The 254,841-nt window shown below is 51.4% G+C and overlaps 4 protein-coding genes, 1 long non-coding RNA gene and 1 other non-coding gene across 26 annotated transcripts; 4 read left to right on the top strand and 2 right to left on the bottom strand.

Moving 5' to 3' along the window:
- The first annotated feature begins 17,642 nt into the window (after positions 1–17,642).
- On the top strand, positions 17,643–32,723 carry LOC123284835 (uncharacterized). Its single transcript, XR_011502496.1, has 3 exons — positions 17,643–18,092; positions 32,257–32,381; positions 32,511–32,723. It is a non-coding gene; the product is annotated as an uncharacterized lncRNA (long non-coding RNA).
- A 17,861-nt stretch (positions 32,724–50,584) lies between these two features.
- On the top strand, positions 50,585–67,399 carry FGFR3 (fibroblast growth factor receptor 3). 13 transcript variants are annotated; one of them, XM_070506368.1, is made up of 19 exons: positions 50,592–50,766; positions 51,146–51,356; positions 56,880–57,143; positions 57,462–57,515; positions 57,605–57,670; positions 59,539–59,708; positions 59,801–59,924; positions 59,997–60,187; positions 61,199–61,349; positions 62,641–62,831; positions 63,203–63,348; positions 63,782–63,903; positions 63,981–64,091; positions 64,201–64,391; positions 64,581–64,703; positions 64,784–64,854; positions 65,066–65,203; positions 65,411–65,516; positions 65,609–67,399. In XM_070506368.1, exons 2-19 carry the CDS (start codon positions 51,248–51,250, stop codon positions 65,753–65,755), a joined length of 2,475 nt encoding a protein of 824 aa, XP_070362469.1. In that variant the 5' UTR covers positions 50,592–50,766; positions 51,146–51,247; the 3' UTR covers positions 65,756–67,399. The 13 variants fall into 13 exon arrangements, with proteins under 13 accessions (XP_044623933.1, XP_044623934.1, XP_070362469.1 ...); XM_044767992.2 differs by lacking the exon at positions 61,199–61,349 and adding an exon at positions 61,999–62,143 and having other exon boundaries at positions 50,625–50,766; positions 59,536–59,708; XM_044767991.2 differs by lacking the exon at positions 61,199–61,349 and adding an exon at positions 61,999–62,143 and having other exon boundaries at positions 50,625–50,766; positions 59,536–59,708; positions 63,200–63,348.
- Positions 67,400–71,267: 3,868 nt separating this feature from the next.
- LETM1 (leucine zipper and EF-hand containing transmembrane protein 1) lies at positions 71,268–109,932 on the bottom strand. 4 transcript variants are annotated; one of them, XM_070506376.1, is made up of 15 exons: positions 109,583–109,843; positions 106,854–107,023; positions 104,918–104,978; positions 97,873–98,323; positions 93,560–93,703; positions 92,424–92,561; positions 91,457–91,660; positions 84,665–84,784; positions 82,986–83,117; positions 82,411–82,554; positions 81,561–81,695; positions 78,372–78,506; positions 76,670–76,860; positions 75,408–75,546; positions 71,268–74,266 (listed from the first exon to the last, which is right to left on the bottom strand). In XM_070506376.1, exons 2-15 carry the CDS (start codon positions 106,867–106,869, stop codon positions 74,117–74,119), a joined length of 2,160 nt encoding a protein of 719 aa, XP_070362477.1. In that variant the 5' UTR covers positions 106,870–107,023; positions 109,583–109,843; the 3' UTR covers positions 71,268–74,116. The 4 variants fall into 4 exon arrangements, with proteins under 4 accessions (XP_070362477.1, XP_070362476.1, XP_044623918.1 ...); XM_070506375.1 differs by lacking the exon at positions 106,854–107,023 and having other exon boundaries at positions 81,561–81,692; positions 109,583–109,932; XM_044767983.2 differs by lacking the exon at positions 106,854–107,023 and having other exon boundaries at positions 109,583–109,917.
- Positions 109,933–123,852: 13,920 nt separating this feature from the next.
- Positions 123,853–209,467, top strand: NSD2 (nuclear receptor binding SET domain protein 2). 4 transcript variants are annotated; one of them, XM_044767972.2, is made up of 23 exons: positions 123,853–123,994; positions 150,158–150,783; positions 154,037–154,199; positions 162,396–162,562; positions 163,086–163,568; positions 172,375–172,519; positions 173,316–173,393; positions 175,286–175,404; positions 177,656–177,737; positions 179,207–179,331; positions 189,842–189,973; positions 191,070–191,193; positions 192,443–192,643; positions 193,465–193,644; positions 194,079–194,235; positions 194,375–194,580; positions 196,059–196,162; positions 197,823–198,092; positions 199,080–199,196; positions 205,668–205,809; positions 206,091–206,197; positions 207,400–207,604; positions 208,857–209,467. In XM_044767972.2, the coding sequence occupies exons 2-23, from the start codon at positions 150,187–150,189 to the stop codon at positions 209,126–209,128; spliced, it is 4,176 nt and encodes a 1,391-aa protein (XP_044623907.1). In that variant the 5' UTR covers positions 123,853–123,994; positions 150,158–150,186; the 3' UTR covers positions 209,129–209,467. The 4 variants fall into 4 exon arrangements, with proteins under 4 accessions (XP_044623907.1, XP_044623910.1, XP_044623913.1 ...); XM_070506365.1 differs by lacking the exon at positions 123,853–123,994 and adding an exon at positions 147,734–147,795; XM_044767975.2 differs by lacking the exon at positions 173,316–173,393.
- On the top strand, positions 205,431–205,555 carry LOC123284848 (small Cajal body-specific RNA 23). The gene has a single exon (XR_006526295.1). It is a non-coding gene; the product is annotated as a small Cajal body-specific RNA 23 (non-coding RNA).
- Positions 209,468–213,261: 3,794 nt separating the features above from the next.
- NELFA (negative elongation factor complex member A) lies at positions 213,262–241,287 on the bottom strand. Of its 3 annotated transcripts, none has more exons than XM_044767979.2 (11): positions 240,159–241,287; positions 223,394–223,565; positions 221,436–221,597; positions 219,524–219,613; positions 217,342–217,472; positions 217,178–217,247; positions 216,750–216,838; positions 215,590–215,701; positions 214,386–214,669; positions 214,124–214,223; positions 213,262–214,012 (listed from the first exon to the last, which is right to left on the bottom strand). In XM_044767979.2, exons 1-11 carry the CDS (start codon positions 240,366–240,368, stop codon positions 213,828–213,830), a joined length of 1,605 nt encoding a protein of 534 aa, XP_044623914.1. In that variant the 5' UTR covers positions 240,369–241,287; the 3' UTR covers positions 213,262–213,827. The 3 variants fall into 3 exon arrangements, with proteins under 3 accessions (XP_044623914.1, XP_044623916.1, XP_070362467.1); XM_044767981.2 differs by lacking the exon at positions 240,159–241,287 and adding an exon at positions 239,658–239,873; XM_070506366.1 differs by lacking the exon at positions 240,159–241,287 and adding an exon at positions 225,117–225,341.
- Positions 241,288–254,841: the final 13,554 nt, after the last annotated feature.

The following is a 254,841-nucleotide window of genomic DNA, read 5'->3' as shown; positions in this document are numbered from 1 at the left end:
TTAATTAACACAGTCAGTCATAAGGACCATCCTCAATCACGTGGGCCTCGTCCTGTCTGTTGAAAGGCCTTGAGAGCAGAGCATTCGTTGAGGGAGGAGAAGTCTGTCTCCAGCTGTCAGCTCCTGCCCGGCAGACTCAGGTTTCCCCCCAGACGTGCACTCATCAGCCTTCCTGTGAGAAAAGCCTCTTGGAGGAGGATCAGATAAGACAGATGAGGTTGTGGAGATCTGGCTCCTCTGGAGAACTCTGAGCAGAACAGACATTCGTAACTCACGACAAAAGCTCTATCTCTACAAGCGGGGTCTCCGAGTCAACACCCCAGGCCCCAGTGGGCATTCAGGCTGCATCTCAGGCCCCCGGGCCTGCTCCAGAGGACCCTTTGAGTGGCCTGAGCACTGTCCTTACTTTGGTCTCTCATTCACTGACCACGTGGCACAGGGCATGGGGCCGAAGGGGGCCCTCACAGGCTGGGACAGGTACAGGGGGCATGAGGCAGCCCCCAGGAGCCCTTCTGACTGGGCAGAGGCCCAGCCTGCTTTGGTATCAGGGGACCCCGGCCCCTGGACACAGACGGACAGAGAGTTGGCTGGATGCTGGTCTCTGGGGCCCTGAGATGTGGCCCCATACCCTGGAGCCATGTCCTCACACCGTGGCTCCAGAACCAGCCAGAGGTCGTGGGGCCTCCTGAGCGCCTGACCGGTAGGTGTGGGCGGGCCGCAGATCTGCATTGCTAGCCCGTGGCAGGTGGTGCTGGTGCTGCTGTCCTCAAGAGCAGGCAACGGGTGCAGGCGAGTGCACATGCCTGGCCACGGATAAGGAAACGCTGACCCCCAGGCCTGAGGCGACTGCCAACCAAAGCAACGTCGTCTCCCATCAACAGGAATGGGGAGGGGGCCTCCCCACACAGGGACCTGGGCTGAGGCGCGCCCAGTCACCCCACCATTGAGGGTGCCGGCCCAGACCTGCCGCCATGGTTGGCTGTGACTCAGGGCTGGTGACCAGCCTCCTCAGGGCTGACCCGCAGGTGGACAGAAGCAATGCGCCCAGCTGCCACCAGGGGTCGCTGTGGGCTGTGAGCTGCAGCGAAGGCACAGGGACCCTGTGGTGACGTCCTCGCTGGGGAGCTCCACCGTGGGGCTCTGGCTGGCCAGTGGAGTGTCCAGGACCCCACGGGTGGAGGGTGCATTTGTGCTCAGCGCATTCGGGGGAAAGTGTCTGGTATGGGGACAAAAGGCCAGGCAGGGGATGGGGACCGGGGCAGGGGGCAACTCTGGGAGAGGCAGTTCCAGGCCTCTCCCACCTCTCCATCCTGTCCCCCTCAGCCCCATCATCTCCCCCATCCCTGTGGTACTTCCCATCTGGTCTCCCCTGCTGCCCTCATTCTCAGTCCAGACACTAGGAGAGTCCTTTGATAACAGAGTCATGACATCCTTCCTGTGCTCAAGAACCTGCCATGGCTCCCAGCTCCAGGTATAAAGACCAAGCCCATGGACTGGGCCAGCAGGACCATCACTTCTCTGCTTAAAAGCCACTTCTCAGGGAGGCCTCCTTGACACCCCCGATGCAAACCAGGTATGGCTGGGTGTGCTGGCATCTGGGGACCCCTCCCACCATCCCCACCCAGGCCAGACCCAGGACACGGGTCCTCATTGTAAAGAAGGCATAAGTGTTCCACCCGTGCGGAGGCTAGCCCTCACTGCATCTCAGCAGGCAGGCCTGGCTGCCCACATGGACGGATCAGCTCCTCTGCTCAGGGTTCTGTGATCCCTCGTCACACTGGGCCCCTCCCCAGAAGGACCCAGGCTCCTGCCCTCAACATGCAGTGCCCACACAATCCCAAACCTGGTAGCCCCACACCTGCCCCCACCTCATGTCAGCCCTACCCCTGCCCCTCGACAAGAACCTCCCCATCCCACTCACCCTGCAGAAGGACCCCCCACTCCTGACAGGTACCCCCACATCTCAGCCCACCTCTCAATAGAATAGGGTGCACTCCCACCCAGGAGGAGCTTAGAAGCTGAGGAGACTACAAGAGCCTGTAAAGGCCCACTTCACAGACAAGGAAACTGAGGCCTACGGGAACCAGTCGCCATTGGCTGGGGAGGGGCCGAGCAAAGCTCAGGGAACGGGCAGCACCTCTTCTGCCTGGGGTGCGGGGGAGCCACAGAGGCCTGGGTGGACGAGGAGCCGGTAGGGCCTGCAGCATTGGGGCTCAACAGCTGCCCCGTGGCTCGGAGAGCTGTGGACAGCCGAGCCACTGCTCCTCGGTCCTCACCTTCCCACGGGAGGGTCTGGCCAGAGGGAGGGTGGCGGCGTGGCTACAGGGCTCCCACTTCCCTTTGCAGGGTCAGGGCTGCTCTGAAGGGGCCTGGAGGGGCATCCTCCTCACCCAGCTCGGCCTGTCTGGTCTCTCCGGCCACTCTGAGAGCTGTCCAGGGCCCTGTCCCCTGCTGGGGCCTCTCTGAGCTGGGCCAGGAGTCTGCCTGTTGAAGGCCACGAGGGGCGTCTGGCCGCACGGAGGACACAGGCCATCCAGCAAGCCGTCCTGGGCAGGAGCCTCTCTCTGGGACAAAGGGGCCTTGTGTGGCTGAATGGGTGTTTATCCTGGAGCCCAAGTGAACAGGCCGCAAGGCCGGGCGGGGGCCCTGGCACTGGCCTTCTGCGGGTAAACACGACCCGAGCCGGGCACACAGCAGCAGGTCTGGACTTCCGCCCCCCTGCGTGCCCTGCACAGCGACACCATCAGCACCACGGGGCCTCCTGCCAGTATGGGGACATGGGGAAATGGCAGCTGTCCTGGGGGGCCACCTTGGAGTCGCCATTGCTGAGTAGGAGGGAAGAATTATCAGTGAGACAGCTTCGGAGGCCTTGTGGACCGAGCCTCTGAGGGGCTGCCTCCCAGGAGCAGGGCTGCCCCCAGCTGCCCAGGCATGGGAGGTGCGGCTTTCCAACCCCTCCCCGTGGCGCGGTGGGCCTGGGCCACCAGAGACCTGGACAAAGGCCCCCAGTCTGCGGTGGAGTCCCCGTATCATGGACTGAACGTCTGTGTACCCGAAACTCGTGTGTTGAAGCCCTAACCCTCACTGGGATGGTGTCAGGAAGCAGGTCTTTGGGAGGTGATCAGGGTTAGACGAGGTCGTGAGGATGGGGCGCCCACGACGGGATTAGTGTCCCTACAAGAAGAGGAAGAGACGAGATCTCTCACTCCCATGTGCAGGCCAGGAGGCAGGTCCTCACCCTGAAGCACATTGGCCATCACCTTAATCTCGGACTTGCAGCCTCCAGAGCTGTGAGAAGTGAATGTCTGTTGCCTAAGGCGCTAGTCAGTATTTTGTTACAGCAGCTGAGCTGACCAAGACACCCACCGAGACGAGGGCTGCCTGGCCTGAGGCCCACCCACTGCCCACCTGTCGTCCCTGCAGCTGTGGCCATCCACACCCTGAGCTGGTGGCCCAGGGGGGCTCCAGCCACTCGAGGAGAAGCCCAGGTCTGCGGGGCACCACTGTCCACCCCCACCCCTCTGAGAGGCTCCCCTGAGGCCGAGCTGGTGTGGGTAATCCTCTCACGCCCTCCTCCACCCAAGCCCTCCCTGGCTGAGTGCCCTGGGTGGGGGCGGGATGGGGTGCAGGGAGATGGGTCAGAACAGGCCAACCACAGCACCTCCTGCCACACCCCTCCCCTGGACCCACACCCCACTACCTGCCCACCTGCAGGTCACCCCCAGCCATTGCCTCCCCCTAAAGTCAAGTGCTGCCTCCACTCGCAGCTGCCCCCAGCCTAAGCTGAGCCCCAAATTCTCCGTGGTCCCTCAGAGTCCCAGTGAAGGAACATGGCTCCAGGGGTTGGCCACCCCATCCATGTCACGCCACCCTCTGAGAAGGACCCGCTGGTGACCTTTGTCCCCACAGGTGCCCATGTGACCTGGGCACTCAAACCTGGGCTCTGACCTCCCTCACTGGCCCCTCAGGCTGCCCTGGAGGGGCTGGGCTCATGCCCCTTTTGTCCTGTCGGGAAGGTCCCAAAGGGCAGAGCCCAGCAGGCTGCCATGCCACTCAGAAAACAGGAGCGTGCTGGGGAACAGCCAGCCTGGTCGCCGCAGTTGCTGGACAAGGCCAGAGAAGAGGGTCCTGACACAGATGAGGCTTTTCTTGGGTGTTGGGGTGTGGGGCTCACACATTGGGGTGTATCCACAACGGGGAGAGCATGCCTATAGGGGCTCCATGTGTGGGGGATGGGAAAGTGCATCCTGGCCCTGGCTCCTAGCAGCCTCTACCATTCCGACCCCATATCCCAGGACCCCTGCCCTCCCAGATGCCAGCTGCCCCAGCCCCCACGCTTTTGGCCCAGGCTGCTGTGGCCGCCCAGGAGTTGTTGGGCCAAGTGACCTGCAGAGGGCGATGTTGGGCCGGCTGAGCTGCAGAGGGCGATGGGCCGGCTGAGCTGCAGCCGTTTGGGGAGGGTCCAGCCTGGCCTCCTGCGCCAGGGTCTTCTGGGTCTTCCAGATCTCTACCCTGGGGCGTGAAGGGATACTTCCCCATTGGACCCTGCCTGGCTGTCGGGGGCAATGGTCCTCCCCCCTGCCGAGCTCTCCTCTGTCTAGTGGACCCCCGTGTACCACCCAGACTCCCCCAAGCTTATGAAGGGCAGGCCTGGCCACTGTAGGAGAGCCCAGCAGGAGGGCCCAGGCCCAGGGCAGGTGAGGGGCCAGCCACCCTAGCCACCATTGCCCACTGAGGCTCTAGGCAAGCCTGGAAGCGGGGCTGCTGGACGAGGTCCATGGCAGGGCCTCAGCCCCCTCCCTCCCCGGCCCAGTCCTTGTCCAGCGATGTTCTGAGGAGAAACCCCATGGTGGGGTGGACGCTGCACCCTGACCCCTTGAACCACCAGCCAGGGACTCAGCACAGAGTGTGCTGGGCTCATGGCTCCCACCTCCAGAGTTCTTCAGGAGTGAGCCAGACTCATCAGAGACACACACCCTGTCCCCAACCTGGCACTGGGCACCAAGCTGGACAGTTCACTGGTGTTCATGGGGTGAATGAATGAATGGATGGATGTGCGGACACCAGGGGCCCCCATCAGGCCCCCTTGCTCTAGGGCAGGGGGTAAGATGAGGGCAGCGTCATGCCCCCTGCCCACAGTGGGTGGGATAACAGGACATTTGAATGCATGTGTGAGTGAGTAAATGAGTGAGGGAGGGAGGGAGGTAGAGAGTGAGTGAACAAGTGAGAGAGGGAGTGAGTGAGTGAGTGAATGAGTGAGTGAGTGGGCAAGTGAGTGGGCGAGTGGGCAAGTGAGTGAATGAGTGAGTGAGTGAGTGAATGAGTGAGTGAGTGAATGAGTGAGTGAGTGAATGAGTGAGTGAGTGAGTGAATGAGTGGGTGAGTGAATGAATGAGTGGGTGAGTGAGTGAGTGAATGAGTGAATGAGTGAGTGGGCAATTGGGAGAGTGGGCGAGTGGGCAAGTGGGCGAACGAGTGAGTGGGGTGTGCCCAGCGTGGCAGTGGCCAGGTTCCCACTGTGGTGTCCTCAGGGCACCCCGTCCTGCCAGAGGCCTGTCCCTCCCCTGCAAGCCCTTCCTCATCCACTGGAGGCCCGTCCGTCCCCCCCACGCCACTCCCTGGCCCCATGGACACTGTCTGGACCCCCCAGCCAGCTCCCGGAGCCCACTCTGCAGGGATAGAGATAGGGGCAGGTAGGACTATGGGGGAGGGCGCTCATGTGAGACACTCAGCCAAGGGGTCTCCAGACCTGGAAGAAAGGGCTCCTGTGTGGGGCTGAGTGGGCCACCTCACCTGCTGACGGGCATGGCCTGGGCCTGCGTCCACCCGCTGGGTCTTCAAAGGCGCGGTGTCCATCCTTTCGTGGGGCTGGCCCGGGCCTGCCTGGGCACTGTTCTGGCAGCAGCCACCTTGTGGGCAGCATTCCGAGGGGGCAGGGGGTCTGCGGGGCAGGGTGGGGGGTCCTGCACACAGTGTGGGAGAGCCTGAGGGCAGAGAGCTGGGGTCACAGCGAGCTGGGGTCCCACCAGAGGGCGCCCTTTCCCTGGTATGCCCGCCTGCGGGCGATGGGGAGGGGCGTGGCAACCTCAGTGCCTCGGGCTGAGTCAGGAGGTCCCACAGGCGGGTATGACCCTCTGGCCTGCGGGGACACAGCAGCAGGGGGGCCGAGGGGAGCCTGATGGGCCCCAGGGCTTCCACCTGGCGTGTCTCTCTCTCTTTTTTTTTTTGTGAGGAAGATTAACCCTGAGCTAACTACTGCCAATCCTCCTCTTTTTGCTGAGGTAAACCAACCCTGAGCTAACATTCATGCCCATCTTCCTCTACTTTATATGTGGGACGCATACCACAGCATGGCTTTTGCCAAGCGGTGCCATGTCCACACCCGGGATCCGAACCGGCAAACCCTGGGCCGCCGAGGAGCAGAATGTGCGAACTTAACCACTGCGCCACCTGGCTGGCCCCTGGAGTATTTCTTGACCTCGGGACTGCCTGTCCCTGTCCAGAGCCGTCTGCCCCCTTCCCCACCCCCCACCCCCAGCCCATGCCCAGGTGCTGAGGCCCCGCCTTCCCCTCACAGGGCCGGCTCCAGAAGGCAGCAGTGGTGCTGAGGATGAGGTGGGGCAGCGGCTGTCAGCACTGAGTAGACCCCCACCCAGACTCCTACCAGCCCCCAAGGCAAGTGTCCCCATCAGTCAATGGCGGGGTGGGACCCTGAGACTCTTAAGATTGCTTCGCACACTTGATTCAGTCATTCATGACAAAGGGGAGCTGACCACCTACTCAATTCCAGGCACTGTTCCAGGCCCTGGGGGACAGACGGGTCCAGTCCCTACTGTGGTGGACCTGACCTCCTGGCTGGGGGTAGGGTGAAGGGAGCAGACAGTGAAGGAATAAACAGGCAAAATCAGAACATGTCTGGAGAGGCGGGGACGGTGCCATGGGGGAGGGGGCAGGAGTGGGGAGGAAGGGGTACAGGTCATTTGGGGGGCTCCAGGTGCTCTCTGCAGCCAGGAAGGTCTGCCTGCTTCTTCACAGCATCCCTTGCCCCAACCCCTACACACCATGGAGCTCACCGCCTCCGTTAAGCTTCCTGGGCTGGGGTACTCACTCCCCACCTATGCCAGCCAGGCAGAAGCTCTGGGATCCCTGGTATGTTCAAGGCCAGAGCAGCAGGGAGCACAGGAGAGGGACCAAGGTGGTCTTACTCCCACCTGGGGAGAGGGCCGGCCCCTGTACCTTGGCAAGGCCCAACATTCCCACGGGGTGCAGGCAGCCCCATCCCTGACTGGCCCAGCAGCTCACCAGTGGGCCTGGGAGGCTGGTAGTTGGGCTGGCCCAGCTCTGCCCCTGCTCTGGGACCCTAGGCAGGCCCCTTGCCCTCTCTGTGCTGCCAGAGGTTGTGGGCCAATGACCCTCAGGCTCCTCTGGACCTGGAAGGCGGCCTCCCACCAGGGGCTAGCTCCCTACCCAGGATGGGCCGGGTTGTCCTGCACCAGGCCAGGCAGACCCAGCACCGGGTGGGCCCGAGGAGGGGGGCACCTCTTGCATAAGCGCCATGCTGGGGAGGACTTGAGGAATCAGAAACACATGGCCAGGCCGGCCCAGCGTCCCTGTGTCCCTGCGTCCAGCCCTCAGGCAGCTCACCAGCAGAGCCAAGCCAGGGCAGACCCAGATGGCAGGGATCCGCTAGGCCCTCCTGCCCCCACTCTCCCGTCTGCACCAGGGACACGCTGTCTGGTCTCAGCCCCTCCGTCACCCGGCTTGGCTTGCTTGCTTCCTCCACCTCATGCCTTTGCACCCAACCTTGTCGGGTTAAGGTGGGCCCTTGGAGGGTGTGCCTGACGGTCAGGGCTGCTCACAGGCGGGTGCCCCTCCTGGCCCAATAGCCTGGCATCTGGAGGACCTGGGCCTCTGGGCTTCAAGGAATGAATCAAAGACCCCCCCCACCCCCAGCCACCGTGTCTTGGCTGTGCAACGCCCGGGAGGCAGGCTCTGGGGTTCTCTCGCTGGAGGACACTCAGCAAATGGAGCTGAGCCTGCAGCCTGTGGAGCAGAGGGCCCGGTGTCCAGGCCTGGTCGCCCCACATTGCTGATGAGGCCCAGGCCTGGGGACTGAGCTATGCTGCTCACCCCTCCTGTCCCTGGGGACACCACAGTGGGCTAGCCTGGGGTTGAGGGGCTTCTGAGAGGAGGGGTTCCTGAGGTGGGCTCTGGAGGGGGAGTGGGCATTGCCAGGCGGGAGCCTCTCTTCAAGGAGGCTTCGAACACCATTCAGTGCCCAACACGCCCGGCCTCTCAGCTGCTGAAGGGGTCGCTGTGTCCCCCCCGGGGAGGCCCCTCCCAGCCCGAGGGCCGCCTGAGCCAGGCGGGCATGGGCCGGATCTGCACCCGCCCCAACGTGCCCACTGTGCGGCTTCCCTCCAGGAGCGCTCCCTGCGCGCCTGCCAGCAGCATGATCTCATCTCACCCCCGTCCCCCCCACCCCAGCAGGGCGGGCCGTGGCAGTACCCCACCCCACAGGCGACGTGACTTGCCCGAGGTCCCACAGCCATCTTGGCAGCTCCCCACCCTGCCCCAATCATCCGCCCTCCTCTGCTTCCTGGAAAGCCCCAAGGGTTCCCAAGCCCCCATGTCCTCGTATGGACAGTGACAACCCAGGGCAGAGCCCTGACGGGGAGCCGAGAACAGCGGGCGGCCAGCGGGCACCATGGTTAGGGGCCCAGCACAGGCTCGGTGGCACCAAAAGATGCAGTGACAGGGTGCAGGCTGTGCCCAGGGCAGGGGACACCAGGGGCTGGGCCTCGTCTGGTCAGGATCCCTGGGAGGGGAGGCCACCCCCGGCCCCGGGCAGAGGGAGGGCTCCATGAGGGAGGGCAGTTATGGTTATTGTTGTTGTTGACATGTTTCTCCTGAGCTCCAGCAGCCACCCTCTTGCCAAACAGGAAGCGCCGGGGGCTCTCCCCGCGGGCTGCCGGCCAGGCCTCCTCAGCGCTTCTGGGAACCCCCTCCCCACATGCTCAGAAAGCAGGAATGTGCCCTCACCCCGAGCCCAGGCTTGTCTGGTCCCAGGTGCCCCACCAGGCCCAGCCTGACGTGCCCCTCCCCCGACCAGGAACCGCTGGGTAAGGCCAGCTTCCTGGAGGAGGTGCCTTGGGCCTGGCTGGAGGCCGGATCAGGGTGGTGGCTGGTGGGCAAGGACTCCAGGCACGGCTTACCTCCGGCAAAGACAAAGCAGAGGGGACCAAGTGACGTGGAGCTGGGGCCCCAAGCCGGGGCTTCGCTCTCTCACGGTCCCCTCCTTCATGGTCAGGCTCTGGACCCCGTCTTCACTCTGAAGTCCCCAGACCCCCAAACCCGGGCCACTGACCTCCACCAGCGGGAAGGAACCGACCGTCCCTCTAGACCAGCAGTGGTGACAGAGACAATAACCAGTGAGACCAAGCTCTCCTGCTGGGCAGGCCAGCTGTGTCTACACTCCTGCCTCCGGCCCATCCACGCAGGCCCTGTGCGTGGCCCCTCCAGCTGAGCCCCGTGTGGCGACCTTGGCTGGAGCCTCATCTGCTGGGGGCGGGGGGCTCTGGGAGGAGGCCCTCCCAGAACAGCTTACACGGCCCTCTGCCCTTCCAACACTCTCTGCCTGTGAGTCCTGGGCTCCCCCAGCAGCTGAAGCAGGCGCATCCCCACTCCCCGGACCAGGAGACAGAGGCTCAGAGATGGTCCCACAGCTGGGGGACGTGGATGGAGGGTGCGAGGAGGGAAGGTCAGTGAGTCACTGCACCTGGCTGGGCACCCTGCCTGGGGGCCCAAGTTCAGAGACACGGCCGGGGTGAGGAGGGATCTCAGAGAGTGGAGGCGAGGACGGTGAACTCTGGGGCCTGACTTGTGAGAGATGCTGGGGGTGCTGTGGGGACTGGGTCTGGGGTGTGGGCCCCGGTGCCGGGTTGGGGGAAGCCTGGTGGGAGCCCAAAATGCAGCAGCCACCAGGCCCCAGAGAGTGATCATGGCCAGGGACAGTCTCTGAGCCTGCACAGGCTGGGGCAGGGACTGGGTGATGTGGTCTCCCCAGGCCTAGGCATGCAGGCCTCAGCTCAAACCCACGGGAGGCATGCTGTCCAGCCCATGTCCAGCTGCTCTCCCTGAGTGATGACCAGCACCCCATCCACCCCCAGGGCTTCCTTGCTGCCGAGGGCAGGTGGGGGGCACAGCCAGGCCAGGGCCTGTCACCCATTCTGAGCTACCTGTCCTGGGGGCCTGCACAGAAGGTCCCTGGGCTGGGATCCTGGGGAGCGCTGTGGGAGCCACCTCTTGGAGGACCAGGGAGCTGGGGGGCCTCCCGATCCTTTCCTGCTCCTTCCCCTCCCGGAGGGGCTGTGGTGTGGAGCCCTGCACAGTGACAGGACACAGCAGGCCTCTCCGGATGCTCAGGGCTGCCCCTCTGACCACCAATGCCAGCCCCAGGCCAGGGAGAGGCCAACAGACAACCCGAGCTGAGGGGCCAGGAGGGCAGCCGCTACTTGAGGTAGGGAGAGGGGACAGGGCCTGTGGCCACCTTGGCCCCCTCGGCGGAACCTGAGCTCAGGGTAGGATAAGAACTGGGCGTGGCAGGCTGATGGAGAGGCAGGGAGGGCTCCCTGGAGGAAGAGGCCTGCCCAGTACCAGCCCTGTGCCTGCCCCTTGGGCTCTGCCCGCAGGAGCCACCAGTTCCGGAGGCTTTGTTGGGCAGTGCTCATCGGCCCCTGGAGCCTGTGGTTTGAAGGAGGCGCCCGGGCTTGGGGATGGGCTGGCCCAGCTAAGCAGGCACCCCCCCGAGGCCCTCTCACACCCCAAACCTACCATGGGCTCACACACACTTCTTAGAGACCAGGCTGATCCTCACATCTCACAGATGGGGATGTACAGGGCAGGGGACCCCATCCTAGGATGGGAGCGTCCGCTGGGGAGTCTTCCTGGGGAAGGTGAAGCCTGAAGGATAAAGAAGCGGGAGAGGGAAGGGAGCTCCTGGGAGAGGAGGAGCAGGACGAAGCTGAGCGTTCTCACCACCGGCCACTCAGGCAGGAGACCCGGCTGGAGGAGAGCAGCCTCCGCTGGAGACAGGGACCTTGCTCGCAGGCCTGGGAGCAGCCGGTGCAGAGGATGCCCTCCATACGAACAGGATCACTCGGAGACAAGGGGCAGTGGGCACAGTGAAGCCCTCACCTGGGGCCTCAGAGGCTCCCGTGCTGCATGCTTCGCTGGAGGCCGTGAAGGCAGCCGGGGTTGGGGTCGGATGCTCCCCACACCCAACGTCAGCACGATCTGGTTTCATAACCAGCCTGGATTCCACTCCAGCCGAGGAAGGAGCATAAAAACCCAATATATTTTAATTATATCTTTGAGGGCCACGAGCACAATCATTTCCAGATGGGGACCCCGTCGACAGCCGCTCTGCACTGGGCTGGGGTGGGAGGAGAAAAGCAGGACAGGACAGGCCCCCTCTAGGGTGACAGTGGCGCCTGTGGCACAAGGCTTACTGCCCAGCTCACTCCCAGGACAGGAGTGGCTGTTATTGGTCATGATTTCCATGTTATAGATGGGGAAACTGAGGCTCAGACCTACCGGGCTGTACAGCCTGAAGCAGGGATGTTGGTGCCCTGACCCGGGGCCCCGCCAAGCTGGGAGCTCCCTGGGGTGGGCCTGCCCAGACCACACAGTAGGGGCCAACAGGAGCCCAGTGAGTCAGGGATGTGGGTCCCTCACACACTGGTCAGGAAGTGCCATCTCTGTGGGGAAGGGTCAAGCCCACCCTGGCTGCTGAATGCCAGCTCTGTCCTGGCTCCAGGTGAGCGGGGACTCGGCCTGAGCTCCCGTGTTCCAGCTGCGGCGTGGGACCCAGAGCTGGATGGGCCTCCCACTCGCCCCTTCAGCTCCCTTCAGGCAGGGAAGTACCTGGAGACCCGGCTGCCTTCTCAGAGGCAGCAGTGAAAACTGGGAGCTGGCGAGGAGCAGGGTGGCCGCCACCCAGCTGAGGGCACTGACAGGGAGCCAGAGGCTCTGGTTCTACCTGCTCAGGAAGACCCAGCACCCAGGGGCAGTGCACACACAGGGCGGGCGCTGGAGGAGGAAGGTCGCTGGGCGGTCAGTGATGGGGCTTCGGAAGTCTGCAGGCTAATAAGATTTGCCCGCTCAGCCTTCCTGGCTCTCTTCCTGTGGAGATGGTGGCCGGCATCTGCCCAGGACCCCTCCCTTTCTCCTGCTTGGTTGCACCCCTCACCCCAGCTTGGCCCAGCCTGAGTGCTCAGGACGGCCACAGGCCCAGCTCCTTGCACGGTGATCAGGGGATGGGTGGGGTGGCGAGGGGCCTGGAGGGGCTGAGACTCCATTCCTGCCTCTGCACTGGCTGGGGACCACCCTCACCCCCGCCCTGCTGGTAGAGGCCAGGGGCTCAGGAGAATGACGGCAGTGAGGAGGGCGTGGGGGTGGCATGCAAGGGCATGCAGGTGGGACTGCCTCACCCTCCAGATTGTTGGCAGCATTGGGCCAGGGTGGATGGGCCCTGGGCCGGCCTGGCCCTCACCTGGCCCTGCTGATGCTGGCCTAGGCTGGGGGGCTCCAACCCATCAAATCAGGGGCTCTGGAGTCAGTGCTGCGGGCAGTCCCTGGCCCTACCACTGCTTGGCCTCAGTGCCCTGCCTGTAAAATGGGCACAGAGCAGAGGGTCCCTCCCAGAGTGTCCAGGAAGTTGCAGAGAGCTGGCTGTGTCCTGTGGGACCCTAGCAGCCTGGGCGACTGCCTTTGCCTCACCTGGTCCTGCTCTTGGGACGCGCTCCACCGTGACCCCCCACCTTCTGCAGCAGGTGGTGCCCCTGGAGGTGACCCAGCCTGGCCTGGCTTCTTGAAAGCCCCCAGCAGGGGCCTAGACAGGGAGACAAGCTTGGGCCTGGGAAGACCCAGTGAGTCTGCCCAAGGAGGATGGTGGATGGCTCCTTCCTCCTAGTGCCCGCTCAGTGACCCCGGGATGACCCTGAGTGAGCTGAGGCTGGCAAGGTCAAGGTGGGACCTGGCCCAGCCTTGGACAGGGCACCCCAGCCAATGATGCCCCTGGGGTCTGTGCCTGCCGCCAGGCCCTAGGGCACCCATGGCAGACATGACATCATCCTGCAGCCTCGTGCCCGCTGAGAATAGCAACAGTGGAGGCACTCGCTAGGCCCACTGAGGCAGTGTGGGTAATCTCTCACCCAGGCTCACCCCTTCCCCAACCACCAATGGCCCCCAGCTCTGCTCCTGGTGGGGGAAGCAGAGCCATGCTCACGGGGGCCAGGGACTCCCTGGGCTGGACCCTCCAGCTGATCCTGGGGGTACTCTGGCTTCCTGATGCTTCCCCATGACCCCCACACTGCTAATGCCAGCAGCTGCCTCCCAGCCCGAGGCCCACCTGGCACCGCAGGCCCACAGGTCACGCTCTCTGACACACGGGATGGAACAGGCCAAGCCCACCTTGGACTTTCACCATCACCTTGGCAACTCAGAAAATCACACACACTCCAGGTACCAGCTCCCAGGATTCTGGGAGACACAGACTTCCACTCTCCACCCTCCATATACCCTACTCACCCACCCACCCACCCTCCATAGGCTCCTCCAGCCACCCCTCCCCTGCTTGTCCAAGCCCCTATCTGCCCACCGGCCATCCCTGTCTCTTTACCCTGCAGCGTGCACTCAGCCATCTGTACACCATGGCCATCTGCAGACCTACGGACTCACCAGGCACCTGTGTCCACTTCTCTGGCCACCATCCCATCATTCTGCATCCTCCCATCCCGCCACTGGACCAGTCACCCATCGACGATTCCCCTGTTCCATCCGTCCATCCAACTAACATTTACTGGCTGTGCTCTCACCCTGGCCAGGGGAGACGGCCAAAGAATAAAGGGGTGGAGTGCCCACCAGCTCTGACGAATGTAAGGGGGTGTGATGTGACGGGGGGGGCAGGGGGTGCCTTCATCCGAGGGACTGCAGGTGCCAGGTCCTGAGGTGAGAGTAGGGGGCAGGCAGAAGGCATGAGGGGGAAGTGATGAGAAAGCCTCAGGACAGACCTGTGAGCGCCTGCTGTATATGGGGAGACTCAGAGCCTGAGGAAGAAGCTGAGGGCCTGCCTTGAGACAGCTGGGTCTGGGAGTGAGGGAAGGGGACAGTGTTTCTCTCTGTCGAGAGGCCCTAGGGCAAGCCTGAGAGGGACCCCACAGCCTAGGTCTGCCTCCATCCCATGGGCTAAGGGGCTGCACGGAGGGGCCCCGCAGGAATGGGGGAGGGGCGGCACAGACACACACACCCCTGGCACTGCAGCCTGGGGTTCTGGGAAGGCCCAGACGGGACAGGCCTGAGCAGGTGTGGTGGAGGCAGGTGCAGGCTGACCTCCTTGAGCACATGCAAACCTCCGGCTCAGCCTGCTCCGCCCACCTCAACGGACACTGGACAAGGGCTGACATCTTCATCCGAACCCTCAACTCCTCCCCTGTGGCTGACCCATCGGCCTCAGGCCCTCGTCCAGCTCTGCCATCACTGCCTGGCTGGAATCTGGCCACAGGGAGTGACAGGGTGGTCCCCACCAGCCCCGAGCTGGAGCTCACCCAGAGAGCTGCCTCTCATGCCTGGCAGCGAAGGTGAGATTCACTGTGAAGGTGCCCCCACAACATGGACACTGGTTCAGGAAAGCCCCCTCCCCTCAGGTGTCAGCCCCTGCTGATCTGGGTCCTTCCACGTCCTGGCACCAGGCTAGTGGGCTAGGAGAGGCCCAGTTGGCCAGCACGGTCTGCCGTCCCCTGGGTGCGCCCACCCTCTGGGCCAGCCATGTGCCCTCCTCAACTGGGGGTCTGCAGGCAGTGGGAGGGGACCACAGCACCCGAGGGTTATGACAGACCCTCTCATTGCCACCAGGCTGGCGAGGGTCTCAGTGGCCCCCGCGAGGTCTGGAAGTGTCTTGTCATTGCCACATCCCCTGGACCAACCTGGTACCTGGCCTGTAGGTAGAGTGTTGACCCTTTCCACACCTGAGAACACAGAGACCGGGCCACACCCGCTCTCAGCCCAGGGAGGGTCAATGGCTCCCCCGATAGCCACAGTCAATGCTGCCCTGGGTGAGGAGTGAGTCGAGGTGAAGGAAAGGCCCCCAGAAGTGGTGACCCTGAGTAGGGTGCTGGAGAATGAGCGGTGAGGACAGTAGGTCTGGCTGGGGAGAGCTAGGAGCCCCGACTGGTGTGGGGTGGACACCGGGGGTCCTCCCTATGTGCACCCGGGCTGGAGCTGTCGGTTCCTGTGACTGCAGGAGTACACGGGTGGCTGCTAAGCAGATATGTGGTGGAGTCTGAGACAGAGGCAGGGTGAAGAGCATCACTTCCTGGCCTTCCTATAGCCCAGGACCCAGGCCCGGCTGAGACGGAGCTGGGAAAAAAGGTTTACACCAAGGGCAACCAAGAATACCAGCCCTTTGCCTGCTCTGGGACTTGGCCACGGCCCCTAGGAGAGTCAAGTGGGCTGGGAACTGGGGTTCTGGCAAGATCCTGGGGTCCAGCCGAATCCTACCCCGTTTCCCTCCCCTCAGTGAGCAAGAGGGAGCAGGCAAGAAGGCCCTTCCCTCACTCACCCTCTCTGGGCATCAGGTTCATGCCCCACTGCCCCCCAGGCCACAGAGCAGCTGCCTGGGGAGAAGAGGGCTCTGGGACCTTGAGATGGGCTCCTCTCAGCTGCTGGCCCTCCGGGGGATTCTGCAGGGGCTGCCAGACCTGCAGAGCCCACCAGCCTTTGCACCCCTGGGGAGGGCCAGTCCAGGTCCCCCCTCAAAGTTCTTGGTACCCCCCCCCCCACACCATGCCTCAGCTGGGCTTGGCCCGGAGGTCCTGCCGCAGCCAGGGCCCTCCCTGCCCCCTTCCCTAGGAAGAGATAAGTGTGGCTGAGGCTGAGATAAACTTTGATGCCCCAGGCCCTGATTAATGGCAAATCCCAGGAAGTTCCCGCCCCATCCTGAAACCCCATCTGCAGCCTGGCTCAGCCAGACAGTGATCCCACCCATCCGGGGCAGGCCTGGCCCCAGAGGCCACCACCGCTGGCACACCCCAGCTGCCTCTCCCTGAGGCCTGGCCCTCCCTGCCCAGAGCACTGCCTCAGGCCAACTCTAGGAATAAGAGGACTGAGGGTGAGGAGCTGACCCCCACCTCCCCCATGGGCCTTCCTCACTCTTTTGCTCTAACACAGGTGAAAGGCCCCCTGTGACACTCTCTCTTTGGAGGCCAAAGGGTGAAGCCAGGTTGTCCCCTTGGGGTTGAGCCAAGGCCCCATAAATGCCCAGTGGAGCCAGCGGAGTCCATGGGGAGGGGTCACTGAGGAGGTGTGTGTTTCTCATGGCTTCTTGTGTCCCCAGACACCCCCGTCCCAGCACTGGTGACCCCCTATGGTCCCCACCAGGATGGACTGTTCCTTCCAAGTGCTGGGGGTGCTGTCAGGGAAGGCCCATGTGGACCTGCCAGTGGGGACATGGGACAGGCAGAGACCAGTCCACCTAGGAGGAGGCCTCTGGGGGACCAGGGGGGACATTGGGAACAGCAGGAAAGGCAGCTGGGGGCACAGGGTCCTCCTCACTTCCTTCCCTTGAGTGAGGTGGCCCACCTCCCACCCTGGCCTGGGGCCCCATGGCAGCACCCCAGCTCAGACAGGCGCTCAGGATCGGGTCCCTGAGGTGTATGGGGACAGTGCAGCTCTGGCACGGGGGTCTTCAAATGGTCCTCTAGCCTGTAGAAGACGTGGGTACACTGAGGCAAAGGGGCCTTGGCTATGGTCACCTGGAGGTCAGCAGCAGAACTGGGAGCGTGTCATGGGCACCTAGGCAGTAGAGGCCACATGGCAGGGTGGGGTGGGCCAAGGCAGACACCCCTGAACCTGGTGGGGGGCCTCGTGCCTGGCCAGAGGGCAGGAGGCTGGTTGAACTATGGTGGCCACCGGGTGTGGGCAGGAGTGCGCCTCACTTGGCTGGGGGGCATGCGTGGCGCCGTTGGGCAGATGACTTAATCACAGGCGGGCTTTGTCCCCTGGCGCCCACCCCCCTGCCCGGATCCTCCGCCAGGCCAGCCGCACACCCCCACCCCCACCCAGCTCCTAGCAACCTGCAGCCGAGCATGGACAAATTCGAGCAGGGCTGGGGGCTCTCCGCCACAGGGCCTGGGAACTGCACAGGGGTGGCCGTGGGGTGCGGCTGGGCGGATCCGCCCCAGGCTGGGCTTGGGGGACGGCTGCCTGGCCTGGCCCGTGCCAGCCCCCGAGGAGGGCATCCTGGGAGTGGCTCTCAGGCTGGCATCCTGGCAGAGGAGGCGCCAGGGCCAGGGGTGGGGGCCGGGGGCTTTGTGTGCTTCGGGGCCCCTCTCTTCCTGGGCCCCCACCCAGCTGATCCTGTCAGAGCCTTAGAAAGTGGAACAAAGGCCCTGGAGGCCCTGAGGGGGCCAGGACGCAGGCAGGAGATGGGGTTTTAATGACCCAACTACAGTGGTGGGAGAGGAGGCAGCTCGTTAACCCTGTCGGGCCCTCACTCTGGGGCCGCCCCTCTGCCAGCAGGCCCCCATCACTGACCCCATGAGACTGGGAACAAAGTGAAAATCTCATCTCCAAAGAGTCAGGCCTGGGAGCCTGGGTCCCTGATGCCCCAACCCAGGCAACCTGTGCCCCAGTCCCCTGCCCGAGGCGCTGGGTGAGACAGAGCCCTGGACGGCAGCCGGACACAAGGCGGGAACGCCCCGTCCATCCGTCATCACTTCCCCTCCACACTTGCGACTTTCCTGCTTCCTGACCTCTGACAAGGAACTGAACTCCGGGCAGGGTGTTACCTGCGGCGTGGGAGCCTGCCCTCCTCCTGACCGGAGCCCCTGCCAGGCGCAGCCCTGCCACCCCTCCCTGGTTCTCACACGGAACCTCTCCTCACACAGGCGGAGGGAAACTCGCAGCCCTGTGGGCCACAGAGCTGGCGGGCGGGATGGCCGAGACACCAGCTCCCCGCTCATTCCACACCATTCAGGGGCCTCCCTGCCCCTCCTGCCTCAGTTTCTCCACCTGTAAGATGGGCACGTGGGCAGGTAGGAGGCTAGGTATGGGGCGCTGTCTCTGAGGCTCCTTAGAGACTGATGGGGGTGTCTCCCCAGGACCCAGGGTTAGGGGTTCTGAGTAGAAAGAACACCGTGGGCACCCCGACAGCCCTGACTGTTGCCCCCCCCATTTGATTCTTTCTGCTCCCAGCCCCCTGAGGTTCTCAGCAGCACTGCTACCCCCCCACTCCCCACCCATCCCCTGCCTAGAGGGGCAGAGCTGGGCCTGGGCCTGTCACCAGCTGTGTCCTTGAATTTGTCGTGTGAACTTGGACTTGCCATGTGACCTTGACAAGGCCTGGGTGCCCAGAGTCTTACTTTTCTGGAGGAGAGGTGTCCAGGGACCTAGGGCAAAAGTGGGGCAGCAGACAGAAGTTTCCAGTCCAAGCCACACTGGACAATCCACAGAGAGCACCAAAGAGGGGAGCCAGGAGAAAGCAGCCCCTCCCAGGAGGTGGGCAGGCCAGGACTGGGGGGGGGGGCAGGGGGCAGCGGCAGAGGGAGGAGGTGCCCTCGAAGCACTGAGTTCCCAGCACTGCTCACAGCAGCCCCCTGCGGTGGGGACCAGATCAGGAAATGGAGGCCCAGACAGCGGGCCAGGCGCCAGGTCCCTGTGGACAAGAATCTGCTTCCTGGGCCTGAGCCCCCCACCCCCTGGGAGTGGACCCCTCTATCCCTCCCTGGGCCAGCACCCCGCATAGGACTGGGGTGAGGACATGGGGCTACAATCACAGACTTCAGGAAATGGAGAGTGACGCGATTCCTGCTCCGCTGTTGGGCCGACTTCTCACGGTGGCTCAGGGTGGGGAGCCCAGCCCAACGCAGCCAGGGCACCGGGCAGAGGTCAGGGTTTCGCTGCAGGGCCTCTTCTGCTCTCGGGACCTCAGCCCCGGCAGACAGCCAGGCACTCAGCGGAGGAGAGTGGCCCACCCACATCTCCCCCGGACTCCTCCACCAAACAGACCATGGGGACCAGGTGGACACAGGAGACCAGTGAGGGGTGCCTGCCATGGCCCAGAAGAGTATAGACAAGGCTGGTCTGAGGGGAGGCCAAGGTCCAGTGGGATGCCCTAGTGGTTAGAGAGTGGGCAGGCTCAAAGAGGATGCTGGGGTCAGGCCTGAGAGCTGGGTCAGGTGTGGAGCTGCCAGTAGCTGAGCTGCGTGGGGTTAGGGGTTAGGAGCAGGGCATGACCCTGCCAAGCTCAGGATGCACAATCAAGATGCCCATTAGCTGGGTCCAAGTGCAGGCACTGACTAGAGGGCACATCTGTCTGTGTCCACGTGTGTGCATGTGTGTGCATCTCTCTGTGTGTTCCTCTGTGCAGGTGACATGCATGCATGCCCATGGGCCCATGTGTGCCGACCTGGAGTTGGGCCTGGGCCCCGAAAGGCCACCAGGGTGGGTTTGTGTGGCGGGTGCTGAGGTTGAGGCACTCATCATGCATCCGTGAGTCACACGTATTCCTTTCCGGGAGCACCTGAGTTCTGCCCACCACAGCTGCCCCCTCTTCAAGGCCCTGAGCTTCAGCCCGTCTCCAGGGTCTCCCAGGCCTCTCGTAGGAGGCCGAGCCCTGGTTTGGGCACCCCCACACCTTCCTCCTTGGGGTGGGGATCCTGGATGGGCAGCGACCCTGCCCGCCCTGGCCACTCCACGAGCACACCATGAATGAAGCCATTCCCTGGCCTTAGGCAAGCAGGCCCTGGACCCAAGAGCCTGCACACAGGACGACGCTGCCGGGACGTGATTGAATCCGGTCTCCTCCGGGCAACCGTCTTCCTGGGAGGGAACTTACGGCCGGCTGACCAGGACAGAAAAACGGAAACTCCCCCCACAGTGGTCCAGGTCTGCTCACCTGTGGAACGGGCGGCCGAGGGGGCATCGCTGTCCGGGAGGGGATAGTGGCCCGCCGGGTTAGGGGCGGTGGCCACACGCTGCCAAGGCACAAACAGCCCAGCTTGTTTTCACCCACGGGGTTCCACAGGGTTTCCAAACGTCTTAATAAGGAACGTGGCCTGGGCGGGAGTGTGGCGGCCGGGCCGTGAATGGCGCCTGTGAGCGCGGAAGAAAGGCTGTCCTCGGCGGCCGCTGGGGGGGCCGGGGATAAATGGCCCCAGTCATGCCGCCGGGCTGGCCCAGCGCGAGTGTGCTAAGTTGAAGCTATAAATTACCGGCCGCGGCCAGCGCCACCGCAGCGCGGGTGGGGCGGCGGGGAGGGGGCGCGGGGGCTCCGTAAATCGGCTCTTTCACCACTGGAGGCCGCGCACGAAAGAAAAACTTTGTTTTATTAAAGCAACATCAGGGTTGTGGCCGCCGGGCCGGGAGGCGCCGACAGGAGGACTGGGCACCGGGCAGGCGGGGGGTTCCCGCCACACCCCGGGGCCTCAGAGAAAGGCCCCTTCAGGAGGGACCAACTCCAGCCAGTGGGGCTGAGGACTTGCTCTGCACCCAGCCCAGCAGACTCCTGCTGCATGCTCTCCCAGTGGCCTCGCTCTTGCTCCTCCAGACCCAAGAAATTGCCCAGGGTCCCTATGAGTCCCCTGAGCTAGCCTGTGCCCAGCCAGAGGGGTCTACTCAGAGCAGGGTTCCTGGGTGAGCCACTTCCATCCCCAAGAGCCACGTCTTCCCTTCAGCGTCTGCGCTGGGCCAAGGGCAGCCTGGGGGCCAGAGAAGGAGGGAGCAGGGGAGACCAGGCCCTGTGCTCAGGCCCCGCTCAACAGAGCAGCTCTCGGCTGTGAGGGCCACAATGAGGCCAGCCCTTGGGCACAGCCCCCCAGCCAAGGCTTCTGCCCACTCCTGCCTGCTCCATCTCCAGGTCAGGGAGGCCAGGGAGTTGCCTAGGGAAATAGTTAGACACTTTAAGTGGAAATGAATGGAAACTAGGGGTCTTCTCTCCATTCCTCCAGTGGCCACGAGGGCTCTGGAGTCCTATAGACCCTGGCCTGTGGAGTGGGTGGAGACCCAGGAGGCAGTGAGCGTGGGCTTCTCCTGCCACACATCACCGCCCTGAAGGAGGCCCCTGACGGCCCACAGCCCTGCCCCCTCAGCTTGCCTTTGCAGCGGCTCCCCCTGAGTGAGGTCCTCTGTCCCCCCAGCCTCTTCCAGAGCCTCCTCCAGAGCACCCCCAGCCCCACAAGCCACAGTAGGGGCTGCAGCCTGAGGCCCACCCTCCCTCCCTCCTGCCTGCACCTCTGCCGGGGGACAGGGCTGAGTTGCTTCTCCTGAACCCGGTCCCCTGGCAGGATGGGTGCCTGCTAGTGGGGTCTCAGGCACCGAGTCAGGCAAGCAAGGGCTTGTTTGTAGCAGAGGGTCATCTTGCCTCTCTGTCAAAGTTGCAGCCAGCTGTGGCCTGTGCCCTCTGGACTTTCAGACCCCTCAGCTGGGAACGGGGTCTGGCGGTCAGGGTTGGGGTTCACTCTGGGCCTCTCTGTGAGCTGAAGTCCACCTCCCTCCAGAGCCCTTCTACCTGCATCTCCCCACCAGGCTGCAGGGGCGTCCTCCTACTTCAGCCAGATGTCCACACTGTGCCCTAGCCCTGGACTGGGGCTGTCCCCTTCCAGGTCATATCTGGCTTCCCTGGCCCTTCCAGTTCCACAGCCAGGGCCCTCCTGTACCCTGGCCCATGCACTCAGGTGAGTGGAGGTTCCCAAGACCACAAAGAGCTGGACTGAGTCAGAGCCTGGTGGAAGGAGGGGCTGCCGGGACCAAAACAGATTGCTCAGGCAGCTCCTCCTCCCCAGGGTCCCCAGGCCAGGCAAAGCTCTAGGGACAACCTGGAGTCCCAAAGCCCAGGCCCACCTGCCTGGCCCAGTTCATGAGGCCACCTCCTCCGCTATCACCCCTCACACTCAGTCCAGGGAAGCCCGCCTTACTTGACCAGACCAGAGTGGGCACCGTGGCTCATAGTGACCACAGCCCACCTCTGGGCCTTGACTCCCTACCCTCTCTCCTGGGAGAAGGTGGAGGAGAGGTGCCGTGCAGGCAAACCCCACGGTGGGCCTGGGTGTGGTCCCCACTCTGCAGCCCCGCTCAGTTGGGGCCTGGGCCAGCACACAGCAGCCCTGGGCCTGTCTGAGCACGCGTGGTGTTCCCGGCTCACCAGAGCCTCCATTTATGCCCTGTGAGGATTCGGAAACCCAGACTCTCAGCTGAAGAAATGGGCTTCCCAGGGGTCACACAGCCATTTGCAGATGTCAGCCCCATGGGGCACCAATGACTCACATCTTCCCTCCAAGCTGAGGTGGGGATCCCATGAACGAGACTGACTGGAGCAAGGCCTGCCTCCCAGTGGGACATTTAGATAGTGACGTGAGTAGGGGGGAGCTGGGCAGTAAGGGGGTCAGGGAGGGGGCCTCAAGGAGGGTACTCTTGGGTTCAGACCTGAATGATAAGAAGGAGCCAGGCCTGAGTGGCCCTGAGTTTCAGGGCACCTGGTGGCCCAGTGGCTGTAGCAGAAGGAGCCAGAGGGTGGGGGATGGGGGGATAGCAGCTGGGGCCGCAGAGCACGGGTGCGCCAGCCTCGTGGCCACTACAGGGACTTTGACTTAGACTCAGAGGTCACAGGAGCCACTGCGGATGCAGAGTGGCACATGGATGGAGGGGGCAGGGTGGCAGGCGGAGCAGCTCAGTCCCTGCGGAGAGGCTGGGGGCTGAGCAGTTGTGGGGAGAGGTGGAATTCCAGGCCCTGGTCTGTGGGCCCTGGGCCCGCTCTTACCCTTCTGTCCCCTGACTCTGCCTGGGGTTCTTCCCTGATGTGGTGGGCAGAACCCAGGCCAGGCTAGGGTGCTAGGTCCTACGAGGGTGCCAGAGGGAATGGCCTGGGAGGCGGCCCTGCCCCCAGGGATCATCCAGCCCTGGCCCACCACCCAGGAGATGAAAAGCCTTGGCCCTGTCCTCTGCGGGCCCCACGGTGCCCTGTGAAGGCTGTGGGAATGCCCGCAGGGGAGGCTGGTGCTGGGCACTGGGAGGGGCTGCTGGTGCTGTGGCTGTGGCCCAAAGGGCCTCCTGGCTGAGCCTTGGCCACCCTTCGGAGGCCACACTGTCATGGCCTTGCCCAATCTGAGACTCTGGTGGGCACTGGGGAGCAGGACATACCATCCTCTTTGACCCAGACACAAAGAGCAAGCCCTGTGAACAGTGCCTCAGTCTCCCTACCTGGACTGCTGATAGACACAGAGGTTCTGGGAATGTAGGGGGTGGGAGGGGGAGTAAGCCTACTCCCCAACCCCCCCTGAAAGCGCTGCCTTATTGATCACAGTGTCGCCTTATTGATCACAGTGTCGCCTTATTGATCCAGGAGAAGGCCAGCCTGGGAGGACCCTCTCTAACCTCCACTCTCAGGTCCACAGTCCAAGGACACATCCTGGGGCCATCACCACTGAGCAGTCAGCACAGAAGTCCAGCCAGAACTGGGGCACAGAGCCTGGTCCCTGCCCTCTTCAGGCCAGGCATCCCGACTGGGGAGAGAATGCCCTGCCCTGGGAGGGTGGGCAGCCTCCACCATCCCTCTGCTCTGGCTGGGGACCCCTGACGGTCTGACTGCGGCTGCCACCAGGGTTGGGGGACAGGCTCCCAAGGACCTGCGGGCAGTGGCAGGCGTTGTTGCTCCCCAGGGCTGGGCTGGGGCTGGAATGTTTGCATTCACTGTTTGCCCGCGGGGGTGCCCTCCCCAGCCTGGGGGCCCAGGCCCAGCTGAGTCTACAGCTCGAGTCAGCTGGGGAGGAGGAGGGACCCTCTGGCTCCGATGGGGAATTCCAGGGCCGGCTTTGACACAAAAGGGGCCTTCCTGCTTCAGGCCTGTCCCCTGAACTGGGAGACCCCAGCCCAAAGAGTCGCTCAGCCCGCTCCTCCCCCGCCGGGCCCTCCCGTCCCGGGGCTTCCCAGCCCGGCTCGGAGATTATGCAAATCCCCGGCGGCTCCTTAATTAAATCCCTAACGAGGCGCTGGGGCCGGGCCAGGGGTGGCGCTGAAAGCCGGGGTCACGCTCCGGAGGGGCCGGCCCGTCTGCGCCAGGAGGGCCCCGCGCGCCCCACCGGGCCTGGGAACCGCGCGGCCAGAGGGGCGGGCCGGCCCTCGGCCCTGCAGTGCCCCCGCCCCCGCCCCGCCGGGCCTCAGTCTCCCCGCCGGACGCGACGCGCACCCCCGCTCCCGCGCCGAGATCGGGGTCCGGGCGGGAGGCCGCCGGGGCGGGGCGGGGCGGTCGGGGGCAGCGGCCCCCGCGCCCCGCGCGCCCCTTTCAGACGCCTGTTGTTGGGCCAACAGCCCGGGCCGCGGCCGCTGAAAGGCCGGGATTAGCGAACATTAGCGGCCCTTTGAGTGGCGCCCGGGGCGCCCCTTCCGCCGGCCCGCCCCGCCCAGGCCGGACTGCGGGCAGGAGGGGCGCCCGGGGAGCAGTGGGGGGACTGGACCGCGGGCGGGAGGGGGGCGCACCCGGAGTGGGGGCTGGACCGCAGGCGGGAGGGGAGGCCAGGGGTGGTGGGGGGGCGGACCGCAGGGTGGAGGGGGGTGCGACCGGGGTGGGGCCAGACCGTGGGCAGGAGGGGGCGCCTGGGGAGGAGGGGGGCAGACCAGGGGCGGGAAGGGGCGCCCGGCAGGGGGACAGGGGTGAGCAGGAATTCCCCTAGTCAGTGTCAGGCATCGGGTCGGAGTTTTGCCCTCGTTGGAGCCAGGCGGCGGCTGAGGCGGGAGGCCAGTGGGCCACAGCACGGTCGACCTGGATGCTCACCCGGCTTACCCGACCCAGAGTTGGGCAGGCTTGGAGAGGCCCACACCCCCTTATCCTCCACGGCTTCCTGGGGGTGACCTGGGGAGCGCCCCAGCCACCTTCTACTAGTCCAAGGTGGTCTCCAAATAGGAGGAGAGAGTGCTGCCCACTAGGCCAGGGTGGCCTGGCACAGGGTCTCTCAGTGGCCACCCAGCCCCATGGAACTGCTGCAGGGCAGTTCCCGCACTCACCTCTGGCCCTTGCTTCCAACCTTCTGCTGCCAACCCAAGCACTGCCTCCTCAGCAGCCTGCCTGGATTCTCCCCAGCTGAGCTCCAGGCCCCAGCTCCCCAAAACCCGCTCCCCTCCTGGAACTCCTGGCCCCGAGATCACATGAGTGGGTTAGCATCCCTCCCCTGGTGCCCAGCTGGGATCTCACCCTTTTCTCTCAAAATAATTCTTGGGCCCTGGGGCCAGTGACTCCCAAGGGGACCAGAGAGGACGCTGCAGAACAAAGAGGATGCTGTCCCCAGATGGAACTCGGGCATGGCACAGTTGCTGAGTGCTGCCTGCCTGCTGCACCCTGTCCCAAACACCTGACACAGATTAAATGACGAGGTGGTATTACCATTACCCCACTTTATAGATGGGGAAACTGAGATGGCGGGAAGCAGCCAAAGGTCACAGTGCCAGTGGGTGTGGAGTGAGGACTTGACCTTCAACTTTCACACCCACAGTCTCCGTTCTCACTCTCATCCAGCCACCTGCCTGTTTAGGGCAGCTATTGGTCCAGGAGCACTCAACATCTGCCTACATTACTGGGTCCTGGGGTGGGGGGGGGTCTCAGCCTGGACCACGCAGCACTGACCTACCATCCCAGGGTGTGGTCTGGACTGGGCCTTTCCGCTCTGAGCTCTGTTCCTGCTCATTGCTGGAAGCCGGTTCAAACCCCACCTGCTGCCTGGGACCCGCATACAGGGACCCACGTGAATGCGCATGCACACACATGCACACGCATGCACACGCACCACAGCAAGCGCCCCCGCCCCAGGAAGAGTAAACATCTCCACCAGAGGAAGCAGCAGGCCCGTCTCCCAAGAGAAAAAATGTGGCTAAACCAGACCCAGGCGGCCTGTGGGCCCCACTCTTGCTACCACCCTGGAGTCACGATGGTCTCTCAAGTCTGGTGGTAAAACATTGACAGCTCCCCACTCCAGGGGCCTGGCACCCACATGGGCGGGTATTGTGGGGTAGCATGGGGCTGGGCGGGCCTGTAGGACCAGGCAGGTGGTCACCAATGTGGCAAGGCAGGTGTTGGTATTCGAGCATGTGCATGCAGCTGGGCCACTGTGCATCCCCCGCCCCCTGGCCCCTGTCTAGATGAGTGAGCCTTGGGACCTGTGGGGCCCCCGGGGCTGCCCCATCTAGCCCTGGGATCTTGCCTGACAGAAATCCAGGCTGCCCTGCCTATGGGCCCATAGCTTTGCTGCTTGTGTCTCCTTGTGCCCCTGCCCCCGAGGCCCTAGATGGCTCAAGACCAGCTGCAGGCAGGCGTGGGACCTGTGGGGCTTGAGAGGGCACACCTACCTGTGGGAGGGCCAAGACAGAGTCTCCCTGGGTCCTGGGCCCCACTGGGATGACACAAGTCCCAGAGTCTCGCCTTGCTGGCTGCAGGAGATTTTGACCGACTGTGACCCTTTCGCCTCTGGAAAGGCAGGAGAGAGGCGGGCCCAGGCCCCCCAGGGGCCCCCACCCCCCTGGCCAGGACAAGGACAGGCCTGGCCAGATCCTATGACTCTGGAGAAACCACACGGAGCCTGGGGTTTGCAGCGAGAAACCCGATCAAGTAATGACAGGGTTGGTGTGGGGGTGACCAGCTGACGGAGCCGCCCCATCACGGGCCTATCAGCAACAGCAGACCCCCATACCCTCCGCTTCCCACTGACAGCAGACACCAGAGGCCAGGTTCCATGGCCTCCTGCACCGTCCCCCTCTGCCTTTGCTTTCATTGGGCCCCCCAGCATCTTACTCAGCCTAGCCACCTACCTCCTGGCCAGCCCCTACCAGGGCCTTCTGGAGCTTCTGGGACTGCTCTTCTGGAATCATCCCCAGGAGTGGTGTCAGAACGAGGGGAAGCTGTGCCCCCTGCATTGTTACCTGCATCCCTCCTTGTGCCAGGCTGGCCCCTCTGTCCCAGGCCTGAGTTGCCTCCAGGCCCCAAGGCTCTGAGGTGAGGGCCTGGAACAGTGAGGAACTCAGGCGAAGTCAAGAGGAACAAAGGATCCCAAGTGTCCTGCAACCACTCGCCCACTGGGAGCCCAACCCGCAGACGGACTTGTGTACAGGGACCACACATGTTCCCATAGGGGCTCAGCCTGGGCCTCCCAGAGCCCCGTTGGGCTGCCTCTCTGTTAGGGTCTGGTGCCCAGCTGCATGGCCAGGCCTTTGGACAGCTCCTGGGAGGCCCAAGGCAGAGGCAGGCCTGCGGGGGTCCCTGGAGGGTCCTGGACTGGCTGGCCACAGCCACACCCACACTCAGAAGCCAGAATCCACTCATGAGCCTTACTTTACCCACCACCTTGAAACACCTTGTGACAGGCCATGTCAGCCCAACTTTCAGGGGAAACTGAGGCAGGCTCCAGTGTGCAGCAACTGCCCTGGTCACCCTGGCGGGGAGGGTGAGGGCTGGCTGGGATGGGCAGTTGTGGCCTCCCAGGACTTGTGGGCGCGGGGCAGGCACTGCAGGTCCAGCCGGGGCGAGCGCCAGAGCCTCCGTCGGCTGCTGCGGCCCGGGCGGGCAGCTTTAATTACCGCTCGCTGGGCCCATTGAGTTGTGCTAATCTGGGGCCGCCGCCGCAGGCGGCGCAGGCGGGTGCCCCCTCCCCCTGCGCCCGGGCACGGGGTCCCCGGGTTCTCACGTCCCGCCGGCCCCAATTAAAGCGAGCTCGACAGGGCTGCTGCGGCGCTAATGAGCTCCGCGGGCTGCGGGCTCCACGCCAGGGGGGCAGGGCGGGGTGGAGGCGGAGTTGGCATGGGTGGGGTGACTTGGGACCATTCCTGAGGAGAGGCCCAAGGGACTCCCCTATCTGTGCCCACCTGCCGAGCGGAGCTCTGTGACCCCCCAGGAAGAAGTATCTGACCGTGGGAAACCTGCAGCTCCCGCCCCAGTGCAAAGCGCCCCCTTAGCCTGCAGGAAACGCTCTCAGAAGTCAGGAGGCCCACAGACAGAGCAGGGTCTGGGGTCCGGAAGGACAGGACGAGTGACCCGCCAGGGTCAGTCTTGCAGAGCTGGGCTTCCTCAAGTGGACAGCCGCCCTGAAGGCAACTGTGGGCCATGAGAGGTGCACATCCTGGCATTGGTCTGGGGCAGCACCTTGTGGGGCTTAGACCCAGGGGTGCCCCTTCCCACTTAGAGGAGTAGCCCGGGCCCAGGGGGATGGTGGTGAGGAATAAGGGATCCAAGGCCATGGCATTCTAGGCTCTTGAGCTCTGGGACCCAGCAGGGGGAGTGGCAGGACCAAAGGAATTTGCTAGAAACTTCTGAGGCTGTCCTGGGGTGCCCAGCTCAGACTGGGTATGGGACTGCAGGTCGGGAGCCCTCCTCCTCACCCCCAGCCCACCAGATGGGGGCTCTCAGTGCCGGGGCCTCGAAGGGCCTTCAGGTCTGCTTTGCAGTACAGCCCCCACTCCTATCCTCGTCCCCTCCAGTTCTGGACCCTGCCTGCGAGGCCCCAGCCTTTGAAGGGGGGTGAACAGGGGTCTTGGCAGGTAGAGGCCCCATCTTAGCCCACAGAGGCCCAGAGAGGAGTGGCAGGCAGTGTATGGGGGGTGGGCTGGGAGCACAGGCCTTGGTCCAGCTATGTGTATTGGGACCCTGACTCTGCTGACCCAACCACTTAGGGGGCCCCAGGGCCCAGGGCCTGATCAGCAAGTCCTAGCAAGGACTCTAGCCTGTCCTCCCCTCCCCCCATGCACACAGACACACAGCACATGCATATGCATAAGCATGTGGATGGGGCTCAGTGAATATTTGTGGTGGTCAGTCATGGAGGAGGCTGAGTTTGTGCAGAGGGATCTGGAGGCCGTGCAATGACCTGGTTTACTGGGGGAGCCAGAGCCAGGCAGAGAGCCCAGGATGGGCTAGGTCACCAGGGGATTGGCCAAAGCCAGCTCCAAGCCACACAGAGATGTGGGCACCCAGACACACACATGCCCAAAGACCCAGCAACGGTGGGGGATCCAGGGACAAACCAGTAGGAAACCAAAGGTGTGGGAGGGAGGGTGTCACAGCCACTAAAAGATGCCCATGGTCCCCTGCTTGCAGCACCGGGCCAGGAGTCACCAGAGCCAGACTAGGAGCCAGGCCTGGGCTGGGCCCCGATCCTGTGCCCACCCAGGTGCCATGCTGTCACTGGGCCCGCCAACCTCAGCCTCTCTCCACCTCCTCCTCCGCCTCTTGGGCCACTTCATTGACAAGGGGTTTGGGGCCTGTCAGGTGTAGGGGTGGTTTGTGCTCTGGAGAGAAGGGGACCCCCAAGTTTGCTCCGCCCTCACCCCATACCCCTCCAGGCAGCCTCCCCTCCCTGCAGTTCCCTCAGGGCACTGGGTTTTGTGCTCTGGGGGCAGGGAGGTGCATGGGAGCCACTCACGAGCCAGGAACAGTTTGAGCCCTGAGAGAAGCTGATGGGAAAGGGGGCAGGCATCTCTCTTCCAACTGCCCCTCCCTTGGGCCCTGGCCCACCATGCCCGCCTCCCTGCCCAGCCAGAGCCCAATGCCAGCCCTTGTTCCCTGGACAGCCGGTGAGCGCTGGAGGTGCTATCTGTGACAGCAGCAGAATGGGCCCGTCGCACCCAGGACAGGTGTCGGCGCCTGGGAAGGGGCCAACTGGAAACCCAACCCCACCCGCCACCCCCCACCCCCGCCGCAAACCTGGCAGGCTGTCCCCCAAGAGTAGAGATTAGCAGGACCCTGGTCCCGGCCCCTCCCAGGTCGATCTGCCCTAGATATAGGCAGGGGCTGGACCCAGGGGGACCCGGAGCCACTTCCAGAGTGAGGGAGGTGGGGAAGGGGAGGTGGGGGAGGGGAGGGGCTCTCGGGTCTTGGTCTCCCTCCTGCACAGTGGGGCCCACTCTCATCCCTGAGTTGACAGGGGCCCAATCTCAGATGGCAGCTCCCTTCCTGCTCAGATGGCAGCAAGATCTGGGTCAGGACGGGGGCTGGGAACAGCAGTGAACACCGGTGTGGGCTTACAGTTCTCACACCCGCCTCCCTCGGGCACCCCGGGCCCCCACTGTCCCCAGGGTTAACACGACGGGCCAGCTTACACACTGTCTGCCGAGCCTTTGCCCAGCTGTGGCCTCCTGCCAGAGCCCTCCAGTGTCTCGTAGCACCCCCGCTGCCCCCCCAGGCCCCTTCACTGGCCACGTGCTTCCTCGTTCCTCAGACCCCGGCCCAGCTGTGGCCTGCCCTGGGAAGCCCCATTTGATCCCCCCAACTCCAAGCCCTGTTCTTCTTGGCCCAGCCTCACGACCCTGTGATGGGAGCTCCCAGGGAGGGCGGCTCCACCCCGGGGTTCCGTGTCTGGGGGTGTGCTGGGGGTGTGCGTCCCACCTGGAGCACTGTCTGCTCTGATCCCCATCCCCAGGCACAGCCCTCCCTGGGCCACGGGGTTGAGGCCCTCTGCTCGCCCTCTAGAACGGCTCTCAGCTCACCCTGCGTCCGAAGCCCTCCCGCGGCTGTCGGGTCCAGCCACCTTGCTGGTCACCTAGGTGGTGCTTCAGTGTCTTCCCTGCTTTCCTGTCTCCATGCTCCTCGCCCACCCACCTGGCTGTTTCCCTGCACCCTGCAGCTGTTGATGACCCACTTCCTCTGCCAAAGCCCTCTCTGGGGCTGTGTCCCAGCCACCACCCTGGACCCTGGTCCAGGCTGGGCCCCTCCCCACAGGTCTTGGCCCCAACTGGGTCTTCTGCTTGGGGCACCTCTCCCTTGCCTCCTCTTCACCCCCAATTCTCAGGGATTCGTCCGGGAGCCCCAGCTGTCCACTCACCTGCTGCCCTTCATTCCCCCGACCCAGATCACACACGTAGTGGGGTCTTTAGGACACCCCCCCCCCCCCAGGCTGACCAAAGGCCTCTCCTGGGCTTGGCCACCTCTCCCAGACCTGCCCCTTGGACTGAGAGCAGCCCCACGGCCGTTGAGCCCAGGCTGCTGGTCCCAGTGGCTATTGTTGACATTTCTAGGCCCCGGGGGCACTTGGACCCCAGAAAGAGGCCAGAAGAGGGGTAGTACAGGACCCACCTGAGCCCACAGTCAAGCTGCAGCATCCCCAAGAACCCCATCCCATCTGGGCTCTGTCCCTGGACACTAGCCTGAGGGTATCAAGGCCACACAGCATTGGCTTTATGAAGGCACCTCCTGGACCAAGTCAGGGGGTGGGCGGCCGGCGGTGTTGAGGTGGGACTGTGGGCGCTGTGGAGGGTAGCGGTCATGGCAGGATGGGGCTGCCTGAGACCCTATGCAGGTCACCCAAGGGATAGTGCCTACCTTCCCCTCGTGTCCCCTACAGCCTGGGGTCTGAGACAGGGTCTTCTTGCTGTGCCCTGGTGGGCAGTCCAGGGCTGGGGAAGAGGCAGGGCTGATGATTCCAGGGCACACAGCCGCTGCACATCCAAAGGTCAGATTAAAGCAGGTGTCCTCCAAGAGGGAGCACTGCTAGACCCTCAGGTCCAGGGGACACTGGTGCACAAGGGGCCGAGGGGGGTCTGCAGAGCCCCACGGCTCACCCCTTCGAGGTCCTTGGGTGATCTATCACCCTCAGCATCGGGGGAGGGGGTCCCTGGAGGGAGCTGACCTTTGCGACTTAACTGGGAGCTCCTAGCACCAGCAGGTCAGCCCAAGGGGGCCTGCGAGGCGGCCCCGTCCACAGAGAAAGGCCAGCTGGGATGCTAGGGTCCCTGAGCCTACCCGCTGGCCCTGGGCAGTGGGGCTCTTGCTATCCTCAGACCTCCCCTTCCATGGCTTCCTGCCCGGCCTGCCTGCCCTGGCTCCCGAGAACACAGTCGCGGTGGCTGAGGCCGCAGCTGGGAGTCCAGCCACCCTGAACCAGCCTGGCACAGCCAACCTGACATGGACAAGATTGACAAGTGGATGCTGGACAGACAGCCCAGGCCAGCTGCGGCTGCCCTCACACTCCACCAGGCCAGCCGGCTGACGCTGATGCCTCCTGACTCCCGGCCTCTCCGGCCCGTGAATGGGCGGTGTTTGTGTCTGGGGCGGGCGCCGGCGGGAGCAGCGCCCGGGATGAGGCGGCCAGTGCTGGGTCAGCGTTGCTGCCACCCAGGGCAGGCAGGGAGCCTCTCCCTCCCCTTCCTCACCCCCTTGGGCCATTCCCAGGAGGACACATGCCACCCGCCTCAGCTCCTCAATTATGCTTCTCTGCCTGCTTCCCGCTCCAGCCATAGACGCCTCCACCAGGAAGCCCTCTGGGAAGAAGACGGCCTCTGCGTCCCAGCTCTGTCCAGTGGCCTCCAAGGTCCCCACCCAACATCAGCGCTGAGCATGAGCAGGCATCGTGTGGGGGGTGAGTCCTGACCGCGAGGGACTTCGTTCCGTGGGGTGGCTGGGGAGGCCAGGAGTGAGGGGTCAGCCGGCCTAAACCTGGATCCCTCACCTTCTCCTAAACATGCCCCCACCTCTCTCACATCCACAGGTAAGCCGTTGGCAAGGCCACTTGGCTCTACCTTCAAGACATACCAGAGCCTAGCGCGTCCCGCCGCCTGGTCCCCTCCCGCTGGGACCTGCGCCCACCTCCTCACCGGCCCCTCCTCTGCACACAACCTCTGGAAAACCTTAATCGGGTCATATCCCCGCCTTGGCCAGGCCCCCCGGGCTGCCGTCTCACTCCAATAAAACTCTTTATAGTAACCCATGGGCCGGCCTCCTCCCTCTTCCTCAATCTGCGCCAGCCTCGGTCTCTCACTGTTCCTCAGACTTGCCAGCAGGCCCCAGCCTCAGGGTCCTTGCAGAGGCTGTTCCCTGGGCCTGAAGCGCTGTTCCTTGCACATCAGGATCAAGCTATCTAGTGGTCAGGGACCAGACTTTGGGCCATTTACTCAATGTCTCCTCTCCCCACCCTCAGCTCAGCTGCTACAAAGATGGAGTTGGTGCGCCTGGCTGGCCATGATGAGCGCAGTGGCCGTGGACGCTAGGATTTTGCTCTTCATTCTTCCCCCATGGGGCTTGTGGGGCTGGGGATTGGGGTCTGTGTCCCCTGCTCATGGGCGTCTATTGCTCCCAGAGGGCTCATGACGGCCTGGGGTGAGAATGCCTGGTGTCTCCCGCGGCGGGCTCCGTGCTGGCCGTGCGCCCCACCTCCGGCCTGGACCACTGCCCCCACCCCCACAAACACACACACTACACTTTCCTCAAACACAACTCCATTTCCATTTGTGCCACTGATTGTCTGCGCGGACAAAGGCCCCTTTCAGGGACGTCAGAGGTTCAGCAAATAAATAAATGAATGAAGTCTCGTTGGAGGAAGAGGTGGTGGGAAGGGGCTGTGGGGGCAGCCGGCGTCCTGTCAGCTGGCCCAGCCCTCGGAGGGCGCCCAGGCTGGGGACAAAGAGGACGGCCAGAGGTACCGGGGGACATGCCCACCCAGCACGGGGGTCTTGAGCTGTGTCTGGGAAGGTTTGCAGGTATCAGCCCTAGGAGTCAGGGGTGTCCCACACAGAGGGCTCCCCCAAAGACTCGGGGCTAGCCTGGCCTGGAGTCTGGTGTGTCCTGTGTCACAGCTTGGGTGCTCTTGGAAGGACAGGATTGGAGGCCCGAGGCCCAGGTGATGGGGGGTAGACTTGCATGTGGTCCCCTGTGTGTCCCAGCAAGCCAGCTGACATCTTTGACCTTCCTGGGGTCCCAGCTTGGACCCGGAGACAGCCCTGAGCCCAGAGGAGTGACCCTCCTGGCAGAGCTGAGCTCTGTGGTAGGCAGGCAGGATTTGGGGACCCCGACGTGCCACCTTCCAGGGCGGGAGACCAGTGCTCTCTCTGATCTTGGGACCCCCGCTCTGCGAATCCAGAACTCGGGGGACACGTGACTGGGCACCAAGACGCTGGCCTGTAGGGGACTGTGGGCTACATTCATTCCCGCTCTGCTCAGAGGTCAGCCCTGCCCCCACCCCTGCCTCCTCTGCCACCACCACCAGACTCGAGGGTGCACAGAAACCTGCAGCGAGCCTTGAGAGCGTGGCCCTGAGCCGCTGCACCCTCCTGCCGGGGCCGCCGACACCCTGCGCTGGGAACCCAGGAAGGGTAAGGGCCACGCTTCCCAGAGGAGCCTGGCCTGGCCAGTCTGGGAGACAGCAGGTTGTGGGTGAGGCTCCCCAGGTAAAGTAGAGGCCACAGTCAGGTTCCAGCCCTGTAGCGCGTCCTGCTGTCCTGCTGTCCTGCCCTCCAGGAAAGACAGAACCGGAGCTGCAGTGGCTGTAAAGAGGGCTGGAGAGGTCCAGGAGGGCTGCATGGAGGAGAAGGCTGGGGGAAAGGCCTACAGGGGAGAAGGGGCCGGCCTGCTCCGTTGGCCACTGCTCCTGTCCAGCCTGGCCCAGGACCCGGGGCAGTGCTGACTCCTGGCCATTCTGGGGACAACAATGGCCGGCATTTAAATTCCAATTGAGTCGGCCTGAGTGGCCGCGGGCGTGAGAACAGGAGCCCCCATCCCCAGCCTGAGCCCCGCCCGCCACATTCCTGCCTCCCCGGAGATGGCCATGGCCGGGCCGTCGCCAGGGGGCCGGGAATGCGGCGCTCAATGGCCAGGGACAAGGGCCCATTGAGCAGTGACGGGCGGGATTGAGCCGTCAGCACCCCTCCACTCGGAACCCCCTCCTCCGTCCCACCTCCCTCCGGGTGTTACCAACGTCAGCGACTCAGCAGACCCTGCTCAGGCCTTCCTGAGCCTGGGTCCCCTCGACTGCCCACTGCCCCAATGGCCTTCACCCTCTCACCCCTCCCCCGAAGTCAGAGAGACGGTGTCTTAATCGGATTGTGTCACGCTCCTGCCTAGAGCCCTCGGGGGCTGCCCAATGCCCTCAGGAATCGAAGGCCACGCTCCTCCTCCGGCCACAGGGCAAGCTGACCGCTGCCTCTCCTTGCCCACCCCGGCCGTCACCTCCCTTGCTCTGCCCTGTGGCACCCAGAGGCCTTGTCTGACCATCTGGTCTGGTCACCTGCTCCCATCCTGTCTCACTGGTCTGCCTGTGTTCTTTCACCACATCCCCTCGCTGTCAGCCCCACAGAGGCAGGACCCTGTTCCCTGCCCTGTGTCCAGCGCCTGGCATTCAGGGGCACCCACACGTATTTCAGGAATCAAGGTTTTAATGCAAATGAGCATGGCATGGCCAGGACCCATTGGCCATGTTTCCCGGGACCGCAGACAGGGCACGTTGCCCTCATGGCAGCCCTATGAGAAGTGAGGATGACGGTGGCATGGTGGCAGACCCTTCTCCTGGCCCCACGTGGGCCCCAAGGGCTGAGGCCTGTCTCATCAAGCAGCTCAAGTCCCCGAGAGCCTGTTCTCACCTCCTCCTTGGATCTGCCCTCTGCTCGTGGAGCCTGCCACAGGTCAGGCACCGGCCTGAGAAACGTCCACCCCCACCCAGACGGTGAGCAGCGCCCATCAGTGTCCACCCCCACCCAGATGGCATCACAGGACAAGAGCCTGGGCCTCGCTGCCCTCTGTGGCTGCCCACGGCCCCCTCCTCTCCTCAGGCCATGTCAGTGGCCTTGTCTCAGGCCAGGGCAAGAGGATGTCAGGCAGGGTGCCAGGGAACCTCAGCCCAGGATGGGGTAGTTCCAAGGGGCACAAAGCCCTGGTAGACAGGGCCCCCACCTGAGAAAGAACTCGGGGGGCATAGGGAGGCTGGTGCAATGCCAGCAGGCTGCAGGGTGTCCCTGTGCCCCCACCTCCTTCCGCCCTTCTTGGGAAGATGAGCTCACCCACCTGTCTCCTAGGTGCACTGGGGATGGGGGGCGCTGGCTGGGGGATGGAGGGGGGGCATCCTTGGCCGGGGTGGGCACAGCAGCCCATGTCCCCAGACCAGTATCAAGGAACCCCAGACAAGTAAGGTGTGATGGTGCTGGGAGTGGAGTTTGGGCTTCATGGGAGCCCCCAGGGAAGTGCAGATGTGGGGGCCCCAGGCAGGCATCTCCTCAGGCCCTGGCCACCCAGACCACGTGGACTGCCACCCCCAGGCCTCCCTAGAGCGGCCTGACCATATCAACCTCAACCTCAGGACCAGATCCAGGACCACACAGCGAAAGACAGGGAGCCCCCTCCCCTGCCACCAAGGACTGCCACACCAGCTCACTACGGGGCCCCCACAAAATGCATCCAGAACCCAGCCTGCACTCTACCCTCACTGTCCACACCCCAGAAACCCCCTCCAGCCTCCAGCCACTGCCCTCGCCCTGAGACCCCCGGTCAGAGCAGCCCCTCCTCGGCTCCAGGTCCCCCAGTGGCTGCCATCTTGCTGAGGAGAGGCCAACTCGCAGGCCGCCCGGGGTCCCCACTGCCCCGCCCCTGCCCCGTCCTGCTGGAGCCCTTGGCCCCAGGGTGCCTGGCCCTTTGGGCCATCCGTCCGCCTGGAGCTCTCCTCCGTCACGTCTGGGCATCAGTGGTCAGCATGGTGTGGCCACTTCCCCTGCATGCTGCCGCCAGAGCCCCACACTGTCCTCACCACCGAGGGGTTCGGCCTGCAATTTGTCCCCAGCTGTCTCTGCCCTGACTGTCCAGGCCTGGAGGGCAGGCCTTGGTCTGTGCTGCTCACGTGAGGCCCCCAGTGCCCAGGGCAGTGCCAGGCGCATGGAGGGTCTCGGGGACAGCGTGGGACAAACGGATGAATGAATGGCCAGCAAATGATCCCTAACTCACAAGTGTGGGGCGGAGGCAGGGAGTGGAGTGGAGCGGGTGGCCCCTACATGGCCTGTGAGGTCCCCAGGCGGCCCTTCGCTGTCCCCATTGTCCAGAGAACACCGAGGCCTGTGAAGGCCACCCCCCGCCCCGCCCCACACAGGCATCCCCGTAGTGGTCAGAGCCTCTCGAGCCAGGCTGCCCTGGCTGTCCTCACAGGTGTGGGGACCCCTCCCCAGCTTTGTTTTTGAGGGGAAGCCCTGGGCCAGCTGGCCCAGCAGAGTCAGGATGTAGAGCACGCAGGAGGCCAACCCCCAAGGAGCCACCGCCCAGGGGCCCCTGTGGCCTCGGTCCCCCCACCTCAGCGGGCCGGGCGGAGCAGCGGTGGCAGCCAGGCCTCGGCTGTTGAGGATATGCTGCAGAGCTCTGGACTGCCTTGGGGGCCCAGGAAGCCCCCATACCCCAAGGCCCATCTACCACTCCGCTGCCTCAGGGTCGAGCCAAGCTCCGCATTGCAATCTCTTGCTCCTCCTCACAAACCCGCAGGGTCATTTTGCCCCTCAGGGCCTGCGTCCAGGCTGTGCCTGGGGTTAGGAGGCCCCCCCCCCCCCCCCCCGCCGGGGGTAGGCTGCCCTGAGGGGCCCCTCCCCCTGGCTGAGAGTGAACAGGACAGCTTTGCTGAGCCGGTGGCGCCTGAACAGCCCTGAGTGGGTGAGGTGGGTACCGGGGAGAGGGAGAGCTCCAGGGAGCGGGAGCAGACGTACAAAGGCCCCGAGGTGGAGGTGGACTGAGCGTATCTGAGGAGCAGCCAGCAGGAGCGTGGTCAGAGAGGTTGTCCTGTGAGCCCCCAGTTGTGCTCAGACTTGGGCAGGAGCCCAGGAGCCACAGGGGTCTGAGCAGAGACTGGCGTGGTCCACTGCGGGTCTCACCAGGACCCTCGGCTGCCTGGGGAGGAGGGACTGAGGGGCAGGGCCCGAGGGGAGGCATGTGGACGTCTGTGTCAGGTGGCTCTGGGAAGATACAATAGTCAGCAGGGCTGGACCCATCCAAGAGGTGCCACCCCACCCACGGCCCCACCGCATGTCCAGGCCTGGGCCAGCTCCTTGAGCCCCAGATGACCCTGCTCGGAGTCCCTCGGTTCCCCCTTGCCTGGAGTGAGGTCCAGGCCCAGAGCTGGTTATGACTGCACAGTGGCTCTGCCCCTCTGTTGTCAGGTCACTGAGGTGGAGCAACAGTGCACTGTAGGGCACATCAGCAATGTGGGGGCCATGGTCTCAGCCCTGGGAGGGGAAACATGGCCACAGAATTCCGAGGGGCCCTCCACCTTGCCAGCCGAACCCTCCTGCACTGCTCTTTTCCAGGCATGGGAGCCACAGCAGCATCTTCTTTCTCTCTTTGCCCTGGCTGCCAGGGAGCTCAGGATCAAACCAAGGGCTCAAGGGTAATAACATTCCTTCCCCAAGTTCTGGAGTGTTTCTCTTTTCTTGGCCTAAATAAATCCAGTGTGAAAAGCTGTATTTTCTCAGCAGCTTAAAGCTCAAATCTGCACAGCAGACATGCCTGGTACCTCCTTCCCCGGGCTGCGCTTTCCTTCTGTCTCAGCCCCAAGGCCCAGACAGAGTGGGGGCCCAACCTTTCCCTGGCCTCAGCATAGCCTCTGCCCTAGCTGAGCCATCACCTGGCCCTGCACCCTGGCCCTGGTCAGGAGAGCCATCAAGAATGAGGCTGGAGGCAAGGCAGCCCTCAGCCTGGTTCGTGTTCATACAGAGCCAGTCTTCAGGCCCCAGGGAAGCTGCAGATCCCGTCCAGTCCCCAAGGGCATCAAAACACACAGACACACAGGGCACCTGCCGCACAGGTGGCCTCCCTTGTCAAGGGCCTCAGGACCTACCTGAGCCCCGAGCTGCCTCCTAGGTGGAAGGGGTGTCCTGAGCAGGCGTGAGCTCCCTCTTCCTGAAGGGCTCGAGTTGAGGCCGCTGGTGTCCAAGACACTGACAGAGTTGCAATGGCAGGTGCTGGGCTTGGCAAAGTGCTACGCCCTGAGTGGGGAGTGGCAAGACGGCCAGACCCCGACACCTGGTGTCCCACGTGTCTAGCTGAGGTCTGCCTGCCTGGATGCTCCCAGAGGGCAGGGCCCTGGGTTTTGGGGAGATAGCTGGGGGCTTGGTGGGCCCAGGGCCTGGCAGGCATCCCGGGTAAAGATGGCAGTGCTCAGGCCACTGTCAATGGGCCGTTGTACTCCTCAAGGGCCTCTAATCCCGCCCATCTGGCAGGACAGATGTGTCCTTGCTGGCAGGCCCCAGCTCCAGCTGGCAGCAGCTGGCAGCCGCACACGGCCCGGATGTGGGGTGCCTTGACCAGGGACGGGTGTGCATCCTGGGGGCTCCAGAAGCCCCACGCAGGCAGTGAGTGAGCCCTGTGCTCTGCTACCCCGCCAGCCGTCCTCAAGCCACACTCACTGCCTGGGTGGGCAGGACAGGCAGGCGGCTGATTACAGCCGTGTCCAGCCCGAGCAGCCACTGACCTTTCCTAGGGGCACAGGGCCTTTCTCTTAGCGGCCGGAGTCCTCCTATCCCGCTTGAAACTACCCCCCAGCCCCAGATCACCTCCACGAATACTGCACGGGGCAGGGGCTCGGGAGGGCTCCCCGGCATCCTAGGCCCCCTCCTTCGATGAGCGGCCCCAGTGGTCCCAGACTGAGGACAGAGCCCTGGGGAGCAGCACTAGAACCTGGGGGTGGGGGGTAGGGTGGGGTGAGGTGGAGGGAGGACTGGCTGAGACCCCCATAGCAGAATAAATCCCCTTCCAGGGGCAGCCTTGGTGCTCTGAAAACATGGACCCAGATTTGGCCACGTTTCCGATCCGTGAGTAGGGCAGTTGTGTGAAGAAGGATTCTGAGGCCAAGACCCCAGCCACAGCGGGAGAGACAATTCTGCAGTTGACTAGTGATGTCTGCCATGGGGGCAGGTTGGCACATGATGGCACGCATGCCATATAGTTGTCACCCCTGGAATGGTTTCTGACCTCCAGCTCTAACTTTCTAGGGTCACAAATATACACCCCTGAGACCTCAAAGACTCCACCCCAAGGGGCCTGTGCCCAGATTCTCCTTGGCCCAGGATCTCTGAGTCAGCTAAGCTGCTGGTGGAGGCTGCCTTGTTCTGGGTGAGCAGATCCTGGGCTGAGGGACCTCAGGAAGAGCCCGTCTGGGTGTCCCTGGTGGAGGACAGTGGGCAGGGTCTGACCTCATGGAGGTGATCCCTCCAGCAGGGAGAGAACAGGGCTGAACTGCAGGGGTGCTGGAAGGGTCTGAGGCCAGCCCCTCTCCTGCATGGCCCAGGCACCCCAATAGAGACCCTAGTCTCCAGTCACTTTGCCCCCTCAAGTGGCATGTTTACTGTCCCCATTTTACAGATGTGCCTGAGATCACTCAGCAAGTGCCAGCAGAGCTGGGACCCCTACACCCAGTACCATCTGGGCTGGGACCACCTCTGAGACAGGAAGGGTGGGGCTGTGGATAGCCAGGGGTAGTGACGCTGAGGCCCCAGGGTGGGGCCTGGGGCCCCGAGACGTTCAGAGGCTGGGAGAGCTGGAAGGGTCTGCAGCAGAGGGGCCTGCGGCTCATGGGCCTCGCTCCCACTTCTGAAGGTCATACTCGGGGTGGGGGGGGTGGCGGGGCAGGGCAGGCTGGGGGGGACCTGAGCAGAGAGGCCCTGGGGAGGGAGCTGGCCCCCATCGAGTCTCCACCTGCCTGACGAGCTGGATTTCTGGCGCTACCAGTTCTGTGAGCTCAACGGTAGCAAACAGCTGGGAATCCTTTAAGCTCTTTACAAGGAGAACATGGTCTCTGGGCCGTGTCTGTGTGCATAAGCGTGCACTCATGTGTGCGTGCATGTGTGCACGCGTGCATGTGTGTGTGCATGCTCAAGCACATCTTAGGGGAAGGAGTGGGCGTGCTACCCCAAGTCCGCCAGGTCCTGCAATGCTGGGCAGCACAGGGGCCTCCCAGGAGTCGGGGGCTGCAAAGCTTCAGGAAGCTTGGGCACGGCCAGCCTGGGAGCTGGGCGGGGTGGTGGGCCTGCCACGCACCTGTGAGCCCTGGCCGGGCTGCCTTGTCTCAGGGGTTGGACTAAGGGCTTCCTGGCAGTGAGGGTGGATGGACAGAGGCAGGACAGGGTTAGGGCAGGGGTGGGGGCGTGGGAGGGAGGGGATCTTGGTTTTGGAGATTTGCTGCTTCCTCACCCCTCAGTGGGATGGATGCAGCAAGGGAGCGCAAAAGCAGGGCCAGATCAAGAACGGGGCCGGGGGGTGGGGTTGCCCCCCAGCCCAGCATGGTGTGAGGACAGCCCCACTCTCCTGGCCAGCTGTGGTGAGGTCTGTCCCCCAGCCACGCCCATGGACAGGGAGGGGAGCAGAGGAGGCACCTGGCAGAGGGTGGGGGGCAGCTGAAGCCCTTCCCCTCTGCGCCCCCCACCCTCGGTGAGGTGGGGCCTGGGACCAGGCTGGTCTGCTCCCTTCGCCTGCCTGGGGCTGGGCCTCAGGGTGTGGGGACCTGGACCTCGGCCCTGAGGTGCCTGTGACGTTGCACCCGCAGGCCCGCATCGCCAGGAGGATAAACGTTTAGCCCTAATGAACCCAACAGGGTGGGGCTGGCCCCAAGCCCAAAGAAACAGGCCTCACTGAAGCCCTGGAGACCTCTCTGAGGCCGCCGTGGGCCTCAAGGCCACTGCAAGTCAGGCCACTGCAAGTTAGGTGCCTGGGAGGTAAGAGACACTTGTCCACAGGCATGCAGAGGGGGCAGCCCTTCTTGACTTGCTGTGTGCCCGGGGCAGGTTGCTGCACTCTCTGAATCGAAGCAGATTCCTCATCTGGCTACCTGAGATCATTCGTCTCCTCAGCCCCAAAAATCCAAGGAACCAGGGAAGAGAGTCCTTTCCTGAGCCACCGGGGATGACCAGCATCCCCAGGCTACCCAGCTTTTGTGGGCTAGCCTGGGAACTGGGCTAGGCTGGAGTCTGCACTGGCCAAAGGTTGCCCTCAGCCAGGTTAGGGGCCTGTGGAGCTGAGGGACGCTCAGAGCCCTGAGCAGAGGCTGTCAGCCGAAGCCTCTGACCCTGCTCATGCCCCCCCAAACACACACACACGTGAGCGTGCACACGCGTGCACCCAGGCGAGTGTGCTGGGATCTGAAGCCCCTGCCCTCTCCGGGGGCGTGCTCATGCGGGCATGTAGAGCCTGCCCAGCCTTGCTCTGACCTAGTTTTCCAGGCCCGGCCTGTCCTCCGTGCCCAGGCGGCAGGCGGCACTGTCAGGGGGAGCTCGCAGAGCTGCTCATCGGCAACTTGGGTACCCTGGGCTCACGACGGCTTGTTGGGGGCACCCGGCTGGCTTGATGTGCTGAGGGCTTTGACACCTGAGGCCAGCATCCACACACGTGCACGCAGACATGGGCTTGTGTGAGCATCCCTGTGTGTGTGCTCAAAGGGGCGTCCCTCTGAGGCTCTAGGCCCTCACTGAGGACCTGCTGGGGGTGGGCGTCCCTCCTAGGACTCAGGCTGCCGCTGGGCCCCCCTGTATCCACCTTCTGCCATGGTTACCAGGCCGTCCTGCCCACTCCACCTTCTACCCGCAAGATGAACCAACATATCTTCCAAAGACCAAGCCCTGTGGCCCTCCACTACCCACCTGGCAGGGTGCTTCCCTGTCACCCCTCCTGGAGGCCAGTCGTGGTCCAGCTGGAGACCAGGATCCTGGGATATGGGGCTGAGCCACGGAGCCACCACAGCTGGGAAGGCCTCAGAAGCTGTCTCATAGGATGGGCTGGAGGCAGGGTCTGGATGGGGAGGCCGCAAGAGCACTGCAGAAGGAGGAGGGGTGGCTGTGTGGAGGGAGCCCTAGCCTGATAAGCCCCTTTGATCTTCACTGAGGCAACACAGACCTCCATCCTGAGATAACTGGCCTGGGAACTTCAGTGCTGCCCCAAGCCGCCCTCCCCAAGGGCGCTACCCCCGCCCACTCTAGCCCTGGGCAGACCTGGTGCGGAAGGTGACTGGTCCTCAGGGTACGCTCTGAATCTGGGGCAGGGGTGACAGAGCCAAGACCCCACGGGGACCCCACAGAGAGGGCCTGGCACTAGGGCGGGGAGCCCAGTGTGCCCCCACTCCCAGGAACTCCCTGGTCCTCACCTTGATCCACAAGGCGGCCCTCAACCCCAGCCTCACTGTACCCAGCCCTCTCTGGCCCTGCTGGCCTGGGAGTGGACACCTCTTCCTGCCTCCCTATCTGGCTCCCACTAGCTTTCACCCTTTGCCTGGGGGCTTCTGTGAGGCCACTCCCTGGTTGCAGCCCATTGGGTGGCCCTGTCTGTCCTGGGTTACTGACCAGTGTGGGCACAGGTGTGGACATGGCTCTGTGTAGGGTGGGTGCATACTGCCTGGGCACCCTCTCCAGGATAGCTACCCTCTGCCCGAGTGGTAGTTGGTGTCCCCCACGCCCCAGGGAGCTATCCCAACCATGCCTTCAGTCCCTGCAGGGCAGGCCAGCTGGAGAATGAAGCTGTCAGTGGTCATGGGAAGGCAGGCAGGCGTGGTAGGGGAGGCAGTCTTGGGAGGCCCGGCAAAGACATCTCTATTAGGGGGCCGCAGACTCTGCCCGGCCCCAGCCTCCGAGTGCTGGGAGGAATGGGCCAGCATGGGCAGAGGTAGCCATCAGGCTTGGGGCAGGCAGGGGGCTCACTGTCCATCAGGCCCCCCATCCCGCCCTGGACTCGGCTCACAGGAGGGAAGGCCCATTAGGCAGAGGGGCAAACTGAGGCTGGGAGCTGCATGGTGACTAGGCATCAAGTGCCCCAGTACCCCCCACCCCCGGCCCCAAAAGACCTCCTGAGGCACCTGCACCCCACTCCTCCCCCTGAGTGGGAATGCTCTGGAGAACCATTCTGCCCCAGCTCCTGGGCAGACTCTCAGCAAACAGCTTTTGGGATAGAACCCTTGTAAGGTGTTTCATGATGCTGTGCCTCAGTTTCACCATCTGTAAAACCATGCGAGCTGACCTCATTGGGCGTACCCCCCTTGGTGCCCACCTAGGTGTGCTCAGGCTGAGCTAGGGCTGCAGGACGGCGCACATCGTCCCACCCCTGGGCTGCCACAGATCAAGGTTTCAGGAAGCTCAGGGCCCAGGGGACCCACAGAAGCCCCAGTCTCACAGGATGATGGGACCAGAGCTGACTTCTGCAGGAGCTCTGGCTTCGGCTGTGACCCTGCCTGCCCCACCCGAGTCAGGAGCTGGCAAGACCCCACATGAACTATAGCCCTTCTCCTTAAAGGCCCAGCAGCTGGTCTGGGGAGACACTTCCCATGGGCCAGCCACTCTGCATCTCTTCTTCCTGGGGGCTGGGGAGGGGCAGGGGCTGGGGTGTCATGGGGATCCTGGATCAGCAGAGCCCAGCTAACGCCTTCCCTCCCAGAATCCCCAGAGCCAGGCCCCCTTCTCCGGGAAGCCCAGGACACCCAGGGGCTCACCTGCTCCCTGCGCCCTCTCTGAGCCCTTTCCCCCCGCCCCACCCCCCACCCCCCCGTCTGCCTCATTCTCCCAACCGCCGTCTGAGCAGGTGCTGTTAGAGCCCTTTACAGACGGGAGAGCGTGGCCCTGGGTGAGCTGCCGCTTGCCCAAGACCACAGAATGGGGTGCAGCGGTGCTGGGCTCTACCCCGGGCTCTGCCTCAGACACCAGGCTTTGACCTTTCACCCCAAGCCAAGCGCTGCTGCAGCCTCCAGCCCCACTTTCCAGTGTCACTGGCATCAGCTAGGGACCCGGACTGGACCGGCTGTCGGGGCAGCCAGGAGCGAGAGCTGTGTCCCCCATGCTGCGTTCTCTTGGGCAGAGGGGACACTGCCAGTGTATGTGTGGGGGGCGGGGGATCGTGGCTCATGGTGGGCCTGGCTAGGGGTGCACCCGGAGAAGAGGGCTCCTGACATGGCTGCCCGGTGAGCTGGTGGCCTCTGCCCAGGCTCAGTGAGTTCACTCTGCCAACAGCTGTCTCCTGCAATGAGCTCCGTGTAGCCCTGCACACCAGCATCCGGCGGCTGGGCCCGGGGCGGGGGCATGGTCCAGCCTTCCCTCCCACTTCGCCCCGGCCTGAGGCTGGGGGTCCGGCCTGCTCTCTGGGGCTCCCTAAGTCCTTCAGAGAATACCCCACCCTTCCCAAACTCAGCAGAAACCTCCCCAGGGCAGGGTAGCCGCATATGGTCGCTGTGTACCTGGGCAGACCATGCCACCTGAGGCTCAGTGCCTTGGTTTCCCCACCTCTCAAACAGGGCTGATGGGGCTGATGTGAGGATCCGGCCCCCCGGGACTCTTTATCAGGAGCTGCCATCCCCACCAACCTCAGGCCTCCATTCCAAGTCCCACAGCATGTGGGCGTCCCCAGTCTGAGTCTTGGAGGGGATTCCCTGGCCCCGACCTGGGCTGGACAGTATCTACAGCCTTCGGCAGCAGAGGTTGTGGCCCCCACTGCCCACTGGGCCCAGCTGGCCACACTGAACTCGTGGGCTTCGGCTGGAAGCGTGGCTGAGGTTAGTCCACGGGTGACCTGTGTGGGGACCAGCAGGGTCAAAGGGCTGGGGATCAGGGCCCCGAGGAGCTGCTCTGGCTGATCCTCAGGCAGACCTCGCACACAGAGCCTTCTTGGAGCAGGTGACACCCACCGGGAAGGGCCAGCAGGACCCAGAGAGAGGGGCATTCTGAGGAGGGCAGAGGCTGCCAGGCTGGAGGGAGGAGGGCGTGCCGTGGGGTTGGCCCTGCGGCCCGAGGCCTGGATTCCTAATGCAGCCAGAGCCTGTGAGCTGGAGTTGGGGCTTGTTTATTCTTGGCAGGAAGGCTGCTGCTGGGGGGTGGTGGAGGGGGTAGTGAAGTCTTTTCAAAAAATAATAATAATAAAAACGCTCATTTAGAAGGCTTCTAAGACGTGCTGAACTCCAAAAAGGGTCTTGGAAAAAATGCTGAGAAGGTTTAAGTGTAAATGGACCCAAAACACCATAATTAAATTTCCCTTAAATTTACCAGAGTTTGGGGTCAAAGAAAAAATAAAACTTAGGGAAAATACACTTGAGGTTTTAGGCGAATGCCAAGTGCTTAGGAAAATAGATTTCTGAGCTGCTCAGCGGCTACTGGCCTGGCCCCCGCCAGCCCCGGGAGCTGCAGAGGCCTTAACCCCTCCCTGGCCAGCTCTGGCCGCCTCTCACTGCCCTCATTCCCCTGCCCACCCCCTTGAGGGCCTTCCCCACACCGTGGCTGGCCCTCCCTGGCCAGATCCGCCCCCCTGCAGGCTACCTCCTGCCCCTCTGCACTACAGAGCAGCCCTCCGTGCCAGGCTCTGGGTGGGGAGCTGGAGGCCCCTCACCCCCAGCCTGGGTTGGAGCCCAGGGAAAGCCTGAGCTTTCATCTCCTCCTCACTCCACCCCATGACACCACTTTCATGCCTCTACACACAGCCCTGCTCTCCTTTTTTTGCTCATCTGGGAGCAACCACATTTTCCAAACGTAAAGGCAGGATTTGAGGTCTACCGGTCTGAGTGAACCAAGGGGCAAAAAGGCCAGAATGTTTGGACTGAGGCTATCACAACACGTCCAAGAAGACAGCCTCCCAACAGCACATGATTCATGGTGTTGCCCTTTTTGCTCAGCCTGCCAGGAAGCTCAGAGCTAAAATTAAGGATCCTGTGTAGTAGCTAGTGTTGGCCAACAGATTTTGAAATATTTTCTATTCCTCACGTTCTTTAAAATTCCATTTCTGTTATAACAAGCAAATCAATTGTGCTTTTTATTTTAATCCTCCTCAAGTTTTCTGAGAATAAATTAAAAAGGCAGAAATTACCCAGGATCCACAATAGACACAGCCTTTCTCAAATCTGCTCTTTCTTCTTTGGAGGGAGGGGGTCAGCCAACCCAGCTCAGCGTGGGTAGCAGGGCCAACCCCCACCGCCATCCCATGGTGGCCTGCCCTTCCTGAGGCCCAGCCCTACCCTGCCAGCAGGAGAGGCAGCAGTGGTTTCCAGAGAAGGTGGGGATGCATGTTGGCAGATGGGGAGCTCCCAGGGAGAGATCGAGTGGCCTCCTGGGGGTCCCAAGAGCCCCCCAGAAGGGTAGACTGGCCTGAGAAGACTTGAAGCTACCGTGGGGCCTCAGTTTCCCCCATCTCTCCACTCAGCCTTGAGACAGGGAAGCCCCACCTCTGGGCCAGGCACTCCATCCCGGAGAGGGAGCTGAGTCGGAGGCTTTGGCTGGGGGTTCCACCTGCCCTGGGTTCCAGGCCCGGTCCTGGCCCTGATGGGCGCTCCTCAGGTACCAAGACAGCCACGGCCTGCCAGAAGTGCTGTGGATAGCCGGCGGGATGTGGATTCAAATCCACACCAGGAACGTCCCGACTGCTGAGCACACCTCACTGCCATGTGGCCAGCATCAGTCCAGGCCTGGCAGGGGGAGGTGAGGAGGGGTGGATGCAGGGCCGGCTGCTGACAGCCTGCTGTGATCCAGTACGCAGGGCACACGGCAGCCAGCTCCCCTGCCACGGGCATCCCTCTTCTTGCTCAGCACACAGGCCCCAGCAAGCCGGGCCGCCCAGCTCTGAGTCACCCACTGGGTTGGGCTGGGCCAGGCTGGGCTGGTCTGCCCATCAGCCCCCCGACTCTTGCCTTGCTCCCAGCCTTCCACACTCACCTTCACTCAGGACCCTGGAGGTGTGGGCCTTGGGAGACAGGGTGGGCATGGGGGGAGTGGGCAGGGAGATGTGAACACTGAAGGGGAGTCTGGCAGTGTGGAGAGCCCCACAGGCAGGGCTGGCAAACCCAGAGACCCCTCCATCACCACACTGACCATCAGCAGACTCTTCCCCCCCCGCCCCCCCCACCCACATATACCTTGCTCACCTGTCCAGGGGCCCATGGAGGGGACACCTCAGCGGAATGCCAGGTGGACTGAGCCAGGTAACACAGCAAAGGCTCTCAGTGGAGACACTCCATCAAGGGGGCTCTGATGACACAGTGGCTTCTAATGGCTAATTGATAGGAAGCATTGCCAAAATTGGAAACACGGTGCGGAAGGCACCACGAACAGGCCTCGCCCTGATGTCAAGGGAAGGCCTGTGAAACACCTGTGCTCCATTCCAGCTGAACCCACTGACTTAGAGACAATAATTGTGAACAGTGACACTATTTTGTCAATAATAACAATAATGCCTTGAAGCAGTGCCCTCCTCTGGTGGTGGGGGTGGGGCAAGGTGGGCAGCGACTCCTTGGGTATTAGCAACAGGCAGTGCTCAGACTCTTTGGGAGGAATTTGGCAGAATCGGCCCAGAGCCATGAAAATGCTCCTGAGATTTGACCTAACTGCCACCAGACAGTGCCCCTGGACCACTTCAGACTGTGGGTGGCACCAAAGGAACCAGACACCATGGGGTGTGTGGTAGGCAGAATGGGGGTCCCCAAAAGACTGGTCCACATCCTGACCCCCAGAACCTGGGAAAGAGAACTCATTTGGAAAACGGGTCTTGGCAGATGCCATTAAGCTAAGCTCTTGAGACAAGATCACCCGGGATTATTGGGGTGGGATCTACATCCAACGACAAGTGTCTTTATAAGAGACGGGAGGAGGAGAAGGCCACGTGCTGAGGGAGGCAGAGACTGGAGTGATACAGCCACAAGCCCAGGGACCTGTGCGGCTGCCAGAGGCGGGAAGGATGCTTCCCTAGAGCCTCCCGAGGGAGCGCGGCCCTGTGACGCCTCGATTTCAGGCTGCTGGCCTCCAGACTGTGAGGGAGTTTGTGGTAATCTGCTCCAGCAGCCCTAGGAAAGGAGGACAGGGTGTGAAACACCCAGGGGTCACCCCAGGCCTGTCACTGGAGGAAGAGGAGGGCTTACCCCTTGCCCTGCAGGCCCGAGGGAGAGGCAGCAGGACAGAAGTGAACAAACCCACAAAGAATTGGAAAGCAAGGGAGCCTGTGAAGCTGTGTGTGAGGTCAGGCTTGTGGGACGGATAGGAGAAGGGGCGGGGGGCATGTGGGGAACAGCTGGCACAGGCCCACAATCCCCCATGGGCACTTTTGCCAAGGAGACAGTCCTGGGGGTCATGAGGCAGAAAGCTGCTTGCTTGAAGGCAGATGGATGCTCTTCTCTCGGAGACCAGGGAGCACAGGACGCCCTTCTTGGGGGTCCAGGCAGGGGCTGTGGGCACCATCCTGGGAGATGATTCACAGGAGACAATGCAGAGCCCTTCCTGGGCCTTAGAAGGGTCCCGTGGGAGACAATCCCTCAGGCGGCTCCTCCTCCCTGCCCCACCACAGGCTAACTCCTGCCACAAAGGCACAAAGGAATCTGGAGGGCGGACCAATCCAGGCCCCCAAGAGAAAGGGGGCCAAGGGGGAGAGCAGTCCACACCCATCCTGACATATTAAGTAACTGATTAATAGATTAGAGCAGAATGTGCTGCTGTGGCCCCTGGGATGGTGTCCCAGCAGAGGACCTAGGTGGGGGCGGCCTGGGGTTGTGCCTTGGAGGGGTCTGGACAGCTCACTGGGGTTCAGCGGGCCCCTATCCAGTCTGGGGGACACAGGCTTGACGAGAGCAGGCACCAAGGGTGGCATATGGCAGAGGTGCTGATCTGTCAGGTGGGCACAGAGGGGCTACGTAAGGGCTCCCTGGGGGTGGGGTCCTTCCAGGGCCCTCAGGTCTGGCCTCAGAAGCTGGAGTCTCCAGGCTGGCTGCTCGCAACACAGGCTTCCCTGGAACTGGGGGAGGCTGGAGCAGCCAGGCACAGACGGGCTTTCACTGCCCATTTCCTGAGGAGCAAACCGAGTCCCAGAAGCCACAGCCAGCTGGGCCAGAGGCACTTGGCTGGGGCAGCCCAGAGCCTTGCCCAGGTGTCACCCTCTCCTCTCCCTGGCTCCTGTAGGCTCCCAGCCCCCCTGGGCTTGTGTGATAGTGGGAGAAGAGCCCTCTTCCTTGTGAAGGTGGACACAGAAGCCACTGCCACAGTGAGTCCTCCCTAGCTTGGATTGGTCCCACACCTTGGGCCAGCTCAGGTTCCCTCCTTGTCCTTCCTTAGAGCCCAAGCTTTGGCATCCCCTACCTGGGGTCCCAGCCCCTGCCCTCCATTCTGATGCCTGGCAAGCACCCAATCTCTAAATTTGTTTCCTCCTCGGGGAGTGGGGCAATGACCCCCTCCGGCAGAGAACTCAGGCCGTGCGCTTAATAAATGCAGCAGTGAGCACAGCTTCTGGGGTGCAGTCCCCTTGCACTTCAGCCCCAGGGAAACAGTCCTTCACCCCCAGGCCTTTGCACACGCAGTTCCCCCACGAGGATGCTGTCCTGTGCTCCTCCACCTCAGGATTGGCTGCTCACACCTCGCCGCTCAGCTTGAGCTGCTACTTCTCCGTGCAGCCTCTCTGACATGCTTCACTCACCGAGACCACCCCTCTCTATGGCCCCGCGATCCCCGAACCTGAGCCCCTGATCAGCGGCGGGTGGTATCCCAGACTGCGCGCTATGCAAGCGGAGGCCTGCACACGGCCTCTCTGACCGCCCGCCCGGCGCGGGGCCGCCCTCAGCGCGCGGCCCAGCGGTATGGCTGGGGGCCTCGCCCGCCCAGCCCCGGCTCCCACGCCCTCGGAGACCGCCCGGCGCCCCCGCCCGGCCCCGCCCCCTCTAATCCCCTCCGCGGGCGGGGGCGAGGCGAGTCGCGGCCCCGCCTCCGGACCGCCCCAGGGGAGGGGCGTGTCCCCGCGCCCCAGCGAGTCCGGGCGGGCGTGGCCGGGGCGGGGCGGGGCGGGGCGGGGCGGGGCGGGGCGGGCGCGGGCCGGCCCCCACTGGCTGCAGCGCGCCGGGCCGCCGGGGCTCAGAGCGCGGCGGCGGCGGCGGCGCGGGCAGCTGGCGCCGCGCGGTCCTGCTCGGCCAGGCGCACGGGCGCACCGGCGAGCCGACGGCCGGAGGGACGGAGAGCAGGCGCTGGGCCGGCGGGCACTGAGCCGGAGCAAGAGCCGCGCTCAGCGAGTCGGGCGCCGGCGGCCGCCAGGTCGGTACGCGGGGGTCGGGCGGGCGCGGAGGGGTCCAGGCGGGCGCGCGGCGGGGCCGGAGCGCGCGGGGGGCTGGATCCCTAGCGGTCTCTGCGGCGGGGCCCGGCCGGGGCGCAGGCTTCCCGCTCTGGAAAGTTTGCCGCCGCCGCCGCCGCCCTGGGAGGGCTCTGCAGCAGCCAGGGAGGGAAGGGGGAGGGAGGGAGGGACCGCGGCGGGGAGGAGGCGGCCGGCGCCAGGCGGCCCGGGAGCCCAGGGCGGCGGCGGCGGGCGGGGCGGCCGGGGGTCGGAGGGGCCGGGGCGCCGGAGCCGGGCCACCGCCGCTTCCGCCCCTGAGCGCCCGGCCCGCCTGGGTAACGAGCTGCCTGCCTTCTCTCGCAGACTCCAGAGCGGGGCCCTCCTCCCGCCGGTGCCAGAACCGGGCCATGGGGGGCAGCATGCCCGCGCGCGCCGCCTGAGGACGCCGTAACCCACGCGCCCGCGATGGGCGCCCCGGCTTGCGCCCTCGCGCTCTGCGTGACTGTGGCGGTCGTGACCGGCGCCAGCTCGGGACCCCCGGGCATGGAGCAGCGCGTCATGCGGAGAGCGGCAGGTAAGGAAGGACTCGACGGGTACGCAGAGGAGCCTGCGGCTCCGCTGGCGGAGGCGTCGGGGCCCAGGAACAGGCGCCTGGGTGACTGGGGGGCTCCAGATCTGAGTGGGCCCGAGGGCGCGCCCTGGGCTGGTACCGCAGGAGCAGTATCTGGGTTTCTGCCGCCCTCCCTCCCTGGGGATCGCGGCCAGAGCTGGCGCGGCAGTTTGTGGGGCACCTGGAGCCGCAGGGCTACCACCCAAGTGCTAGGCTGCAGCGGGGAGCTGCGCGCGGCGGCGGTGTCCGCAGCCCCCGCCCCCGCAGTTCCCCAGTGGGGCGCAGCGTGCCCTTAGGCGCCGTCCGGAGGGCGCGAGGCTGCATCTCCACGATTCCCATTGTTGCCCGGCTGGTTCTGCTCTGACGGAAAGTTCCTATTGTTGGTGCCGCTGCCCCAACCCCTCTTTGGGCCCCAGTTGATGGCCAGCTTCGGCCAAAGCTTGATGCCGGACTTTGGAGGGAGGTATGAGAGTGCGTCAGCGCGCGGCCCGGCCGCTGACCCCCAGTGGCCTGCGTGACGAGGTGACATCTTCCAGTGCCTCGGTTCCCCCACCCTGCTCTCACGCCCTGTGGATGAAGGTGTCTGCTCCCCGGGGGTGCGCGCCGAACGCCAGCGGGGCGCCGGGAGGTGAGAGGGCGGATCTTCGAGGGGGCGTGGAGCCGCGGATCTTAGTTGGTGGTCAGGGTCCGGCGGGACGTGGACGGTCTAGCAGAGGGCCGGCAGAGCGAGGGCAGGGGAGAGGCGCGAGGGTGTCTTTGCTCTGGGCCCCGCCCCGCACACGCGCCGCGGCCCTCGAGGTGCGGCGCGCGCGGCCCCCAGCCGGGTCCGGCCGAGTGCTCCGGCGCCGCCGCCCGTCACTCGGACTTCCAGGCTCCCGGCTGTCGGGCAGAGATGGGCGTCCTTGGCCCCTGGGGACAGCCAGCCCCGGGGCCCTGGGAGGCCCGGCGCGGGCGAGGGGGCTGCGCGCACCCCTAGCCCCGGCCCGGCGGCCGCGCCGAGGGAGGCCTTCGCCTGGTGAGCGCACGCCCCACCCGGGCGAGACCCGAACAGCCGCTCCTTTGTACCTCGGCGCGGCCACAGACCGAGCATTGATGGCGGCCGCCGCAGCAGCCTCGCGGGGAGGTGTGAGTTGAGCGGCTGCGGGCGCGCAGTGCCAGCGAGGCGGCGGCCACGGGCAGGACGCAGGCAGATGGCGGCCCGCCCCTCCCCGCGCCCCCGCGCCCCTTTCTCCGGCGGCTGCTGCAGCCTCCCGGAACAATGTCATTTTTTTATGAATGAAAGTGGGCCCAGCGCTTGAATGTGCGTGTCATTCAGCGGCGTGACAGAGGCCGTCGCGAGGTCAGCGCGCGCTTTTAGCGCCTGCTCGGGAGGCCCCCGCTTCCAGGAGTGCCGAATAGGCTGCCGCGGGGGGAGCCCCGCATTAGCATTCGCATTCAGATGAAGATATTACTCCCTACGGCCCGGGAATGTCAACTAGCCCCGGGGGAGGGGGCAGTGAGCGGGGCTCAGACTCTCTCCTGGACCCCCTGCGGCGCACGGGGCGGAGGCAGTGGCTCCCTCCATCCCCGGCTCCGGGACCTGACAGAGCCTGAGAGGCCGGGTCCTGGGGCGCAAAGCCTGTGGTGCCCCACCAGATACAGGCCTGGGGCAGAGCTGCTGGAGGACCCCAGGGTAGGGGGTAGGAGGCGCAGGGCCTTCTCCCTTGGCCAGAACTGGCCCCCGCCCCCTCCCCAGCCGCCTCTGCAGTAGAGCTGGTGAAACAGGTAGTGAGTTGATAGGTCAATAAACTTAATCCGGTTCCTTAAGGAGAGGGGCCAGGCAGTAAAAATACAAAGGCCTCGTGAAATTTACAGAGGTCCCGGCTGGCACTTTCCCGGGGAACATAAATTATGGAACTGGAGCTGGCTGGGGTCAAGGACTGCCTTGGCCACCCCAGGCCCCACCAGGGCAGCCTCCCTCTCCACGCGGGGCTGTGTTCTCGGGCAGGGGAGGTTGATGGGGGCCACTCTGCCTGCAGTCTGACCTCACCCAGCCAGGAGGGGTCTCTGGGGTTTGCAGGGCATTTCCCAGAAAGGTGCTGGCTGCAACTTTCCCCACCCCCCTCCTCATCTGGGTGGACTTTGAGCCCCACGGGCCTCTGGGTGGTTCATTAACCTGGGCTGAGCCCAAGGCTGGACTTCTGGCCTCTGAGCCCCTGCGCTGAGCCAGCGAGTGCCCCCACCCCCCAGGGCCTCAGATCCCACATGGGGGGCCCAATCTGGGGCCTGGTGCACCCTATTTACAGCTGAACCCAGAGAGTAGTGAGAGTCTCCTTGGGGAAGTGGGACCAGAGTCTGCCCAGGCACGGGTTTTGGGTGCGTTTTAGGGGGCAGTGGGGCAAGCCTGAGTGATTTACAAGTGAATGAGCTGTGAGTGGAGGAGGGGGGCCTCCCTGACCCCAGGCCCTGCTTGGGGGCTCTGAGTGTCCTCCTCAAGCCTCAGTTTCCTTACCTGTCTGAGAGGATGGATAATGGACCGGTTTTGGGGAGGATTAGGCTGGGTAATCCTGGAGGCCCTCATTAGCCTGCCCGGCCTCCGGATCCCTCCCTTTTTTTTTCTAACTTTGTTATGGAATTTTTCAGAATGTTTCCAGGTGGGGAGGTGGGAAGACTAGACCTTCACCCATGACTTCAGGGTCCCTTTGGGGTGCCCCTCCTCTGTTGGGCTATTTTTGAAACATGTACCTAGCATCAGGGCCCCTGGTCGGGAGAGTAGTGGAGAGGTGCTCCCACACCCAGAACCAGATGCTTTGTTCCTCGTCTCACCCAAAAACCCTGGATCCCTCAGGGTGGCTGGCTCCAGCGAGTTCCTTTGAGTTGGGGCTGAATTTGATGCCTGTTCTCTGGGGTCACCCCTACAGCCCTTCTGATGAAGTGCTGCCTAACCCCTGTGCACCCCCATTGCACTGGGGGGACCTTACCTGTAGGAATCCCAAACCGGAACGAGTTTCCCCTGGAGGGGATGCAGCCCTCCTGAGCAGGATGGCCCTGGCCGTGGCCTGGTGGATGTCAGTCCTGGGCAGTAGACCCGGGCAGGGAGCGTCATGTCCCCGTCCTTTCATATGCTCCAGTGCCTTAACTGTGGTGGTCTCCCTGGCCTGCCTGGCAGGATTTTTACCCTGCTCCACAGTGGAGGAAACTGAGGCACAGGCCAGTGAGTGGAGGGTCAGGAGAACTCTGTGACTGGGAGATGTGCCCACAGGCCCAGCTCGGCTCCTCCAGGACATAGCATTCCTTGGGCCGTGTGGACGGGCTGCTCTTGGCATGCGGTCCCTGATGGAGCTCAGTTCCATGTGGGGTGGGAGCACAGGCCGAGGCAGACATTCTGCCTGTGCTCACCCCGCTGTGGCACGCGGGCCCCCTCATGGCACGATGTCTGTGGGCCCTGTGCCTGTGTGGGTGGGCCCCCCTTTTGTTGATCAAGAAAGACCCCTTCCTGGGCCCACTTTAGGGGCGGGTACCAAGGGGCCCACTCTCCAGGTAGAGCTAGACCCTGGCCTCTTAGTCCCCCGTGCCTGTCATCACAGGCCCTGACCATCATGAGATGTTCCTCTGCCTGAGGCCACCCACTCAGATGCTGCTGGGTCCCCCCGGATCAGGGTGGGTCTGGTGGATTAGACCTGCAGGTGGTGGAGACTGCTGCCAATCTCTTCCCTGGTCCAGGGTTCCCTGGCCTTTGCAGGCACCTAGTGGCGAGGGTGGTGGGCAGGTCAGGGGTCGGCCCTCAGTTGAGTGCAGGGCCCTACCCGCTACCACCGCCGGCAGAGGGCTGGCCTGCGGGCTGCTCTGTGTCCCCCGTCCCTTGCTGGACCAGGCTGAAGTGAATACTTGTGCGGATGTCTTGATCTGCCTCGCTGCCCAGACCAAACCGGAACCAACCGCTGTTGCCCTTGGGCTGGGGCCTGGGGCTGAGGCCGCCATGACCAGCCTGTTCTCAGCCTTCTGGGGGGCCTCAGTAGGCTTGCGGCACTGGGTGGTCCCCACAGGACACGGTGGCCAGGACTGGGGGTCTGGAGGTCAGGCCAGGAGCCTCTGAGGATGCAGACGCTGTGGACACTTTGCTGACCCTTCTGGTGGGCATGGGGCTTGTGGGGCCACCTGAGGTGGGTGGGCAGAATTAGGCCTGTCCAGGGAGCCAGGGGCTGGTGTGGCCAGAGTGGGCAGCTGGGCCCTCGAATCTAGGCCACGCGTCAGCAGAATGACAAGTAATGGAGCCACCGACCCAGCTGGGTCTGGGGAAGGAGGCCTGCGCGGCAGGACCACCCACCCCTGTCCTGGGCCCCAAGCCCAGGCTGCCCGCCTGCTCCGGGCATTGTCTGACCCTGGCAGGAAGGCCTCAGGGGAGGGTCAGCCCCGCCAGTGCTGTGTCCTTGGGTGTCAGGCCTTTTTGGCCCCTTGGGATCCGGGCAGCCCCTGGGCAGGGGGGCATCACCCTTGGCAAGGACCCTCTACCTCAACTTCTCAGCCCCTGCAGGGCAGGGTGGGTTGGGGCTCCTCAGCCTGGCTCTAAGGGCTCCCTCTCTGATCCGCTCGCCGGCCGAGTCTGGACGTCTTCCTCCCCCTAGCCTGTGTCCTCATCTGTAAAATGGGAGTCCCAGGCCCCCTCACCCTACTGGGCTGTGAGGCCCCGCTGGCCAGACCTGGTATTCTATCTGTTTGTGTTTCTGATCTCTTTCTTAGTGTGTGTTTCTTCTGACTTACTGCTGAGATGTAGTTCACACACAAGACACTCCCGTCTGAGTCCAGGGACAGGGTGTTCCACGCCCCGTGAGCCCCCAGCCCGGGCTGGCCTGGCCTGTGTCGGCTTTGGGGAACCAGCCTGCAGCGAGTGCTGTTCTGGGAGGTTCTGCCAGTGCTGCCTGCCGCAGCAGCTTCCTTCTTGTGTGGGGAATGTCTGTTCTCTGGTCCTGAACTGCTTTGGAAGCCAAGACGAGGGACGGGGGTGTGCCAAGTGGGACCCCCTTCTGGGGTATGTCATCGCCGCCACTGAGGCTCTGCTGTGGCAGTGGGTCTGCAAAGTATAGCCCACCCATGAGCTCAGAGTGGATATTGCATTTCTAAATGGTTGAAAAAATCAAAGGAAGAATAATGTTTTGTGACACTGAAATTTGGGTTTTCTGTGTCCACATGTGAAGTTTTGTTGGGGCACAGCCACACATGTTGATTTATGTCTTGTCTACGTAAGCACCACAATGCAGAGTTGTTCTAGGGACAGAGACCTGTTGGCCCCCAGCCCTTTGCGGGACAGCTTACAGGTCCGCAGGCTCTGCGGGCAGCTCCCTCCCTCATTTGGGGTCACCTTGGCCTCTACCCAGCCCCCTGGGCCCCTGCTGCAGCCTGTGCTGGCACGTCTGTAAAGGGGGATGCCGTGGGGCCTCCTGGGGGGTCGAGCACCCAGTGTTTCTGGTTCGGGGGCACTTGCCTCATGGTCACCCGTCTCCCCCACAGAAGGACCTGAATCTGGCCAGCAGGAGCAGTTGGTCTTTGGCAGTGGGGACACTGTGGAGCTGAGCTGCCACTTGCCTGCGGGTGGTCCCATGGGACCCACCGTCTGGGTCAAGGATGGTGTGGGGCTGATGCCATCGGACCGCATCCTGGTGGGGCCTCAGCGGCTGCAGGTGCTAAATGCCTCCCATGAGGACGCCGGGGCCTACAGCTGCCAGCAGCGGCTCACCCAGCATGTCCTGTGCCACTTCAGCGTGCGCGTGACAGGTGAGCGCCTGCCAGGGCCCACTAAGCTCCTTGTGTGGCTGGGCGCCTTGGGGCAGCATGGTTGCTGCACACCACCCCGAGTGTCTTGGTGGTCATTGGTAGAGTGGAGGGCACAGCCCAGGAGGTGCTTTCTGAGCGAGGGGATTCCAGCCCCACCTGTGAGGGGCACGTGGGGCCCTCCTGGGCAGGCCAGAGACAGACCCGGGAGGAGAGGACACTGCCTCGCAGTTGAGAACTGCAGGCACCTGGAAGTGGGCACCAGCTCTGCCTGTCACCGGGCCAGCTCCTCCTCCATGTTCCCTCTCGCCTGCACTGCAGATGCTCCGTCCTCGGGAGATGACGAAGATGGGGAGGACGAGGCCGAAGACACAGGTGAGATCAGGTTCCAGACACACAGGGCTGGCTGGGGTTGACGATCTGTCTTCCCAGCCAGTGGGTCTGCTTCCCGCATACCTCCCCAGGTCTGGGGCCTCCTGCTCATCGGGCAAGTGAGAGACTGAGGCCAAGGGACACCTCCCCGTGGCCCAGTGAGTGTGGGATCCCCTCAGTGTGAGGTGGGGGTGGATACGCGGCCCTCAGCTCTGGGTGGCAAGCTGGTGGGGGAGGGAGACGCCATCTGCAGACGAGGAGGAGACTGAAGTGTGGGGCTCCAGGGTGGCGAGGAGGCCAGTGTGGCCAGGGCTGGAGGAGGGAAGCCTGTGAGTGAGGTGGTCCATCCAGGCGTGGGTACACCAGGGCAGGGGGGCTCAGGAGTCTGCAATGGGGCCAGTGGACTGCGGGGTTAGGGGCAGTCAGAGGCAACCGAGACAGTCCAGGTAGAGAGGGAGGTGGCTGTGGGCCACCAGGGACACCAGGTTTGGCCATAGTTACTGTAAAGGGAGTGCCAACAGCGTGTTCCGGTGACAGGCTTTGAGTGTGAGAGCAGTTGAGGTGACAGCACCCAGGTATTTTGGCCTGGAAAGCTGGCAGGTGGACTTTGCCCAGCTGTGGAGGTGGAGGGGCCAGTTAGGGAAGAGGTTTTGGAGGAGCCGAGTTTGAAATGCCAAGATAAGCAGTCTGTGTGGACAGAGCCTGGGGGTGCTGTGGGGTCTAGTGGGCAAGGAGGTGAGGAATCAGCCAGGGAGGCGGAGCTGGGAGGAAAGCTGGGAGAGGAGGGGTCCTGGGAGAGGCTCTAGGGGCTCGTGTGAGCGCCCCACCTCTGGGGTGGGCTCTAGGACCCACTGAGGCAAGAAAGGCTCCCACCTAAGGAGCTGTTGGGTTTCTCCTCTTTTCCCTTTTCCCTTTGGCTGCCAGGAAGTTTAGAGCCAAACTCCTGCCCGGCTGCCCCCATCCTCCGCCCCCTCTCACCACCAGGTGCTCTTGGTGCCCCAGCCACCCTGGCCATCCCAGACAGGTGTTTGATGTTTCTTCCCTTGTGGGCTCAAGGACACTGAGGGTCCCTGGCAGGGCTGCCTTCCAGAAGGCCTGGTCTGCAGTGCTGAGTCATCGTGGTCTCCCAGGCTCGGGGTATAGCCCCTGCCACAGCCTGCTAGGCTCTCGGGGTTGCCTTGGGGCCTCTGCCCCCCAGCGTTCAGAACCCTAGGAGGCACCTCTTCCCAGCGTTTGTCCACACTGCTCCCCCCAGGCCTCAGTGCCCTCGTCTGTGAGATGGCTTCTGTACGGCGAGGGGGCTGCCTCCCTCCCTGTTCCGGGCCTCTGCTGCCTCCCTCCTGGGATACGCAGCCCCCACCCCAGCCTCAAAGAAGGAGAAAAACCAGTTGGACTGTGAGGGCGAGTGTGAGGACAGTCCTAGAAACCAGATGAGAGGGAACTGCCACGTCACCTGTCCCCACGTGCTGCCTGTCAGGCCTTGGAGCACTGCAGAGGGTGGCTGGGGTCCTGTAGTTCTGGTGGGCGCCCGGCTGCCTCCAAGGCTCCTGGTTCTGTAGGTGGCTGGGCCTTGCCTCCTGGTTAACTGCTTGTCCATCCAGCTGGGCTTCGTGACCTGGGCTGACCTAGTCCCTCTGCCAGCTGGGTCTTCCCCTTGGTGGGCCTGCCCCAAGTGTGCCTCCCTGTGTGGGTGAGTGCTCCCGTGAGAGACATCCTGTGTCCTAAAGGCCCCTGTGCCAGGGTGTGGTGCCCTTGACCCTCTCGGCTGGAGTGTGTTTGGGAGAAGCAGACAGGGAGGGGAGGAGACATGTGATCTGGCTTTGAGAGTGCCAGGCGGTAGTGTCGAGGCTACTGGAAACCTTCTCCAGCCCAGGCCGGGGTCCTTGAAAGGGCAATCAATACTCCCTACTCAGGAGGGGAGACTGAGGCCGGCGGGGTGGGCAGTGGGATAGCTTTTGAAGCTTAAGTCAGGTAGGCCTTTCCTCCCTACCCTGGTTGTGGCATTCACGTGTTTCTCCGCCAGCAGGGGCCCCTTACTGGACGCGGCCAGAGCGGATGGACAAGAAGCTGCTGGCTGTGCCAGCTGCCAACACTGTTCGCTTCCGCTGTCCGGCTGCTGGCAACCCCACTCCGTCCATCTCCTGGCTGAAGAATGGCAAGGAGTTCCGAGGCGAGCATCGCATTGGGGGCATCAAGGTGGGCCTGGCTGTGGGTGGTGCCAGGGCCTCTGGGTGCCGGCTGGTGGAGGCTGCAGCCTGCTGTCCACTCACCCGGGTGTCCACCTGCAGCTGCGGCACCAGCAGTGGAGCCTGGTCATGGAGAGTGTGGTGCCCTCTGACCGCGGCAACTACACGTGTGTTGTGGAGAACAAGTTTGGCAGCATCCAGCAGACATACACTCTGGACGTGCTGGGTGAGGACCAGTGCTGGTGGGTGTGGGTGGGTGCATGCCAGGGCAGCCCCTAAGCCCCTGTCTGCCCCGCAGAGCGCTCCCCACACCGGCCCATCCTGCAGGCGGGGCTGCCAGCCAACCAGACGGCAGTGCTGGGCAGTGACGTGGAGTTCCACTGCAAGGTGTACAGCGATGCGCAGCCGCACATCCAGTGGCTGAAGCACGTGGAGGTGAACGGCAGCAAAGTGGGACCCGATGGCACACCCTACGTCACCGTGCTCAAGGTGGGCACTGCCGCCGGCTGTGCACTCATGAGCTGTCGGGCCTGGCTCTGCTGGGCCCCCTTGGCCGGGGACTTGGGAGGGCGTCCCAGGCAGGAGGCCCGTTGGGTTAAAAGGGTGGTGGTTGGGGATCAGGCTTTGGACCTGCACGGGGTGGGGGGGCGAGTCAGGGCGGTTGGGCTTGGCCCTGCACGGGAGCGGGGTTGGCTTGGGAGGCCCTGCTTTGGGCCACAGGCAGGACACAACCCTGCAGTGAGTCCTCAGTTTCCCTGTCTGCTCTTAGGGTCAGCCTCAGTCCTGGAGGCAGGCCTGCACATGGCCCCAGGGGTGGGCTCCAGCTCAAGGGCCCAGGGCAGGCAGGTGGCAGCTGAACCCTCCCAGCATGCCCTGGGCCTAAGAGGCCCGGCTTAGCCCGCCTGGGCGTTGTCAGTGTGTGCAGAGCGTGGCTGCCACCCCGCCTGCTTCCCTCCCTTGGCCCTCGGGGCAGGACAGCCTCAGCTTTGTTCCCACGGCCCCAGGGGTGGGGGGCCACCCGAGTTGGGATGGTTGCAACACTCGCAGCCCAAAGAGAAACATCTGTTTAGAGAAAAGATGGGCTGATGGGGGCAGGGAGCAGGCGCTCGGGCGGGGAGTGGGAGTCTGGACCCGACTTGGAGAGGCTGCTGTGGGCCCCGTTGGGGTGGGCAGGCTGAGCACCAGCCAGGGAGGACCTCTCTGAGGGGTGCCTGCCAGGGCTACCCTCTGGGCTGTGGGGGGCGGACGTGGAGAAGGCGTCTCCTCTGAAACCACAGCCCACTGCCGTGGCATGCCTCCATGCCTCCTCCAAGCAGCCTTCCCGGCTGTCATGACCTAGCTCCCCATCCATTCCTTGGGGGTCTCCTGCTTCTTGCCTCCAAGCCTCGGGATTGGGGGTCGCCCTTGTGTGAGGTCTGGACTGGGGCCGCTCCTGCACGGCCGCTCGTGCCTGGCTGGGCTGCCGCGGGCGTGCCTGAGCCGGGTCTCTTGTCCCCGCAGTCCTGGATCAGTGAGAGTGTGGAGGCCGACGCGCGCCTCCGCCTGGCCAATGTGTCTGCGCGCGACGGGGGCGAGTACCTCTGTCGAGCCTCCAATTTCATAGGCGTGGCTGAGAAGGCCTTTTGGCTGCGTGTTCACGGGCCCCAAGCAGGTAACAACTCTGTCCCACGCCCGCCTGGCACGCCGAGCTCCAGCTCCGACGCCCTGGCCATGCGCCCGTCTGCACGCCCCTGTCCTGCTCGCTCCCTACCCCCCGGCTCACACTCCAGACGTGGCTGCCTCTGCAACGCTGGCGCCTCTGGCCTCCGCTGAGACTGCTTGCTTCAACTCCTGCGGCCTGTGCTGACCCTGCTTGCACCCCCACGTGTGCCCCCTGAAGGCCCTCAGCCCCTACGGGGGCTGCACCCCTCTGTCTGTGAGCATCTGCCTTCACTTTCTCTGGCCTCTGGCTCTGCTGCCTGCTCACTTCCTGTTGGTCGGTCTGTGTGTCTGTCCATCTGCCCACCCGCCTGCACCCCCTCCCTGTATTCAAGCTAACCCCGCATGCTGTGTTTGTGCGGCACGCTGCTGGCCACATGCCTGGCGCTCACCTGGGACAGAGGACTCTCCGGTGGAGGGACTGGCTTCGGGCTCGGTGTGGACGCACGAGGCGGAGGACCCTCGGCGCCGTGGCCGTGGCCGTGGCGGTGGTGGCGGCGTTTTCCTTGCAGCCTGGCTGGATCGTCGCCGTGTGGACTCTGGCTGTGGTGCCCGTGGGAGGTGCTGGCGCTCGCCTATCGCGCTCTGTTCTCTCTTTGTAGACGGCGGGCGCTAACACCACCGACAAGGAGCTAGAGGTTCTGTCCTTACGCAATGTCACCTTTGAGGACGCGGGGGAGTACACGTGCCTGGCAGGCAATTCTATCGGGTTTTCCCATCACTCTGCGTGGCTGGTGGTGCTGCCAGGTACTGGCTCCTGCTGCTGCTTGCTCTGCACCTGTCTTCTCAGGGCTGCTGGCTTGGGACACACCAAAGCCGCCAGGGAAAGGCAGGGGACCCTGCGGCTCATGGCTGCCCTGCTCCACGGAGCCCTCGCACCAGGCCCTCTGCCTGGTATGGGAACAGAGTTGACGCGACCTTGTCTTGGCCGAGAGGGGCATCCCTCGACCCCTTGCTCTCAGCCAGGTCCCCAGTAGCCTATGCGGCGGCTTTGGCATCTCCCTGGGTGGCGGGTGTGGGTGCTGCTGTCTCCGCTGGGCTCCTTCTCTCGTGGGTCTGCCCCTCCTGGCTCAGGCGTTTCTGACCGCAATATCCTCAATGAGTGTGGCATTGAGGCCTCGCAGCCCCACCAGTGGGGCTCAGCCCCCTTTCCCACCCCCACTGTGCCTGCGGCTCCAGCCTGGGGCGGCCTGTGGGGGCTCTCGTGAGGCTGGGCCAGGCCCCCAACGCCCGTGTCTTTGCAGCCGAGGAGGAGCTGGTGGAGGCTGGTGAGGCCGGCAGCGTGTATGCAGGTGTCCTCAGCTACGGGGTGGGCTTCCTCCTCTTCATCCTGGTGGTGGCCGCCGTGACGCTCTGCCGCCTGCGCAGCCCCCCCAAGAAAGGCCTGGGCTCGCCCACCGTGCACAAGGTCTCCCGCTTCCCGCTCAAGCGACAGGTAACAGAAAGTAGATACCAGGTTCCGAGCCACCCGTCTGCCCACCCCGGGCCTCCCAGACCCCCCCGTGACCCACTCTTCTGGGTTCCTGAGCTCAGGGACACCCTGTGGTGTCCAAGGCCTAGGGCCTGCCCCGGGACACGTTTCTGCAGTGGGCAGACCAACCTCTCCCATGTCTTCATGGTCACCACATGGAGCCTGGGTTACTTTGGAGCACAAAACATTTAAAAAGTCTTTAGTTGGCCCTGTGAGAAAATCAGACACCCCCTCCCAGGCAGGCCCAGCACAGCCATGGCCTTGCTGTCCTTGGGGGCCCCCCGCAAGCTTCGTGCAGCCCTGTGGCACCAACCTTCCCTTGCCGACCCAAGCAGGTGTCCTTGGAGTCCAACTCGTCCATGAACTCGAACACGCCCCTGGTGCGGATCGCCCGGCTGTCCTCGGGGGAGGGCCCCGTGCTGGCCAATGTCTCTGAGCTCGAGCTGCCCGCCGACCCCAAGTGGGAGCTGTCCCGGGCCCGGTCAGTGGTGGCACTGGGATGGTGTGTGCTGAGGTCTGGGCCGCATAGGGGTTAGGGTTTCCATGGTTGGGGAGAGGGGCCACCACTCAGTGATCTGATTCAATTCAGATCAGAGTCAGGTAGGAATCAAGGCCATTGGCGGTGTGGCAACTGTTGGATGTGCTGCTGGGGCCTGGTGGAGGAGGCTGGCCTGGGGACAGATGCTCCTCAGGTGGAGGTACTGGGTGAGGACCCACCCGTACAAAGTGCTGTGTCTAGAGGACACGGCACAGGGCAAGGGGCCAGAGGAGCAGTGTCCTTCATCCTCATGAGCAGGCTTATAGGGGCAAGTGTGGGAGGGCTTCCTGGAAGTGATGGCACTGGGTCTCAAAGGCTGCCTGGGACAAGGCTGCGAGCGGGTGGGAGTGCTCATTGTCTCTGCTTCTGCCACCAGGCTGACCCTGGGCAAGCCTCTCGGGGAGGGCTGCTTTGGCCAGGTGGTCATGGCAGAGGCCATTGGCATTGACAAGGACCGGGCCGCCAAGCCCGTCACCGTGGCTGTGAAGATGCTGAAAGGTGAGGGAGGAGTGTGGCAGGGGGAGCCTGTGCCAGGCTGGGGCAGTGCCACCTGACACACCCTCGTCCCCATGCAGACGATGCCACAGACAAAGACCTGTCGGACCTGGTGTCCGAGATGGAGATGATGAAGATGATCGGCAAGCACAAGAACATCATCAACCTGCTGGGGGCCTGCACACAGGGCGGTAGGCGCCACGGGTGGGCGGGCCTCAGGACCGGAGGGCGGGTGGCCCCTTCTGGGCCGAGGCGTCCCTCTGAGCCAAGGCGTCCCCTCTGAGGCGCCTTTGCTTGCAGGGCCCCTGTACGTGCTGGTGGAGTATGCGGCCAAGGGCAACCTGAGGGAGTACCTGCGGGCGAGGAGGCCCCCGGGCATGGACTACTCCTTCGACACTTGCAAGCTGCCGGAGGAGCAGCTCACCTTCAAGGACCTGGTGTCTTGCGCCTACCAGGTGGCCCGGGGCATGGAGTACCTGGCCTCACAGAAGGTGAGAGGGCTGGGGAGGAGGGGACAGCTCGCCGCCCATCACAGGCCACAGCAGGGATCCCTTGGCCTGCCAGGGCTCTAGGGGGCACAGGCCAGGGCGGGCCCTGGAGTAGGGGGTCCAGGCAGGGCCATGTGAGGAGCAGGGGAGCAGCTGGCAGGGGTCAGCCTCAGGCCTGGTCCTGCCCCCCAGTGCATCCACAGGGACCTGGCGGCCCGCAACGTGCTGGTGACTGAGGACAATGTGATGAAGATCGCGGACTTTGGCCTGGCCCGAGACGTGCACAACCTTGACTACTACAAAAAGACCACCAACGTGAGTCTGGCCTTAGGTTGGGGGTGAGGGGCGAGCTTGGGGGGCCTCCTGGCAGCCAACGTGCCCCTTCCTCCTCTCAGGGTCGGCTGCCTGTGAAGTGGATGGCACCCGAGGCCTTATTTGACCGAGTCTACACCCACCAGAGCGACGTGTATGTGGCCCCAGACCTGGGCTGGGGAGGGGAGCTGCGTGGAGCACAGGCTACTCCAAGGGAGGGGTCATGGGAGCTCCCGGGGGAGCCGGGACCCCAACAGGAGCCTGCACCTGGTCCATTCCCTTTGGGGTCCACGGGGTCTGTTCTGGGGCAGGTGGGCCCATGAGCTTCAGGGCAGTCTCATGGTGCGGTGCCCCCCACCCCACAGCTGGTCCTTTGGGGTCCTGCTCTGGGAGATCTTCACACTGGGGGGCTCGCCGTACCCTGGCATCCCAGTGGAGGAGCTCTTCAAGCTGCTGAAGGAAGGCCACCGCATGGACAAGCCGGCCAACTGCACACACGACCTGTGAGTGCACTATCGCGGCACCTGTCCACAGGGCAGGTCCCACCAGGGCCCCGAGCTCCCTGCTCCCAGTGCACCTCAGCCCCCCGGGCAGGGTAAGGGGCTCGTGGCCCCCAAAGCCATTCCTGAGGGAGAGGTGTGGACGCTGGCACAGGCTTGGTGCGGGTGGGCACTGGGCCAGGGGCCAGACCTGAGCGCTCTGTCCCCCAGGTACATGATCATGCGGGAGTGCTGGCACGCTGTGCCCTCCCAGAGGCCCACCTTCAAGCAGCTGGTGGAGGACCTGGACCGCATTCTCACTGTGACGTCCACCGACGTGAGTGCTGGCCCCCGCTCCACCTCGCTGTGGGATGGCCCACGGGGGGTGCCGCCTGAGCACAGCCCTGACGGCTGCCCGCCCGCCCGCAGGAGTACCTGGACCTGTCGGTGCCTTTCGAGCAGTACTCGCCGGGCAGCCAGGACACCCCCAGCTCCAGCTCCTCGGGGGACGACTCTGTGTTTGCCCACGACCTGCTGCCCCCAGCCCCACCCAGCAGCGGGGGCCCGCGGACATGAAGGGCCACAGGCCTGGGGGCTGAGCCCCCACCAATGTGAGAGCGGGCCCCCGCCCAGCATGCTGCTGCTGTTGGTGTGTCGCTGACCCCTGGGGCCCACGGGTCCAGGCCCGAGACCTGGGACGGATGGACGGATGGACGGACAACTTCACATCTGTGTGTGCGTGTGCTTGTATGTGAGAGTCTTGAAACCTCCCCCCCCCGCCCTGGTGCAGGGTTGCCCACCCTGCTGTACAGTGACCTCCTGGCCACCTGTGCAGGCAGCGCCAGGGGACTGAATGTAGAATGTAAAGGGGCTCCTCCCATGAGGCCCCTCAGGGCAGAGCTGGGCCCCTCCCAGGCGCCCTTGCCCTCCCAACTGCTGCCCCATAGGGTGTACCCGGGGTGGGGGGGTGGGGTCCTGCATCCAGGGTGGGCCTCCGCCCCTCCCAGTGCCCAAGCTGAGCCTCCGTGTGGCGCACCTCCTGCCCAAGTGGCACCTTGTGTCCGGGGGTGTGTTAGTGCACAGCCCCCCCTCCAGGCCTCCCCATTTCCCACCCTGCTCCTCAGAGACTGAAATTACGGGTACCTGAAGGCGGGAGCCTTTAACTTCTATCTGAAAGGTTTATTCCAGAAATGAGTGTACATTTATATAAATAGATACTGTGTGTATGATATACACATACATATATATATAAATATCTATATGGAAGAAGAAAGGCTGGTACAACTGAGGCACGGGACCCTGAGGGTGCAGGAGACAGGGGGTGGGTGCCCTGGTTGCGGGGAGGACCCCTGGGGAACTCACTGAGACCAACGCAAAAGCCAGCAGAGGATAGAGGGGCTTTTCCGGCACCACAGTTTTGTTTTAAAAATTGTACCTGGACCTGTATATTTGTAAAGCTATTTATGGACCCCCAGAACTCGCATCCCTACCCCATTCCTTCCCCGCTCGTAGTGTTTAGCCAGCCGTGTGGCAGAGGTTTGTTTTAACTTATTAACAGCCGAGAAGGTTTATCCTGAGAAAGTGTGGCGGCGCTGGGTGCGCCCAGCCCACACCCCGAGGCCAGAGCAGCAGCCCCCTCGCACCCTGAAGGGTCGTTAATAGTTTGAGGTGATTCCAGTGAAGATATTTTATTTCCTTTGGCCTTCTTTTGCAGGGGAATTAGATTTCTATGGGATTTTTCTTTAGGAGATTTATTTTTTTGGACTTGAAAGCCAGCTGGTATTTTCGTACAAGTTCTAATTGCCATGCGTTCAGGGCGGGGAGGCAGTTTCCAGTGGGGGCCAGTCCTGCATGCAGGTTCAGATGTTATTAGATGTTACAAGTTTATATATATCTATATATATAATTTATTGAGTTTTTACAAGATGTATTTGCTGTAGATTTAACACTTCTTACGCAATGCTTCTACACTTTTATAGCCTGGACTGCTACCTTTAAAGCTTGGGAGAGAAAGCTGAGAATTCATTTTTGTTACTTTTCATACTGTTAATGGCCCCCCTACCAAGTTCGGATGGCTGTCCTCTGCTTGTCAGCTGGCCGGCCAGGCAGTGGCTTGGGGCAGTCTCTGTTCTCAGGGCCCCCAGCCTTGTGGGGGCCAAAGGTGTTGGCCCAAACCAGGAGTGTGCTTTCCAAAAAATAAACAGGGACAACTGGCTCAGATCCCTGCTTCATGCTTTCTTGTCTCCTGCCCTTCTGGGACCCCAGGCAGCTCAGTGTCCTCACTGCCCGCCTGGGGCAGGTTCTCTCGTCTGCCCCTCCCCAGGACGAAGGGATCACAGCTGTTGCCAGGTGGCCCCCAGACTGGGACTGGCAGCTTGGGCCATGTGCGCTCCAAGGATTTCCTGCCCAGGTCTCTGGCTCAGATAGGATGAGTTCTGGGCAAAGCCAGGGTGAGGATGGGGGTGGTCCGATGTGTCCAGTTGCATGGGGGCCGAATGCTGGCAGGGCGGAATCTCAGGGTCACCAGTGGTCTTCATTGCCTCGGTCTGGCGCCCCCAAAGGCAGGGAATGCAGGCAGTGTGGTGTCCATGGGAGGGTGCAATGAGACCATCATGGGGGTGGGTGGTGCAAGGAGGTCTCTGGCTGCCCCCAGCTCACAGAGTCTGGGTGGGGTCATGTCCAGGCACCTGCAGCTGGTTCTGAGGCCTCACCCAACCCCCTGGCATCTGCCTATCCAGTTAGCTGGGGATGGGGAGGTTTCTAGGTGGGTCCCCTCACAGAGCTGCATGTAAGCAAAGTCCACCTGGTCCCCTGATTGAGCCAGACCAAGGGTCTACAATGCTGGCCACACTCTTGCTCCTGGCTAGCTGCCCTCCCCCGCCCAGGCCTGGCACCCTCCCTTGGATTCTGTTAGTGCCCCCTGCACTCCAACACTCCTGTAACTTGGCAGATGCTGCATGCTGATTCTTGGCTAGTTGGGGCAGTGAGGACCAAGTGACAGAATCTCGTCCCCTCTGCCCCCGAGTTCACAGCCTGAGGGAGTGAGGAAACAGGACAGGAGGACACAACAGGACACCTGCTGGAGAGCAGACGAAGCTGCTAGGGTCTTAGTTCCGAATAACTGGTGCCATCCAATACCTTAACCCCACTCCGGGAAGCTCTCCTGGCACTGTGCACCAAGCTCCCAATCCCCGACCCTCACCAGCATGCTAGAGACCCCGTGTTTGTGTCCAGCGGGCTGGGGACACGCGGCGGCAGTGATGAGGACGGCGAGGGAGGCCAGCGAGGGCCTAGGCCTGGAGGGTGGCCGGCAAGGCCACAGCCTGGCGAGGAACCTGGCGCGGGAACGAGGAAGCAGTGCCCAGGCCAGGAGGGTGGAATGCAGGCGGAGGCGCCCTCTAGCGCCGGCCAGTTGCGTCCCCGCCGCAGCCCCCGTCCCTCTCCTGCCGGACCCAGCTGGACTCCGGGTGTGCGCTCGGGACTCCGAGGGGACTGGCAGCCGGGGGAGGGGCGGGCCCGGGCCAGCAGGTCGGGGCGCGACAGGCGGGAACCGGCAGCTCGGTACTCCGTGTCGCCCGCAGCTCGGTACTCCGTGTCGCCCGCAGCCTCCCCGCCCTCACCTGCCTGTCCCCACCTCCTCCCGCAGCCCTGCCAGCCCTCTCTCGTCTTCTCTGAGCCCCAGAGCCGGTGGGGTCCGGCCAGGCCCGGGGCGGGCCACAGAGGATTCTTAGGGAGAAGGGCGCCGTGGAACCCCTGCCCGCCGTCGGAGTGTCCCGAGCCCCGCCTTCTCGGACATCCAGGCCCATCTGGCCATCTGCCTTCCCCTCGGGGCCTGGGTGGCTCACCTGTTTTGTGTGACTCCACATCCTTCCAGGCCTCCTGGCTGGCGGGGCCTCGGAATCTTGTTCCCAACCTGCCAACGGCCGCCTCCTACCCAGCTGGGCTGGACCCCAACCCTGCACCCGCGTCCTCTTCCCCAAGCAGTGGTGCGAATACACTAATACCAGGTCTGGGTCCCAGGGTCTTCAGGGGGCACGTCAACACATGTAAAGATGTGTGCATCCAGCCAGAGTGGAACGTCCCCAATCTCCCCCACCACAGTTGGCAGGTGTTTTATTTACTTTTGTGAGTAAGATTCGCCTTGAGCTAACAGTCTTCTACTTTCTATGTGGGATGCCTCCACAACATGGCTGATGAGTGGAGTAGTTCAGCACCCAGGATCCGAACCGGCCAACCCTGAGACACTGAAAGGGAGTGCACTGAACTTTAACCACTCGGCCACGGGGCGGCTCCTGGCAGATGTTTTAAATCAGGGTCCCATCAGGCTGTTTCTCTTTAGTGTCTAGTCTAGAACAGCCCCTGCCCATCCTCCCGCTGACTGTGGTTTTTGAGGGAGTCAGCCGTGTCCTGTGGGAGGCTCTGCCTTCCTTTCTGGACATGCTGGTGGCTCCTGTGGGGTCATCACTTTCCTGGCTGGGCGTCTGGGGCAGGAATGCTGCCGGAACTGGGGAGGAGGCTGGGAATGCCAGGGGCACATGGCCAGAGGCCCTCATAGCCAGCTCCCCATCCGGGGGTCACCCCACAACCCCCAGGCAGCCATTCCCCAGGGCCTGCAGTGCAGGGTGGGTGGATTCTAGTGTTTCTTCTGGTCCATCAGCTGGAGTTCTCCCTAAAGAGCTTCCTGGGATGGACTTTCTTTCCTCCTGAGAAGACAGGGTAGTATCAAATTTTCCTTTTAATTACCTATTTTCACAGTAAGAAACTGGTGTAATCATTCCCATCAACAGGGGCAGACAAGACTTTGAGTATCACCATGGATGTGTGGATTTTTGTTTACAATCAATTCTCTCCGCACAGTTTTTGATATTCATTTTGTCCTCCCTTTGGCCGGGGGTGTCCCTTCAGGCTGCTGTGTCCCCTGGACGGTAGCTCCACCTCCACATGCAATCCCTTCCTTCACCCTCAGTCAGAGCCCTGGTGCCTTTACATGGCCTTCGGAACTGTGGAAGCAAGAAACATGCTGTAGCCCAAGCCTCGTGTCCTGGGGCATCCTCTGCAGTCCAGCTCAGGCCTCTTGCTGCCTGCAGGTCCACATGGACCCTGTTCCTGGCCACATACTCCCACAGCCTCGCTGGAGGAGGGATCCACAGAGTGAACATATGTGGTCCACAGCCTGAGGGGTCTGGGTGCCTGCCAAGGGCATCAAGATGAACCCAGACAAGAGCTGCTGGTCTGGGGGCCAGGCAGGGGGCGGGCAAAGGCTGAGGCCCAGCAGCCTCCTGCCCACACCTGCACCCACAAAAACAGCATCTCTTCCATATGGTTCAGGAGTCATGTCTGAGCACTCAGGACCTGTGAGGCAGATGGGGACAGTGGCCAAGGCCAATCTCAGGGAGAGATGGAATGCAGGTAAGGGTGGCACCAGGGCAGGGTGTCTGGACTCAGCAGGAGTGGAAGAAGTCCCCACTGAGCCTGGTGCTGGCACAGGGGTGAGGCCACCTGAGACAGGCTGGACATCCTAGGTTCAGAGTGGGGTAGTCTGTCCACTGAGGGGCTGGGAGGATGAGGAACAGGACATTGTGCCTGTCCTACTGCTGGGATCCTCTGCCTGGTGGCCCTCCAGGGCTTCTCTGCCCACCCTCCGAGCTGGGCCTTACCTCTCCACCCCAGGGTAGGGCATCTCCTGCTGGAAGCCAGCGATGTGGGCGGGGGAGGACAGGGGCAGCCTTGCTGCTGTGGTGGGCCAAGTGGGGGCTGTGGGCTGCCCACAAGCCCTCAGACTCTTTGAACCTTGCCCAGGTGTTGGGGAGCAGGCTGCGGCGTGGGGAGAGCCCCTGCCTCCTCTGGGACCCCCTCAGACAGCGGACGGCACAGCCCTTGGGCAGCGTTGTCCCCACTCCCCGGGGCCCTCAGAGTCTTTCAGAACAGAACTGCACCCTTCTTTCTGAGTCTCCGTAAGGGTTACTGGCTCCTCCCTGGGACCCCTCGAGGCCGGAGGTGTCCCCTGAGGATTGTGGTGGGAGGACAGCATGGTCAGGCAGTGGCTGCCTCACCAACCTGGACAAACCAACCATGTGTGGCAGACAAGTCATCAAGACAGAGCTTTATTAACCCTTCCCTTACAGCAAACTGCGTGTCTAGTCACCAGCACAGGCACCAGTCTGGGTGCACAGTCTGACGGCAGAGCAGGGCCCAATGTCACAGAACAGGGGGAACACCCGAGGCCACATTTGAGCTCCAGAAGGTGAGGCTCCTTCTGGAATTGGGCATCGCGGCAGCATGCCAACCCACAGCCCACTTGCCACCCGCTTCTACTGGGAGGCCAGAACCAGACACTGAGCCACACAGCTGTCACAAAGCAGACACTCAGACAACTGACATTTTCCATCTTGACTTCTGATGTTTCACATGGTTCAGAAATCTTACTTTGAGTTGTTACAAGGACAATAACTTGATATTTTAATAAAAATGCTTTCTAAAAAAGGTGTTTACACATGGCCGGCCCAGGACAGAGGGTCAGGCGGCAGCGTGCTGGGAGCCGGGCCCCCTGGAGGATACATAGAGACAGAGCTGGTGGCATGGGGTCTAGGAGGTGCCTGGCCAGCCCCAGAGCTCCACTGTGAGAAACACTGCCTGGAGGTTATGCCTCAACAATTACAAGGTGCCCTTCCTTTTTAAAAAGTCTGGATTTTGATATTCCAAAATGACTGTGGAAGCCACATGCCCGTTTCCTGAATCCCTACTAAAAACATGGATGTTTGGGTAGAGTGAGGGAGGAAACACTTGCTAGGAATCTGTTTCATTTTGAAGCAGGCGTAGACACCGCAGGCTTCTGGAAACAGAGGAGTGCCCCCAAGAACGCACAGGGAGGGAGCGCGCCGGCCAAGCCCTGATGCAGCACAGCCTCGTACAACCTCATCACACAAAACCCTCACATCTCTAGACCCACCGTCTGTTACAGCCGCACCCGGACCTTCATTTCAGCAGCAATAAATAAAGTCCAGGACAATAAAAACAAACCCAAAATGAAGGGGGAAGGCCTGTAGTAGAACATAGCCCACATTACACAAACTGAAGAGAGCGGGCAGTTCCCCAGCAGGGGGGCAGTGGGACTGCCTGCCCGCAGGAGCGGCTGCTCTGCCGTGACAGCAGCAGTGGGGACACCCAGGGCGCCTGGCAGAGGCAGCAAGGGTGAGAGCAGGAGCCGGCACAGCTGCCTGGGCCCCAAAGTCCGGCTCACAAGAAAGAAGATCACACGCGGGGCACACTGGCAACCGCAAAGCTCACAAGCAAGCACGCCTTCCCAGTCGAACAGGCCCCCAAAGCAAGTGCGAGACAATTCATAAATACCAATTAAGCATCTAGAACAGACTTCTCAAGTAAGTGAAATAAAAAACCTTTAGAACCCAACTGTTACTTTACAAAGGTTTACGTTTCAGAATATATAATCTTATTCCTATTTTGTCAAGTTTCTTCTTTAACGGCTGAGTAAAGGGTTTCAAGTAATTTAGAAGCTACTGCTTCTGAGTCCCACTCCTCCTCTCCAGGCTAACCTGGCCACTCTATTCCTATGTCTTCCAAAGCCTATGTTTGGATTCCCCTGAAAGAACACTCTTGCCAGCAACCAGACCCAGCCTTTGAAGGACGAGTCGGACAGGGCTGAGGCCACATGAGCCAGCCCCACCCACCCCACCTGCCCCATAGAGTGCCACCCCATCTGAGCTGCCAGGCGTTGAGATGCTGGACACTGAGCCCAGGGAAGTGCGCCACTGCACCCAGAGGTGCACCAGGCAAGCCCTAGGCTTCTAACCCAGGCCATGTGCTGCACAGGCCACTCCAGGCGTTGCCTTTCTGCAAGCCCCCAGGAGCTCAGCCAGCAGCATGCTTGTTCCAAAGGAGCCTGGGGCCGAGGGAATCAGTGTCGTGAGGACGTGGTGGCCCTGATGCTGCAGAGCCGCGACAGGGGCATGCACACTCAGAGTACCTGGAGCCTGCTGGGCTGCCCCAGGGCCGGGCCCATCACTGGACACAGTGAAATCAGTCCCAATCACCCACAGGGCAACGAGATGCTAACAACCCAAATTAGGAAACTTTCTAAAAGCCACAACAGCACACAATAAGTTACTCAATATCTCAATATGAAATGCTTAACTTCCAAGGGCTTCATTAGTTTCTCAGCTTAATTTACATTAGCTGCTACTCACGAGTTAGGCAGACTGTCGTGTGTGAAAATTCTGTAGGAGTTAATTGGTTAAAGGATTAGGAGAAAATCAAAGGTAAATCAAGAGCGATCTCTGAGACACACACAACAGGAACTTGCACGAGACACTCCTGTCAGAGAACCACGATTTTCCAGAGGCCACGGAGAGACAGACATACGTTCTCAATCACGACAGAGATGATCGGCAATGTGCACGAATTGATCCTATTTACACCGACATTCAGGAACCCAAGTCCACAGACTAACAGAGGTGTCTTCTCCAGAGCTGAGGAGGGCTGTCTGTTTCCATCTAACTCGCATCTGCAGGCCTTGGGCTCCATGGGCGACTGGCACACGCAGGGAGGCACCTTCCTGCCCCAGTCTGGCCCAAGCTGCCTCTGGAGCCAAGGGGCCTGTGGGTGGTCATGATCTCTGGGCCGCCGGCAGGCTGCCTGCTTGGCCACCACAACTGGGGCCACTGCAGCAGGGTGCCAGTGAGTCCAGACACGATTCCCTGGAGGGGCTCAGGGATTCCAGATGAAATGAAATCTTCGTGGAATGATGAAAATTAAAAATTACTTGATTATGGAAGTTTCTGATTTATTCCAGACAAAATAAATTTGTCACTAAGAATCACCTCAAAGCAATGACTCTCACGGTAGGACCGCAGCGGCCAGGGCAGTGGGATGGAGGCAGACACAGGGAGGGCCAGCAAGGTGCCCGAGAGCAGGGCTGCCCTAATTCTTCCCCTCCGCAGCCTCCCTCTCAGCCTTCTCCTTGGCCTTCTCCTTCTCCTCCAACTTCTCTTCCTTCTCCAGCAAGGCCACAATCTCGGCCACCTGGCTGGTGGAGATGTGAATGTCTTCTTTGTCTACCAGCTCGATCACCTATGCGGGAAAAGAGACAAGGGATTCAGGGGAGACAGGACATGGCTCCTCCTCCGAGCCATCTCCTCAGCCACTAGGCTGGGATGGCCACCAGGCTGGGTCCTCCAGCTGCCCTGTTCTCAGAGTACCAGATTCCCCACCCAAGAGCCCCACCCTGGGGCTCCAAGGCCCAAGGTTAGGTTGCAAGCCACCGGAGAGAGGGGCTTGGAGAGTAGGAGGCATGTGGTCAGCCAAACCCAGGCAAGGATGCCAGGTGTGCTTCCCACGGGGCCCAGGGCTGCAGGAAGGAGGAGTGCGACGGAGGTGGGCCAGGTCCTTGCTCAGGGCTGGGGGGGGGCCTGCTCTGGACAGAGGCACCCCCAGGGCAGCGGGCAGGGGTGTGTGGGGTGCAAACATCCGAGCTGCCATCCACACCAAGGAGGGGCCCCAGAGAAGGAACAGGAGAGGTGGGCATGGCCCTCCTAGCCTGTGCTGCTGGCAAGGTGACACTGCTCAGCATGTACATCTTGTAATACCCTGCTTTTCAACCAAACTGAAATAAGTTACCCAATATTCTTGGTAAATGTTGAAAAATCACCAATGGGTTGGATACCTAGGGAGCCATTAGAACCACCTCTGAAGGCACACGGCTCAGAAACACCAGAGTTCACAGACCTCCTCACGAAGGCAGAATCTCGCTCCAAGTCTCCTGGGCTGCCCAAGCTCTTGGCCCCAGGGACCCAAATGGCACCTTGGGGTCACCTCTCAGGCCTTACAGGGCCCAACGCCCACCAGCTTGCCACTGGGGTCCCAAAGCTCAGCTCTGAGGATCACCCGGCACATCTCCCCCCCTGGGGGTCTGTGCACCCCAGCTGTCCCATGATCACTGTACTTCCCAGACCTGCCAGGGCCCTGCTAGAGCCCAGGAGAAGGCAAGTGTCCGGTCAAAAAGCAGCTGGCACGCTCCAGAGGGACACCCTTACCGCACTTTTCTTAACTTCGTGTGAAAAATAAGCTAAATGTTTAGAGTGAGGGCTGAAATCAGGCCATGGAGGGGCCTTGCAAGTGGAGACACATGTGGAAAATGCTCTGGGTAAGACCCCCACCAACCCCAGAGCAAGATGGGGGCAGGCCAGGCAGTCCTGACTCGGCTGCGACCCACCTTGACAAGGTCGTCGATGTCGACCTTGCCGTCCTTATTTTCATCTAGGGCTGAGGCCAAGCTGATGAGCTTGTTTTCAGGAATGTGCTTGATCTGCTTCATGGCGCTGATGAGCTCAGTGACGCTGATGACAGTCTCCCTGCGGGGGAGGAGGCGGGGGGAGAAGGGGGGAAAACTGCTTGTGGCACAGCTGGCTGCAGCTGCAGCCTCACTGGGGCTCCCACAGTTAGCCCCAACCCAGGCAACCCCTCCCTCCAAGCTCCCTCGCCCCTTCCCTTGGGAATGCTCAGCCAACTCAAGACACAAAGACAGGAAGCCGCACACGGCGCAGGGTCTTGTGCGTGTGCAGTCCCCGACAAGCCCTGCCTCTAAACTGGAGAGCAGGACAAAAAGCCTCATGGTTACTGGGTGCTGTTCCTCAGGCCTGCCTGTGCTGTGGTCAGGGCCAGGGGACTGAGTCTGGCTGCGCTGACTTCTGACAAGTGAGCGCAGGTAGGCACAGCAGGTCAACACAGGAGGGGACATCTGGGGGTGAAGGACCTCCAATCGGAGAACAGCAGGGGCTCTGAAGCCAGTCTGCGTGCCCCCTGGAGATGTGGGCACAGCGCCTTGCCCATGGGACCGTGGAATGTCAGCTACTACGGCCTGGTTGTGTCACTCGCCAGACAGCTACTCATGCAATACTCAGACATCTGGGACACACCAGTGCAGAGGCAGCCCTTGACCCCATACGGGGGTCATTATTGAGTGCCTGTGTGTAGGGGGGTTCAAGAGGAGGGAGGAGGCAGGAGAGAGCCTGATGATTCGAGGAAACAGGAGCCAAGTGTGGCTGAGGCTGCGGGGAGGGGAGAGTGCCATGGAAAGAGAGAGCAGGGAGAGGCCATGGGTTCACAGGGAAGCCATGATCCTGCATATATTCTGGAAGGACCAGCTTGACGACAGCCTGGAGAGGTGTGGGCCAGGGTGGACATGGAGAACCCAGCTAAGCCACAACTGTGGTCTTCCAGAGAGATGACAGCAGCCGAAGTGTGTTTGAGCATGTGTGAGTGCATGCACGTGTGTGTGAACACACACGTGTGCAGGGAAGAGATGGCTCTGAGAGCTACTTCAGTAAAACCATCACCAAGAAGTGGAGACCGATAAGGTGTGGCTGAGTTTCTGGCTGGAACCGTTGGGTGAAAGGTAAGGGGCAGTGGGGCACCAAAGCTGAGAAACGTGCTTCGGAATCAGAAAGACCCTGAGGGTCCATGTCCCACACTCACCCCACAGGCGAGCCCTCAGAAGCCGGGCCCAGCTTGCCGGCCTTCTGACCCGTCTCCAGCTGCGAGAGCAGGCTGTCAATCTGCCCGATCATCTGCTGCACTCTCTTCGTCAGCCTCTTGCTGGCTTTAGACTCTTCTACATACATTTCTTCTCCAGTCTTTGATAGTTCCTTCTTGATCTCTTGCAAGTCCTAACAAAATGATTTAGTTGTAAAAAGATAGTCTTTTTTTCTGAGGAAGGTTAGCCCTAACATCTGCCAATCCTCCTCTTTTTGCTGAGGATGAGTGGCCTTGAGCTAACATCCATGCCCACCTTCCTCTACTTTATACGTGGGACGCTTACCACAGCATGGCTTTTGCCAAGCGGTGCCATGTCCACACTCAGGATCTGAAACTGTGAACCCTGGGCCGCTGAGAAGCGGAAGGTGCACACTTAAGCGCTGCGTCACCGGGCCGGCCCCAAGTAAAAAGATAGTCTTAAAAAGCAAAGGGAACCTTATAATTAAGTTTACCTTGTACAGTAATTAAATTAACCAAACTAGCATCACGAGGGTAAGACGTTCCAGGTTGTGCATGAGGCAGAAACCCACTGATTCCAACCACAGAGTTGCAAACTCTTATTTGTATCTATTAGACAAATTTGTTCTCATTTTTGCAAACTCAAACATTGTTTTTGTAGCAAAGGAAATGGAATCTGTTCTGAACCTCAACTTTCATCATATTTGTTAAAAGCATAAATAAAGCAATGAACGAACCAGGAATAGTATATGCCGTCTTCAGTTCCAAGTCAGTTTTTCCGCATGAGCAAACACTATGGGAAGCATGAGAGGTGGGGTGGGGAGCACCAAGGCTGAGGGTTTCTACTAAGTACCTGATTTCTGACAGAGAACGCAGCAGCAAGAAGGCTGCCACGAGAAAGTTCAGAAAATGGCAATTTTTACCAATCTCAAAATTAGTCATCTTTTCCTAATAGAGCTGTGAAAACATAGTTGTTTTGAAATCAGATTAGGAAGTGATAGTTATAAATTGAAGAGATGCTTTCCTTAAAAAAAAAGTACTACTATGTATAAAGAAGCCTCTTTCAGGGAATCACGAATGAAAATAAGATTTCATTTATCAAGTGACCAGACTATTAATCTGATACCTTTATGTGTTTAGAAATGAAAAGAGATGTATGCTTGTCATCTGAAAGGGTGAATGGCCAGATTCCAAGAGAAAACTGACCTGCTGGAATGGCTGTGGACAAGTTGTTGAATAAAATTTACTTAGAATCCAGTTTTCTCTCCAAATACCCTGTGGCCAGCTTATCAAATATTTGATGGAGGGGCTGGCCCGGTGGCACAGCAGTTAAGTGTGCACGTTTCGCTTTGGCAGCCCGGGGTTCACCGGTTCAGATCCCAGGTGTGGACATGGCACCGCTTGGCAAGCCATGCTGTGGTAGGCGTCCCACATATAAAGTAGAGGAAGATGGGCACAGATGTGAGCTGAGGGCCAGTCTTCCTCAGCAAAAAGAGGAGGATTGGCAGATGTTAGCTCACGGCTAATCTTACTAAAAATATATATATATATATATTTGACGGAGGTATTATTTTTCAGTCTTAATCTTTTTCAGTCTTAATCTTAGGAGCAAACCCCGCAACCTTGGTCACCTGAGCACAGCTGAGAGAAAAGGCTGTGGCACCTGCCCCCTCACTGCCCGCACCTGGCTGTAGTCCTGGACGTCCTCCTTCAGCAGCTCCAGCTCCTCCTTCTCCTTTGTCAGGGACTTCTTCTGCTCCTTCAGTTTTGAACAGGCATCGCTGAGTACGTTTATTTCCTCCTTAGTTATTTCCTCTGCCTGTAAAGAAAACAAGCAAACCCCAAAATACCCTGGGTGAAGGCTTTTTTCCCCAAAGACTTTACCACTTTTCTGTTCATGTCGTATGCTGATATTGCACTTGGTGCGAGGCCAACAGAGCCCGCACACAGTCACTCTTCACTCTCCGCAGTGCCCTCCTACACCAGAGTGCACGTCTGTAAAGTGCGTATCTGACATACGTGTACACCCAGGAAACCATCATCGCCCAAGAGATCGGCCACCCCAAAAATCTCCTGGTGCTTGTGACCCCTCCCTCCATCCCTGTCCCCTTGCAAACACTGACCTGCCTTCCCTCACGACAGACTAGTCTGCTCTGCCAGAGCCTTACACAAATGCTACCAGGCAGCACAAGCTGTTTCACACCTGACTTCTCTCACTCCCCTCTTCTGAGAGCCACCCATGTTGCAGTGTGCTCCTTTTAACTGCTGAGTGGTATTCCACCGTGTGGACACACCAAACTTGCTCAGCCATTGTCTTGGCTATTCTAGGTCCTTTGAATTTTCATATAAATTTTAGAATAACTTTGTTAATTTCAACAAAAAAGCTTGCTGGGATTTTGATGGTCTTGAATCTATGGATCAGTTGGAGAGAATGAACATCTTACCAACACTGAATCCTCACATCCACGAGTGCAGTAAATCTCCCCATTTATTAGTTCTTTAACTCACCTCAGCAACGTTTTATAGCATTCAGGGTATAGGTCTTGTATATCTCCTCCTTCCAAATTTATCTCTAAGTAGTTCATTTTTGGATGCTATTGTAATGATATATTTTTTAAATGTCAATTTGATTGTTCATTACTAATACAGAGAAGTACAACTGATTTTTAGATGCTCACGTCACTTGTGAACCAAGACAACTTTACTTCTTCTCTTCAGATCAATATGGCTTTTTTTTTTTTTCTTGTCTAACTGTCCTGGGCAGAACCTCAGTACAATGCTGGACAGAAGTGCTGAGAGCAGACACTCCTGCTGGTATTTCTCCACCAGGGATGATGCCAGCTGCGGGGGTTTCTGTAGATGCTTCTTATCGGGTTGAGAATGGTCCCCCCTACTGGTTTGCTGAGATTTTTTTTTTAAATCAGGAACAGATGCTAGATTCCATCAAGTGGTTTCTCTGCATCTATTGAGATGCTCGTACATGGTTTTCCTCGAGTCTGTTAACATGGTCATTACACTGACAGGTTTTTTGTATTCCCTGGACAAACCTCACGAGACCATCACGTATTATTCTTTTTATAGACTACCTGCATTTGATTTGCTAAAACTTTAAGAATTTTTACATCTGTGTTCATGAAAGACACTGCTGTACAGTTTTCTCACATCTGTCTGGTTTTGGCACCAGGTAATGCTCATCTCAAAACGAGATGGGAAATGTTCCTTCCTCTTCACCCTTCTGCTGTGAGTTTGTATAGCACTGGAAGAATTCCTCCCTGACATGTCTGGACTCACCAGTAACTTCGCCTGGAGTCACGTGGGCCTGGGGCTTTCTCTGTGGAAAGGTTTTTAGCTGCAAACTCAATTCCTTATATGAGGTAGAGCTATTCAGGTCTCCAGCCCCCAACACAGATGGGCAGCAGTGATAAAACCCAGCTCTGCACTGCAAGCGGGGACGAGGGCACTCGTTCTTCCCACTCTTTCTGGTATCTTTTCAAGGAACCAAAGTTCTTCATTGAAATCCTTGGCAATCCTTGGTTCCTAAGTTCTCCTAAGAGTTCTAATGTCCTTTCAGATCTAAGTCTGTAATCCACTGGAAATGGATTTCCATGAAGACATCCAACCTTCCTCTGTCTACCAACATGTACCCCTTCTTCCAGAATTGCACTTTGTGGGCCCGACCGGGCTCTACCTCTCCTCAGCTGTCCCTGCCCCAGTCCTGCACAGCCTTAAAAATGACCCTGGTACCTCAGTTCCTGACCCTTTCCTGGGATCACCCTACAAGCCCAGCTCAGCCAGGTTCCCGGGACCTTCTTCCTTCCTAGCCTCAATCCACCAGCAACAGCCAGTTGTTTCCATGTCTCCTGTGCCACATCTCAGGATAGCTCTGCTCTCCCCAAGGGCCTCAGGGCCATCAGCGGGGTGACGTAGAGAGCCATCGGGCTTATCCCAAGCCACGCCAGTCTCCCAAAGGAGCCCCACAAGCCTCACACAGCTTGTCCCACCCACTGCCCCATCCTTCCCCACATGCCACCTCTGTAGTTCACAGCCATCTTTGGCAAAAGCCCCAGTTTTGATGCTTCATCCCTTCTCATCTTGCACAAACAGTCTGGATCTTCCCTGAGACCTCACTGTCCCTGGCACCCTCTCCAGTGGGGCCCTCCTGTCTCCACAGGCCCGGAGGAGGCTGCGGTCCTCCTGGCTCCTCCCTAAGCCCCCTGCAGTGGGGCTTTTCCTTCTGCCTTGTCCTACAACTGCTCCTGCCAAAGTCACTGATGGACCTCATGCTGCCTGTCGGGGGTCAATCCTCAGGCCTCATCCACCTGGCTCTTAGCACACTGGACAAAGTCCACCCTCCACCAGATGCAGCCCCCTCCACCTAGGCATTGACACACTCAATCTCACAGAGGGGACTTGTCTCCCCTCTGGCCTCTCAATGTGGAGGCTGCCCTCTTCCAGACCCTCCGTGACCTTGCTCAGAATCCACAGACATAAATCTGCTGCCCTGGTCCCTCTCCTACCCCAGCTGCCAAAGTGACATTGCCAGCTGTCAGGAGGTTCTTCCTCCACCCAACACGCTCCCCAAAGCTACTCCACCACAGCACTCTCTGTACCAGGGCCCACCTGGGAGTTCAAGACAGGCCCAAAGCTCAGAGCCGTGCCTGGCTCACTCTTGTCACAACACATCGGCCTCCCAGGAACGCTGACAACCTGCAGCGTTGCCGTCCTTGCCCCTCAACCATTCACTGTCACTCTAAGCCAGGCTGTGGCCTCCTCGGCCCTGTTTCCTCAGGAGCCCCTGCACTGTTTCCTCAGCTGGCCCTTCCTTGCTCCAACACTGCTTCCCTCCAGGGCGGGCATGAGCGGCTGCGGTTACCTTCAAGCCTTCCAGGACCGGGGCAGTGTCCTTCAGGGCCTCCGACGGCAGGATCATATCGGGCACTTCTGGCTGCAGCTCGGCCACTGGCCTCCCAGGGGCAGCCTCTGCCACTACTTCCAGCTCCACTTCCTTCTGAAATGCAAGGCCACTGCTGGCTCAGCATCACCCGTCATACCAGCAGCCTTCCTGGGGCGTCCACACTGGCACACATATGCCACGGGCCAGAGGGTACACTTTGAACAGGCGTGCTACGTGACAGCTGAGATGTGTAACACCCATCAACCAGCAGCAGGTGACCTGCCTTCTGGAAGGTTCACTGCAGGACTCTCCAATATACCAAACACAAAGAAAGTGTATTTAGTGTGACTAGGTGCACTGACACAACTCAAGTAGTTGCGCGCCAACGTTTACTGGTCACCTCAGGCCCATCTATAAAGTGATCACAGCATCTAACTTCATCTTCAGTCCTTTCCTGATGGCTCCACGAAGCTGCCCTGTGACTTGCAGAGAGAACATCTTGCAGGCACACGTGCCACGGGAGCTGGAGCATACCCAGAGCCTGGGCCAAGGGGAGGACCAAGGAGAAGGCGGCACCGCAGTGACCCTCTCCCCGTGGGCTGCACTGACTGGCACCTGGACCAAGGGACAGCTGGCCAACTCATTTCCTCAGGGTCCCCTCTGGCAGGCCCCCACTTCAGAGCTGCAGCCCCCACTCTCAGCATTCCTGCCTCCACGTCCACGACGGGGTTTCTTGAGAAGCTGGAGGGGGATGACCTTTGCTCTGTCCAACTCTCCCCACGGCGCCTACTCTCAGAGAGCTGGACCAGGGGCCCCACTGGCCACTTACCGCCGCCTCAGAGAGCCTCTGCAGCTCCTTCTCCTGGTGCTCCTGACGGATGGCCGCTTCTTCCTGTAGCGTGGCCTCCAGCTTTGCCTTGTTGTCCACCTGCTCGCCCTCAACCTCAGCCACTTTCACCTGGGCTTCTTTCGCCTTCAGAGAGGGAACACCTGTGAGTGAGCCTGGGGAGGGGGGTATGCCCAAATTCGAGAGGAAGTGCAGTAGGCATAGCTACTGCCAGAGAGGCCCACACAGCGCCTTGCGCCCTGGTCTGTATCTCTGAGTGTTGTCACCATCTGGGCTTCCAAAGGGAACAGAATGCACTGCTGGCACCCTAGACTGCTGGGAAACACTTGGGGACCTTAAGGTCACCACAGTGCAAGGCAGCCGAGGTTCACCTTGCACACGTGTCACAGGAGTCCTCCACATTCAGAGAAATGATCTGAATATGATCTGAATGATCAGAGGGCGGATCTGAGGACTCCCTTGATCGAGGAGGTGGATGTTTCCAAGGCCCCTCCCCCAAAAAGTGAGCGGGCCCCTTACAGGGCAAGCTGCAGGAGGAGTCTCCTAGCAACACGCACCACAATCTCCGGGAGGGTCTGCAACGTGGACTTGAGCTGGTCGGCAGGTGAGAGGGTGTCTGGAAGGTACATGGCCCGGGACAGGATGAGCAGCGATGTTGGGATCTCTTGATGCAGGTGCAGCTCCAGCCACTGGAATTGGGAGTTCAAGACCAGACTTGTGGGCTGGCCTCATCACGCCCACATCTCCTGTGACCTGGCTGAGGGCTTTTGGCCCTGGAACTTTCCTCTCTATTCTGGTTGGTAGGGGTGTGGAGGGGGTGGTGGGGAGGAAAGTGGTGGCAACAACCACAACAGGAATTGAGTAGATGGATCCACTAAGTCACGGGAACAGGTTATCCCAAGAAAAAGACATCTCTAGTTCTAAAAGTCTATTTATTGCTGCATTTTATGTCTTAATGCCCACCTTAGTCAGCTGAGCAAGAGATACCCACAGGACCATTAATTAGCACCCTGGCAGTGAGGTTGCTGGGGCTCGGAAATCACCGAGTGAGACAACCAGATTCTGTTATCAGCGCTCTTCACTTAAAAACGGCATAAAAACTCCAAAGGTGGCTTTTGTGAGTTCACTCAACATTCAAGGTCTTGATGCCTACTGTGGGCCAGTCACTATTGTAGGCTATTTTAGTGACACAAAAACAAGGTTCAAACTGACAAAAAAGACCATGACAATATTTGTCATGAACTGGACGCAGGACAAAAGATGAGACAAGAAGGAACTCTATGAACAGGAAGCAAATGCAGAGTGAAGGTCCGATAATGAGAGAAGGAAGACACGTGAGCACTTGCACCGGGACCCCAACTCCCACAGTCTTGGGCGCAGCGGCCCACTCACACACCGAGCATGCTAGGAGGCTGGAAACAGCCAAGGCAGGCCCAGCACACAGGGCAGACACAGGGCCAACGTACACTGCAGGCGAGGATCTGCTGGTGACCATGTGGAGACACAGCCAGAGAAAAGGTAAGGGTGAGAAGGGACTGCGGAACAAACACTGTGTCAAAAGAGGCGAAGAGGGCGTTGATACACTGTCATCTACACTTGGAGAACAACTGCTGGGGAAGGTGCTGGCAGCGCAGGTAGAGTCGGGAGGGGGAACAGCTGGCACCCCGCATGTTTTATGGCTTCTGTTGTGAAAGCTGAGTTGCTGTGAATATTGCCTATCCAACGTCTAATCTACTCAAACTGATGCTGTCGGGGCCAGCCTGTGGTGTTGCAGAGCTGGCCTCTAGACTCTGCCCGAGGCCCCTCCAAGCTGGAGGGTAGCATGCGCTAAAACCCAGTGGCTGAGAGCAGGGGCTCCGGAGGTCGGGTTGGCCTGGGTGCTATTTACCCAAACGTCTGTGGCCTCTAGGGAAAGACACATACTGAAATTTCAAGGAAGTTAATCCAGTCCTCATCTATCCACAGATGACCGGGAGAAGGGGACAGTAAGGACGTTAACATCAACCAACAGCAGGTGAGAAAAATCAGGGCAATACTCAGAAGTCACAAACACTGGGTGCGTGAGCATGCAACAGATCTACCCGTGTCCAGGCCCCCCCAACCAGGTGGGAGCTGAAGGCTAAAGAAGTGCCTCACAAGGCCTGGCTGCTGCCGAGAATCTGGGGAGCCTCCCTCGAGTTTCCCTACAAAGAGCCTGTGCTGGTCTGACAGAAGGGGAAGGCCCTCAGACACATACCTGCTTCAGCTGGTCCCTCAGACGGTCTTCCGTGACACCAAGGGCCCGCATACCTCGCGCTCGACACGCCGACTGCAACTCCTTGACATTCAGGCTGTCTACCCCTTCCTCAGCAATCAGCTGTAAAAGAAAGTCAACTAATTATCGTTTTGAAAGGTCATTAGAGGTTTATGGCATTTACGCTAATACCCTTGGGAACTAAGCGTCTAATTATAAGTCACTTTCCTAATATGCTTTGCCAAGCATAAGACAAACCACCACCACCAAGGCCTCACTTCTGTTTGCAGTGATCAGAACTATCTGACAGAGGGCGAGGACCCCAGCAAAGTGCACAACAGCTAGGACCAACCCCAAGATGCGAAGAAGCCCACCTCCGCGAAAGCCCTGCCTAGGAGGGCCACAGACGACACTCTCTCTACTTGAACCTTAAGCAAGGGGCTCAGGGTACAGGCCCTGGCTGCCTACATCCCTGCACTTCTCCCCATCCCATCAGCCCGTTGCCGACCCAAGCATTCTTGAGGTTCAGAAGATGGAAGAGGAAGGATGGAGCACAGGGGGTGATGCCAATGCTCTAAGGATGTCTCTTGGTCTCAGCCAAAGGCCCCCTCCCCTCCCCTCCTCCTCAGCCCAAGGTCATGGTGACCCAAGTGGGCAAAGCAAACAGGGGTCCCACAGAGAGAGGCTATGGACCACATCGAGGAGACCGTCTAAGGGCCGAGGGGTATGGAGAGAGAAGAAACAAGAACCACAGTGGCACCTCGCCTGTGCTGGGTGGGGCTCACACCTGCCACCTCATCTGACCTCATGTAACCTCATGACGACCTGAGAGGTAGACAGTACCATTACCCTATGTCCTAATTAAGCTTTTTATTGTGAGACCATTGTAGATGGACAGGCAGTTGCAACCAACAAAGAGTTCCCAGGTTTCTCCCAACGGTAACATCTTCCAAACTACAGGACCAAATCCCAACCAGGATGCTGATACTGAGCCAGTTAAGGTGGAAGATGTCTCTACCCCCACAAAGACCTCACGTTGCCCTTTTACAGATACACCCACCAACTCCTAAACTCCTGGGAGCCACAACCCACTGCTTCACTTCTATAATTTTGTCATTTGAAGCATATTACATGAATGGAATCTTAGGGTATTATATATTTTTATATATATATATGGGATTCCTCCTTTTACTTTTACCCATTTTTTGGGGGGATTCCTTGAAGACCCATGCAGGTTTTGTGTGTATTAATAATTCATTCCTTTTTATTACTAAGTAGCACTACAGGGTATGAATGTCCTGATTTAACCATTTGCTCCCTGAAGGACATCTGGGTGGTTTCCTGTTTTGGTTATCACGAAAAAGCTGCTTTTTGTTTCTTTTCTTTTTGCCGTCTCCCTGTGGGTTACAGGAATCCCATTCGACTGATTTCTAGTGCTTCTGAGTGTGCCTCGTGGCATTTTCAGTGGTTGCTCCAGGTGTCACAGATACACATAACTCAGCACAGTCCATACGTGTTGTCACTGTCCCCATCCAGGCGAACTGTGGGAACCTCACCCCTAGACGTCCCTTTATCCTCTCCCTCCTGTAGTGTGCTCGTCTGAATGTCTCCTGCTTACACGGACAGCCACACCACACAGCACCCCAGTTTGTTTCAACCATCGTATTTTGTTTAGAAAACATATGAGGAGAAGGAAAGTCTACTGGATTCTCCCATATTTTTACCATCTTCTTTCTTCCTGATGTTCCAAGGTTCCTTATGTCCTTCCTGTTAGAGAACCTCCTTTAGCTTCTTTTAGGACATGTCTGCTGGTGACAAATTCTCCTAGTTTTCCTTCATCTGAGAATGTTTTGATTTCCCCATCATTCCTATAGGATATTTTCACTGGATACAGGATTCCGTGTTGAAAGTCCTTTTTTTCAGCACATGAAACATAGTGTTCCATTTCCTTCTGGCCTCCATAGCTTCTGATGAGAATCCACTGTCATTCGAGTTGTTTTCCCTGTAGGTAAGATGCCATTGTCTCTCACTGCTTTCAAAATTATTTCTTTGTCCTTAGTGTTCAGTAGTTTGACTATGATGTGCCTTGGTGTGAATTTCTTTGGGTTTATCCTGTCTGAGGTTCACTCAAATTTCTTAAACTTGTAGATTATGTCTTTTACTGAATTTGGAAATGTTTGGCCATTATTTCTTTGAGCACTTTTCCAGCTCTGCCCTTTCCTCTCCTTCTGGAACTCCCAGAACACGTATGTTAGCTTTTCTGCTATAGTCCCACTGGGCCCTGAGGCTCCACTTATTTTTTTCACTATTTTCTCTCTGTTGTTCAGATGAGTGATCTCTATTCTTTTGCCTTAAAAGTTCCTTGATCCTGTCTTCTGTCCTCTCCATTCTGCTGTAGAGTCCACTCGTTGAGTTTTTTTATTTTGGATTGTATTTTTCACCCCTAAATTTCTATTTGATTCTCCTTTATGTCTTTTTCTTTGCTGAGGCTATGTTTTCATGTCACTCAGTTGGTAACTGCCTGTTGAAGCACTTCTGCAATCACTGTTTGAGATCTCTGTCCACTTTCTCTAACCTCTCTGTTGTCTCAGTGCTGACACTGACTGGTTGCCGTTTTTCACTCACTTTGAGATCCTTCTGGTTCTTCGCATAAGGACTGATTTTCAATTGAAACCTGGACATTTTGGGTATTATGAGACTCTGGATCTTATTTCAGTCTTCTGTCTTAGTTGGCTCCCTCTGACACCACTCTGGCATGGGAGTAGGGGGTGGTGTTCTGCACAACTTTTACAGATTGTGTAACTGATCATCTGGCATCTACTGATCCAAACTAACGGCCAAAGTTGTTTACATCTCCCGTGCGACCTGGCTTTCATGGGCACATGAAAATCGTATTTCAAATCCTCCAACCACAAACCCTAACCTCGGTGTTTCACTTCCTGCCCAATCAAAAACGTCTCTAGAGGGCCACCCCCACCACACTAATATTAAAGGCCAAGTCCCAGTTCCTCCCTCCCTCACTCTTGCTTCCTGTCCTCGGGTGTGTCGAGTTCTCATGTGGCCCTGAGTTGGTGCCGTGCCCCCATTTCTAGAGGAACTGTGAACGGTAAGCTTCTTTCAGTGGCACCGAGTGCTCCAGGCCATCACTTATACCCATAAATTACATTTTGGGTACATTTTGGAACAGGTGGGATGCTGCTTCATTACTGCCAGGTTCCCTATTCAGCCTCCACTGAGCCCTGGGGGAGATGTACTTCTTTTTCTGCTGGGAGGGAGGGGTAGGTGAGCATTCTGGATCCCCAGTAGGCCTCCACAAACCTCCCTAGCTTGGAGGGGCAGCAAAACCTCATTACTGGCCCACATGACCTCTGTTGATCCCAGTCCTGGGACTGTCACGTGGGAGTAGAGGTCCAGGCCCCTCACTGGTCTCTACTGACAAAACAGGGGGAGGCAGCTCATTACTGCCTGCCAGGGATGTACAAGCCAGCCCCCTTGGCCTTCCCTGACACCATCCTAGGCATTACATCCTGGCAGGGACGGAGGTCTCAGTCTCCACCCATCACTGCATATGAGGGGAGCTCAGTGTTTCCTCTGGTCTCTGGCTGGAGTAGAGCAGTCACTGTCTGAAGTCCTGTGTCCTGCTAAGCAGCTCCTTTCCTGTTCTTTGACCAGAGAGTGCAGGCTTTCACTATGGCTTTTAAAGGCTGCCCTTGTCAGAGTTTCTAGGTTGCCAGCTTCTTCAGCCCCAAGGCTGGGCTCGATGAGGCACAAAGACCTACCATGTTGTTCCTGGGGTCCCAGGGTCTTCTCCCTACTTTTCAGAGTCTTCTTATGTTGCTTTTTACTTAATGTCCAGCAGAAAGTACATCCATTCCACCTTCTTGACAGTGGAGGTCTGGCAGCTATCCCATTTCATAGGAATCTGAGGCAGTGAGAGCAGTAAGATGACTCGTCCAAGGTCACAAAGCAAGTGAGTGGCCAGGACTCAACCCCAGGCAGCCTGCCCTCAAGCTGCCTCTCCCAAGGTGGGCAGCTGAAAGCGAGGGTAGGCACACTACCGGCTCTCCCCAAGTGAGGCAGCCTGTCGAGGACTGCCCACGTGAGCCCCTCACTCTCCAGCAGAGCAGATATCCTGAGCACCCTCCCACAGACACACCCTAGAGAGACAGGTTCTTTCCATTCTTATGAAAACACAGTCATCATTGGCTACTTCAAGCTACAAGGAGAAGTCTTTTTCATCAGACCATTGCCCCTACTGAGAACTGGAAAAGCCAGATACAACACAACAAAACACAACACAACACAACACAAACACACATTTGGAGGCATCGGAAAGTTAAGAGAAGCAGGGCTTGGGGATAGCAAGATTCTGAAGACCAGGATAGGTCAGGCAACCACAAGGTGTGAGGTGTCCATCAGTGAACCACCGGGGACTCAGTGGCATTTGCCAACTCTTGGGACAGGCTGAGAGTCCAGGATAAATGCTACTGCTAAGAGGCAGAGACTCTTGACAGGCTAAGAAGATAATAGCTAGAGGCAAGGGGCTGCTCGGACAAGCCTGAAGGCTTCAGTTCCAGGGAGAAGGAAGTGTAGGAAACAGCCTTGGGTGTCAGGATCTCCAGCTGAGCAGGGCAGGGGTGAGGAGCTGGGCAGAAAGCCTCTAAGAAGGAGAGAACAGCCCTCCCGGGCTATAGTGTAGAGGCATCACTGTGAGGAAGGGCCCACCCCAGTGGGGGAAGCAAACCAGAAATGACAGGCCCAGCCCTGACTTGTGGTTCGTGATCATGGGGGCGACCAGCCCCTCTACAGCAAAGCAGACTTGGACAGGCCCCTCCTGGAGGACAGCACCATCCAGAACTGCCATAATTTTTCATAGACCATCTATGTATTTGATAAAAACTAACTACTACAAACAAAATCAAGAAAGAAAACCAAAAAAGACCTACAGATCACGCTGTTACTGGAACAACCAGATGTGAACTACCATTAGCATGTTCAAGAAAACAGAGAACACAATGGACACTTTTACCTGAGGACTGAATCTTTAGGGAAAAAACCCAAAGCAAGAATTTCTAGGATTGAAATCAAGAACTCAGAAGATGAGTTTAAGAGTAATTAGAGAAGAAGAGAGGATTAGTCGACCAAAAGTAGAGAAAGCCAAGAAGCACAGAAAAGAGCACATGTGCCATGCCAGACTCAGAGACAAGTCTAAGGGGGTGCAAACGTCAGCTCCAAGCAAGGGGAGGACGGGGTGGGGAGCAGGGTTTAATGAGATGACAGAAGCACTTTGATCATTAAAGAGGGTCATCACAAACACAGACACCCCTAGGCCCATTACTGCGAAACTGCTGAAGTCCAAATACAACGAAAATCTTAGACTCTGCAGAGAAAAGGCAGACATCTAAGGAACAGTAATAGGCCCGCCAGCTGAGATCCCACTCAGTGGCAGCTTTAACGTGAAGAAAGAAAAGAAATGCAAATCTAAAGCTCTATACTCAGCAAAAAATACCCTGCAAAATAAAGAGAAATACAGACACATTCACACAGACACTGAGAGAATGCCTCACAGCAGACCCACAGCACAGAAGAGTTCCAGGGAAGTCCTCAAGTAGAGGAAATGGTCTGGACAGAAGTGCAGGGAGCAGGGAAGGCAACAGGAGGGTAGCTCTGCAGTACACACGAGTTGGCTCTCCCCGGGAGAGCACAGCAGGGGTGTCTCCAGGTGCCAGCACGGCCTGGGGACAGGAAAAGCACTTATTCCAGTAGACTGTTAAGTGTTAAGGAAGCCTTTTCTAAACTCTAGGGAAACCATTAAAATAATAAGTAACAAGCTAATGGGGGGAGGGATGGAATAATAAAAAAATACTTGATTAATCCAAAGGAAAGCAAGAAAGGAAATTAAGTAGAACATAAAACAGGTGGGACAAACAGAAAAAGAATATAGACTACATACTTCAATTAAAAAACAGAGGTTGTCAGACCATATGAAAACAACAACAAACACATTGTAAATATAAGGACTCAGGAAGCTTGAAAGTAAAAAGATGGAAGAAGCTCAACCCAAAAGAAAGCTGATATAGCTATCAGAACACCAGACAGTGTAGATTTTAAGGCAAGAAGCATTACTACAAAAAAAGAAGGCATTTCAGGAATTCTCGAGAGAAGGCCACTTGGGGTACACAGAGTACAGTCACTCAGCTATGGGCAGGCCGGGTGGGAGGACATGGGGTCAGCACAGCGGGAGCACTATGCTTGTGGGCCAGGGCTTGCTTATGACTTCCTGCCCTTTTACTCAGGAGCCCCAATTCTAAGTCACTATTTTTATGAAAATTATCAAAGATGTGGGGCAAAAATTCATGTTAAAAGATATTTACTACAGGTTGTTTAGGGTAGCAAAAGATTCGCTAAAGTAATGGTTAATAAATTATGATGCATTCATATACTAAACATTAGGCAGTCATTAAAATTCATCTTTTCAATGAATACTTAGTGCCATGGGAAGATCTCCTAATGTCAGGCCAGGTGTAAAATTGTATGGGCTGTATGATTCCAACATGTATTCCAGTAGAACACCCCTACCACACACACACATTCAGTGTGCGCACCGAGCACTCAGGAGGGCACAAAGGCACCAACTGTCCCTGACTCGGTCTGGGAACAACAGGACCCCTGGTGATTTTTCCTTCTTCTATTGTTTAGCATGGCCCAGAGCTTCCACAATCAGGCACCTGCTTTTGTAACCAGAAACCAAAGGTGAAACCCAGGGAAGCAGGGCCACGTTTGCAAGGCACTCACCTTGTCGTCGGCCTTGATGGACCGCAGCCTCATGGTGAGCTGGAAGCGCAGGAAGTTGTTGGTGCCGATGGACTGGAGCTCCAGCAGCTTACAGAGTGCCACCAGCTGTGGCCGTGTGAGGTTATCTAGGGTCAGCTCATCCTCAAACAATTTGGAAAAACGCATGATTTCTTCATTGCTGGGTCTCTCACCTGTCTCTCGGATCTGCAAGGAGCAACTGTAAGGGTTACCCACCTGGTAGGGTGTGTGTTCCTCAGCACCTCACATGGCCTCGGGCCACATGCCTCAAGTGAGGAAACAAAGGAACTGACTGAAGCACCCTGACCATCCATGCCCTCCCTTAGATCTACCTTCTCACCACGCTCCTAGTGGGGAGTTGCCTCTCAAAGACTCAAACCACTGAGCACTGCCTGCACTGGGCTCCCTGTGAGTGATGCTTCTGTGCAGAATGCAGCACTGGCCCCTGGACCTTTCCTGCCCGTGCCAGTGGAGACATGGCTGCCAACTGGAAAGAGGCCATAGGCTTCCTGATGCTGGGTGGGTGAGAGGCCCTGCCATTCTCTCCCCACGATGGATGTGGCTACGGAGCAGCCTCAGAGTCTGTCTCCACCCCACCCCCTGCCCGCCAATGCGGCCCCCAAACCTATCACAACTTCGAGGTCTTAGGTTCCTCATCTGCCAAACTGTACCTCCCCAGGGCAGCTGCAAAGTCTGGAGACATAAGCAGGCAATTGTGAATGTCAGCAAGGTTCAAGATCTCAGGCCAGCAGGCTCAACCTCTGTGCACAGGGGAACCTCCTGGCCAAAACCTATAGCACCAGCCAACACCCACCAGGGAGCTCTGCTCTTGTGTGTACAGTAAGAAAGAGGACAGAAAGGCAATGAGGAGTGCTCCCCAGATGAGGCAAGGAAGCCCTGAGGCTCTACCCAGCACTCCAGGACAAGGAGCTCTGGAGCGTCACGGCACCTTCTGGAAAAACACGGCGAAGTCTCTGGTGACATTCCCCTTGGCCGCCTTGTTCTTCAAGGCCATCTCCTCAATGGTGTCCTGAAGAAACTTGGCCAGCTCCAGCTTGACCCGCAGCTCCTTCTTCAGCCTCTCCTCCTGTGAGGTCAAAGAGAGGGCGCTGCACTCCTCCTCCCCACTCCCTGGACGGCACTGGTCAGAGTAGTTGCTTCCACTCCCTTCACTGGAACTTCAGCACGAAGTGCATTTTACAATCTCAACCCAGGACCCCTCACTGATGTTTCCTGAACAGCGATTACTCCCACCCAGGTGTGACACAGTCTGAAACTTTCTCTTCTGTTTCATGGTTTTAAAAAATATTTGTGTGGGGGCCAGCCCCGTGGCTGAGTGGTTAAGTTCATGTGCTCCAACTCAGTGACCCAGGGTTTCCTGGGTTTGGATCCTGGGCGTGGACATGGCACCGCTCATCAGGCCATGCTGAGGCAGCGTCCTACATGCCACAACTAGAAGGACCCACAACTAAAATATGCAATTATGTACTGGGGGGATTTGGGGAGAAAAAGCAGAAAAAAAAAAAGAAGAAAATTGGCAACAGTCGTTAGCTCAGGTGCCCAATCTTTAAAAAAAAAAAATTCGTGTGACCCCCCCCCCCCCCCCAGAGCAGGGGCCAGCAAACGTTTTCCATAAAGGGCCAGTCAACAAAGCTTTTAGGCTTCATGGGCCATGTGGTATGAAACAACTCCTTAACTCTGCTGGGGCAGTCCAAAAGCTGCCAGACAATACATACACGACTGGGCGTGTGTCCCCAAGAGACCTCACTGCCCAAAACAGGTGGGGGCCAGCGTGGCCTGTGGGCTGCAGTCGGCTGATCCTGCCCTAGACAGATCCTACCCCACAAATGGGTCTCAACCTGTGGCTTGAAGAAAACTGGTCCAGAGAAACCATATTTTAAAACACATTTAAAGAGAAACAAATCTGAAACCCAGCATCTCTTAAATAATCATAGCACAGCATTAGTGAATTATGAAGAAAATAAAACACCTAACATCAGAAACGTCAATCACAAACAACGCAGCCATCGTAAGCACTTGAACATTGGCTATGAAAGGTGCTCGCTGCCCCTGACGCCCCAGCACCTTGATGGACTGGGTCTCAAACGTGGATGGCAACATGTTGGGGAAGAGCTTCACAGCCACAGGAAGCAGGAATTCCATGAATGGCACCACCACAAACACCAAGAAGGGGACCAGGCGGAAGAGGTCGGCACAAATCCGGAGAAACTGGAAAGAGAGGGAACAGGTCAGAGGGTGATCCTCGAGGATTTCCTATACAATCATTCAGAGATGCAATGACAGGCAACACCTCACAGGGATCAGCAAGAGTTCTAAGTTCCAAACAGCTTAGCAGGCAACTCTCAAAGGCCATTTCTTTCAGGAGTGTCCAAACCATGTGTGGACGGCCTTCAGAAAAGCTGGGTGGAAGCTAACACGGCGTAGAACTGCACCCATCACTGGATGCTGCCAGCAATCACCCCCCAGAGGCATTTACCAGGTGCCCACGGGTGGGTCTGTACTGCAGAAACAGCTTGAGACAGACACAGTGCTGCCCACTGGGCTTAGAGGCGAGCCAGGCAAGAGCAACAGGTTGAGGACTCATGTTGCTGGTGGCAGCAAAGGCCAGAGAAGGCTGTGGCCATACCACCCACCCTAAATACTCTGCAGAAAGGAGAGTGTTGGCTGTGCATTTCTCCTATGTTTCCTGAGATGGTTAGATTTACGACTATACCACATAGCAATGAGGAGAAAAGTATCTAAGTGTTTCATCAATATGAGTAAACTGCTGATGCCATTAAAGAAATGCACAACTTCAAATAATCAAAAATCCCTGGGACACTGAACAATCGCTGCTGAGTCTCCAGGCAGCTCAACTTTCTCTTCCAGCAATCAGTCACTACCTAGCACCCTACTACTTCCGCTCACAACTGTCTGGCTCCTAGGAACTGCTACTACATGCTTCTCCAGGTCATGAGCTGTATTTCCACTGCAATTAATTAGATGGTCTTTGAAGAGTGATGTCATTTCTAGAAATGGCCTTGTTTCAGGCTCATGTGATGTCTTTTCATTATTGGGTTCCCACTGGAGTGCCCCTTCTCGGGGCGAGGAGTCACGGGCCCCTCAACGCTGTCTGTCAGGATCACCCGGTCAGGGCAGCCTCTCCATGGCAGAGCTTGTTTCTCCACTTGTGACGCATAAGCGATCTGTGAGGAGGCTCTCAGAGACTGTGCAAAGATCCACCTTCCTCCCTAGACCACGACCATCCACAGTTCTTCCCAAATCCTCCTCTACTCTGATGGTCACAAAGGAGTGATTTGCTAACTCGAGCCTATCTCCCCATTCACCAACCTGGCTTTCTTGCACATTCATTTTTCTACGTATTATCAAAACCAACTCATAGATTCCTATATTTTTCATTTGTATACAATTCATTAGTTTTTATTTTTATGCTCAAATGGTCCCAGATTTGGCCATGGAAGGACCCTCCAAGTTGGTGCCTGTGTTTTTTGACATTCTTTTTTTAGCAGTTCTGTTGAGGTTTAATTGACTTACCATAACATTCACCCATTGTAAGTGTAAAATTACACTTACATGTAATGATTCTGAGTGATTTTTACCATGTGATCCTGTCTGCTATTCCCTTTACACTGTCACTTTAAAGCATTTCTGTGGGTAAGCCGGGTCTCCTGTATCAAGGGTGAGCATGTGGGGGACAGAAACACTCCTTCTCCCGAATACTGCAGGTCTACAGGGTCCAGAGTCAGAACACAAAACTAACTTTCCAAATGCCTCTGTTCCACAGCAATCATCAGACATTTTCAGTCATTCTCTATACAACATGATTAGCAAGTATTTGACAATTACATCAGCTTAAATTTACATATCAAATTATCTTCCACTTGGGGCCAGCACCATGGCATAGCGGTTAAGTTCAGCTTGCTCTGCTTTGGTGGCCCAGAGTTTGTGGGTTCAGATCCTGGGCACGGACCTATACCACTTGTCAGCAAGGCTTTGACAGCATCCCACATATAAAACAGAGGAAGACTGGCACAAATGTTAGCTCAGGACTAACCTTCCTCAAGCAAAAAGAGGAAAATTGGCAATAGAGGTTAGCTCATGGCGAATCTTCCTCAGGAAAAAAAATTATCTTCCACTTAAACAATACTTAAACAAATTTTACTTATAATTTCTTATGTGGTTTTTCTTTGCCTTTGTAAGCATTATAATTTTAAGAGTCATTTTTCTATAATTATCAGGACTGCTAAAATTTTGTTCACATTAAAATTATCTGTGAGGCCTTAAACCAAGGGAAAAAACAGCACAGCTCCAGAAACCCTCTTCCTAACACTGACAACAGGGATGTGCCGCCACTGCAACCCCGCATCCACACAGGGACCCAGCCCGGGGGCTTACTCAGCTATCCCAGCTCCTTTTTTCCCTTCAAGTCTCATTGTCTTCAATGAAGTAGCAAAAACACGTAACTTTCACAGCAGAATGGGATGGGGGAGGAGCAGAAGGGAATCCGGGTCATAAAGTATTAACTTGTAATCATCTAACCTACAATGTGCGTTGCATTCAGTGTCCAACAAATGCTAATAGGATGATTCTGAAATTCTAATACAATTGTTCCTTCTTCAAATTATCAATCTGTTCCCTTCTAAAATAGCATCCCTTGGAAAAATTCCAACCAGTTAAAAAAAAATCACCTGTGTTCTCAATGAAATTCTTGAGAACAAGTATAAAAACAAAAGCTGGAGTTACTCTCACATGTAACACCTAATTCCCAAGATGCATTAAAATAAAGCACTTCTTTTCTTACTAAGGAGTCCTCTGGTAGTCACCTTCGAGCGAAGGGACATTTCTGCATCTTTCCTTGTCGGGGGGAGGGTCTTAGGGCACTGAGAGTTTGAAGTGCTCCTTGTCCCCTGGGGACTGACCAAGAAAAAAAGAACAAAAATCGAAGAAAGAAAAGTTTATAGTGTTGACAAATAAAAATAGCAAGCAATAGGATATATTGGAGTATATGAGGAAGCCATTTGGTATAAACCTAATTCGGCCTGACTTTTTTTTTCAAAAGGGCCTGACTGTGGCTATTGAGCACGCATTGCATATCTACTTAGACATTTCCTATGGCCAGAACAAAGGTCCTTGAGATAAAGGTGCAACTTTCCCCCACATTAGCATTTCCTTAGGGATAAGCATTTTTCCTTAGGCTAGGAACTGATTGCTGCACTCACCTCCCAGCTCACCTGTGACCACTCAGCTGGAGACAACAGACTGCCACCCTGCTGTGTTCACCGAGACAGCAGACCTACCTGCTATTTCCATCAATCGCTGTGCCGACAGAGCAGTCTCGCGACTATTGTAAAAGGGACATTTCAATCCTATGTGAAACATCCTCTTTGAGGGTATATAACCACCCTTATACCCCGACTTCTTTGGAGTGCTCTGTTCCTTTGTGGAAAGACTCTCCCGGGTTATAATCCTCAGATTTAAGCTCAGAATAAACTCACCCAAATTTTCATTTATAGATTGGTTATGGATTATTTTCGTCGACAGTGTTAACTGTCAGCTATTTCACGGACAAAATAAGTGAGACCCAGAAGCTCTGGGTACCTGGAAAAAAAAGGAAAAATCTTTTTTAAGAGCTGCCTACCAGAAGCTCTGAAAGCCCAAGAGCAAGTAAGCAGGCAGGTTCTGGAACTAATGACAGCATGAAACCTCAGGATCAAGAGCTCAGATCCCAAACAATAAACAAAAACAAACTCATACAGAAGGGAAGTGCGCAGCCCTGAAAACAGAGATCAGAAAGCAACGAGGTGGAAAAGGCAGTTCACCTGCAAAAGAAATACAATTGAGGGGCCGGCCCAGTGGCGCAGCGGTTAAGTGCGCACGTTCTGCTTCGGCGCCTGGGGTTCGCTGGTTCGGATCCCAGGTGTGGACATGGCACCGTTTGGCAGGCCATGCTGTGGTAGGCGTCCCATATATAAAGTAGAGGAAAATGGGCATGGATGTTGGCTCAGGGCCAGTCTTCCTCAGCAAAAAGAGGAGGATCGGCAGAAGTTAACTCAGGGCTAATCTTCTTCAAAAAATGAAAATAAAAAGAAATGCAATTGGGCTGACACAGACCTCTCAACAGTAAAAGAAGCCAGAAGACAGTGGAACAACATCAAAACACGGAGAGAAGACAAATATGTGTATATTAAAAACCTCTGGCAGAAGAGACATCAAAATTTCAGTGTTCAATTTCAGTGGTGGCGTTACAGCAGAAGTTCACTTTTCTATGGGTTTTTCCGATTTCTTATTTTTAAACCAAAAGCAGCAGGAAAAAAGCCATAAAAGCATTTTAAAGCCACTGAAAGGTGACCGACCAGGATCACGCACATGCCCATTACCTGCCTGCGCTCTCGGCGGCTCAGGGTGTGGCCGTTGAGGATACGCCACAGCATGCGTGCGGCGATCTTAGTGTCAATCCAGAGGAGGCGGAAGCCGTGGTAGTAGTGCTTCAGCTCATCTAGGACCCTCTGCCCCAGGGACTTCTTCACGGCCACCTCCGGCGGGGGGCTGTACACCGGGCCTCCCTCCTCCAGCTTCTTGTTCTTGTCCTTTAAGGACTTCAGGGACTTCTCCACCACGGAGTCATCGTTCAGCGGGGGCGAGGAGTGCCAGCAGCGCACAGGAAGGAACTGTGGCCCCGTGACAACCAGACCTGCCGAGGCAGGGGCCCATGGTGCTCGAGTCACCGTGCACGTGCGCTCAGGCCTCTGAGTCCAACAGCTGAGGGGATCGCCTCTGAAGGAAAGATACATGGGGTGGACGGGAGCGCAGCAGCCAAAGGGAACATTCCTGGAAAAAGGAAAACAGCAATGAGGGGCTGGTCACTTTCTATGACCTCCCAGCACCAAATACCAACAAGAGCAACAGAGACCACAGCCATATCACAACTATACACCCAATTTTCTCAGCACATAAAACAGACTCCTATTGCTTCCTGATGCCTGAAGAACACATCCAGGGGAGCCCTTCCCCTCCAGAGCTGGAGGTGAAGGAGCTGCTTGGAAAGGGCTCGTGCGAGAGACCAGGGAGAGTTGCCCCCATCTGAGAGCAGCACAGGATGACCAGTCCCCACAGCCTCGATGCAGGGCAGCACCAAGACGCTGAGCAGCTCAGGTGGGGGTTGGGGGGCTCAAAGGGGCAGGCCGGACACAAACACAACCAGCAAAAGCTTGACCCTCGGGCTAGAGAGATTCAACATCTGGGCAGGTCACACAGGCCAGCTCCCAAGAGGAGGAGATGTGCGGTGCTGCCTTGGGAATTTGGGGGCTGTGGCGTGGAGTTTGGAGGATCTCTCTTCTAACAGCTGACTTTCTACAAAGACCTGTGGTTCTTGGGTAAGTCCTGAAAATCAGCAAGGGCAACCTAGACCCATGCACCAGCTGACCAAAGGCATCTGTGCAAAATGGCAAACTCAACAAATAAAGCCCAAAGCCCATTTCCTCCCTCTCTTCCCCTCGCTGCTCCAGCACTGGTCTGTGCACCCTGACACACGGGCAGGCCCCTGGCCCAGAGCCTCTGCAGCCGTGCCATGCCTGGACGCCCCGCAGGCTCCAGTGGCTTGGCCCTGGGCTCACTCAGGCCCCCTGACCGGCAGCATTGCCCTCCTAGCGCGTGCCACTCTCAAATCCACCAGGCACACTCCATCCCCCACTGGACCTCAGGCTCCGTGAGGCCCAGCAGGAAGCCGGCGTGAGCTGCCTCCAAACCATAGCGAGAAGCTGCAAGGGCTTCTGTCACTGAGAACCTCAGAGTCTTCTCTGCCCACATTGCTTGAGGCCTACAGGGCTGCCTGGACTCCCAGCAGCCAGAGCAGGCCAGTCTACTCCTCTGGGCCCCACTCAGCTGCCACTTAGTGTCTACCCGCAAAATGGCCATGCGAGGAGAGCCACTGCAGTCTGAGTTTCTGGAGCATGAGCCGGGCCTCCAAAGCTCTTAGTGCCAGCCAGAGCCTGGCACAGCCCAGGGTTTGTGTGCGATGAAGAGACACTCTTCCGACTGCAGCACGGTGATGCAAACCCACTCACAATCCAATCCTGAAGCAATTTTCCCAGACGATTCCCTTTCAGTTTCACAATCTTCTACTCATCTCACCTGTCACATGAGAAACCTCTCCCCTGCTCATGCACAAACCTACCTCTGGGTGGCCGCAGAGTCCAACTTACTTCAGAGGCACGCCATTTATAACCAACACACCCCAGCTCCTTCCCACCTGCCCAATCATCTCTTTGTACCTGGTTTGCCACCAGCAGTGAGCTCTGGAGCAGACTGAGTCCAAATTCCAGCTCCACTACTTATTGCTGTGTGACCTTCGGCAAGTAACTTAACCTCTCTGTACTTTGGGAACATCCTTGTAAATGTGAGTGCTCATATATTTGAAGTACCCAGAATGGTGTCTGGCGCACAGCAACACCTCCCACAGAAGTGGCATCTATTACTACTGTCCCATCAGAGCAGCTGAAAAGCCACCAGTCAGGGCTGGAAGAAAGCTGGGAAATGTGTGATTTTGCTGTTCCTTTTAAATAGGAGGAATACAGAAGGACAAGCAGGAATGTGCCTGTCTTAGTCCGCAGCCTAGAATGGGCAGGTGTAGCTGGTACAGGACACCCCCAGCCCCACACCAACTGACTCCCCGCTGACTTTTCTTCTGTCCTGAGCCCCTGCTCCCGGCTTCAAAGAGCAGGGTCAATCCTATCCCACGAGCTCCTTAGCCCCAGAGTCAACACCTGAGCCAGGAGGTTGGGGGGGGGGGGTCCCTCGAACCCACCCTGTCCTAAGTCACAGTAGCCAAGGGACAGGCCGCACAGAGCATGGCAGAGCCGCTGGCTCACAGTGCTGCTCGGCCACTTGCTGCTCCGAGACGCTGGCCATAGCCCATGCCTTTTGTGCCTCAGCCTCACCTCTCAACGTGGGCGATGACAGTGCCCACATAGAAATAAACCTTACCTCCTATCTTCACCAAGCTTAATTATCCAATTTCCCAACCCTCAATTAGCAAGGAAGTGAGTGGCTCCCATGAGAAGTTGTAACGTCAGCAGTCACAAGGGGCAGGCAACAGGCAAAGGCAGAGACACGTGAAAACAGACCAAGGAGAGAAGCAGCCGGCACACCCAGTCAAGGCCTGTGAGGCCCCAAGATCTGGCTGTCTTCAAGCACATTAGAGAGAGTATTATTACCAACCATCTAGCCAGAAAGGATTAGCTATTTTCAAAAAACATAAAATTGCATAATTTATTATTCAAAAAATTTCCATCAAAACAAAACTAACCTGGGCACTGCTGCCTTCCTGAGGGCGTCTGGGACAGACCCCGTCATTGAGGCCTACCGCACTCTGCCCTGACCTGCCAGAGCCCTTGGCTTCGGCAATGCTTCTGAAAAGCACCCAGTCGGCTCATCCATGCAGGGCCAGTGGGCCCAGCTTCCTACCATCCAGTCACTGATTTTCTCCTGCTTTTTCTTTGCCTTCCCTTTTTTTTTTTTGATAAATCACCTTTAAAGTGGGGGGGGAAATGCTCTGGGTGAAAGCAACATAACAACAGAAACACATGGTCCCCAGAGGAAAGCCCCATTTGTTCATGTTAAAAAGCTTGAGATTTTCATTAAGTCACTCGTTTTACTTTAGGATGCTGACTCCTATGTCCATTTCAACCTGGACATTTGCTGTCACCTTCAAGAAGAAAAAAGCCAAGAAGTGTTTGGCAGAGGAACAGCGTTCACGGGTTCAGAGCATTTCCTGTGCCGGTATCAGCTACACAGCCACCTGTGGGAGCGGGATGCAAGGACCCAGACATGCTCTCTGCCACAGCACTTCTTCACTCTTGCAAACAGCTGGGAAAATGCCACAGGCATAACACCTGTGGGCCACTAAACTCATGGTAACATGTCCCCTTCCCAAGTGAACAACTCGCCAAGACAATAGCCTCAGGCTGGGCCAGGGAAGATGCAACCCTTAACACGCCACCCTCAGTTCTCCAGGGACACGACGCCAGGAGGGGCAAAGTGACCCAGCAACAAGACAGGGAAGGATGGACAGACAATGGAGCAACAGGTACCACCACCAAGAGGGATGATTCCAGAAGTGCAAGACACCTCTCTGCCCAGAGACAAGAGGTGAAACCAAGCCTGCCTGCAGGACAAGTGCCCCTCAGCTGTGGAGCTGGAGACAACTGCCCCCAACACCTCAACACCTATTAGAGCCCTCGAGGCCGCATGACAGCCAGTGTGCCATGTGCCCCCGGGGGCCAGGGCCATACCTGTCACCAACACACTGATATTTCTGCAGCAAATCTTATGAGTACTCACACTAACGGAGACTTAAGAAGAGAAACAGCCTCATGTCAGCTCAGGTTTTCCCACTGAATGAGGTTCAGCGTGTGCTCGGTTTCAGAGCTGCTGTGCTATGTTTAACTGCTTACACAGAGTTTTGGGTCCTTTCTCTCTGCCTTTCTTTCTATGATAAAGGAGGTGAAGTGTGGCCAGATAATGTCCATGATGTTGCCTTGAATCAGAAACTCTCCATCCTTCAGGGGTCTGGACCATTTCAACTGAAGACTGAGATTGCAAAGTAACTGTTAAAAAAACTAATACAAATGGTTACCACTTGCAACTACTTAGCTCAAGATTTCTTATACTGCATGATCAAAAAAAATGTTTTTTGGATGCTGAGACTGATGTAAGACTTCAACTCTCATCTATAATCCCTAATTTGAAGCGTATGAGTTCAGCAAAACAGCTTTACAGTTCTCATGGTTTAACTTTCTAAACAAAGTGTTTAACTTCATAAAAATTGTGAACTTATAAAAAATTTATATTAATAAAGCACAGCTTTTATGTTTTAATACGAATCGTAAATGCAAGGGCATTTGAATCTTAAAAGGTGCTCAACAAATTCAACATCCATTTCTAATAAAAACACTTTAAGATAAGAATAAACAGACATGGCAGAGTACTCAAAAACAGAAGCTAACAGCAGAGACTAGTTAAACACTAGATACTCTATTTTTTGCTGTTGTAATAATGCATGAATGACTACAGCTGTTCTGATAACATCTGGCTACTGAGATAAGAGCTGAAACCCCAAAAGAAGCTTAGTGCACTGGGAAGGAAGAGACAAAAATTATCATGCACTAGGAAGATCCATAACCATTAATTAAAAATGTATTACAATATGAGCTAAAAAATAATCAATGGAGCTGTGTGAAGCGGCCAGGCACAAGAAAATATATAGAAATTAGTACCTTACATGCCAGTAATAATCCCTTAGAAAAGATAATGAAAAAGGAGGCTCATTAATGCCACCAAATAGAACACATCTGTGAACTGTCTTAAAGGCAATGCGTGTGGCCTATGTAAAGAAAATGACACACCTTTTTCTGAGAGAAAAGGTCATAATAAAGAAAACATCTGTAAAGACTACATTCGATTTTAAAATATTCTCAAATGATTTTATGGGTTTAACGGCATCCCAGTTACAATCCCCAAAATAACATTTTACACCTGAAGTAATTCAAAAGTTCATCTAGAAAGACTGTCCAAGAAGGCACGTGAGGCCTGGTCCCCCAGAGACGAGAGCCAGCTGGAGAACGCACTAGGGTAAACGACAGGCACAGAGCGCCGAGGCACGACAGGTGCTCCAGGACAGGGAGACAGGCATAGCCAGCCCTGCACGCTGCCGGGGTCACTGATCCGCAGCACCAGCCCCCACACGCCTGGGGTGGCTCACGCGGGTGAACGCAGTCCACACGGGGCTGCAGCAGGTCCACACCACAGTCCTCTCACCTCAGACTTGACACCAAAACCCAGACTTCCAACTTGTCTTGAAAAACCCCAAGAGCTGGCCCTGCGGAGCCATTGCAACCATGATTGTACCCCCGGGTCACGGCCATGCTGTTTACAGGTACCTGCTGGGCCCCAGGTCCCTGAAATGCCACCCACAGATTAGAGAGTTCACTTTGGAATGAAATCTAGAACAGCACACTTCAGCAAGAGCAAAGATGTTCTACACTCATACGTCAATGGCTCCACATCATAAAAAGGATTTCATGACAACAAAGTCTTGTGACTCTCAGAAAAGAAACCTAATCAAAATCAAAGCCAAGAGCCAGGTGGGAGTGCTCTGGCAGCAAGTGGGCCCTGCAGGGGCTGCTGCTGGGAGGACTTTGTAAACAGACTTTACCGTGTCCCCACCAAACACTGCACATGCATTGATTCCACTCCACGGAGACACTCACACGTGTGAAAAGCCATGTGTGTCCAGCTGCACATTTTAGCACTTTATAAAAGATATAAAACTGAAAATATGTTTACGCACCATTTCCTTTAACAACAACCAATTTTTCACATATGACTTATGTAGTCTTCATTTCGGGGAATTAAATCTTTCCCAAGAAGCATCCTCCAGAAAAGTTTTATAGCCAGGATGAGGTGACAAATTAATCTCAAATGACTAAGAAAACCGAAAAGACCTCACAGCTCCATGGGAAGGGGTTGTGAGGGGCCAGACAGACAGCACTTGGGGATACAGTCCCGTACTCTTGAACAGAAAGAACTAGGGATGTTGGAAGGGAGAAGTGAGCTCCACTCTGGGTGTCTGGGGTAGGTGGAGCAAGGAGAGAGGTCTGGGCATCCCACCTCATAGGTGAGGGGCGTCAGGAGACTTTGGGGATGCTGGGCAGAGGGGATGGCAGGTGGGAAATCACAGCAGCTCCGAGGTAAGTTCAAGTCTGTGTGTGAGAGTGGACACAAAGTGTGGATGCCACTCCCTCCAGGAAGACCTCCACCCTTGCAGCAGTACCACAGACCTCCTACCACAGGGAAGGGCTAAGTCCACCACACTCTAGATACGTTCCCAGAACCAGGCAGGGGTGAGCCCCGTGGCCAGCAGCAGATCAGCAAGATGCTCTGTGAGGGACGGAATGTGGTGCAAGGAAGGGTCTGTGTGTTCACTGATGGGGCCCAACATCGACAATGTTAGCTGGCACTTTCAACGTCTTTTTGCACAAGTGGAAAATGAAAATCCACTGAAAATTGACTGAGCATGGAAAAGATCTGTCACAAGAATACATAATACTATATGTAGACTGTGGTTACCACTGCATGTTTTAAAAACCAGAATATAAGAAAAAAGACCAGAATAAAATACCTCAAATTTTAATAATATTTGTAACAGGTACTGGGATTATGAGTGTTCATTTATTCTCCAAAGATTCACCACTATACATATATGGTCATATATTTCAAAAGGAAAAGAAAAAAGTTTAAAAAAAACAAAAACAAAGAACAGGAAAGTAGGAGATACTGTCTCCCCCAAAATCGGGAGTCACAATCACTTGAGCATTTTCAGGCTCCCACGTTCAAATAGATGGAAAGTGACATTTATTTACTTACACGCGGCTTATCAACCCCACGGTGTTGGCACAACTGAGACAAGCACGATCCCCCAGACTACCTATGACAAAAACAAAGAAAAAACAAGAAAATAAGTCTCAAGCCAGGCGCTTTATACTGATATCGTCTTTTAGAGTCTGAAAGAGTGCTGATTTCCTTTGTAGAGTAAGTTTCTGGAAGCCTGTTCTGACTGTTGGAAGGTTTCAGACTGTTGCTAAGTGAAGGGTCTGCCTCAGTTAGCAATATAGTGTCTCAGGGTACCCCTTGGGAAGAAGGGGAGCCTGAGGTAGGGCTGGCTCCATGCACCCCAAGTGTGGGCACTGGACTGCATCAGCGGAGGGTCTGGGGAGCATGGGCCTGTGGGTCTCCCTGGGTGAGACCACTCCCATTTGCTCCAGCTGGCTCTGGTGGGCAGAGGCCAGGGTGCATATAACCCCCAATGCACAGACAGCCCCACAGAGCAAGCAAGGGCCCCACCCCAATGACCCAATGCCCTCCCTGCCCACATGAGGGGGTGAAGGCAATGAGAATTACTGGAAAAATAAAGCCAAGAGTGAGCCATTTCTTGGATAAACAATATTAACAAGTGTATGCATATTTTTAGGTTTTTGATGTATTCTGACACTTTCCCTAACTCATTCTACTTTCCAAAAGCATAAATTCAGAGTTCACTCACATGACCAATATTCAGGCCTACTTGTGATCAAACTTGGTGCTGGGGCAGCTTGTGGAAGGGACAAGACAGATATTGGGGGTGGCGGGGCCACAGGTGCCATCCCAACAGGGTGGCAGGCAGCTTGAGGAACTAGGGGGGTGTCAGGCAGCAAGCCTGGAAAAGCAGGCTGGCATCATATAAGACTCTTCAGGCAGCAGGAGTGCCCACAGCAGGTTTGAGTTGCTGAGAGCTCACTCTGGGAGCCCGTGTGAAAAGGGAGGAGAGAAGACGGACAGGGCAGGGGACAGGTGCCAACTCCTGGACACCCTTGGAGCAAGCCAGGCAGGGTAGACCCAAGCTGCTCCCAGTGGACCTTCTGGGGATAAGGACTTCCACTTGTCACTACGTAATTCAATAGGAGGCCAGTGTCATCATGGGTAACTCTCACATCCTGTGCAGAAGGCTATTCCCATCAAACACTAAATTTGAGATCTTGTAATACAGGTGACAGCCTGGTTTTAAGTTGGGAGCTGGGCTCCTGAGTGTTCAGTCACCATGGTTTATAAAGTAATCTTTTATGTTTCAAATGTCACATTCTCAGTTAAAATTAAAAAGCAACTGGCAAAGAGCACACCTGGCCCTTCTCACTCCAGCTGAGGACCTGCCCACATTGTCTCCCAAATAGAAGCCTTCCCCGACCTGTGCCTGTCCCCTCCACCCCTGCCCTGGGCCAGCCCCTCACCTCAAGAACTTTGCTCAGAAATGGCTCCCTGCCCCATGTACTCCCCCCACCCCCAGCAAGCAGACAAACTGTCACAGCTCCCAGAGCTCCCTGGCCTGCCCCCCATCTCTAAGCTGCGTGAACTCACATCCCCTCTGTTCTACATGCTCTCCTCACTCTGAAGGCTTCTGCCCCCAGACCCCCCAGGAAAGCCCCCGGCGGGGCTTCAGGCTCTGTCCTACCCCCTCCCCCAAACAGATGTGGGCCAAGGGCCACTCCCTCTTTCTGGAAGCCCTTTTTCTGGTCTTTTTTCCAACAACCAATTCATCTCCCCCATTGCGACACCAACTGGGTGTCCTACAATTCAATTCTGACTCTCTCGGGCATGAATGCAGACCCACAGGTTAAGAGCTCTGGCCCACAAGACTGAGACACCAGTTGCAAGTAGGGTCCCCAGGCTACCCACACTTTGGCCAACTACAAATTTGGGGGTTCCCATGACACCCTCAGTTTTGATAATTTCTGGAATAACACAGAACTCAGGAAAGTGCTCTACTTACTATTACAGTTTATCATAAAGGATACAGACGAACAGCCAGACGAAGAGGCACATAGCACGAGGTCCGGAAGAGTCCTGAGTGTAGGAGCCTCTGTCCCCGTGGGGTCGGCATGCGCCACCAACCCAGAAGTTCCCCAAGCCTCCCTGTTCAAGAGTTTTTATCTTCATTACCTAGGCGTGATTGAATATAACCTTGGCCACTGGCGAGCCAACTCAGTCTCCAGATGCCCTCCCCTCCCTGGAGGCTGAGCGTGGGGCTGGAAGGTCCAACCTTACAATCACAGGTTCTGCCTTAGCATGAACTCAGGTATGAGAAAAAGGGGCTCGTTGCAAAGAACAAAAGACATTCCTATCACTCGAGAAATAGGAAGGGTTTTTAGGAGCTCAGCCAAGAGCTGGGGACCAGGGACAGAGACCAAATATGTTTCTTTGTATCCCACACCTTTCTTTATCTAGCTTCCAGGAGACCACACTCTCCAGGTTCTCCCCCAAGCTGCTCCTGGCAGGTTCCTCTCTACCACTCCTCCAGATCCTCCCCAGGCACTCTGTACCTGAATACCTGTGGGTACATGAGACCCAGAGGTCCAATGGCACCTCACATTCAAGAGTTCCAAGAACTCCTGGACTCTCCCAGCCTGCTCCTCCTCAAGTCCTCCTGTCTGTCTGCTCTCACACCCGGTCCTTGATGAATCTGGTCAGCCCACCTCTACAGAGCTCTAGCCCACTCCTAAGTATGTGCCCCACAGAGCAACTTCCTCCTAAAGAGCACGGTGTGGAGAGGCGGAAAAGAGTAATCCAGAGCAGAGACCTGCAGTCACACCTCAGGCAGGTGAGCAAGGTCAACGTCGACTGTGATAAATCACATTGCAAGCAGGCACCCTAGACAGGATGTGATAAGGACACTTCATCTCTGTGGTCTTCCCTACAAAACCCATAACCATGAGAAAAACATCAGAGAAATCCCAGTAGGGGGCATCCTACAACATATCTGACCAGTCCTCCTCAAAACTCTCAAGGGAAATCTGAGAAATTGTCACCACCAAGAGGGAACTAAAGAGAAATAGAGACTAAATGTAACGTGGTGTCCTGGATGGGGTCCTGGGACAGAAAAAGGACATCAGAATAAAGTGCATGCAGATAAAAGAAAAGTACATAACAGAAAAAGAGATCAGAGTGGTGTACGGGACAGAAAAAAGGAAATCTGAATACAGCATGGGCCTCAGCTAACAACATCAGGCAGCACTGGCTCACCGCCTGTGACAATGAGCCACACTTAAGCAAGATGTTAATAAAAGGGGAAACGTGCACTAGATAAGGGCCGCCGTGCCCAGCCAGCCAGGAGTGTCATTTCTGAGGGTTCAGGGACCTGCTCCCTACTGTCCCTGGGTCCTGCAGGCTCTGGATTCTCTGTTGGTCCTACAGCAAACCCACTCTCTGCCCTTTATGTCTGTGTAATAAAGAACAGTGATAACTTCAGGAAACATTTGTGTTCCTGGAATGATACAACCACAAAGCAAATTCAGTTAATTTCTCACCCATAAACATGCTACAGAAAAGTGAAGGGGCCAAAGTACTATTATCACCACCCTTAACAGGCAAGGGATACAGAGAGAGCTCTGACAGCAGAGGGAAAGGCTAAAAGCTGGACCGGACACCCAACAGTTGACACACAGTCAGTTCTTGCTGCTCAAATCCTTTTCCACAGCTCCAAAGGTCTAAGCAGCCAATCAGCCATTATTGCTAAAAATTACAACAATCATGGTTCTTAGAATGCCTTTGCAAACTGTAAAGCATCTTGAAGTATATCATTTTACTTGAATCTCTCAATCTCAAAGGGCAAGTTTTATCTTTACTTGGATCTTAAAAATAAGGAACAAGCTCAGAAAGGTTAATCTAAAAAGAGAAAAATACAGAGAGAGAGGGAATGAGGGAGAGTGCCACAAGACTACTCGTGGACTCCTAAGGGCCCGATGTTTATGTCACAGCTAGGGTCACCGACGCTCCAGGTACAACGGGATCTGCCCCAGGCCATGCACCGCAACACCTGGGGGCTCTCTATGGAGGCCCGATAACACCATAAGGGAATCAGCCCCACAGACGTCTTGCCAGCCCGCAGGGCCTGCTCGCCAGCGTCTGCCAGCCCCCGGCCGTCTCATCTCAGGAGCCCTCGTGAGTGGGCGCCACGTCCCACCCACCTCAACCACGAGAGGAGCGCCGAGACCATCCTAGGGCGGACCGTCAGAACTTTCCCCGCTCACGACGCAGCGGCCAGCAGGCGGGCGACTAAGGTCACAGCGCGCGTGAGCCACGGGCGCCGCCCGCGCCGGCCGCCCCGCGCGCACTGCCCGCACGGCCCGGACGCTCACCACGCCCCGGCAGCGGGCCGGTCAAGGCGGGGTGCAGGGCAGGGCTGCCCAAGGTCCCTGCTGGGCGTTGCCCCGGCTCGGCGTGACCCCAGCCCCGGGCCGCGTCCGAGCGCCCCGACCCGCCCCGGGGGCGCCGCAGGGCTGCCGGGCCGACGCCCTCTCCGCTCCGCCCGTCCTGGCCCCGGCTCCCTGTCCCCTGGGCCCTGCACCCCCGGCCCCTGTTGTCCCCACACCGACCCTGGCCACAGTCCTCCCCCTGCTCCTAGCCCCGACCCCGGCCCCGTCCCCCGGCCCTTCTCCCCCGGCCACCAGCCCACCTCCCCGGCGCCGGCCCCGCGCCATCGGCAGAGCGCGGGCCGCTTACCCCTCGGGGCGGCGGCGCGGGGCGGCGGGAGGCGGGCGGGCCCACGGCCGCGGCAGCTCCTCAGTAAGATGGACGCCATGTGCCCGGCCGCGGAGACCGCTCCGACCTCCTGCTGCCTCCTCCTCCTCTGCGGCGGCCGCGGCTCCTCGCCGGTCCGGCGGCGCCTGGGCCCCCGCGTGGACGGTTGAGGGCGGCGGTTGGCTCCCAGCGACAGGCGCTCAACTCAAGGGCCCGGCACCGGCGGCGGCCATGCCCCGGCACGGACGTCCGGCGTTACAGGGCGGGGCGGCCGGGCCGCCGCTCCCATTGGGCCCCTCGGGCGCCCGCCGCCGGCCAGCTGAGGGGCGGGCACTGCGGCCGACTACCGGTCCCGGCGTGCCCCGCGGCGGCCTCGCCCGCCGGACTTGCGCGGCTGCGAACTACAAGTCCCGGCGAGCACCGGGCGACCTGACCCTGCGGCGTGCTGTATCCTGGTTTCCGTCGCACCTCCCGCTGCCCGACCCCGGCGCGACGGCCGCGCACGCTGAGGGAGCCGGCGGCGCATGCGTGGCGGGTCTTCGCGCGTTCGAGCGGCGGCTGCGGTATGCAACGGAGTGGGAGCAGGCCCGGCACCGATGGGCGGAAAACGGCTCCGGGGACGTTTTGGGGAGGGTCCCTCGGGGTCCAGGGCGGCGTCCCCAACACAGATCCTCCCTCGCCCGCGCCTCGCCCCCTCGCCCTCCTGCGCTGGCCTGCCCCACCCCCAGTCCGCGAGGGGGACGCGGGGACCCGGCTCGGGGCCTCCGGGATTCCCCCCTGGGCTGGGCCGAGCCCGCGGGTCCGCCCCGCCGAGCGCTCAAGCACCTGCTCGCAGAAGCCTCTCCCCCGAGCCCGGGAGGGAGAAACCAGGCAGCCGTGACCTTTGAGCCCCTCCCGTCCCTTCTCTAAGATGGGGTCACATTCGCGACGGGCGTGGGAGGGTCGATGAAGTGATGCGGGGAGAGCAGGCTGGGGTAAAGGTGGGGATCGGCGGCTCCTGAGGTCCACTCCCACCAGCCTGCACCCCAACCCAGTGGCGCCAGGCCCTTCCCCGGCCTCGCCACGCCGCTTCCCACCTCCCAACCTTTGTTCCTCTCAGGCCTCTGCCTAGAAGGTCTTTTCCATCCTTTTCGCCCCATCTGCCTGTCTTGTTGACTGATGTAATCCCAGGGCACCTCTTGGTGAGGTTCCTGCAGCACACACTCAGTGCATATGTGTTCCCCGTTCAGGAGTTCCTGATCCCGTCAGGCTCCCCCATCACTCGACCCTCACCATCTGGAAGAAGTAGCCTGCCTGGAGTGGTTTTCCTGAACCCTGAACCAGAATTGCCAGTTGCTGGACCGGGATGGGCCTGGAGTCCCCATCTCAGGTGGGAGAAGGTGGCTCTGGTTAGTGCAGGGCCCTTTGGAGATGACATGAAGTGCCTGTATTGGGACTGGGCAGTGAGCGCATTAGACGTCAAATGTAGAGTTAATCTAAGCACACATATGCACATATGTATGAAATCCAGGCCTCCACTGCCGACAAATCATAAAGCCAGGCTTCTTTCTTACCTATCCCCTAAGAGTCAAAGGGGGTATAAGGAAAGACAGTCCTCGTTGCCCCAACCAGGTTAGGCCTGTACCAGGGCAGACAGGCAGTCAGGGTCAGACAGGACTGGGCTTTTAATGCCCAAAGTGTAGGAATATGTCCTAGTACTAGTAGCTGACATTGGCCCTGAGCTCCCAAGGACTGTCCCAAAGCCATCCAGGGGCAGGGAGGGAGGCCCCACAGAGCGGGCAAGAAAGCTGATCCCTGACAATGCTCACCGGAGATGGGGCTGAGCAGGAGGTGGTGATCAACTGAAAGGCAAGAGTGTCTTTGCAGGACTTTGAAGGACACCGGGAGGCCCCACCCGCCTCTGTATTGCCCAAGGAGCTGGGTGTGAGGAACTGTACAACATTGCTCACCAGCCCTTGGGATGACTCACCCCTGGCCCAGCCAGGTGGGGTGGTGTAGGGGCACTAGCTGGTGTGCCCCCTTTAAAACCATGTGTCCTTGAGGCTCCTGTCTGGGCTATGTGCCAGCACTAACGATGATAACAGTCCTGGGCTTGGCCAACCCAGCTGCTTTCTCATGGAATAGTTAGCACAAAGACCCTCGAGGTCTGAGGAAACACAGAGGCCCTCCAGTTGGGCGGGGGGGAGGGATGTCTCTGGTCCTGGGAATGCAGGTCATAGACGGATGATCCCCCTTGGCAAGCACACAGCCTTTGTTCCTCTGCCTACTTAAACAAGCTTCTCTTGGGGGGCAGTAGCCGTGCACAGATCTATGTCCAGCTGGCTGCCCCGGGACTCTCTCCCTGTACGTAAGTCCCAATAAATCTGCACGTCTTGCCTGCTGTCTCCGGGTCATTTCTTCCGTCTCTTGGTACGGTACCCTGCTGCCTTAGCCCAGCTGGGCATGTGGACCTACAAGTGGGAGAAAGGAGCCAACAATAGGATCTCCATAGAGGGGTTGGTGCTGTGTTGGGGACTTTTGGGCACCATGTGTGATGCTCTCTGCAGCCCAGGAAGGGTGGGGTGTTAGAAAAATTCATTTTTAAACTGTCAAAATAGCTTTATTGGGTTTTCTGATTATTTAAAGAACATGTGCTTGGTGTAGCCATTTCAAGTTTATAAAAATAAGTGTAAAGAAGCAAGTAGAAGTCCTGCATCTCGAATCCTTAATGCCAAATGAATGGCTGCCTTCCTGTCCTGCATCTCTTCGTGCAGCAGTCCAAGTGCACAGAATCATGGCGTAGCGGGTGTGTTTTAATGTCATGGATTCTTTTTGCTGTTTTCTCTCTCTCTTCTCTCTTATTTTGGGGGATCCTTTTTCCTCTTCCCTATGCTCCCCACAAATCATACATAACCTTCCATAGTCGCTCTGCATTTATACAAGTGGCAGAGTCAAGAGAAATAGGGTGGGATGTCCAGGCAGCAGGAGTGCCCCAGTTAGGGAGCTTAGAGAATCAGGTTAGGGATGAGGTTATGGGTGAGATTAGGGACTGGGTTAGGGGGTCAGGTTAGAGGTCAGGGTACCAGAGGAAAACTTGGCAGGGCTGTGTGGTGTACTCCGGCCATGCTCAGGTACAGGGCAGGCAGAGTTAGATCTGACCAGGGTGGGATTTTGCCCAGAAGTGTGATGAAAGAAGAGAGGAACAGTGGAGTCCAAGTGTGTGCAAGAGAGGAAAGGAGAAGGAGGTAGGGGCATCTTGGGACAGTGAAAGGTGGCACAATCACTGGCCTGTATGGCCTGCTGGGCCTGAAGGGAGTTTGGAGTCAGGTACCAGAGCAAGCGAGCTGGCAAGAGAGGGATGCTCACAGCAGGGGTGGTGGGTGGCTTGTACTTACTGGCCAGGCAAGGGCGAGGGTGTGAGCCCAGAAGACCCTAAGGTGAGGCTGGAGGGCAAGGTCCTCGCAGCAGATGGGCCAGGATGCCTTTGAGCACCTATGGGGGAAGACGTGCCTTCCTCTAGCTGGAAGCAGCCTTAGCCAGGCATATGCAGCGGGAGGAGCCGGGGTTGGCCTCCAGCCCTCTCTCCCCGCATTGCGACAACCTGTGTGCCCGAGGTGGTGGCCCTGGGCTGGGACGTGAGAGGGATGTGCCTTTGGATCTTGAAAACCCAAGAATGGTGTCTGTGGGACTGAGGTTGAACCTACTGGCTCCCCACAGCAACACCCATTCTCTCTTTACCTTTTTATAACAGAACCCTGGTTTTACTGGGGTTACTGGAAAAAACACTCTATTCACTAGCCTCTCTTAGAGCTAAAACTGGGACTTAAGGGGAAAGGTCTTTACAGAAAAGATGGCCCCTTGACCCTTCTGTTTTCTTCGGCCTGCCAAGCACTGTGGGTGATGGAATGGAAAGAAAGGAGCCTGGACTGCCAACCTCGGACTTATTTTACATAAGAGCAAGAAAACATCTCTCTTTTCTCAGCCATTGTTATTTGAAGGGGTTTCTGTATATAAAGCTGAACTTAATCATAACAAATTCAAGGACAGACCCTTAGAAGCTGGATTGCTGGGTCAGCATTACTGCAAATGTATATTTTTGTAAACCTGTAGAATTAAAATTTTAGTTTTAAAATTAAAATTGTTTTACTTTTACTTCAGTGTATGTAAAGTGAAGGAAAGTGCCCAAGTCCTAAGTGTACGGTCTGAAGCATTTTTCCATTATGCACACACCCGTGCGGGCCCCACTGCAATCAAGGCAGGAGGCTGCCAGCTCCAGAAGCCTCCTCATGCCCCTGCTGACATCCCCCCTTCTCAGAGATGACCTCTACTCTGGCTTCTACCGCCAAAAGTCACATTCGTCTGTTTTTCCCCTTTGAGAGTGTGCTTAAGTTCAACATTTGGAAACAGTTTTCCAAAGTGGTTCTACCAGCTTCCCCCACCGCCAGCAGAGTGGGAGTCACTGCATAGCCCCATTAATCCTTGCTTTTGTAGTTATTATGATTGTAATTCTGGAAGATGTGGGGTATATTGTGGTTTCATTTTGCATTCTTTTCATGACTAAGAATTGTGAGGCACTTTTTTTTTCCCCTGAGGAAGATTAGCCCTGAGCTAACATCTGTTGCCAGTCCTCATTTTTTTGTGTGTGTGTGAGGAAGATTTGCCCTGAGCTGATATCTGTGCCAGTCTTCCTCTATTTTATACGTGGGTTGCCACCGCAGCATGGCTGACGAGTGGTGTAGGTTGGCGCCTGGGATCTGAACCCACAAACCTGGGCCGTGGAAGTGGAGCACACTGAACTTAACCACCAGGCCACGGGGCTGGCCCTTGAGGCACTTTTTCATATGATTTTGACCTTTTGGACCTCCTCTTTCATGAAGTACCTGTGTAAGGATAGTTTTTGTCTATTTCTTTATTGGGTTCTCTGCCTTTTTCTTATTGATTTGTAAGAATTCTTTGTATATTCTGGATATCGGACCTTAGTCAAATACATGTATTTCAAGCATTTTCTTCCGTTCAGTGGATTACTTTTTCAACTCTTAATGGTGTCTTTTGATGAATAGAAGTTCTTGATTTTAATGATTTAATCTCTTTTTTGGTGAGTGCTTTTTGTGATTGAAGAAATCTTTGCTACCCCAAAGTCACGAAGATATTCTGATATGTTTTATTCTAGAAACTTAATTGTTCTGTCTTTCACATTTAGGCTTATGACCATTTGGTATTGGTGTTTGTTTGTTTTGTAGGCTGTGAGGGTGAGATCGAGGATTATTTTCCCCTCTGGGTACAACATAGATCCAGTGCCATCTCTTGAAAAGACCACGTTCCTCCTCCTTCTGTAGGCAGAATAACGGCCTCCAAAAATGAACACATCCTCTCCTAGTTCCAGAACTTGTGAACATGTTGCTTCACAGAAAAAGGGATTTTGCAGAGGTGATTATATTAAGGATCTTGAGACGGGAGGTTTTTCTGGATTATCCAGCTGGGCCCAATGTAATCATAAGCATCCTTAGAAATGGGAGAGGGAGGCAGAAGTGAGGGACAGAGGGAGAACAGACTGCCGAGGAGGAGGTCAGAGCGATGCAGCAGGAGGGAGACTGGGGCAGCCATTGCTGGCTTCGAAGATGGAGGAATGGGCCTGAGCCAAGGAATGCAAGGGCCTGATGACACCTCAGTGTTAGCCCAGTGAGACCTGCATCAGATTTCTGACCTATATAACTTTAAGATGATGTTTGTGTTGTTTTAAGCCACTAAGTTTCTAAGAATTAGTTACAGAAGCAAATAACTAATATAACCCAGTGGATGACAGTGGCACTTTTGCTATAAATCTGGTGGCCATGTATGCGTGCCACTCGATTCTGTTGCTTGGGCTTTCTGTTTATGCTTGAGCCAATACCAAGCAGTTTTAGTAACTGTAGCTTTATAACTTCTTTTGCTATATGGTGCTGTCAGACCTCCAGCTTGTTCTTCTTCAAACTTGTTTTGGATGTTCTTGATGTCGTTTGATGAATGAAGTTCTTAATTTTAGTACAGTCAGATCTTTCCTTTGATAGCTAATGGGTTTTTTCTCCTGTTCTTTTAGAGAAATCTTCCCTGACCTAAGGTCAGAAGGGAATTCACTTGTATCTTCTACCAAAAGATTCAAATATTTTCTTTTACTATTTAAGATCTTCATCCATCTAGAGTTTCCAGGAACCTTTGAATGTAGTGTGAGATACAAGCCCAACTTCATTTTGTACCCTAGAGATAACATAGCCCTTTCCCAGGCCTCCTGATTGAACAGTCCTTCCTTCCGCCCAGTCTGCCCTGTCCCACCGTCCTATGTCAGAGTTCCAGCACATGGGAGTGTATTTCTGGACTCTCTCTTCTTTTCCCTTCTCTCTTGTTGACCAGCTGTTCCCTGTACCACCACCCAACTCACGGTTGTCCCAATTAGAGGCACTGTCGTCCTGAAGCTAACGAGGCCCCTGCACGAGACCCTGGCAAGTCAGTGTATTCACATGGGTATTTTCTTTTTGGTAAAGTTTGCAGAAGTGCGATATTTTGATTGCAATTGGTTAAGACCACTGTCTGTGTCTTTACCGTTTGTGCCTCTGGTTTGACTAAGAAGCGCCTACTTGTGGTTTGCATCCCAGCAGGCTGAATCCTGCTTGGGGTTTGCTGAGCTTCTTGGATGTGTAAGTCAATGTTTTTGTCAACTTTGGAAAATTTTTGGCCATTATTTTGGCAAGTACTTTTCTCTGTCCCAATCCTACCTTTTCCTCCTCAGGCTCCAGTCCATATTGTTAAACCCTTCACTATTGTCTGTCGCGTGCCTGAGATTACTTATTTTCTTCCTCATTTTCCTCTCTGTTCTTCAGATTGGATAATTACTGATAGTCTGTCTTTACGTCCACAGACTCTTTCTCATGTCACCTTCAGTCTTCTGTGAAGGCTGCCAACTGATTTTTTCGTTTCAGTTATGCACTCTCCATTTCTAGAATTTTCATTTGGTTCGAAACAGCTTCCATTTTTCTGTTGAGATTCCTTTTCTCTTCACTCATTAAACTACATTTTCCTTTAATTATTGAGTATCTTGAAACAACTGCGTTAAACTCTTTACCTGTCAAATCTAACACTGGATTCGGGATTGGTTTCTATTGATTGTTTCTTTCCTTGATCATGGCCACATTTTCTCTTTTCTTCGCATGCCTAGTGACTTTGTATTGTATATTGGTTGCTGTGGATGATATGTTGTAGAGTCTCTAGATTCTGTTATCTTCCACTGAAAATGACAATGTGCCCTTTCCAAGGCCAGACCACTAAAGACTCTGCAGCTTCTGGCGTCCTCCCCTTTGCATTCCCCCTCGGGGGGAAGCCAGTCCCCATGTTAGGAGGACACTCAAGCAGGCCATCGAGAGGCCCCCATGGGGAAGAAATGAGGCCGCCTGCCAATGACCAGCACCACCTGAGTAACCATTTTGGCGGCCCATCTGCAGCCCCAGTCAGGCCTTTAGATGCTGGCAGTCCTGGGCAACATCTTCTCTGAAACCTCATGGGAGACCTTGAGCCAGAACTGTCCAGCTCACCCACTCCTGAATTCCTGACCAAAGAAACTGCATGCGATAATCAATGTTTACTGTTGTTTTGAACCACTGAGTTTGGGGTAATGTGACACGCAGCAGTAGATAACTAAGACAGGATGTGTCTGGAGAATGTTTGCTCTAGGATGCAGCCCCAGGTCCCAGGGTCTGGATCCTGGTGTCCCAGCTGCATGCCAGGGACATTCACGGTCTTGAATGACGTCTCCACTCTGGCTGGGCCAGAGCTCCCATGGCAGTTGCTCTCTGGTAAATCTGGGGGCCTCATCCTAAGCATGTGCAGCCCAGTCCTCAGCCAAGGACAGTGGGACATCTGAGATTCCTCGACACACTTGTCTCTCCTCCAGTGCACTCCCCACAGATTCCAGCTACTATGTCACTGCCCCCTCAGCTCAGTGGGACAGCGTGTCCTGGTAGGACTCCATTGCCCTGTGCTGTGGTAGGAGACTGCCTGCAAACATAGAGCTGGGGTGGTCAGGGTGTACCTCATGAATTTCCCTTCCCTGGGAACGACAGTCAGCAGTCTCTGTTTCCTACCTGAGACTGGCTGCCTCATCTGTTCTGTCCACGTGCCAGCTGTTTACAGTGGGAGGGCCAGTCTGGTACAGCTTCTTCGTCAGAGCCCGCAGCGGAGGCCTCAATCAGATTTGCTTTTAAAAGAATCCTTCTACATTTGTGGGAAAACTAGTGAGTTCTGAGTCAAGTCTGGAATTTAGTTAATGGTAATGGACCGGCGTTGGCTTCTTAGATTGACAAAGCTATCATGGAAATGTAAGGTGTTGATACTAGGTGAAACCCGCGGGGGGAACTCTGTATTACCTTTGCATCTTTTCTGTAAATGTAAAATTATTCCAATAAAAAAATAATAGAAAGGATCCACCTGGTTGCAGGGGTGGTGGCGGAGAGGGCAGGCTTGGTGTCTCTGCGGCTGCCAGCCAGAGTGGCTCTGAGTGGCTGTTCCTGCTGTCTCTGGTCAGTCTCCCCACTCAGGTTGTGAAGCCAGTCACCAGTCCAGAACAGAAGCGGCCCAAAGCGCTCCCCAAGCTGTTTCCGACGCTTACATCTCGCTGCAGGCCCAGAGCTTAGGAAGAACTTTTATTTTCTTCTCTCTGCTGTTCTGGGTTTTAATTTCCTACAACTTTCATAATGAGAAAAAGAAGAGCTCCTTTAGTACAACACAATGTTTCTTTAACCAAAGGCTGAGTGAATAGGCAGTGGTGGCAGCGGGCCCTGCCCTGGGTGGTCCTCCATCTGGGGCGGGCCCCGCGGAGGATGGGGGAGAGAGGCCGCAGGAAGGGTGGGGCGGCATGGCGAAGGACGCCCATCTTCTCACCTTTGCCCTCGGTTCTCAGGCATCTCTTCCTTTCCTCCGAGGGACCCCGACCTGCAAAAAACAAACAGCTCCCGGCCCCGGGGCGTGGGGTCAGAGGCAGGAAAAGGAGCCGCGGGCGGTGGGCGGGGCCGGGCGGCGGGCGCATGGCCAATGAGGCGGGCGGGTCACTGTGGGGTGGGGCCCGGCGGCGGGAGCCCGGCTGGAGGCCGGGCAGGTCCCTAACCCTGATGCCCCAGCAGCCAGGCCTGGCCTCCGCATCCCTCCACCAGGACGTGCGAGCGAGCCTGCCCAGCCGCACAGGCCCTGCCCGACTCCCGCCCCCGCCCCCGCCCCGGGCGTCCCCCGTGCGTTCTGGAGGGAGGGCAGCTGCGCAGGAGCGAGCACGCGCTCTCAGGGGAGGCGGGCTCCGACCCAACGCAGCCCTTCCTTCCTGCAGGTTGTACAACCGGTTAAGAGAGGTGTTGTAGGCTGAGTTGTGTCCCCCAAAATATATGTTCAAATCCTAACGCCTGTGTCTGTGAATGAGACCTTATTTGGAAAAGGGTCTTTGCAGATGTAATGCAGTTAAGATGAGGTCATTAGGTGGGCGCCAACCCAACGACTGGTATCCTTCTAAGAGAAAACAGAGACAGGTGGAGACACGGGAGAAGGCCACGTGAAGATGGAGCCTGGGAGTGGAGTGATGCTGACACGAGCCAAAGAAAGGCGAGGACTGCTGGCCACCAGAAGCTGGAAGGGGCAAGGGAGGCAAGGAAAGATTCTCCCCAAGAGCCTTCGGAGGGAACTTCTGGAGAAAGTAGGATTCCAACTAAGACCTGCCATGGGAGGGGAAGAGAAGGGGGAAGTTCAGTTCGGTATCTGCCCAGGGTGGGTACCTGTGGCTGTCCAAGGGTCAAGTCCAGTGGGCAGTCAGCTTCACAGACTGGGAGCTCTGGGGAGAGGGCTGGGCTGGAGAGGCAAAGCTGGACATCCTCCCCACTCCTGAAAGTCCAACGGGAGGCTGGCTGAGGAGTGGGCTTTGTGTGAGGGGCACTGGGGAGCCATAGCAGGATTTTAAGCAGGTGGGTGACATGGTCAATTTTGTGATTTAGAAAAATTCCGCTGGCTGGGGGCAGAGATGGACTGGTGGGGGAGAAGGTGGGGGGGGTGGGGAACCAGTGAGGAGAAAGCTGCCTTCTAATTCCAAGTAGGAAGCTGAACTAAGGCCCTGGCAGTGGTGGGGCGGAGTGGCAGGCAGGAGAGGAGAGACTGGATTAGAGGAGGATTTAGGAAGTGGAATCTGGGGAGGGGTGTGTGGGGTGAGTCCTAAGCTGGCTCAGGTGGAATCTCCAGGCAGCAGCCTTTGCGGGGTAAGATGGGTCTGCAGTTGCCACCAGGACCAGACTCTGGTCCTGGGCTGTGTTTTGCTCCTGGAGGTGACCACTGAGACTCTGTAGACAGGCTCCTCAGGCCTCTCAGGGGCTCACTGTAGGTCACCCCTGAAGTGGATGGAGAAAGAGGTAGACAGAGAGGGTGGGAGGCCTCCTGCTCAGGCCTCTCAGCTAGGAGTGGGGTGGGGTGCTCTTCTCAGCAGGGTTTCAGTCTCCACGTCCATGCCTGACAGGGAATCCTACTCAACTGATGGTTGGCCCATGTGACCCTGAGGGGCCTTGCAGTACTGCCCCCTGGCTCCTGGGGGCTGTCCCAGTGGACTGAAGTGGTCCTTGGGCTGGGCAGGAGCTGAGGGAGAGCCAGGCCTTGGGAAAAGCAAGCTTCCAGCCTGGAGAGCAGAGAGGTCAGGGCTGGCAAGGGGCTGCCAGGAAGGTCTGGGGGTGGGAGGCCCCCACCACTGCTCTGCCTGGGCTCTGGGCCTGCCCTGGGCCAAGGAGGGGACCTACCCTCCCACACCTCCTTGGAGGCAAGGGCCACCTGGGGCACAGGAGGAGGGGCAGCTTGAGACCACTGGTTTCCACTTGGAAGCCTTCTTTATTTGGCTAGGGATAGAGAAAGGCTGGGGTCAGAGTGCGTGCATCCCCATGGAAACAGCAATGAGCCTGGCCCCTGGGGGACTCTGACCCTCATGGGGGATTGGGAGGCCAAGACAGGGCTCAGGGGCTCATTTGCTTAAGGGGCCTGGGTCTTGCCTTTGGCGGCAGCTCTCACAGGGAGGTCCAGGCCATGAGCTGTAGGACCCGTGGAGGAGAGGAGCAGGGAGGCAGAGCAGGCTTCAGCCAGGGCCACACAGAGAAGGTGGAGGGGAGAGTGGACTGTGCCTCCTAGAGCTGTATGCCCGGAGTGGGCGGTTAATGGATGGCAGGCAGCCAGAGGTGGTGTGGCTGCAGACCTTGCTGCCAGGGGACTTCCAGTTCCCCCTGACCCCTTGTCCCATGGCTGCAGGGCTGGTCCCAGAGCCAGCAGGCAGGCCTGAGGTACCCTGATCCTAAATGCCTTGCCCAGCTGGACCTCGGCCTGAGAGGTTCTTGTTGGGGGGGGGCAGCAGGTGCGAGCCGAGATAGAGGGCAGCTGAACCCCAACAGGCTAAAGCAAGGAGCCCTTGCCCTCTGAAAAGCCTGTTGTCTGTGGTCACTACTTTATGTCAAGACTGGATTCCCAGTCCCTCCGTTGTAAGCAATCGTCCCACTCTGAGTACAGAGGGTTTTTTTTTTTTTTTTTTGAGGTGGATTGGCCCTGAGCTAACATCCATGACCATCCTCCTCTACTTCAGTGTGGGGTGCCTGCCACAGTGTGGCTTGATAAGCAGTGAGTAGGTCCGTGCCCGGGATCCGAACCCAGGGAACCCCGGCCCACAGAAGCGGAGCACGTGAACTTATGCTCCCCCACGGGCTGGCCCCTGTTTTCATTCAGAAAAATGACAAGAGTCTCAGAGAGACCAAAACAAGGTTCAGCCCCAGCTGCTGCTGTCACTTGAGTGCCTCCCACCCCTCTGGGCCCACCAGGCTTGGGGCTTGGCCTCTCATGGCTCTCGCCTGCCTGCGGCCTGCTCGCCAAGAACGCCTGTCTTCTCGGTCTGTGGTGCTGGGGAAACCTCCCAGGCTCTCAGAGCTTCCAAGCTGGGTGTGCACCGAAGTAGCTTCCCGAGGAACAGCTGCCCGCCTGCGGGCCTCAGGTGTGAGTGCCTGCGAGGGCCGCGTGTGCCCACGAGGGCCTACCTGTTGGGGCTTCCTGCAGTCCTGTGGAGTGTCTTTCTTCTTCCACTGACGGAGGGTGACAGGTCCTGGGGAATACGCTCTCCACGGGGCCAGTCCCCTGGTGTGTGTGTGGTGGGGGCTGTCCACCTGCCCAGGCTGGCTGACAAGGGCTCAGACCCTCTGTGAGACAGCCAGCCTGGGCCCAGGGAGGCCTGCGCTGGGCGAGAAAAGACCAGCCAGCCCCGAATAACTTTTTTCAAGAAAATCCAAACACACACTTGCATGTTTTGAATAAATTTACAAATTGATTGCACTATTCTCGATGTAGAGTTTTTTTTCAGAAGAGAAGACTCAACTCCAAATCTCTGAACTCCTGAGATATGGTGGTATTTCCTGTACTGCAGGGGCTTAAAAGGCACTGGGGAGGCAGCCAGTCTTCAGGCTTGTGCCCCAGAGGGATCCAAGGGCCCAGAGAGGGCACCTATTCTCGCCACAGCCTGAGGATAGCCAAATGCAAATATGAATGGGCCACCGCCCAGCTAGACACCTTCCAGAGCTCCCAGTGGGCTGAGGTACATCCTGGCAGAGGCTGCTGGGAAAAGGATGTCTCTTACTGGTTGTGCAGGAAGCCGAAGTGCAGCACGCAGCAGGACCTCACCATTTAGTTCTGGAATGGAATTGTCAACAATTCCCAATCCCTTTCAGCTGGGACACTGGGCAGGGCCTCCTCCAGGCCCTGGCATGCCCTGGGCAGTCCCAGCTCTGATGCTGTGATGGGAAGCAGCTGAAGCTTGTGGCTGGTTGAGGCGGGGAAGTCTGACGTGCCAGCTTCCCTGAAGTGAGTGCTGCCTACCGGAGTCCGGCACTGGCAGAACTGACCAGGCCTTGGTACTCCATGCCTTCAGTCATGGATGTGACTGTCCCAGGGAAGGGCGAGATCAGTAGTGACGTGGCTCTCTGCAGCTGAGGCAGACCCTGTAGGAGCTGGCAGCTGGAGGCTGGTCAGGAAGACCCTCCTTGAAAGGGCATTCGAGTGGCACATTTCCACGCCACTAGCCCACTGTCCTCACCACAGCCGCAGTGACCTTCCCAAAGCTGGACTCTGACCACACGCTGGCACTCCTGCCCTGCCCCTCTACCCCACCCTAGCCTCACTGGTATGGCACGCCCCCCAGCAGTTTCAGGGACCCTGAGTCCTGGCTCTAACCACGGATACCCCACGGCACTCAGCTCCGGTCCAGACTCGAGCCCGGGAGGTGGGGGAACGGCTGAATTCATGCCCACAGATACTCTACAGAAAGACCCAACACCACCGTGGCGGCCAGTCTCTCTCGAGCCTGTTTTCCCCGTTTCCTGTAGTTGTGGCCACCTATGCCAAGTCTGTAATGCAGGTTCCAGGAGCGCAAGCATGCGGGGGGCCTCTGCACCCTTCTCTGCGGTACCCGGAGCCCCCTCCAGAGCGCTCCCCTGCAATTCCAGCTGGATTTCCGCGCGCGCGGGGGCAGGTGGAACTTGACCTCCGCCTTCCCCGATCGATCGGGGCGGCACGACCAAGCCCCGCGCCACCGCGCTTACTGCCCCGGGCGCCTCCTTTCCACCCCCGAAGCAGGGGCACGGACGACCCGCTGGGCGCCGGGTCCGCGCCGAACGTGGGCTGACCCTGCGGCACCTCCCACACCGGCCGCGGACGGCTCCCGCGCGCGGCGCGTGTGGACACCGGGCGGCGCGGAGAGAGCGGCGCCGCGGGCCCAGGTCCCCGCTCCTCGGCCGCGCGCCCCGGGCTCGCGGGCGGCGATTGGGCGCGTGGCCGTGACGTCACCGCGCGCTCGTGCGCTCCGGACTCCGGCTCCGGGCTCCGGGCTCCGGGCTCCGGGCTTTCGGTTTAGCCGCAGCCCGGCGCGCGCCCGGCCGAGTAGCGGGAGCGGGGCGCGCGCTCGGCGCTGGTCTGAGGCGGCTCGCGGGGTCCCGCGGCCCCGGCCCCCGCCTTGCGCCCCCCGCCCTGCGGCCCGCGGCCCCCGCCCGGCCGCCGCCCCTCGCCCCCCGCCCGGCCCCGGCCGCCGCCCCCGCCCGGCGCGGATTTGAAAAGCCCGGCCGCAGCCCGCGAGCGCGGCAGCCAATCAGCGGCGCGCACTTTCCCGCGGCTTCTGCGAGGCGGCGGCGGCCCGGCGGCGGCGGCGGCGGGCGGGAGGCGCGGGGGCGGGGTCGGCGCCGCGCGCGGAGAGCCTCGGCCTGGCCGCGCTGCGCCCGCCGCCGCCGCCGCCGCCCCCTCCCCTCCCTCGGCCCTCCCTCCCCCGCGGCCCCGGCCCCCTCCCCGGTCCGCCGCCGCCGCCGGAGCCGCCGCGCCCGGAGAGCCGCCGCCGGAGGATGCGACGCACAACAGGTCATTGGAACCGCCGGCCCAACCGCCGCGGCCGCCGCGGGCCTGAGGGGCTGAGGGGCCGAGGGGCTGCGGGGCTGAGGCGCCGAGGGGCTGCAGGGTCGGGAGGCCGAAGCGCCGAGGGGCTGCGGGGTCAGAAGACCGAGGCGCCGAGGGGCGGCGGGGCTGAGGGGCCGAGGCGCCGGAGGGCTGGGGAGGCCGGCGGGCGGGGGGCGGCCGCGGCTAACGGGGCCGGGCGGGCGGCGGGCGCGGCCATGTTGGGCCCGGCCGCCGGCGGCTGCACCTGTGCCGGCCTGCGGGCCGGGCGGCCTTTGTTCGCGGCGGCGGCGCCGGGCGGGCCGGGCCGGCCTTTGTGAGGCGCGGGCCGGGGCCGGGGCCGGCGGTGGGAGGGGCGGGCCGGCCGGGGGAGGCGCTTTTTGTCTGCGGAGGGTCCCTGGGTGACACTCGCGGCGCGGACGCCGGCCGTTGGTCAGCGCGGGCGCCGGGGAGCCGGCCGGGCCTTGGCAGGTGGAGGGGCCGCGGGGCCCCGCCCGGCCGCCGGCAGCCGTCGGCTCAGCCGCGCAGGAACGCGCCGCGACCGCACGGCCGGCTCCGCGCCGCCCGCAGGAAGGGCGGTTAAAATCTCGGCATTTAAAAAGAGCCGGTCTCGAGTTCGGGAGCCGAGAGCGTGGCCCCGCCGCCGGTTCGCGCCTGCTCCCTCGGCGCCCGGGACGGGCCAGCCGCGGGCTTGACATTCAAGTCGAAACTTAGTATCGCGGCGACCTTCCGAAGTTAATCATCTTCAGGCCGATAATTAGGGCTCCGGCGCGCGCGTGTGCGCGTGTGTGCGCGCGGTAGCAGGACCTGCGGGGAGCAGCCCGGCGCGAGGGGCGTGAGCTCGGAGCGGGTTAGGGAAGTTCCTGGCGCTGACAACCCACGCTCAGACTTGCAAGGCTTTGACTTTTAAATGAGTTAAACACCAAGACGTGTGTTCCTTAATCACTCGGCAAGTTAAGTCCCTCCCATTGGTGTCTCGCATCGATTATCTTGACTCTATTTTGTGTGTTTTTTAAGCAAGATGATCAAGGTAAAAAATAAGTCAGAAGCCATCCCGTTTGGGCAGCTGGGACTGTCTTTTATTTTCCCAAATGTTTTAAATGTCCTAGTTACGTATTTCAATGTGGTGAGAGCAACAATATTAGAAAAGCGCAACTCCAAACAATGACATGAAGGAAGCAAGTCGTGTTAGCACAGCCCTTTCCTTGTGTGCTTGGTGTGTGCTCCTACACCCCACAACGGGCCATAGTTCAAATCTAAACTGCCGGCTGGAAGTGGAGAGGACTCATGCCTTAAGCACGATTACTTTGAGTCATTTCCTTTTCTTTTCTTCCATTTTCTCAGACGCCCAGCAGCCTTCAGTTCTGGGCTGATGGCTGGTAAAGTGAGGGCGTACTGCAAGGTTGTGCGTTTGGGTAAGCTTTTGTGAAGAACTCTGCTGTATTCAGTACAAAAATCCTCCCCTCCTGACTGCATTACTACCAATCAGGTTGGCCTCTGATTCCAGAGGTAAACCTTCCAATTGAAGAGTATCAGATAAGTAACTTTATGAATTTTGGAGAACGATGGACAATTTATTCTTCTATGTGCACATATGTGATATATTCATATGTAGTGTGTAAACATAAATTGAAATGTGGGGAGACATACAGAGCAAAACAGTAAGGTAAACAGACTACCAGGTGTGGCTACTGGGCTTATGGTTTTCATGCAACCGATTTTTTCAGGGCTGTTAGAACTGTACCTGCTTAAATGTGAGGAACTAGATGAAGAGGAAGTCAGAATTGCAAGAATTAGAAGTCAGGAATTAGAGACCCTGTGGCTTAGTTAAAGAAGAGTGGGTCGAGCCTTCCACCTATTTGGATGTCCTCGCCTATAAGTAGTCCAACTTTCAAAGGTTTACTCATATGGCAGAATGTAAACTAATTAGTTACTTACTTTTTTATGGTTTGATGCTTCAGTGTAAGATGTAAAAATAGGTGGAATTGGACTTACTAAGAAGTGCTGGTGAGAGGACAGAAAGCACTGTAATAAAATGTGTGCTATAGAAGATATAGGATTCTTGTCACCAAGCACATATAAAAGGATGTGGTAAGGTAGTGCTGAAGTTCATAATCCAAATTTATTTTGCCATGCCCTTTCAATCTGGACAGATAACCTTTCTAAATAAATGCTTTAGTTAATCAGCAGGAACTGAAGGTATAAGACTGTACTCACATATTCTGGTATACATGTTTTCTTTTTTTGGAGGTGAACTGCTTGGTTATAGAATGTATGTAGTTTTGAATATGCATCCTAGCCTCCTGAGCCTCACTCTTCTCTTTTACCAGACTGCAATAAATGTGTCTTTGTTCCCCAAATATGTAGTGCCCTGTCCTGACTTCAGGCCTTTGCATGAACTTTTGTTGGGTGTAGCCCACTGCTTGTCTTCCCTTTTTAAGCACAGAGTGTCCAACCTTTTAGTGGCCATATGTGAACTTTCTCGCCTGTTGGATGAACTCGGAGGTAGGAATCTCATAGTCTTGGGCACCCTGGCCTCTGATGGTGCCTCCTCATGGCAAGCACTTAGTAAATGCTGAATAAATGGGCGTATAACTTAGGATAAACAAACAGTCCATTTTAATTCCAGTATCTGGCCTGTCATGTTGGAGCAGAAAGGGACCTTCTAGAAGAAACGGAGTATGAGAAGTAAGGGGGTGCCCTAAGTTCGCCGTGCTTTCACTGGGGAGCTAAGACCGTTTTTGCCAGGTAGAGCTGTTTCCTTTCTTTTCCTCTTCTCATAGTAGCTAACTCAAATGTTAAATAAAAATTAATTATGAAGCATTGCAAGCATGTAAGTACAATAAATAATAGAAGAGACCTGTACCTACCGCCAAGTTGAAGCAGGCAGTGATGTTTCTACTGCACTTCTCTGTATCACTGGGCAAGGTAAAAAGAATATAAAGTATACAAAATACAAAAGAGGTGACATGTAAGTTCTAGAGGATTAGGTTCATACTTTACAAACTATGTTTATATGATTTGTTAATTTCTTTTTCAAGAATGGTTATTTACAGTAAGCACTTTGGGGAGAAAAAGACTTAAGTTGGTTACCCCAGGGATTTGTCAGCATTTTGCATTTGTCTGTTGGTTGCAGTATAGCTTTTGCAGGAGTTGATTGATTTGATGAAGTTTGGTTTGCTAGTTTAGAAAATCCAGACAGACCTCAAATTAATTTTGTTCTTGAGCCTGTGTTCCAAAAAGTAAATGGCCAAGATGAGTTTTCAGAACATCTTAATTTCTGTAATACTTAAGGGTATATCTCAACAAAATATATGAGGATAGAAATTGCAGAGTGTTGGTTGAGCTGAATGCTGGCCTACAGCTCAAAACCCCCAGTAATGAGACTTCCTCAGTGAGTGTCTAGAGAAACAGTGTTTTATCTTACTGGAAGGAGTTGGGACCTCCATTTTTAAGTTGACTGGGTTGTCATTGAAAACGTTGATATGAATTAAGTTTATGTGTTTTTGCTGCTGTAGTACAGAGGCTGACAGATCAGAAAGTGTGTTTCTGACTTCAGTTTTAGTACCCTCAGTTAGCTCTCTATACCCTGCCTGGCCTTTCTGAAATGCCCATGTGATCATGTGAGGCCCCACTCTTCAAGGATCTCTACTGCCCTTGGGGTTCAAGACCAGTCTCTCCCCGGGCTTTCTGCCTCTCACTGCCCTTCTTATTTTGCTCTCACCTGATTTCTTCAGCCCATCTCTTGCTTCCATGCTTTTCCCTTGGGCGTTTGCATGGTCAGTTTTTGCCTCTCCTCTCCACCCCACTTCCATATACACACTGCACACACCCCAATGCATCTGTGGGCACAGCTGGCTTTTCCTGTTAATTCCCTCTCCTTCAGCTCTCAGCTTGGAGCTCACTCCTAGAAAGCTACCCTTGGTTCCTTGCCTGTTTTGGGAGGCCCTCGTAGGTATGTCTTGAGCACTTTGTGCTTCAGCCCCCTTTCCCACTCTCCATTCTCATTCTGCTACAGCCATCCTGGCCTCTGTCCTGCCTCAAACACTGCAGCCATACTTGGCCTCGGGCTGATGCGCTTACTGTTCCTTCTGACTGGAATGCTCTTCCCTGGACACCTGCGTGGCTTACTTCTTGTCTGCCTTTAAGTCTTTGCTCCAACTTCCCCATCTCAGGCACCTTTCCTGACCACTGATTTAAAATACTCTCTTGCCCATCTGGCACTCCCCATCTGCCTTAGCTTTTTCTCCATAGCACTTATCTTCAGATGTTATGTGTGTTTTACTTATTTTTTGTGTGTGTGTTCCTGACTAAGTTGAGATGTCTATAAGGGCGAGGATTTTTCTCCTTTTGGCTTTGATTGCTGTCATACCCTCAGTGCCTAGAATGGTACTTGAGTCACTGTCAGTCATTCATTCAGTGACTTTGAATGAACAGACCCTTAGCCCCTTGTATGACGTCGGGTGTATAATATATCTCAGAAGTTGTTTGGGTGAAGGGGAGTGGCATGAGCATGCTTGCCCTGGTGTGAGGTTGGAAAGATGGAGGGCCATGGGCAGGTGACGAGGTCAGAAAGGAGGCTCGTGGACCAGTGCTAGAGAACAGTGGCCTTCCCAAGGCAGAGTAGGTAGGGGGAAGAGTGGACAGATGCAAGAGAGGGGGCCAAAGCGACACTGATGAACTAGGTCACAGCATGGGGCTCAGAGTAGGAGGAAAGAGTTGGCCCAGGTGATTCTAGTATTCACAATTTGAAAGATTGGATGAATGGGGCACCATTTTTATCTCACTGTGAACTAGTGTAAGGGAAGTTGGGCCTAGTTTCTGACCTACCTCTGTTCCTTCCAAAAAGCAGCTCTGGTCTCATCTACCAGCTGCAAATGTGTATCCCTGGTGCTTTACTTTTCACCCATAAGAGGAAGCCCTAGATCTTGAGCGTGATGTCTGATCCCTGTGTGTTTTTCTAGCATCCTTGCTGGCCAGTCCCTCGTGGCTGTTCTGAGATCTCATTGTCACGCTGCTGCAGCTCTAGTGGTGAACCATGCTCTATCCCATGGGTCTTTGCATGTGCTGTTGCTTCTCCCTAAGTTGACCTGTTTGGCGTTGCCGTGCTTCTCTTGTGGCCCAGCCTTCGTCTCTGTCTCCACCAGTGTTGCCAGCTCTGTGCCACCCTGTGCATTTGTTTTTCCCAAGTTTGTCGTTTCTTTGAGAATGCTAGGTCCTGTCTTGACAGCACATTGTGTGGGCTCTTTCTCCTCCCTCTTTTCCAGGTTGTGAATTTTTCAAGACGAAGACCCTCTCACTTGTCTTCTGGGCTTCAGGCAGTGCCCAAAGCCATTCAGTTAACAAGTTGAAATAGCTTTTGAGTCTTCTTTTTTTCTCTAAAGATTTTTATTTCATAAAAATGTGAATTCCTAGATTTTTAAAATTGAGATCTATGTTAGAAATAAGAGGCTTCTGTGTTGCTTCCCCCCAAAGATTTGAAGTTGGTGCCATCTGTGTAGAGCTTCTCCCTGTGAAGCTTTGAGCAGCAAATCTTCTTTACCTCATCTCATTGACTCCTCACAGCAGGAAACTGAATCCCAAAGATGTTAAGTAATGACCCAAAGTCACAAGGCTGTAAGTAATTAGAACTCCTGCAGGGCCTGACCTCTGCTTCTGTACTCTGGGAACTTACTGTTCTGCCTCTCAGGGGACATTTTAACGTGTCACTATCTATATGTGAATAGGAAGGGGGGCCATAATATTTTTGTTAGTCAGTGTGGCAGTGTACTTCTGTCAGACATTTCTTCATTCATTGAGTATCAGCTGTGTGCCTGTGATGAGCCAAAACCTATGTCCTTGGTTCCGTGGAGTTTCCAGACCTGTGAGGGGGATGAAACAGGGGAGAGACACTGGACAAAAAGATGACAGCTTTGAAAAACCTGTGAAATAGTCTTGCCAAATAATTGAACCTGAATCCGATCAAGTTTCTATGTCCTACAACCAATTTACAGGAAATACGTGGGGGAAGGGAACATGTTAAACTACAGTGCAGCATCACCATTGGTGGAACTCAGAATGTGGGAAACTAAAAGACCAGTAATCTGATCTCTTCGATAAGGGAAAAAAAAGAAGGGGGCTGTAGATGATAAGAGATTGGAGGCACATCAACTAATTGCACTATGTAGGGCTTATTTGCATCCAAGACAGGCCAATTAGTTAAAGACACGACTAAACACCACTTACAATATTTGAGACAATTAGAAATTGGAACAGTGGTTAGATTGGTTATTGAGGAATTTTTATTATTTCTTTAGCTACCATAGTGGTTTTGTTGTGTTTAAGAAAAGAATTTGTACCTTTTAGAGATGCATACAGGTATTTACTGGTGAAGTGATACACCATCTGGGATTTGCTTCACATTTCTGTGAAGAAGGAGTGGTGAGTGTGTGGCTGGATCGGGACTGGCCTAGGTTGATGGTGGTATGGGTATGTGGGGCTCCCCCTTTTCTATCTACCTATGTGCGTCTTCAGAATTCTCCATAAGAAAAAGAAAAAAAAGGGTCATGAAGGAAAGATTGGTGTCTCTAGTAGCATCCATAGGGAGCTTATACCTAACTGGGGACTGAGTATCAGGAGACTTCCTGATGGGATTGACGCTGGAGCAGAGAGCAGAAGAGTGCTTGGTAGAGGGTGGGCATGAATATTCCACATGAGGGAACAACCTGTGCAAAGACTCCACGGTAGGAGTGGAAAGAAGGCTGGTTTGACTGGAGCAGAGGGTGAGGGTAACTGTGCAAAACAAGGCTGCAGAGGTGGTGGGGGGCAGGTTCTTTTAGGCTGTATTAAGGATTTACATCCTAAGAGCAATGTGAGGCCCTGGAAGTGTTTTAAGCAGGGGGAGTGGGTGTAATGTGAATCTATTTTCTTTGGGAAGTGCATTTCTGAGAGTCCTCTGCAGAGTTGGTGATGGGAGGGTTAGGGAAGAGTGAAGAGTGGGTACAGGAGACTAATCTGTGATTACCACCTGTTCTGGTTAGAGTCTTTCCAATTATCCCTGCTTTGGGTACTCTAGGATGGAACAGCCCTGCCCCCTTGAAATTTGGTTTGGCCACATGATTTGCTTTGGACAGTGAAAAGTGACATGTAACTTCTGACTGGAAGCTCTAAGAGATGTCTGCTTTATCACACTCCCTTTTTCTGTCTCTAATTGTGGAAACACACAGATAGGTAGTATGAGCAAGACAGAAACCCAAAGATTTGGGCTTGTTACTGTACCATAACCTAGTTCAGTGGTTATCAAAGTCTGGTCACCAGACTGGCAGCGTCAATCACCTAGGAACTTCTTAGAAATGCAGATTATCAGGCCCTCCCTCGACCTACTGAGTCATAAGCTCTGGAGTGGGGCCCAGCAATCTGTGTTCTAACAAGCCCTTCATGTGATTCTGATGCTCTCGATGCTGAGAACTACTCCCTGCTAGTTTGCTCATTGATAAGCCAGTTAGGAGACCGTGGTGGTAGTCCTGGTGAAAGACTACTGTGGTGGTGGGCCAGCAATGAGATTGTGGGTGTGGAGAGAAGTAGATAGGCTTAGCTAGGAAGGATTCTGGAATAAAACTGATAAGGTCTGTTGTTTGGGGTATGAGAGATGTTGGGGGAGAGGTGTCAGTGATGGCCCCTAAGTTTTTGTCTGACAAAACCAGATGGATGGAAGTGCCATTCACTGTCCAGACAAGATATTCTTTCTGTAAGCATTTACATTTACTTCAGTTTCAAGTTTCAGAAACAAGGAGAAGCCTATAAGGAATTTTTAAAAATTTTATTCACTGCTTTGCTCAAACTGCTTTGCACAGTTTCTCTGTGAAGCCCATGTTGATCCCCCCATTTGAAATTGTACATTCTCCTGATCCCCTCTGGCTGATTATTTTCCACTGCAGTCATCACCTTGTTTATTGTCCCCCACCTGCCCTTCTTGGTTGAGTGGAAGCTCCATAAGGCAGGGTGCTTGTCTCGTTCATTTCTGTGTCTCTAGGACTGTGCTGCACCAGCAGGTACTCAGTGTACATGAGCTGAATGGGATGACTGCCTGTCATATCAGCGCTGAACGCTATTACTGTAGCCAGACCAGAGAGCAGGCAGCACACTTCAGACTTGAGGATGGCGAGGAGGGAGTGTGGCCAGCTCAGAAGCCCTCAGGTTTTGGTCTGTGTGTGACCTGCGTGTTGCTGAGCCCTATCTGGTGTCTGGGTGTTGAGGCCCCTTGCTTCTCATCTGTTCAAATTCTTTCACGTGAGAGTCTGAGATGGCAGTGTGAACTGACACGAGAGCTTAGAGAATGTCTGACTTCAGGCAACTTACTCTTCCTCAAGTGGGAGAGAAAAAGCATATTTCAGTGGAAGCAGCACTACCCAGTTTAAAAGCTTACAAAAGAGACTGAGAAAGTTGTGTGTTAGGTTTTTATCCTTTTTATTCTGTATCTGAAAATTGTGTACTTTATTTGTGGAAGATGAGTCAGGATTATGTATCGTGTTAACAGTTTCTTGGGTTCTTTTCTGTTGAGTTCTGAAATCTGCATTAGGAATTTATTTCTTTAAAATTCAACTGCTTGTAACTTTGAAAAAAATAATAGTGATTCTTGTGTGTCCAGTGTCTACCTTTTGGAGGCTAAGCTCGTGTGCTTTTCTCAGATACCAGTATGCTCTTGGCTGCTTTAGGGATCTCTGTGAATTAGCAGAGTATATCAGTAAAGGGCAGAAACAGGGCAGCACCAGTGCCCTACTGTCAGGCCCCTGCCGTGAGTCAGTGGAGTGTTATTGAGAGCTATCTCCTGGTTCAGAAGAAATAGTAACAGAATAAATCTTAGGACATTACCCTCTCTGCTTCCTTTGGAGAGGGGCCCTGGTAATTTTTGTAGGTTGATAAACTTCTGTGATAGAGGAAATCTGTGTCTTAGTGGCCCATTAGAAGTGAAAAATGTGTTTTAATAGGACCTTGCCCTTGCTTTACATTTTGCCCCTCGAGGACTCCTTGGGGCTGAGCATAACACTGGTGCGTAAAGGGCACACACTGGGTGTTTGAGTAGAGCTGCTGGCTACTTGAGCCTGGCCACTGTTCTTGACTGTGTCCTCTTTGTGGGCTGTCCTTGTCTCATAGAAACCATTGTTGCCTCCCTTGGTCTCCACCGACTGCTTCTCTTGTTCTCTGCTATGGGCCAGAGATCTCGGAGCTGATTTTTCTTAGCTACCCAGATCCCGACACCCCTCAGCCCTTGTATCTCTTTGTGAGTTTCTGGTACAGGAATGATGGGCAGGGTATGATGCAGCCGAAACTGAGTTGTGAGTTCCAGCCTAGAGTTTATAAAAGTCTTATTTTCATGGGTGTGCAATTTTTTAACACATCATTGAGGCAAAAATAAAAAGCTTAATTATTAATAATAATTTTATAATCGGAAAATATGTTTTATGAAAAATTTGTATGATACAGAAAAGTAGAAGGAAACTTATAACTATAATCTCACCAACCAAAATGTTTGGGTATATTTCCAATTTGTCTTTTATCAAACTGAACCAGGTACTCTAAAGACAGTTTGCTCTGAGGGTCATAACAAAATATAACAGTATTTTGCCTCGCTCTGCCTCCCTATTCCACCAAGGCAACTGCTTTACTCTTTCAGCTGTTTCTTGGGATATCTGTACTTAAAAAAAAAAAAACTTGCTTGCTTTGCTGAGTTGGGAACTTTCAGGTTTATATTTTATGTGTCACGTTCTATCTGCAGGAGATAAGAATTTAGCTTTCTTTCCCTCCTGACCTCCTACTTCCCTTTCTCCACTTCTTCCCAATATTGTGGTGTTTTGGTTATCTATTCCTACGTTATAAGCTATTCCAGAACTTAGTGGCTGAAAATACAACAACATTATTTATTTAGTTTTGCAATTTGGTTATGGTGTGTCAGGGTTAGCTTGTTTTTGCCCTAGGTGGTGTCAGCTTGTTTTATTTGTGTGGCTGGTGTGTTGTTATTGGCTATTGGCTGGAAAGGGGCTGTTGGACATGGGCCTTAATTCTCCCCAATATGGGCCTTCCCATGAGGCTGCTTGGGCTTCCTCATAGCCTTGTGGCAGGTTCCATGAAGGAGGAACTGAAACTTGCCGGTCCTTGTAAAGGCTAGGCTGGCTCTGGCTTGGCATCACTTTTGCCATATTCTCTTGGTGAAAGCAGTCACAGGCCCAGGCCAGACACAAGGGTGTGGAGAAATAGACTTTATCTCTTGGTGGGGGGTGGGGTGGCAAACAATTTTTGGCCATCTTTAATCCACCACAGTTTTATAATACTTTTTGGTTTAAGTGGATATTTGTCAGCTGTTAAGATCGGTCAGCTAAAGCACTGTGATGGGTAATATTTACTTTCTTGTATGGCTTTTTGTTTTCCTGGTGGAAATAATTATGTTCTTTTTCTATTTGCTTGGTTTTCCGTGCATCTATTACTAACCTAGCCCAGGTTTTCCAAATGAACTGTATAAAAAGCCTTTTGCAATGGTTAGTTACACTTGACTGTCATTTCCTTGTTTTTTTCTTGGAGACCTTCCTCTGGGAGCTGGTTGTCTTCCTGCTCCAGACTGGACTCTTCCATAGGCCTGAGGCACAGCTGTACATTCTTACTCTCTGAGATGGACCACCTGTTTTTTGGGTCTCATGTCTTTTGTGATTTACCTTCATTTTTGGTGATATATCTTCTGGTAGTTATCTTAGAATGTGTGGGAGGCAACATTTTTTGAGACTTTGCATGCTACAATGATCTGTTCTGTGCTTATATTTGATTGATAGCTTGGCTGGGCATATAATTTAGATTGAAAATAATTTCTCTCAAAAATTTGAAGACAGCTTCATTATTTTTGGGCTTTCCATGCATGTTTTCTCTTTTTAAGAAACCTAACGTTATCAGGGTTTCTGATTCTTTGCATGTGACCCATTATGTCTGTGTCCTGTCCTCCCCCCCCCCCCCCCCCCCCCGCCCCGGCCCCACCCCGTGTAGGTCTCTTTTGCATTTATTATGCTGGGCACTTGATGAGTCTTTTTGACCTTTTGATTCTGGGACATCTTGAGTTCTTTCTTTCTTTTTTTTTTTTTTTAAAGGAAGATTAGCCCTGAGCTAACTGCTGCCAATCCTCCTCTTTTTGCTGAGGAAGACTGGCCCTGAGCTCACATCTGTGCCCATCTTCCTCTGCTTTATATGTGTGACGCCTCCCACAGCATGGCTTGCCAAGTGGTGCCATGTCAGCATCCGGGATCCAAACCGGCGAACCCCAGGTGGCAGAAGCGGAACGTGCGCACTTAACCGCTGCGCCACCAGGCTGGCCCCATGAATATTTTCATCTTCTCAGTAAGAAACCCCATACCTATCGAGCAGGCACTCCCCATTCCCACTCATCCCCCAGCCCCTGGTACTTACCATCATACTTTCTGTCTCTATGGATTTACCTGTTCTGGATGTTTCATTTAAACAGAATCATACAATATGTGGCCTTTTGTGACTGGCCTCTTTCACTCAGCATAAATGTTTTCACGGTTCATCCATATTGTAGCATGTCTCAGTGCTTCATTCCTTTTTATGGCTGAATATTCCATTGTATGGATAGATCACATTTCTTTTATCCATTTATCAGTTGTTGGACATTTGGGTTGTTTTTTGCTTTTAAGAATAATGCTGCTGTGAAAATTCTTGTACAAGTTTTTATATAAACATATATTTTCAATTCTCTCTTGAGGAGATACCTAGGAGTGGAATTGCTGGGTCACATGGCAACTCTATGTTTAACTTTTTGAGGAACCGCTACCTTGTTTTCTGCAGCACCTGTACCATTTTATGTGCTCCACCCCAGCGGTGTATGAGGTCCAAAGATTTGACATATTACACTAAGAATATATAGAGCAAAACTCAGTAACGGGACCAGGAAAGATATCAACTTCTGTATCATCATAAGGTTAAGATTGGGGTTGCAGGGGAGAGAAGCAGCACAGATGAGTAGGCCCAAGGCTGACATTGAGCTTTGCCTGTGACTCTAAGTTTCTTTGCAGCCAAATGAAACAAGAAACAGTTCAGCTAGAAAGTCTTCATTGTCATAGATGCATTTCTGCAGGAGAAGCAAAACTTTTGCTGGAAGTAAATTCTAAATTCTATGAAATAAAGCTTTTCATTAGAGAATTCTTTTGAAGTAGCGGAGTGGTCACTTCCCTCAGCTCCTGCTCTCTAGCAAACTGTACTGATTTTGTTGTTCTTTACATAGAGTTCTTTGATATAAGAATGAAGATCCTGTCATCATTCACTGAAGGCAGAACCAAAATATCTTCCAGATAGATTAGTGTGAAATGTTAGAAAACAAGGGAATGTTAGGGTGTATGTGTATGTAAACTATTTTTGCAAACTTTGATTTTCCATTTAAGTCTCTCTCCTTTCCCTGGAGGAATGACTTGGAGCTTGGTTGCTCTCCTGGCTTGGCTCTGGGGCATGTCCTGAAGGCCTTACTACTGTCCCAGCATCGAGATCTCTTCAAGGTGATTCTCTGCTCAATTAGATTCACAGAATGAACAGAGTGGGCTGCGGCTGGACATCTGAATAACTGGAAGGGTGGTACAGTGAGGCCTGGTGTGGCTCTGGCATCGGAGCCTTGGGGAAAGGAGCTTTGGGGCTTGCTTAGCCCTGGTCTGGGAGGGACGTTCTTCCTGCCACCTTCTCACCCTCCATCCCATCTTTCTCTTTACTCTTTCCCTAACATATCATATCTATATTTTAAAATCTCTGTCTCTTCCCTCAGGAATATTAGCTCCACAAGAATAAGCTACGTGCTTTGTTTACTGCTCTGTTTCCAAGTGCTGGAACAGGGCCTGGTGCTCAGTGACTAGTTCTGACTGTTGATTGTTCCTTTCGTCCTTCCCTCCACGTTGGGGACCCCTCCTCTATTCCATGTGGCTCTGTAGGGGTCTGCTTAGCTTCCCCAGCCACTTAATCTGTCAGGTCATATTGTATATATTGTGTGAAATGTAAGGAATTAATTACATAATTCTTAAGAGCTTATTACAAAAAGCAGCAATCTGATGCTTAACTCTCCCCACCCCATTCCTGCTTCCTTGGAAAACCACTGATAACTCTGAGCTGTGAGTTTCTGGTTTAACTTCCATATTTTCAGTTTTTTATTTTTTTATTTTGATAACAAAGATTGGCCCTGAGCTAACATCTGTGCCAACCTTCCTTTGTTTTATGTGGTTTGTTGCCACAGTGTGGCTTGACAAGTGGTGCTAGGTCCGTGCCCGGGATGCGAACCTGCGAACCCTGGGCCACCGAAGTGGAGTGTGTGAACTTAACCACTACACTGCTGGGCTGGCCCCTCCATATTTTCAGTTTTTACTCTAAGTGTTTCAGTGTTGTCTTTCCTTTTTACAATGATTATATATTACATTTGTTATTTTAGGACATTTTAAAGGGAAGAATATTTATGAATAAGAGAAATTAAGTTATTAGTCTTCCTTTTTTTTTTTTTTAAAGATTTTATTTTATTTTTTCTCCCCAAAGCCCCCCAGTACACAGTTGTATATTCTTCGTTGTGGGTCCTTGTAGTTGTGGCATGTGGGACGCTACCTCAGCGTGGTTTGATGAGCAGTGCCATGTCCGCGCCCAGGATTCGAACTGACGAAACACTGGGCCGCCTGCAGCAGAGCGCGCGAACTTAACCACTCGGCCACGGGGCCAGCCCCTAGTCTTCCTTTTACAATAGCACGTCTCTAACATAGATTTGATTCCTCCACATCAGCTTTCCCACCTTTGACATCTGTAACTCTTATTCCTCTGTTGTCTTTGTCCTTGTGGATTTATACTTTTTTCGAAATTCCTTTACTGTCATTTTAATTGGGGTTTCTGGAAGGAATGCAGATAAGTGAGAGAAGGGAAGCCTCATGTTCTTTTTATATATAAAAACTGTTTTAGAATGACCACTCTCCTCTTACTTTTTCATCCTTTTCTTTTAACTTTACATTCTTGCTGCAGTACCTCTTTTAGCATTTCTTTTGTGAAAAGAATATATATAAAACTCCCTTAGTCTTTGCATGTCTGAAAATATATTTTGCCTCACATTTGAAAGATAATTTAAATGGGAAGTTATTTTCCCTTAACACTTTTAGGAGACTCCATCATCTACTCCTATCTGTTGAGGCTAAATAATGGTCTGTGTTACCATTTCTCTTCTTGTACTGAAGTCTGGCAAATTAACTTGTTATTTATGGGTATTTAGGTTTTAAGATTTTCTTTTTATCCCTTCATGTTCTCTAGTTTCAGTATGATGTGTCTAGGTATTGATTTGTTTTTATATATTTTGCTCAGGACTCTGGGTGCTCTTTTAATTCAAATAGTTGAATCTCCTCTCATCTCTGGAAAAATTACCATTATTATCCTTTTGAAAATTGCTTTTCTCCCATCCTCCCTAGTCTCTCCTGAAACTCCATTGGAATGTAAGCTCCCTGAGGGCAGAGTATTCTTTTTTTTTTTTTTTTGGTAGTAAAGTATACATAATATAAAATTTACCATTTTAGGGGCTGGCCCCGTGACTGAGTGGTTAGGTTCGCGTGCTCCACTGCAGGTGGTCCAGTGTTTCGTTGGTTCGAATCCTGGGCGCGGACATGGCACTGCTCGTCAAACCACGCTGAGGCAGCGTCCCACATGCCACAACTACAAGGACCCACAACGAAGAATATACAACTATGTACCGGAGGGGCTTTGGGGAGAAAAAGGAAAAAATAAAATCTTAAAAAAAAAAAAATTTACCATTTTAACCATTTTTAAGTGTACAGTTCAGTGGTAATAAGCACATTCACACTGTTGTGCACCCATCACCACCATCCATCTCCAGAACTTTTTCATCTTACAGAACTGAAACTCTGTACCCTTTAAACACTACCTCTCCATTCCCTTCTCCCCCATTCTCTTGGAACCATCATCCTACTTTCTGTCTCTATGAATTTGATTACTCTAGGTACTTCATATATAAGTGGAATCATACAGTATTGATCCTTTTGTGATTGCCTTCTTTGGCTTAGCATAATGTTTTCAAGGTTCATCCTTGTTGTAGCATGTGTCATAACTTCATTCCTTTTTAAGGCTGAATAACATTCCATTGTATGGATATACCACATTTTATCTATTCCTTTGTTGATTGGAAATAATGCTGCAAATACTGTTTGAGTCACTGCTTTAAATTCTTTTGGATGGGAAGACTTTATTTATTGTTTCTGGAGCAGTTTTAGATTCACTGCAAAATCAAGAGGAAGGTACAGAGATTTCCCCTATATCCCTTGCCCCCCACATGCATAGCCCCGCCCCCCCCATTACCAACACTCCCCACCAGATGGTACATCTGTTACGATTGATGAACCTACATTGACACATCATAGTCACCCAAAGTCTGTAGTTTACATTAGGGTTCACTCTTGGTGGTGTACATTCTATGGGTTTGGACAAACGTATAGTGACATGTATTCACCATTGTACTATCATACAGAATGGTTGCACTGCCCTGAAAATCCTCTGTGTTCCACCTGCTCATCCCTTCCTCCCCTGAACCCCTGGCAACCACTGATCTTTTTATCTCCTGCATAGTTTTGCCTTTTCTAGAATGTCATAGAATTGGAATCATACAGTGTGTAGCCTTTTCAGATTGGCTTCTTTCACTTAGTAATATGCATTTAAGGTTCCTCCATGTCTTTCTGTGGCTTGATAGCTCATTTCTTTTCAGTTCTGAATAATATTCCATTATTCCATTATGTGGACATAAGTTTTCAACTCCCTTGGGTAAACACCAAGGAGTGAGATTGCTGGATCATATGGTAAATGTATGTTTAGTTTTGTAAGAAACCGCCAAACTGTCTTCTAAAGTGGCTGTACCATTTTGCATTCCCACAAACAGTGGATGGGAGTCTCTGTTGTTTCACATACTCTCCAGCATTTGGTGTTGTCAGTGTTCCAGATTTTGGTCATTCTGATAGATGTATAGTGGTATCTTGTTTTAATTTGCATTTCCTTGATGATATATGATGTGGAGCATCTTTTTGTATGCTTATTTGCCACCTGGATACTTTCTTTGGTGAGGTGTCTGTTAAGGTCTTCAGCTCATTTTTTTAGTTGTGTTGTTTATTTTCTTATTGTTGTTTTAAGAGTTCTTTGTATATGTTGCATATCAGTCCTTTATCAGATATGTCGTTTGCAGACCTTTTCTCCCGTGTGTGGCTTGTCTTTTCATTCTTTTGACGTTGTTCACAGAGCAGAATTTTTTTTTTTTTTTTTAGTTCTAATTGGCTTTATTCAGTGATTCCTGAATAGGGCAGCATCCCATCTAGCAAGCAGAGAGATACTCCCAGAAGATTTTTTCTTTTTAAATGAAGTCTTATCACTGATCTCTTTCATGGATTCTGCCTTTGGTGTTATATCTAAAAGGCCAGTGCTAAACCCAAGGTCATCTGGGTTTTCTCCTGTGTTAGCTTCTAGAAGTTTTATTGTTTTGCATTTTACATTTAGGTCTATGATCTATTTTGAGTTATTTTGTGAAGGGTGTAAAGTCTGTGTCTAGATTCATTTTTTTGTATGTGGGTGGATGTCCCATTGTTCTAGCACCATTTGTAGAAAAGGCTTTCTTTGCTCCATTGTCAGAGATCAGTTGAGTATGTTTATGAGTCTCTTTATTCTGTTCCACTGATCTCTTTGTCTGTTATTTTGCCAGTGCAACACTGCCTTAATTACCATACCTTCATAGTAAGTCTTGAAGTCAGATAGTGTCAGTCTTACAGGTTTGTTCTTTTCCTTCTATATTGTGTTGGCTCTTCTGAGTCTTTTGCTTCCCCACATAAACTTTAGAATCAGTTTGTTGATATGCATAAAATAACTTGCTGGGATTTTGATTGAGATCGTATTTAACCTATAGATCAAGTTGGGAAGAACTGACATCCTGATAATACTGAATCTTCCTATTCATGAACATGGAATATCTTTCCATTTATTTAGTTCTTCTTTGGTTTTATTCATCAGAGTTTTATAGTTTTCCTCATATAGGTCTTATATATTTTGTTAGATTTATTCCTAAGTATTTCATTTTGGGGGGGGGGTGCTAGTATAAATGGTGTTTTTAACTTCAAATTCCACTTGTTCATTGCTAGTATATAAGGATGTGATTGGCTTTTGTGTATTAGCCTTGTATCCTGTAACCTTGTTATAATTATTTGTATCAGTTCCAAGAGTTCTTTATTATTTGTTTTCAGAGCGTTTTTTGATTCTTTCACATTTTCTGTGTAGATGATCATGTCGTCTGTGAACAAAAGACAGTTTTATTTTCTTCCTTCCCAATCTGTATATCTTTTATTTCCTTTTCTTGTCTTATTGCATTAACTAGGACAGCAGAATATTTTTTATCACATTTTGTTCAATGCTGTAACCCTAGCACCTAAAATTCAGTGTCTGGCACATCGTAAGCACTGTAAATTTTTGAAAGAATGAAACACGAACGTTATGTCTCTTAACCCCTCTTAAATTATATACTTTTTTTTTGAGGAAGATTAGCTCTGAGCTAACTACTGCCAATCCTCCTCTTTTTCCTGAGGAAGACTGGCCCTGAGCTCACATCCATGCCCATCTTCCTCTACTTTATACATGGGACGCCTCCCATAGCATGGCTTGCCAAGCGGTGCCATGTCCACACCTGGGATCCAAACCAGTGAATCCCAGGCCACCAAGAAGTGGAACATGCAAACTTAACAGCTGTGCCACCGGGCCGGCCCCTTAAATATTTTTTATCTATCAGCCATATGTCTTGGTGATTTGTTTGGATTTGTCTTCTATTATATATTTAGCTGTGTTCAGTCTGCTATATTCAGTGCAACTATTGAGTTTTTTATTTTAGTGCCTGTTTTTCTTTCCAAATCTGCGATTTTTGAAAAAAATATTTCTTATTCTGTGGAAGACCTTTGATATTACCCTATGCCTAGCTCATTGGTTATTACTCTCTGATGGTGGTGGTTTTGCATGCTGTGTAATCTTTGTCTCCTCGCTCACTTCTGCAGAGAGATCTTCCAGATGTGCTCTGGGCTGTAGAAGCTCCCCTGAGCGGTTTCCCAGCTGCCTTTGCAGGGCCCTGCCAGCATCATGCATACTAGACCCATTTTTATGTAAGTTTCTTGGCTCAGAATTTGGGGCACCACAGCCTTCTGAGACAGATTTCTTGAGAGAGATTCTGTCTCCCCAATGGCTTCTAGTGGGTTTTTGCTGAGGGCTCAGTCCTGGGCTGGCCAGTGGCAAAGCTCAGATGATGATGGTGCTGTGACAGCAGACACTCTGGTCTGCTCTGGGTGATGCCTGCTATTTCTCCTCAATGGCTATGACTACCCTGTGGGGCTGGTCCTCTGTCCTCAAGAACTGGAGTGTGGATGAGAGGGTGCAATCACTTGCCATAGTTAGTAAGTGATAGAGCCAGAATTCCAGCCCAGGCAGTGGCCTTCACACTCTGTGCTCCAAACCACTCTAGCCGGCCACTCTCCACACCCTTCTGACCTGCTCTGGGCTATCTGAAGGGAGCCTAGACCCTTGCTTTGTGTCTCAGCTCTGTATTCTGGCTGCCAAGCCCAGCCCTTGAAGCCTGGAGTCCTGCCCCATGGAACCTGAGCCCTGTTAGGTTGATTGCTGTTCCCTCTTCATTTCTGGACCCAGAGATTTCCCTTTCTTGCTTTGAATTAGGTGAATTAACTTTTTTCTTTAACGAAATAATTTGGCTGTCTTCACTGGAAATCTCCTGTAATGTGTTAACATAGTGATATAATATTAATAGAGTTTCTGATGTTGAATCATCATTTTTGGATAAACCTTCTTAAGCTGTGGTGTCTTATGTTAATATTGTAATGACTAGGTTTGATTTACTTCTGTTTCGTAATTTTTCTTTTTACAATCATGCTCGACTGAATTTGGCCTGTAGATCTTTTTTGCATTCATTTGTCTCGTTTTCGTATGAGAGTCATGCCAGCCTTGTGTAAAGTTTTGGGAAACTTTCTATTATTTTCTATGTTCTGGAATAATTTAAACAATAGGAGTGATATATTTATGTAATGAGTAATACACAGCACTTGAAAAGACTGAGCTAGACTTGTATATCAACATGGGGAAGTAAAGATATGTTGATCAAATTACAGAGCAAAGGTACAGTACGATAGCATTTATTGAAATACAAACTCCATACGAGAGTTCTGTGTTAATGGATAGATACCATAGACTGGAAGGATGCATAGTAAATTCATGATGAGGATTGCCTTTGGGCGAGAGTAAATGAACTTATGTTTCCAGAATAAGTAGACTGCATGTTTGCTTTATTCATTCATTCTTCACCGCAGACCTGTGGAAGGCAGTACTTGGAGCCAGACTGCTTGTGTCTGGCTGCTGCCCCTCTGTCTTCTAGCTGTATGACTTGGATGTCACAGTCTCTGCAACTGTGAAATGGAATAATAATGCTGCCTTGCAGTGTTATGGGTGTGAAGAGCCAGAACCCGCCAAGAAGCTACTGAGGGCATTTTTTGGTGGTAGGCTGTCTGATTAGATGAGTCTGGCTTCTCACTCCTGGGAGCCCCTGAGGTTCTGGATGTGTTTCCGTTTCTAGTTCTCAGGTGTGGAGGAGTACCACAGAGTAAGCACTGAGTACATATCTGTAGTTGTTGTTATCCAGAGTTCTTTTTTCTTTCATGTAAAAAAGACTTGGGGCAAATGTGGCAGAATGCTAAAAATTGTCATTTTGGAGTGGTGGGTATATGTTTGTCCTCTTGTTCTTTGTACTTTTCTACTTTTAAACTCCCTCCCCCCCAATATAAGAATGATTGGTTATTGAAGGGTGGTGCCACTCGCCAGTGAAGCTCTCTGGGCTTTTCTTCTGTGGTTATTGGGCTTTTCAGATTTTCTACCTCTTGGTTAGGTTTTATATTTTTCTTGAAATTCTGGACAAAGTGAAAGATTTTCTAACTTATTGGTATAACTTTGGAAAAATCAAAAACCCTAGAAAGATAAAATTAAGTGGTCAGTGACTTGCAGTGCTGTGAAGAAAGTAAAAGCTTGACCTCTCTGGAGGGGCCCTTGCCTTTAAGAGTTCTCATGGGTAGAATCCTGGGAAATAAGCAATCCGCAGTCAGATTAGGAGGAAAAAAATGACAAAACACACAAAGAAACAAGCACCAGGAATGAAAATAAAAACAACAGTAGAAACATACCTCCAAAGACCAGGTATTTAAAAATTATATTTAATATATTCAAGGATTTAAAAGAAACTTGAAAATAACAACAGAAACAAGCAATGTTGAAAAGTGTGGTTCACACACAGGTCGTGATTAATACCGATTTAGGCTTGGAGTTAAATCCTGGTCCCATGATTTCCTAGCCTTGTGACCTTGGGTATGTTCTAAGGGAAGCCAGAAATATGAATTTTTGTGTAAAATATCCCAAACTTTAATTCTTGGCAACTAAACTCTTATCTATCTATTGGCTCTACTTCTTAGCATTATTTTCTTAGTGGTTGCTCTAACTAGGATTGCAGTTTGCATCCTTAATTCATCACAGTCTGCTTAGAGTTAATATTGTTCCACTTCATATAAAATACAAGAATCTTGCAACTGTCTAGATTTGTTTGCTCCCTGTCCGATGCTACAGTTGTCATATGTATTATGTGTATTATTATACATGTTAAGTTATAATCCCTACAGTGTTATAAATTTTGCTTAGTTATGTGAATTTTAAAGAAACTAAGAAGAACAAATAGTCTTTTTTTGTGTGTGTGTGTGAGGAAGATTGGCCCTGAGCTAACATCTGTTGCTAATCTTCCTTTTTTTGCTTGAGGAAGATTGTCCCTGAGCTAACATCTGTGGCAGTCTTCCTCTATTTTGTATGTGGGACGCCACCACAGCATGGCTTGATGAGTGGTGTATAGGTCCATGCCCAGGATCCAAACCTGCAAACCCAGGCCGCCAAAGTGGAGCACACAAACTTAACCAGGCCAGCCCCCAAAATAGTCTTTTATATTTACTCATACATTCACCATTTTTGGTGCCCTTCATTTCTTCCTAAAGATCTGAGTTTCAGTCTGCTCTCATTTCCCTTTAACCTGAAGAGCTTCCTTTAGCATTTCTTGTAGTGTAGATCTGCTGGTAACAGCTTCTTGGTTTTTATTTCTTTTCAAATATATTTTGTCTTTATTCTTGAAGGATATTTTTTCTGGATATCAAATTCTAGGTGGACAGTTGTTTTTTTCCCCCATTACTCAAAACATGTTCTTTTGCTGTCTTCTGGCCTGTTTCTTGTGGGAAATAAATGATCATACACATGATAGTTTTTTGTGTAATTGGTCTTTTTTTCTTCTCACTGCTTTTGAGATTTTCTCTTTATCTTTGTTTTTCAGCATTTTGACTGATGTGCACCTGGGTGGGGTTTTTTGGTTTTTTGGTTTTTTTTATTGAGTTCATAATGGTTTTACATCAGTGTGAGCTTTCAGTTGTACATTCTTTCTTTCTTTCTTCTTTTTTTTTTAAGATTTTATTTTTCCTTTTTCTCCCAAAGCCCCCCAGTACATAGTTGTGTATTTTTAGTTGTGGGTCCTTCTACTTGTGGCATGTGGGTTGCTGCCTCAGCGTGGCTTGATGAGTGGCATCATGTCTGCGCCCAGGATTCTAACCAGTGAAATCCTGGGCTGCCAAAGTGGAGTGCGTGAACTTAACTACTTGACCACGGGGCCGGCCCCTGTACATTCTTTCTTTCTTTCTTTTTATTATTATTATTATTATTTTTTATTGAGTTAATGATAGGTTACAATCTTGTGAAATTTCAGTTGTACATTATTGTCTGTCAGTCGTGTTGTAGGTGCACTCCTTCACCCTTTGTGCCCACCCCCCACCCCACCTTTCCCCTGGTAGCCACTAATCTGTTCTCTCTGTCCACATGTATAAATTCCTCATATGAGTGGAGTCATACAGAGATTGTCCTTCTCTATCTGGCTTATTTCACTTAACATAATTCCCTCAAGGTCCATCCATGTTGCAAATGGGACAATTTTGTTCTTTTTTATGCCTGAGTAGTATTCTGTTGTATATATATACCACATCTTCTTTATCCAATCATCAGTTGATGGGCACTTAGGTTGCTTCCACATCTTGGCTATTGTAAATAATGCTGCAATGAACATAGGGGTGCATGGAACTTTTGGAATTGCTGATTTCAGGTTCTTTGGATAGATACCCAGTAGTGAGATAGCTGGGTCATATGGTAGTTTTTAATTTTTTGAGGAATCTCCATACTGTTTTCCGTAGTGGCTGTACCAGTTTGCATTCCCACCAGCAGTGTGTGAGGGTTCCCTTCTTTCCACACCCTCTCCAATATTTGTTATTTTTAGTCTTAGTGATTATAGCCATTTTAACAGGCATAAGGTGGTATCTTAGTGTAGTTTTGACTTGCATTTTCCTGATGATCAGTGATGTTGAACACCTTTTCATGTGTTTATTGGCTATCTGTATATCTTCTTTGGAAAAATGTCTGTTCATCTCCTCTGCTGGGTGGGTTTTTTTTGATATTTATCCTGCTTGGAGTTTGCTGAACTTCTTGAACTTGTAAATTTGTCTCACTAAATTTGGGAAAGTTTTCTGGCTTTTTTTTTTTCCCCCAAACATTTTTTCTGTCCAATTCTTTCCCTCCTCTCCTTCTGGGTGGAAGTGGGAATCCAGGCGTTTTGATATGGTTCTATTGATTGCTGAAGCTCTGTTCTCTTTTTTTTTTTAAGATTTTTTTCTCTTTTTTAGGCAAGATAATTTTTACTGATCAATTTTCAAGTTTCCTGACTCTCATATCTATTATGCTATTAAGCCCATTCAATGATTTTTTTTTTATTTCAGTTATATTTCTGTTATAGAATGTCCATTTGGCTTTTTTTCATTGTTTTTGTTTCTTTGTTGCTATTTCCAATTTACTATTTTGAATATTTTTTCCTTTCTGTCCTTGAGCATGGTTATAATAGAACTTTGAACTCCTTATCTGCTGAATTTCAGTATTTGGGCCATCTCAGGATTGGTTTCTCTTGTTTCCCTGTTTCTTCATGTGTTTAGTAATTTGGGGTTATATCCTGGATATTGTGAATGATATGCTGTAGACACTCTGGATTCTATGTTCCCCTTAAGAGTGGTCTTTATTTTTGATTTTTTTAAAGATTTTATTTTTTTCCTTTTTCTCCCCAAAGCCCCCCGGTACATAGTTGTATAGTCTTCCTTGTGGGTCCTTCTTGTTGTGGCATGTGGGACGCTGCCTCAGCGTGGTTTGATGAGCAGTGCCATGTCCGCGCCCAGGATTCGAACCAACGAAACACTGGGCCACCTGCAGCGGAGCGCGCGAACTTAACCACTCGGCCACGGGGCTGGCCTCAAGAGTGGTCTTTATTTTTAATTGTGCTAAGATACATAGAAAATTTGCCATCTTAACCATTTTACATGTACAGTGCAGTGGTATTAAATACATTCATGTTGTTTTGCAACCATCAGCACCATCTGTCCCCATAACTCTTTTCGTCTTGCAAATCTGAAATTCTTTACCTATTAAACAACAACTCCCTGTTCCCCCCTCCCCTACCCCCCAACAACCTCCATTCTGCTTTCTGTCTCTATGGATTTGACTCCTCTAGGACCTCATAGAAGTGGAATCACACAGAATCTGTCCTGTTGTGACTGGCTCATTTCACTCAGCATAATGTCCTCAAGGTTCATGCATCTTACAGCACGTGCAAGAATTTCCTTCTTTCTTTAAGGCTGGAATAACATTGCATGGTGTGGATGGACTACATTTTGGTAATCCATTCATCTGTTGATTGACATTTGGGTTGCTTCCACATTTCAGTTATTGTGAATAATACTGCTGTAAACATAGGTGTACAGATATGTCTCTGAGACCCTGATTTCAGTTCTTTTGGGTATTACCCAGAAGTGGAATTGCTGGCTCACGTGGTAAGTTTTAGTTTAATTTTTTGAGGAACCTTCATACCATTTTCCACAGTGGCTGCACCATTTTACACTCCCACCAACAGTGCACAAGAGTTCCAGTTTCTCCACATCCTCGTCAACACTTGTTGTTTTGTGTTTTTTTGATAGTAGCCATCCTCGTGGGTGTGTGGTGGTATCTCATTGTAGTTTTGGTCTTTAGAGTGGTGTTTTGAGTTGTTTTTGTATAGCAACTAGAGTCTCCTTTCAGTCATTTTACAAGCTAGGCTACTTGGATTCTGCCTCATACATGTGTCAGCCTCAAATTTGGGCTGAGCTTATATGCGGAATTCGGCCCTTCCCTTCCTGGCTCTCTCCTGTTAGAAGTGCTCCCTTTTGTACAGCTGTTGTGGTTCCCTCAGGCTCTCCTCAGGCACAAAACTAAGAACCCGGACATTGGCCCAGCACTGCTCCTTTCTTTAAGAGGTGACCTCCATTTATCTTCCTGCTTTTGGTCTCTCTCCAGTGCCGTCAGGTAGTTGATTTTTATATTTTTGTCCAATTAGTCTGACATGAGCTAGAATAGGAACCTACTCTGATTTACTTTTAAGAAAAATATTGTGTGAGTCACACACAACACCTTTATATGTGTTCAGGTGTTAAAAGATTGTCTTGGGCATGTGAAGCTAAACTGGAACTTGGAGTTGTTAAATTTGCTCTCTTTTCTTCTGTCCCTGCCTCAGCTGTCTGGCTTCCACCCCATTTGTTTCTGTGGAAACTGCAGATTGCAGTCATTGGCAGCCCCTTATTGCTGCACATTAGTTTCTCCACCTCAACACTACTGGCATTTTTGGCCAGATAGTTCTTTGTTGTAAGGGCTGTCCTGTGTGTTGAAGGATGTTTAGCAGCATCATGACCCCTCCCCAGTAGATGTCAGTAGCAGTCCCCAGCTGGTTGGTAACCAAAGATGTTTCCAGACAGTGTCAATGTCCCTGGGGAGCAAAATCATCCCCAGTTGAGAACTGCTCCTGTACATCGGTGGGCAGCTCCAGTCCTTACCCTCAACTTCTCCCAGAGTCTGATGCTCTTGGTTGCCACCTTCTTGGGAGGGTGTCATTGGTGGCTGTCATTTTGCACTCTTGGCAGGTGTCTTCCCAGCTGGAATGGGTGCCTCCCTGTTTCTTATTTTTAGCCACCCTTTGGAGTTTTGGCACTTTCATTGGCTGTCCCTGACTGGGGACTGTAGCTGTACAGTGAAGACTCCACATCACCACATTGCAGCCAGAGAAGTCTTCCTAAAACCACCCCCCCGCTGCACTTGGGCCTCATGTGGCCAGCGTGCCATGTTGCAAGTAGTGCATGTTGTGGCTCAGCAGTGTTGCCCTCAACTAGTTCATCTTCAGGTGATGGCTAAATAAAATTTACCATTACTGCAGTGCTCCTTGTGATAAGCATGTAATTTGGGCCTGAGCCAGAAGGAGGAGGGGGATAGAGATTGGAGTACTAGCCTGAGCATAAACCAGAGCTGATGCAGGGTGCTTGCTCACTTTCTAACTTTTGGCTTTTTGGCAACGGCTCCCCCCACCCCCACAATAGTCTAGAACTAATACTGTGCCAAGCATTGAAAGATCTGGTTTTAAACTTTGCTGACCAGGTAACCTTGGGTGCATCGCTGAACCTCTGCCTGGGAGTCCTCCTCAGCTGTGACAAAAGGACTGTTTGTTTTGTTTTTAAAAAAGCTCTTGTCTTTTATCCTTTTGCACGGCACTGGCTTTGTGTTAGCTGCCTCTGGCACGTGTACCTGTGACAGGTGGTAATCTCCGTTTGAAGAGTGATTAAGGAGATTGAGTGTTGCGTCCATGGCCACATTGCTTGTTAGTGGTGATGGCATGACTTAAGTTTCCTTGCCTGACTTGTGTTCTCCTTCTTAAAAATTATTCGTATTGCTTTCCTTTAGCTTTATCATTTTGTGATTCTGTCATTTTTGTAATATTAGAACTGCCTCCTGTGACCTAAATCATTATGTAAAACATCATAAATTGCCTCAAAAAAAAAAACCCACAAAGCTATAGGGGTGTTGGCATACTTATCTTGGGTTTTAAATATAATATGTTTCTTTTTCTTTTTGTTTTTTTTAATATTGTAGTGTTCTAAGAACGGAAGCATCTGGGCTGAATGGAATTTAGCATCAAAAAAAATCCTCTTTCTGTTCAGAAAGTTGTAAAGTGCATAAAGATGAAGCAGGCACCAGAAATCCTTGGCAATACAAATGGAAAGACACAGAACTGTGAAGTGAATCGCGAATGTTCTGTATTCCTCAGCAAAGCCCAACTTTCTACCAGTCTACAGGAGGGGGTCATGCAGAAATTTAATGGTCACGATGCACTTCCTTTTATTCCAACTGAGAAGCTGAAAGATCTAACTTCTCGTGTGTTTAATGGAGAACCCGGTGCTCATGATGCCAGATTGCGTTTTGAGTCCCAGGAAATGAAAGGAATTGGGACACCACCTAACACTACCCCTATCAAAAATGGCTCTCCAGAAATTAAGCTGAAAATCACCAAAACATACATGAATGGGAAACCTCTCTTTGAATCTTCCATTTGTGGTGATGGTGCTGCTACTGTGTCCCAGTCAGAAGAAAATGGACAAAAACCAGAAAATAAGGCAAGAAGGAACAGGAAGAGAAGCATAAAATATGACTCCTTGCTGGAGCAGGGCCTTGTGGAAGCAGCTCTGGTGTCCAAGATCTCGGGTCCCTCAGATAAAAAGGTATTTATGAGGAGTTCTGTCAGGGATAGGGTGGGGTGCAGCAGTCAGTTCCTGTGAACAGAAGAACCATGTGAGGACACCTCCATATGCTGGGTGGCGGGGGTGGAGGTGGGAACAGGCTACTTGTGTCTGCTCTCCAACTCACCTTGTCTACACATGGTCGAGGATGAAGCCTTGGCTGTGACTTGGGCTCCCAGCTCCAGGATACCCCGATGTTGCCTCCTTTAGGCCTCACAGCAGTTGCTGAGCCATTTGTGAAGCCTAGGGAGGTTAAGTGTTAAAGACTGAAATGGCTAACAAGAGGTAAAACTAGTTTCTGAACCCAGTTCTGGCCAGTTCCAGAGCCCTTGACCTTCAGTCTATACTGTTTTCCTGGATCTCCTCTCCAAAGATGTCCTTTAGCCTGATTATGGTCAGTGGAGGTGCACTGGGATCTAGCATGAGGCTTCTTCAATCTGTACCATCTACTAAGGAGTGGGAAGTGGGAAGCAGGGCTATGCCGTGCAGAAGCGCTCCTGTCATCCTTCCCACATGGTTCACTGTCCCCTCGAGGAGGTTCACTGTCCAAAGGGTTTGTCTCCTTGAGGATTGGAGCTGTGTCTTACACCTTCATGTTCTTGGTTCCAGCACAGAGCCTGACACTTAACACTTGTGAATGAGCATTCACTCATCAAAGGCTGGGATGGAGAACCCTAACTTATGATGAAAGAACATGGTGGTTTATATCACCAGGCCTTAAAGTGACACTCAGGATGGCCCACCACTTAAATGGGTGTAAGCCATATAAAACAGCCAGGGAAGCTTGGCCTTGGCAGAAGGAACTAAGGAAGGTGCCACAGCCTCCCCTGTTCATCTAGGGGTTGACAGTCTAGATGAACAAGGTCTACAAGGCATCTGATATTCTTCGGGCTTTAGTTGAAGCTCCAGGTCCACTTGCAGGAGTGGGGAGAGGGAACTTAAAACAGTTTGGGTTGGTATCATCACCAGTGTTGGAATATTTAGTTTAAAATTATAGTTGAGGAATTTTATTTACGATTTCTACAGATAGGAGGGGAAAGATCCAAAATTTCCTGGAAATTGTTAAAATATGAAGAACTGTGAGGGTTTTTTTTTTTTGAGGAAGATCAGCCCTAAGCTAACATCTGCTGGGGATCCTTCTCTCTCTTTTTTTTTTTTTTAAAGATTGGCACCTGAGCTAACACCTGTTGCAAATTTTTTTTTCTTCTGCTTTTTCTCCCCAAATCCCCCCATACATAGTTGTATATTTTAGTTGTGGGTCCTTTTAGTTGTGGCATATGGGACGCCGCCTCAGCATGGCCTGATGACCGGTGCCATGTCCACGCCCAGGATCTGAACCAGTGGAACCCTGGGCCACCAAAACCGAGCGCACAAACCCAACCACTTGGCCACGGGGCTGGCCCCCGATCCTCCTCTTTTTGCTGAGGAAGACTGGCCCTGAGCTAACATCTGTGCCCATCTTCCTCTACTGTATGCATGAGATGCCCGCCACAGCATGGCTTGACAAGTGGTGCATAGGTCCACACCTGGGATCTGGACCTACAAACCCCAGGCTGCTGAAGTGGAACATGCAAACTTAACCCCTGCACCACCAGGCCAGCCCCCTGCTTTGAGGGTTTAAAAAGATGCTTTTTGAGTGCTTAGGAGCTATTTGGCTATTTCTAATATAATTATAATGGCAATTTTTTAAAAGACTAGCTTGGTGACTTGGGCTGATTCACTGGTTTTTGAAGTGCCCATGGTTGTGGTGAACCTCATTCTTTCATGAGGAAGAGGCTGGTGCCAGTTATTCCTAGTTCTGCTGTGTGGGTTTGTTAAAACTTGGGGAAGTCACCTGAATTTTGTCTCCCTGTCTTCAGAATGAGGACAATAATACTCATCCTCAGGGGGTTGTCATGTGGCTTAGATGACAAATGTAAGCCTGGGATGCTTGTGGAATAATCTGAGACTTATCTTTTTTTGGCTGAGGAAGATTCCTCCTGAGCTAACATCTGTGCCAGTATTCCTCTATTTTGTATGTGGGTTGCTGCCACAGCGTGGCTGCTGATGAGTGGTGTAGGTCTGTGTGTGGGAACCGAATCCAGGCTGCTGAAGCAGAGTGCGCTGAACTTAACCACTAGGCCATGGAGCTGGCCCTGAGACCTATCATCTTTTGAAAGTGTGTAATGTGACAGCTCTGTGCTAGCCTGCACCATCATGTACACTGATCTTTTTTTGAAGAAGAAGAAGATTAGCCCTGAGCTAACATCTGCTGCCAGTCCTCCTCTTTTTGCTGAGGAAGACTGGTCCTGAGCTAACATCCATGCCCATCTTCCTCTACTTTATATGTGGGACACCTACCACAGCATGGCTTGCCAAGCAGTGCCATGTCCGCACCCAGGATCCTAACCGGCAAGCCCTGGGCTGCCAAAGTGGAATGTGCAAACTTAACCAGTGCACCACCAGGCCAGTCCCCATGTACACTGATCTTTGTAACAACCAGTGAGATTTCAAGGATGCTATCCTTGGTTTGCAGATAGGGAAACTGAGGCCCAAAGTTGTTCAGCAATTTGCCCAAGTATGTGGAGCTCTTAGGAGGAGGCTCAGGAATTCACTCAGGAGGAGGTCAAGGGCCATGCTGACTGTGCTTTTCTGGAGAGCAGAACCAAGAGTGGTGTGGGCAGGAGGTTGCTGTTGTCAGGTCTTTAGCCTCCTGACTGACCTGTGTTCTAAGATGGAGAAACTGAGCCTTAGAAGGCCTCAGGACTCAGATCACAAGTGGTAGAACTGAGACTCACTCCCAGGCCCTCTTAATGTCCTTACCTTTTACACACTGGGTCCTTTCATGTTGGATGATGCATATGCTCCAGAGAATTGATATCAGTCAAACATGTGACTGAGGGGCAGGAGGGTCACAGTATGGATTCGGGATTCCTTGAGAATGTCTCCTCTGATCAGGTAAGTAAGGCATTGTTAAAGACCATCGACCAGGCCAAAGAAATAGATTTATGTAGAGAACTTCATAAGGTTGAGCACCTACTGTGTGCCAGGCACTGTGCTGACCCTGTAGCTGAGGGGAAGAGACAGTTTTGATAAAGTGATAGCAGGGTTATCATCTGAAAAACAGTGAGGAGAGCATGTTCCTTTTGTGGGGGGATGTGTTTTGAACTTCTATCCTGGTTAATCCTTGGATAGAAGGATGGATTTAGGGGTAGTTGTTGGATGTATTAGTATGTCTTGTGTTGTTCATTTTCAGATTCCAGCTAAGAAAGAGTCCTGTCCAAGTACCGGCAGAGACAAAGACCACCTGTTGAAATATAATGTCGGTGATTTGGTGTGGTCCAAAGTGTCCGGTTACCCTTGGTGGCCATGCATGGTTTCTGCCGATCCACTCCTTCACAGCTATACCAAACTTAAAGGTATTGCATTTTGGGCTGTTTTTTTTCTCTTCTGTACTTAATCTTTCTCATCTCCAAACTTTTTTTTTTGTCAGGAATATTGGCCCTGAGCTAACATCTGTTGCCAGTCTTCCTCGTTTTTTTGCTTAAGGAAGATTGTCACTGAGCTAACATCTGTGCCAATCTTCCTCTATTTTATGTGGGATGCTGCCACAGTGTGGCTGGTCGGGCAGTGCTAGGTTTGTGCCTGGGATCCGAACCTGCGAACCCTGGCCACTTGAAGTGGAGCGTGCGACCTTAACCACTTTGCCACTAGGCTGGCCCCCTCCAAACTTCTTTCTTACTCTTACTTAAACAGGTCTCCTGTGGTTCTGGTTCTTTTTTTTTTTATTGTGTTAAAATACACGTAACGCAAAATTTACCATCTTATACATAACATAAAATTTGCCATTTACCGACCTGTGTATCTGAAGGAGTCTGTTGAATGTCTCTTTGTTCCAGCTACTGGGATTAATTACCTCAACTTTAATTTCATTACATCTTCCCCTTGATTTAGAGTTAAATAATTCCTGTAGTCTACAACAGCCTTTCTGAATGACATTCAGACACACTACCATTTTTATCCATCGCTCTCTTCCTGTTTCTTTACTCCTGGGCCCTTCACTCTGCTTAAGCACTTTTACTCTTGCTTAAGACACTGCAGTATTATTCTCCAAGTTGAGGCATGGGTTCTAGAGTCAGCCTGCATGCAGGAGTCCAACTCAACTGGTTGATCTGGTAGTGAACTACTTAATTTCTTTAAACCTTAGTTTCCCTATGTATGAAAAAATGAGGCTGATGATAACACCACTTGTTTGGAAAGGGCTTAACACAGTGACTAGTGAGGGCTCAGATATTAGCGATTGTTGTCATCCTCTTTTTTACTTTTAAAACCTGAATTTTTATTGTAACTGTCTCCTTTCCCCTGATCACCTCTAGGGCCCTTTCCTGAAAATATTCCTGTTTGACGAGTTATTTCCACTGCGGGATCCTAGTGTTTGGCCATTTAATTTTAATAACTTTGTACCTATTTTTAGTGCCTTTATGTCACCACCTATTCCTCCAGTTTTCACAACAATGCCAAGTGGTTACACGTGGATTCTACCTTGTTTTTATGTGAAATATTTGTTGTTTACTCTTTTTTTTTTTTTTTTAAAAACTTTTCAAGCCCACTGTTCAAAGTGGAGTAGTACAGTGGACACCCATCCACTCTCACTTAGATCTGTTGCCCTTAAACATTTTGTTTTACCTGCTCCACCTCTTTCTTTCTATATATAAACACACTCCCCTTTGCCACCTCATCTGAATGTAGGCTGTAGACGTCATGGCGCTTCACCCCTAAATATGTCAGCAGGATCTTCTAAGAACAAGGACAGCTTCCCAACCAACCCAGCACCCCAACCACATTTAAGAAAGCATTACATTAGTAACATCCATCGTTAGTAATCCTTGCTCAGATTTCCCCAGTAATCTTCAGTGTTTCCCATACCTGCTTTTTTCCTCGCTCTGAGATTGATCAGGGTACCTGTGTTGTGGTAGGCTGTCATGTCTCTTCAGGCTCCTGCAGTCTAGAACAGCACTCCCTGCTCCCAGCCCCTTTCTTCTTGACTGCTCTGGTCTCTTGTGATCAGACTCAGGTCCGCAAGGCTAGGCAGGAGCACCATGGAGGTGTTATTGTGGGAAGGGGCTCACACTTGTCCCTTTACTGAAGGCCTTTGTGCAGGAAGAAGGGGTGCAATGCCAACAGTGCTTCTCTAGGAGTTGTTTTGGGATGCAGGGGAGGGAGCCCTTGTAATCACAAGCAAATCGCTTTCAGAAAATTGATAATGTGTGTTTGAAAAGCAGCTCAGAAGGGAGACAGCCAGGGTGAACACTCTCCAGATGGAAGGAGATTCAGATGACCTTTGAAAAGAAAGGAGGTCAGAGGAGGCTGGGAGAAGAACATGAGGGTAACGGAAGGACACATGCACTAGTTGAATTGCATCAGGAGCTCCTGGTGTCAGATGTCCCACATCCCAGTAGGTGGTGGCCAACAGAACTCTCCAGTGGAAAGGCACGGTCTCTTTTTGTCATTAATGAATGATCTGTGGCCATGCTTGGAGACCAGGTTCCCTTATAACCTTTCCCTGTAGTTTTAGCACTCCTTGATGATCCATTGGCTTTATAAAATGGTAACTGTCCATTTTTATCAGACTTTCCGTGTTTAGTTAGCTGACAGTTTTCTGTGAAAGTGAGCTCCCTCCTAAAAGTAATTAGTTAGGTATTACAGTCCTTACTCCTTTTAATGTTCAGATTGTCCCAAATTTGGCCAGTGGGAGTCCAATTAAGTCCTTTTCAGCTGTGTCCTTTTGACATGTCTCCATCAGCACTTCCTTACATGTGGCCCAATGAGGTGTTCTAGGCTCATTTTGTACCTTATTTATCCCACTCCTGGCATTGGCCATTTCTTGGAGGAAACCTGGGGCCTTTTAGTAGAGCATGGTATGTAGAAGCCCAGATCCTGGGCACTGGTTGTGTTCATTGCTACAGGAAATGGAGAATCTACCAGAGATGTGTGAAGTAGGTCTCCAGGCAGTGCTGAGACCTGGCTCCAAGTGGAGCTCTTGGGTCCATTTATAATTCCCTGACACTTGGTGTTCAGCACCCCCATGGTGGGAGTGAGATGGCGAATGAAGGGCATGCTTTAGGGGTTTAGGTGTCCTTGTTGGAGAAGGACAGGGACATGAAGAAGGGATGGCTTCTGGCATGGTGCTGGCTGAGCATGGGGTCTTGTGAAGCAGGCACTTTTTTTTCCTGTAAGATGGAACTCCCTCACCCTACCCCCTATTTCCACACCAAATTTCCTTTCTTTCTTTCCTTCTTTCCTTTGTTTGTTTGTTTGTTTCTCTCTCTCAATCTCTCTCTTTCTTTCTTTCTTTTTCTTCTTTTTATTGATCATGCTTGGGATTTATAGATATACTTGAATCTTGATCTTAGTAATGCACTTAAATTTTCAAAATTGAAGTATAACGTACATGCAGAAGGGAACACAACTCATAAGCTGCAGCTCAATCTAGATTCTTTTGAAAGTTTAAATTTCCCTTGAAAATCTAAGTTAATGAAAGTCTTAATAGCATTTTTGTGATATATAGCAGCAGAACTTGTCTTGGCTGCTGCCTACCAGGGCATCTAGATGGACTGGCAACTTTGAGGCCTGACGCTTTAAGTCAAAAACAGAAGATAAATATATGTCTTAGATAGTATACTATGAAGAAAACTGGATTCTCTTGCATCTGAGAGCTTCACGATCTCCTGGCACACCTGGATCCTACTATTCTTCTCTTTAGATAACTGGGGTCTGGAATCAAGTAATTTTCTGTTGTGGAAGTTTTTGCTGTCGCTTTTTCTGTGTTATAGAAGGGAACCCTCATTGCTTTATTTCTAAATTCGAGAATTTTCTAAAAATATTACAGGTAATCTGGCTTTCTCATGTCTTGGGTTATTTTATAGTATAATCTCCTCACAGATTTTTTTCCTTTTTGCTTGTTCTATCAGCTACTAAGAGAGGTATTAAAACCTTGCACTTAGATAGTGGATGTGGCATTTTCTACTTGTAATTTTATTGGTTTCTGTTTTACCTATTTTGGGTCTCTGGTGCCCCCCAGGGACTGAACCAGGAAACTCAAGCATAGTGATGCTTGTCCTTTGTTTCCCAGGGAACTCTGTGGTCTCATGTCCTTATGACTTTGTCCCTGCGCTGTGCTTGTTTCTGTAGACACTTGGCCTTGTCTCCTTCTTTATGGCTTCTTTTCCTCCCTGGAGCCTCAGCTCTGGGCAGCCTTGTCTCTTTGTGAGGTCCATTCTGTGTGCCTGAATTGTGATTGTCAACTCAAAGGCTTCACAGAATCTGGAGAGAGACTCTGACTTAGTCTAGCCCAGAGGGTCAGGAGTCAGCTTGAGTCTGATGGGCCATGATGGGGAGGAAAGGAACGTAGTGCAAAGTTAGGTACCTGGGCTATTGGTGGAGGCCAGGTTCTCTTAGAAGGGGATGTGGGTCGGGGAGTCAGTACAAGTATTTCATACCAACTGTGGTTAATGAACATCAGAAATCAGCAAGGAAGGAAGGATTACTAATAAATGGTGCCGGGACAACTGATTAATTATGTGATAAAACAATGAGATATTCACCCTCAACTTAGATCAAAATAAAATTTATGTAGATTAAAGAAACCCATAAAAATAGGAGAAAATTGAGTTACATTGTTACCAAATTTCTGGGCAAGAAAGAACTTAGAAAATGTTACATTTATTTTACAAATTTGAGATTAGACTATAGTATTCTTCCCTGATTTTTTCTACCTCACATGTAGGGGGGATTTTTCTGTGTCGTTAACTATTTATAAAAAATATAAGTTCATAGTATTTCATCACATGTACTGTAACAGATTTTCTTTTTCTTTTTTTTTTTTTGGGTGAGGAAAACAAAAGCCCTGAGCTAACATCTGTTTCCAATCTTCCTCTTTTAGCTTGGGGAAGATTGTTGCTGAACTAAGGTCTGTGGCAGTCTTCCTCCGTTTTGTACGTGGGATGCCACCACAGCATGGCTTGATGAATGGTGCATAGGTCTGCCCCGGGGATCCAAACCCGTGAACCCCAGGCCACTGAAGCAGAGCATGTAAACTTAACCACTACTATACCACCACTGGGCCGGCCCCTGTAACAGATTTTCTTTATTATGCAAATGCTATGATATATATCTATATTCATTTTCGTGACCAAGGAAAGTTCTTTCAAAGTATTAAAGTAACGGAAGAAGTCACAAATCCTTTGACATATTTTTTAATCTTAGCTGTTTTAAAATCGAAGAATTATATATGCTTATAAACAAATCAAATTGTATGGAGAGGTTAATAGTGGAAAAATAGTCTTTTCCCCTACCCAGAGGTAATTACTGTAGTCCCCCCATATCCAAGGTTTCACTTTCCACAGTGCAATTTCAGTTATTAACGGTCAGCTGTGGTCTGAAAATACTAAATGGAAAATTCCAGAAATAAACAATTGACGAGTTTTAAATTGTGAGCCTTTCTCGGTAGCATGATGAAATCTTGCTTAGTCCATCCGGGACTTGAATCATCCCTTTGTCCAGTGGATGCATGCTGTATGTGCTACCTGCCCATTAGTCACTTAGTAGCCTTCTCAGTTATCATATCGATGGTAGCTGTATTACAATTGTGTTCAAGTAACCCTTATCTTAATAATGCCCCAAAGCACTGGAGTAGTGATGCTGGCAATTAACATATGCCGCAGAGAAGCTGTAAAGTGTTTCTTTTAAATGAAAAGGTGAAAGTTCTTGACTTAAGGAAAGAAAAAAAAAATGTATGCTGAGGTTGCTGAGATCGTCGGTAACTTTTATTATGGTGTATTGTTATAATTCTTTTTTATTATTATTTATTGTTATTAATCTCCTCCTGTGCCTAATTTATCAATTAAACTTTATCCTGGGTATATATGTATAGGAAAAAAAATGGTATATATAGGGATTGGTACTATCCACTTTTTCAGGCAGCCACTGAGCATCTTGGAATGTATTTACCCACAGATAATGGGAGCACTACTGTATGTTTATCTCTTTGAACATTTTCTAGCTTTAACTACTATTTAACTCACTGTTTTGGGGGTTTTTTTGTGTGTGTGAGGAAGATTCGCTCTGAGCTAACATCTGTTGCCAATGTTCTTTTTTTTTGCTTGAGGAAGATTGTCTCTGAGCCAACATCTGTGCCACTCTTCCTTCATTTTGTATGTGGGATGCTACCATAGCTTGGCTTGATGAGTGGTGTATAGGTCCATGCCCGGGATATGAACCTGCGAACCCTTAGCCACCAAAGTGGAATGCGCATACTTAACTACTACGCAACGGGGCTGGCCTCAACTCACTGTTTTTATTTCATCAAACAGAAGTGTTTACGTAATTTTGGCTATGTACATATCATACAGTGGAAAACCAAGTTGTATTCTGTAATTGCATTTTCTTGCTTGTACAATCTTTTTTCCCCCCCCGAGTTAATTATTGCCTTTCTTTCTAAATCATATACTTTGCTGTTCATACAGTCTTAATTTTTTCCAAGTATTCATTTCTCTGTCCTCAAAACTCATCCTTATTATGTAGTTAGTTTCTCCTATTGGGGAAAAAAATGAAAAGCTGTGTTTGATTCCCATTTTCCTGTTCTGCTCCTTTTATCTCATCTGTTAATCGTCTTTCCTTGCTGCTCAGATTTCTTTTTTGGTGTAGGGGAATCCTTTTCTCTCATCTTTTCTTTCCCTGGAACTCTCTTCCAGAATCTTCCTTTTTCCTACTTCAGTCTGTATTACTGGCATTCTTAACATTTTGCATAGCAATAATCTTAGATTTTCTTTAAGATGCTTTCCTGAGTTACATGCATTATCTTTTGTGGTTCCATACTGTGCTTTTTCTTGATGAGTTTTCCTTTTTTGCTGGAGTACATTTTTGGCATCTTAAGAAAGTGTGTATGGGAGGTAAATTTGAGTCACTGTGGTTCAGAGGACGCTACTTCTCTGTCCTCACACTTGATTGATGGTTTGGCTGGGTATAGAATTTATGTTGAAAATAATAATTCTCAGAATTTTGGAGATATTACTTAATTTCCTTCTAACATTTCCTTCTTTGAAGGTCCTGCTTCATTTCCTTCCAGAGTTCCTCTTGAAGTACTCTGCCATTCTCTTTCTCATTCTATTAACATGGAGACTGTCCTCTTCCCCCTCCCAGCAGCTTGCATGTCACAAAGATGTGCCCTGGTGTGGGTGGTGGATGAGGCATTTAGGGAGGTTTTAGTTCTGGGACATGTTCGTATGTTGTTAATTCCTTGAGGAGTTTCGCTGGTTCTCTTTAGAAGGACAGTTATTTGGGTATTGTACCTCCTGGATTGAAAGAAACCTATAGGTTTCTTAAGGGAGTAGATGTTTTTCATCTTAATCTTTTTCTTCTTTCTGGGAGATTTCTTAAGTTACCCTCCAAGCTTTCTTTTTGAACTTTATTTTCATAATTGTATTTTAAAATTTCTAATGGCTCTTTCTTTTTTCTTCTCTTTTCAGAGTTTTCCTTGTCAGGTGTCTTCTCTTCCTGGCGTTGTGTCTGTGGCCCTGCAGAGACTGTTGATTTCTGTGTATTTTGGAATCGTTCATGCCGGAGGCTTCCCTGGGTCCTGGGGGTCCTTGGTGCTGGGCTTGTGTCTGAGAGGGCAGCGCTCAGAGCTGTCTGTAGCCTGCGTGTGGGGAGACTGATACCTTATTTAGGAGAGTCTTGCTGGCCATCGGCCACTTAGTTGGGGGAATCTTCAAAAGACTCAGTAAAGAGATTTTTCCTCTGGGGTGTGTTGGTTCTCTAGGAAGTGTTCTTTGATTTCTTGTGGTCAGCGTTCTGTATGAGGGAACAGGGACTGGCAGTTGCCTGATGGAGAGTCCCGTTTCTCCCCTCACTTGGCACAGGGATCTGACCTTTTAACCGGCTTACTTGTTTGCAGCCTCACCTCTACCTCAGCTGAATCTGGTACCCCCCTCTCTTGGGTTTTGGGCCAAGTGTCTCTTTCCTCGCCTAGGTCCCTTCTGGCTGCACTGTAGGATGTGGCTTCTTCGTTTCTGCTAAGAGTGACCGCATGGACATCTGAGGGGTTACTCTGTGCCCTCATGGCTTCCCTGGAGGTGTGGAGGTCATTGGTGCCCTTATCCCCTCTCTGAGAACTGTCAGTGAGTGGCCAGCCTAAGGCTGCCCAACTAGTAGGTGGTGGGGCTTGAATTTGAACCCAGGCTGTCTGATACCCCTCTGTGCCCCTTCACTGCTGTCTAGTCCCCTCTTTGTTGAATGGCCCTTTTGCTGATGTCCTCTCTTGTCTTACTTATCTTTTTAAATGGACCTTGGAAGGGAGGAATTAAAGGAGTGCATTTCTTTCCCAGTCAATTTTGAGCCTTATCTGAGTCTTATCATAAATGCGTTTCCCTCTTTGGCATGGAGCATGGTGGGGATAAAAAGAGTAGGATTTATTCAGAGGTTAGCAGACTCAAACAGCACCAAGTAAAACAACTTTAAGACAGCTCCCAACTTCATATCAGTAATTATTAATAGATTTGTCTAATTTCATCCCGAATTCTAACTTTCAAGTTCTAACATTTTATTTTAAAAACTAGGTCAGAAAAAGAGTGCACGCCAGTATCACGTACAGTTCTTTGGTGATGCCCCAGAAAGAGCTTGGATATTTGAGAAGAGCCTTGTAACTTTTGAAGGAGAAGGACAGTTTGAAAAATTATGCCAGGAAAGTGCCAAGCAGGCACCCACGAAAGCTGAGAAAATTAAGGTGATAGATGTTCCTTAAGTACAATTTTAGACCAAAACTTTTATTTTTATTCTTAATTATTTATCTTGTTTTGAACTTTTGGTTCTTGAAATACTGTAATGGCTTCTTATGTCTCTCATTGTTTACTTGTGCCCAAGTATGCTATGTTATAAAATATAGTAAGTTTCTTTAGAGACACAATGTATTCTTTTTACTCACTTGATAACTCCCAGAGATAATTTGTTTTATGATTTTTATTTTCCTTTTATATATAAAAATATGTATAATATTATATATAATATATCATATATTAGTATATTTGTATATTATGTTAGATAAATGTGATTGGAATTGATTTTTAGTTTAAAGAAACAGTAGAGTTATTATATTGGGCTGAATTCTGTCTGAAACATTTAAGTTAATTGGTTATTACAGTTTTTGATTCCTAAATTTGTGTGAAATTCTGAAAGTATCCTTCTTTAAAGTGGGTTAACTTTTATGTTTGTATAATGAAACTTAAGATGTCTTATGTTTTTCTTTTCAGCTGTTGAAACCTATTTCAGGGAAATTGAGGGCCCAGTGGGAAATGGGCATCGTTCAAGCGGAAGAAGCTGCAAGCATGTCCGTAGAGGAGCGGAAAGCCAAGTTCACCTTCCTCTACGTGGGGGACCAGCTTCGTCTCAACCCTCACGTAGCTAAGGAGGCAGGCATTGCTGTGGAGTCTCTGGGAGAAATGGTGGAATCCTCAGGAGTCACTGAAGAAGCTGCTTATAACTCCAAGCCCATGAGAGAAGAGGGCATTCCTATCAAGAGAAGGCGGAGAGCCAAGCAGCCTAGCTCTGCTGAAAACCAAGAAAGTGACCCTGGGACAGTAAAGACTACTCCTCAAAAGACAGCAGAGGGTGACTCTAAGAGGGGAGTAGGATCTCCTTCTGGGAGGAAGAAGGCCACAGCCTCCACTCCACGGAGCAGAAAGGGAGATGCGGCATCCCAGTTTTTGGTCTTCTGTCAAAAGCACAGGGATGAGGTCGGTGCTGTGATAGGTTCTAAGTTGTTTTGTTTTCATTCTGGGGAGTTTCTGAATTTGAGGAACATCCATTCAGTGCAGAATCATCTGTTTCTTAGCATTATCAGCACAGTTTATAGTGAGAATTATGTAGGTTTTAGATTTAATAAGTAAAAATTGTTAGGGAGCAGCCAGTTTTAGCCCTTGGGGGCAACAATACTTGCCTTTTCACTCTGGGTTACTAAAGTGTTCCTCCCAGTGTGTATGAGAAGACACTGTGGACAGTGGGAAGTGGGTTTCATTGAGCTCCCTTTGCTGGAAGGTCAGCCTTTATACCTCTGGCTTTGGATTAGCATCTTCTCCAGGAGGCTGTTCTGAAGCTGCCAGTGTGGGGTGAACCCGTTTACAAAACCTAATGTATCCACTAGCACTGAATATGTTGAGTACTTATTTCCATGATATTTAAAAAGACAGTAATATGTTAATGATTAAAACATTTGAATAATTTTCTTAATCATTGTCATAGAATACATGATCTGTTAGTACATTGTAAAGACTTGATTCCATTATGAAGCACTGAAGGGATTGGGCTCCCATTTTTGGTTACATTCACTATTACTTGAAGTGGGTTGGTAGGGCTTTTCTCAGGAGTGCTAGAATGGAGTGATGTTAGAAAATCTATTATTGTGATACACTATGTCGTAGATTAAATGATCGTCTCAATAGATGGAGAAAAGGCATTTGAAAAACTTCATTGCTCTTTGATACAAAGTTAGCCAGCCAGCATTAGAAGGGAACTTCCTTAACCTATAGAATGGCATCTATCAAAAACTGAGCAAACATCATAGTTAATGAAACTTTAGAAGAATTCTCTTTAAAATCATAGACAAGACAGGATGCCTTTCTGTCAACACTTATATTAAATATTGTAGTGAAAATACTCGCCAGTACAGTAAGATAAGAAAAAGAGATAAAGAAGGATAATCATAGAGGAAGAAGGAAAGCCACCGCTGTCTGCAGAGGCCTGTGTAGGAAACTTGAGAAGATGTACAGAGAGTCTCTAGACTCAACAAGAGCTCGCCAGGACTGGTGGAGAGAAGATCACTATACAACACCAGCAACCAAGAGAAAGGTAGTATTAAAAAGATAGCATTTGGGGCCAGCCCAGTGGCGTAGTGCTTAAGTTCGTGTGCTCTGCTTCAGCAGCCCAGGGTTTCCGAGTTGAGATCCTGGGCGCGGACCTACACACCGCTCATCAAGCCACACTGTGGTGGCATCCCACATACAAAATAGAGAAAGATTGACACAGGTGTTAGCTCAGGGACAATCTTCCTCACCAAAAGAAAAATAAATAAAAATTAAAGGGGTCGACCTTGTGGCTGAGTGGTTAAGTTCACATGCTCTGCTTCAGTGGCCCAGGGTCTCACCAATTCAGATCCTGGGCAGGGACATGGCACTGCTCATCAGGCCATGTTGAGGCAGCATCCCACATGCCACAACTAGAAGGACCCACAACTAAAAATATACAACTATCTACTAGGGGGATTTGGGGAGAAAAAGCAAAAAAAAAAAAAAAAAAAGATTGGCAAGTTGTTAGCTGAGGTGCCAATCTTTAAAAAAAAAAAAATTTAAAAAGATATAATTTATGATAGTAACAAAAATAAAAGGTATTGAGGAATAAATATAACAGTTTGTATAACTTCACAGAAAAATAACTTGGGTATTTTAGCAGACTTAAATAAATGGAAATAGAGTATTTATATATAGGAAGGTTCAGTATTTTGAAGTTGAAGTTGTCAGTTTCCCCTATGTTAAACTATGAATTTAGTATAATTCTAATAAAATTTCCAACGAGAATGTTTGTGCATTTTTTAAGTGGTTGCTAACATAGCCACATTTGAAGAGAAGTTTGACCTGAGGACTTGCCCTCCCACATAGGAAGTTCTGTTGTTGAAAACAGTGACATTTGTGCTGGAGACGTTCAGGGCAGTGAGATTGCCCAGAACAGAGACGGGAAGCAGATGGGAAAGGGCTGCAGGCCAGCTGAGCGGGCTGGCTGCTCAGGACAGGCACGGGGACCTCACCAGTAATTTCAGGAGTCAGCCACTGCAGAAGAAGAACTTTGTCGCTCTGGAAGAGGGGAGCACTTCTTAAGCCAAACTGATCACAGACCATAAAGGAACTATGGTAAAATGAAAATTTATGTACCAAGGACACCATGAACAAAATGACAAGCTGTGTGTACAGAGCTCAAACAATTCCAGAGGAAAAAGGGGGAAAGCTATGAAAATGGCAATTTACAGAAGAGCCTGGATGGCTAATGAGTCCATGAAGAGATGCTGCTCACCCTCACCAGCAGCCAGGGAGCTGTGTGCCACAATCACAGTAAGGTAGTCCTTCGCAGTCACCAGGTAAGCAGGGCTTAAGGGCTTAAGAAGATGAGCAGCTGTGGGAATCCCCATCCAGGGCTGGTTGAAGATCATTTCTTAGACCTGGTTTCAAGAGAAATTTGGCAATATCTAGTGAAATTGAAGATGCACATTCTTTTTGTCTTATAATTTCACTCCTACGTATTTACCCTAGTGGAATTTTGCCCTTGCGCCCAAGGACACAGTACAGTCTTCAAAACTATAAAAAGTTATTAAATAAATGACAGACTGTGATGTTTCTGCAGTGTAACTCTGTACAGCAATTAAAGTGAACTCACTAGGTGTCCAAGAGGAAAACAAGTTACTAAAGATATCTAGCTCCTATAACTTATATGAAGTTTGAAAAGTACAACATACCTGCTATTTAGTTTGCCTTCCTGTCTACCTGTATCCATCCAAAAAGAGTGAATCTGTAGCTGTGAAGGTACCTATCTCTGTCCAGGAGCTTTGAGGTCTGCCCCAGGGAGATGTTGACACCTGGTGGAGGAGCTATGGCCACTGTTGGATTTGAAATGGTGCAGAGCACTGAGCAGTGTGGACAGTTACTGCATTGGACCTGCCATGGGTGAGAGTGTGAGTGGTAAGCTCTGAATGTACACCACCTGGATTTGACAGCTGGGTTCCCATCACACCTGGTGAGGAGCTGCACACTCTCAGACTTTGGAAGCAGGGCAAGGCTATGACAGATGAGAACTGCCCAGCCAGCCATACTCTGGCCTGTTCTAGTCTGTTTCTCTGTGGTCTCCCCATTTGTTTGAAATTATAGAAGTAAAGTGGGTACCTGAGAATTCAAACCACTTCCCAAAGACTACTTTTTTTGCTTTGGGGGACTCAGCTTGCTCTCAGACGACCCTTTTAGCACTAAGAAATGGACCAAGAACAAACAAGCCTATCACTCCAGAGACTGCTTGACAAGCTGTGCCCTGAAGGCCGGCACATGTTGAGTGCTCTGCACTCGGAGCATTGCTGTTGCCCTGGATCCTTTGAAGCTCACGCCACAGCTCGTCTGGCTCTGAGCATCCCTCCAGAGCCCATGCTGCACAGTTTTGCCACTGGCATCATACTAAATGCAAAAACCAAACTGAAGATGCACAATTAAAGTTCTGTTCTGCATTAGAGACAAACGCCCTGCCCTGTGCATACCTGGTCCCTGTGGGGAATGAGGCGCCTGAGCCCCTTCCCTCTCAGCTGGGTTTGGGTGCTGGTTGGTTTTAAGTAATTATGTGTTGTCAGATAAGTAGTGACTACTAGGATGTTCTTTAACTGTTTCATTTCCTTTGTTGTTATTACAAGTATGTTTGTGCTGGTTGCGTAACAGGTAATTCTAGACTTGAAGAGGAAGCTGCTCCCGATCCTACCCTGTAGGATAATCTGGGTCTTGCTAGGTGGTTTTTTCTTTTTTGGGGAGTGGTGGTGCACCCAAGGAGGGTTTTTGTTTGGTGGTTAATTGATTAATCAGTGGCCAGCCCTTGAGGGACAGAGTTGGATGGAGCCTTCCCTGTGCTTCCTGAACCCTCCTTTTCTAGGGTCGCTAGATGGAAGACTGTGGTTATTCACGACATTTGGTTGACACTTGCTGACTTTTTTTTTTAAGTTTTTATTTTTCCTTTTTCTCCCAAAGCCCCCCAGTACATAGTTGTGTATTTGTAGTTGTGGGTCCTTCTAGTTGTGGCATGTGGGATGCCGCCTCAGCATGGCTTGATGAGCGGTGCCATGTCTGCACCCAGGATTCGAACTGGAGAAACCCTGGGCCGCCGAAACAGAACGCACGAACTTAACCACTCGGCCACGGGCCTGGCCCCCACTTGCTGACTTTTTTTAAGGTCAATTTCTAGCTTCCTTCTTGCAAATGAAGAAGAGTATTATCCTTCTTGAAATGGGCTGAGTTCTTCATTAACATGTTTTGCTGGTTAGTCTTTGTCAGGCTTAGTTTAGATGTACAGCTCATAAGTATATTTTGTGATATTCCTGGAATATAGCTAAAGGGGCTGGACTAGGGGCAGGTGAGGAGTGTTCTGGAAGACGAAGTCCACAGTGGGTATGGAGGCCCACTGCTGTGAACCTAAGTGGGGGAGAGGGTGGACAACCCTGGCAGTAGTCAGTGTAGTGCCCTTATTTTGGTTGCATGCGAGGAACTGAGAGCAGCTGGAGGAGGTTCCCCACCAGAAGAGTCGGAACAGTAAACTTGAACACAGGAAATGTTTACCAAAGACCCCAGAGTTAGTAGCAATTTCATTAGCAGATGTTTTCGGCCTCAGTTTCCAATTTTTAAAGAATCTTTTCAACCTTCCCTGACCCTAATTTTTATAGATCCGTTAGAGTTGAACCAATGCTTTGTGTCTCAGTTTTTTGTGTATTCATTTGTATCAGTTATCTATTGTTGCATAATAAGTTACCTCAAAACTTAGTGGCTTAAAACAACATGCATCGATTATCTTATAGTTTCTATGGGTCAGAAATTTGGGAGCAGTTTAGCCAGGTGGTTTTGCCTAAGGGTTTCTCGAGAGGTCACAGTTAAGATGTTTGCTGGGGCTGCATCATCCAAAGTCTTGGCCGGGGTGGGAGGATCTTCTTCCAAGGTGCTGCAGTCATATAGTGCCTGCAGGCTGCCTCGGTTCCTCGTCATGTGGCCCACTCCATGGGGCTGCTGGAGTGCCCTCACAACATGCAGGCTGCTTTCCCCCAGAGCAGGTGAGCCGAGGGCAGGGCAGATGTCTTTTATGGAGGTCATATGCCACTATGTCTACATCGTATATTGGCCACACTGGAAGTGCTGTTCAGTAGGGAGGCATGAGTACTAGGTATCGAGGCTCATGGGGGCCATCTTAGAGGACGGCAACTTCAGCATTCTTCTGAGAAGTCTAAAAAGTGACACAAAGCTCTCAAAAGATGTGTGAGGTGGCCTGTGGGATGAGGGAAGGGAGTGCAATCTCTGAGGAGTACATAGAGTCTTGGATTATACTGGTAATATTTTAGTCAGCTATGTGGGCTTATGGGTATTTGGTTTTCTGTATTTTTTGTATGTCTGAAATAGTTTATTAGAAATGTAAAAGTAGCCACTATTGAGTGTTTACCATATGTTGGATATGTTGCCAGTATGTTATCATGAAAAATTGTATTCATTTCTCATAATGGTCTTTTGAGGTTGGCATAAATTATCCCTGTCTTATAGCTGGCTAGAGTGAGCTCAAAGATGTAAAGCCACTCTCCTTGACCAGTGAGATGACACAAGCAGGAAGTAGAATTGGGACCTGACCCTAATTGTGCATGCGTGTATATGCACATGTGTGTGTGTTTAGAACTTGTAACGGTTGTACAGTGCTGCGTCATTATGAAACCTGTAGACTTTGATGAGCAGCCATTGCTTTATTAACCTAAGATGATAATGCAGACACTTCCTCGGCCTCCTTGGAGTACACAGTATATGGTGAGGAGATGAAAAATGAATGGGTGATTCCCCCAGAAAGTGAGGACCATGGGGCAGGATGCTGGCTGCTGTTACTGTTTTGTCTCCTGTCCTTAGCACCAGCAGTGCGTGAATGAATGAATGAAAGCAACATTGTAACTGAAACTTAAAAGGATGCCTGAAAGTCAGCCTGGTGGAGGAGAATGTTTCAGGGAGAGTGTGTAACCTGTGGAAGTGGTAAGAGGTAGAGCCTGCTGTGTCCACAGCCTGCTGGGGACTGTCCATTGTGTAGCTTACATGCAGAGTTGCTGCAGGAGTGACAAAGTAGGAAGAGAATGGGCCCTGGGTGATGGGGGCCATAGAAAGCCTTGCTGAGTGGCAGGGATCTATCCAAGGTGTGGGCTGGGCTGTGGTCCCTCTGGTTGCAGGAGGGAGACCTTTTGGGATGGGAATGTCAGCAGATGGATGGACAGCACCAAGAGCCATGGGACTGGTTGCTGAAACCATGGCAGTTTGGGTGGAGGTGGGCGGATACGAGGATGTTCTGGAGTGGAGCTGGCCAGCCTGGCATGGATTTACGTGCAACAGGAAGGATGGCCTCAAGGGAGAGTCAAAGAGTCTTGTTTGATGAATCAGCTGTGAATGCTGTTATGATTCATCATGATTGAGGACATTGTAGTCTGGGGTGGGTGACTGAGGAGGGCAGCAGGTCCACAAATGAATGTGCTAATCTTGAGGAATCTCCAGGTAGAGAGTTCTACAAGGCAAGTGCCCTGTGAATCTGAAACTCAGCACAAAAACCTTTGCTGTGTGAAGGTCTGAGACCGTTGGTGCTTGAAGTGTTGGGGGCTGGTGAGCTCACCTCTAATGAAGAGTGGGGTGGCAGGCAGGCAGACAGGCAGGATAGAGCCCTACTGGGCCAAGAGGGGAGGGTGCCCCAATTTGAGAGGAGGAAGCAGGTGTGTGTGGGGCTGGATATGCCCAGGCAGCGGTGAGGTGGGAGTGGTGACAGTAAGAAACATGACGACTCACGAGGGATGCTGAGAAGAACACCCGATGGAGTGCAGGAGGTCAGATTTGGACTTCAGATTGCAGAAAATGTCCTTGTGATGGGAGGACAGAGCCGGGCTGGGTGTTTCTGTGAGGTGTCGCTCACCCTTGCCTGGAAAGGCATCTACCCTGAGCTCTGAGGGTGGGCAGGAGTTGGTGATGTGCCGGTGTCCAGCAGGGCCAAGGAGGACATGGTGAGGTGCAGGGGACACAGGAGGCTATAAGAAGCTGTGATAACCACATTGTGCATAAGGGTTTGTGTTTTGGGGCAGAGGTTACCTATGTTGGCTGGGCAGGTGGTAGATCCAAGTGGTAATACTGACCAGCCGGCATTAACCCATTGATTCCTTACCACTGCCAGGTGAAGTGTTACTGCCCCTGTGTCACAGAGAGAAGTGGAGACAGTACCTTAACTTACCCAAGTTCATGAAGCTACTGAGTGGAGGAGCCAAGTTCGAACCTAGGGTCTGCTCAAAAGCAAGCTGGCTAGTGCTCTGAACCAGTTGGCAAACCTTTTTTGAAAGGACGTTGAGAACAATGAAGTCTCTGTTGCGATTCCTCAACTTTGCTGTTTTAGCATGAAAACAGCCATAGGAAACATGTAAATGAACGCCTGTCTCTGAGTTCCAATAAAACTTTATTTCTGGACTAGTATTTGAATTTCCTATAATTTTTATGTGCTATGAAATATTCTTGTTATTTTTAACCGTTTAAAAATGTAAAATCGATTCTTAGTTCATAAGCCATACAAACACAGGTGGTGGGTCAGATTTGGCCTGCAAGCCATAGTTTGTTGACCTCTGGACCTCTGCTGTTGATGGCTCTCAAACTCAGGTGCACATTAGAAACCCATGGGAAACCATTAAAGTACTGATGCCAGGCCCAGTGAATTGAATTGGTCTTGGGTGGGACCTGAACACCATGGGTTTGAAAACTCCCCTGGTTATTACAGTGTGCAGCCAAGGCTGAGGACCCGCTAGTCAGACTTTAATGTGAATGTGAATCACCTGGAGACCTTGTGAAAATGCAGGTTTCTGGTTGGCAGATCTGGGATAGGGCCTGAGAGTCTGCATTTCTAGCATGCTCCCAGGGTGCTGATGCTGGCAGCCCTGATAGTGGCTGGAGGGCCAGGGAACCTCTGTGTCTTGGCTGTGCAGAGTGATTGTCTTTGTGTGCTGGCCTGGACTATGACAGAGGTCAGGGGGCACTCCTTGGCATACCACCTTTGCCATCCTTCCAAGTGTGTACCTGAAAGAGGAGTGTGGGTGCTATGGCCAAAGAGAAAACCAAGGCAAGACCTCACCTCCATGTTTAGAGGTAGTGTTTCTATAGGACTTTTCCTACTACTGATTTTTCAAGGATGCCTAGAAAATTGTAACTTACTGATAATTTAGTGATTTTGGAAAAGAGTATTTTTTTCTCTTACCATTTATCATTTCCTGCATCTACATAAATACAGTTTAGTTGTTTTTTGTTTTTACCAGTGCTATATTCATTTATGAGTTTTCAGTGAGTTACAGCATCAGTTAAGCACTATTTTTCTTCTTTTTTTTTTTTTTTTTGAGGAAGATTAGCCCTGAGCTAACATCCGCTGCCAATCCTCCTCTTTTTGCTGAGGAAGACTGGCCCCGAGCTAACATCTGTGCTCATCTTCCTCTCCTTTATATGTGTGACACCTATCACAGCATGGCTTACCAACCGGTGCCATGTCCGCACCTGGGATCCGAACTGATGAACCCCGGGCTGCTCAAGTGGAATGTGCGCACTTAACTGCTGCGCCACCGGGCTGTCCCCTAGCACTATTTTTCTTTGAAGCTTTTACAGGACATAGTTCCATGATGTGGGAGTAAAAATGCAACATGCTGAGTTCTGTAGGTCTGTGCATTGGATTTTTAGTTCTAGGTTTTTGGCTTTCTTACCTCACCCTTTCCTATGTTCACAGGTTGTTGCTGAGCACCCAGATGCCTCCAGTGAGGAGATTGAAGAGTTGCTTGGATCCCAGTGGAACATGCTCAATGAGAAACAGAAAGCGCGCTATAACACAAAGTTTGCCCTAGTGGCCTCTTCCCAGTCTGAAGAAGACTCTGGTAAACGTAAAGCTGTGCTAGTGTACTCTGCCTAGGTGTGATGTGTGTAGTGTAGCAGACCGAGCTCCGGTCTTGGGACTGTAGGGAAGCGTGTCCGCTCTCCCCAGCTCTGACCTGTGGTGCTTGTGCCAGCAACCAGAGTGCGTGTGGTCACAATAAAGCAACCTCTGCTGTCTGCATTTCCTCACTCGTTGTCATGAGAGCTGTTCCGTGTGATCCTCTGTCTGGCCTGCGGGTCCCTCGCTCTTCTGCCCAAGTGGAGTGGGCGCTCTAGTCTCTGCAGTCGATGGGGTGGTGTGAGGGAGGATGCCAGAAGGAAGGGAGCCCAGGCGGTCTCTAGTACTCCAGGCTTACGTGACGTGGTAGGGTCAGACTTCAGGCCTGTGTACCCGACTGAGGTTGCCCTCCTGGCCGAGGCTATGCCTGCACCTCACGAGGGGTTCACCTCTGCGGGCTGGAGGCTCTGGACCTGGGGAGGGGGCATTCCTGGCCTGTTTGCTTGAAAGCTCGCAGGGTGAGGAGGGTGACCGTGGACTGACCTTAAATGTGGGTGCCTTCTGGTTCTTCTTAGGCCTTCAGTTTAAAAAACAAAAAGTGCTACTTTGCTTTGGGCAATGGCAAGAGAAGGGAGACTTAACATTGTAAGCTTTGGAGAAAATGTGTAACAATGGTCAGATTTGTCGTCTGTGCGTGCTTGGACACACATTTTGTGGAAAACTGACATTTTTAATGTAAAAATAAGTGTGACATATTTGGGTATTAATTTAAAATACAAAAAAATTCTGTATCTCTCAAGGTTCATCATTGAAGAGTTTTGGAGAGGCCAAACGTAAAGTGTTTCAAGACTCACCTAAAAGGAGACCGAGACCCAGAAGTAATTGCAATTTGCATTATGTGTACTAGCTTGTGCTTCTAGATCAGCACTGTGTATATTTGACTGTAATTGCGCACGTACCATATAACCTTTCTGTTTTGTTCACAGATGTTTCCATCTTGATTTTAGGGCTTTCTAGATCTTCACATCAACTATCTGATTATATTAATATTGAATTTTATTCAATTTGTTCAGTGTTCATTACAAATACTATGATTTAGAATAGTGAGGATGTTTAGGACTTGTGTATTTTCTTTAAAAGGCAAAAGTTCACCTGACTCTTCATCAGTACGCTAAATCTAGAAAAGTATCCCTTTTCAGTGACTGGCGTATTTAAGAATGAGAAAGGTTTTCCTGAAGCCAGATTCAACTTATCTTTGAAGAGTAAGTGTGAATTTGATTGTGTGTCACATTTTGTCATTTTGGACTGTCGGTAATTAGTAGACAGGAGGACGACAGGGGTCCATTTCTGCCCTCAGTGTGTGTCAGGTGTGTGCTTCTCTCTGGATGCCCTTTAACTCTCCCTTTCAGGGCCCCCAGTGCTAACAGCCAAGATGATGGGCCATGTCTGTGGTGTCAGCTGTCCCCCTTGTCTCACTGTTAGGAGTTCAAACAGATGCCCATATTGCTCATTTCTGTGAAAAACGACTGTGGTCTCTCTCTAGTATAGGGGGAGGTCCTTATGTAAAGGGCTGTGACTTCACCTCACCTGTGGGAAGACGAGGCACTGGGTAACAGTTGCTGCAGGCAGGTGTCTGTAGCTTAGTGAACACATGCTGATGAGGGGCGAACCTGATTGAGGAGGTTCTGGCAAGTCAGGCTGTGCCCTGTAGTGGTTATACTCAGGCAATAGCTGAGCAGATCTCATTGCCCAACGCTCTGCAGGCCTCGTCCTGGTATTCCCTTGTGTCCAGCCCATGGTACCGTGGCCAGGAATGGAGCTTAGTGAAGGCCGGTCGCCAGGCTGGCTCATGTCAGTCTGAGACTGGTGTGAGGGCCAGTGCTTGGCTCTTCTCTAGCAATACCAGGCCTCGACCCGAGGCAGTGCCCTGTGTGCATGTCAGCCTTGGGTGGGATGACCTGCACCTTCTCCCAAGGCACTGCTGGACGCTACAGAGCTGAGCACTCCTGGCTGGTGTGCTCTGTCCCACCAAGTAGTAAGATTTGAGGATGACACTGTCCTCCCACAAGATGTTTGATGAACAGTCCAGGAATAAACCCTGAACCTCTCTGTACAGCAGTTATGCAAATGGAAATACTGGATTTGTATTCAAAATAAACATTGGCGTGTTTAAATTAATCATCTCTCTAGAATTTGCACTCTTATCTTACGTCTTATTTTCCTAGGTCAGTACTGTTTGGACACCTTAAATCTTGGATTAGTTGATATTCCTGGGAACACCTAATACATGGCACAGTTAAGCAAGCATGTAGAAAGCCTTTAATTTGCAGATACAAATGTAGTATTGCTACTCAAGATACTTCTTTAAGGAAATGTATAAAAAGTAGCAAGTTGTATATTTTTTCAAAGTTCAACTTAAATTCCACTAGTCTTTGAATATTAGTAAGTAAAGGATTTTTTAAAAATACTGGTCACATTTAAATTTAACACTATAGTACATTAAAATATAATTATGACAAATACCAATATAATAATCCCTAGATTAGATAAGGATTTTCCAGTATTTGATGTTATAGGAAGTGGTCCCTTGCAATTTGCAAAATGCGGAGAGATTTGATCTATAATACCTATGCCCTGGAAATCAACAGGATTACAGGAAACCCATCGTGGGCTGGATTTGCACATTGAATGCCCTGGGTAGGTGCTCAGTGCTTTGGAGGGCGGCTTGTAGAGTGTTTTTCATGTAAGTTTCCCCCATCCCCATTCCAAGGTAACTTAAATGGGAAAAAAAGAAACCACACAAAGAGGACACAGGACCCAACAGAGGACGTTGAAGTTGAGGATGCACCCAGGAAAAGACTCAGGACCGACAAGCAGGGTCTTCGGAAGGTAATTGTGCCCGGGTTTTTCCTGGGTGGAGGGACGCGTGCTATGTGACTGTAATGGCCGTGTTTCCCTGCAGACAGGATGCAGGAGGCACTCCTGGTGGTTCTTCCTGGGTTGTGCTCAGTGGATACCATTCCAAATGTAGTAAGGCTGGCTTTTCTCTGAAACTCCTTTGAGAAGGCCACTGAAGAGAGCCAGTTTTTATCTGCTGGGGACTTTAACACAAACTTCTGATACTTGTCTATCAAAGAAAAACATCCAGTTTGAGTAATACTTCATGTTTAGATTCAACAAAGTTGTATACTAAAAATGACTCTTATCTGTAGGGCTTCTTATTCAGTGTGTAAATAATGAGTTGTCGTGAAAACATCAAAATTTATTAGAGATGTAGGTTGTACTTCAGTGAAAAGTTAAAAAAATCCATTAAAGGCATTGAAAATAGATTTTATGCACTCATTCAATTTATTAGTAATTCATATTATTGTTTACTTAATGGGAATACTAAGCAGGCTGTGTAGGCCTGTTTATATAAAGGCAGCCCCAGAGCCTTAGCGTTCTAGCATATTCCAGCATATGTCAAGGGGCAGAGTTTGCCTGGTACCTGGAGGAAAGTGAAACTGACCAAGGTCCTTGTATCCAAAGGAGCAGTGGATTATTCTGTCTGGCGTATGGCACTCATGCATGTGGAAGATGTGAGCCCTAGAGTGTGCTTAATGACGGTGCACTTCTACTTATTTAAACCGTCTCAGACATCGAGTTAACTTCTTCATGAACTGAGAGTTTAAATAGACTTTGTATCTTATATTCGAGTTTATATTTATTTAATAAAAGTTCTGACACAATAGTTGTACTCTGATTTATGATTTTGAGTAAAGGTTCATACTGTCTTTTACTCATCTGAATTAAGAAGTTGCTCTTTTTATTGTTTTGTTTTACTTTGAAGAAGGGAAAATAAATCTCATATATTGCTAAAGTGTAAATATGTGGCCACCATATTATCTTATTTCTTTAAGGCCATATTTGCAGTTAAGGGGAGCAGGCAGGCCAGGCTCTGCCCCATTTTCCTGGCCGACAAAGCATTCTTTCACGGCACCTGTCAGGTCAAGTTGTTAGTGATCAAGTGTCCAGCAATGAGCTAGGTAAAATTCACTTTGAGTCACTAATGTTTGAAGTTACCTGGAAGCACATCTTTATATCTCCTCTGGCCTCCTACTACTAGAACAGTCCTTTACTGGCAATCATACTGACATTGGTTGCTTTGAAATATTTTTATAAACAATTTACCTAAAAAAAATGTGTGGCCCTAGACATTTGAAACAACAACATTCACATTAAGTAGCTAGGTAAAAATGTTTTTATTAACAGCTCAGGAAATAACATGATAAAAAGAGTAGAAGTGGCTCCTCTGGTTTGGTTTTTATAAACCTGAGTAAGCCATATAATGTATAATTCCTAATATGCATCGAGCACTTTTCTGTGCCAGGTACCATTCCAGGTGCTGTGCACCTGCTACCTTGTCCACAGTCCTGTGCCTGCCCCTGCTGGAGTCCTGTTCTACCTGCCCTGTCCTGGGCAGGTGTGGGGTGTGGGCTTTGAGTGCAGGAACTTGGGCTCCTGGGGTGGCAGATTGAATGAGGTAGCACTGCCGCAGTGCTACTGAGAGCTTATTTTCAACTATGTTATTCAAATTCTGAGCTCTAGACAAAATGTTCATGATCTCCGCCCCCCCCCTCTTTTTTTTGCTGTTTTTCTCAGTTGTGAAATGTGGTTAATTGATGATCTTTGGGAGTTTTATCTAGAGCTTGTCTGAGAATTGGAAATCCTCAGTATAGTGAGTTAGAGTGGTGATCTTGGCACTAACTTAATGAAGCTCCACTTGAACTGGACTGAGCAACCTCAATAGAAGGATCCATTTCCTCTAATTCACGCTCCACTTTGAATTCAGAGAAAAGTTTAGGTAGCATATTGAATACAACTCATTTAAGGTATCTCAACAACGTGACTTAAGTCAGGTTTGGTATGGCCCCGTCAGCCGCCCCAGCAGATGCTAGAGTGGGGTTGGGGGTGGGCAGGGGAGAATGGGTTGCAACTGTAGAAGACAGGTAAGGTTGGGCAGCCGTGATGACTTGTGGAACGCGTTTCCAAAGGAAGAAGTTCTGTCGTGCGACTTTTCAGCAAGCCTTGTTAGTTCACATCAGATTTTTTTCCTTTCTTTTTCCCTCGTTCTCCTCTTCTTTTTTTTTTTTAATAACAGAGAGAGATGATCACTGACAAAACAGCCCGAACAAGCTCTTGCAAGGCCATAGAGGCAGCCTCCTCGCTGAAGAGCCAGGCAGGTAATGTGGCCCGTGCTCCTTCCCTCTCAGCTCCTTCCAGGTGCTCTGGGCTGGGCTGGGGTTGAGCAGGAAGGCCTGAGCCTGTCCTCACGGAGCCTCCTTTCCAGTGGAGGTTGGGGTAGAGCTGAGAGTGTCATGGGGAGGCTGGGCTGGGATCCAGGGAGACTTCAGAGGAATTGACAGTTATGCTAGAACCTAAAGGAGGAGGTGGAAAGGAGGTGCTCATGCAATTAAGAAATAAACATCTTTAATGTGTAAATTGTTTTAATGATTCAGCTAAATTTTATTGAAGTTACTTTTCTACTGATTTCTACTTGGCTTTATTGTTTTCAGTTTAAAATTATACTAGCGAAGTGATTTAAATCAGAAATATCCAGGTTTCTTACTTGATGGCACCAATTTGTTGCTATAAATTCCACCAATTTTCAGTATCTGATTCTTTGTGTATATTAGCTAAAAGTAAAAATAATGGCTAATTTTCTGTTTGACGTGTTGAAGAAACTAGTTTAAATGTTTGTGAAAAATAACTGTCAAAGCAATGGAAAGGAGAGTCAGGCTGTCTTTTAACTTTCATCAATTATCTGTTTGATGTATCTGTCTGGTAGTTTGTTAAAAAAAAGCTTACCATCTCCAACTCTTAATGAGAAAGGAAAAAAAATATTCAGGGGAGAATGAGTACATGAAGATTGCAAATGGCTCTATTTTCCTTGTTTTGCATGAGGTGTGTACGGGTTTTTAAAAATCAATTAAACAGGGGCTGGCCCAGTGGCGCAGCGGTTAAGTTCACACGTTCCACTTCTCAGCAGCCTGGGGTTCGCCAGTTCGGATCCCGGGTGCGGACATGGCACCGCTTGGCAAAAGCCATGCTGTGGTAGGCATCCCACGTATAAAGTAGAGGAAGATGGGCACAGATGTTAGCTCAGGGCCAGTCTTCCTCAGAAAAAAGAGGAGGATCGGCAGTAGTTAGCTCAGGGCTAATCTTCCTCAAAAAAAAAAAAAAAATCAAACAAACTTAAAAAGACATTTGTGAGGATTATGAACACTGAGTGGATATTTGATGATATAAAGGGATTGTTACATTTAAGTATGATAGTAGTATTATGGTTATATGTAAAACCTTATGTTTTAGAGATATGTACTGAACTTTTTATGAGTGAAATGATATTTGTGATTTGCTTCAGAAGAACCTGGCAGGGGGAGGGGACCCAGGTATGGATGGAGCCGTGGCGGCCCTATGCTAATGGTTTTGGGGACCAGGCAGCGAGGGCATTGGAGTTCATTGTATAGTTTGTCTGCCTTTGTTTACATTCAGATTTTTCCACAATGAGGAGCTAAGCCCTTAGTATGACAAAGGAGCCCAGGAGGTTCATCTTTAGAACTTCATTTATTAGAGGAGTAATTTTAAAACAGTAAAGACATTGAGGGTTTAAGATTTCAAATTTACTTTGTAAACCAAAATTATTTTACAGCAACGAAACATCTGTCTGACGCATGCAAACCACTGAAGAAACGAAATCGGGCTTCTGCAGCAGCGTCTTCAGCTCTTGCGTTTAGCAAAAGTTCATCTCCTTCTGCATCCTTAACTGAGAATGAGGTAAAATAATAATAATAATAATGATAACCATGGCGTTCGTATGAAGGCCACTTAGTTACCCATGTTGAAGCGTGAGTAAAGGTCAGACTGAATAAGCATAACATTGGTGTTCTCCAGAAATGTAGGTGAGTTTTAGGTTCTCTCAACTATGTAAAAGTCATGAAATGGAAAAAATCACTATTTTAGTCTATATGAGCACTTCAAATATAAATATACACACATGCACACAGTGTATGTATAAATGTACGTGGATATACTTTATTATTGACGCATTTAATTGTTCTCGAAATCTGTCTTAAAAATGTTGTGTTCTATTTAGCTCTCATGTTGTAATTTTTCACACGAAACTAAGTCTGCTTTGGTCTTCATATGACACACTGTGTCATTTGAGCTGACTCTGGTCATTGTGCACTCACCCTAGGTGGGATGAAGGGTGGCTCACATGCTATACCGGAGTCCTGTGGCTTCTGGACCTAGGCTCACAGAGGAACCTCCTTATATGTTCCGTGGCTTTGATCTTTTAAATTCTGGCATATTCTTAGATACTTGAGTGTTGAAGTGAGTCAGAACTACCATGGTAAAATGACTCCTATTTTCTGGACTTGCAAAATATATAATAACAAAATAATAGCTATTTGAGGCTAGTACCATCATTGTTTGAAGACATCTAGACTTCATCATCAAATCTAAAGTCTTTGCCATTCCTAAAAACAAAACAAACATGAGCCTCAGAATGCAGGGAGGACACTTTTTTGTCCAGAGGGAGTTTTGTTTTCCTGATTTCAGTGATTGCCCAAGAAACTTATTTTCAGGTTTTAATTCCTAGTTATTTTGTTCCCTGTGATTCTCTTTTTCTCTTTGGCAACATGAGTCCTGTTTTTAGAATATTTATGAGGAGATGCTAACGTTGGGCTTTTTTGCAACAGGGTAGTAAGGCAGGGAGTGGATAGATTCCTCACCCTGTTGGGTCAGCAGGTGGCACTTCTGACCTGGTCTCTGCCATGATCCCTGGTGAGGACTGGGCCTTCTCCTGCTCTCTCAGCCTCAGTTGCTTCCTCCTGTTAGACGAGAGATGGGCCTTCCAGTGTGAGGTGTTTTCCCTCGCTGAAGCCCAGGGACCAGGCAATCTGATGAGGTGTGGAGAGCTCTGCAGCTCGTTGCTCAGAATCTTCAGTGATCTTGCAAATACAGAGCCCTCCTCTGAGTAGGGTTTTCTTCAGGGACTTGAGCCAGCTCAGTAGTGGTGAGGAGCTGCTCACATGTGCGGGACTGGGGCTTTCTTATAGTTTGGTATGCGAGGGTAACTAAATGTTTCTTACATTTGGGCACACCCAAAAAATGCAGTAAGAATTCTTCACTAAACTTCTAGAAGCTTATTGAAACGTGAAAAGGCAAATTCTATTACAAAATATTTTTCCTCTTTTTCTTGTCCAAGTGCAGATTAGTATCCTAAAAAATTAAATGAAAGGTGGTCTGCAATTCTAAAGAAGAAGAATACTAAAAATAAGATGTTTCAATTCCATAGACCCTTTTGCTTAAGTTGGCTTTTTTGTTTAAAAACATTTTTAATGAGTTTTTCTTGCATCATATTTTGGTCCACTTATTTGGTTGAGTTTTTACTTATACTGTTGTCAGATAGAATTGAAAGAAAAATGCTGAGGCTGCTGAAATCTTGTCTGTTGTTCCTGATCCTAAGTCGTGTGTGTTAAAGGCTTGGATTTAGAGTAGCACCTGAGGGCACAGCTGGCAGGGCAGATATGGAAATACATTGGGTAGACATGCCTAATAGCCTGAGACTCATTTTGACCAGGGTGAGTTTAATCCTTCTGGCTTAGACATTTGTTCTGAACTTAGGAAGACTCAGATGAAGCATTTTATAATATTAGAGTTAATTGATTTTTGATTCTTTATAACTTCAGAAATGGATAGATTATTAAATACATTTATATTATATATTAACTACATTAAAATCATACGCCTTCCTGCATTTTGAAGGTGATACATAGATCCCTTAGATCACTTAGTGTGCATTCTGTTCCTTATAAAAAAGATTTAAATTACTAGGCTTTTTCCATCAGGCCACTTTTGTGTGGCTTATATAAATCTTCCCCTAGAGTTCATTTTTTACAGAATTATACCGTTTGTTAAAACCACTTTAGGTGAACCAAAAGGCTTACCTATTATGTATTAACTACTGAATGACAGTATGCGTTTACAGTGTATACCATGCTGAATCCCTTTCAGCGTGAGGTAAAGTGTAGTGTTATAAAGTTCATCCTGTAAACCACAGGGTTTGATTCTGATGGAAGTTAGGCAACCATGGGAGTTGCTGTTTGGGGGTTCATGCTGGCCCCTAATTTGGGTCACATGCCCTTTGCATGTTTGTATTGCCTTCCTTCCTTACCCTTGATTGAAATAAGGAATTTTCACTTGGTTGGTATTTTAAGACATTTTTGATCATGTGGTGGCTTAAATTCTTCTCAAAAAAAGTATATGTGATAAATAAAATTTATATTAGTATAATTATTACGTAATACTACATCACCCTAATGAAGAGGATGGATTAAAATTACCCACTTGCATGACAGAGGCCTGTGAAGGAATTACTGTGATTTAAGTGTTTTGTAACTTCATTTCTTATTCCCTTAGTAGAGCAAATTCTTATTTTTTTCGCCTTCACTGGTAACAGCTTTTATGGGAGCCCACATCAGTCAAGTTGGATTTGAACTCAGCTGCCCTGTACTGCACTTAAAATGATGTAATATTCCAAGATGTCTGCTGCAGGTGGTATCATCGTACACACTAAGTGACATTCCTATCACAATCATTTTATGGAAGATGTGTGATAATCTGTTTTTACTGGTATTAATAAACACATACAATGAAGAAAACAGATAACAAATTTTAAGACCAAGGTAAGATACCTAATCAAGGCCATTTAACCAATCACATTCATCTCATAGTAGAAACACGTTCATATTCTAGTGATCAATGTAGATTTCAAATTGAAAGGATGCCCTTCAATCAGGGGCTGTCCTGGACCTTTGACAAGGATGCCCTACTGAAGGGGTTAGTCTTGTTAAAGGTCATATTTCTCCTATAGTTCATAACTTACTGAATTTTTATTGAAAAATGTCAGCATCTGTACCTTCAAAACCAGAACAAATAGCACACATTAAAAGGAGTCCTTGTCACCTATTCTCATTGCCAATGGAATGTATTCAGTACTGTAGATATGAAACTAATTTCCAACATAAAAGGCAGGAAGAGTTTTGATTCTGTCCTTTTTTACTAAACAGTTTTACTATGACACTAGATATAGTAAATTTGTAGGAAAAAATATAATTTACAGTATCATTGTGAACCATTTAACTCTACTATTTTGATTCAAAGACTAATATCTAGGGGATACCATAATCAGGTTATTTACACCAACCACTTCATCAGTTCTTTTGTAGAACATCAGCCATCATGTTAAATGTCTCAATCTGGGTGACCTTCTGGGGTTGTGCCCCAGGGTGTCCGCATGTTTGCATGATGAGGAAAAGGCCTCACGTGCCCTTCAGCTCATAGAGGCAGAAGGAGTGCTATTCATGTTACCATGTTAATAGCACTTGGTTCATTCCCAGCAGACTCTCCAGATGTGTTTTACCTTTAATGAAAGTTTCTGACTAATACTTGTGTTCTAAACCATTAAGTAATGTAACGCATGTAAGACACTTAGGGTGCCTGGCGCCTTGCAAGGACTCAGTGGTTCGCTATTGTGACAATAATGGTTATAACAATAAAATTAATAAAATCACCATCATTCCCTTTTTATCCAAAAGTATAAATTTTGCTTTGGCATGAAAAGCAATCCTCTTGACTGCATTATGCACGTGGGGATAAAATAAACCAAGAAGTGGCAAACACTGGGTTTGAGTGACATTTGAGGGTACTGGACTGTGACTGAGGGCTGGTGAGGTGGCTCTGCTCAAAAATAATTGGATCTATGGCCTCAAAGACGGTCTAAGTCATGTGTTCCTAAAGGACATGAAAAAGCTCATGAATAATGTAGGATTCTCAAAAAAAAAACAGTCACTAAATTAAAGACTGTGAAAAAAGGTGATACAAAAATGGCCCTAGTTCAAGAAATGTTCACCCAAAGTAACGACTCTAGCTTGAAAGGCCTTTGACAGGAATTGAGAGACTTTATTTGAAATTATAGTCATGATTTTGAGCAGATGGCCAGCCAGCTACTGCTATGTGATAGCTACATTAGAAGTCAGCCAACGAATAGGTGCTTTCCTCTCTATGATGAAAGTGAGAACTGTTAAAATGACTGGACGGTATGCCTACAAGAGCAGTATAAAATTAGTATCAGCTGAGTACATAGGGGTGGATGGGGGGACAAGGATGGGCATTATGTAGTGTTTCGCAACTGGAGGAGGCATCGTCCTCCTGGGGATTTTGGGAAGGTGACCAGGCAGGCAGAAGCAGGTGTACTTAGCATCCTGCAGTGAGAGGGACAGACCCACATATGGCAAGATTGTCCTATTCCAAATGCCAGTAGTGGTCTTGCTGAGGGATGCTGGTGGAGGAGTGGAGTTCATGAGAGGCTCCACCCATGGCTTCCTGAAGGAGGTGAGTGGAAAGGACTACTGTTTTGAAAAAGCTTAGGGATGAGCAATAGTTTGTCTGCAAGAGTACGAAAATTCATTATGCTACTAATTTAACATGGAATTCCTTCATTTCCTGAAGAAGTCAAGATAACACCAGTACATTCTAGTCTTAAGTCATTTGAACTGCCTGTTATTGAGATGAATTTTGCTTATGCTGTACATAGAATCGTTGTAATGATCACATTGACTTGCTTCAAACCATCTTCCATATACGACATTTGTGCCTGGTAAGGGGAGGTAACTATGAGAAGGAGCTCTCTAGGATAAAAGATGAGGCATTTGCAAGAGGTGAAAACTTGTCTGAATATACACAAGTTATGTTGTAGCTGTTCTAAAAATGAAAGTACTCCATTGTAATAGAGTAGCACCTTAAGTAAGTGCGTGTGTTGGCAGTAGGTGTGTCGTTTAAACTGCCCACCTGCTATAGATAGATTCCTGTCTCCCTTGTGGCCTTTCTTCAGAGTTAATACAAAAGTTAAGTGTCGGTTCTTCAGTTGTGATGAATTTAGGTGTGGTTGCATCTCAGTACTCGCTTTAGTATCCATTATATTTCCCAACTCAAAATAACCCCAGTATTTTTAAGAGGATGTTTCTAAAAACCAACAAGAAACCTAAGCGAAGTTTCAGGACAAGGAAGCAAAGCTTATGAACATAAAGCAAAGGGTGGCTCTGTGCAGTGTGTGGAGGAGTCCATCTGTCCCACCTCCTCCAAGGAAGGTTAGCCTACTTCAAAGACAATCTCTGTAAGGTCATCCCCGGCTTTAGATGTACCTGGTTCTGTGGTTTTCATTGAAAGTTCACACAGGTGCACAGGAAGATTTAAAATGGAGTACTCAGGGATTGGAGATTTGGACAAGGGTACGGCCATTTCAAGAGGTTTATGTAGTTGGGGATGTTAACAGCTGAATACACTAGAAGAAAGAATGAGGAAAACTCTTGAGACAAAACTTGTCAGTAACAAGTTTGTTACTCTCATAGTCTCTTTGGCCCTGACCTGCTTGCCCAAGATTTGTGACCAAAGGTGTGTGAGAATGGCTAGACTTGAGGGCAAAGCAGAGCCAATGTTTGCCCAATGGCAGGTGACTAATACTTGCTGAGAATCTGTCTTTGAAATTTTCTGAAAAAGAAGAAAAGTAAGACTGTAAATTATCTAGTTCCCAAAGCAAAAAATATATCCATGTAAGGGTATAAAATTAAAGTGATTAAAAAATGCCCTTGAGATTGTTCTTGGCCCAAAGCCTGATGTGAGTGGACATTGGGTTTGCTGTGGCAGACTCTGAGTTGTGATTTTGTTCATCATTTCAATAGCAGTATAAGTGTTTTTAAATAAAGTCCTCCGTTCATCTGATCCAGTCCAGTAGAAAGAAGAGTGCTTGGCAAGTGATGCTTTGGTAACTTACATAAACACAGCGTGTGGGCCTGAGGTGTGCGAGAAGACCGGTCGAAAGCTGAGGCTTCCCTCCTGTCTGAAAGCGTAGATGAAAAATATAATCGCTGTATCTTTGGCAAGTTTACTTGATTTCTTGTTCATTTGATTTCTAACTTAACATGCTTCTCAAACATATCTAGCCTCTTTAAATTCATTTTTAAGGTTGTTCTGGTTAGGTAGACGTTTGTACATAGACTGGATGAGAGCCCTTTTGACTTAGTGTGAAACTGTAGCATTTTATGCTTTTAAAATGAATAGTTACTGTCAGTGACAATCAATTGACTGTCCTTAGCAGGTGGAAAATTACATGCATTGTATCCATCTTATTCTATGTACCATCTGGGTAAGGGGCATGCTCCCTTTGGGGCGTTTTCACCAGCGAGGGCGTCCCTCCAACAGCCAGCGGCACTCTGTCAGTTTAAGAACCCACCAGACCTCGTCATCTTAGATGCTCTTGTAACTACATAGTTGCATGTTAGATCCACATTTATAATTTTTTCTGGCCTCATGTAGTTGGGTTTTTGCATATAATTCTTTGGCATATATGTTGAAACATGCTAACCATTCAGGCATGTTGGTATCTTCAAGAAATGACTAGGGTGGGGGTGGGAGTGGCCTGGCCCAGCAGGAGGGCGTTTGCTTAGCTGCAGATACTAACTGAAGCGACTGTAGGAGTTTTGTTACTGTGTTCAAGTCTGCGACAGGCAGAGCACAGTCTGTTGCCTGCTGCCGGCCAGCCTTGGCCCGCCACAGCCCATTCTCTACGGGATGGCCACTGCCGAGGACACAGTTTGGACAAAGTTGGGTTGTTAGGACATTTCAGAAACTCATTTTACCTGTGATGAGAACTGGCCTTGAATCTGGAGCAGCAGCCGCATGGTTCTCGCTGGCACCTTCTGGGGCTGTTGGACTACACAGAAGCTGCCGAGGTCAGAAGGTGGGTGTGAGCACAGTGATGCTGTGTGAACTGGAGATTTGTGTGTTCTCAACAACTCAGACCTAGCCCTAGGATTTAGGGGCAGCTAGGAAAGTTCTAGTCTGTGTCATCTAGAAGGGTCACTTTAGTAAAAGTTATGAATTGTAGTATTTTAGGTGTTGAATTACTAATTTAAAAATTATTTTAATTCCACTCCATTATTTCACTGTGATGCCTGCTTGGAAGACCTGTTCGAGATTAGTCTTTGATTTTAAGCTCATTAAATCTGCTGAGCACAGGATTCTTATCATTTGTAAATCCAAAATACTATGTGAAAGTACTTCTAGTTATCTATTTCTTCCTTTACAAAAGAGTAACTTAAACATGAAAATATGTTGGTTTATAGAAATATTTATTGTTCAAGGTCTGTAACTGTATTTCAAAAATGATGTAGTATTCAACTTGTGAAGGGATTTGTTTTGTCAAAAAATTAAAAATTCACTATGTATAACATCATCTGAGGCGTAGGGGACTGCTTTCCAGTCACAGCAAGGAGCACCTGCCTGGGATTTGCATAAGTCACCCTAAATGGTTACATCGTTTCTAGAAGTTGGTTCAAATGTGTTCACTAGGTTACATTATGTTCATTAATATCATCTTGAAAAACCCCTGTAATATATATGAAGGAGATTGCATTCCCTGCCCATAAAATAATGTATTTCTAAGGCAAACAGGCAATTTGATACTATCGATACTGAGTAGAGAGTAGAAAAAGTATTTTCAGACTCAAGAAAACTTTGAAAAGTCAGGAACTAAGCTGCTTGGAAATCAGTGCTGCAAGCGTGGCTTTGTTGGATTCGGGAAGCAACGGGAAAGTTCTTGACAGAGTCTGTGTCCGTTCAGTTACTACATTTTTCTTTTTCCAAATGCATCCTATTGGATATGGAGTAGACCGTAGATGTCGTAGACTGAGATTTGGGACTGTGTTGGGACTGTACAGGTGAATGTGTCACTTTCACACACGGCATCTCCGAGTAAGTACCGTCACCTGGTGCACATGGAGGTGGAGCCTGCAGCTGGAGTAAGGCGTGCTGGTGTGGTGCCCTGCCTACTTTGCTCTTCTTGCAAAACCACTCCGGCTTGGGTGGTTTGCCGAGCGGAGAGCCCTTGGATCCCCCCGACTGTGTGCTAGTTGTCTGTCAGTTGCTGGGAAGGGGTTTGGTGGGGTGAAAGTCGGAATCTCCTGCAATCTGTGTCATGGACTGTAATATTGTAAGGTCTGTATTCTGTATGTGTATCTTAGACCCCAATCAGGAAACGAGCCTCATGTGTGTCTTTAACATTTATATTTCCATTCAAAATATGTATTCAGTGTTTATTTCCTCAAAATAGACTTTGTTAATTTAGGAAATATCTCCAAGTGGAAACGTGCTAACTTTTCTGTAAATCTTAAATAAAAGGTGCTGTTCCTTCCTTTGACCCAGGACTGGTCTGTGTTTTCTGTCTTTCTCTCCATGCATTTTCTCCCTTTTTTTTTTTTTTAGCTTTAAAATTTGTTCCAGCCACGCTGAAGGAAGAACATGGGTTGGTGGGCAGGACACTGGGCTCTCTCCCCTTGAGCCCATGATGAGGGCTCTTTCTTTGGGCTTCGGTTCCTCCGTCAGATAGTCAGCCTTGGGCAGCCATGTGGGTTACTCTTTGAGTGGGGCCAGGGCCCAGGCATGTAGCTGGTCTTCCGGATGCCCCGGGCTCCCCTAGCGCCCACTGCAGTCATGCCTCCAAGTCTTCAGCTCCCATTTGTGACCCCTTCTCTGATGGACATGTTAAATTTGGGGTTTGAACTCAGAGCATTTTTTCAAGTTGCCTTCTTTCTGGATGTAAATGTTAAAGTAGCAGGAGGTGAGCTGATAGGGAGGGGCTGTGGACCATGGTGGCTCCATCTGGGCAGCCTCATAGTAACAAAACCTTACAATGTGAGACCCCTGTAATTTAGTGTTCATTCACACTGTTTCCATCTTCCCGGCAAAGGTGAGGAAATCAGATTTAAAAGGCTGCTTTCTCTTGATACTGTGTTGTGGGATGTGTCACACATAGAGTAGTGAAGCTGGAACAGTGGGCCCACACACCTGTCACCCTGCCACAGACTCCAGTCAGAGCCAACAAATCACTCAAAAGAAGTCAACCCTCTGAAACCAATTTTAAGTGAGCAAAAAACCCTGTGTTTATTGGGTTTTTTCCTTCTACTTCCTGTAATTTCAGTGAGCTAAATCTGGAAAAAGGTTGTTGATAAGGCTACAGAATTGGGTGGATTGCCTGGTGGGGTTTGGTTTTTGTTTTTGTTTTTTTTAAATGTGGCCCAATTTCAGTTTCTAGCTTTGTGTTCACTGGCAAATAGCAAGCTTATAACATGATTACTTGTGATTATTGAGGTGTACAGGAAATGTAGTTTATACTTTTGCTCTGTTGAAAAATTTTCAACATTTATTTACCTAACATCAGATAAATACTAAATGTGTTTTTAGTATTTTTTTTGAAAAACATCTGAATTTGATATACAAGGAAGATTTCTAATTAAAGATTTATTGATTTCTATTTAAAGATTGATTATTGCTGGTCAAGTAAAGGGAAAATGCTGTGTACAACGATGAGGCAGAGCTTTTAGCCCAGTCTTAATGATCTCTGATGAATGAAGGCGAGATGGATGAAATACGATCTGTGAGTCATTTCATTTGCTCACAGATTCCCTGTCTTTCTCCCAGGCCTTTTGCTTAGCCTCACGTTTAAAAGAGTCGTCTCATTTGACCTTGCCTTCTCCCACCTTACCCCTCTGGTGGGGAAAATAGGCGATGGGAGGACCAGGAGAAAGGATGGTCAGTTAGTTACAGGTGCGACGACAAGTCTGGAAAACTGTTTCCTGACCTTTGGGTGAGCACTCTTGTATATGCACCTGCTTCTGAAATTGTTCAGTCTCTACCACAGCAGAAGTGAGTTGAGCAAGATGAGGTGTAAAGGCTTACGTTTTGACATCGCACTTTGGTTCTTTCAAAAATTCATTTGGTATTAACATGTTTCTCTTACCTTAAAATAGTTGGACCTTAACAGATCGGGTAAGAAAGGTCAAGATTCTTGGTCCCAAAGCCTGTCTTAGGTCACCTATTAGAGCAAATTGGGTTTTCATAAGTTACTTCATTTTTAAGGAATATTAAGAGAATGTTAAATCTTATGCCTCTTATATACATATATAGACTAAATACTAAGCAGAATAAAGTCCAGTTTTGAATTTCTGCACAGCTTATTGACAAGTTGTATTGTCACAAAAACCAGTTGATGTACATTTGCAATAAATAACTGGCACTACTCAGCGAGTGTTCAGAAAACGTGTGCGCATGTGTGTGTGTGTGTGTGTGTGTGTGAGTGAGTGGGGGGGTGGCGTGTCTCTGAAGTCATGTGACCACCGCTGCTCTCTGCGACTAGTGAACTGTCGTCCACCTCCTTCATCTGTAGGTATCAGATGGCCAGGGAGACGAGCCCTTGGAGTCCCCATATGAAAGTGCAGACGAAACGCAAACTGAAGTGTCCGTCTCGTCTAAAAAGTCTGAAAGAGGAGTAACTGCCAAGAAGGAGTACGTGTGTCAGGTGAGGAGTATGTGTGTCAAGAGAAGAGTACGCATGTCAGGTGAGGGGTAGGTGTGTCAAGTGAGGGGAGGAGCCATTTGATCCATCGTTTACAGTACCCACCTGGGTCCCAGTAGATAGGAGTGAGTCTTGATGCATTTTCTGTTCCCTGCAAACCTCCTCTGCCCCCAACCCCATCATCACTCACTAATTTTTGTTTTGAAGGTGTTAAGCTGCCAGCTGTATCCTGGGGTTAAGTGCCCCAGTTAGCATCATCCATTCATGTGTAGGATCTCATGTATAAATTATATATAACATACACACAGATGTGCATATATACTTTTTGAAGTGTGTAAAAACTGTGTATGGGCCAGCCCTGGTGGCCTAGTGGTTAAGTTCTTTGCACTCTGCTTTGGCAGCCTGGGTTCAGTTCCTGGGCATGGACCTATACCGCTCTGTTAGCCTCCATGTTGTTCTGATGTCCCACATACTAAAAAGTAGAGAAAGATTGGCATGGATGTTAGTTCAGGGCAAATCTTTCTCAGCAATAAAAACTCCCACAAAAAACGTTGTGTGGTTGGAAGAGGCCGGTGCTGTGATGATGTTTCACTGCCGGCATGCACACCAGGTAGGCAGGCTGGGCCCACTGGAGAGGCCCGGGTCAGTGTCCCTCTGCCACAGTGACCTGGGGCTGGTCACTTAGCTTCTCTGCGCCCCGGCCCCTCTGTGGGATGGAGATGAACTCATAGCTGCCAGAGGCTGTGGGGAGGCCCCCTCTGTCAATACATGAGAAATGCTGGTCAGCTCTGTACCTCTCAACTGCGTTAGGATGAGTTTGATTTCTGATGAAAATGTGCATGAGTTCTCTTGATTTTCAAATCTGATTTTAATCCTCTTGAGTGTGTCCTTTAGGGTTTTGATCCTGTTTGTTTCCTTTGCTGTTGCTGAGGGATATCTTTCTGTATCCTGTCGCCGGGTTAATCTGATACCGGATGTGTTGTGGGTTCTGCTCAGGCCAGCTTCTCACATGCATGTTTAACTCTTCCTCTGAGTAGCACAGGGGTGTAGAGGGGCTGTGCTGGGTGTTGCTTCACTGCTGTCCCCTCTCCGCCCACAGCTGTGTGAGAAGACCGGCAGCCTCGTGCTCTGCGAAGGCCCCTGTTGCGGAGCTTTCCACCTTGCTTGCCTTGGGCTTTCCCGGAGACCAGAAGGGAGGTTCACCTGCAGCGAGTGTGCTTCAGGCAAGTTTTGTTGTAGCTTTTAATTCATGCGAGGCTTGTTCCCAAGGACAGATAGTTCTGTGACGTCCCCTCCAGCCTCGGAGTCTCCCTCCTAGGCTCCCTTCACAAAGAGTGCTCTGGTCCGCCTTTACAGGTGCGTCCTGACGCATTTATTTCCTTTGGAGACCTGACACCAGCAGAGAACAAGTCACTGCCCACCCCCTCACTGCCTGTCTCTGTGCTTAACCTCCCATGGGTGCTTGCAGCCCTGCCCCGGCAGACATGCTCACCCCTTCTTGGCCCCCACGGTTTGCTCTCTGATTTCAATTTTATGCCCTCCCCTTGGTACCTTCCATCAGGTGGTCAGTGTTATTACCTTAATGAAGAAGTGTCATTCAGAGTTTAGTTCAGCATAAGGGGATGGGAGAGGGGTGGGATCATAGGCCACAGGTTCTGCCATGCCCCTTCCCGTGGGCAGTGTGAGCCTTGCTCTGTCTGTGGGTTGGCTGTCATGGGGTGCCCTGGCACCAGAGGTTCCAGCATTATCAGTACAGGTAACCTAGTTGGTCACAGAACCCCGAAGTTCACAAGAATGTGGAGTCTTTGTGGAGATGCAGTGTGAATCTGAGCTTCAGTGTTAGCAGAAAGAATGGCTCCGTGCTTGTCCCTGCGTGATCATTGCTTTTGTTCTGCCATACTGGGTTTCAGCAGAACAGTCTGGGGGATGATGGGAAGACGGGCTGCACAGCTGTGGTCACTGTCTACCTCCTATCCACTGGCCGGGCCTGAGGGTCTCCTGGCTCTCCTCGGAAAATGTCCTGGGTCAGGAAGATACCTGGAGTTCCCCTAAGTCAAGACCATTCAACACAACACCACCTGACTTCTGGGGGCACCTGCCTGCCTATAATTTTAAGTGATTCTTCATTGTAGTTGGCTAACTGATCTCAAGAGTGAGAGTTAAAACCTTTCTTTAAAGGAGTCCCTTCCTTCAAGCTTCTTGTTGAGTGGGTGTCCCCACTTAGGCTGCCTAGAGAGACTTTCCTGTCTTCCAGGTGAAGCTGGAGCTCAGATCGCAGCCAGGTAACCCTCGAGGGCTGGATTATTTCTGAAGCATGCTTGGACTAGTCAGTAAGGTTGGAAATATGGCCAGATGCTTTAGCAACACAGGCTACCTCCCACAGAGAGGCGCTTGATCCAAGTGGCCTAGGATCTACAATTTATTTTTTGTTCTTTGCATTTCTCTCTCCGCCCATCTTTCACCGTTTGTTAGGGATTCACACGTGTTTCGTGTGTAAGGAGAACAAGACAGACGTTAAGCGCTGTGTCGTATCTCAGTGTGGAAAATTTTACCATGAAGCTTGTGTGAGAAAATACCCTCTGACTGTGTTTGAAAGTCGAGGCTTTCGCTGCCCTCTCCACAGCTGTGTGAGCTGCCATGCTTCGAACCCTTCAAACCCAAGACCGTCGAAAGGTACAGATGCACCTTTAGAGCTTCAGTGTTGGTTCACTATGGTCACATAGGTGCATGGAAGGTGGGCATGGTGGCTATTGGGCTTGTCACCAAGGATGTTTAGTTTTTATTTGGAATAACAGTTGTTTTTCTGTTACTGACTCCACACAGGTTGGGTTAGGGTTTTTCTTAACAAAGGGCCTGCCCCCCACCATTCTCCCTTCTTCCTGCCCTGTTATTTTAAAGACTCTTAATTTTAGGACAGAGGACCTTTGAACCATTTTGATAGATTCTGTTTGTTCTGGTTTTAGTGGTCTTTCATATATGAGAAAAGTATTTTAAAAGCAAATCATATCTGCACTATTTCGTGTTTTTAGCTGTGAGGATGGGAGGTTATCTCTACTTCTTGACACTAGTGACTCTCAACCAGGGGCGAGTTTGCCCTCCAGGGGACATTTGGCCACGTCTGGGGATGTTTTCGGGGCATCTCTGGATAGAGACCAGGGATGCTGCTAAACATGCTCCAGTGCACAGGGTGGTCCCCCATGGGCCTCACATGCCATGGTGTCCAGGCTGAGCAACCCTAGTCGACCTTATTTAAGAATATGGCATTTTAAATGCTTGACCCTTTTCCCAAACGTGGTTTTGAAGGACCTTTGCCTTGAGGAAATGTGTTTTCATGACGTCTATTAAATATTCTTACCTTCCCCATCCTAGTTCTTTTCTTTGTCAAATACGTCATTTATTTCAGCATTAGCTTTCTAAATTCATGGAGGTGTGGTTGTTTCTGGTTGCCCTGTTCACTGTGTTGGGGTCTCCAGCGTATGTCTCTTTGCCTTCAGGTAAAATGATGCGCTGTGTTCGCTGCCCCGTTGCCTATCATGGAGGGGACGCTTGTCTGGCAGCAGGCTGCTCGGTGATCGCTTCCAACAGCATAATCTGCACGGGCCACTTCACTGCTCGGAAGGGGAAAAGGCATCATGCTCACGTCAATGTGAGCTGGTGCTTTGTGTGCTCCAAAGGTGAGGGCGGGACGGCAAGTTTGCGCACCAAATGTTGCCGCCTGGTGTTCGAAATTGTCATTCCGTTGGATCATTTGAATGGTTCAAGGGTGCTGCTTCTCACGGCTTCTCTACATACACAGCTCTTCTGGACATTCTCAAGAGCCATGTGTGGGGGACGAGCTCTGTGCTTAGCCAGCTGTGTGTATTGATATTCATAATCTTTCCTGTGTTTTCACATGTATTATTATAACATATTTCCAAATTAACCATCATAATTTCAGACTTACGGGAAATTATTTGTGGTGAAATATAAAATTTGCTTTTGTGTTTATATACAGATTACTGTTTTTAAACTAACATCTAAGAGATGTGTAGTATCTGTAGATTGTGAAGAGGCAAATCTGGGCTGAGCCATATGAGACAAACCTAAGCTGGCCCGCCCTCCTTTGCAGGGGGAAGCCTTCTGTGCTGCGAGTCCTGCCCAGCAGCCTTCCACCCTGACTGCCTGAACATCGAGATGCCCGACGGCAGCTGGTTCTGCAATGACTGCAGGGCCGGCAAGAAGCTCCACTTCCAAGATATTATTTGGGTTAAACTTGGGAACTACAGGTGTGATACATAGAATCCTCTGCTTTTATGTCTTTCCTTGTTCAAATGTGTTCGTTTTACTTTACAGTGCTTAAAGTGTTGAAATTATTGTCACTCTCTCTGAAGAGTCTGTGAATCCTGTTTTTAATATTTATAATAGATGGTGGCCGGCAGAAGTTTGCCATCCCAAAAATGTTCCCCCAAATATTCAGAAAATGAAGCACGAGATTGGAGAATTCCCTGTGTTTTTCTTTGGGTCTAAAGATTATTACTGGACACATCAGGCGCGAGTGTTCCCGTACATGGAGGGGGACCGGGGCAGCCGCTACCAGGGGGTCAGAGGGATCGGAAGAGTCTTCAAAAACGGTACGGAGATTTCCAGGGAGTGAAACACTGATCTCGGGTGCTTTTTCCTAATCCTAATTTCTGCTTTTTGAAAGTTTGATTTCTGTAGAAAACACTAGACTAAGCATTCTAGCTGTACTTTAAATTAGAAAAAAGTAGGTTTGCAAACTGATTGTTGAGGCATAGGATAACATACACTGTTTAATAACTTTTGTAACATTGGCTTCTGATTAATTTCACTAAAATGCATTAAAGTTATTTTTGAGAAATTATTTTAGTACTAATTTGCAGAAATTCCTTATAGCTTGCTTTTCCGTAAGATGGAGAGTGGAGGAACTTTCCTGCAGTCTAGACCTTACACTCCTGCTTGCAGTGGCTCACAAGCAGACACTGCTACCTGTCAGCAGACACTGGGCATCAGGGACTTCATAAGGTGCCAGGTGTGGGCAGGTAGACAGGATGCCCTGCCCCCGATTCCACAGCTGGGGTGGGAGACAGCAATGACCATGCAGTGTTGTTCAAGTGACAAGACAGGATGGGAATGCGGCCACTTGACTGGAGGAAGTGGTGTTTACACTGGGCTGGGAGTGAGTGAGGACAGCAGGGGAAGATCGCAGCATGTGCACACAGCTGGTTCAGGGAGAGCCAGGAACATGTCGTGGTCAGTGGTGCCGAGGAGGCTTGATGAGCTGCAAAGAGGGTGCAGGCTGCACTGAGCAGTGGGAGCCTTCTCCTCTCCTTCAGATCCTCAGCACACAGTAGGCATTCAGAGGTCTGAATGAGAATGGGTAGGCATCAGAAGATTTTCAAAAATTGTATTAAGAGAGATGTTGAAATTGAGTGGTAGCTGAATGTGTGTTCAGTGTTAAGTCAGCTGGTAAGTGGTAAAGTCAAGATTTCACGATCTCCTGACTCTTCATGCAGGAGTCCTGTGGAACTAGACCTATTAAGTGACCTGACTGGTGACTGCCTGACACAAGGCAAGCCCCCAGCACACCCAGAGCTGAGGTGGGGCTGTCTTCCCTGGGCACATCTTAGTAGCTCATGGTTCCTCTGTTCTTGCTTCAGCCTGTTGCTTACTCCTCAGAGCCCTTTTTCTCCTTGAGAGGAACAAAATTGCATTTTTGTTTTTTGTCTTCAGACAGTGAGTCCTAAGTACTAATACCTGGTACTTTGTCATTAGATCACAGCAGAGGGTGGCAAGCTATAGAACGGAAACCTGCCCCTGGGGGCCCTTCCTTGTAGTGAGGTGGCGCAAAGCACCACCCAGGGTTCTTAAGCCAGTGGCGTCCTCCAAGCACTCTTCTGCTTAAAACATTTTGTAACATTTAAAAACTCCTGCCCTTTTAAAGTTTTCCATAATCTCTAGTTTTATGGAAACTGGAAACTACACTTAGCAGTGAAATGAAAGCTTTGAGCAAACCATTAAAATACAGAGCTTAAAGGGTAGGTGTATTTACATGCTGAGATCTTTTACTCCTATTTCATTGACTCTTTAGCGCTACAAGAAGCCGAAGCTCGTTTTCGTGAAATCAAACTCCAAAGGGAAGCCAGAGAGACACAGGAGAATGAGCGCAAGCCCCCGCCCTACAAGCATATTAAGGTGACGTCAGAGCAGCAGGCTCTGGGAGGCTGCTCAGAGGGCCATGTCCGTGCGCATGCAGATTAAGTAATTGCTGAGGGGGTTGTAAGTGGTTCTCAGGCATGCAGACTCTTCATTCCCAGGCTGTGGCGGGTGAGAGGGTCATCATGAGCCAGCTGTCTGTAGCCACAGGGTGGACAGTGGCATGAGAAGTCATAGGCAGATAGCAGATGCTGTCGCCATCAAGCGTGTGTCCTTTTACACGAGGGTAACTGGGTACAGGGCAGAGGGTTTCTGCATGGGAGGTCTCGGTTTTGCTTTAGAGTATGAGGCTCAGCCTGATAGCCAGCATGAGGCTGGAAGGACAGGGGGTCCAGGCTGCCTGGAGCAGGAGGGGCTGAGGGACCAGCTGAAGTCCTGGACCATGCCATCACCAAGCACTGCAGACAAGCTCAGATGAGAGGTGGTCATCCTGGGCCAGTGCTCAGCCGAATCGTGGCTTGTTCAGCTGGAGCCCCTGAGATAAAATGATCTTCCTACCTCAGAGGGTGTGGAGAGCAAGGAAGGCCTGGGGGTGTTCCTGAATATAGTCCCTGTGTTTACTCCAGTGACCCCAGGAGCCCCAGCAGGAAGCTGGTGTCTACACGTCTCCACAGTGTGGGAGGAAGCGTAGCCAGGGCATGGCTCTGAGATAGAGCAGTGCCCTCCTCACAGCTGTTTGCACTCAGTGAGCTGGTGCCACCTATATCCTATTGTCCAGGGCCTGGCTGCCTCTTAACACACGTGTGCTGGTCATCTTCTTGCTGGTCAAGGGCTCAGTCTTGCTCCTAAAATCTGGGCTGTAATCAATATCTTTGTTTGTAAAGGATGCATTCTCTACACCAATCTGCATTTAGAATTATCTTTGGGATAAGATCCCAGAAACAGAATACTGGGTCAAAGAGCATGAAACTTTTAGATTGTTGAGGTCAATTTCCAGATTGTTTTCCAAAGTGTTGCATAGTTTGTCACACCACAGCAGTGAAAAGGGTGTCTTTCACCACATTTTCCCTAGAATTATTCCTTTCTGCTTCAGTGTCTTTTCAGTTCCCTCTGCTGCTTCATTGTTTGGTTGTTCTTGTTCCATTAATAATAAAGCGTGAGTTCATGAGGGCAGAGACTGTGCCCTGGTGCTCACCACCAGCTCCCTGGGTGCCTCTGTGGGTGCTCGGTAAGCAGGGATCTGATGTGTGTGTGGAGTGCTGAGAAGAGAGCGGGTCTCACCAGGTGTTTGCTGGGTGCCCTGCATTATGCTGAGCAGTCGCATGTGTTTCTCTTACCATGACAACAGCCCGACTGGATAAATGTCAGCTCTCTTTCATAAAGGAGGAACACAAATGCTAAGATTAAAGAACAGGGGGGTGTTGGGATGGGAGCTGCACTGCAGCTCGCCTTCTAAAGCTCCTGGGTCAGGGATGGGCCTGTCTGCCGCCTGTGCTATGAGGAGCACCTGCTGAGATCTGGGCAAGAGGCCGTTGTGATGAGTGTGTAGGCTGTGGGACCCTCCTGCATGACCCCGCTGGGTTCTGAAGCTTAAAGACCACCAGGAGGCTGGGCGTGGCGTGGCAGGAGTGATGTGCAGGGCAATCAGGAAGCTCTCTGTTTGATGTGTGGGCTAAGGCAGCTTACTTTTTCCCTGTAGGTGAATAAGCCTTACGGGAAAGTCCAGATCTATACAGCTGATATTTCCGAAATCCCGAAGTGCAACTGTAAGCCCACAGATGAGAATCCCTGTGGCTTTGATTCGGAGTGTTTGAACAGGATGCTGATGTTTGAGTGCCACCCGCAGGTGTGTCCTGCAGGAGAGTACTGCCAGAACCAGTGTTTCACCAAGCGCCAGTACCCTGAGACCAAGATCATCAAGACAGACGGCAAAGGATGGGGCCTGGTCGCCAAGAGGGACATTAGAAAGGTGTGTACCATGCCCCTGTCTCCCCGGCTTTTAAGAAATGATGGTTCAGCTGGTTACTTAGATGTAGATTTGCTTATTGTGCTGTTGTACTCATGTAAGAATGGTATTTAAATTTTTTTTTTGACTTACTACAATTGAATATTGTAAAGTGTTACAAGAAAGATACCCATCAAAGTAAAATTCATAAATTCCCTTAAAACATGCCTTAGTCAGAATTGCGATGGTTGTTCTTATGAAGTGAAAGATCTGTGAAGTAACCACTTTTCAGAGATGAGCAGCCAGGATGCTCAGGAGGGATCACTGAGCAGATGTGAAGAGGCAGCTCTTGTTAGAGGCAGATCCAGGACAGAGCAGGACCAAGTTGCTGGTAAATGCCGGAGACCACGCACAGTCTGCCTCCATTCTCAGACTGGATGTGCATCCAGTGCGGAAAGAGACAAATGGAATTGCTTATCTTATCGCAGCTCTGCCACGCTTGGGCATGGCCTAGGGGTGGACGGCCTCAGACCCCAGGTCTCTTCTAGGGCTGATCCCCAGCAGCAGCGAAAAGGCTGCTTTGAAACATGCAAAACCTCAGCAGCTTCATTCCCCCACCTGCCTTGATTGCTGATTCATCTAGACTCTTGCAGTGTAGCCTGTCAAATTCTTTCTAAACTTTTTCTGTACTAGGGAAATAGACCTATAATGGGGAGTGATGTGGAAGCTTGTAGGGTGTCATTACAGTGTCTCCAGAGACAAGATATTGTAGGAAGCAAGGGTTAGAATGTTGTTACTTAGATAATTTCTTCATCGACAACCTTCAGAAAATATGTAGAAAGTCATTTGAATTTACTTTACCTTATAGGGACTTTGCAAGACCCTGCTCCTGATGGTATCACAATGTGCATGGTGCCCTGCTCTGGTTGTTCCTGGTGTGGGCTCTTGAGCTCTGGTACTGAGAATTGGCCAGTCTGTTCTTTATTATCATCGCACTCTTCTGATTTCTAGGGAGAATTTGTGAATGAGTATGTTGGTGAGCTGATAGACGAAGAGGAGTGTATGGCAAGAATCAAATATGCACATGAGAACGACATCACTCACTTTTACATGCTCACTATAGACAAGGTAATGCTAACTATATTTTCATTGCTAATCTTTGCAGTGTCCTGAACCTGGTACCCTGATGGTTTATCTGTAGCACTGGGCCTTGCATTGTGGTGATATTGTCATTTCATCTATGTAGTTGCTTTGTTTCAAACATCTGCACGTTTTCTTCTGAAGTGCACAGTATCTTGAAGTGTGTGAAGGCCAGAGCTGATAGCCTCTCAGTGTGAGAGCATCCTGGGAGCTTTATGGGTCCCACTGATGCATGAAGGATATACTAAACAGTCATACTAAGAGTCAAGGAAAAGAAGAGAAAAGCACAAATTAGGAGAATTATACATATTTTCAGTTACATAGTGGAGTTTTTTTGGTTGTTCATTGCTTGTCTGAAGCCCAGATTTATAAACACTTTGGAACATAAGTCTCCTACGGGAGATCATTCTTCTCAGAAGAAGAACAGATAAGACGATTTGTTTACGAGTGGGGATGGATAAAAGAAGGTGTATCTGGGACGCTGTCAGGTCCATGACTGATGCCTGACAACGACAGGCCCTTTCTGGGGCACTTCCTTTAGTTACCACAAGTACCCCAGGGCAGCAAATTTACACTTCCTCTGCCATCCGCTTTCCTTTTTTGGGGGGGTGGTGAGGGAGGTTATTTTATTAGAAATTGAAACCCCAGGCCTGTGCCTTACCATGTTTTGGCGTTTAAATTTAAACCACTTGTGTGTTGTAAAAAATGCCAAGTTGATCATTTAACACACAGATGGGTCCCTGAAATGGTAATTCACCTAGGGCACCTGGCTGAAGCAAAGATAAAGCCCATGACACATGAGAGATGCTTAAAACATGTATTTCCTATAAAAACAAAAAAATAAAAGAATAAGCCCTACCTAAATGTTTACAAAGCACAATAGAACAAGATCTCCGTAAGCAGACCCTTCACACAGAAGGCTTAGCTTTTGGTGAGAACCTGAGATAATAAGACTGTCTGAAAGAAAATATTAAATAAGTGTGTTAGAAATGGTTAAAACCATAAGAGGAGATTTAGAGAAAAGAACAAGACATTGAGGGATAAATCACAGCTGATTTGAACAATTAAAACGGAGTTAACATATAGTCATTGAAATTAACCCAGTAGATGGGTTAAGAGATATTAGATAGCTAAGAGAAAATTGCTGAAGTAGAAGACTGCATCAAAGAAATTATCTAGATTGCAGCACAGAAAGATAAAAAGATGAAAACTCTGTAAAAGAGATTAAGAGACATGGAAGATAGAAATGTTAAGTAGATGTTCCAGAAGGAAAGACAGGAGAACTGGGGAAGAGGTAATGTGAAAAAAGAATTTTCTGGAATCTTGGTGACATGTATCATCTTACTGATGAAACTGACAAAGTTTTGAGCAGGATAAATAAAAATAAATCTGTACCTAGATATGTTGTTAAAAAAAACCAAACCTGTAGGATAACGAAGACTACGAGGATTAAAAGCAACAGAGAGAAAAAAGTAGAGTACATTCCAGGGAACAACAGTTAGATGGTCAGACTTCTCAAAGTGTGGTAGAAGCCAGAAGACACTTCCATTTCCTAAGGGAAAATAACCCTTGACCTTGCATTCAGTGCCCTGCTAAACTAGCACTTCAGTTAAAGACTGAGAGAGCTGACCATCAACATAATTTGGCTAAAGGAAATAACAAAAGAGGTACTTTAGGAAGACGAAAATTGAACTTCAGAAGTTGAGGTGCAAAAAGGAATCGTGAACAAACAAGTTCACAGATATGTGGGTACATCGAAGTAAGTTTGGTTGTATAATATAATGAAGGATGATTGGCAGGAGGAGAGAGTATGGCCGTAAGGGAGTGTTAAGTGCTGATGGTCACAGAGGGTATCAGAAGTGGTGGGATGAAGCCAGTGGGAGCTGCTTGTTTTGTGTGGATAGAGGGGAAACAGTGTATTAACTTTATACTTTGTCAAGTATCCATGTTAAAACCACACAGGAAATTCCCAAGTGAGTAGAAATGGAAGTTGTAACTTCCACATAATTAGAGTGAAAAAAGACATAAAGAAAAGTTAGTCAATCCAGTAGAAGCCACACAGCAAGGGTAGCTGAACTGGGAACTCGGAGAATTTGGGAATGAAATAAAAGGAAAAGACAAAACCATTTCTGAAGCAAAGCTTAAACCACAAGGAGCACGTAAGAGAACAGAAAGCAGAGGAGCAGACACGGGTAGAAATGAGGGCTGAACAAAGTGCAGTGGGAAGGAAGACTAGAGGGAAAAGCATAACACAGGGAGCAGGCCGAGGAGAGTTTCTATGCATGAGTATAAGCCAGAGACACACCAGACAGCAGGTGGGAGAACATGAGAGAACCAAAGGAAGAAATTGCTAAAGGCTGAATTTCAGAGAGTCAGTGTAATTCCACTGAAGCTCCAGTACAAATAACAGACAGGGTTGAGGATGACGGAATGAAATACATACTCAAATTGTTATCCCTAACAGAAACAAAAATGGGGAGAGAATAGAGAGGAGGATAAATTCACCTCTGATATCTAACAGTCAGAGTTGATAAAACCCAGTAATAGTAATTTAAGCATATTTAAGAATAAAGGCAAGCATTAAGATAATTAAGCTACTGATTAAACTGGGGTTGTAAGGATGGGGGAGGTGAGGGAAGGAGGAATCAGCTAATTTTATTGTTGGCCAGAGTCGTGGGTCACTGGATACTGCTGCTTAATGAGGAGACTGAAGATGTTATATACAGGTGTAAATGCTAGGGTGTTCATTTTTTTTTTTTTTTTTTTTTGCTTTATCTCCCCAAACCACCCCCTGTACATAGTTGTATATCTTAGTTGCAGGTCCTTCTAGTTGTGGGATGTGGGACGCCACCTCAATGTGGCGCACGAACTTAACCACTCAGCCATGGAGCCGGCCCCTAGGGTGTTCTATCAAGGACAAGCAGTAGGAAAAAAATTACAAGTTCCCAACAGGAAAATAAAGATTTAAAAAATTCCACTACTTCATAGTGAAAGGCTTAAAACCCATATAAACAAACAAAATAGACCCATATGTTAGAATTTGCCCAACATATCAGTCATATCTGTAAAAAGGGATTGGATTAACTCATCTATTAAAAGAAGAGATTTCCAGACTGGTTCATAAAGCACAGCCTAATCCTCTGTTGTATGTAAGGAACAAAGAGACTCTGAAAGGTTAAAATTGTGTGCAGACGTATGCCAGGTGAAGTTAAATTTTTAGAAAAATTTGGTTGTTTTCAGACAAGGTGGAATTCAGACCCCACCACATTCAGTGGGTACAAAGGAAGGAATTTATCATGCTTAAAGCAGCTACCAGGGCCGAGATCCGTTCTGTGGAGTGTGCCCCAGATAACACCACAGCAGCTTTCCCAAAGCAGCAGTTAGGGGAGGTGCAGGGGAGAGACAAATGAGGACAGTGTACTGTGGATCTTCTCTTAGTAAGAGGCAGAGATCCTGGGCAGACTGTTGGCATGAATTAAGCACTGACTAAAAAGGAACAACAAAATTAATAAGGAATTAAAGACAAAGCAGAAATTTAGAAGTTAGAAAACAGAAACAGTAGGAAGTAATAAGTAAATCACTTTTTACAAACACAAAATGGCAGCATATATTTTTCAAAGACATACACATATTCAAAGGTAAATCCCAGGCCCAGTGCAGTAGACTTTGGGTGCGAATGTGACAGGGAAGAAGGGAGTTGGGGTTGGGGCTCACAAGAGTGTGCATGATCAGCTGTGGGTGTACATGAGGAGTATAAAAAGAAGTCGCTTGTGACCAAGTGGAGTTCATCCCAGGATTGCAAGGATGGTTTAACACACCAGTAATTAGTTAAAGGAGGAAAACTGAAAAATCATTTGAGAAAATTTGAAACTATTTTTGATGAAAATTCCTCACGAAATTAGGAATAGAAGGAAACTTCCTTAGTTTGATAAAGGCTGTCAGAAGTTGCCACAAACTTCATGCCTAAGATGAAAGAAACATCCGTGCTAGATTCAGAAACAAGACGGGGTGCTCTTGCTGCTGTTCCTCCTAATCCTGGAGGTGCTGGAGGGACAGTGAGGAGAACAGCAGAGAGGAGGCACGTGAGAGGCAGCTAAGCTGAGTTACAACAATACAGGGAAGTCGAGTGCACAGGTTTCCTCTCTGCCCTCCTCCCACATATGCAAAACCACAAAAACAGTGAAAATGCATATGCATAAATGGAGCAAGTTTTTGTGGAAAAAACTTTTGATAGTTTTACTTCAGGACATATAGGATGATATGAATGGACGATAACACATACCAGTTTTTGGTGGGGAGATGAAGTAAAGACATAAATCTTCCCAAACATAAGTTCATTGTAATCTCAAAAATATTAACAATTTTTAAATAAACCTTGACAGGCAATTCCAAAGCTCATATAGAGTGATAAATCTGCAAGACTAGCTGCTGCTGTACCTTAAATGACTGTGAGGGGTGGACGTGTTCTGGGAGGCGTCAGGGCACTCTCTGTGGCAGTCCTGTGAAAACTGGCCCAAGCGGGGCAGCAGATGACAGGGCGTTGGGCGGGGACGGAGGCCAGGGCCACGTGTCTGCTGATGGCGCCTGCGTGCCTGGGGCAGCAGTGAAGGACCTCCTTCACAGCAGGCACTGATGTCCCCCCATCTCTGCACTTTCCAAACAGATTCCAGATGAATTTAAGAGGTAGGGAAATAGGGGAGATGTCTTTTGTAATTTAGAGGCAGGGAAGGCTGTGTTACGCTAAAACTCTGAATACATATAGCAACAGATTGATCAAATAGTTGCATAAAACTGAGAAAGTTTTGAGTGAAGAAAGGCATTATAAAGTTAAAACTCAACTGTTATCTTATGAGAAGGATTCTGACACAGTTAACCAGGGTCTAGTTTTCAGAGTATATATAGAGAATATCTGCAAATCGATAAAAAGATAAATAAAACAGAACAAAGACATAGCGGGCCATCCCTAGATGAAAAAATATACATGCCCAGCACAAAGGAAAGGATGCTGAGCCTCACTAATCATCCGGGAAGTGCAGATTAAAACACTTCGGGCCCGTCAGGATATTGAAGTTGTTGAGGGCTGCTGCTGTCCTCATTCCAGGGTGCATTCTAGAGAAGTATTTGTGCGAATGTCAACATATGTACATGAGGGTGTTGATTGCAGCATTGTCACAGTAAAAAAGGGAAACAGCTTAAAACTTCACCCATAGCGGCGCAGATGAGCATCACTACGTCTATGTTAAGGAATATCATGCAGCTGCTAAGAGGAACAGAGTTAGGTTGTTTGACAACACTTAGTCTAGGGGAAAAGCATACTGCAGAGCAAGCATGTTCTAATCCCACTTCTCTTTTTAAAGGAACAACTGGCAGGGGTGTAGATTAAGTTGGGGTGTGAGTGTGGGGAAGAGATGCGTCAGGGCCAGGCTGTCCTGGGGAGTTGTGTCACAGGGCAGGGTGCTGGCCCACATGGGCAGCACTCCTTGGGCCACGGGAGACCTATCTCCTGGGTGTCTGTGTTTCCATGTTGATTTACCCCTACTCACAGACCTCACTTTGTGCTAACTTGTGACTGTGATACTTGATGTGGCCTAATTTTAAGTACCCTCCTGCTCCCCCACATTTCTTACCTCGGTTGCTCCTATCACAGAGCAGGGACCCCTCCCGGTTGTGTGGCTAGTCTGGAGACTTAGGGTGAAGAAGCCTGAAGCTCTGCTCTGATCTGTCTGCCACTTCGCTGTGAATGGGTGATGGTGTCCTCTCTGGATTTTGCCATGTAAACACGCTTGTGTGGATGAGCACTTGCTTTTCAGTGGGTTGAGCCCCAGGAACTCGAGGGCAGGAGCACAGTGGGCTTCTATTTGTGATTTACATCGCTTTTGCCAGACTGCTGTCTCAAAGTTGCCCCTGCCAGCCAGGGGGCGGCCCGTCCCATCTTGGCCAACAGTCAGTGCCAGGATGTGAAGTCAGACTCCAGTGTCATTTGATTTGTGTTTCCTCAACTGCTTGGGAGTTTGGACTTCTTCACTTCTGCTTGTCTGTCTGGATTTGCTCTTTGGGAAAGTTTGTTTATGTCTTTCCCATTTTGTAGTTGAGTTAGTCTTGTTCTTGTCTCTTAGTGTGAGTTTTCTGTAGGCTCTTGGTGTTCACCTTCAGTATCTATTTCTTCTGGCTCCGTTGTCTGTCATCTGATGGACAGTGTTGGGGAGTGCCAGCTCACTTCCTGTGCTCACCAGGGCTCGGTCCTTTCCAGGTGGACCTGACCTGCCCTCCATGAGCGACAGAAACAGTACTGGTTTGGGGGTCTCCTGTCCGAGTGGACACGGGAGACCACAGTTTTCAGTACAACATTAGTTGTCCAGCATATCTTATGATGGTGACAATTCCTTTTAAATAAGAGCGTCATGGCTAAGAACTGACCACATCTATACATGTACTTGAAACTTGAGTTGTACCTTACAGGACCGGATAATTGATGCTGGCCCCAAAGGAAACTATTCCCGATTTATGAATCATAGCTGCCAGCCCAACTGTGAGACCCTCAAGTGGACAGTGAACGGTGACACTCGCGTGGGCCTGTTTGCTGTCTGTGACATTCCTGCAGGTACAGTGCCTGGGGGCTCTGCAGAGGGGCTCCTGGCTGTGCCGGCAGGCAGAGTGGCCACTGCCTGATGCTGCGTGTGGCCAGACTGGAGAGGCTCTGGGGCGGGGGTGGTGATTTTGAAGTTTTGTTTTGAATGTCTATTTTATGAAGCAAAATTGAAAAGTCACGGTGTTCCAGTGTAGCTGTGGAAATAGCAGCATATTTTGTAGACCTAATCAGAGCTTCTTGACATTATTTAAAAGAAGGTCAGTGTTTCCAGTGTGGTGTCTCCTCTCACCCAGGGACGGAGCTGACTTTTAACTACAACCTTGATTGTTTGGGTAATGAAAAAACAGTCTGTCGGTGCGGAGCCTCCAACTGCAGCGGGTTCCTCGGGGATAGACCAAAGGTAAAGTCCTCGCTCCATGTGTTTCCTCACTGATGTCAGCGTTTCAGACGTCTGTAAACACATCCCTTTCGTGAAAAGTGGCTGCTTCCAAGTTGACTTGTTGCTGAGTGGGAGTGGGGACTCTGCAGGGTCGGGGTGAGGATGGCAGAGGAGGGTGCATGTGAGGCCCCGGGCAGCTCCAGCCTTTCTCTTAATGTGGGAGATCTGTTGTTCAAGTTCCTCTCTGTATCAGTGTGCCAGGGCTGCTCCGTGGAGCAAAGTGCCACAGACTGGGGACACAGACCTTTAGTCTCTTACAGTTCAGGAGACCAGAAATCCTGAATCAAAGTGCTGTCAGGGCTGTACTCCCTCTGAAGCCTCTTGGGGAGAATGTGTCCCATGACGCTCCTAGTTTCTGCTGGTTTCCAGTGATACTTGGCCTGCAGATCCTCACTCCAGTCTCTGCCTTCATCTTCACGCGGTCTTCTCTGTGTGTCTGTGTCTCTTGTCCTCTTCTTATAAGGACACCAGTCGTGGGATTAAGGGCACACACTACTCCATTGTGACCTTATCCTAACTTAATTACATTTGCAACAACCCTATTTCCAAATAAGGTCACATTCCAAGGTTCTGGGAAGGACATGGATTTGGGGGACACTGTTCCACCCAGTACACTTTCCCAAGCTCCCTGTGCTGTGTCAACCCTGGGCCTGGAAACACTGGCCAGTCACAGGCATCCAATCCTGGAGCTGGAATGTCCATGTCAGTGTCTGCTACTTCACCCTAGGGACTAATTTTGCTTCTCACATTTGTTCTCATTCATAGTGAAATTTTTAATAGAAAACCAAGGATGCACCACGTAGGGGGCAGGAGCCACTCCTTGGCCCTGTGTGTCGGATCAGCAGATCTGGGAGGCATGGCCCTGCTGGAGCCAAGAGGCATTATTGTAGGAGGCTTGTGCTTGTTTCGAGTTCAACTTTCCTACATCCAGTAAAAGAAGTGGAAGAATCTATTTGAGGAGCAGTCCTGTTGGCATGCATCTTTTTCCCTATTCACTGTAGAGAACTCCTCTATTCTTTTGATGTTAGAACATCTCCAAAGATTTCTAAAATTCCTGTATTGTAACTTTGGCTTTGATCTCTCTCTTTATAGTTTGCTTTTTATTATTGCCTTAGTCTATGTAATTCTTTTAAGTGAACTGTGTATTTAATTCTTAATTCTAGACCTCAACATCCCTTTCTTCAGAGGAGAAGGGCAAAAAGACCAAGAAAAAAACCCGGAGGCGTAGAACAAAAGGTGAAGGAAAGAAGAAGTCTGAGGATGAGTGCTTCCGCTGTGGCGACGGGGGCCAGCTGGTGCTGTGTGACCGCAAGTTCTGCACCAAGGCCTACCACCTGTCATGCCTGGGCCTGGGCAAGCGGCCCTTCGGTGGGTGAACAGGCTCCACTGTGGCCTTCTGGGGTTCTGAGGCTGCACCACGGGCTTTCCCTGTCCATTGCTCTCCCCACGGGGCCTTCCTCTCCTGCCCAGGCCGCACCCAGGCACAGAGTCCTTGGTAATTCAGGAAGTGCCCCAGCCCAGGGTGGCAGAGGCTTTCTTTGTTCAACTAGATCTGCACGTTGAGTAAAGATCTGCTGTGTGAATGACTAGGGAGTCTGCTTAGATCACCCAGAGGAGGGGCTCAGGCAGCAGCCCTTACAGGCCCAGCTGGAGAGGCAGCTCTGTAAGTTGGTGCCTGGTCAGTGCTGAAGCCTGAAATGAGCCAAGCCAGGGCTGGTGGCACAGGAGGAAGGAGGTGGCCCTGGGAGCAGAGCTCTCCTCAGAAGGGAAGGGTCTGTCGCCTTCCTGGCTGACCAGACCTAGGAAGGAGGAGTGCAGGGAGCCAGCCTGGAGAGGTGGAGCTGCTCTCCTCAGAGATGGCACTTGTGTGTCAGGAGGAGCTGCTTGATGACACTGGAGCTGCACCCCTGCCTCTCCATTTGGAAGACAAGGGAGTGGTCTCTACCTTCTGCTACCACCACATTTCAGAGAGATGGGCATCAGTGTGAAAATATTAACTATAATCTCAGAAGAAAAATTGAGAGGCCCTTACCCAGACAAAAAACCCAAAAAGCTATAAAAAGAAAAGCCAAACATGTTTGACTAAAAAAACAAAACAAAAACATTTTGGCAAAAGATGACAAAGTTAACAAATATTAAGGTATTTGCAGCGAATATGATAGTTATCCCTAACCTAACAAAGAGCTTCTACAAATTAATGCCAGAAAGATCAATACGCCATGGAAAACTGGCTACAGCAGGCTACAAATAGGCAGGTCACAGAAGAGAAGCCAGAGCGATCAGTGGACGTGCACAGAACTTAGCCTTGTTCGGGGCAGAAGGCATAGCACGCGGCCCCACGGCCGCTCTGTGCTGGCAGGCGCCATAACCTGGGCTTCAGAGGTGGCTGGGCGGAGCCTGTTCACACAGTGGCGCTCTCCACCAGGCCCGCCCAGCCAGCCAGGCCTGAGCACCAATATTAACTTCTCTAGACGTTTTAAGAGTTGGATGGAAAGCAGTTTCTTGTTTAATTTGCATTCATCTGAGTAGACAGAGTTTTAAAATTTGTTTTCAACCATGAAAATGTTAAAAGTTGTGATTCCATCACTTCTGTCTGGTAATATTTTGTGTTTCTTTCCAGGGAAATGGGAATGTCCTTGGCATCATTGTGACGTGTGTGGCAAGCCTTCTACTTCATTTTGCCACTTTTGTCCCAATTCGTTTTGCAAGGAACACCAAGATGGGACAGCCTTCAGCTCTACCCAGGATGGGCGGTCATACTGCTGTGAGCATGACTTGGGGGCAGAGTCAGTTAGAAGTGCCAAGACTGAGAAACCCTTTCCAGAACCCATGAAGTCAAAGGGGAAGAGGAAGAAAAGGAGGTGTTGGCGGAGGGTCACCGAAGGCAAATAGCGCCAGGTGGTGGCTTGGCCAGATCCAGAGGCGACGTTGGGCGGCCAGCCCGCCTTGTGGGTAGAGGGCCGAGTGTGGGACTGGCCCAAAGGACCCAGCTCGAAGCCACCACAGACAGAGTATAGGCCTCCTAGGGAGGGAGCGTCTTCCCCACCACTGAGCCATCCTCAGCAGCGCCTGCTGCCTCTGCACTGACGACCTGTCTGAGCCACATGGTTCGGAAGGTTCCAGGACAAACAAGCCTTACTACACAGCATTACAGCTACACTTGAATTTCTAAGAATGTCAAGGTTCCCTCCCACTCTATTTTTTTAGGATAAAGTTATGATTGAAATTTAATTGGCATATGAAATGTTTTTATCTCACCCGAAATGTATAGAGTAGTATTTTTTCTAAAGGATCACTATTATCTCTTTAATCTTAACAACGTTACTCAGCCTGCTTACCTGTTGTCATCACTCAGGAGAGACCAGGGTGGGGCCTGGGCAAGGACTCAGACCCTGAATTCCTTGGAAACCATAATTTTGATCATTATTTTGCTCTTATGAAACAGCTGTATGATTTTTTTATACTAATGTGAAATTTTTCCTCAAAATGCTTCTCTTCCATCCTAGTGAGAAGGCGGCCCTGGGCAGTGTGATAGTGATAGTGTTGTTGTAAGAGCTCCCCAGTAGGTTTTTTCTCCTTGTGGCTTTGAACTAAGTGCCGCTCTTGTGTGGGCCTTTAAAGGGTAGGGTCGTGTGGAGCAGCCTTTCCCAACGAGGCTTGGTCCGGCGCTTCTCACCTGGGCCTGTCTCCTGAACACACTAGGTTCTTACCAACATTTGGGGAAAGACTTTGTATATTTTTTTCCATTTGGCTTTCCTTTATCAGTTTCTGGCTTTATTCTCAATATATTTTTGCTAAACTTGTTTCACAAATTACCACCGACTGAAATGTGTATTTACTGATGCGACCCTGAGTTCTCACAGCAAAAGGAATGAACTCGGTAGGGGTGTGGCCCCTGTGGTTAGTTTGTTTCAAGTGGTAACTTAGGGACATGGTTTTGAACGCTGTGTTCTGCCCTCCCTGTAGCAGCGCAGGCGACGCTCCAGCAGCAGGGCACTGCTAGGGGCTCCCCCCTCGGGACCCAGCGGTGGGAAACAGCATTTCCAGAAAATGTTCTTTTCAGGGTCTGAGGAGAGACCCAGAGTTTAGAACTATTGCCATATGAAGTTATTGCCATTTCATCACACTTTGTGGGTCTGTTCATGGGAAACGTGACTTGTGCTGGTCAGATGTGCTCAGCACCACCGAGAAGCACTTGTCCTGGGGCTTGAGGGGTGCCGGGCACCACTGCCTGACGGGCATGTGGGCATCTGGTCTTGTGACAGCCAGGCCGACCCATTCCCCTGTGAGATTTCCGTTAACTTTTAGTTATTAAAAGGCCCAGCCCATAAAGTGAGGAACTTCTGGGAAGTACTAAGTTCTCTGTGGAAGACTGGATCCTTCTTTCTTGGAGTTTCTCGAGCATCCTGAGAAAAGGGGAGCATCCTTCCAGGCACCCGTGTGCCCTCAGAGGGGCCTGCCCATCTCCACATGTGTGATGAGAGGGAAGGGAACACTCAGCAGCAGGTGCTTTTTTCTGGCTTTTTCTTCAAACAACCTAAGAACATCTATTCTGCAGAAAAGTTTACACAGCTATTCTTGAAAACTGCTACTGAGCTCTTCTGTTCATTTCTATTGTTTTTGCCTTATAGAATTGCAGGAGGTACTTGGACCCAAGACCCCTGTTCACTACTTCTTGTGCTTTTGTGATACGAGCTCTTGGGGGCTGTGGTCTCTGCCAGGCTGTGACCTGGGGACGAATCTGCTTCAGGTGTGAGGCTCCCTGGGGCCTGAGGGGTCCACGTGTCCCCTGAGCACTGACGAGTAGGAGAGTTTTACTGACTGTGGCCGTCCCTTTGGCCCTTCTATCATGATTCTGGAAAACATAACCACACACAGGACCAAAGGAGAAACGAGAGCTCTGTCATCAGGTGGCTGTCCTTACATGTGGGGCTCAGCCATCCCTGGGAACGCACCTGCTGGTAAGACATGGGAAGTGTGGAGAATTTCAGTTTAGAACTCTGATTTCTCTCAAACTGTCTTAAAGTACTGGATTGATTTATGCTCCTTACGCCCTGAACTTGAGAGGGTGTTCCAGTGACGGGACCGGGCTGTGTTCCCACACCTGTGTTTTGGGTCTGGGCCCAAGGGGCACCTGAGGCCAGGCACAGGCACAGCTGCTGTGGGTCTGGCCCTGCTCTGTAGAGTAAAGGGCCTGGGCACTGGCCGATGTTGTCACTTGTCCTTTCCTACCAGTTGAGGGACTTCTGCATAAGTCAGAACATCAGAATTGGTTTTGCAGTGCACTTTGGGGAGATTAACTTATTTTTGTATTGACAGTAGTAAAATCTAGTGATTTCTGAGTCACTTTGAGATTATTTCCAAATTATTTTATGATCTTTCTGAAGGAAATACTGGAAAAATTATTTTAAATATGGTTGCCCTCTTTCCCAAAACTGTTAAACTAATGAGCAAATAACACTAACTTTGAAATCTCTAGCAAACTAGTAATGAATCTGAGTACAACAAGGCTTTGGAGTAGCAGCCGACCTTGGAGGGCCTTCCTTCCCGTCGGGGCCGACAGGGTACATGGCCATCACTGCGGCCTTTACCTGGGGAATCTGAGAGCTGCTTTGGGAGGGATTTGGTCTTTCTGAACATCAGTTTCAGTCCTTTGTCACTAATGTGAAGCAGAAACAAAACAAAAACTGTCTGAACACCTCAGGATTCCTCGGCCTCGGGAACTGACCAGGATCTACACCTAATCTGTGCCCACGCACGTGTGAAGCTGTCTCTGCCTGTGCCAGCAATGGCCTCTGGGAACGTGGGTGGCTCTCACGTTGTGCAGGTCACAGGGATGTGTCTAATTCAGCAGTTATAAAATGCGGCCACTGTAGGGAAACACGTCTGGCACCCACAGCAGTGGAAAGCACCAGTCTGTCCTGTCCTCCGAGGATCTGTGTGGACACCAGCCTTGCCCTCGTTTCTCGGGCCCCACACACACTCAGGTCTGCGCTTCTGACGCCTTCGAAGTATTTATCTTGACACATAAACCTTAATGTGTATAGTGCCCATCTTCCAGAACTACCTTATTTTCAGGAATTAAATATAAGCCTGGTATAATGAAAGTTAATGCAGATGACTGTCAGTTGCCAAATTCTTGATCCTATGAGAAGTGTAGTGTTTGATGAATGTTAGTCAATAGAGTAAAATGCTGTGTCTGTGGGCGTCATGGTGTCCACCGTACCCTGGTGAGATGTGAAATGCCCTGTCAGAAATTAAATATAAATTTAAATGTCCTTATTGGTGTCTGAGCTTCATACCATATGACGTCAGGCTCCGTTTAGGAATATTGGGTGCTATCAATCACCAGTTTTGACAGACTTAAAAACTTGAAATTCACTTCTAGGGGGAATATACTGAAATGTAGATTTGAGAACTGCCAGTTGGGAGATAATAGCATTTAAAGTGAGAAGTTGTGTTTGGAAAATTGTGTATGAATATTTTTGTATTAAAAAAATTTTAAAGGCTTTTTTCTTAAACTTATTTTATATGGGATTGCATTTTGAAGTTTTGGGCTTTTTTCCACTTTTCCAGTTACTTTGAATTGTTTGTCATTCTACAGCATCTGGCACAGTCCTCCGACGCCCCCTCACTCAGGGAAGGGCTCCTGTCCTCAGCTGTCATCCTGCTTTTGACTTGCTGGGAAGAGGCTAACGTGCCCATGGGAAGTATAACAAATATCGGAAACAGAAGTGTAGTTCTGATTTTGGAAAAATGCTTTTCTTTCTTTTAAAGATAATTTGGTTCCCACAGCCCCCTTGAAGGTGAAATGGTCAGGAGAGGGGAGCTGCTAACTCATCCAGCCCTGTAGCTGCTGAGCTCCTGGCCCTCAGTCTGCTCAAGAACCAGCCTTTGATGTGCCCCCTCTCCCCATCTGTCATTGGGAATGACCTTTGTGCTGACCCCACAGTGTCACCTGTCCTGAGAGAGGCTGGGGCCCTGGAGCAGAGAGGATGAGCTGGCCCAAAACACAGCTCTGGGGCTTTCTTTAGAAAAGCTAAACTTTAATTACTCAGGTAGTTTTTACAATGAAAACAGGTACCTGAAGACTGGTCTTAAATGCTCACAACTGTACAAAAGACAATACAAACCCTGCGGGCGACGAGTGCGCCAGACATCTCCTGCTCCCAGGCCTTGGTGGACCGGCGCCACCCTGCTCTCAGCCTCGCTGGGTGCCACCTTTGGTCCCCGCAACCTCGTGGGGGTGGAGAGAGCGCTACACTAGCAAGGAAAAGCCCTCCCTCATGGTCAGTAGAATTTAGGAAAAAAATAAAAAAAGATAAAAGTCTAACAGGCAGAGCTGTCGCTAAAATTAGGCAGTTATAACTTTTTTGGTTAACTTTAACATTCAAAAATGGAATATTGAATCCAAAAAAGTGTCTTAAATCACACAAAAGGTAACCCATATTAAAATTTAAAAAGTAAGTCCAAAACACCCCAGAGAAATGAATCTAAAGAAAGCTTCGGCAGCACGTCAAGGCCGGTCCCTCGGCAAAGCCAGCGGTGTTGTCCCCTGGAGCCTGAGTCAAGGCCAGCAGAGGGGCGGCCTCTAGGACACGTTGGCCATGGGCTTGTACTTCTTGAAGCGCGTCCACTGGCCTGTGGCGTAGTTCATCTCGAAGACCGTGTCCACCAGCATGGTGGTGCTGCCCTGGCCATCTGACTTGGGCAGGTCCTCAGTGTGCTCACTGAGCTTGATCTGGATCACGTCGCCCTGCTCCTGGCACGGGTTCTCTGCAGACAGCAGGGGCTGCTGGGCAGGGCGCCTGGGGCCAAGGAGCCCGGCCCCCACCCCAATGGGGCCCACACCCCTCCACCCGACTAGGGCAGGCCATGTTGACCCACCTCGGGAGCCAGCCATGAAGCCCAGGATGAGGGCCTTCTCGGGCCGTGTGACTTTGTTGGCCGTCTTGAACATCTCCTGAGCGGCAAACATCTGCTCTCTCTGCAAGTGTGGAGAAGGGGTGTGGGTGCCTGGGCCCCGCCAGCCCCCCTCCTGCCACCTGGAGGCCCATGCCAGGCACAGCTGGCATCCCCACTGCAGGTGTTGGCCGGTGAGGCTGCAACATCTGCCTGGTGGCCTGTGGTCCCACCAAGGCGCACATACCGTGAGAGACAGGTTCTTCTTGGGCTGCTGCTGGGTAGGGGGCTGGGTCTGTGGGGCCACCATGGCCACTGGTGGCGTCTGGGCAGTGGGGGTGACGGCCGGGGGTGTGGTAGGCGTCAGCGGTGAGGAGGGTGCTGTGGGAGTGGGCGCGGGTGCAGCCGGGCTCAGGCTACTGTTGTACATGGGTGCCCTCTGTTTGAACTGCGCTGGCAGCGCAGGGCTCGGGGCACTGGGCTCCTCAGGCGGCCGGCTGGCCTGCAGGCTGGCTTCCCGGGAAGATGGGGCTGCAAGCAGAGTGAAGCCTGGTGAGGGTGCCAGTAGGGCTAGGGACCTCCACCCTCCCACCCCTCCCAGAGAAAGTGGACAGACTGCTCCAACTCCCCAGGCCCTGACTGCTGACCCCGTCCTGCCCTGGGGCCCACACAGCGCCTGAATTCCGCGTGCTTGCCTTGAGACTGGCTCTGTGCATGCCGGCAAGAGGCCCTCTGGCCACAGCTGGGGCAGGAGCCATGGATAGCACCTCCAGCCAGGTGATGGGCACAAGCCCCCAAGAGTCCACCCTCTAGCCAGAGCTCTCAGCCTTTCCAGACCAGCAGATAAGATTTCCAAGCTCTGGTCAGCTCCTGGCCTGGTAGGCCAGGTTCCCCACCTTGGGCACTGGTGAGAAGACCAGCAAGGCCGCCTGACCCCAAGGCCCGCTCTGGCTGCCTTCCTCCACGGGGCCAACTTCCTGGCAGGCAATCCTGAGCCCAAGGGAGCAAAAGCCTCAGAACAAAAACCACTACCTACCTTTTCTTCAGATACCTTCTTTCTGATATGCTGAGACTCTTAGGGGACCCTGAGGTGCTGTAACCTTGGCAACCCCCTCCTGCTCCCCAGCGGGGACTCACTCCTGTTGGGCTGTACAAGGAGCAGCTGTCTGCTTCTCCCAAGGAAGGGCAAAGCAGGTGAAAACTTTGGGTTTATTTCTTGAAACTTGTGCTGGCCAGGAGGGTCTCCCAACCCCAGGCAGCACCAGCTCGACTGAAGGAGAAGGACGTAGGACAGATGTCCTGACACCTGAGGAAGCACCGTGTGAGCAAGTCCTGGGAAGATGCTGCTCCCTCCCTGGTGGGCACTGGGGAGGGCCTCAGGAAGGCTGACCCCGGCACAGGGTGCCTGTCCTGGCTGAGCTGAGGGCTCTGAGGCCCTGCTGCCCGCTCACCTGGTGGAGTCTCGGAGCTGGGGATGTAGGATGAGGCTGGGACCACGCTGGGCGTAGCGGGCAGGTAGCTCGTGGACGGCAGCGCAGGTTCATTGTTCAAAGACCCGAGTTTCTGGAAGACAGTTTATGGGGCCCTCCCAGAAAAGGCTTGGGTCTCAGTGCGTGTTTTCCCCAGACGCTGCACTGTGCTGGCTCCTCCGTGGGCCTGGGCGCCTCACCCGCAAGTGGACACAAACCTCTACCTCCATGGGAGGGCCCCCTCGACCCTAGAGCAGGACACTGGCAAGGGGACATCTCCAGACCACAAGCCCTTGTGCTCGGCAGGACTGGAGCCCAGACCAGGCCCTTCCCTGTACTGCCCCGACCTGGAGCTGCCTCGGAGAGGAGGAGGGGGCTGGGCTGCTCCTGTTTGGTCAAGGAGCCTCCCAAACCAGCAAAGAAGAAAGTTCAACAATGTTTTTTCTTACCACAAAAGCACATGATAAAAGGAAGACATGCTCACTATAAGAAAATGAGAAAAAAAAAACTATGCAATAGGAAGGAAGTAACCCATTACACAGAAATGACCAATGGTGACAAGGCCTTCTCCAGGCCCTGCCTGTGGACCTATCGCCACAAGCCGCACATGCACAGTCTGCGCAGATGAGACTCCAAGAAGTGAGCTGCGCTTGGCTGTCCAACCTCCTCCACGGCAGGCAGGACCGATCCCCACGGGCAGAGGTCTTGTGCGCAGTGAAGCAAACTGCCTCGAGGCGCCACGTCTGGCAACCCCAGCCCGCCAGTGCTCACCCTCCCCAGCCCACCCTCACGCCCGCAAGGCAAGCATCACCGCCTCCGCTGGACAGAGGGGAAACCAAGGTGCAGTGGAGAAGAGGCTCGCCAAGGAGCCCCTCGAGCAGCACATGTGGCACATGCGTGTTCCAAAGCGGGCTGCCAGGCCCATGTCAGGGGCTCTGGCTGGCGCTGCCTCATGTACATGTCCACACACATACATACCTGCACAAATACATATGTATATATGTACACACACACAAATTCTCTGACAGGACACATTTTAGTGCTAACAATCAGAACAAGAGAGCACCCACTCTGGCTGCGTGAGGTGCTGGAGGGAGACACTGGCAGTCGTGGGAGGTGCTGCGGCTGCACTGAAACCCTACCTGTGTGGACACCAGGCCGGCTGCGTAGTCTGGGGTGGCATTCTCAACGACTGTCTCTTCCTTGGCTGGCTTTTCCACCACTTCTGCATCTGTTGACAAAGCAGAGTCCTCGTCAGTGCCCACCTGGTTCAGAAGGTGCATGTGTCACCCACGCGGGCTCAGGACAGTCCTGAAACACTACACCAAGCGTGCACTTCAAACACGAGTCTCCAGGCGAAGAAAATGAGCCCTCAGGAAATGAGTTAGAGATGATCTTGTTGAGACGTGAAAGGCATCAGTAAGACAAGAAATGCAGGCTTCCACGAGAAAAGGAAGAGGAACGGTCAGGAAGCGTGGCCCTTTCCCTGTGCCTGGCAGCCCTCGCTGAGCCCCCCAGCAGCACAGCGCCTCTCCCTCCGCAGACCCTGACAGGAAGCCCGATTACGCACCCAACGTCTTCCTCCTTCTCTTCGCCTCTCGGCCAGCACCGACCATATCCAGCTCAGAAATGTCAAGCAGCTGCCAAAACAGACAGAAACCCACCCTAAGTACAGTGTAAGGAACACCAAGGCCAGGCTTGTCGGGGCCATGACACCAGAGGGGACATGCCCACCTTCACTCCCCTCTCCTTCCGCAGAGGCGTCCTTGAAGGTGGTATGGGGGTCCGATTCCCGGCAGGGCTGAAGACACTGGGGGTGGTGGGACTTCTGAAGGGCGCCTGCTTTGGGATGCCTTTGAGTGGGGCTGCAGAGAAGAGTCAGCGGTCAGTGGCGATGACCAGCAGGGATGGCCCAGGACAGGGCTGCCCCAGGGGAGGATGGTGGGGAACGGCTTGTCTCTCGCCACTTGTATGTTCTACGCTTTTCCAGCACGAGCAGAGGCTGTGCCGCCAGCGTGCTCTGGAGGAAGGAGACGCCTGCCTGCTTGCCTCACCCACTGGCACCCCTCAGCAGGCTGAGCCCCGTTCCCATGGATTCCCTGCGTCTCTATGAGGGCAGGTGGGGGTGACGTCCCCAGGATGCCTGCAACTCCTGTCCTCGCCCTGGAGTGAGGGTCGGCCCTTCCCCTGCAGTGAAGCGCTTGGCGTCGAGCTGGCCTGCCCAGAAGAGTGAGGCTGTGGGAAGCAGTGATATCACAGCCAGCTTATGACATTTTTGCCAAAAACACTGAACCGAAACAAAGCATATCTGCAACCACCTGCCCTAACACAGAGTCTTTATCAGCACAGACAGCACTCAACCTCCACTTCTTTCTTGTGCCTCCTGGTGAATGGATTTGTTACTGGCTAGATGCCCACACACTCTGCAGCCAGAATCACCCTCCCCATCTCCCCAGACCTGGTCCCACATCTGTCAAGAAGTCACTCGACACTGGGGGACGGAAAGGGATCTGGCTCATTCCCCAGCCAGCAGGCACCTCCCCATTACTGGCACCAGGACCCGTCTCAGTGCTCAGCATGCAGACACAAGGGGCCACTCGCTCTCAGATCCCACACAATGACCCAGGCGCACTGCACAAGTGGCTCCTTCTCAGGATGGCCAACAGGACCAGGGCAGAGAAGCACCCACTACACTACACCGTCCAGAAGCTGGGTCAAGGACATGCTGACTGCCGCCCCTGTCCTCAGGGTGCCTCACTGGGGCTTGGAAAGGAAGGTGAGGGAAACTTTCTCAGGAGGATGAACATGCGGGGGCAGGCAAGGACAGAGAGGGGCCCATGTCAACCTGATGTGCTTCCAAGGCACTGGGGCAAAAGCCTGCCCTGAGGTGATGGGGCCAGGGGACTACCCCCACACAGTGACAAGTCAGCCAGCACCAAGAGGGCAGTTCCTACACGAAAGCTTCAGGACCGTGGCTCAGCATGTGACAGATGGCAAGTGAACCGACAGGACTGGGCCCCAGAGGCTTTCTTTTTGCCTCCAATGGGCATGCACGTCTGCTTTGTTTTCATGTGACCTGCCTTCTCCACTGTGTGGCCAGCCCTCGGCCCTGGGGAGTGAGCAGTGCCAGGGCAGGGAGGGAAAGGGCGCCCCGGAGAACGGCTGTGCTGCCCTCTGGCCCTTTGAGTTGTTTGTCTAGTGCCTTCAGGAGGCGAGCTCCAGGACAACCCATTTTCTCATCATAAATATCTGTCCTGCTTATGTGCACACGGGGCTTTCTGTTCCCAACCCTGGAGCAAGGATGAAGGTGCAGGCCTAAGAACGTGGCTCTGGGCTGACTGGCTAAGTCAGTCTCGAAGCTCACGTGACGAGCCGCATCCCCATCCACAGGCGGCATCACTTTTGCTCCCCACCACGGAGAAGCTCGGAGCACAACAGCAGCACCTGGGGCCAGCACGGCCGCGTAGGACCTTGGGCACTAGGATGGGAGCAAGCGCAGCTGTGTGGCTGCCACACCCACCTACAGCTGCCACAGACAAGAGAGAAGCAAAAACTTGTATTTTCCTCAAATTCTGGTCTTCGTCATCTTAGCGTGTTCATGCATATCCTTCCAGGTCCTTCTGTGAGTGTAAAAGCTTCTGAAATTAACACTGAGCTCTCTCCTCGCATCACAAATGCTCACCAAGAGACCTGGAAGGCAGCTGTATGTAGGGCCTGTTGCCGATGAGATGCCAACATTGCAATGACGTTGCTAACAAGAAAAAATAGTACCTTTTAGGTGAAACCTTCCTATCTGACAAGTGACAGACAGCTCTGACCCATAAGCAAGCCCGAAGCAGGAGGAATCCTGAGGCTCTCAAGCCTGCACACACAGCAGTACGCATGGGCCACAAGGGCAGGACGAGTGCAGCCTTACTTGTAGTGTCCATCTTCCGGAGCAGCCCCCGGCCCTTGGCGTGGAAGGGCACCCCTGCACTCCTCTTCAGCTGCTGGGCAGTCTCGGTGGCTGTAAGAAGGATGCGTGTGTCAGTCCTCATCAGAGTGACAATGCACCTTTCACTGCATGTGGATTATGCCTGAATCAATCTGAGTGACAAAGAAGTATGTTTTTTAGGTATTGACACACAAACACAGAGGTCTGTTTTTCTAAGTATTCACTGGTTCATTGAGAAGGCCTACAGGAGCTGAAATGTTACAGCTACACTTTCTGTGTAGAAAACTACTTTCAAGTAAGTAGAGCTGTGGGGCTGTACTTCCCAGGAGACGACGGGCAAGCCCGGCACAGAAAGCAGCAGCAGGACTCCAGAGGGGTCTGAGAAGGGCTTACTCTCCCCATAGCCTGCTGGAGGGAGGCCTCGTAGGGGCCCCGTGTGAGGCCTAGAATCGGGCCATGGGGCCTCCCGGGCAGCCCAAGTGGAGTGTCCTCACCTATCGACATCAGGCACAGCCTAGCATTTCCCATCACAGATGCATAAACATGAGGAAGGAAACGAGATTTCCCTGACACGGCTTAGAGAGGGACAGAGCCCTCATGCCCAGCACCAGGTTCTGCCTCAGGAAGGCAGGTGCAACTGCTGACTGCATGGAGCGGACTGAGGAGCCGAGCAAAGACCACGAAAGGCTGCTCAGTGGGCCTGAGGTCTGGGCTGTGTCTGGCCAGCTCCGTGAAGCTACAGAGTAGTGCCAGCCCCAGGACGTTGCCCATTCCGAACCATGAGTCACGATGGCTACTGTGTTTTATTCATATTTTTTGAAAACAGGGCATTTATGTAGTAGTGCCCCTTATCCATGGTTTTGCCTTCTGCCATTTCAGTTACCCAAGATCAACTGTGGTCCAAAAATATTAAATGGGAAATTTCAGAAATAAACAATTCTAAGTTTTAAACTGCATGCCATTCTGAGTAGGGATGTGAATCATCCCTTTGTCCAGCGTATCCACACTGTACACGCTACCGGCCATGAGTCACTCAGGAGCCGTCTCGGTTATCAGATCGACTGTCACGCTATCACGGTGCTTGTGTTCAAGTAATTCATATTTTACCTAATAATGGCCCAAAGCGCAAGAGTCGTGACGCTGGCAATTCAGATGTGCTGAAGAGAAGCTGCAGAGGGCTGCCTTTAAACACAGGACATGTGGGGTTTGGTACTATCTGGTTTTAAGCATCCACTGGGGGTCCTGGAACATATCCCCCCACAGATAAGGGGGGACTACAGCATGTTATTAACATCAATTCCATAGCCACTCAAAATACAACAGCTTACTGAAATCTGTTCGCTATTTTGGTTGAAGGAATCAATTTCCTTGCCTTTTTCCCAGCAAGTATCTACCATACACGTTTTATAAGCCTCTCTCTAGAAAACATTGATAAAATGACCAAACATCTTAAGGTCAAATTGAGATCATTTGCCATGAAAGAACAAGGTCAAGTCACAGGAGGAAGGACCCAGCCTTTCGAAAGCCTTTTGAGGCTGCCTGTCCCACCACGCGTGAGACTCAACACAGACTTCATTTTTTAACAAAGACTACAGACACTTTAACCTGGAAATTCTGAAGTTTCTAAAGCAGATTTTTAGAATGGACTGTTTAGGATAGCAATAAATAAATTTCTAAAAAAATAAACCCCACTATGTAGAACTCTGTCCTGAAAAGACAGTTTTAGGTACCATAAAATCTAAAAGAAATCTAAAAACAAAAACTACAGAAATAAGACGAAAGCATGATTTGCTCCACAGTCAGTTTTCCCAAATCTGCTGGACCTCCAAGGCAGAGGGCCCCTCAGCCAGGCGCGCCCACCCTCCAGACCCGCAGGAAGACGGCAGCCACTTACATTTCTGCAGGAGCTCTGCCCTCAGTGTGGCGCTCTTCGGCTTCCTTTTTAACTGAAAATGTTTTACTGGGGGAGTGAGGGGTCCGGCGAGAGTCGTCAGAGCATTTTTATTCAAGTACTGGCACTCCAGCGGCAACATGGCCGACGCTTCGCACTCATTCACTGCTCAGAACCAACACAACACGTTAGGAGGTGCGTTTCCCTTACACAGACACGATTTTCACAGCTAATAGGAAAAGACAACCGAAAATGCAGTTTCCTATTGACAGTTGTAGAGCTTCTGCTTCGTTTTCAAAACAGAAAACAAGTATCCACAAAAATGACTCCCCAGTTTCGGCTCTGCCATCACCGTCATCACCCAGCAATCAAGGCCATCACTGTGGGCTGAGGGTCCAGGACTAGCAGCCCATCCAGCTGCAGGGAGCCAGCAGAATGCCCAGGGAGCTTTTTATTTTTTTTTTATTTTTTTTTTTTAATAAATTTTATTTTTTTTTCCTTTTTCTCCCCAAAGCCCCCCGGTACATAGTTGTGTATTCTTCGTTGTGGGTTCTTCTAGTTGTGGCATGTGGGACGCTGCCTCAGCGTGGTCTGATGAGCAGTGCCATGTCCGCGCCCAGGATTCGAACTAACGAAACACTGGGCCGCCTGCAGTGGAGCGCGCGAACTTAACCACTCGGCCACGGGGCCAGCCCCCCCAGGGAGCTTTTTAAAGGCACAGCACCTGGGCCCTACTGAGAACTGCTGGGCGCAAGGGCGTGAGGGAGGAGGGTCAGGAATGTCTCAGCTTGAAAGTTGTAAGCCTTAGGCACCACAGACACACGTCAGTACAGCTATTATATGCATTTCCAGAGCATCAGAAGGTTTTGCCAAAATATGCCTTAAGCAGCAGGAAGAGAAAAAAAGGTCTGTGGCCAGCAAGTCTTCCCTCCTCCAGTCCCCATGGTCCCGGTCAGTGGCCTCTCCTGCACCCTGCCGAATCCTGGCCCTCAGAGGCGCCCAGGCACACTTCCTAGGCCTGTCTGTCCATCCAGCAGTTAGGGCTCAAGAGAAAACGCTGGGGCAAGCAGCTCCTGCTGCCTCGAACAGTTGATGAGCTAACCTGGAGGGAAAGCACAGCTGAACCCACCCCTGCTCCTCCTGCCCGCCCCGTGCCACCCCCTCTGGGGGAGGCGAAGAAGCCAATCTGGAGCGGAAGACAGAGCAGGCCTTTCCCGCCACCCAAGAAACGTCAGCCAGGTGGGCGCGGACCTCTTCTGGATCCCCATCAAGCTAACCACCAGGACAGAGACATCTTGGGTTTGCTTCCCAACGCTCTGAAGTACCTATTCGTGCATGTGCAGTTACAAATCAACTGAAAACCTACAGAGTAAGAGTGAGTGGTCACCTCGTAGGTAAGAAGAGGGTCGGGAGTGACTCGAGGGGACTGTCAGGCCACCAACCCTGCCAGGAGCATAGGGGCACAAGTTCCATCTTCAAGGGGCTGCCAGTTCCAATTCTCCTGACCAGGAGAGGAGCAGACCTCCTCATCTCACTGTGTGCTTTCAGCCCATTCGCAAACAGTTTTCAGTTCATGTTTGAACAGCTGAACTGCTGATATTTTCAACGCATGTTTCCAGCATCTGCTTTGCCGGGAATGTTCTAGGCTCTGGACACACACCCTGCGTAGGCAGAGCCATGTCCTCACGGAGCTGAGCAGGGAGATGTGTGAGCGTGAAAACAAGAAGTAATTTCAGACAAAGCAAGTGCAGTGAGGAGGGGGCCTATGGGCTGCTGTAGGCTTTTCCTTCAAAGATTGACAAAAAGCCAGATGGCAGCACATGGGGTGGGGGGTGTATACAGGTAACATTTTAGGAAGCACAGTACACAAAGTGACACAGTCAAATTCATTTTAGAAAACATGTTTTCAGGAAGACCCAGTTCCCTCCTCTGAGCATAAACCAAACACGTATATGACGTACCCTTTTCTCTAAGTTCTCCTAAAATATCTTGAACGTTGGGATTCTGCTCTTCAAGATCCAGATTAAGAGAACCGGTATCAGGAAAGGACTTCAGAATGTCAGCTACCATGAGAACCCAGGGGTCCGAGTCCAGAGTGGCCAGCTGGATGATCTCTGTCAGGGCGCCCTTCATCTGCCGAGAAACGAGAGATGATCGTCTTGAGCAGGATGCCAACAGCCCACTGGGCAGTCACATGGCTACCCCCAACCCCAACCTGCCTGTCCCGGGAACCCATCGCCCGCTCCTCTGAGCAGCACTGCCACCTTGCATGTGAATGTAGGACTGGAGCTGAACAGAAGGGAGCATCTGTGCACTCGTGCTTTCAAACACAGAGAGGAGCCCAAAGCAGCGTCCAACCTCTACAGCAACTGTCCCCATGCCCGGCCCCACCCTCATGGAAACCTGTAGGCTCCCTTCTTCTGCGCCCCCTACCCCAGGACCATCCCGCTTCCCTGGGCTGCCACCAGGCTCCCCCAGGCCATGATGGTTGCAATGCCCACTCGCGTCTAGTGCCCCCACCTCAGCCTGTTGCCTGCCCTCCCCTGGGGCGGCCGCACCTCCCTGCAGTGCCCCAGACAGTTCCTGGCAGGAGTTAGTCTCCTGCTGTACCGATAGAACAGGAAACAGGAAGGCCATCCAGGACGAGCTGGCGCATTCCAGTCCCTGCCTCCTTTGAGTGCATGTTGCTAAGGGTGTAAGCCAGGCCGCCACTGTCCCCCGTTGAGGAAACCTGCTGATGGAAGCGTCCTGCGCAGTGACAGGGGAACACCAAGGCAGGTGGGTGACCTTGACATGCTCAGCAGCACAAAAGGCTGGGGTGTCGGCCACGTTTGCTGCTCAGGAAAGGGCATGTGCCTGGGCAGGCAGAGAAGGTGACCTGCCAGCCCTGCATTTGCGGAGACCTCCCACAGCACAGAGGATTGCCCGCAGGGGGCTGGAGTCAGCAGGCACTGGGATTCGGGATGGAAGGCAACCAGGAGAACAGGAGCCTCCTGGAGACCCTCAACAGGAGGAGCTGGGGTCCTGCATTCCCCACGGCTGGGCGACAGGCTTACGTTATCCTCTCTGGATGGCACAAGAAAGAGAAGAACCTGCAGCAGACTGGCCTGCCAGAGGACTAGGGTGACGAGGGGCCCCCACCTGTGCCTCTTCAATGCCTGGGAGGCTGAGTTCTCCACCCCGTGCTATTCTGCCCACCCTAGAGCCCCGCCTCCCAGGGATTGCTGTGGCCAGCGGTGTCCCCTCCACGCCTAGGCACTGAAAGCCAGCAGGTGTCTGCCCCACTCCTGTTTGCCACATTTCCCCTGACAGGTGCAAATGGTGTGGAGCAGAGCAGGCGGTCACCAACCCACAAGGGGCACGGGGTGCAAGAGGGTGGTCACTCCTTGTTTAAGCCTGTGTGCTACTGTGGTGTCCAAACCATGAGACGCCCAGGCCAGAACCCGAACACAGTCCTCCTTCCCCCTCCTCCCCTGCCCAATCCCTGTCCTCAGAAGACCTGCAGCCATCCACCTGCCACCTCCAAACCCCGAATGCCATCAGCTCGCACCCAGCCTCCACTTTCACCTTCGTCAGATCCATTCTCCTCACTGCGGTGCTGCGGATCTTTCAAAAATACAAACTGGATCCCTTTCATGCTTAGGCTTAAATCTCACTATGCCCTCAGGAAACAGGGCAACCTACCTCAAGAGGTCACAGACGTGGGGTGTGCCTGCAGCCTCACCCCCATCACGCAGTCTTTCAGGAATGGCCAGGCGGTAGGGGTCCAGTGTCCCTGCCCAAATAGAACTCCTTTCCATTCCTCAGACACACAGTCCCTCACTCCTGGGCCCACAGGGGCATACCTGCCATCCTCACCAGCACCACAGCCGTCCCCAACTCACCGTACCAAGGCCCAGTGCGTTTCCCACCCCTCCAAGGAGAGCACACGTGCCATTGAGGTTAAACCTTCAAGGTCCTGGTGTTTGTTACTCATACTGGGCACCTCTGGTTGGCCACATGCAGGGTCAGGTGCCAGCGGACCTGATTCTAAAAGACCACCTCTTGACATATATGGAATTATGTTCTTTCGGTATGTGGCAAAAACGGCAAACATTTACTTAACATTTGTGGCGAGGGACTTTTCGTTGTTGTTATAGAATAATGGCCCTGTCTACCACTGTCCCTCCCTTTTATTTAGCTAAACTATAAGCTCTGTTCTACATTAAAAACAAAAAGGCGTGAAATGAAAAATTTAACAATTTTACCTGTCACTTACTACAATGAGCTAAGGATAAACACATGTCCCTGGCAAGCTAAAATTACTTTAAAAAAAAAAAAAAAGGCTCCTGTCTAAATCTGTTTCAGGCGGCTCTGTAAAGACAGCAGGTCCCACCCTCAGCAATCACTCGAAAGCATCAAGAACAGGAAGCAAAGACAGACTCTGAGTTTGAGTTTCCTGTCTGAGGAAACTCGGAATCTCCGTCTCCCAGATAACAACACAGGAGAGGAGAGGAGAGGCTGCAGACACAGAGTGGGCCACGAGGGCGGGCACCACCTCACGTGCCCGTGAAGACCAGAATCAAACAGATGGGCAATGACAAATGTTGGCAAAGGGGTAGAGCATCTGCAACCCTCCGACACTGCTGGGGGGGGATGTAAAATGGTGCAGCCACTGGGGAAACGTTCTGTCGCTTCCTCAAAAAGATAAGCACAGAGTTACCACATGACCCAGCAACTCCTCTCCTGGGTATAGACCCAAAAGAACGGAAAACATTTGTCTACCTGAAACCTTGTACATGAATGGCTTTGTTCATAACAGCCAAAAAGTGAAAACCCCAAGTCTATCACCTGATGAATGCATGAATACAATGTGGTTTATCTATACAAGGGAACATTATGTGGCAATACAAAGACATACTGGCACATACTACGACATGGACTACCCCTGAAAACATGCTAAGTGAGAGAAGCCAGTCACAAAAGAGCACACAGTGTATGATTCTGTTTCCACGAAATATCCAGAATAGATAAATCCAGAGATACAGAAAATGGAATAGTTGTTTCCAGGGGCTGGGGGAGGAGGGAAAGGAAAGTGACTGCTAATAGGGACAGGGTTTCCTTTTTTTTGAATTATTGCTTTTTTTAAAAAAGACTGGCACCTGAGCTAACAACTGTTGTCAATCTTCTTCTCCCCAAAGCCCCCTAGTACATAGTCGTATATTCTAGTTGTAGGTCCTTCTAGTTGTGCTGTGTGGGACGCCGCCTCAGCGTGGCCTGATGAGCGGTGCTGGGTCCATGCCCAGGATCCAAACCGGCGAAACCCTAGGCCGCCAAAGTGGAGTGCGTGGACTTAACCACTCAGCCATGGGGTCAGCCCCCAGGGTTTCCTTTTGAGATGATGAAAATGTTCTGATATTAGATAGTGGTGATAGCTGCACACAGTGAAAATGTACCAAAACCACTGAATTGTACACTTTAAAAGAATGAATCCTATGTGAATACCTCAATTTGAAAAACTGTATGAGGGAACAGACAGGTGGGAAGTACCTGAGAGGGCAGGGAGGCACGCTCAGCCAGAGTCTGCGGAAGTCTCCAAAGCTGGCCTCACACCCGGGGCTGCCTAGAACAAAGGGGCCCTGTCCGTGCCTAGAGGCAGGCGTGTCCCTGGCCCTGGTTGGGCACCATGTCCCCAGATGTCAGAAGAGCAAGTGCCCAAGAACCACAGCTGAGCCATCTCTGGAGCAGGCAGCCTGGCAGCGGGCTGGCAGGGCAGGGACTGCAGCGGACAGTCCTGCTGAGCCAACCTGCGTCGGTGTAGACAAGGAAAGGCCTGTGTCCAAGGGACAGTCTCTGTCACGTGGAATAAAGCTCTGGCCCTCCCTGACACGAAGTTCTTGGAAAGAGCTGGGCTGGGAGGCATCTGCTTCAGTCAAGAGGAGTTAGAATCCTAAAGAAACTAGCAGAAGAGCAGCCAAAGAGTCAAACAAAAAGAAGAAAGGACAGCAAAAATGAATATTTACCAGATGAATGCTTCTACAGAACAAACGACACTTGTGACCGATTACAGTTTTAAGAATTTTTAAAAGTCTCTAAAATAAGGACATAAAGCAGAGAAATGAGTTCAAGACACAGCAAGACAACAGGAGGTGAAAAAAGCAACAGAAAAGACCACACCTAGAAATACACCTAAGATGTCGTGAAATCTCTAAGAACATGTTACAATCATAAGGAGCCCTAAGAGGGCTTAAACAGATGACAAGTATGCTGCTCTCAACACTATAAAGACAGACATCCTCCCTCAGTCAGCCTCTAATTTTGGTGTGACCCTACTCAAATTCCAGAAAGATTTTCTCCACAGCATCTGACAATCTGATTCTAAACTTCCTACAAAAAAAATCAACAAAAATAAGAAAATTTAAAAAGACGAGAGACATTAATCTTACCAGCTATTAAGATGTATTATAAATGCTGTATGACTAAATACGTTCTGTACCTCTCACTTTATTCCCAAATGTTGGCAAATGGATCTGATTTCAATTTGAAAAATAAGACCATAAAAGCACTAGAAGAAACCATAGAAGTCTTTCTTTTTGATGACTGCTAAGTGAGGCAAGCCTCTCTGATTCTAAACCAAGGAGCCATAAAAGAATTTGTAAGTATTTTTTTACATGGAAAAACACACAGAAAACTCCAACCTCCATAAATGAAATCAAAAGAGAAATGACAAACTGAGAAAAAAATACTTGCAACTCCTATCACAGGCAATTAAAAAAAAGATACATGTATATAAAAGTACATATGCACACAGACATACAGAGGTTGATCCCATAAGTCAATAAGAGAAAGTTTGTCATTAGAAAAATGATTCAAAACTCTTAAAAATGCAAACGATACTCAGCCTCATTCGACATAAGAGAAATGAAAAATTTAAAACTTGGATGAGACACACTTCCCACGTGTGAGACTGGCGGGGCAGAGCAGGGTGACTACTGTTGGCCGAGGACAAGTGGGACAGCGAAGCGCTCTGCAGTACATGCTCCTGAGTCCAACTGCCCAGAGCCAAGCTCTGAACCTGTCACTGCATCCCGGGAAAGCGTGGGCACATTCCGATCCGTCCCTGTGCCACAATCTCCCCCTCTGCACTAAGTTAAGAGCATCAGCTGGAACACTCATCCTGCAGCTTCAGCACCAGGAGCAGTGTCTGGCAGTGGCGAACCCTCCCAAGCAGCAGGTGAGCGTACACTGACAACAAAAACTTAAATGGCCATTATCTCTACAAAGTTTATTTTAGCAACATTCATCACCATTTATAACATATATGCTTTTTGCTGGAGCAATTAGCACTTCTAAGAATAAATCCTCTTGCTATCTTGCACACCTGTGCAAAATGACACGCGCGCTGATAGAACTCACTGTAGCAAAAGACAGGAAACAGCTCCACGCCTACCAACGGGAGACCAACTAGATAAAGGAGGTGCTGCAAGACAGGACACAGGACGAGGCTGCCACATACACAACGACAGGGAAGCACCACCTTGACAGGCTTGTGATTAACGCAAACTGCTAGTAACTCACCCATTCCAGACGCTCAGAGCCTCCCAAAGAGCCAGGCAAGGTGGGGTGTTAGCGAGACACAGAAATCTCTAAATGAGCAAGACACAGGACTTGGCCTCAAAAAAAGCTCACAAAAAAATTCATTTATGTTTCACAAAAACTTAACTGTTATAGGTTGAACTGTGCCCCTTCAAAAAGAAATGTGGGAGTCCCAACCCCCAGGACCTCAGAATATGACCTTATTTGGAGATAGGCCCTTTACAGAGGGGATCAAGTTAAAATGAGGTCATTCGGGTGGGTCCTGATCCCACGTGACTGGTGTTCTTAATAAAAAGGGGAATCTCCGACACAGAGACACTCACACATAGAGGGAAGACGGCCCAGTGACTGGAGTGACGCCTCTATAAGCCAAAGAACACCTGAGGCCACCAGAGAAAGGCACGGGCTTGACTTCTGGCCGCTCAGAGCTGTGAGGTGACACATTTCTGCTGTTCTAAGACATCCAGCTTGTGGTACTTTGTTACAACAGCCCTGGAAAATCAACCCAACTACCATGAGGCAAACTGGACAATATTTTACAAAAATATTAAAGAAAAAGAAGGCAGGGAGGTTAAAAACAAAAAAGACCGAATATTTGTGTGGCCCCCTCAAATTTATATGCTGAAACCCTAAATCCCAAAGTGATGATATTTGGAGGTGATTAGGTCATAACAGCAGGACCTTCATGAATGGGCTTAGTGTCCTTCTAAGAGGGACCCCAGACCTCTCTCTCTTCATGTGGGCACACAACAAGAAGCCTGCCTGCTGTCACAAGCCAGAAGAGGGCCTCACAAGACACTGGATCGGCCAGCTTTAGACTGGGACCTAGACTGGAACTTTGATCTTGGACTTCCCATCACCCAGAATTGTAAGAAAATAAACATCTGTTGTCTAAACCACCCACTTTATGGTATTTTGTTACGGCAGCCCAAGCAGACTAAGACACCCACCTTTAGATTAAATGAAATCGTCAACAAGAATCCTACCTTCAGCCAAGTTCTTGTGGGATGCCCTTGCTGTGTCTCTAGGGGGAGACAGATGTGTGAATGAGTAAGGGGGCTTCAGGTTCTTGCCAAGGGGGCAACCTGGCGTGGGCTGCTGGAACATCATGCATGCACACACATACAGGGCACCAAAAATCCATGAGAAAAGGAGAGACAGTGTGCATCTAAATGCGTGGTTGGGAACCCTGGGCTCAGAACACAGAGAAAAATAAAACTGGCTCCCAATCTAACAGCACATCCGAGGGTGTACTCCTGATGCATCAGAGACCTATCTGTGAATGGGAGAACTACAAAATGAAGAGAAACAAAAGAAGCACATCTAATGACTTTCAAACAAAACTTCAAAACCACAAACTATAAGCCAAAAAATTTACTACTGTGAATTAAAATAAAATATTTCTGCTCAGTGAAGGGCAAACGGAAAAGTTAATAGGCAGGTAACAGAATGGCAGATGCAATCTGTAATGTTCAAGACCAGCAGTGCTTAATATCCAAAATGTACAAAGAGCCCCTGGAAATCAACAAGAGGACAGCAACTCCAACACAAACATAGGCAGATGCTACTAATAGGCAATGTACGAAGAGGAGATCTGAGAAGGCAACGAACACAGGGACAAATGCCCCAAAGCAGCAGAGAAACCCAAATGAACACGAGGTAGCACTTTCCAGGCACGTGATCTGCAAAAACAAAAACGTGGACAAAGCCAAGCGCTGGGTGGGGGAGGGGTGGTACAGGCCCCCTCAGGCCCTGCAGGTGGGAGTGTGGACATCACAGCATCACCGCTTAAGCAAACACATTCTATGACCCAACAATTCCACCCCTGGGCAGAGATTCCAAATAAATCTTCACGGCAGTCCACGGGAAGAGGCTTTGTGTCATGACATTACTCGCCGCGCAGAGCTGGAGGCAGCCTGCCATGCAGAGCTCAGGAGTGGTGTGCACAGGGACACCGACAACGGGCGCAGCTGAGCAGCCCAGGAGTTGGCTTATTTTTCTGTAAAGGGCCAGACAGTGACTATTTTAGGCTTTGTGGGCCACATAAAGTCTCTATCTCATTTCTTTCTTTCTTTTTTTTTTTTAACAACTCTTAAATGTTTAAAACATCCTTAGCTCACAGATCTTATAAAAACAGGCCACAGGCTTTTAGTTTGCCAACCTTTGGATTAGATGAACTGCAACATGGGTGAGTATTAAAAATAATGTTTTGCTAAAAACAACTGAGGTACGTAAGACAATATAACTTACATCAGTTAAAACATGCTCCAAATGATTTAAATCAATATTTTATCAGAGAAGACTTATGATGGCAAGACAGACAAGAAAAGATGCTCAACATCACTAGTCATATGGAAATGCAAATTAAACTCTACTAGAATGTTTGACGTTAAAAAGACTGTAACAAATGTTGACAAGGACAAGCAGAACGCTCACGCACTCCTGGTGGGAAAGTGAAATGATTCGACCACCTTGGAGAGCAGTTTGGCAGTTTCTTTACAAGTTAAACACAAACCTACCACAGGACCTGGCCATCCCTTCCCTGGTGTCTCCTCTAGAGGAACAACAGTCCACACAGGGACATACCCCTCTATGTAGCATGTCCGCACAGAGGAACACCATCAGCAGTAAAGGCTGTAAACTATTAATACACATGGCGCATGGGTGAAGCTCAAAATAATGATGCTGAGTGAAAGACGCCAGATCAAAAAAGCACCCTAGGGGCTGGCCCAGTGGCTCAGTGGTTAAGTGCGCATGTTCTGCTTCGGTGGCCTGGGGTTCGCCAGTTCGGATCTCGGGTGCAGCCATGGCACTGCTTGGCAAGCCATGCTGTGGTAGGCATCCCACACATAAAGTAGAGGAAGATGGGCACAGATGTGAGCTCAGGGCCAGTCTTCCTCAGCAAAAAGAGGAGGATTGGCAGTAGTTAGCTCAGGACCAATGTTCCTCAAAAAAAAAAAAAAAACACTATATGATTCCATTTATGTAATATTCTAGAAAATGCAAACTAATCTATCGTGACAGAAAATACTTCAGTGGTTACCTTAGCAGGGGGAAGGGGATGGGAGGAAGGATTACGAAGAGGCAGGAGGAGAATTAGGGTGTGATCTGTTCGTTATCTTCATTGCAGTGGTTTTACAGGTGTGCACATGTCACATTGTGTACACTTTAAATACAGGCAGTTTTTGTCAATTATTCCTAAAGCAAAAAAAAGTCCCTACAATACACACTTTTAAAGAACACCTACAAAAAGACGTGTATTCGACAGAACAGAATGGTTGCTACCTATGGGGAAAGTGGGAGTGGGATGCGGAGATAAAGGATAAGTAAAACAGAAGAGACCTCGTAGAAAGGAAAAGGAAATCGGTAAATAAGTTTAACAACAGAAGAAGGAAGAGATGGAACAATAAGTCAGACACTATCCCGACTGTTACCTAAGAGAGGGAGGAAATTATTAGAAAATACGAAGAGTCTACACAGAAAACAGAGGGAAGTCTCAGACACACCTAACTGGAGATTCAGAGAGAAAAGGAAGGAAAAGTGGGGCAAAAGCAGTATTTGAAGAGATAATTGCTGAGAATTTTCTAGAACAGATGAAAGAGAACCATAATTTCGGGAAGCCCAACAAATTCTGTAGGATAAACTTTAAAACTTTTTCAACAAAACATGTCATAGGAAACTGCAGAACTACAAAGTGAAGCCACTGTCCTAGGCCAGTAGTCCTGAGACCAGGGGCAAAGCTACGGTCTGACAACATCAGGTTCTTGACTCATTGTGATGACAGTCATACACAAGAGGCACCATGGGCGCCTGATCACAGAAAGGAAACAAGAGAGGTATCGAATTCTGGGGGAACGGTGGAGTTTAGGCAAAACTTCAATGAAATGGTGAGTCTGTGTGTAAAAGGTCAGTGTCAAAACTGTGACGTGGACCTGGATCCAGTTTCCTTGGAAACAACAAAGGTAAGAGATGTGGGTGAGAGGTTCAGACAACTCTTATCTGCACCTGGGCTGGAAATTGAAGCTGCTTCGCTGTGTCAAAGTGTCTTAGATCCTCCAAGCAAAAGTGGGATGTTTCATTCTTACTGGTATGATTTCAAACAGCAAAGTTTCCAAGAACCTGTGATTTTAGACAACAGAGTTTCTCAGTGAATAAGACAGCCATAGTGGCTAAAAGGCTGCAGTGTCCTTGGGAGGAACACTGTTTCTTGCTCACTTTGCAGCTGGCCTTATCTATTTGTTATTCCAGCTGGTAAGTACATAATTATCCCAGTCACTGATTAGTGGAATTTCCAAGATTTCCCACGGTAGTCTCGTGAGTTGGATAATTTTATATATTAAACAGTTATCTCAGTCACCTCTGCTCTCCCTAAAACTTCCTTTGGTGCCAATGTCAAGGACCAGAGGGATCACTGGTTTTATCCAGTAGCAGCATTTATTATTTCCTCAAAGCCCTTTCAAATATAGCCAAAACCTTATCAAGTCAGTATTTACATTTTATGACACTTTGTTGTTAGCAAAACACCTCATATACATTGTCTCCTGAAAGTCTGCCTTGATTTTCAAGACATCATTCTGACTTCCCTAACTAGATAATAAATTCTTAGAGAGCAGGGGTCCTAACTCACTTCTGTACCCCTCACTGAATTAACTAAAATACTGGATCATTGAAACCTCTTTTCCTCTTCCCTGTTATTCGCTAAGAGCTGTTGTTTACTTAGCTTCTACGAGAAATAAATATATCACAAAACAAGTGTACTGTTTCAGGATTTCATTTGGAAACACAAGTTGTAGCAGATGTTGTATATGATGGTTAATTTTATGTGTCAACCTGACTGGGCCAGTGGGTGCCAGACATCTGGTCAAATCTTATTCTGGGTGTGTCTGTAAGGATGTTTCTAGATGAGAGTGAGTAAAGCAGATTGTCCTTCCTAATACGGGTGGGCCTCATCCTATCAACTGAAGACCTGAACAGAACAAAAGAGCTGAGTAACACGGAACTCCTCCTGCTTGAATGCTTGAGCTGGCACACTGGTTTTTTCCCAGTCTTCGGATTTGCACTGAAATATCAGTCCTTGAGTCTCCAGCCTACCGGCTTTTGGAACGGAACTATGCATCAGCTCTCCTGGATCTCAAGTCTGTTGGCTGCAAATCCTGGGACTTCTCAGATTCCATAATCATATGAGCCAATTCCTTTTAACACAAAGCAATCTCTCTTTCTCTCTCTATATGGCATACACAGGTATATATAGGGTACATACCCCGCCTCCCATTCTATTTCTCTGGAGAACCATGTGTAATACAGAGCGGAACACATAGAGCCAGTCATCTAGTCCCCCTGTATCCATGGTTCCGTGTAGAAAAGTTTAATCTTCAGAATGCTATCTGTAAGGGATCAAACTCTTAAATAACCAAAGAAAGATAACTAAGCTAAGTGACTTAGGATGTTTTAGAAAGTTTTTTTCAATATCAAGAATATAAATAAAAGTGCTTTTTAGAAAAGTAAATTACTCAGAATGGCCTAGTCCTTTTGCACTCTAGCTAACTGAGCGCTTTACTATAATTTTTTGTAAATATGGACAACCCCAAGAACAAACTATACACACACACACACACACACACCCCCCTCTAACAAAGAAAGAAAGCTGGTATGCCTATATTAATGTTGAACAAAAATAGACTTTAAGGACAAAATATTACCAGATACAGAGACCTCTGGATAAAGATCCATGGTTCAGTCACAAGGCAACTGTAACAATTCTAAACTAATATGCACCTAATAACACAGCCTCAAAATTTTAGTATAAAGCAAAAGTTGATAAAATTATACAGAGGAATAGACGAATCCATAACCATAATGGCGATCAATATACCCCCTTCTCACTAATTGATAAAATAATTTTTTAAAAATCAGAAAGAATATAGTAGACCATGATTAAACAAATTTGACCTAATGAACATATACTGGGCAACAAATCTCAAAACTAGAGAATAAATATGCTTCTCAAGCTCACTTGCAATGTTTACAAAAACTGGCCATACGTTTTGCCATTAAGTAAATCTTAAGTTGTAAACAACTGAAATAATATAGACTATATTCTCTAACAAGCACTCAATAGCTAGAAATCACTAATAAAAACATAACTAAAACCTCTCCCCTTCCAACATATGGAAATTAAGAAACATTTCTAAGTTACATAGGGGTTAGTGCAGAAATCCTCTTAGAAATTACAAAATATTGTCACTTGGTAATGAAAACACTACCAAAACTTGCAGGATGCAACTAAAGCTGTGATTAGAAGAACATTTATGGCTTTATGTATCTATTTTAGAAAAGAAAAAAGGCTGGGAAACAACATCAGCATCCATCTTAAGAGATTAGAAAAAGAACAACAAAATAAACAAAGTAGAAGGAAGAAAATAATGAAAGCGCAAAATTAGTGAAACAGAAAACAAACACATTACAGAAAATATTGACAAAGCCAAAGGTCGGTACTTTGAAAAGTCTTATAAAATTGACAAACATCTGGTAAGATGAATCAAGAAAGAAAAAAGAAAAAGGGATCACTGCCAATGCTTCTGATACTAAAAAGACAGTAGGATATTATTAACTACTTTATGACAATAAATTTGAAGTTTCAGTAGAAATGGTCAAACCCCTAGAAAAATACATCAAAACTTCATTGAAGAAGAACATAAAACAAAAAATCAATACTCAAAATCTTCCCACAAAGAAAATTCAGGTTCCCCAGATGGCTTTAATTACTAAGTTCTACCAAACAGTTAGGAAGAAACAACCCCACTGTTAAACAACCTTTCCAAAGAAAAGGAAAACAGAGCATGAGCCACAGCTCCTTTTATAAGGGTAGCACAACTTCAACACTAAGATCTGACAGACAGACTTGGAAAGTAAAATTATACATTAATCTCATCCATGAACAGAGATACAAAATTTCTACACAAAATATCAGGACAACATAATCCAACAATATAAAGTGACCAAGTCAGGTTTACCTCGGGAATGCAGGTTGGTTTACAATTAATGCTATTCTATTAAGGTGGTGAGTTACACATTAATAGATATTTAAGCATTTGATAAAATTAAAAATTAATTTCTGTTCACCCCTACTAGAATGGCTATATATAAAGGACACATAGGGGCTGGCCCCGAGGCCGAGTGGTTGCGTTCACGCACTCTGCTTTGGCAGTCCAGGGTTTCACAGGTTCGGATTCTGGGTGCGGACCTGGCACCGCTCATCAAGCCATGCTGAGGTGGCGCCCCAAATAGCACAACCAGAAGGACCCACAACTAAAAATACATACAACTACGCACTGTGGGGCTTTGGGAGAAGAAGGAAAAATAAAATCTTTAAAAAAAGAAGGACACATAATAACAAGAGTTGGCAAGGATGTGATAAACTGAAACATTCAAAAATCACCAGTGTAAAATGTAAAAATGCTGCAGCCACTCAAAACAGTTTGGCAGTTCCCCAAAATGTTAGAGAGTTACCGTATGACCCAAGCAATTCCTTTCCTAGGTATATACCTGAGAATTGAACACATATGTTCATAAAAACGTGTAATGAGGGGCCGGCGTGGTGGCGCAGCGGTTAAGTGTGCATGTTCTGCTTCTCGGCGGCCCGGGGTTTGCAGGTTCAGATCCTGGGTGCAGACATGGCACCGCTTGGCAAAAAGCCATGCTGTGGTAGGCGTCCCACATATAAAGCAGAGGAAGATGGGCACGGATATTAGCTCAGGGCCAGTGTTCCTCAGCAAAAAGAGGAGGACTGGCAGTAGTTAGCTCAGGTGTAATCTTCCTCAAAAAAAACCCAAAAAACAAAAACGTGTAATGAATTTTCACAGCAGCATTATTCATAATAGCCAAAAAGTGGAAACAACCCCCAAATCCACCAACTGACGAATAATTTATGAATAAAATGTGATCAACACAATGGAATATCATTCAGTCACAAAAAGGAATAAAGTACCGATATAAGCCACAAGATGAATAAACCTTGAAAATATTATGCTAAGTGAAAGAAGCCAGTCACAAAAAATCACATATTGTATGATTCCATATATATAACATGTCCAGAATAGGCAAATCCATAGACAGAAAATAGATTGGTGGTTGCCTAGGGCCGGGGGGGGCGGGGTACTGCTAATGAGAGCAGGGTTTATTTTTGGGCTGATGAAAATGTTCTAAAATTGACTAGGATGATGGTTGCACAACTCAGTGAATATACTAAAACCACTGAATTGTGCATTTTAAGTGGGTGAATTTTATGGTATGTGAATTATATCTCAATAGAGCTGTTAAAAAATTCATGATTAAAATAATTTTTTTAAAAGTCTTCTGGCGATAGAAGAGAATTTCTTTAACCAGATTAAAGGTATCTACCAAAAAAACCCAGGAAACAATATTTATTGGCAAAACATTCAAAAGTTCTCCCTGTGTCATCAGAAACAAGACAATGTACTAAAATATCCTGGTGAGTACCACAGGCAAGAAAAAGAAATAAACACTAACTGGAAGACAGAAGAAAATAACAGTAACCGCAAAAAAAATAAAGAAGAGTCTACAGCAAAATTATTGCATTATTGAGACTTTGGCACAGATACTATTCCCAAACTCATCTAAAAAGAAAATAAAATTTTAACAGATAACATTTACAACGTGAAAAAATATGAAATATCTAGGAATATATCTAATACAAGATGCAAGGCCTCTATGGAGAAAATCATAAAACTTTATAACAAATATCAAGGAAGAGCTAAATAGAGAGATACGCCTATATTCACAATTTATAAGATTTAATATTAAGATGTTTTCATCTTAATGAACTATAAATTCAACTCGGTCTTGATCGAAATCCCAACTAGTTCTGTGTGTGTGTGTGTAACTTGAGGAGTGAAGATGAAATATACATGGAAGTGCAAAGGGACAAGGACAGCTAAAGCCGCTCCTGAAGAGTAAACCAGGAGGGTCCGATCCATCAGCTCTCAAGACTTACTGTATATAAAGTGGCATTAATGGGACTCAGCGGGTTATCAGTACAGTGATATATAAACAGCCTAAAGGAACAGAGTGGTGCCCTGAAACAAATCCACAGCCGAAGTGACAGTGCAGATCAGTGGTGATGGATTAATTGGATATTCATGTGGAAAATAATAAAACTGGACCCCAGCTTCACATAATTATCAATTCTAGGTAGACTAAAGACTCAAATGTGAAAAAGTAAAACTGTACAGCTCTGACAAGACAACAGGGAGTCCCCCCACTCCCCGAGGCAGGGAAGCATATTCTAAACAAGACAAAACTGACCCCAGCGGTAAGGAGAAGAGAGGTACACCCGTCTAGCTACAGCTAAGAGCTTCTGTGCATCCAAAGATTCCATGAAGAAAGCTAAATTAAGCCACAAGTGGAAGATATTTGTTATATATACATGTGAAAAAGGAAGACAGCTATCCAACATTTATCTAAAAAAGAAAAAATTCCTACAAAGCAATGAAAAAGAAAAGAATCAGGAAAAAAACCAAAAGATTTGAACAGACAATTCACAAAAACCAAAAACAGTGAATAGACACATGAGAAGATGCTAGATCACATTAGTATTAAGGCAGATGCAAATTAAAACCACCAGACACCACCTTTACACAGCCTCCAGGCCGGCCAGCTTTGGTAAGGTGTTGATACGACCGACCGATGTGAAAAACAAGCTGACAAAATGCCATGACCCCCACAACGCCACTCCTAGATGTTAAAGGCACCTAAAAAAAAAAACGTTGGTAACAGCATTACTCACAACAGCAAAAAGCTGGCCACAACCCAACTATCTCCCTATGACAAAACGGATAAAGTGCTGCCTGCTCAGAGGATGGAACACTACTCAGAATGAAAATTAAACCACAGTCAGCGGCAACTTGGACGAATCTGTCAAGACGTCAACCAAAAGAAGACACACCCACACCACGCACACAAAATACACAAAATACACCATAACATGAAGTTCAAATCGGGCAAAACCAAACTCCACTGTTGAGAAATGCATATATAACTGATACAATTACAAAGAACGGTAAATAAATGAAGACCTCCCAAGGTGGGGGAGGAGAGGGGGAGAGGGTTGTGACCAAGAAAGGTGCGGGAGGCTTCTGAGGAGCGAGCAGGGTGCTGCTGCTTCACCTGCGTGAGAACCACAGACGTGTCACTATACAGTCCCTTTGCCATATTATTCGTTAAACCAACAAATGTGCACTTTTGTATGCGTTATATCTCACAATAAAAAACAATTATAAGCTATAACAATATAATAGTAATTGCAACAGTACGTAATTGAGGATGTTTAAACAACTATGCTGCCTCAATATTTTGAAAAACTACTTAATATTGCACGAAAAGCGATACAAAATACCCTTAAGGACAAAAACAGAAAACAGATCTCACATGCCCACTAATGAGAATGATGCAAAAACATCAGCACGTTCAAAGAACCCAAAAAACAGACCTAAATATGTGAATATTTTGTAAGATAAAAATAAAATTAAGGTCGACAGTAACTGAAAACTTATACTAAGCCTAGAAAACCTGGGAGGGCCTTAAGCAGCAGGCGACTCCGGGCAGCACTGCCCTCAGGCCGCTGCCACTAACCCAGTTAAATCAGGACCGCATTTCCTACGTTCGACCCCAAACTCCCGGCTCCGGAATTGGAGGCGCTAGCCACTGCCTGCTCCCGAAAATCCGCGTCTGCGTGGGCGCCGCGCGGGAGCCGGCCAGCGCCCGGCGCTAACAGGTGCGGCCGGCAGCCGGGGGCTCGCGGCCCGTCCCGAGCCGCCCTCTGGCCGCGGGCTCCGCCTGCTCCGCCAGGAGCGCGGGGCCGGACCCACGGCCCGCAATGGGCCGCCCGCTCCCCGCGGAATTCGGGGCCAAGGCGCCCTGGGGGTCGGGGGCAGAGGACCGGCGCAGGGAAGAGCCGGGGGGAGCGAGGCCGGGGAGGGGGCGGCGGAGGCGGGACGGCGGGGGAGCGAGGCCGGGGAGGGGGCGGCGGGGACGGCGGGGGAGCGAGGCCGGGGAGGGGCGGAGAGGAGGGGGTTGCGAGGGCCCGGGTCTCGGTCCCCGGAGGCCGGCCCCGCGCCCCTCCGCTCGCCTCACCTCGTCCACCGTGCGGCGCGGGAGGTGCAGCGTCCCGAGCAGCAGCTTGAGCTTCACGGCCGACGAGAGGCCGTGGAAGCAGAGGCGAATGTTGTCGATGACCGCGGCCGTGAGCAGGGACGCGATGCTGGGCGGCGCCCACAGCTCGTCCGTGGCCCCCAGCTTGTTGTGTAGCCACAAGCCGGTGTCGCTCTCCCGCATGGACGCCATCTTGGGGGGGGGAGAGCCGGCCTCCGCCAAGCCGGCATCTTATGAAGACACCTACGCGCCCGCGGTGAGGACCCCGGACATGGCGGCGCCCGCTGGGGCGGGCGCGGTGACGTCACCGGAGGGGCGAGGCCTCGGCGAGACGCGTCGTGGCGACGCTGAGGAAGGCCCGCCGGCCGCCGTAGCGTACCGTCCGGAGAGCCGGCCGCGGAAGATGACGCCAGGAGAGGGCCGTCGCGCCCTTGTGGCGAGCGGGCGTGGCGGCCGGCTGCTCACGGCCCAGGCTCGCTGAAGGCCGGGCGGCGGCCCCCGGGCGTTGGAGCTGGAAGTCGCCGGACGGGCGAGAAGGCGCTTGCCTGGTTGGCCGACGCCCGGGCGCGCTGCCCCCTTCGGGCCTCCACGCACACGGCGGCCGCGCCGGTGTCCCGCGCGGCGCCCCCTGGGCGGCCAGGAGGCGGGCTCGCGTCTACTTCCCCTCGGCGGGCCCCGGAGCGGGAGCGAGCAGGCTGACGGCCCTGCGGAAACAAAACGGCCTGCCTGCCTTCAGCGGTCCGAGTGCGCTGAGCCCCCGCCGGTGCTCTGTGCCGGGTGCCGGGGAACGAGAGTGAGCAGGGCAGGCCCAGAGCTTTGCTTGTGTTCGTCCCGCGGTCCGGAGGCAGGGGGCAGTGTCCGACGGTGAAGGTGGCGTGGGGGTGACGGGAGGGCGGTTCTGAGGCGCTTTACGCGAAAGGGACCTGGGCAAGCTTTCTCAAGCCTGGCCGGCGTCTCTGGTCCCCGGTGCTGCTGCGTTTGCCGTGCCACTGTCCCAAGAAGGGACTGAGGGTCAGCTGCGGGTGGCCTTCCTGGGGCCTGTCTGTTGTAGCTGCGTGGGAGACCCGCCATGTGCCTTGTGCCGCTGCGGCTTTACCGGCTCCGCTTCACTGCGTCGCAGTGGCAGCTTGAACGCAGCCAGGGTGGGAGTGTTTTACACCGTGAACGTCAGCAAATGCTATAAATCAGCGCTTGACTGACTTTCGTTGATTGTTTAGACTTAAGAAAGTGATACAGGGTCATACATTGTTTGACATCGAACTAAAAAGGATCTTTTCAAATACCGTGTCCTCTCAGACAAGGGAAACAAAAAATAAACAAGTGAGAATTCATCGTTCCCACTCCTGCAAAGCAAAAGAACTAGAATCAAAACAAGGAGACAACCCACCAATCGGGAGAAAATATTTGCAAATTATATATCTGACAAGGGGTTAATTTCCATAATGTATAAGGAACTCACACAACTGAATAATAATAAAACAACCCAATCCGAAAATGGGCAGAGGAGATGAACATTTTTCCAAAAAGATATACAGATGGCCAATAAACACATGAAAAGATGTTCAACATGACTAATCCTCAGGGAAATGCAGATCAAAACTACACTAAGATACCACCTTATGCCTGTTAAAATGGCTATCATCACTAAGACTAAAAATAAATGTTGGGGGCCGGCCCCTGTGGCTGAATGGTTAAGTTCTCTCGCTCTGCTTCGGCAGCCCAGGGTTTCATGGGTTCGGATCCTGGGCTCGGACATAGCACTGCTCATGAGGCCACATTGAGGTGGCATCCCACATGCCACAACTAGAAGGACCCACAACTAAAAATATACAATTATGTGCCAGGGGGCTTGGGGGAGACAAAGGAAAAATAAAATTTTTAAAAACAAAACAAATGTTGGAGAGGATGTGGAGAGAAGGAAACCCTCACACACTGCTGGTGGGAATACACACTGGTGCAGCCACTATGGAAAACAGTATGGAGGTTCCTCAAAAAACTAAAAATAGAAATACCATATGACCCAGCTATCCCGTTACTGGGTATCTACCTAAACTTGAAATCAACAATCCAAAGTAACATATGCATCCCTATGTTCACTGCAGCACTATTCACAATAGCCAAGACATGGAAGCAATCAAGTGCCCATCGGCCAATGATTGGATAAAGAAGATGTGGTATATATACACAATGGAATACTACTCAGCCATACAAAAAGACAAATTCATCCCATTTGCAACAACATGGATGGACCTGGAGGGACTTATGCTTAGCAAAATAAGCCAGACTGAGAAAGACAAACACCAACACCAGATGATTTCACTCATATATGGAATATAAACAAATACGTGGACAAAGAAAACAGTTTAGTAGTTATGGGGGCGGGAGCGGGGGGAGACACAAGTGGTGAAGGGGAGCACTTATGTGGTGACAGTCCAGAAATCATGTACAACTGAGATCTCACATTGATGTAAACCATTATGAACTAAACAGAAAAAAATTACAGAGTAAGACATTAAAAAAAAAGAAAAAAAAATTTTGCCTCTACCCTTCTAAGGCTTTTGGCTGAGACAGCCCTATAATAAAAAGACAGATTAACAGGAGAAAAACAAAAAAGAAAACGATAGAGAAAATGCTAACAAGATTAAACTTAGAAGTATGCTGTCTGCAGTCATTACTTTGTGAATAACGCATGCACACACAACAGAGGCAGTATTTCTTCCAGTATTCAAAACTATTATCTGATTCAGCAAAGTCCTTCATGTCACTGGCTGACGCGTTAAGTTCTGGAATAAGTGGTGCTGAAGCTAAAAGAAATTTCAGTTTGATAATTCAAATTTGTTTGAGGGCGAGAAATAGTTTTACAGTTGATTACAGGTCAAATTTGATGACAATACATTTATTGGGAAAAGAGCAGATTTGGATGCAACTCCATTTGTCGAATAGTGATTGAATTGTGACCACTGGTTGGCTGAAATAAAAGTTTTTGTTCACTGTATGCAAACCATATACAAATGTTTATAGCAGCATTATTCATAATAGTCAAAAACGAAGCAGTCCAAATAACTCTGACCCTGTCTGTAGCTTTCTATAGATTATATAGTGCTTGGCGTATTTGAGTCTTCAGGTTTATGTCCTTGAAACTAATTCTGGGTGATCAGGAAAAATTCTATTAAACCATTGGCTTAACAAAGAGAAGACAGACCAGCAGGAGGAGGTATTTGCAATATCAAAAAGGAACAATGGATTAACATTTGGAATGAAAAAAGAAATACCTGTAAATTAGTGAGAAAAAGACAGAAAATCCAATAGACAAGTGGGTAAAGGATAAGATCAGGCTGTTTATGGAAAGGAAACCCAAATACCTGAGAAACACGAAAGCAATACCTAAACTTATCATTAACCTGAAAAATTCGAATTAAAATAACAAGATGACTCACGACACCCTTTAGATTGCAAAATTAGAAAGTCAAAGTTTTTGTTTTTAAATATGGATATCCAGTTGTCCCAATACCATTTGTTGAAAAGACTATCCTTTCTCAAATGAACTGCTTTTGAACCTTTATTTAAAATCTGTTGTCCATATATGTGCTGGACTGTTTTCTATCCTGTTTTATTTATCTGTCTTTATACCAATACCACACTCTTGATTAGTGTAGCTTTATAATAAATCTTGAAATCAGGTGGTGTTAGCCCTCTGACTTTGCTTTTTGCAAAGTTATTTTGGCTAATTTAGGTACTTTGCGTTTCCATTTACATTTTGGAACCATTTGTCAATTTCTAGAAAAAATTTGTGGGCATGGAGTTGTTCATAGTATTCTCTCATTATCCTTTTTAATGTCCGTGGGATCTGTCCCACGTTTTATTTCTGATATTAGTAATTTGTGCCCTCTCTATTCTTTTTATCTTTTGTTTTTAAATTTTTTTTTTTTTTTAAAGATTCTATTTTTTCCTTTTTCTCCCCAAAGCCCCCCGGTACATAGTTGTGTATTCTTCGTTGTGGGTTCTTCTAGTTGTGGCATGTGGGACGCTGCCTCAGCGTGGTCTGATGAGCAGTGCCATGTCCGCGCCCAGGATTCGAACTAATGAAACACTGGGCCACCTGCAGCGGAGCGCGCGAACTTAACCACTCGGCCACGGGGCCAGCCCCTCTTTTTATCTTTTTATTATTATTATTGAGGTATAATTGACATACAGCAGTATATTAGTTTCAGGTGTACAAAATAATGATTCTATGTTTGTATACATTTCCCTCTCTCTTTTTTTCTTAGTTATCTTGGCTAGAGACATCGATTTTATTGATGCTTTCAAAGAACCAGGCTTTCGTTTCATTGATTTTTCTCTATTGACTTCCTGTTTTCAATTTCATTAATTTCTGCTCTAATTTTTATTATTCCTTTTCCTCTGCTTCCTTTGGATTTAATTTGCTCTTCTTTTTCTAGTTTCCTAAGGTAGAAACCTAGATTACTCCTTACAGATCTTTCTGCTTTTCTAATATTTGCATTAAATCCTATAAATTTCCCTCTAAACACTGCTTTCACTGCATCCCACAAATTCTGATAAGTTGTGTTTCATTGTCATTTAGTTCAAAATATTTTCAAATTTCTCCTGAGATTTCTTGTTTGATTCATGTGTTACTTAGAAGTGTGTTGTTTAATCTTCAAGTATTTAGGGATTTTCCAGCTATCTTTCTGTTATTGATTTCTAGTTTAATTCCATTATGGTCTGAGAGTATTACCGAGCAAGGGCTCGCTACCCGACATACATAGAAGCCAACACTATGGCACCAGTTTTTGAGAAAAGAAAGAATTTTATTGTGAGGTTGACTGGCAAGAAGATAGGAGGCAAGGCTCTCAAATCTGTCTCCCCAATCTAGGATTCAGGGCAAAATTTAAGGAATTAGGGGCAGAAGCTTATTGGCTAATCTCGAGTCAGTCCATATATGGTAGTCAAGCTGCTGGAAGCCAGATTTTCCTTACTGAACAACTTCTCACTTCATAAAGGTCTCAGGTGGCAATCTTTCTGAAGATTCTTGGTTCTCGGGTCATCCTGGGGCTGTGTGTTCCCGCCTGGCACATGTACAGTGTTGTCTCTGTTATTGAGCAAGGTTTAAGGAAGCAAAACTGGGTTAAGCTGGTCAATGTTTTACATGCTGTTTCAAGAGCAGACATTGTATGATTTCTATACTTTTAAATGTGTTAAGGAATGTGTTATAACCCAGAATGTGGTCTATGTTAGTGAATGTTCCACGTGAGTTTGAGAAGAACGTGTATTCTGTTGTTGGATGAAGTAGTCTATAGATGCCCATTATAGTCAACTGATGATGGTGCTGTTGAGTTTAACTACGTCCTCACTGATTTTCTGCCTCCTGCATCTGTCCATTTCCAATAGAGGGGTGTTTAACTCTCCAACTGTAATAGTGGATTCATCTATGTCTCTTGCCTTAAAATCTGTTTTATCCGATACTAACATAGAGATACCACTCTTATTTTTATACATGTTTACATAGCATACCTTTTATCCATTCTTTTACTTTCGACCTTTCTGTATCTTTGTGATGTAGTTGTGTCTTATATAAAGAGTATGTCAACCTAAAAAGTAAATTGGCCAGTTGTTTTAACCTGCAAAACGAGTTTATTTGGGAATAACTGAAATAATTGCACCTCGGGATAGGAAGGCTATGGCAGACCATAGGCAAATCCAGATAAACAAAGGGAGGGGGCTGCTTTTATAGGGGAAAAGGGGGAGTGGGAGGGGAAACTGGGAATCCGCAGTATTGAGGCTTCCCATTGGTTGAGTTGCTATGGTCTCTCCTTGGCTGGGCTGTTGCCAGGTGGGGAGACAAATCTTCCTTCCTTGTGATCAGTAGCAAACACCTTCCTGTCTGAGGCCAAGGTTAGTGTCTTCCTGTTTGGAGCATCCCACCGTGTGTGATAGGGCATGAGGGCTCCCCTACAGGCCTCTCTGACTCCTATTTAGTTGAGGTTTCTTTTATCCATTTCACAAGTGGATAGTTGCGTTGGTTTTACTTTTTTATTGAGGGTGACAATCTTTGTCTGTTAACCGGAATGTTTATCCATTGTCACTGAATGAAAATCATTGATATGTTTGTTCTCTCCTTTTGTGTCTTCTTTTGGATTATTTTTTTATCTTTCATTTTACCACACACATTAGTTTAAAGTTATTCGTTCTCTTTCTATTTTTTAGTAGTTTCACTAGAAATCACAAGGGGTCTGCTTAGCTCATTATAGTCTAAAATGAATAATACTAACCTCCACTTACGGCCGTGTATCTACCACTTTAAGCATTGAAAACTGAACAAAGTATGAAACGATGTTTTTCGAGCAGTAGACAACAGGCAGTGCGGAACAGTGATCCTTGAACAAAGGGAAACAACAAGGTGAGTTCTACTGTTATCTTGGCCTATTCCTGGAGAAATTTTCCAGGCTGCAGGACAGGGAAGAGGAACCCAAATAAAGTTAGGCAGTGTCCCTGACTTGAAGACACAGAGTTCAGAATTTGGGGAACCCAATGTGACAGGTTTTTAGGGCAGAGTACGAGAGAGGAGAAAGTTGCATAGAGAGAAAACAAAAGCTCTGGGGTTCTGCAGTGTGTTCCCCTCAAGCTTCCAGCTGAGTACTGATCAGCACATGCATGTGCAGAATCCACCCCAGGCTAGGGAAAGAACCACTGGGGCAAACAAGGTTGAACAATCCTCAGAGTTCACACTGGGCCAGAAATAGGCTGTGTTCCTACCAACCACAGGGCACTGAGTAGAATCTTCAGAAAGTTTTGCCTCAGTAGTAGGGCCAAATTGTTCCTGACTAAAGATTGTTGTGAGCCCGCCTAACAAAACTTCAAATGAAGACCCAAGATGATCAAATTATTTCCAAGTAACTTAACTACATTCCAGAACAAAGCTCAAAAAAGTATGAAGGAATAAAAAATCTCCATGACCCAATACTGTAAAATTGACAATATCTGGCATCCAATAAAAATTACCATAAACGCAAAGAGGCAGGAAAATACAACTCATAATGAGAGGGGGAAAAAAATTGATCAGAACTGAACCAGAAATGACACAGATGATAGACTCAATAGCCAAGGGCATTAAAAGTTATTATAACTGTATTCCAAATGTTCAGGAAGGTGGAAGAAAGATTAAAAATGTTAAGTAGAGGTTGTTGGAGTGGACGTCACCAAGATGGCTGTGTGAGTAGTCTTCTTTGTCTCTCCCCCTTCGAATCTACAACTAATTGGACATTCATCGCTTAACAAAGGATATCCATATAGCATCTCAGGATGCCTGAGAGACCTGTGATGCTATACATCAGAAGGCAGACGGACTTCCCCCCGGGAGAAGGTGGAGATAGGTGAGAACTCTCTGACCCCAAACCCCGAACAGCCTAGTACCTGCAAGTGGCTTTCTTCCAGTGGACTCCCCCATAACATCACCACGCACCAAGGGCAGGAGGGTGCACACACGAGAGGAGCGACGGTGGAAACAGGTGACTACAGCCCTACCTAAGCCCCCTGTGATTACACCTAAGCCCAGGGGGAAACTCCAGGGTCCCACACCGGTGGCGGCAGGGAAAGCTTCTACTCGCCATTAGCGGACAGGCCCCGCCCAGCATTCAGAATGCCAGGAGGCTCCAGGAGAGAATCCCAAACGGGGGCAGCAGCCCACCAGCCACCGCCGCCAGTCTCAAGGACTCTGGCTGTTGACCAGATGGGGCAAGGGGCTCCCAGAGATCTCGTGGGAGAGGACAGGGGCTGATGGAGTTTCGGCGGCCGGCTCCATAGCCCAGGGGGAAACTCCAGGGTCCTGTTCTGGCAGCAGGGAAAACCTCTACTCGCCATTAGTGGAGAGGTTCTGCCCAGCATTCAGAACGCCAGGAGGGTCCTAAAGAGGAGGACCCCGGGCAGGGCAGCAGCCCACCAGCTGCTGCCAGAGTCACGGACTTTGCCTGTCCCCCAGACGGGGCAAGGGGCACCTGGAGATCCTGTGGGAGTGGTCTGGGGCTGGGTGGAGTTCCAGCGGCCTGGCTCCGCAGCCCAGGGGGAAACTCTACAGTCTCACAGCAGCCTCAGCGAAAGTCTCTGCAAAGCACTAGTAGAGAGGCCCTTCCCGGCAATCACAAGGCTGGAAGGCCCTGGGACAAAAGTATCATAGCTAGGTGAGCTAACCACAGACTGCAGAAGATACCTATAGTGGACAAGTGAGATTTTGTGGACTCCAACAGTGACAGAGCTGCAAATATAGGTGATCCTGCTCCTGGCCGCCGGGAAAGCCCATAACACCACTGCAGACCCTAAGGAGAGAGCACGTCTAGGTGGTCTGCAACAGTAGGCACCCGCAGCCTGAAGCCCCCTTATGACTGCCCCCACAGCTGAAGAGGGACCCCACAGGACCACTGTGACTATGAGGAGGGGCCCAGGCCCAGTTAGCAACAGCTGATAGGGTTCCTGGTCGGTGCAGTCTAAACAGCTGCTCCCCCACCACACTAGTAGAAACAAGTAGAAGCAGTAACTAAACTCTATCTCTATGCGGAGGCACAAATCTCCGCCACCCAGCAGTAATAAAAAATATATTAAATCTCCAGAACAGAAGGAAAATGACAAATACCCAGAAAACAATCCCAAAGACAATGAAATATATAACCTAAATGACGATGACTTCAAAACAGCCATTATTAAAAAACTCAATGAGTTAAAAGAGAATTCAGATAGACAACTCAACGAGTTCAGGAGCTATGTCACAAAAGAGTTTGATACTATAAAGAAGAACCAATTAGAAATACTGGAAATGAAGAACACAATGGAGGAGATTAAGAAAAATCTGGATGCTCTGAACAGTAGGGCCGATAATATGGAGGACAGAATTAGCAATTTGGAGGATAGAAATTTAGAAATGCTGCAGGCAGAGGAGGAGAGAGAACTAAGACTAAAAAGAAATGAAGAAACTCTCCGAGAATTATCTGACTCAATTAGGAGATGCAACATAAGGATTATAGGTATACCAGAGAGAGAAGAGAAGGAGAAGGGGACAGAAAGCCTGTTCAAAGAAATAATGGCTGAGAACTTCCCAAATCTGGGGAGAGAGATGGAACTTCATGTGACAGAAGCCAAAAGATCTCCAAACTTTATCAATGCAAGAAGACCGACCCCAAGGCATATAATAGTGAAGCTAGCAAAAGTCAATGACAAAGAGAAAATACTAAGGGCAGCCAGGCAGAAGAAAATAACCTACAAAGGAACCCCCATAAGGCTATCAGCAGATTTCTCAGCAGAAACTTTACAGGCTAGAAGAGAGTGGAATGATATATTCAAAACTCTGAAGGACAAAAACCTGCAGCCAAGAATACTCTACCCAGTGAAAATATCCTTCAAATATGATGGAGAAATAAAAACTTTCCCAGATAAACAAAAATTAAGGGAGTTCATTGCCACAAAACCTCCTTTTCAAGAAATGCTCAGGAAAACCCTCATACCTGAAAAATCAAAAAAAGGAAAGGGGTTACAAAACCAAGAGCAAAGGAGATAAATAGAAGGACAATAACAGGAAGTAGCAGCTCTCCATCAGAATAGATTAGCAGAAGTTAAATCAAACATTAAAGATAAAAGGAAGGGAAATACCAAGAATAAATATAACCCTGTCATTTTAACCACAAACTCACAACACAAGAAAGAAGAGGAAAAAAAAATCTGACAATAACAACCTAGAAGCGGAAGAGAAAAGGGATGGAAAGTTTTAATTCAAGGAAATAAGAGGCTATCAGAAAATGGACTATCTCATCTATAAGATGTTTTAGACAAACCATCTGGTAACCACTAAACAAATAAGAATAAAGACACAAATTACAGATAAGAAGAAACCCAATACAGAAATTTACATACCTGAATTAGTAATCCAAAAATCATGGGACGAGAAACAAAGGAAATGCAAGAGAACTGGAAAACAAGAGATAAAATGGCAGTGGTAGATTCCCACATTTCAATAATCACTCTAAATGTAAATGGATTGAACTCCCCAATCAAAAGACACAGAGTGGCAGGATGGATCAAAGAACAAGACCCAACAATATGCTGCCTCCAGGAAACACACCTCAGCCCCAAAGACAAACACAGACTCAGAGTGAAGTGATGGAAGACAATACTCCAAGATAATAATGAACAAAAGAAAGCAGGTGTCTCTATACTAATATCAGACAAAGTAGACTTCAAAGCAAAACAGATAAAGAAAGACAAAGAGGGACAGTATATAATGATAAAAGGGACACTCCACCAAGATGACATAACACTTATAAATATATACGCACCCAACACAGGAGCACCAAAATTTGTAAAGCAACTCTTAACAGAACTAAAAGGAGACATCAACAACAATACAATAATAGTAGGGGACCTCAACACCTCATTAACACCAATGGATAGATCATCCAGACAGAAAATCAACAAGGAAATTATAGAATTAAATGAAAAATTAGACCAGATGGACCTAATAGATATATAGAGAACACTTCATCCAAAAACAGCAGGTTACACATTCTTCTCAAGTATGCACGGAACATTCTCAAGGATAGACCATATCTGGGGAAACAAAGCAAGCATCAATAAATACAAGAGAGTTGAAATAATATCAAGCATCTTTTCTGATCATAATGCTATGAAACTAGGAATCAACTACAAGAATAAAGCAGGGAAAGGTGCAAAAATGTGGAGACTAAACAATATGCTACTGAGCAAACAATGGATTATTGAAGAAATTAAAGAAGAAATCAAATATTATCTGGAGACAAATGAAAATGAAAACACGCCATGCCAACTCATTTGGGACACAGCAAAAGCAGTCCTAAGAGGGAAATTCATTGCAATACAGGCTCACCTCAATAAACAAGAAAAATCTCACATAAGCAACCTCAAACGACACCTAACGGAATTAGAAAAAGAAGAACAAACAAAGCCCAAAGTCAGTAGAAGGAGGGAAATAATAAAAATTAGAGCAGAAATAAACGATATTGAAACAAAAAAGACAGTAGAAAGCATCAATGAAACAAAGAGTTGGTTCTGTGAAAAAATTAACAAAATTGACAAACCCTTTGCCAGACTCACTAAGAAAAAAAGAGAGAAGTCTCAAATAAATAAAATTAGGAATGAGAGAGGAGAAATCACAATGGATACCAAAGAAATATAAGGGATCATAAGAGAATACTATGAAAAACTATATGCCAACAAATTGAACAACCTAGAAGAAATGGACAAATTCCTAGACTCCTACAACCTCCCCAAAATGAATCAGGAAGAAATAAAGAATCTGAATAGACCAATTACAAGCAAAGAAATAGAAACAGTAATCAAAAACCTCCCCCAAAATAAGAGTCCAGGACCAGACGGCTTCTCTGGAGAATTCTACCAAACATTCAAAGAAGATTTAATACCTATCCTTCTCAAACTATTCCAGAAAATTGAGGAAGATGGAGCACTCCCTAACACATTCTATGAAGCCAACATCACTCTGATCCCCAAACCTGACAAGGACAACACAAAGAAGGAAAACTATAGGCCACTATCACTGATGAACATAGATGCAAAAATCCTCAACAAAATTCTGGCAAACCGAATACAGCAATACATCAAAAAGATTATACACCATGATCAAGTGGGATCTACACCAGGGACACAGGGATGGTTCAACGTCCGCAAGTCAATCAACGTGATACACCACATTAACTAAATGAGAAACAAAAACCATATGATCATCTCAATAGATGCAGAGAAAGCATTCGACAAGATCCAACATCCATTTATGATAAAAACCCTCAATAAAAAGGGTATAGAAGGAAAGTACCTCAACATAATAAAGGCCATATATGACAAACCCACAGCCAACATCATACTCAAGGGACAAAAACTGAAAGCCATCCCTCTGAGAACAGGAACAAGACAAGGGTGCCCACTTTCACTACTCCTATTCAACATAGTACTGGAGGTGTTGGCCAGAGCAATTTGGCAGGAAAAAGAAATAAAAGGAATCCAAATAGGCAATGAAGAAGTAAAACTCTCGCTGTTTGCAGACGACATGATCTTATATATAGAAAACCCCAAAGAATCCATAGGAAAACTATTAGAAACAATCAACAGCTACAGCAAAGTTGCAGGGTATAAAATCAACATACATAAATCAGTAGCATTTCTATACGCTAACAATGGACTAACAGAAAAAGATCTCAAGAACTCAATCCCATTCACAATCACAATGAAAAGAATAAAATACCTTGGGATAAATTTAACCAAGGAAGTGAAAGATTTATACAATGAAAACTACAGGACTTTCTTGAAAGAAATTGATGACGACATAAAGAGATTGAAAGACATTCCATGCACACAGATTGGAAGAATAAACATAGTTAAAATGTCCATTCTACCTAAAGCAATCTACAGATTCAACGCTATCCCAATCAGAATCCCAATGACATTCTTTACAGAAATTGAACAAAGAATCCTAAAATTCATATGGGGCAACAAAAGACCCCGAATTGCTAAAGCAATCCTGAGTAAGAAGAACAAAGCCAGAGGCATCACAATCCCTGATTTCAAAACATGTTACAAAGTTACAGTAATCAAAACAGCATGGTACTGGTACAAAAACAGATGCACAGATCAATGGAACAGAATTGAAAGCCCAGAGATAAAACCACACATCTATGGACAGCTAATCTCTGACAAAGGAGCTGAGGGCCTACAATGGAGCAAAGAAAGTCTCTTCAACAAATGGTGCTGGGAAACCTGGACAGCCACATGTAAAAGAATGAAAATTGACCATTCTTTTTCACCATTCACAAAAATAAGCTCAAAATGGATCAAAGACCTAAAGATTAGGCCTGAAACAATAAGTCTTCTAGAAGAGAATACAGGCAGTACACTCTTTGACATCAGTTTCAAAAGAATCTTTTCAGACACCATAACTCCTCAGATGAGGGAAACAATAGAAAGAATAAACAAATGGGACTTCATCAGACTAAAGAGCTTCTTCAAGGCAAGGGAAAACAGGATTGAAACAAAAAAAACAGCCCACTAATTGGGAAAAAATATTTACAAGCTACTTATCCGACAAAGGCTTAATCTCCATAATATATAAAGAACTCACACAGTTCAACAACAAAAAATCAAACAACCCAATCAAAAAATGGGCAGGGGACATAAACAGACATTTCTCCAAAGAAGATATACAGATGGCCAATAGACACATGAAAAGATGCTCATCATCACTAATCATCAGGGAAATGCAAATCAAAACTACACTAAGATTTCACCTTACACCCGTTAGATTGGCAAAAATATCCAAAACCAAGAGTGACAAATGTTGGAGAGGTTGTGGAGAAAAAGGAACCCTCATACACTGTTGGTGGGAATGCACACTGGTGCAGCCACTATGGAAAACAGTATGGAGATTTCTCAAAAAGTTAAAAATAGAAATACCCTATGACCCAGCCATCCCATTACTAGGTATCTATCCTAAGAACCTGAAATCAGAAATCCCAAGAGTCCCTTGCACCCCTATGTTCATCGCAGCATTATTTACAATAGCCAAGACATGGAACCAACCTACATGCCCAGAAACTGATGATTGGATAAAGAAGATATGGTATATATACACAATGGAATACTACTCAGGCATAAAAATGGACAAAATCGTCCCATTCGCAACAACATGGATGGACCTTGAGGGTATTATGTTAAGCGAAATAAGCCAGACAGAGAAAGACAAACTCTGTATGACTCCACTCATAGGTGGAAGTTAACATATTGACAAGGAGAACTGATCGGTGGTTACCAGGGGAAAGTGGGGGTTGGGGGAGGGCACAAAGGGTGAAGTGCTGTACCCACAACATGACTAACAAAAATGTACAACTGAAATCTCACACGGTTGTAAACTATCATAATCTTAATAAAAAAATGTTGAGTAGAGATATAATAAAACCCAATTGAAAGCACGTGTACATGCAAAGACTTGGATGTGAATATTCAGAGCAGCTTCATTTGTAACAGCCAAATACTGGAAATTAAGCAAGTGTCCATCAACAAGTGAATGCTTAAACAAATTGTGGTTTTTCTGTACAATGGAACATTACTCACCAATAAAAATGAGTGTGTTATTGATGCACCCAACAACATAGATAAATCTCAAAACAATTGTACTAATTCTAAGAAGACAGACAAAAAATAGAATATATTGTATGACATGTATGACACAAAATTGTATAAAATACAAATTAACTTATAGTAACAGAAAACAGATCAGCGGTTATTTTGAGAGGAGGTGCCAGTGAGAGGCAGGAAGCAAGGATTGCAAAGGGGATGAGGAAAATTTGGGGGTGATGAGTATGTTCATTATCTTGTTGGTGGTGATGGCATCATAGGTGTATACCTATGTCAAAATCGATCACATTGTTTATTGCATGTCAATCACACCTGAATGAACCTGTAAAAATGTGGCAAAATAAATTTAATAATACCTTTACCCTCCTACCAGAAGTACAGGTCCTCTGGGTGTTTTACGTAGAGCACTTTAACTCCATGAACCCCTTCCTGATTTATATGTTGTCAGATATCTTAATTCCACATTTTTGTTGTTGTTTAATGCAGCCATAGCGTCTTTACGTTTACC

This window comes from Equus asinus, chromosome 3 (assembly GCF_041296235.1).
Source record: "Equus asinus isolate D_3611 breed Donkey chromosome 3, EquAss-T2T_v2, whole genome shotgun sequence".
NCBI lineage: Eukaryota > Metazoa > Chordata > Mammalia > Perissodactyla > Equidae > Equus > Equus asinus.
Note: the sequence above shows the minus strand (reverse complement) of the source record. Positions and strands in the feature narration are given on the sequence as shown.

Excerpts from the sequence above, each read along its gene's own strand:
- FGFR3 (XM_044767987.2), top strand. The coding sequence starts at position 51,248 with ATGGGCGCCCCGGCTTGCGCCCTCGCGCTCTGCGTGACTGTGGCGGTC. Across the intron at positions 62,832-63,199 it reads GCTTCCCGCTCAAGCGACAG|CAGGTGTCCTTGGAGTCCAA; the intron begins GTAACAGAAAGT and ends TGCCGACCCAAG. Across the intron at positions 64,704-64,783 it reads ACTACAAAAAGACCACCAAC|GGTCGGCTGCCTGTGAAGTG; the intron begins GTGAGTCTGGCC and ends TCCTCCTCTCAG.
- NSD2 (XM_044767972.2), top strand. The coding sequence starts at position 150,187 with ATGGAATTTAGCATCAAAAAAAATCCTCTTTCTGTTCAGAAAGTTGTA. Across the intron at positions 177,738-179,206 it reads CTCGCTGAAGAGCCAGGCAG|CAACGAAACATCTGTCTGAC; the intron begins GTAATGTGGCCC and ends ATTATTTTACAG. Across the intron at positions 196,163-197,822 it reads CGCCCTACAAGCATATTAAG|GTGAATAAGCCTTACGGGAA; the intron begins GTGACGTCAGAG and ends TTTTCCCTGTAG.
- LETM1 (XM_044767983.2), bottom strand. The coding sequence starts at position 109,661 with ATGGCGTCCATCTTACTGAGGAGCTGCCGCGGCCGTGGGCCCGCCCGC. Across the intron at positions 93,704-97,872 it reads GCCGCCGAGAGCGCAGGCAG|TTTCTCCGGATTTGTGCCGA; the intron begins GTAATGGGCATG and ends CTCTCTTTCCAG. Across the intron at positions 92,562-93,559 it reads TTGAGACCCAGTCCATCAAG|GAGGAGAGGCTGAAGAAGGA; the intron begins GTGCTGGGGCGT and ends TTGACCTCACAG.
- NELFA (XM_044767979.2), bottom strand. The coding sequence starts at position 240,368 with ATGGCGTCCATGCGGGAGAGCGACACCGGCTTGTGGCTACACAACAAG. Across the intron at positions 217,248-217,341 it reads GGAAGGAGAGGGGAGTGAAG|CTGCTTGACATTTCTGAGCT; the intron begins GTGGGCATGTCC and ends CTGTTTTGGCAG. Across the intron at positions 214,670-215,589 it reads CAGCTCCGAGACTCCACCAG|CCCCATCTTCCCGGGAAGCC; the intron begins GTGAGCGGGCAG and ends CTCTGCTTGCAG.